At 35.4% G+C, this 288,358-nt stretch overlaps 1 protein-coding gene across 2 annotated transcripts; it reads left to right on the top strand.

The window, feature by feature from the left end:
• Positions 1–124,422: 124,422 nt before the first annotated feature.
• On the top strand, positions 124,423–277,027 carry DPH6 (diphthamine biosynthesis 6; the record flags this gene model as incomplete). 2 transcript variants are annotated; one of them, XM_081050522.1, is made up of 9 exons in its annotated part: positions 124,423–124,499; positions 127,797–127,891; positions 132,170–132,363; positions 214,171–214,244; positions 217,830–217,948; positions 251,941–252,002; positions 267,520–267,614; positions 274,368–274,455; positions 276,132–277,027. In XM_081050522.1, the coding sequence occupies 9 exons, from the start codon at positions 124,423–124,425 to the stop codon at positions 276,183–276,185; spliced, it is 858 nt and encodes a 285-aa protein (XP_080906648.1). In that variant the 3' UTR covers positions 276,186–277,027. The 2 variants fall into 2 exon arrangements, with proteins under 2 accessions (XP_080906648.1, XP_080906649.1); XM_081050523.1 differs by lacking the exon at positions 124,423–124,499 and adding an exon at positions 126,395–126,425 and having other exon boundaries at positions 132,239–132,363.
• Positions 277,028–288,358: the final 11,331 nt, after the last annotated feature.

Raw genomic sequence — 288,358 nt, 5'->3', positions numbered from 1 at the left:
TGTTTCACTTAAGGAATTGCCAATTCAAACACCATAGTAAATATTATCTGTTCATGCAGCACAGTTTAAGTCGAGATTATATGTCTAAAAAGTGAAAAATATTTCCTCACCATCTAAGACTTCCATACATTAGCTGTTTTTTTTTCATCACCAAAATAGTGGTAGTTTTTCTAATGTTAAATATATATACATACATACACATACAATTGTATGAAAATAGTTGGCTTACAATATGTGTGCCTGAATTGATAAAACTGTTCAATTTCAACCTCGAGACACTAAAAATAATTACAAGGTCAATGAAATCCTGAAGTTGATGTAAAAATTTGAATTTTAGTCTCTGAATTCTTTAAATGAATAACTTAACATTCACAAGGTCTGCTGAATTTGTCCTTTATAATTATTATCCTAGTATAACATGTATATTGAGAAATCAACATAATTATTCAAAATTAAAGGAACAACATCTGTGTCTTTGATAACTGTATTCTTGAAAATAATCTCATTATTTTAGCTATCAATACATAAGGTTTTAAGCAAAAGGTTATGTAAATGTTATTGGTCTATGTCTTATTTAGACCATTATCAGTTTGCAATTATATGCTTTTTCAAATGCATTGAGCCATTAGATCAATAAACATAAAAGGAACTAAAGAAGGAAAATTGTTATTGCTATAATTATGTCATGGGTCTGAAAAGATTTTTGGGTGAAAGAATTCAGTTATAAAATTATGGCTGTCTGTGGTTAAATCGCACATGTTCGGGTTTATATTATATAAGGCAACAAAATGTAAGCATCATCTTTCCTTTCTTCCTTCTGAGCAAGCAAGATCCCCAAAGTAGCTTTGAGGATACTTTATTTATGGGCCTGCTAGTTCAGGAGCCACACACCCATTCATCATGTTCCTGCTTTGTGCCATCTGTTATAAATAAATATCCCTGCCTGCAACTTTCTGTCGGGGCATGTGTTTACTGTTATGCAGATGAATGCAATATGGGAGGACATTAAAGTTAAAAAAGAGAAAAATTGCTTATGAAAATGTCTATCGAACGTGTATATTCCTACTAGTTGTATACAAAGATTCCGATCACATGAAGGCCTATCGCCCCAGCAAGCTCTAACTCAGAACTCCTTGTTTAGCTTGCAGCTAACTGGGAAATAGGTGAAAACAAGCGGGGCAATGTGGCCAGGTTAATAAATAAGTGCACAGCCAGAGCCTTCTTCCCACAAGTCCTTTTAGCCATTTCACACAACATATTGCTGTGACTTTGGGGAGAGAAGGACAGATAGGTAATGTGGGAAGCGTTAGAGTTTTGAAGGCAGCAGTCAGCATCCAGGCTAAAGAGTGAAGAGAAGCCTTTGGGGACCTTTGAGAAGCAGTGACATGATCACAGCTCTTGGAAAGCAAAATAAGTTTGTAGAAAATGCTTGAAGTGGAAAGACCCTGAAAGGCTGGAAATCAAGCCACACACACACAAACAAGATGACAGTGACTCTGAGGGTAAGAAACCCTAAACAATCTCTGGAACAGTTACTGAATGCTCTCACATACCTAACAGTGGAGGCCCTTTTCTCCTATAGTATCATTTGTCTCTTCTTTACCACCTTCCCAGAATTCCCGCAGACTTAGAAATACAAAGGAGCCCTCCACAGAGCAGGATATATCTACAACACACCACACGTCAGTCAGTAAATAGAGTTATCTGTAACCTTCTACATCAGTGATAGGACATAAAAAATCACAAGAAGTGATATAGTGATGAGAAAACATCACAATGACTTACAAAAAACTTAAACTGGGCTTTTTCCCCAAATAGGAAAATCAATAAAATTAGGATTAGCGATCTAAAGATATTTATTTGACTTTCGGTTGCTTAACTGATTAAGTTTAGAGTATATACAAATAACCATACATAACATTGTGATTATTTTTCATACCAACAGTACTTAGTGAAAACATATCACTGTTTTCAGTGGTAACATAGAAAAATTTGGTACTTAATGAGGGTAATTTACCTTAAAATCTATTTAAAATCATGATTTGCTCTTCATGCTATAAATTTTAAAAACTATATAACTTGGATGTGGATATATTCAAAGTACTTACAGCCCAGGTAGAATGTTGGTAAATCTATATGTGGGGGGGGGGGAAGGGTACCTCCTAATTAACATAAAGGAATAAATGATTTCCTGACTTTAAGGTAAACTACAACCCTCATACACGGGGTGTTATTAAAGACTTGGCATATATTCCAAAGAAAGCTTTTCAAGTCTCTTCTATCAGCATTTTAATATTCTACAGTGTTTTCTGTTAGTCATTTTATTATTTCTTTTAAAGATTTAATTCAACTCTCTTTGATGTGTTTCTCAGAAAATTAACTATCCCCATTATTTATTTTTAGTACAAGATTTCTCCTTGAAAATAGGCTCTGATCCTTTCCTTTTTTATTGGACTTAAATATTTCTGCTCAGAAATCAGAGAGTTTGCGATTGAATTTGAATTAAAAAGAAAAGAAATTTTTCATTAAACTCAAATATTATCACTTTAGCCAATTTGTTTTGCTCATGGTGTTTTCCAATTTTGAAGATTTTCAGAATGATAATTTTAAAACTGGCTTATTATAAAAAGTAGGTTGCTGATAAGAAAGTACCTACAATTACTCACTAATTGTCAAATTTCTTGATTTGGGGGTATAGTAATTGCTAAAAGTAGTAAACACTAATTAATTATAGGACAAATTAATAAATGCCCAACTACATTTCTCATTCATGACCTAAATAGACATTACCTGGGTGTATTTCCAACTGGAAGAGTTAGAAATGAAAAAACAAGTTTTACAACTAGAACCTTGAAAGTAGCAGAGTGAATTGTACTTTCAACCCTCACGTTTATTGAAGTGATTGTACCAGCGGTTACTGGAAATGGGTTTTGCACTGAACAAAATCAACACTTGAATAAAGTTGAGTACGCATGAGCATCTGTGGCTAAACATAGGGGAAGGTTGGTGTGGGTGTGGGTGCAAGTTTCAGGTCTTGACATTTTCGACTTTGACAACTAAGCGGAGTGTTTCTTATTTTCTTTCCACCTGAACTGTTTTGGGGATAAAAGATGGCAAATCCTAGAACTGATAGGAACTTTCCAGTGAGTAAGAACAGTCCTTTCTATCTGAGAGGAAGAATGTCAGTTCTGCAAAAGGCAAATGACCCAAAGCACCCAAAAGGAAAAACGCCCAAAGTGACTCCAGCACCTTGGATCTCCTCCCCAAACAAGCCCTGCTCTGCTATCAGTTTTGATAAGCAGGCTTTCCTCACCCATGAGGCTATAACATGATAATGTCATTCAATAACCCTCACACCCTTTCCTGCTATTTGTCCAGCACAGGAAACTGAGGATTTTCTTGTCGTGTGGACACAGCGGAAATATCTAGCCAGCAAATACTGACCCTCGCATGCAAACAGACCCATATCCTCTTTCCGCCTGACAACTTCCTTCCTGCATGCTAAGAACAATCTACCCTTCATTTTTTTCCTGACTTTACACTGACTACTCTGAAAGCCCTTAGGGAGAAGACCAATGTAAACTTCCACTCAACAGCTAGATTCTCAGACAATTAGGCTGACATTGAACATCACTGAAGGTACTAAAGATGCCTCAAAATACAGTGATATTGTATTGGAAACAGTATCCACGTACCACAAAGAGAGCTTGTGCTTTGACCATTACCTGAAAAATGTGGCCTGTGTGGACAGCCACACTAAATGTTTCAGACCCAAACCTAAAATATTTAAAATTATATCATAGGCCAGAAAGTTCTTGTCTCTAGCTATACTGCAGAGCTGGACCTGATATTATTTTATGATTTTCAATCCTGAACATTTAAGACATACATGTTCAGACCCTGAGAGGCATAGGATACTAGAGCTGAACATCCAAATTAGCAGCTAAATCCATTTTGCTCACCCAAGCAGCTGAAGCTTACCAGACACATTCAAAATTATTTCTCATCTTTGAGCTTAGTAGTGAGACCTGGTAAGGTAAGTTATTTTGTTGGTTAATCACACCTCACATCTCAGCAAAGACAACGAGGCCTTTCAAATTCATTTCTGAAATATCAAAAGCAAAGCCTGGCAGTCAAACACCTTGTGTAATGGTCATGTCAGTTATTTCCATGTTCTGGCTATTGTGGCTAGCACTGCAATAAACATAGGGATGCATATTTCTTTTTTTTTTTGAATTAGTGTTTTGGATTTCTCTGGATAGACACCTAAGAGTGGAATTGCTGGGTCATAAGGTAGTTCCATTTCCAGTTTTTTGAGATACCTCCATACTGATTTCCTTGTGAGGGATGTAAATATCTAACTATCACATTGTTTTGTATACCTGAAACTAATAAAAAACAAACACCTTGTGCATATATATGTATTTACTTATCATAATAACTGCTTGATATTCAAAAGACAAAGAGCCCAATCTAGCTCTGAAAATCTAACCCAAACCTTAAAAGAAAATAAAAAACAAAAATAATAGGTAGCCTTTTCATCCTTCTATGAAATTGCTTTCTTAAAATTTGGTGGTTTAAATGGGCAAAATTAAAAAGCTCATATAATACTGTTGTCAATAATTTCACTTGGTTTAAAATATTTTGCTTCTTGGGCAAATCTAGTGTCAGGATATACCTGTGCAACTAACGCCCAGCAGAGTGTCACAGGCAGGATGGGAAGGGTATAAGTTGAAAGCAATGCTACCCAGCATGAAGTCTGTTGTCACCAACTGCCTCTTGCCTTCTCTGTCCTCCAGTGCTCTCCAAAACTTCCACATATAAAACGACACCTAACAATGATAGAAAAGACTAGACACTGTTATTTCTTTAGGGCAGTGTTGAATTGGTAATAGCATTTTTGACCTTTTATCAATTTCTCTAACTGATGAGTTTTTATGTCTTTAATTTACACACAACAGTTTACTTAAAAATATACAATAGTGAAGGACATTAAAAAGTGTTTTGAGTGTTGTCATCAGCCTTCTAGTAAAGAAGGAACACAGTCTTCCAGTCCCCAACCAATAACTCCTTTGATTATCTATTTCATCACCATGATTAAATAGAAAAAAACATTATATATATATGTATGTGTATATATATATATATATATATATATATATGTATATATATATACACACACATATATATATATATATATATATATATATATATATATATATATATATATATATATATATATAAAGTATTCCAAACACTTAAGTGCTTCTTTTTTGCCAGGAAATCTTCTAAGAGTATTAAAGGGTTATGTCATTTAAACCTCACTACAAAACTAAAAGGCGGACAATATTATTTTACAGTATTCTATTAAGAGCTGATACATACTGAGCACTTACATGTGCTAGGCAGTTTTTAGAGTACTAAATTAATCCTACCAAGAACCCTGAGATAGAAGGGTTATCCTGACTTTTACAGATGAAGAAACTATGACACAAAAAGAGAAAGTATCTTCTTCCCCAGGGTCATAGAACTAGTAACTGGTAGGGGCGGGGGGGGGGGGGGAGGGGGGGAAGGGACCTGGGTCTAGGAATCACGGAACCTGAAAGTTTAGAGCCTAAGACCTTAACTGAGTCACTGAGTCGAAGCTTCCTCACATCTAACCTGGGTCTAAAAATAAATGCCCTTCTCCCTTCCAGGGCCATGACATGGACCAAATGAGAAAAGGCGTGCGAATAATTAACTTGGAATTTCCCTTATTCTTAAAGCACATGATTTCAAATTACTAGGGCTAAATGACAGGCTGTATGTCAATTAAACATGAAAGCCACATTTCTCCCTCTGTGGCTTTTTGTTTCCTCACTTCCTTTAACAATTTCTGACATTTTCATAAGCTTGTTCAAAGAAAGAAAGCCATGCCATTTTGAGAGCAAAGAGCAATTTACTTCATAATTGATTGGGTAAAATGTCAAAAAAAACGAAGAAACAGAAGGGTATTGGCATTGGCTGCAGCTATAAAAACAATCCAGCATAACTTGAATGAAAGTTCTTAAAAATACTACAGGAGAGAATCTTACACTCCAAGATGCTGCTCCATCAGCTGTAATACTTATCCTTGGACTCAAAGAGGCACTGATTGGCCCATTTTAGTTCAGTGCTTTCTGGGGGAGATTTGATCTCACAGAGGAGGCACAGAGCATAGGAATAGTCAGTGTCTTTCTCACTGGACCCTAGTCTCAAGGAGCCCCCTGATGCTCCACCCCCACCCCGCACACAAGGTCCCAGGCCCACAAAGGCAGATCATGGAAACACCCTCCCAGGAGGGAAGTTTGGCGTGTATGAATGAACGCATACACTTCGGAGTGGCCCCTCTACTTGGTTTGAAAGATGACATTCCCAGTGCTAAGGAGGATAGCATTTTTAATAATTTTACATATTATCTGCCTCTGTTCTCCTTTCCTTAAGGATGACTTGATGATGATAACAGCTAATGCTTATTGAGTGTCTCCATGTGCAAGGGACTGTGCCAAGAAGTCCAGATTATCTCTCTGAATCACATTCCTCAATGTAGATACTGTTATAATTTCCATCTTAAGTATGAGGAATTTGAGAGAGGTTAAGGGTGGACAACTTGTAAGTGACAGAGCTGCGATACAAATCTTTACAATTTGATTTTAGACCCCATGCATCAAATATTAAAAGATAACTTTAAGAGGAAAAAAGTGAGTTGATTGTGATCAATAAATCAACAGATAGTTATTCCATAAAGTGGTAAACAACACAGGATGTCATGTCTCTGTCAACATGGAGCTTACTATCTAATGGAGAAAATAGATAGTGTACGAGTATTTTGAAGTGCATTGAATCTTATTTAGAGTTAAGTACATGTGCTAACCAGAGCATTTCCCAAGGACCTAGTCTAGGGCCTACCCGAGGAAGCAGTGTTTAAATGGAAAGAGGAAAGATGAGTAAGTATTAAGTAAGTGGAAGGAGAATGAAGAGACTTCCAGAGAGAGGCAGTGGTATGTGTGTGAAGACAGGAAGGGATATTTCAATACAAACAAACTCCACACATCCCTACCCTCCTACTACGTATTTATATATAAAGAATGATGTGAGTGTTCTCAATTATACAAAGATGAGTAAGGTGAAGCCACCCCTTCAGAAACCCACAATCCAAAAAGAGAGACCATTCCATACATAAATACAAGGAAAAGGGTGGTAGGTGGCAAGGACACAAAAACAAGCTGCCAAAGGATGGCAAAGAAAGAAATTCATATCGACATGGAGGGGAGATTTTAAATGGTCCTTGAAGGATGGGTTTCATTTTCAAAAAGTGGTGAATTATCTACTGTTAAATGGGGAACAAATGGGAGAGTCATGGTTAGCTCAGCAGGTGAAGGCTCTGCAACCCCCACCCCCATAAAATATAAGTGAGACCCCAACCTGAGGGTATCAGAGGCAGCTAATGAAAGTTGAGGCATGGAGATGACAGCCGAGACAGCAACAGGAGACAAAGTAGGAGGGCTATGCCAAGTAAATCCCTGGCATTGCCGCCAAGTGGTTTTTACCTCCCTGGAAACATGTGGTGTTGGGAGGGCAGGCTGAGTTTAAAAGGCAGAAACAAGACGAGGTCAGACATCTGCACCCTATGCAGCAATGTGGAAAGAAAAAAGAGGTTAAAAAGAGTGCGAAAGACATTATCGTACTTCAGAGAACAAAAGCAAAAAAAAAAAAAAATGTAGTCTAGAGACCTTTCTGTAGTTAAGACAACAAAGCCCCTGAAACGCAGTAACTAGTCATTGAGTAAGTGTAAAGAGAATCTGAAAGCCCATGAAATATATACGTGAGCTGCACAGAAGCAGAAAAAAGTAAGATGGGAAACATGAACACCATAAAGAGAAGGAAGAAGCTGGAGAACTGACCTGTGACTAATAAAAAATTGTCAATTGCCTCGTACTATATACTGTAATAAATATTAACAGTCAGAAATACACCTGTACAATATGCCTGCAATAAATAATAACAAATATTTGCCAAATTATTTATAGTGCCTGAAAAAATTGTATTTTGACATATATTGTTTCAACTAATCTTGTAAACCACCTTGTGAGATAAGTGTAAATCATGTCAAAATGGAGTGCTTATTTATTGAGAGATAAATGGCCAAGAAATAAGATTCTAATTACCTAAATCCTGTCCTAGACCAGTGATCCTTCCACAAGTTCCCTTAATTAAAAAAAAAAAAAGAAAAATGCCCTAGGGGCCAAAGGGTAATTTACTAAAATCGGAGGCTTTGTCCCAAGAGTGACATGGACCCTAGTCTTCTGGCATGGGCTGTGCAGAAGACTTCCTTTGCCCTAGCAAAGCAGACTCAAGTAAAGTAAAGCCAATGCAATTCTCACAGCCTATAGTGCCCCCCGCCACCTCAATCCAAAGCCTGATTATCAGATCTTACCATTCCCGCGGAGGAAAAGGCCAATCTAGAATGCATGTGCCCATAGGAAGTAGTAGAAAAATCACAAAAGAAACAAGTGGTTGCCCTAGATCTCAGTCTAGATGCTGGGAATGTCTTCCAAGTCACTGTCATTTCACCAGCCATGTAGTAACTTGAGAGAAGGCCTGTTCCCCCAAAGGGAATGTATCCAGTCTTGTGGGGTGGGGGTGAGGGGATCTAAAAGGGCCACCATATTCATGAGCATGTCAGTCTTGAACCTGGCACAGCCCTCAGCACTGTGTCAACAAAATGAACCCGAACAATTAATAGCAGCATTTCTGCAAGGAAGAAGCCCTTTGCTTCTTTCTCCTGCAAAAAAGATTATACCCCCGCTTTTCAGTCATCAGTGGCTTGATTAAGGACATATAATAACGAAAAATGAAACTAGAAATGCAATCCAGATCTTCTACTTCAAATTCCCTGCTCTTAGGGAAAATGAGAACTTAAATGCTTTTCAATTAAATTGTCATAATACAATTTGCATATTCACAAATAATACCTCTGTGTCCTAAGTCCCATCTTAAAAACTCACTTTAGGGAGTAGAAATCCCTGTAGCGAGGCATATATTAAATACATCAGCGCTATTGTGACTATGCTGGTGTCCTCTTAGAGACATACCCATGACCAGGGAGGTATCATGGGTGTGACCACTGGTCATCAGAGACTGACCACTCTCTGATTGACACAGCTCTATTTGCCAAACGTGAGGAGCACACAGATCAGCTGTAGACCTGCTGAGTTCACGGATATGTGGTGATCATGAAGTAGGGCCCCTCGCTCTTTATGTTCCTCAACATCTTTGCAAAACAGGGGAAAGCCCTAGAAGTTGGAAATCTTGTTCCAAGAATCAAGGTTCTGTATCCAGGGACTAGTCTGTCCTGCCAATAAGTTGATGGCTACATTTTGGAAACCATTTTAATTTAATATTTTGCCTCAGAAGAGCTTGTTTGGTTTTAATAAAAATCTTCAATAAGGATGGATGACCCAGCACATTATTTCTCTTGCCTCTAATTTAAGAATCTGGTACATAAAAGCATAGAGAGTGTGAAGGAAATGGATCATGACCTTATGACAGTTGGCATGATTTCTGAGGCAGGTGTCAGATAGGTTCATAAGCAACTATCTTGCCAAATCTTATCAAAACCTAAAAGACAAAAAGAGAAGAAAAAATACACACTTTATAATTGACATCAAAAAGGAAGTCATTTTATTTTTAGTAAATTTGCTTTGGAGGGAGAGCCAACTAACTGGAAAGAGTCCATAATTTAACCAACATCAGATCTCCTTACTACATTCCCCATTGAAACTTAATAAATGTTAGTTTCCAGATTTTCTGACTTTACAGTTTTCTCCAGTTAATGATCAGCCAACACCTTTTATTACTTTAAATGAAAACAAAATGAAGACCTAAAATCTCGTGATCAAGAATTGATTTCTGGCAGACAAGCAAAATTGTTTGGTCTATTTTTATGGTTGGTATAATTGTATTCAAAACCCATAAACAATGTACATCCACTTCAATACTTTTTCAGCCTGTCTTTGGTCATAAACTTGAATTAAAACAAAACATCCCTTAGGTAAATCAAAGGAAGTGCCATTGAAATAATATAAACACTGAGGAAACCTTGGGCTGTTTCCATGCTCAATTTTGATTAGATGGAAAAGCACCAAGCACTGTGTCAGTAGACCAACCAATAGAGTTTGTGACTCTGAGCACTTCCGCTAGTACTAAAGATCTTTCACATAGTGTCTGGGAAAATCTGTGCCAAATTTCTCCACTCCAAGAGAGGATTTTCATGAGCAAGGTGTCCTCTATTTTGCTGTCAGAAATCCTGTCTATCTAAAGGACTCAGACTGTCTGTCCCATTTGGCTGATGTCAGAAATTCATAAGTGCTAGAGTTATGGCAGAGAAAACATGTTTTCCATTACGCCCACACCAAAGTGTTGATTAAGGTGGCACATGTCAGACCTGGGAGTAGCCAGCACTCAAAAACAGTATAGACCTTTTACAGATGCTGAAATTATTTCCAGAAAATTCAGCATCTCAGCTTATCTTACTTTTCTTTCTTTCTTTCTTTCCTTTTTTTTTAAAGATAGGAAAGAACCCAGGACAGTTTGTGCTTATTTTTAAGCTAGTACTTTAATCATGTCTGATTTTATTTTATTTTATTTATTTATTTTACCGTTAGTCAGACTTTCCTTTGTGTTTCTCGTCAAAGAATCTTTTGATAACTGACAAGTGGATTCTACAAGAGGCAAATATTTCATATTTTACTTGAGATCTGGTGCTGTCTATAAAAGGTGCTCCCGATAAGAAAATGAGTCTTAACCTTTTTACAATTATGATTCCTTTTTAAATCTATCAAAACTATGCATTCTTTCTTAGAAAACAGTGATGCGGGATCACAAACATTTGTAGTACACTTTATAGTTCCAGGGTCCCTGGGTTAAGGACCACTGTTCAGAGCAAAGCCAGATATAATCATATAGCTGGCAGATTGGATTTTTTCTAGTAAATAGAAATAGAATTTCTTCACAAAATATAACTACTGATGAGCCCATGTAATTTAAGCAGCTGTCAAGGGTGGTAGATTCTTCTCATTCTGGAAAGTAGTAAAAAGCAGAGGTTATCCCAAAGGCCAACGAGCCCTTAAATGTAAGTCTCCTATGAAAAGCCAACTCCTTAGAAAGTACATTGGTTTCTAATGACCATTGTAAAGCACAGCGTCTTTTAGGAAAACACAATGTCTAAAAGTGACAATGACTAGGGTTGCCAGATTTAGCAAATAAAATATAGGACATCCAGTTAAATTTGAATTTTAGATAAATTTTAAATATTTTTTTCTATAAGTATGTCCCAGATATTGCATGGCACAGGCTTACACTAAAAAGTATTCATTGCTTATCTGAAATCGAATTTAACTGGATGCGCTGTACTGTAATTGGCAAACCTATAATGATCCAATCATTCACAACCACATCACTGGCTACTTCTGACTGTAGGATCTGATTTCTAATATTTCTAAATAATAAGATATGAGTATTACCACTAGATTTCACAATGCCACTTCAGTGAACTCTTAGCCTATTGTCAGACAAAGAAAGCCAAAGTGATGAGATTGATATTTACCATTCTGTTTTTTTCCCCCCTAATTAAATTACTGTGGTTTATTAACTCATTTGTTTTTTTTTTTTTCTTTCACCTCTAACTTTGGGTACTTGACAATCTTCAGTCATCAGTCCTGTCTAGTCTTTATCCTTTCCAACTTTCTTTGCATTTTTATTTACCCCCCGCCAATGATTCCCCAATCCACGTTTCTGTTCAGTCCAACTCCAGACCTTTTCCATTTGCTAGCTGAGCCTTAGTCAGAATGGACCCATTAAAATGGATTAATAGCTCAACCTACCACCAAATAGAAAAGCATCATGTCTTCTTATTTCCTTTTTTCCTTATTTTACATTCCTAGAATTAGTTACCTATATCTTTTAAATATTTTCCCATCAACTATCGCCTTCCATTTCCCTTTCCCTTTACTCTAGTTCCTATCTTCATCATCTCTTTCCTGTATTATCATATTAGCCTCGAATTCACCTCCCCACTTCTAGTCTTTTGCCATGGTAGTACATCTACATCGTGCTCAGATTAATCTTCCTTTCCTATTTAATTATTTATTGAATGTCTACCATGGATATACAAAAACAGGAAGACTAATTTTGCCCTCAAGAAAAGTACATTCCAGTTGAAGAGGCAAAACATCTACAGAGAGTTACAGAAAAATGTAATCAGCCCTATGACAGAGAAAAGCACAAAATGCATTGGTTTCGGAAATATGTTAGGGCTTTGGAGGACGGTGGTAGAAAAGGTGTACTGATACTTGCATGAGACAACACCTGAACTGAGTTTTAAATTGGACCAGCATTAGCCATTAAGCAGGGAGACTGGAGTTCCAGGCAGTAAGATACCTTGTACAAACACATGGCAATATAAAAACTGTGACACTTTCAAGAAATTTCAGTAGTCCAGCATGGCTGGGGCATGTGATTCTCAGAAAGGATGAGGTTGTACAGGTAGGAAGGGTCACATCCAGGAAAGCAGTGGAAGTTCTTTGAAGCATTTTATATAGTGTGATGACATGATCATATTTGTATTTTGAAAAAGGTTGATCATATTTGTATTATGAAAAATGGTTTGCAATTGACAAGGTCTGGGCTAGGGAGATGGGGAGAAGCTATTTCAGGGTTCTCTGTGGGAACTATGGAGGCCTTTCCTTAGTCAGCAGCAATAGTGATACAAGGAAATGATTCAAAAGATATTTACAGAGAAGAGTTTAGACTACTTGGAGATGGATTATACGTGGAAGGTAAGGAAAAAGATGTCTCTGATTATATGAAAGTTTGATGAAACCTTCCTGGATTCCCATTATCTACAATAATGGTTTTCAACCAGGGGTGATTTTCCCATCCAGGGAGTATGGAAAAGTCTGGACAGATTTTTGGTTGTCAGAGAGGGGAAATAAGAAGGAGAAGAATTCCACTAGGCCAGGGCACAGCCCCTCACAACAAAGAATTATGTGATTCAAAATATCCATAGTACCAAGGTTGAGAAACCCTGTAACACAGCATTAAATGGATCTCTTTCTCTAAAATGTAAGGCTCTTCAAAACATTGTCCAATTTCCTTGCCAGACTCAATTCCTGTCACCCTGTAACTATTCTATAAACCAAGGAGAAATGATCTATTCCTGATATCCCAAACATCTTTCACTTCCACTTTATCAATACTGCTTTTACTATTATTCTCTCATCCAGAAAAATTTTCTCACCCTCTACCCCCGAATTATTTGTCAAAATGAAACTAAGGCCTCATCCATGAAGTCTTTTATAATTTGCCCTCCTGGATAATCTCTCTCTCTTCTCGTCATCAATTCTGTGGCATTCATTACATTGTACCTGATAAATACCATATTTTGCTGTGTATAATGCACACCTACATTTTGGGCCCAAGCTTTCAGGGTAAAAAATATTTTGTTTTAATTATTTAATTCCAATTTTTATTTATTTACATTTAGGTACTGGTTTTTTTGTATTATAAAGGATTTTAGCATTTATTTTTTAACATGTTATGGTGCAAGAAATTTTATGTAACAAGTAATTACAAAACACAAGAACATATACAAGGTACAAGAAATTTTATGCACTGGTAACAAATTTATGATATTTATGCATCGTAGAAGTCCAAGAACTCTTCATTGTTGCAAGTTCATTTTAAGTTCAACAAAACGAATAACGTATTCCAGGGTATTATTTTGTATACGGATATTGTTATTGATTTCTAGAGTTATACTTTTAACTCATAAGCATAAATAAAAGAATTAAAAACATTTATATAGCTACCCATGTATAATACGTATCCCTATTTTTCCCTCACAAATTTGGCCAAAAAGTGCACATTGTCAAGGCAAAATATGGTACAGTACTAATTGATTGACTTTGCCTTAGTCAGCTCCTTGAAGAAAGACCTTAATAGGCCGAGCACAGTGCCTTCAACAAAGTAAGCATTCAATAAATAGTTGTTAAAATTAACTATGATTTTCTAAATCAATGGTCGGGAATCACCAATACCCAGGCTTCCCTTTTATTCATGTGGACAGTTCAGAGCTGACAGGTTCTCATTTATAAATGCTAAATAAGGTATAATGCCAATAAACTGTAACCAATACTTATTTCTATAAATACTTTACTTTCTTAGAAAAATTGAGTATACTCATCATTACATCTTATGAAATAATCTTAGTTATGTCCTTAGGTACTTATTCCAGTCCAGGTTTTGGATTTGCTTTGTAGAATAGATGTTTAAGATTCCTTATACATCTTTGCACATTGATTTACCTGTCTACCAGGTGTTCTACATTGCCCTCCAACTGCTCATTTTAAGCTATTTAATTCTGCAATGCATGTTTCATTGCTGATATCCTTAGAAAATTTTTCTGCCTGGTAAAATAAAACCTGCTTCTTGTCAGCTTAATAGTTGTCACTAAACTACTTCATAGAAACACTGGGAAATATGAATGGCATGGGTGGCCAAGACTTTGCTTCTAGATTTTTACTTTATTGCCTTTTGACTTTTACAAGACTAACTTAAGGACAAGGATTAAATATTACTTAGTCCTCTGAGGGCCATGCATTCATGGCAGGCACTTCCTTTGCCCATGCACTAATTCATTCCTCACCACCACTGAGACAGTTTATTTTTTCCAAACTCTGTAAGGTCTATGAAATAGAAAAGAGTCTATGAACCCCCATGTTACTGTACATAGTGAGGGCAAGCTTAGCCGTTCTGTTTGCGGCTGCCATGATTGGCCTGGAGATATGGATAACAGCCTCAACAACAGAACACAGAAATTTTCAGCAAGCAAGGTAATTTAGAAACCAATCTACCTTCCAAGCTATAGAGAAATTGTCTTCATCATACATAGATGGTAAATAAATAAATAAATAAATAAATAAATAAATAAATAAATCTTGCCAGAGTATACTTTGTTCCAAAGCAGATATTTGTGGCTTATCTGTACCAGGATGGTTTTGTGCATCAAGATCAGAAAGTTATGGCTCGCGCCTTTCTCCTCAACAGTTCTACCTTCGTGGGCATGGGTTTTAAGTTTTAGGAATGTGCCCCAAAGAATGAAGAATGGGCTCTAATTTTATTTTTCTGTCTTAGTCTATAAATTAGTGCTAATTAATACTCTGAAAGATAGATAATAGATACATACAGACATACATACTTACATACATACATACATACATACATATAGATGGATGGATAGAAAACAAAGCCCTAAATAAATTATTCCTGAGAAAATTAAAATTTAGAATAAAAAGTCTAAATATTTTTGATGTTTTCTTTTTTTTAAAATTTAGATATAATTGGCAAAACATAGCTTCAGGTGTACAATATAATGATTTGATGTTTGTACATATTTCAAAAGATCACCAAGACAAGTCTAGTTAACACTCAAAATTTTAATGTTTTTTTGAAATAGCTATTCTAGTCAGAATTATAAGCCCTTTACTTCTATTGTCCTTCCACTGTACTGACATGGGGTAAATGCATTTTTCCACTTTATGCTTCACCAAATATTAACAAATTTCATTGTAAGACTGAAGACCATCGATCACATCTTATTCATCTTTGTTTGTCTTCATCACCTGGCCCAGAGCTTTAAGTGTCCAATAATTGTTATTGATTTGGAAGTTGGTCAGCCTTGAGGTATAGAAACAGATATGGTCTGAAATGAATCTACCGAATTCCTCAAACTACAAGTTATCTCTATATAAGTATTGAAACGTCAGTTTTCATGTAAAATTTTCAACTAACATTTATCATACTGATATAAAAATATACTTACCTTTCATAAAATTTGAAAAAATGTTATCAAAACACTTATTATTTACAAGTAAAAATGGAGGCAAATGAAGAAATTGATGAATGTTATAATAGTAAGAAACTGAGTACATTTTACTGTTAAAATGACAAAAAAAGTAATCCAGTTGAATTTAGTGAATTATATATTTGATCCATGTTTAGATTGTCAAAATATCTATTGTGATACATTGTTTTGACATGATAACAACATTGAAATAAAATCCAGTAAACTATAAATAAAGGACATTAAATTTCAACTTTCAACCCCACAGGGGTACCTCTAATAGCATCCTTCCCAAAATATTCAAGTAACATTGAAGGTCTACATCGTGCAAGTCCAGCCAACATCAAGTGAAACACTTATTTGTCAATTATACATCAAATGTTAACAACTTTTATAACCATGATCCTACATACAGTCATGAAACACTTTTTACATCTCCCAAGAACTTCCACACACTGCTTTGATGATCGTAATCTGAAGGTAAACAGGACAAACATTGTTCTTCCCAGTTTACAAACAAAAATAGGGAGGTACAAAATTTTAAATAACTTGCCCCAGTACATCTTTTCATTAGGGACAGAGAGGAATGACATTCCACAAATTTGAAGGCAGACTGTACCTGCCCCTGGTATTCATTCCACCAGAATATTCGTAGCAGAGGGTGGGCACAACTCATAGACACTCATTTGAATCATTCATTTATTCAAAAGTGATTTACTGAGTATTCATAATGAAGGAAGGAATAAAAGTCATTTGCCTGTAAGACTAGGGTTTTAGCTTAGATGTATAGAGAATAAACTCAGAATCGAGGTGAAGGAAGCTGTGAAGCGGCCACATTCTCCTTCCGGACTGAGGCATTCTTTCTCCCAATCAGAGAGCACCATTGCATCCGTCTACAGAAATTGCCTTTGGCCAAAGAAAATTATTTCGCCCACGTTTATGCTTCTTCCTAGGGACAGCCTTTATCCAATAACTGGTGCATGCAAGGTTACAAAGCCTGGGCTCTTTGCCTCAATTTGAGAAATTTCTGAAGGATCCCTCCAGCTTCAGCACCCCAGTACAATCATGTGAAGATGTTATTGTCACTACATTGCAGCTCAGCTTCTTCAGCTGACCAGTCCTGCTGCCCTTGATCCTTCATGGGTGTCATTCCTGAGAAGACTCCTTAATGAACCTCTGGTATTCAAATATCCAAATCTCAAGTCTGTTTCCCCCGGATCCTAAACTGCGGTGGTTGGTACCAGCATCCTATTGGGTAGAATCTAAAAGGGAATTTTCATTTCTGTATACATCCAGAGTCCCATTAAAATTTAAGCTTCAGGTGCCCTTGGTCACTTTGAGCTCCTCTAATCAAGAGATCGGGAGGTAAAGACAGCAGTCACTTCCTAACAGAAATGATGGATAATCAGGAAGACTATCGCTGATAATCAGGAAGAAGTTAGGTCTATTTTCACACAAAAAGGACACAGAAGAATTTGGCCAGGTGATCCACTGGATCATCTCTTCGCAATCCAGTGGCTGATTTTAATGGTAAATGGACAAGTACCTAACCTGTGGCCTGGGAAGAATATGGTGACCATTGTCTGATAGATGAGAATCTGGTTACCCTTCCAGATAAGCAACCTGGATTAACTGAGTTGTTAACCACTTGTGAGGGGAAACAGAATGCATAATTAAGAAGAGAGATGATACAGGTACGGTTGTATCAGGTACAGCTTTGAGACCAGCTGCCCTGACTGGGGCTAGAGTTTCTCCAAATTTTCTCTTGAAAGTTTCCCGAGGAAAATAAACTAACCAGAAGGGAGAAGCTCTTCCCAAATGGAGTGAATTCACTCTATAAAGCAAGCAGATTTGAGTGGCAGAGGGAGTGAACTGTACTGGATTCTGTGGCGTGTCCCTCAGAACTCCCTGAGGACCAAGACATTTATTTCTGCAACTTTTGCCCTCCCCCAAGAATTGTCCTTGGTCAAAAGGAGTTGCTTTTGGGATGGACCACATCCATTGATTGTTCATTGCAAGGGTACAAAGGTTCAATACCCTTGCCTCCATTTGGGACATCTCTGAAGGGATATCCCGGCTTCAGAGCTCCCTGTGAGTTGGCTGAAGCTACCGTTGTAGCTTCATCACAGTTTGAGGCTCTCCCCACCACACATTTCTGCTTCCCTTTCCTATTCAATGAACTGCCTACAATCAAAAAGCCAAATCAGTCTGTTTCGCAGGGTACCTCACTTTTGACAACTAAGACTCTAACCGAATATCATTTCATGCTTTATTTTATACATCCTTAAATGATCCATCTTTTTTTCTTCCTCTGGATTAAAATTTGTCATTCAGTTGACAAAAGCCAAAAAGCAAGATTACTACTTTTTTCTTTTTTCCTCTAATGATTCTGGCTCTTGGATTATGATCACCTTAATTGTCATAAAATGGACAATAACACTCTTGAGCTTTAATTTCATCTTATCCAGTGTCTTTTTTTTTTTTACAACAAATATTTTATAAGACTCGTCTGCCTGCTGACTCAGAACCCATGTGGTAGCAGGTCTGACAAAATAGATTGTCATGATCTATTAAATCAATAATCCATGCACTAAAGAAAATTTACACTATGAGTTCCACTCTACTCTCCAATATGCATCACTACAAAGCTTGGGGGAAAAAACCAGCTGCTACAACTGGTGCATAAAGAGGTAATTTCCAGGTTTTTTTCCTTATGTGATACTGAAATCATTGAGTGGAATTTAGTCCTACAGCATTCTAGTCAATCATATCAAAATTTAGCATCACAGAATCAGAGAGACATCAAATTGAATGGGACCTCAAGAGATCATTTCATGCAGCCTGACTCAAAGCAAGGTTTGCCTGAATTATTTCAAATATGTTACTCTGTAAGGTGTCCTTACAGTTTTCAAAGAATTTACCCATTCCAGGACTCCAAAATCCACACTGATAGTAAATTCATCTGCATGAAATAGAATTGTTTTTCATTTTCCTGTATTTCATAAGTAATGCATCTGGCCAACATCTTCCCAATCATCTTTCTCCTATGGTAGGAGAAAAGAATAGAGTATTTCAATTTTTCTTAAATAAGATTGTTTTAACCTGTCATTAGGTTTTGTTTTCCAAGCGTTCATCTAAGTTTTTAATTTTCCTGTTAAATATAGAGGGGGTAAAGTGAAAATGTGACTAACTGACTAAAAATTAGTAGCGTCTCACCAGTGACATTTAATCTTACGAATACTTAACAAAGTTGCTTACTTTGTAGCTGACACAGTTGATGGACTCACTAAAATCCCCATTCCCACTCATGGGGTAACAAGCAAGTGAACAAAAAAGCCAGTAAGGACAGTGGATCAAAATGTAGAAAAAGAGCTTGGTTCTCAATGGCACCTTTGAGCAACTGAATCAACAGCAGCAATCGCCTGTCTCCTCATTTCTGTTGTAGGAGAGTAATAAAACCTTGTGCAGTCACCATTCATCAGATGTTCTGTTACTTGTGTCCCAGCACAATCCTAACTGATACCATCATCATAATGATATTTATTGTGGCATTTCTGCAAATAATGTACATCCCAACAGCAGTCTTCCCTTTTTAGTGCAAATGTTAGTCAGTGGTCTACTACTATCTGATTATATCATTTTCGTTAATGCAAAATATTTCGCAAACTTTATAAGTTGTTTTCCCTTTCTAATGGCACCACTTTTCTCAGTCCAGGCAGGGGACAGAAAATGATGAGAGGAGTGATGACAAGACAGAAGGCATAGGGTACATTACAGAGTCATTGGTTTTAATATTACCACATGCTACACATGGGATTTTGAATGAAATTCTGTCATGGTGGCATTGGGTGAGTGGGTGAAGGGACGTAGTTAAGGAGGGAGTTGTTAGTCATCTCAGGATCCAGTTGCATCTGAATTGTTGTTGTGTTTGTTTGTTTGTTTGTTTTCTGTATGTATCGTTTTAATTTTTTGCCACATAAAAAGCAATGAGGCAAATATACTAAACCATCACTCAAAATCATATCTTTAAAGAAGAATTTCTGACAAAGACAGTTTCTTTCCCAACCAAGAAGGATTCGTTTTCAGTACAAAAATGTCTGTTTAGTAAGGGTAGTCATCCATTGGGTGGTCCTACAGCTTCAATTCTAGTGATAGCATCTTAATGAGATTCTAATTTTTACTTTTGTGGCCATAGAAGGCAGGCTTTGCAAAAATCTTACATACGGCAATGTTACCAGTGGGCTTAGAGTCGTTTTCTTCTTAACACCACTGCTATCATAACCACAACCACAACTGACTGTTATTGTACCTTCCTTTGGTGGATGTCATTTATTTCCTGGGTTTCTAGAAATAAACTAACTTTATAAGCGTGAAAAATGCCTAGCAAATTGAAAAATATGACTTTTCCATGCTAATGTTTTCAGATATTTGTACAATTTTTTAATGATATACCCAGAGAGAAAAGGGGATTGAGAAAGAGATTGAGAGAAGAACATAGAATAAGTATGCACAGTATAAAATGCTGGATTAGTTTAGATCTTATTGAAGCATTTTCATATTTCTAAAGTTGTGAAAGTATCAGCCATGTCCACTGAGCTTTAGATAATTTTTTAGGGGTGGACAGTTGAAGGAACTAGACCTCAGTAAGAATTCTTAACCTGGGATGTGGCTTGGCTAACTCAGATGAAGAAAAAATTCCACTCCTTTGGAAACATGAGATAGCCCTGACCTCCTGATAAAGGTGTACTAAACACAATTCAATTCTCTAAAATGTTCTGTTCCTCCGAACACTGTTTTTAATCAAGACATTACTGCAAAATCACACTAGAGGCCATCCTAGAAACGTAGATAACATGTTGAAGTTTATCCATTATGCTATCATAATTCACTAGGAACATGTAAGATCACTCATAAGTAGAGTTTTCTCACCTGCCTTCTTTGTCTCTTAAATGATCAGTACAATGCTCTACTTTAAAAAGGAATTCATTTTTCTTTATTGAAAACTATAGGAGAACCCAGCCTCCCTAAGAATCCTTTATAAAAATATCATAATTAGTGAACAAAAGATGCCAAACTCTATTAAGATTTGTTGGCGATTTGCTACAAACAGCCCAATTTAGGCACAAGTTTGTTCCTTGCCCAATTCTATCGAAAGACTACATAATGAAAAACCTTTTGACAAGTTGATTAATAATACTGAGCTGTTAAAGTTCAGCTGAGTGAGCAATTAAACATTCCAAACAGCAATGAACCTTCAGAAGGTAATTTATGATAATTTTATGCACAAGAGCTCAGTGGCTTTTTAATTTGATAGAATGTTAGTAGCACGAATTTCTAACAAGGGAGTGTCAAGGTTCCATACATCACCGAGATTACTTAAACATTTCAAATGTGGCTGATGAATGAAGTTTCTTGAGATGTGGGGAGATACAGAAGGTGTTGGAAGGTTGAGATTATTCATCATATCAATTATTGAGAGTGGATGCACTGACATCGTACTCCCTGATCATATTTTATGTCCACAGTAAAGATAAGTCAAGCTTGAAATAACAGACTTACCCAACTACAATATTTGCAAGTAATTCAACTCCCTTTACTTCCCTCCCCTTCTTCTTTATACCTTCCTTCAAACTCATTACCCCTCTTCTATTCCTACCCTGACTTTGAAATATCCAGATGCCTCACTTGAAAATCATGATGAAATAATTAACAATAAGGGCAAGAAGAGAAAAAGAAAGAAGTGAGAATGAGTACAAAGCTAGACTCACAGACTCAACAGAATTAGAAAAAAATCGATGGAATAATTTAATTTGCTTCCTACTCTTTTCAACAATGTACACACACACACACACACACACACACACACACACACACACACACACACACACCAAATATGGAAATGTCCTCTACCACACTCCCAGCAATGGCCATCTAGCCTCTCTTTAGCACCTCATTGTTTTATTAATACACCACATCTATGGTGGTCCTTTTCTTTTCAAATCTTAAGAAATAACATAGTCTGTTTGGAGCAAAACTGAGTTTCTTCTTGTTTCAATTTCTGCCCTAGAATCATTGAATTTTTAAATCCAGAAGACACCGTGGAGATCATTTAGCCTCGAGTTCTCACTTTTAACTTGGAGCATGATGTAGTCTGTTGACATGCTTATTTGACCCACATATTTTTTTTCTTTTTCTTTTTTTTTTTTTTAATTTAAATGACTTACCATTTTTCCGCAAAAATAAGACCTAGCCGGACAATCAGCTCTAATGCATCTTTTGGAACAAAAATTAACATAAGACCCAGTATTATATTATATTACATTACATTACATTACATTACATTACATTACATTACATTATATTATATTATATTATATTAAGACCCAGTCTTATTTTACTGTAAGACCGGGTCTTAATATTATAATATACATAATATGTTATATTATCTTACTTATAGTAAAATAAGATCGGTCATAATATAATATAATATAATATAATATAATATAATATAATATAATATAAACTTTTGCTCCAAAAGATGCATTAGAGCTGATTGTCCAGCTGGGTCTTATTTTGGGGAAAACACAGTAGCCACCTTGACAAACAGAGCTATTTTACACAAACTATGGATTTCTAGCTTGAAAAACTGAAAAATTAGAAGTGCTAGAAACACATGTCCCTTCATTCCTAAATAATAATATTTGGCTGGAGCTTAATAGAAGCTGCCCATTGAAAGGACACATGCTCCCTCCAGTTCATCACAAACCCCACAATCCCCTATAGTTTTACACTTGGACAGATTTACTCATGTATGATACCACCCTACACCTTGTAAAAATTTGAGTTTGTGATCCCTGACTTAGATTAACCTCTTTGTTTTATAGTCGAGGAAATGAAGTCAATAGTAATAACATGACCTTAACCAAGGTCACCAGCTAGTTAATGGCAGAACTAATATCTTTTAACTCCTGATCCAGCATTCATTGGATTACACTACAGTTTTAGCTCATCATCTTTCTCATCATTTCTATGTGTTTTCTTTTAGTGTAAAGAGAAAAAAATTACACTAACCTGATCATAATACAAGTTATACCTCTACATCAATTTCCATTTCCTGAAATAAGAATAAGATGAACCAGGCCCAATGTAACTCATAAGCAATTATATATTTTTTGACATGGTCGTGTTTTCTGTCTACTCAGTCCTCTCCTTTGACATAAATTCCTGCTTTAAAATTAAAGTAGAACATTAATTAGAAATTACATCACTAGAGTAATAATTATGGACTGGCTTTAGACTTATTTCTGTTTTCTTCTTTCTTATTTCTATATATGTTAGCTGCACAGCAGATGTCAAAGACTGACACAAAATCAGTTATATTTCTCTGCTACAAACAGAGATTGAGTGTAAGATCATGGTGACTATTTCCTAATGCTTTTATTTCGTCAAATGGGTTGGAAAACAAAACCAAACAAATAAACACAAGCTCATCTAGCTATCATCTCTGCAGATGTCATTTCTTGGTAATGTGCTATTATAATTCATGTCAGGTAAACACTCTTGCAGATGAAGTCAGAATTATTCAGGCGAGTTTTTTCTCATACCACCCTGCAAAGCTGCTTCCCTCACATGAGAAACTTCCACGAAAACTACTTGTTTACAGAGACCATGTGCTTTATGATCCTCTTTTGTGTTTCTCCCTCCCTGGTACCAAGCATATGTTTTTAATGTTAACACTCCCTCATCTATAGAGACCATCTGCTTATTAAAAAAAAGTGTTCTCCTCCCTTCTATGCCAGCTTTTTAGCATGGTGAATCCTCTCTGCCAATTCCACAGATACAGGGGAAAGAGAAAAGGTTCTAGTCTCCAGTTCCAATCCAGAGAGTTTGGGGACTCGGATGGCCTTTGTAGGAGTAGAAGGTACTTGTGTGAATTTGACGAGCGGTTTCATATACACTAGAGCCTGAGGCTGTGCTTTTGTGCCCGTATAGCCAGTGGTTAAAGCTTGAGGAGCCTGTCTCCCCTATATCACCACCACCTAACATTATGGATGCAGGCACTTTATTTTCCATCGTGGCTTCTGCGCCCAATCTCAGGAATACAGATATCATGATAATAAGATGGAGGTTTCCTTGAAAACAACATACGTAGCTTTGAAAGTCAAGTAAGAATTGGCTAGGCAGATGACAGTTACAGGCAGAAAATACTTCAACTTTAGAGGCACAGTCTAAGAGCCTGTGAGCTATATAGGACAAATGGCTCTGCATTTTTAAAGCTTAGGGAATATATAAAGGAGAAATGAGAAACAAATGAAAGAACTGGAGTGAGACAAAATATTAAGGATGGAAAAACTTACGGTGATTTAAGACTGATTTGGCTTGGAAGTCCTGAAACTGAATTTTGACACCTCTGGTTTGAAAGGGGTTGATCTCAATTCAAAGAATAAGAGAGGGCAAGAATAGGTGTTGCAGTTGCCTTGATTTGGAGACTCAAAGAAGAGAAAAGTCTTGGCACAAACTCCTTATTTTGGGTTATGTGTCCAAGAACACAGGAGTCCTGAAAAACCTCAGCTGTCATCAGTCTGTGTGGGCATCTCCATATAAACCACAGCTGCTGTCTACAACCAGACTCCATACCGCCTGGAAGATGATGGGCTGAGAAAGAGCTTCACAGTGTGGTGTACTGAACTTCCCCCAGTGAAGTATTGCCCACTGGTATTTGAAAGAAACATCGTAACTTAATTGGGAGTTTGTAATGGGGAGTGGGCAGTGGCAAACCGCCTGGGAGGACAGCACAGGGAAACACATCTCCTCTGGACTGAACTACCAACTCCCAACTCTGGAAGGAGACAAGTGATGAGAAAAATGGCAGGAAAAGAGCTGCTGGGATGTAAGAGCTCCCTGCTCCGCCCTGAGGATAGTATGAAGCCAGGAAAGGAACTGGAGAAGTATTGGTAGTTAACACGCCCAGATGTTTTACTGCCCAAACTGATATATTTTTTAATAAAAAGAGGCATAATTAATCATTGTGGGACAAGAGCCATAAATCAGACTGTCCTGAGCACAGCAGGACAGATGATCATGCTACTTAAAAGACACCTGGATTTAAGAGTCCTGGTCTCCTAACTGAGCTCTTTTCACTAGTCTCTCTGCTTCCCTCTCTTCTCTCTTAGCCCTCCCTGACTTACTAACCAACCACCCCTTGTGGATGGTTAGTATCACCATCCACAAGCTGACTAAAGCTAGGAACTTGATGTCTACATTTTTCTTCCCTTGATGTTACTCCCTTGCTTTAATAGCCTGCAAGGTTTCAATGTATGCCCACTGCACTTAAAAGAAAATCCACACTCCTTCTCACCGCCTACAAGGACTTGCATGAGCTGGACCCTTGCCTACCTCTTGAAATGCATTTGGTCTCATTTCTCTCTTTTCTCTATCCTGCTATCCTTCTTTTGCTTTCTAGAATAAGATAAGAACTTTTGTGCCTTGTGGCCTTTGCCTAGCTATTCCCTATGCCTATCATGTACTTCTAGTTATTCATATGCCTGGCTTCTCATCCTTCACCTTAACCCCCAAGCATCTTATTCTAGAACTAGACTTCCTTGTTCCCGATCTAAAGAGAGTCTCTTTCCATACACTCACGTGCACACACACACACACACACACACACACACAACACACCAGAATGGCATGTTTTATTTTCTTCACAGCACTTATCATAGTCTGGAATTTTCTTTTTTATCGAGTTAGCTCACTTGCATAAAAACAGACACATAGACCATTGTAGTAGAATCGAGATCCCAGAAATAAACTCATGTATATTTGGTCAACTAATATTTGACAAGGAGACCAAGAATATTCAATGGGGAAAAGATAGTCATTTCAATAAAGAGTGCTGAGAAAACTTGCCACATGCAAATTAATGAAATTAGACCCCTGTCTTATACCATTCACAAGAATGGATTGAAGACTTAAATGTAAGACCTGAAACCATAAAACTCATAGGAGACAGCATAGGGGAAAAGCTCCTTGACATTGGTCTTGGAGACAAAAACAAGATTCAATAAGCGAGACTACCTCAAACTTAAAAGCTTCTGCACAGCAAAAGAAACAATCAACAAAATCAAAAGGCAACCTACGGAGTGGGAGAAAATATTTGCAAATGATATATCTAATAAGGGGTTAATATCCAAAATATACAAGGAACTCATACAACTCAATAGCAAATAATAATAATAATAATAATAATAATAATAATCTGATTTTAAAAATGGGCAAAAGACCCGAATAAACATTTTTTCCAAAGACAACACACAAATGGCCAACAAATCTATGAAAAGGAGCTCAACTTCATTTATCATCAGTGAAATGTAAATCAAAACCACAATGAGATATCACCTTAAACCTGTTAGAATGGCTATCATCAAAAAGACAAACAATAACAAGTGCTCATGAGGACTTGGAGAAAAGGAAATATTTGTGCACTGTTGGTAAAAATGTAAATTGGAGCAACCACTGTGGAAAACAATGTGAAGTTTCCTCAAAAGAGTGTAAATAGAACTACTATATAGTACATTGATCTCACTTCGGGGTATACAAAAGGTCAGACAATTAAGTTCACAAACTTTCCACTGTGCACTTACACAATGGAAAGTGTGTCAACTTAATTGTCCAATCTGTATAACCAAAGGAAATAAAATCACGATCTCAAAGATATATCTCCACCTCATGTTCACTGCAGTATTATTTACAATAGCCAAGACATGGAAACAATCTAAGTGACCATTAACAGATGACTGAATAAAGAAGATATGTGGTGTGTGTGGTATATGCAATGGAATCTTATCTAGAAAAAGAAGCAAATCCTGACATTTGTGATAGCATGAATGGACCATAAAAGAATGATGCTTAGTTAAATAAGTCAGGCAAAGGCAAATAGTATATGATATCTCTTAGATGCAGAATCTAAAAAACCAAAAACAAACAGACAAAAAAAGAGTTCATAAAGACAGAGTAAATTGGTGGTTGCCAGAGGCTGAGGGGAGTGGGGAAAATGGGAAATGGTGGTCAACGGATATAAACTTCCAGTTATAAGATGAATAAGTTCTAGGGACCTAATTTACAGCGTGGTAACTATAATTAATAATACTGTATTGTATACTTGAAAGTTACTAAGTTAGTAGATCTTAAATGTTCTTACACACACATACACACATACACACACACACACACTGAAAGGTAACTATGTGAGGTAATGGATGTGTTAACAAACCTTAACATGGTACTTATTTCACAATATAAATGTACATCAAATCACATTGTACACTTGAAGCTCACACAATGTTACATGTCAATTACATCTCAATAAAGCTGGGGAGAAAACTGTCTTAAGAAGAAAAAGCTTTTCAAAGTTAGCTTACTTGCATATTGTCAGTCTCTCCCTCTAGTATGCAGAAAGCATCACTGTTTTGTCCATGTTAGATTGCCAATGATCTAGCCCGGATCCCAGCTCTCGGTAGACACACATTAACTCTTTATTTCAGTGAATGTTGAATCATTGAACAATGTCTATGGCACTTTTCCACCAATTGAACCTACCACCATTAATCCAGACAAAGAGGAGAAAAGGGAAAATAATGAGCCCTGACCCCCACACACCAAAAAATAAAACAAGACCAAACAAACTTCACATGACAAAGTTCTTAGCCTTTCCCTTAAGTATCCTTTAGGATTTCCAACCCACTGTTGAAGAAACCACCTCCTAAAGAACTGTGGGGGGATCAAATATATGGTGATGGAAGGAGAACTGACTCTGGGTGGTGAACACACAATGGGATTTATAGTTGATGTAATACAAAATTGTACACCTGAAATTATGTAATTTCATTAACAATTGTCACCCCAATAAATAAATTTAAATTAAAAAAAAAAAAAGAATTATGGGTACCTCTATGGGGTCTGTTTAAGGGTTCCATCTTTTAACTCCCAGAATTTCTTTCCTACTGTCTCTAGTGTTTCAGAAATATCAGCTTGATATACTTTGAACATGGCTAAGAACCAAAACTGGGCCTGCTGGTGAATTTCTCATAGCTGCGGGCTAAACATCTTTAGTTATCTGACAATCAGTATGCACGAATGTAATTATTTGTTTTCTCAGAGTTAGACGAACAAGATCATTTTAAATTCCTGTGTTATTAATATATGGTAATGAAAGTGAAATATTAATGATTTAGTCAAGTGTATTAAGAATTTGAAGTGCTGTACAAACTGAAAAGTTGCATCTTAGAGGGGAAAAAAAGCTCAAATGTACCAGATGGTTTGGTGACAGCCATTTTATTTGGTGCAATCTGAGCAGATATGTTTGATAACCCTCAGGAAAGGCCATCAATGTGCAAAGGGAGGGCGCTGTACCTGATTGTCTGCAAGGGCCATAACCACACACATCAAAAAGATGGAGCTGAATTGTGCTGCTTTGCGTCTTAAGTGTGTGCAGCCCTGAATGAAGTATTAGGGCATCTCAGGCCATCAGTGAATTGCAGTGGCAAAGTCTGCTGGTTTGATTCCTGCCCCCAGACCAAGCTGTCATTTCTATGACTGGCCTTACAGTAAAGATCTTCATCCATCTGAAAATGGGATGGAGTAGGATGAGCCCCAGATGAAAAGTCAGCAAAACTGAGCATGGGCCAGCCCAAGCCTGGAGGAGCTGAGCAGCCCTCGAAAGCAATATCATGTCTTTGGGTTGAAGCTGCCTCATCTCCAATCAGCAGATGATAAAACCTATCTCTCTACCTCTCTGGGACTGCTGAAAAGATTAAAATGAGATAACATTTTATAATAATAAACAGACTATGCAAAAAGCTGAGGATAAATTTGTTTTAAGGCTGGATTTATTTTCTCAACTCAGTTATATTTTTGTGTCTGACTTATTCATACTTATACAACAAGCACATCATCCAATAATAGTTTTTTTCTTGTAGTAAATATTTATTCAAGTATTGTCTTTCTTTTATTATTATTATTTTTGGATGATTTATACACTGGCCACATACGCATATATGCCAATTCCATGATTTTAGTATACTATCCTTAATGGACTCTGGCTGATAATTTCAAGATTAAGAGAACTGAGATAAAATGACAGGATTTATCTAACTTCAGATCTATCTCAGATATCTAGAGATCTTCTGTCATTTTACAGTCTTAAATGGAAACCAATTAATTAATGTATTCACATTTTCCCTAGTCTGATGCCATAACTAAATATCCACTAGCCACAAGCCCCACCCTCCATCAAGAATCTGGAATGTTGCTGTGCTCTAGAGCAAATGGAAAGAATTGGCCCATGTCACATGACAGAGAATAAAAGGCAATAATAACTAGAGAAATAATTTCTACTTTTTCATTAGGGAGAATGTTCTTCCTTGTACTTTGTTTATTATGATCCAACCAACTCTATAAACAGGTGCCCTTTGAATGAAGAAGTATCCGCTAGACAGGAGACTCCCAAAGAGCTGAGAAGCTGAAACTCCGTGCCTTTTTCCAATGGAAAGGGACTGGTAGCTCAGAGAGTAAAGACTGAAGTGTTTAAAGGACAGACAGAATTTTCTCATTAGCCCACACCTATTTCCTATTACAATAACTCACAGAAAACAGTTTACCACAGGGCATTATGAAGGGAATTCAAAATGTAGAAATTCTAAAAATTCAACAACAATTTTTATTTGCTAATCCTAATCTCCTTCTCTTCCTTACATTCTGCTTCTAACTCCCGAGGTATAACTTAGATACATACTTCTTGATTTTACCACCACTTATTTCCTCTGGCTCTGTCCTAATGATTTCACCTTATAACTGTTTTCAGTGTGTTTATTTATCTATCCAACAAATATTTACTGAGAGCCAACTATGTATGTAGCACTTTCTCATTCATGTTACAACCTGATGCAGGTTACATGGCTATTCTACACTGTTCTCCCCAAATAAAAAATCAGAGAACCAGGCTGCTTCCAGCTTAAAACTGTGGTCTTGAGCTCATTTTATTTCCAGCCATAGAGATTTAATGTACCTCTTACTTTCTCTTGCCTCCAATCCAGAATGACACACTACTTCTGCTCATGTTCTAGTAAGAATTAGTCACACACCCCACCCAAATGCACGGAAGCTATGAAACATTGCAGAGCACATGGATTTTGGGTCAATACGAACATTCACTGACAGTCTTCTAAGAGAAACATGAACAAACCCTAGATTGCCATATTACTTCATAGTTTGGAATATAGAGAGAATTGTAATGTCCACACATAAGCTAACTCCTAGCACAATGTCTGGTACCTAGCAGGCACTCAATACACTTTTGAGGACTATAGCAGAGAAGAAATGAAGTAGTGGCACTAATAATTTACAGAAATGTCAAAGCTATGCATAAGTGAGAAGTTACTTAAAAAAACAAGAAAAACAAGCACTATACTATTTTATATTGCCCTTAATTGGCCGGTAAATTGTACAGATAATAGGTAGTTAAGAGATGGGGGCAACCACTTTGAAGTGGCCTAGTCAAAAATGTTGTTTTGTTGTAAGATGGTGGGACTTGAAGAAGGAGTAAACATTTGGACAAGGAAAAGGGTCATACCTGATGAAGACTTTTGTATCAAAGATATACAAGTGGCACATGCAAAACATGTTTGAGAATTAGTAGGTCAAAAAACCTGGAAGGAGAAGAAAATCAATGCAGAGAAACTACTCTGAGAGAGCTTTGGAGATGAACGGTCAGAAATTAAAGCTTAAATGATTATCTGTTGCACATAAGATAAAAGTTTTGAACAGAACGGTAGCAACCTAGAGACCCCAGAAGGTAACTCTGGCTCCTGTTACTGTTTTCAAGCCCATTCTAGATATAGTTTTTAGGCCTACGTCCTGCCTAAAAATAAAACAGGAAGGTAAGTACAGAAAAGTCCTGCATAAGCCAATGTAAAATAACTGCCCAACATTATGGCAATGTCGAACTATATGGACCAAGAGGTACGGACCATGAAATTAGTATAGCAAACTTTGGCCAGTCTTAAGATCCCTTGGCATGTTTGAAGGACAAATAACTGACAGACATGAAATGAAGTCAGAGCTAGTTTGTGTGCATTATTCAAAGAGGATACATTGTCTAATTACAGGAAACCAATTTTCACATATTTATACTTATTTATAATAATATTGAAAACATTTATTTTGGAAAGGGAGTGGGTACAGATAAGTACATGTAGATAATAGTTGTTTTTGTGGTTCTCTTTAGAAAGCTTGTTTTAAAAAAATCAAATTTACCAAAAAAAAATTAAACCATGGGGATGGTTTTTCAATTCAAAAGCATATTCAGTAACTATTTTCTTTAAGTGTGTTTTTCCTGATACATTTAAATATGGGTCTATGTTTAAATATTTGACATCAAAACTAAAAGTAGTTTGCAAAGCACTTGTTTTCAAAGGTTTTCCTTGGTAACATTGCTCAACTTTGTCTGTAATTGACACCAAAGTAGGCCAATACCTTGTTGTAAGTCGAGGGTTAGCTCAGACATTTGCAATCAAGCCACATGATATTGAGTCTCATGAAGCTACTTATTTTACCCAAGGAAAAAGGAACAACTAACAAGTACTTTCAATAAAAGAAGCATATTGCAAAATGTATGTGAGTTAACAAAGGATCGAAAGACAGTACTGAATCCATTTAGCCAACATCCTGTCCATAATCTAGAGCAGTGGTTTTCAAACTGTGGGGTAACACACATTTGGTGAGCCACGACACTGTACTGTTGGGAAAAGGAATAACATAGCATAACATAGAACAGAATACAATCAAACATAACTCAAGTAGTAAAGACAGGTAGTTAAGAAAATGTGTTAGTTATATATGGATGTGTACATTGGGATGCAATATAAAATTTCCTACTGTAGATCATGGTCAAACAGTTCAAAAATCACTGAGCTACAGGCATTGTAAAGAACATGCATAATTTTAAATAATCATGTCAAAATAAGAAAAAGGTTATGTGTGAATACAACATGGAATCATCCACAAAAACACATTGTTAGGCAGATCTTAAGAGCCATCAAGTATTTTCTAATAAATGTCACAAATTTCTCTCTTAATTGTGCTAGGTCTAGTGTTTCTTGGCAAAGAAAAACCAAAATAGGGGTTAAGTAGTTCTGCTTTATCTATTATCCTTACTCCATTTCCTCTTAGCAGAAGACCAGTGCCTTTCTAATTTTTCCCTGTTCTGAGCACAACTGAAATCAAGCTTTTTTTTGGTCACCCACATTCTCACCTAACTCCACTCCCTCTGCCTTTAGTTTCCTGATCCCATTCTAATTGATTTGTGCCAGTCTCTATATTTATGCGGGGGTAAATATAGAGGGGGTAATGTAACCTTTCATTCATTTTTAGCTAATGACTATTGGAAAGATGAATTCATTTGAGATCTCATGCAACAACAGGAAATTATTTAGCTGTCTCTCCTTTAACTCCCTGTCATTTGCAATTTTGCACCAGTTGATGGTTTCACTTACTGATAACCATCTGTTTTGGGGTCCTTTGAATCTAGCTTCCCCAACATTTCACCTCCCTTTAGCTATATCCTACCCACATTGCTAGAACAAATCTCTTACCACATCACTACTGTTTTATGATCCATTGACATCTTATTCATTTATTAACTGTCTGCTCCCTCTTAGTTCTCAGAGATGCTCTTGGCTTTTTGGTATATCCTTCATTTTTCTCTTGCCTTACTTGACCTTTCTCCTTGGCATCCATGCATGATTCTTTATTTTTTAACTCAGTTTGAGCATTAAAGCTCTGTAGTTATTCACTGTATAATAGTTTCTTCAGATTTCAGTGTATACTATATAGTTTTGTTTTGTTCTTTTACATTATTCTCTACCAACCTCTTTGCTTCCAAACAATGGTGACCTAGTTGAAGTAGCCTTTTGTGAAGACAGTTTTCATCACTTCCTGAAATATTAGATAGTTTATCTGCAGTCATTCCACTTTTTACAAAGTAATGAGAAAGGGAGCCACTGTGTAAAACCCATAGGTTCTCTCCCTACAATAAACTGTAGGACAATGTACACTAATTTGATAAATTTTGAAGTTCTCATTTTCTCCTTTATATAAGACCAAAAATGCTAATGATTTTGAAGGTCTGTTCTGCCTTCTTTACCCTCACACAGTCAAGTATTGCCACCTTTTCCACCCCTCACTGGGACACGCCACACAGCACTACAGTGGTCCTGTCTGCAAAGGTGGGTTCAGTGACATTTCAGCACAGAATCACCACCAGCTCAGCAAAGGCAAGTGAAAGCAGATTTTACAGAACTGTTGACTCTGACTTCCACTTTGCTCCTTTTTCTGAATGAATCTTATTTTCCCATTGCTTGGGTGCCATTTCCTCAAACTCAATGCTCTCATGTACCTAAGATCACTCTTGACATGGTAACAGGTAAATCTGAGAGCCTGATTTGTACTAATGTGTTAATGATTTTCTGCGTTATTCTCACAAAAGAACCTGCTGGAAGAAAGTGATATTTAATTTTAATACATTACTTTCATTGTGAAATTCAGGCTCCCTCACATGTTTCAAGAGAGAAATTAGAAGCCTAGGTAACAGTAAATTGTACCATGCAGGTGACTGATTTTTGCATCTTCACATAGGTCTCACCTGTTTGGAAACGTCCTTGTTTCACTTTGTCCCTATAGAGACAATCATCTTCCAGGGAGTTCACACCCCTGTCAGGTAAAGACAGCCCATTTTCCATTACTCATTACCTCTCTGCAAAAATCAAAGCAGAGCCTAGTGACACTGACCATCCATCTTGGGCTTTTTGGAATACAGACAACAATCAACTACAGAGAATTGAATAACATGGTCCTCCATTATTAACTCTGCCACATTTTGATTATTCAGTAAATTTAGGAAGATATACTGAAGTACAAAGGATGTGAATTCCAGATAGACACAATAGAGATTTATAGGGTTTTGGGGAAATTCTTGTTCTTTGCAAATATTAACAGCGGAATTTACATGTCCTTCAGCCTAAGCAAAAAACAGCATCTGAAGGGTCTCAGGGATTAATAGTTTTAAATTCTGTTTGGACCCCAGGTGCTAGCTATACCATACTGCCATCGTTTTTTAATAGAAAGTTACAAGTTTCCAGAATTCACAGGAGTCTTTTTGGCTTCTATCCAGTGTAGAGGAAAGGTAATCAATATGCCCTAGCCTGTCCTGCAAGGTTTATTTTAAAGATTACTTTGAGTTATGGTAAGGTCTTCGTGAAATAGATCATCCTTACAGAGTAAAGCAGATCCATGGAGGTGTCTTGGATGAGTCTTCAGGGAACCAGAACAAAATGTCAAGAAGCCCTCGAAATCTCTGTTTTTATTTTATGAGGAGTAGAGGGTCGATAGTAGTGATTGGTAGAGCCCAGTTGATGAAAAGGTCCATAACATGGGAGGATGCTTCCAGCTGTGATTGGCAGAGGGACTAGGCAGCAGCTTAGAGGCAAGAATTAAAGTTGCATAAGCAACATGAGCTAAACCCAAATACTGGGTAATCTAGAAATAGCCTTGTCAGAAAATCCGTGCTAGAGAGAATTACAGAAATCAATTTTGGTTGCAAGCAAAGCCTTGTTTAAAATTTCAGCTTGCTAGATACTAACAACTATGAGAGCTTCTTCGATTCAAGAAAATTAAAGGCAAATGCTTTGGGATACTACTGTGTGATTGACACGGCTGAGTTCCAGGAGAGAATTGTGGGGTCTTTATAATGAGGTTTGGGAAATCTCCACATACTGCTACACTGTAGTAGTAATTTTTTTTTCCACTCTAAATATTAGTAATAGGTGAAATAAATATCTTTATGAAAGTTTTTATAAATTAAAGCACTTACATTTGTAAATAGTTGCTATTAGTGTACCTCAATATTAATTCACTTCTTCAGAATTAGTAGAGTACTCATTTTAAGTCAATTAGAATTTGTGGTAGATAAGAGTGAATTCTGTGACAATTGAAAAACTTAAGTAACAGATAATTATAATAGGACTGCTTTTGATGGTGATGAGAGATGCAGATGGAGGTTATTGGAAGTCCATTTGACCCATGAATCTGATCAGATAAAATACACATACAGGTAATTTGACCAAAGTAGCTCCTCATAAGCTCTGGATCCTCAGTGAAATTTCTTGGCTCTGTTGATTTTACTCACTACATCTCTGTCTTCAATGCTAATGATTATTACTCAATTTGTAAACCCTTTACTTGATCCCACCATTCCTTCTAAATATGGGGCCAATTCATAACCAAATCTGCCTTGATTTCTTCATCTTTACCTTCAGTGTAACCACTTAACCCCATTGCAGTCTGGTCTTTACCACCATGATTCCGCTGAAACCGAATTTCTCCAACCTCATCAATGGTTTCTTCTATACTATACTCTTTCAAATACCGTATGACATTTAATGTTTTGATTACCTGCCTTGCTTTTAAGAAGTAGTTTTCACCTAACCTCTACAATTGTTCTTTCACTGTTCCTTGCTTAAATCTCCCATAGGTCTCCCTCCCTCCATCCCCCAGCTGTCACTCATGTTTTAATGTTTGACCCTATGCTTAACTGCCTTCTGCTTTCTCTCCTTCACAAAACTCTTGAGACTTCAACCACCATCTTTATCTTCCAAATGTTACAGGCCAAGTATCACACTTCATACACCTCTGTCTAATTAATCTTCAAATACCATAGCTTTGTTCATGTTGCTTTCCATTTTAAGAGCCAACAAAGATGCCTGGATTTTCCCTTTCTAATCACACCAGTCTCATTTCCTGAGCAACACATTATTAGCATTCTCTGATCTCTGAAATGCTATCCTGTTTTGCCCATTAATAGAAATTTTGTACTTCTCTAAGACTCAACCTCCACACTTGAACTCTTCCACGAAACATGTCCAGACTGATCCTTGTCCAACAATAATATTGACTGAAGTTTTTCTACTACTTTCCTGCATCACACAATCTAGAAGTTAACTTCCACTGCCTTTTATTATCTAGTCTATCTAGATCATCAGTCTCAAAAGATAACATACTATATGATTCAATTCATATGAAATTTTCAAAAAGACAAAGCTATAGCTATAGAGAAGAGATTAGTGGCTGCCAAGGGAGGGGGAAGATGTGACTATAAAGGGATAACACTGGGGGCTGTTGGAGGTGATGGAATGCTTCTGTATCCTGATCATCATGGTTATTACATAAATCTTTCCACATGTTAAAATTTATAGAACTTTATACCACAAAAGTCAGTTTTACTGTATGATCATTCGACAAATAAAAATTTTAGAAAGACTTAGGGATATGACTAATGTTTCATCTCTGTTTCATTTTGAGAACTTTAGAATAGTCTATGAAAAGAGCTGGTCTGTGAACAAAGCTTTTAAAAATCAGATTTATCTTCTGGGTTATGCTGGCCTCCATGATGAGGGTCTGGGCATATATGTGCATTGGCCATAAATATTAAGAGAAAGCATAAAATAAGTTAGGGTTTTACAGTGAGTGTAAAGTGAGTGTACAGCCAAAGTAGCAAATAGGCAAAAGTAGGCCTCCCAAAATATCTTCTCACAGATTGTAGCTATGAGTGAATGTGACAGTAAAAAGCTAAGGGCTAAGATACAGGCACAAAATATTAACTCAGAGGGTGACAGAACTTAGGAGGCATCTAGGTCACAATTCTTTCTCTTAACCTTAGGGTCATTTATAACTAGTAAAGAGTATAATTCCATCTAGATTTCAAAGCATCTCTGTGTTTTTTTTATTTCCTATCTTGATGGAAACAGTTAGCATATTTTTACATAGCCAAAGAACAAGTACAAAAATGACTTGTTTCACAATGTATGCAGCTGACTTCATGTACTTTTGACAACATTATCATGTTTTTGAGTTATAAATTTTTCTCCTTCTGCAATTTGGGATCCAGTGGAGAGTAAAGGGGAATATATCATCTTTGACTCCCTTCCTATGCTACATTCATGGCCAAGTGCCTGAATCTGGGTGAGCCTCATCTTTGAAACTCTCATTCTTTGGAAGGCTTTCCTTAGTCTCTTATAATCACCATCAATCAAAAGTTACCATCTCAAGGATTCTTTGCAGGCAGCCAGAATTTCCACATTTTTTTTCTGAAGCTCAACTCTTTGGATTCAAAGCGTAATCAATATATTGTAAAGCTAGAGGCAGTCCTCTTGCTAAGGTTATCGACAACAATTTCTTTTATTGCCATTCACAGCAGGAGACTTTCTTATTGAAATGTAACCAGCACTATAGTAGCCTGGGTTTTCTCAATGTTCCTAATGATTTCTTCTGAAGCCTTGAAGCACTCCTCCTTTAGGAAGGTTAGATCAAGCATAATAAGAGTTTGCATACATCTACTGCAATGGCCGTAGGCTCTCTGCGGGACATCTCAGATATTATGTGATGGACACTTGGCCCTCCTAAAGCATCTCTTCAAGGTTCAAACGCTTCCTTCCCAGGAAGAAAAACAGGACTTGAAGAAAATCTCTTTTATAGACACTGCATTCAACAGGGGAAAGGTCTAACACTTGTAGAAGCCTTGTCTCAGGGTTTCAGGCTGGATTTCCATGAAGTTAAGGAGCCCGAGGAGGCTGAACAAGCTGCTACTACCTCTCCCTCTACTTAAAACACTATTGTCACATTCATCTGGGCACCATCCTGAAACTATTTTCGTGAAGAACTTTGTGTCAGTTGAAGAAAGTTTCCTTAACTGCCTTGAGGCACACCCTTTCGGGAATTCAACAGGCTCTGTTACCACTAGCAGGCTATATAATGCTTTTAAAGAACTGTTTTGGGAAACATAAAGGACCAAAGCTAAGCCAGCAAGCACAGGGCTCTTGTACAACTTTGGAATTCCCTTTAATGCCCCACAACTCATAGTAACCCCTAAATCGTCAGGTCGCACTGACCCAGCCCAGCTGTTGGAGAACGAGCACAACAGTCATAGAAGAGAAAGGATGGCAAACAGACAAAATTAGGGTGAACTTAATGTTGGACATCCTAGGAGCAATCTCTAGCCAAGGAAGGAGGGCTCCTCGCTCTTCTTTAACCTCCAAGAGAAGAGCCAGAATGGTATTTTAAAAAGTCTCTCAGAATTCCCCAAGACTAAGCCCCAGTTACCCATGGTGGAAACCCATTCATTAATGTACTCTTTATTAGCTTCCCTTTCCTCTCTCTCTCTCTCTCTCTCTCTCTCTCTCTCTCTCTCTCTCTCTCTCTCTCTCTCTCTCTCTCTCTCTCTAATGTTTCCTAAGGTAACCTTTCAATAAATAAACTCCTTATACCCAATCCTTATGACAGGATTTGCTTTTGAGGGAACCTAATTGAAGACATTATCTGCGACTCCGACATAAAATTTCTGTGATTTCAATCTTCCAGGCTTTCTGCCTGTTGGATTTGATTTCTTTTTATTCAAAGAATATTTATTGAATGCCTACAAAATAATAGGCAATTTTGTATTATGCAGGACACTACAACCATGGAATTCTTAGCTTAGAAGGAAAAATAGGAGCTATAATTTTTTAAAAATTGTATCAGAATATAAAACAGGATTAATAAAAAAAAATTTACAAATGTGAGAGGCAGAAAGAAGGAGCTCAGGAGTCCAGGAGAGAAAGACTAAAGGATGTGATGTAGGAACTGGATCTTGAAGTGCAACAGAATTTGGGTATCCAAAGTCCTGAAAAAGTGTATTGTAGGCAGAAGGAATGATAAATGTAGACACTGAGTCAGGAAAGCATAGAGTATATATGAGCGTAGTTCCATTTGTTCCAAGTACAATGCATAATAGGGACAAATCGTGAAAGATAAAGGTGGAAAAGTAGGATATTATCATATCATTGAGTCTCAGCCTAAGCAGTTTATTAAGAAAGCAATGACATGCCACTGAAAATATCTCTTAAAAATACCAATATTTAATCTTCCATATCTCAGTTTGTTATCATTTCAGGTACACTTACATTTAACCCCTTACACCACTGTCCATGTTCCTCACTCTGTAGGCTCTTTGATTTTTTTCTTTCATAGCATTATTATAATATGATGCTGTTTTTATTAATTTTTCTACTTATTTTTTCTCTCCCTCAGTGAAATGTAAGTTCCCAGTTGGCCTATTTAATAATATATGTCCAATGCTTTTCATGGCTCCTGTAAATTGTAGGTACTCAATTTAAGTTTTATTGAATAAATGATGAAGGAGTGATTATGTTTTCTGACGGCCTTGATACTTTACCTGATATTTCTCTGACAAAGAGCTGTTCACTTTCTCTTCTCCTCACACAATCAGTGCATTCAAATACATGTCAAACTTACAATACCTAAGGTATCCCATGGTCTATGATTTGAGGGGTATGACAAGAGATCCATCTGGCAGGCTGTAATGCTCTATTTAAGCAAACCTGAACAGAGAATTCGGTGGCTTACTATCCTGGTACACGTGAAGCCTCAGACTTTAATTTAGAGCACAGCTGGTTACATTTAGAGCTGGTCCTTCCACCTGCTAAGGTATTTCTGCCACATCACAGGTTAACCTGGATGAGTACAAGAAAGCAGAGTGGCATGATTTTGTTCTCGTTGGCACAAGCTTTTGGCTGTTACAGCCGGGGCTCTGTCTCCATAAGTCTACACACCCCTTGGTTAGAAAATAAATCCTTGTCTTTTGATGTTGAGTTTTGATGTGTGGCACTAGTAAATTAATTAAACAAACGGGCCATTAGACTGAAGTGACGGAAAAGCCACAGAAGCCTACATAAGACAAAATCTCTGTCCAAAATGTCTCAAGGTTATGGAATGAAAACCTAAGAATAACCAATCACAGATCACCAAGTGGGCTTTTTGTTATAACCAATCATAACTTCCCTTCTTTTGCTTCCCAGCCTTCTCTGTATAAGTCTTTTCTGCAGCTTCTGTCAGCCGTGGGCCCCCCTAAACACTCTGGTTTGGCACTGCCTGATGTGAACCGATTTTTGCTTCAATAAATTCTTAAAATTCTTGTATGCCTCAGTTTCTCTTTTAACAGCACTGGATGTGCTATGGAACCCAAGTCTCCCATCTCCATAGTTAAGAAATGAGTTGTGCCAACCCAGAGAAACAACTTCCCAGGATGTACCACAGAAGAAAGAAACTCTTGAGTAGGCAGGTGCTATCTGTAAAAACCTGATCTGAGCATAGGTTTCTCCTCCAGTCATCAGCAATATGACCTCAACACGCTATTGCAAAAAGTGTGGGGAAGAATGTATTGAAACTGACAGCCCCACCAACCTATAGACACATCAAAAAAATGATCAGAGCAGCCCAGAGTGACATGTGCTGGAACTCAAAGAAAATCAGCACAGTCAACAACGAGATGCGTTTAACAATAGCAGTGATTATAATAGAGAGGGAAATAAAAAAAAAAAGAGGATATCACAACCCAATTCAAGCAACAACAGGAATATTACTGGATAACAGAGAAGAAAGGTAAGAATAATCTTGATTTCAGCCTGAAATGCTGGACTTTGAAATCATTCTGGAAAATCCCATCCTTTCAAACTTCCATTGTTTGTGGCCTTTTTTTTTTTTTATATAACTAGTACCATTCATGTCCTTTTTTTCCCCTTTTTTTGTAGCCCGGATTCCCAAATGTTTGCCTGTTTACCCACACTCCCTGTCTTCTTTTCATTTCTTTTTTCCCTGCAGTCACCCCGTACTCGTTAAAAATTATTTGCATATAGCATTCATAATAACTTCATATCCTAGCAAAGTGACTTGCATGGGGGAGGCTTTCAATAAATATTCATTTAAGATGACTTTTCCCCCCTCTCTTTTTACCACAGCTTTTCCCACCCGCTACCCACCGAAGCCCTGGAGCCATCGGTCTTTTTGTTAGGTTGCAAAATGAATGAAGTGTAAGGATTTCACTTCGAGCAGAAACAGGAATCAGGACTTTTGTCACTGACTTTCATGAACTGGGCTTCCAAATTTTAAATGTGGTGCATAATTGACACTTTGATACTTTTAGGCTATGGTGTATTCTCACACTCTCATGGAGAAAAAATACTTGCTGACACAATCAGGAAACAGATGGTGACAAAGATCTTATACTTTGGTGCCAATCAATATGTTTTACTTGCCACTACTAAAATCTCATTTGTGGGACCCAGGAACTTAAAGAATTTTTCTGTTCTTTTTTTTTTCCCTTTCCTCCTATCCTTTAAAACCTATTTTTAAAAATCTTCAGGCCTTGAAAGTTTTACTTCATTTTTCTTCGTCAGTTTTATTAAAGCAATTCGAAGCGGATGTTGGCTTGTATCTGCCAGAAAAAATAGTAAATTAAAGTATTTCACTCTTTACTGTAAGTGACAGAATAAGTATCTTAACTCTTGCCCCCCACCACCCAAACACCACTTTGAGTATAGCCACTCTATCATTGAAAAAATAACCTTCTGGAGAATGATAAATTCTGCAATTGTGCACTGATATAACATACAAGGGAGAAATGTTTCTCCCCTTCCCTTCACACCTGCTCATTTACATACTAGTGACTACTTGCCAACTAAGCAAACAGAAGGAATATTTCTAGAAAGTGTAGATGATGATGATTTTATTCCGAATACAAAAAAAATTATTGAGTTGAAACTTTACATTTGAGAAGAAAGAATCAGATAATCATGCCCAACTGGAGCTCTGATCCTAGACCAGAAGCTTCTGAAGGGAGAGGACAAAGCCTGGTCTACCTCACTGCCCACATGGCCTTTTTTAACAAATACTTACTGAGTTGAATCTGCAGCAGTTTACAAACTGGCAGATAGATGTCTACCAAGTGAAGCCTGTTTTGCTTCTGCATCTATAGTATATTTGATTTGCATTGCAACTTTTAGGATTTGGGATGCCTAGAAATGAGTGCACCTTTATGCACCATCACCTGCCTGGGCAGTTGTGGGAGCCTGATTTAATCAGATATCTTTCATTCCATCGTGCTTTTCTCCCTCACTGCTTAAATCAATCACTAACGTCTCTCAAATAATTTGAAAATACTTGTTGAATATGAATTCCATGGAGGGTACAGAGGAAGAAAACTCCAATATGTTCAGATATACTTTATGCCAAGCACACATAGGATATATAACTGAGCACTCTAAACAACCGTGCAAGGGAATTGTATTATTCTCATTTTACAATGAGGAAACAAAGACATTATCTAGACTAACACCACACACAAATGGTTACATAGCTGAGGTATAAACCTAAATCAGACTAATTGTGTCTTGAGTCTACACAAATCCTGTGCACCTACTTTGAGGATAATAGATCATTACTTCCAATTCCTCAGTTACTTCTCCAGTAGCTTATCAAGCAAGATTTTGGCTCTGATATAGATTTGGTTTTCATCCTTATCAGTAATCCTTCGTAGAAGTCCACAAAAGATCTAAAGTGTCCTGATCTAACTCTTCATACATCGGGCTTCCTGAAATAACCGACAAACTCCAAACTGATTATAATCTGAGCAAACAAGCTTTTGTAGAAACACACGTATGGTACATACATTGTACAATTCCTCTGCTCAAAACCCTCCATTAAACCCTCATTTTGCTCAGAGTACAAAAATCATTAGCTTTCTAGTAATGGCCTGCAAGGCATTACAATGCCTGCCCACCTCTGGTACCTCTCTGGTGGTCCCTCCTTTTCTCTCCCTGGCTCGTGTTCTCTGGCCATACTTCATGTATTCTAGTCTCGCACTCACATGAGAGTCTTCACAATGGGCCATTCGCTCTGCTGGTGCCTTCTTTCTTAGATTTGCAGACAGCTCACTCCCTTACCTCCTTCAAGATTTTGTTCAAAAGTCACCTCTCAATGATGTCTACCCTGATTCTTCTTAAAAATTATAATCAAATACAGGAAAGAATTTTCAATTCTCTTTATACTACTCAGCTTTTATTTATTTTATTTTTTTCATAAAATTTATCACTTTCTGACAGACTTTATATTTCAATTATTGCTTGGGCTCATTATTTATTATCTGTATCCCCCTACCAGAATATAAGTGTTACAAAGACAAAGATTACTTTAAATTTTGTATGTGGATATACCCCAAGCACCTAAAAACAGTGTACCATGTTTCCCCAAAAATAAGACCTAGCCGGACCATCAGCTCTAATGCATCTTTTGGAGCAAAAATTAACATAAGACCTAGTCTTATTTTAATATAATATAAGAACAGGTATGATATGATATGATATGATATGATATGATATGATATGATATGATATGATACCAGGTATATATACTATAATATAATATAATACCAGGTCTTACATTTATTTTTGCTCCAAAAGATGCTTTCGAGCTAATGGTCTGGCTAGGTCTTATTTTCGGGGAAACATGGTATATATAATAGGTGCTCAATACATGAATAAGTATGGATGTAAATACACATTTGTGAACTCTCAAACACCTGAATTTCTCAGGAGTATCCAGCATTAAAAATGATAATTACCTGGTTTATGAATTTATTCAACCCAGCCTACTTCACGTTTATTTCAATCAATAAATCCAACAAGAGTACACAGCAGTGAAGTAAAAAATCCAGCCACACACATTTATTTAAAAAGCCATCAGACACATTGTACATTTTCTTTTTAAGAGTAAAATGACATATTTGAATCAGAGACCTCAAAGTCCATTTCCAGGGGGGAAATACTATCACATAAACTGAAAAGTGTATACAGGTCAACATAAAAAGACTGGCCAGACTCTAGTTTGTGATTTCATGTGTGTCTCTCCAGCCGTCTATCCATCATTCAGCTTCCTGCTCCTCTTTCAGTCTGTACTCTTCTCTAAGGTTAGCCGTCTATTTTTTCCCAACTCAGGAGGAAAAAAATCTTCCATCAGACATGGTTCTCTCACTCAGACTTCCTTAAGCACTGCATCAGATTTATTGCTGGCTTCATCACTTATCAATAAAACCAGTTTACACACCTTGCTCTATCTCGACAGCCGTCTCTCCAGACATTGAGAACCGAGGTTTACAGAGATCCTGACTTTATCTGGGGCCTGTGATATACACTATCGTGGCAGCAAGGCCTTTTCTCTTTGTTCTGAGGAAACTTGAGCCATAATGTGCCAGCCTGGTGTTCACACGGATTGTGATAAAGAGCAGCAGCACACGGAGAATTTTCTCTCACTCTTCTTTCTCTTCTCTCATTTTTTTTTCTCTCCCCTCTCTTTTAAAGAAACAGGTGTTGGCATGGATTAGAGAAAAATGACATCATCTCGAAGAGAAGAAGAGAAATGGAAAGGAAGGGAAAAAATATGGGAAAAAAAAAGTGGCAACCAGACCCAAATACATTTGCACATATAAAGCTGTTCTAATGAAAGCCAAATTGATTTGACATTCAGTGGCAGTTTGAAGCCAAGAAAAGCAAAGCAGCCTACAAAAGGCCTAGCTCATTGTTTATGGAGTGTCATACTCTATCATCTGTAAGGCCAATAACAGGGACGAGAGGGCCTTTCGAGGCAGGGTGTGTGCTGGGGAGGGTTGCGTGGATACGTCCAGTGTCAGATCTGATAGATGGATTGAACACGGCTTCCTGAGCTGAGATGCTATTTGTCAGATGAGGTGGATATTCTCTGCAGATTACATTAGCCAGCAAATTTGTAAAGTGCTAGCATTCTTTGTAGATGTGTGTAGTACACAGGGAGGCACATATTGCATTGGTCAGAGGGAAAAAATCCTCATGAAAATAGTAACCAATAAAAGAGAGTATTGAATTATGTGTCATTCCAAGGGAACCATATGCATAATACTATAGAAGTATCATTGTCATCACAAAAAGTATGGTTCCCTCGCAGCAAGCAATGTACATTGTAGGTGTGCACATGTACACAGTTAACAGACTAAAGAAAAATCATATTAGAACAAGAGTTCTTTCCATTAACCTTATTTTTCAAGACAAAGGCTCATTTGGTCATTTCAATATTGATAACTGGCCAGGGATTTACTATTCTATAGCTCACTGTTAAAAATAGCTGAAAAGGAATATGAGGTGTTTATTAAACGTCAGCAGATGACAAGGTGGATTAAATAAGCTTCCCTAGAAATGTATGAAATGCTAGAGTGTTACAGTCTGTGCATAAAGAAGAGTTTCCTCTCCTCCAGCCTGAAACCCAGTCTAAGCATTACTTTGATATTAGATTCAGTATAAGACTCAGATATTAGTGTTTACTTTTAGACTCACAAAGGAAAGCTGATTTCATTGCAGGGTATTGCTGAATGATATCAAATCCAAAATTTCAGCATCTTTCATCTCAATTTTCTAAACACATAGGGCTAAGAATAGAATTTGACCTTAAGTAATGTAGACTTTACTGCATCTCTCCAGCATAGATTTTATAGCACCATAAAATACTGTGTATAGCAGACAAGGAGCAAAATGGTGTCACAGGAAGCATATTAGTACATCATGAATAACCAGAACTCTTATCAATTTAAACATATACACCTTGAATAAAAATTCAAAAAGAGAAATGGAAAGTATTATTATTTATAGAAATAATAGCACAAATTGGAATTTTACTATTCATGTTTATCTTGTACAGCTATGAGATCCTTACTTGATATTCCTTGGGACTCGATGGACCTTAATGCTTCATTGCCCATTATTGCAGATGGTTGGGGTGGGGAGGTGGGGTCTAAGGAATTACATGTGGAGAAAAACTGGAATTGTTTTCCAAACTCACTGCCCCTGAGTGACTGCATTCAGAGAGTGGGTTACAGGCTTTTTATAGCATCTTTATGGAGCATAAATATCTTACTCTGACCCTAAACAGACTTCCTTACCTGTGCCCTGGGCAGAATACAAGAATGGAGGTGAGGGTAGTGCTAGGCTGGGGCACAGCGTTTGACACAGTTTCTTTTCCTCTTCACCACCACACCAATGGAGTTACCACAAGGAATTAAATTCTACTAACATTTACTGTGCCTACTATGACTTGAGCCTGGTAATACATAATTAAATAAGACCCAGTCCTTACTCTCAGGAAGCTTGCTGTAATCTACAGAGCAGCAGGCAAGGACAACTCTTACTCTTTGCAGATCTCAGGCTCTCACACCATCACCAGAGTTATGCTAGCTGGTGGCAGACTGTATGCCTCATGTAAACAGAGAAATAAACATTTTCTACTAGAGATTATTTGATGGACTTAGGGTCTCAGAGAGTCCAAGTGGGCAGGTATGAAAGACAACTTAAAACTCAGCCACTTGTGCCTAAGTATGTGGCCACAAATTTAGGGGTTCAAAATAATGTTATAACCCATTCCATTGAGGTTGTTTTCAAAATGCTTTCACATAGGTGATTTACTCTGAAAATGTCAAAGAAATTGGTTATTTGGTGGAACATTACAGTTCGGATATGATGGATGAATTATAGCTATTCTCAACTATCATGGACTAGATGTTATGTTCCCCTAAAATGTATTTGTCGAAACCTACCTACCCCTCAATGTGATGGTATTAGGAGGTGGTGCCTTTGGGAGGTAATTAGGATTAGATGAGGTCATGAGGGTGGAGCCCTCATGGTGGGATTAGTGTCCTCATAAGAGTCACCAGAGAGCTGGCTTCCTCTCCCTGGTCTCCACCACCTGAGATACAGTGAGAAGCTGCAATTTGTAACCAGAAAGAGAGCCCTCACCAGAACCCAACCACGCGGGCACCTGACCTCAGACTTCCAGCCGCGAGGACTGTGAGAAATAAATGGCTGTTGTTTATAAACCACTCAGTTTGTGTTAGTTTATTGCAGCAGCCTGAACAGACTAAGACATCAACCTAAGAGAAAGAACCCTCATGATTAGTGTAGATTCCACATAGAGCTCATCAAAAAAGATGAATATCTTCAGGAAGTAGCCTGCTGCTCTGAATAGGATTTGTGCCTATTTATATTTGGGATATGATCTCTATGAATAACAGTACAAAAATGATTTGAATTCTTCTATAAGTAGGTATCCAATGGCTTTTGACAACATTTTAAGGATAATCTGGGTCAGACTATCTGGGCCAATCTATGTGTTTATAAAGCAGAACAGTTAATACATTTTCACGTCTTGAGTCTATCATATAAACCGATGCCTGCTGATTCTTTAAGCTGAAATAGCTCAGAATCTTTCTGCTCTCACTTGATAATTAAGAGTCCCCTGTCTGGGTTCAAATATTTCCTCTGCTTCTTACTAGCTACCGTGTTTTCCCCAAAATAAGACATAACCAGAAAATAAGCCCTAACATGATTTTCCAGGATGACCTCTCCTGAACAGAAGCCCTAATGCATCTTTTGGAGCAAAAATTAATATAAGACCCGGTCTTATTTTCGGGGAAACATGATAGGTAACCTCACAAAACTTACTTAATTAGCCCTTCTCTGCCTCAATTTCTTCATATCAAAAGTGAGAATAACAAAGGAGATGCTGTAAGGATTAAACAAGAATAAACACTTTCAACAGGCACTGAACACATTAAACTAACAATGATAGCAGTATGTTTTAACTTAAGGAATAATTCCAACAACATATTTAAAACTATTTAATAACTGTTTTACTAAATTTATGGTGAAATACTTATTTCACCATAAGTATTTCAGAATGTCTGTTTCTTTAGTGTTGGTGGTAATAAGAGTTAGGAAAAGAAGAAGAATTGGAGTAGAAAGTTTACTGATCATCTCCACTACTTCAATAATATTCCTCTTAAAAGTGCTGGATGGCTTGTATTCACATCATATTCTTCTACCTATATGTGTCTTTGTTGGCACACGAACATGTAGCTCTCCATATTGGCCAAATCAATAGTCTGTTTTCCAGTGTGAGTTTTTATCAATTCTTTGTGGGATTGCTTATTGTGTAAGCTGTCACTGCTTTTCCTCCGAGGCCGTAGATGCCCTTCCGTAAAGTTGGCCACTTTATCCTAGGTTGAATTATTACAAAACCTCGTGTCAAATAAACACGTGTGATGTTCTGTCTCAGAATCAAAACCTATGGAGAAAAATTCATGTTTCTTTCTTCAACTTTGTTTAAAAACTGTCACTAGGCCTAAATACAATAATAACTAACTAGGTGCCAGGGAGTAGGTATTATCGCCATCTCTACGCCACAGATGAGTAGGGAGGAGTTGGGAACAGAAAGGAAGGATCATACAGCTGTCATGTGGCCAAGACAAGACTAGCTCCAGTCTGTCAGGCCATTAACCCCCGTGGCACTGCGTCCTGGGCTTGTACTGCACTTCACCTCACAGGAATCGCAGCGCTAAGTGGCTAAACTATAAATGGGCATCTTCTAGCAATAACAAGGTGGTTGTTCTTTGATGCCTCAATGATTAATGATGATAATTTGTAGTATGTGCACCTGCAACTTGAACTTAGAAGTTTCACAGACAGAAAGAAAAAACGTTTCATAGACAGAAAGGGCACGGAAACATTTTCTTTTACACATTTCAGTTCATCTACAGTGGTCAAATCCATATTTTTGGTTATCATGAAGTTTAGAAGAAACGCCTTTATGCTTCCTAAATATCCAAGTAATGATAAAAATCTGATAAAATAGATAAAAAATATTCACTGAAGACCACGGATCTACGCAGACAACTGACTTTCTATTTTTAAACTTCTCTATACATGTTTAATATGGGTATTTTATGCGGTTCACAATTATGTTTAACAGAGTGTTATCATCTAAATAAGTTTATAAGTAACATTACCAAGCATTTGGCAAAGCTATTTTGCCATTATTTCTTCCCCCATCCCTTTCTCAATGAGTTTTCACAGAATGCTATGTTAATAGCATGTGAAATAACAGAAGACAGCTGAGTTCTGTATTGATCCATGAGTTTAGTGGTGGATCTCAACACCTGAAAGCGTGATGCCCCTTCCCAATGGGAAGAGAGACATCCTGTTTGGGAAGCCTGATCAGGTCTCTTGTTTCTGACAGTAACCGTGAACCTTATGATATTTAAATCTCAAATATTTGAAACTTTAGTTTGTAGGCAAACAGGCTTATATCCCAGCTCATAACTTTGAAATAACCACAACAACAAATGCCTGTGATTAAACAAAATCCATCATCATAAGTTATGCCTGGGGGAAAACCCTCAGGTCTTCAATCAGAACATATCTACACTTGCTTCTCCTGTTGTTCAAAAGGGCCGGTAGGTGGGTGTGTTTTGTTTTGTTTTGTTTTCAATTTCCAGTCCCATAGCAGATTAGATGCAATAAATTAATGGATGAAGACTTCTATTTGCAGATACATTGAGAGTACAAGAATGTGATGACTGGTAGTCTGATAGCAAGAGGAAATGTGGACAAATATGAAAACTGATACAACTTGAACCATATTCCCACCAGGGGCCATTTAGTGTTGAAGCAAACAGCCACTCCCGAATCAACCCCCATAATATTGCGTGAATCATTAATGTATTACAGAAAACTAGTATTTTCTTATCCATGTTGATTACCTTGTGTAAGTACTATGTCACAAAAATTATAGTTAGTATATTCTGGATAAGAAGGCAAAGGTTTCTAATATGTTTTAAGAACTTTTCCATATGAAATGCTTGAAATTTTGTCTTAGCTTTGAAATTTAAAGGATAAACACTAAAATAACCAAAGTACTCAAACACACACACAAAAAAAATATACATTCCCTGAAGGGTCTATACTGCTGAGGTTTTATTAAATATAATTGCTTTTGAAGAAGAATACTGATATGTCTGAACTGGTAGGTGCCTTTAACAGCTCCCTCTCGACCCACAAACCACGCTGAGGGCTTCCCATAAGCACAGTTCCAATATGTGTTCCAAAAAATATTTCTAAGCTCCATTTCCTACCCACCCTTCCAAATCTACTACTTCTGCCTTGGTGTCCCTAGTCACTACTCTGTTACTTTGTACTTCCTTTGTGTTTCAAAGTTCCCAACTTTGGCTTTAGCCCTGGATGTAATGCAGATATCCCATAGCTCCCTGCCTACAGTAGCACTGTCTACCAGAAATATAACATGAGCCACATAGGTAGTTTTCTACTGGCTACATTTAAAAAGTAAACAGTAACAGAAACTATCCATTTCATATGTTCTGTTTAACTCAATATGCCGAAAACAATCATTATAAAATAATAATAAAATTATCTATACTCTTTTTTATACTAAGTGAAATCTTTGATACTAAGATTTCTTTTATACTAAGTGAAATCTTGTGTGTATTTTACAGTGAAAGTGTATCTCATTTTAAACTAGCTACATTTAAAGTGCTCAATGGTTACATGTGATAAGTGGCTACCACATTTGGACTGTGCAACCCTAGAGCACCTGGGCTATAATCACCCCAACTCATAGAACCCCCACACTGTCTGGACCTTCACATTCCTTTCTGGTCTCTGGAGCATAGCTTGTGCAATATGCTACATTATTCACCAGAGGCTTCGTGTATGCATTGCTACATACTTAATAACATCATTTTACACAACTTTGTCATTCATACCTTTTATACCAAAACATTTTTAAAGCGTTCTTTTTCTTCCAGTTGACATTCAAATCGACTACGTAGGTTAGATACAGCAGGCATCAATATCCCCATTTTATAGATAAGGAAATGGAGACTCAGAGCAATTTAGTGAGGTATTTAAGCATGCGCAACAAAGAGGATAATTCAACAGGAACTTTGATTTCTAGTTTACAGCTCTTTCTATGATTCCTTACTACTCCTTAAAATAATTATAGCATGAACCTACTTATTGATTTTTGGATGCAAATTCCCCAAATGATGCAGACTTCTGGTCAGTAGTAGCATAATTCACTCTCTTGAGTAATGATATCAAATACATATTGAAGCATGCACTGTCAACCCATAGACATCAAGGATAATAGAAGAATGTCTGTGTGAAATACGTGGAAAAGAGGTTTTCTCTTCATATATAAGCAGAACTAACACTTGGGCAATGATTAAATCACACTGAGAAACCTCAAAAACATATAAAGAGAGAAATTCTTTGGGGGGGTTGCTTTTTGTTTATTTTTTAGAAATGAAGTGATCTAAAAAAGAGAAGACAAGCTCATTCAGTTATAGCTTTCATATAATTACCATAAACTCTAATGCAAATTAGACTGTAGATCTGCTCAATGTACATTTCTGTGCTTGCCAAATTATATTTGGCAGTGTGGTCAAGCAAGAACAGATGCACATTGGGCCGAGTTTTCTTGAGCTGTTCAATAATTAGGAGGACCATGTATTATAATAAACCACATCCCCTTGGCTAAGATTTGGATGCAAATTGCACACTAATTCACTTCCAAGTTTTTTGGAAGCTAACCAAAAGAGATGAAAATCAGGGAAATATATTGTTTACTTCAGGAAATTTGTTTAAAAACTAAATATGGCTCATTTATAAGAGGCGTTGGGGAACTCCATAAGAAATGTAACAATAGTTTTTTTCAGATTCCATTCAGCAGGGATAAGGAATTGCTAACAGTCTCCTTTGAAGAGCTTTCCTGTGTTATATGCAAGTTCTAACCGTCTCCTTATGAATGCATTAGGAGAGTCCTAAGTGGAAGACAAACAGCAGCTTCTCATATCTGTAAACTATCACATTGCTCAAATGGAGGGTGAAATCAGTTCAGTGAGTGAGACTTTGTCAACATTTTCTGCAACTGAATGATAGGTAGCAGGCTGTCCCTTATATAAGTAGGTGGGTTGTAACTTTTTTTCTGCAAAGCCAAAACATCTATTCTAATAATAAAAGCCTTTGTATTATTTCAACTGGTATTTCTTAGTACTCCAGCAAATGGCAAACACTATCTAGAATGGGATATTTAAAAAAAAAAAAAAAAAAAAAAAAAGGTGAGACCTAAAAGACCAAAGCTTATGCCACATTCACTGCATGTCTTTATATGTTTATCAGCTTGCAGGGAGAAACAAGTGCCTCCCAGCACCATTCTTATTCTTAGATGAAGTTACATCCCATCGTGTTGTTAAGGAGACCTGCAAGTTTATTCCCCCTCTCTTCTTCCAAATTCCATTTTTTGACTATTTGCTTGAGTCTAGTCACTATTTGCTCAGTCACTGACCTGGGTCTATGTATGCCCACTATGGTAGACACAGAGATATACATACTGCTTGGACCCCTTCCAGATAAGACTTGCTGCCCATCTGTGGGGAGTGCCATCAGCAAGTACCCTCCATCTATCAGCATTTTAGGATCTGCCCCAGCTGTAGAGAGCCACTTCACCTGAGGTCATGCCCATTGGAGGGTGGTCCACATTTGATGACTAAGCAAGGCCATGGTTACTGCTCAGGATGACTCTGAAAAGCAGTTTTCATCATCTGTTTCCAGAAAACCCAGTCAAGCTTTTATCAGTGCCCTTCTGCCCAACCTGGATCTACAGCATGAATGCTAGCACTGGATCACATTCTCCAATTGAATCAGATGCTCCATCCAGCCTTGTTCCTTGACTTTCTCTTTCAGGATTCACAGTTAATCGCTCCTTTCAGAAACATCCCCAGTGCTTTCTGACCTGGTCCAATCAGTCATCTGATATGTGAGATAATTGTAGATTCACATGCAGTTTCAAAAATCGTACAGAGAGATACCAAATACCTTTCAGCCAGTTTCATGAAATGGTAACATTTTGCACAACTGTAATATAGTATCACAACCAGGAAATTAACATTGCTCTAATGCACTGATCTTATTCAGATTTCACGGGTTTTACATGTACTGATTTGCGTCTGTATGTTTGTAATTCTACACAATTTTATCACATGTGGAGATAGGTGTGACCATGGCAACAGTCAAGATACAGAACAGCTCCATCACAAGGATTCCTGGTGCTGGCCTTTATAACCACAACAACGTCCTTCCCATCTCCCCTCCCTAACCCCTGGAAACCACTAATCTGTTTTCCATTTCTATAACTCTGTCATTTCAAGACTGTTATATAAATGAAATCATACAGCATATAACCATTTAAGAGTGGCTTTTTTTTTTTCACTCAATACAATTCCCTTGAAATCTACCCAAGAGATGTATTAATAGTTCTCCCCTTTTTATTGCTGAGTAGTGGTACATAGGAAGTCCACACCACCACTTGTTTAACCATTCATTCATTGATGGACATTTGGGTTCTTTCCAGTTTTTAGTTATTAAGATAAAGCTGCTTTGAACATACACATACAGATTTTTGTGTGGATGTCCATTTTCATATTTCTGGGATAAATGCCCAAGAGTCCATTTGCCGGGTCATAAGGCAAGCACATATTTAGCTTTGTAAGAAATTATCACACTCTTCACCAGAGTAGCTGTACCATTTTAAATTTGCATCAGCAATGTATGAGTGAACCAGTTTCTCTACACCATCACCACTATTTAGTGTTATTATTTTTTATTTTAGCAATTCTGATAGGTGTGTGTGATATCACACTATGGTTTTAATTTGTCCTTCCCTTAATAGCTAATGATGTTAAACATCTTTTCATGTGCTGATTTGCCAATCTGTTTCTCCTCCTCAGTGATATGTCTGCATATGTCTTTTACCCATTTTCTAATGGATTTACTTGCTTCATTACAGTTGGGTTTTGAAAGTTCTTTATAAATTCTAGATACAATTTCTTTGTCAAGTATATGGTTCGCTAATATTTTCTCCTAGTCTATAGTTGTCTTTTTATCTCTAAACAGAGTCTTTGGCAGAGCAAAAGTTTTAAATTATGATGAGGTCCAATTTATCAATTTTTCCTTTCATGGGTTGTACTTTTGGTGTCAAGTCTCAGTAACCATTTTTATTACAAGTTCTTTATTTTGAATTTTTAATAAGAATTTTATTTCTTCAAAAGAAATATGTGCGCATGGTAAAAATAAAATTCAAGCAGTCTAGGAAGGTATAAAATCAACACTATGTATTTTCAAAGAGCAGCTACAAATTATTTTTAAAATCAAACAGCAGCAAGCTTTACAAACTGAGAAAAATTAGAAAAGATAAATGGGTTTATAATAGTGACTATAATCAAGTATTTTATTAGAGAATATTGCAGATGATCTATTTCTTTCCACTTCAATAAGATTCATGTTGAACTTATGAAAGAAGATAGCTCGCGTTGCATTCAATTTATTCATTTATTTGTTCAACCAATATTTTGAACAAATACTGTATGCTTGCCATAACCTGTCACTTACTTTCATTCAAAAATCCTACTGATGCCGTTTACACTGATTCTTAAACCCGTGGTATTTCTTCTACATTGTACAACAGGTCCCCAGAAAATGTAAAGTTATAAACTATCAGTTTTGTTCCAAATCAGTTTTTAATTTACTAAAAATAAATGAATGATATCTGTTTTATAGCAGAAAAAGTTCAGTAGTAGGTGTCAAATGATAGAATAATTTATGAGAAAAACAATTCATATACTAGGTATTTAATGAACTGTTAAAATGTAAAAGTTCTTAACAGCACCAAACAATTTAATTAAGGCGAAGTTGAGAAGATAACAATGGCTTCCAGAAACACCTAATGATACTAATAAGACAATGGAATGAAACATAAAACTGAGTACAGATGAACATAAAGTAATATACACTGGCAGGAATTTTAAGTTATTTGTAGACACATATGGGTTCTAGTCATATAACTCAAGAACAAATAGAGACATTGTTATGACGATATCGACAAAATAAGACTACTGAATTCAAATTAGTTTTCTTATCAACCAAGCACTACCTACATTCACCAAGATTTAGTGACATTAAACATGTTTTTGAAAATAAGTAAAATAATGTCATTAAATAGATTTAATAATATATTTTCTAGTAATCTCAAACTTTTTTCAAATAAATTTATTTTGTAAAGGAAAAGAAGAAAAGGCATATCTGCAATGACTGGAAAAATAATACATAAATCTGACAATTGTAGAGTGGACACATTTAACCATATAGCCTAGAAAAACAGAGAAACTCAATCTAGTCCACAGAAAGATGAGAGATATAGTAAGAAAGTATTGCCTGGGTTGCTAAAGCTTATAAATTCCTCATTCCTAAATTTTGTTTGTATTCTTGCCCTTGAGTTTTATCCTATGTCCTTGTATCTTTATAATAAATTTCTTCTTTTTCTCATTTTAAACATACAACCAGCCATGATGAAATAGTAGGTACTAGGTTTACCCTGCATACTTAAGTAACAATCGTGTTTCCCCAAAATAAGACTTAGCCGGACAATGAGCTCTAATGTGTCTTTTGGAACAAAAATTAATATAAGACCCAATATTATATTATATTATATCATATCATATCATATCATATCATATCATATCATATCATATCATATCATATTATATAAGACCACTCTTAAATTATAGTAAAATAAGACCAGGTCTTATATTAATTTTTGCTCCAAAAGACATTACAGCTGATTGTCTGTGCAGGTCTTATTTTTGGGGAAATGTGGTAGAAAGCTAGATGAAAAAGATGGAATGAAATGGACATCGAACAATAGGAAGCACTGGACAGTAATCCCTGAGAGAGTACAAACAAATGATTTGATTCCTATAAGTGTCTGAGCTCACTGCTTGAAGAGATTTTCTAATTCCACAGTACAAAACGAGACAAAATTTGGAGTATGGGGAGGCAAGAGTGGTTATAATTTCGAGAGCAAATTACCAAAGAGGACGGGATGTTGCTACTAAGAGAAAAAAAATAAATGCAGGATTACTGCAGAAAGATTCTCTTTGAGTCCTAGGCTTGGTACTGGTCTGCACATGAGTGGGAGGCCAAGAAAAGAATCATCAGAAAGGAAGAGGCAGGGCAATCCTTGAAGGCTAAAACGGTCCATAAATAGATTTTATTCTTAAAAGCCAGAGAAGGAAAATATTCAAAATATGAGACATGAGACAGAGTCCTTAAAAGTGTATTACCTCTGATAGCAAATTAGCCCAGACTAAAGGATGTCTAGACACTTTCTAACAAATCATGAAAGGAAACCCCAAAGGATAAAATTGAATCCAAGTAACTTAACTTTATCCCAGAACCATGTTCTCAAATATTCAAAGCATTACACCCCAAGTAATCCAGAAAACTACCACTTAAAATTCATACTGCTAGCATACAATAAAGATTACCAAGTATGCAAAGAAAATATGCTTCAAACCAAAAGAAATATCAGTTATGAAAAACATACTCAAAAATTACATGGAGAATAGAATTTGTAAAAAAATAAAATAAAAAAAAGGTAAAAAAGTAATGTTAAAATAAACATATTCTTGAACTTCTAGGTATATGAAATAAAAATTACACCAAATAATGTTAAGAACAGAATAAGCTTTATAGAAGAAACAGTCAGTGAATTTATAAACACAGCAATATGTTTATTGCTACACAAAATGAAATACACAGAGAAATTTAAAAAGCATTTTGGAAAATAACAAGCCAAAATAAAAGATAATTAAAATCGCAGAAAGCTGGGGGGACAAAAATATTTAAAGTAATAATGGCGGAAAATATTCCAAATTCGATAAAACAAAAATTCACAAATCCAAAAAGGTCAACAAAACTCAAGCAGAAGAAACAAAAACAAAACTACACAAAGGCATTTCATAATCAAATTAATGTAACCTCAGAGGTGGAAGGGGGAATCTTAAAAGCAGGCAGGAGGAAAAACAGGCACCAGTACATAGGGGAAAAAAATGTAGTATAGTTGTCATAATAAACCATACAAGGCAGAAAACAGTGGAACGATATCTTCAAAGTGCAATAAGAAAATAGCTGTCAAACTAAAATTCTATGTCAACCCAGAATTATATACCCAGAAAAAAGATGAGTATGAAATTTAAAATGAGGATGAAATAAAGACTTATTCAGGCTTATAAAAGATAAGAGAATTCATGCCCTGCAGACTAGAACTACATAAAAGACTAAAGGAAGGTCTTCAGGCAGAAGAAAAATAAACCTAGATGGAAATATAGATCTACACAAAGAAATGAAGAGTATAGCAAAGGTAAATATATGACAAAAATACAAAAGACACTTTTTCATTGTTTATTTAAAAAATAGCACAAAGGCTGGAAGGAGCAAAATGGAAATACATGGTTTTACGTTTTTTACATCATATGCAAAATATTATATTATAATATTTGAAGGCAAACTGATAAGTTAAACATATGTAATAAAAACTCTATACCAACCATATAGAAAATAAAGAATTATAGCTAACATGCTAATAATGGAGATAAAATAGAATTATTTTTTTAAAAAAGAACTAATCTGACAAAAAGTAACAGAGAAAAAAACAACAACAAAGAACAGATTGAACAAATAAAACCTAAAGAACAAGATGACATATTTAAATCTGACTATATTAATACTCATACAATACCGTGGTTCAGTGATGGAAATGTTCATATTTGACTGTGGTGACCGTTTCATGGGTGCATGTATAAGTCAAAAAATGATCAAGTTGTATAATTTAAGTTGATCAAGTTGTGTAATTTAAATATGCAAAGTTTTTTGTGCTCCACTTATACCTTAATAAATTTGTAAAATAGATAACTGAAGAAGAAGAAAAAAGAAAATAATGTAGTTTAAAATAGACTCAAATATATGAAGTACTTATAAATTTCCAAATATTCCAAGTCAAAGGCATACATTGTTAAACTACATGGAAAATAAATGATGCCAAACTTTACATTCTATGAAAGAAACTCCCTTGACACATTAAGACATAGATATGTTAAAAGTAAAAGGATATCAAGAAGAGATACTATGAAAACACTATTCAAAAGAAAACAGAATGATTATACTAATATCAAACAAAGTAGACCACAGGACAATAAATATTGCCAGAGATAGAGTGGGTAAATTTATAATGATAACAGGGTCAAGTTTTCAAGAGGCATTAATTACCCTAAAAGTGTTTGTACTTAATATCGGAGATTCAAAGTAAAGCAAAAGCTGATAAAATTAGAGACAGACAAATCTATAATTATAGTTAGAGATTTCAATATCCTACTCTCAATGATTGATAAACAAAAAATAAAATATCAGTATAGCTATATAATCTTGAACAAAAATATCAACCAACTGAATCAAGTGTATATTTACAGAATACTCTCAAGCAATAGTAAAATGCATATTCTTTTCAAGTGCATATGAATCATTTAGGAAGCTAGGCCATTTTGTGCCTTAACACAAGATTCAATAAAATGTAAAAAACTGCAAACATACACAGTATGTTTTCTGATCACCCCAATTTAAATCAGAAATAACATTTTAAAAATGATATCTGGAAAATCCTCAAATATTTTAAGCTAAATGACAAACAAGTAAATAACTCCTAGGTCATAGAAAAATTAGAGTTAATTAAAAAATATTTTTAACTGTATGAAAGATAGAAAGACAATATAAAAATATTTATGAAATGCACATAAAGTAGTTCAGGAAACTTAAAGGAAACTTTATAGCATTAAATACTTATGTTAGGAGGGAAAAAAGGAGGGGTTGGGGTGGAAGATATCCAATCATAATCTAAGCTTTCACCTTAAGAAATTAAAAAAAGAAGAAAAAAATTAAACTGAAATAAGTAGAAGAAAGGATATAATAAAGGTCAGAGCAGAGGGCAATAAAATATGAAACAGGAAAACATTAGAGAAAATCAAGGAAATCAAAAGAATCAAAATGCTTCTTTGAAAAGAACAATAAAATTGATAAACCTTTAGTCACACTGATCATAGGTAAAAAAAAAAAAGACACAAATTGCCAATATCATGAATGAGAAGCAGGAAATCACTACTGATTCTATAGACATTAAAAGACTAATAAAGTAATTATCCAAACAACTATATGCCAAATAATTAGATAACTAAGATAAAATGAGCAAGTTCCCTGAATGACTTGAACTAACAAAACCAAGTAGAAATAGGTAAGCTGAATGTTCCATATCTATTAGACAAATTGAATTTATAACTTTAAAATATTCTACAAAGAAAACTTCAAGTTCAGACAGCTTCAGTGGTGAGCTCTATGAGACATGTAATGAGGAAATAAAACCAATTCTATAGAAACTCTTCCCAAAAGTAGAAGAGAATTATTTCCAATTCAATGAGACCGTCATTACCTTGATACAAAAGCCAGAAAAATAAATTATAAGAATGTTTACTCTTACCACTTTTATTTCTTACCACTTTTATTGTAGTAGAGATCCTAACCAGGACAATCAGGCAAGAAAAATAAATAAAAGGCATACAAATTGAAAAAGAAGAAAAATTGTCTATATTTGCCGATATCATTATTATCTTTATTGAAAATGCTCAGGAATCTACAGAATAGCTATGGATCTAATAGGTGAGTGTTGCAATGCCGTAGGATACAAAGCAAAATCAATAAATGGTATTTTTGTATACCAGCAAATTGCAATGATCAATTGCATTTCTATATGCCAGCATTGAACAACCAGAATCTGAAATCAGAACAATACAGTTAAGAAGTTCCTTTAAAAATTGAACATTCTTATGCCATAGAACTAAGCCATTCTACTACTAAGTATTTACCCAAGAGAAACAAAGGCACATATCCACACAGATGTGCATACATAAATGTTCATCACAGCTTTATTTGTTATCACCATAAACTAAAAACAACTCAATGTCTATCAGTGGGTGAAGACAGAAACAAATCCTGGTGTATCCCATACAACAGAATACTACTCAGCAATAAAATGAAATAAATTCTTCATACATGTAACAACATGGAGGAATACTGAAATCATTATGTTTTGTGAAAGGAGCCAAAAGAGAATATTAGATTATTCAATTTCCATAAAATTCTAGAGCATACAAACTAATTTATAATGATAGAGTGATTTTCTGGGGCTAGGGACGGAGAAAGAGATCAACTGCAAAGGGCATGAGGAAATTTTGAAGGGTGATGAAAATGTTCTTTGTTTTGATGGCATTGATGATTTTACGGGTATATAAATAAGCCAAAGATGATCAAATTATACATATTACATATGTGCAGTTTGTTGTACTTCAATTATGCCTCAATAAATGTGTGAAAATAAATAACTGGAAAATAAAAAAATAAAATAATTCAATTTAAAATAGTATTTAAACCATAAAATATGAAAGGGATAAATTTAAAATATGAGACTTTTATACTGAAAACCACAAAACGTTATTAAAAATATAAAAGATGCCTCCAATAAATATGTATATACTATGGTTATGCACGCTTTGAAAGAATTCATTGTTAAAATGTCAATTCACCCCAATGAATATGGAAATGCAAAGGACTTAAAAGGTCCACAACAATTTTGAAAACAAAGAATAAAGTTGCAGGACTTACACTACCTAATTTTAAGACTTACAATAAAACTACAATAATCAAGATATTGGTATAAAAGTGGAATAAATGGATCAATGGAATTAAATAGAAGTCCAGAAATACACTCACACATATATTGTTTGTTGATATTTGATAAAGGTGCCAAAGCAATTCAATATGGAAAATTGTTTTCCAATGTGTTAGGACAATTGGAGGTTGAATATTCACATACAAAAAGAAAAAAAGAAACCTTAGAACTCTACACCCTTACCTCTATATCCAAAAATAAACATGAAATGGAGCATCAACCCAAATTTAAAAGCTAAAACTATAAGACTTCTAGAAGAAAACATACAGGAAAATTTTAGTCACGTTAGGTAGGTCAAGCAAGATTTCCTAAAAAGACTCAAAACGTACAGACTACAAAAAATTGATAAATGATACTTCATCGAAATTAAAATTTTCTTCTTCAAAAGACAATTTAAAAAAAATATAACAGCAAGCTTATATCTTACTCCAAACCTACAAAATCAGTATTTCCAGGGATGGGATTCCACATGTCGTTTTGAACCGTGACTAATGAGAATTACTGCCTTAAGCTCCCAAAAATAAAAACGTGAGAATTTCATTATACCACAGAGGCCACTTCCATATAGGACCAAAGAAGAGCCACATGGAGAAATAGAAAATATATATTTTCTAAAGAAAATTAGACCTAGAGAAGAGAAGGCTAAGGGATCAATTAATACTGGCCTGCAAGTGTGTGAATGATCTCTATGCAGGAATCTGGATACAGATGCAGGAAATTTTTAAAAAATGAAAAACTGAAATATGCGAAATTCAGGCTAAAAGTAAAAACTAGTTCTGAATAGTCATCTTCCAAACAAGGTCCTGGAATCTTCTCAATGTTCATTAAGACCAGTAATAATCACTCAGTAGGTAAAATAATCCTAACCACAAGAAACTCTAGAAAATTTAAATTTCTCTCCTAAGGGATTAGACTCAAGAGGGCCACTCTGTGAAGTTGACAATTATGACAGCAAAGTCCATTTGCCAAGAAGTCCCCATTCACAAGTTGTATGTCAAAAAAAATCCCTACACGAACACAATCTATATACTTCTGTCCTCTTGCTAAATTGTACTATGTTAATGTAATATTGAAAAACTACAATGCTATAATTTCCACCTTGTTGCAAAGAGTAGTGAGTTAAGAAGAGAGATGAAGAAAAGTTTTTAAACTGTTTGAATCGATGTGTATCAGAAACAAGATCCTTTCAGGTCTCAAGAGTACATTCCACATCTGTCTGCTCAACTGAATAATGGGTTTCAGACATAGGATGAAATCTAGATAATAACCAACTCCCAAAACCAGCATATAGCAAGAATGAAATAGCTAAAGGTTTTACATGTGTTGTAAATCCTGAGTTTCCCCAAATGAACGTTGGAAATCAGGATGTATGTTCCTGAAGGAATACCACCAAGCAGATTATTTAAAAACAACAGTTTTATTATTACAGAAGTAATGCATGTTCATTTCAAAAAACAGTTACACACACACAAAAAAATCATAGTTCTACCAGCTAGAGGTAATTATGAGTACAATTAATATTTGGGTATCACTTATGCACCGACATATTGATAACACCAAAACGGAAGCAATCAGTACATACTGTTTGGGATCTTGAGAATTTTATTCCCCTGTAATATATGAATGCCTCTGCTTTTCCAGCTATCATGCAGGATGAGCTTCAGCAAGCCTTAATTAAACATGTGGTCCCAAGGAAATATAAGAGTAGCTTCCCAGCCAAAAAAAGTGCACTTCTACCAAACCTTTATGTTGAGCATTTGGTAACCTGATTTATCTAATTACAACCACCACAATTCAGTTGTGTCTCCTCTTGCTTGTCACCTTGTAGTCAAAACATGGAAATACCATTTTTAAAGGAAATGTCTTACTTTTGTTTTATCCCTATCTTTCTTCATTGGAAATGACAATTTCCCACTTAGTTGCAAAATGGATATTAATTATCAGCAGAGATCAAAGTATCAAATCTTACAGTCCTTACAGAAATTATTCAGATTCCTTCTCTACTTTCTCATGAGATTTTGTCCCCAAACTGTACCAATAACACTCTTGTATCTAAAAAAAAAAAAAAATACTATACAAACAGGAACTATTATTGTTGCTCATTCTTGCTGTCCTTTTTCCATGACCACAGGGAGCCAAATTAGTAATTATTGGATTTGTCATTGGAAATGTTGCCAACATGGAATTGGAAAGAGAAAACAAGTGAGCTTCCTAAGTAGAAGACAGAGCACAAATCCTCGAATTAGCTCTAATAATTAAGGCAGCTTGTAAAGGGCTTCAATGACAGGATAAACTCATCTGTCCCTAACACAGAACCCATATCAATTACCATGGGCCCGGGGAGGCTGAGGCACACAACAAAGAGAATCAAAATAGAGAGGCTGACAGTCCAGACAAAGCCTGACTCTGGTCAAAGGCAGCCAGCCTCTCCAAGTGTCATCTTTAAGCCAAGTGGTTCCGTATACGTCTAAATTCCAATAGGGGGTTAATTTAAGACTGATTTGATTTTATTTCTGAATTAATGCTTTTAAAATCTGCTTTTATAATTTCTGCTTATCAAGGATTGCCCTTCTGGTATAAAAACTGAGCCAAGACTCAGTTATCAAATACTATGAAGGGTTCTGTTAATTAGATAGTTTATCTTTGATGAGTTGTTGACACTGAGATGATGTGTGTTAAATAATTTTAAAATATTCTGTGGGGCACTAACTTGGTGGCTCAAAACATTGTTCTTCCATTTTTCAGACTCTGCTTTGAGTTCAACTGAAACTCAGGAAAAATTAATCTGATGGTTATAACACATTTCTTAAATAAAGGATCATTCGTATCCCAAAATTACACATTTGAGAGAATAAATCTTCTGGCACTCTTTATTAGGCTGCTCTAGACCACTCTAATTCAGCCTCCTTCACATGCTGGTTGGTCTTTAACTGCTCAGTACAGACTGCCAGGAAATTAATCATTGCTGTTATTAAACACAATTCTCAGGATTTGCTCTTTTCATAATGTTTCTTTTAAAAGGTTTTTCTTTTATGTTTGTCTGTGTGTGTGTGTGTGTGAGAGAGAGAGAGAGAGAGAGAGAGAGAGAGAGAGAGAGAGAGAGAGAGAGAGAGAGAGAGAGAGATTTTTCCTCTGGCTTCTATTTCTACCTTCAAATTAGGCAACCAGGAGAAATCTCAGAAACCGATTTTTTTTTTCTTTTTTCCCCATGTAGGTAAATTAAAGCTCCAGCTGCTAAGAGTTTTTCTTTCTGTCTGTCAAGTTTTTCTAGTTATAGTCTGTGACAACAGAGGCCAAGAACAGTCCACAGGGAATGGTTGGAAGCCTTAGAACAAGCTGGTATCTTTGTATTTTCTAGAGGAAAAATATTGGACACCAGTCTTTAACATCAGGAAAGCTGCTAATTAATTAACCCATAATTGTTAAAACCACAAATCATTATTATCTCTGGAATTCCATTTTAATCTCCCTTTTAAATATCAATTTTATTTACAAGTTATTTCTTTACATTTTTATCATTTTCTTTCCTTGTTAATTCTCTTAAGACACATGGTTAATTAGAGTAACTGTTTCATGGAATCCAGAGTCCCAAATATTCCTATTTTTTAAATTTTAATTAATAGCCATAATGTGTTCAACCAGTATGTACATGACGTAGAAAAAGAGATGGCTCTTCCAAGGTAGTAAAGCTGCCGAAAAATCTCTAAACAAGAATCCTGAGTTCATATCCTAGTGTGGCCTCAACAAAGTTGACGCCCTAGGCCTTGGATTTTTATATTTGTAAAATAAGGAGACTAGAATATATAAATATCCTTTCCAGTTCTAGTATTCTGTGATTCTTCATCAGAGAAACTCACTGTAGTGAAAGAATAAAAATGAAGTCCATGTGGGAAAACACTTGGCACACAGCCATTTTAACTGATTTTGTTCAGTTTTTCCAAAAGAAGTTTTAGAAAAAAATGAAATTATCAACAAAGAAAGAAGACCATTAGGTATCAGGTAATGGAAAGAACAATGAAACAAGGAAGGAGTGGGGACCTGGTTCTACAGACGGTGGTGCAACTTAGCGACCATGAGTACGTTATGGAATTGAAACTTCTGAGGCCAAAGATTGGATTCAAAATTGAAGAAGTTTGAGTTCACAATCTCTTAGGTCCTCCCAGTACAAAAATCCTATGTCTCTATAAAATGGCTCAAAAGCCATGGAGGAGGACACCTGGAAATGTTCTAACGTGAGCTCTGCTCGTTTGCTCCTGGCTGGAAAATGTTGTTCAAAAAATATGCTGTCCCAGACCATCAACTCAGAAGGAAAACGTTCCCTTGGGGACCCTAAGTACATGCTGCAGCAAAGGTGAACTTTCTGAATCTGGAGCATCTTACTTATCACGATGTCAATCTCCCTTGTGCCCACCCCTCTAGTTAAGGATTATAAAGGAAGTTGTTCCATGTATTTTTTTTTTATCCTACTTCTTAACTTCTCCTGTCCACTTCTGTACCCAGAATATAGCGGAAATAGCTAACAAAAATTAAAACACTCATAAACATATAAATCTTAGTAGTACATCTCAGGTCTATTAGACGATGTGAAGTATTTGCTGTCTATCTGCAAACCCTTCTAGACATTCTATAATTCTGAATTTGGCAAAGCAGCTATATCACCTGCAAGCTTATACTCATGCATCCCAGCCCTTTAGAAGAAATATTATCATTAATATGTTTCAAGTTCAATTCCAGAAAAGAAATCTGAAAGAACCAAGTCTCAAAGGGGGGGGCGGGGGAATGCAAAAATAAAGGTAGTAGGAAGGATAGTATCCAGAATTTAATGACTTACCAAGTGAAAAATATAAAAGGTGCTGGGATATTTTTCTCCTGAAACATCAAGTACTGGACACTGCCCAAGGTTAAGACTGCAAAAGCAGATGATATAATCATCCACTTCAGACAGCCAATTCTTCTGCTTCTTTTCTGCTTGTCTCCTTGGAACCTAGCCAGAAGCTTTCACTTTTCTTAAGGTCACTGACCATTCTGCTAGTCTGAGACCTCCAATTTTTTTTTTTTTTTTGCAAGCCCTACTTAGAATAAACAGCATATTCCAAAGCCCATGCTCTGAACCGCAGTAGAGAAGACAGAGATACCATTCCCCATTGGTTCATGCTCCAGACCTGCTACCTGGGCCAAATCCCTTTAACCAACCTCTCCTACGTTTATTCTTTGATATTCCTTTGATTGATAAAAGAATAATTGGCAACATTTGAATGTACTTAAATACTCATTAATGATTATAATCCATTATACTCAGGACATGGAACTCAGAGCTAAAGCTTTCTTTAATGAATAAATAAGAAAGCTGTACATTAAATTTTTATCCAGAGACCTCTTGGGTAATAGCAAAAAATTAACTTCCCTTAGCTTTCCACACAACCATCCAATTTTTCAAATGGGAAATTGAAATAGGGATTAAGGGTATTTTATTAAACTACAGTCCAGGTTCAGGGAATAATTTCTTGGCTCAACATAAATAATTCACTTTAAATCTCCCCAAACCAAAAAATTTCCAATGTGAATCTGTAAGATATACTCAGCGCCCATCAAGTGTGAGAAAAATCTCAAAATATTCATGATTTGAAAATGTACCATAACCTATACTTGGATGTAATGCCTTGAAGACTACTCCCTCAAAATAGACTCTCATATTGTTTTCATGTTGAACTACTATTTGGTACATGCATAGACTTAAGTGTATGTGGAACAGATAACGGATGGTTGGCGGTAGTCTTAAATAAGATAGCAGCAAGAAGATAGAGAATTGAGCAAGAGGATGGTGTATAGCAATGTTATAAAGATAAGAATGAAAGGAGTTTGTAATTGTGAAAAATATGTTGAAGAAGGGGAAACATAGAGGGATTTGCTGGTTTCTGACTTAGGTAACCAGATGACGCCATTCAATAAGATAGGAAACATGGGGAAGGGGGAAGTAGGTGAATGTGTGGGCAATGAGTTCTAGATTAGATGTGCTAAATCAAAAGATCTGGTCAATCTCAAGGGACATTGATCAGTAAGAAATTGGAAATACAGATGTGAACTTAATAGAGACATTTTTGACTGGGAGGTCATCATTATGTAAGTGATAACTAAAGTTATATCCATAAACGAAATTACCATGGGAATAAGTATAGGACAGTATATCAATGTCCAGCAAATTTATATATAGGTAGAGGGAAGCCAGTATATGGTTGCTAAATTTTTACTTTTTTATTGACATTAAAAGTGTATATAAATAGCCATGTACTATCAGTATTATTTTATAGAAGACATTTCAAGTTTTAAAAGTATGGATGACATAATCTTAAAATCAAGGATAATCCTTCCAATTAACCAGTTAAAGTATATGAAAGTCCTTCATCGCAAAATGATTTTATCATGAAATGATGCCATTTGGAGACCAGAGTCTGGGAAACACCAGTATCAGGGAAAAGAGAAGATGAAGGATAGATGCCCAGAGAATGCTCATCTTTAAGTGTTCATAGGAAAAGAGGAACCCACAAAGGAGACTGCTTCTAATGAAGAAGGAAATAAAGCCAGAGAAGTGTGGTATCCTAGAAGCCAAGAAAGAAAAGACTTAAGGAAGGAGTATATGGTCAACAGTTCATATACCCCTGAAAGACCCAATGGATTTATTAACAAAGTGGTTACTGATGCCCTAAATAAGAATAGTTTCACACAAAATCACATTATATGAGGACTTTGTCTCAGGGCTGACTCAGGCCATACAACGTTTTGTTATGACACCTAAATTCAGGTCAGTAAGTGTTTGCTGAGCACTTAATGTGCCCAAATCAATCTAATAGATCCTCTGAGAAATTAAAAGTTCAATAAAACACTTCCTGTCCTCAAAAAAAAAAAACGTGTACTTTCAGGAGGGATATAAGAAGTGAGCATAAAAATCTATGGAGTATACAAATGGCCTACAAGCACATGAAATGATGCTCAACATCATTAGTCATTTGGGAAATGCAAATCAAAACCACAATGAGATACCACTTCACATTCACTAGGAAGACTAGAATTAAAACAGAAGGAAGGAAAGAGGGAGGGAGGGAGGGAGGGAGGGAGGGAGGGAGGGAGGGAGGGAGGGAGGGAGGGAGGGAGGGTGTAAATAAAAGTGTTGGTGAGAATGTGGAGACTCTGGAGCCCTCAAACACTGTTGGTGGGAATATAAAGTGGTACCGCAGCTGTGGAAAACAGTTTGACAGTTTCTCAAAATTTTAAACACAGACTTAACATAGGACCTAGCAATTATACTTCTAGGTATACTTGTATACCCAAGAGAACTGAAAACAGGTATTTAAGCAAAAACTTGTACATTTATGTTCATAGCAACATTATTCATAACAGTCAAAAAGTGGAAACAACCCAAATGTCCATCAATTGATAAAAAGATAAACAAAATGTGGTGTATCTATACAATGGAATATTATTCAGCCATTTAAAACTGTTGATGCATGCTACAATATGGATGAACCTTAAAAACACTATGCTAAGTGGAAGAATGCCACATATTAGGATGATTCTGTTTATATGAAATCTTCACAGTAGGAAAAATCCATAAAGACAGGAAGTGTATTAGCAGTTGCCAAGGGCTATGGGGGTGGGGGAATGGAGAGTGACAGCTTAGCAACTGTAGGGATTTCTTTGTAGGGAGGAAGTGATAAAAAATGTTCTAGAATTTGACAGTGGTAATGATTGTACAACATTGTAAATGTACTAAAAGTCACTGGATTGTACACTTCAAAATTGTTAAAATGGTCAATTTTATGTTATGTGAATTTTACCTTAAAAAAAAAGTCTATGGCCTACCATGTGACAAGCCACATGAGCCATAAGAGAGTGACCAACCACTGTGAGAATATAAAGGAGGATAGAGTAATAAGAACACTAATGAAAGTGATTGCGTTTGAGCTGGAGCTTAAGGACTGGCTAGGATTTGAAAGACAGAGATGTATACAAGAGGAAGAATAGCAGTGGAAGCAGAAAAAACACTTTCAGTAGGGCAAAAAAGGCAGTAAAGTGTAGGTCGTGTTCAGAGAGCAGTTAACAATCCTGTTTGCAGTCATAGGATATGTCAAAGTTAGCAGTGAGGAAAAAAATTGGGTCCCATGTAGTTTGGAAAATCAGGTATTCCTCTTTCTTCCTACAGGGCACGTTTCCTCTTGGCAATAAAGAGTGATAGCACTTTCTTTGAAGCAGGTCTTTTAAATGATTCCCACAGTAAAGAGTTAAACTGAGAGTTCTTTCTATGCTCTTCCTTCCATATTGCTTTTTTATCTTGAGTAGATTTAGGATAAACAAGATAGTTGTGAAAAGTTCTTGATGCAGTGAAGAAACAAGCGTTTGTCAACCCACACAGGTCCTCTGTTGGGTATAAAATTCTTAAACATTGACAAGCAGCATGAGCCTCCCTGCTTTGTTAGTTACAAAACCCCAAACAGCCACAAGTTACCGGAGTGGTTATTTTCCTTTCAGTTATTTCAGAATATAAATAGGCCATGATATTCCAACCATCTACTTCATACATCTATTTCCTCACAGCAGAGGACATAAACACCCAAAGTCCCACAAACATCGTGGAGAAAATATAAAATTTCAGACCTGCAAGCTTATGAGATGTAGAGGATAGAAATTTAGCTGCTAGTCGGAAATATTTCATCGGTACACACCAAGCTGAATGTTGCTGCCAGTCTTTAACCTTAAGCTGCTCTTTCTCTCTTAGAGCCTTTGTCAAATCTTTGATATCTCATCCCGCATCTCTAACGATCTGCATCTCATTACAGTCATTGTCACTACATAGCTATAAAAAATCTACATGAGTATAGACTGATTTGCACTTTGGATTTATATAAACAGCATTATACCTCTGTGGCAGACAAACTCTCAGGTGGCCCCAAATGATTGTTACCTTCTGGTATTTACATCTTCTCCCCTAGAGTCTGGACAGGCCCTGTGACTTCCTTCTAATCAATGGAATGTGGCAAAGGTAATGGGACATACTCATACGTGATTACATGTATGTGATTACATACTAGTATGGAACTCAACTTAGTGAAGTCTCTCTCTATTGCTGGTACAGCTCCTAGGAAGTTAATTCACCAGCAACCAAGAGAGCATGGAAATAGATCCTTCCCCTTTTGAGCCTCTGGTGAGATCCTACCCCTATCCAACACCTTGATTGCAGCCTCATGAGAACCTAAACAGAGGACCCAGCTAAACCATGTTCAGACTCTCACCTCATAGAAACTGTGGGAGATAGATGTTTGTTGCTTTAAACTGTTAAGTTTATAGTAATTTGTTATGTAGTGATAGATAAATAATGTGATCTCCAAGAAGTACACTGTTTAAAACAGATAAGGAAAATCAGTTATATAAATAACAAAAACATGAAATTAAGTAAGTATAGCTGTGTGCTCTTTTACTCTCTCGTCAGGGAATAAAGAAATAACATGAAACTTGTTACTTTACATATTACCAACTCGAGAGGTTAGGCTTATAAGTTCTCAGTATTAGGGACCCACATAAGAGGAGCGTCACATTATGACAAACAACCAGGTAATTTCAGTAGTATTAGGAAAGTTCCAACGGCCCCAATCCTCCTCAATCCAGTAACAGGGATATAGGCCCTTCACTACGTTAGCCTAAGACTTTGGGCTCTAGACATATCTATATCTTCCTCAGAAAGAAGACATTTTAAACTATTATCAATCATTTTCACAAACTGAGAATGAAATTTTATGAATGGGGAAGAGCATGAGAGCCCTGTTGGGTCAGGCTAGCTCTGTCCTCTTAAGTCTCTGCCCTTAACCCAGCAAAGTTTTCAAAGACCCATATAAACGTAACATACCCAAGAATGCTTCAGGTTTTCAGACCTGGATATTGAATCATTCACTTCAACAGCCAGTGCATTTCCTGTCCTCTCCCTTCCACATTGTATTTTCCTGGTAAACGTCTCTGCCTTATTCTTCTAGATATATTGATTGACTACTTTCCAATTTCCCCACCTCCAAGCATGGCTCCATTGTTGCTCTTATCTTTCCTACCATTGATTCTGATAGTCCAAGGATAAGTTTCTAGATAATACCCCCAGGACTTACCCTGGCAACAGCAAAGTACTCTTTTAGCCAACATCTCATCTGGGCAAAGTTAGTCCCTACAAACAAGATGCAGATATAGGCACCCAAAGAGAGAGGTAAATAGTTCTCAGGAATGAGAAGAAAAGACCATGAAAACAATTTTATCTAATATAGAATTTTGTGTAATTCTGAGGGGTTGTCATTAAGTTACCTATACAAGCAGACATTTGGACTCACTTGAACCTGGTCTGATTCCTCTCCATTGTCCAGGACTCAACAGTAATATCTGGGGAAAATAATGACAGTAGAAAATTTTCTCTTCCTCCTAATTTCTTTCAATATTTATTAAATAACTGTTATATGCAAGACACTTTGAAAAGTACTTTTAGTGACCCCAAAATGAATAAATCATGTCCCTTCTGCTGGGTTGCAGGAGGGGAGAACATAATTTAAATAAATATAATGCAAGGCAGAAAATCAGTGCTATGACAGAGACACAAAGTGATAGAATGGAAAGATTCTGTAAGATTGGTGTAATCAGGAAAGTGTTTGGGGAAGAATAAGTTTAAGTAATTGGCCTGTGATCCATTCCTTCCTCAGGTATCATGGGGATGCTTCCAGAAAAAGAAAAACTGCATTGACTCAGTGTACTATTATTACAAATATAATAACTAGAATTCCAGACAAATAGACTGATTGATTATGTAAGATGTCTCTGGTTTAGAATTGCTTAGAGTAAACAAGCCTACAACCTATGTATTTGCAAGGCATGCCATAGATATGTGATATAAGCTATACAACTGCCTGAAGCATGAAGTGGAGATGTTTCCTAACTTAAATGCCCCCCAATATGTGAGGCAAACCTCACTAGAGACCTCATCTATTATTCTGGGCTGGAGGGCACAATGATGGGAATCTTGTGGGATGTTTCAGCCTTCTCTGTGCCCTGCCTGTGTCATTTGAGTGTTTGTATTCTTGAAATGAGTTGGAAAGCTTGATACTGGCTAAGATCTCTGATTAGTGTGGGTCTGATTTGACACTCTGATCCTTGCTCTTAGCTCAGTCTTCACGATCGAGGTGGAATTTGAAATGAGCTTTGAGAGGTGTCTAGGGCGTTTAAAAGACAGAAATGAGGCAGCTGACATTCTAAGCAGAAAAAAAAAAAACACAACAGGTACACAAATAAGAAAGTAGAAAAATTAGAAAGTTAAAAAATAAAAACTAGAAAGTTAAAATTAAAACGTAGAACGTAGAACATTTGGGCCATAATACGCATCCTAGTTTGGCTAGAGTATACGACACATATATCAAAGGGAACAGTCATGGATGATAAAGCTTGAAAAGTAAGTTGAAGGCTTTGAATTCCAGGATGACTACCTTATACTTAATTCTGTAGGACATGAGGAGCCACTGAAGGTTCTTTGTGAAGAGAATAATAGAATCACAAGAGAGCTTCAGGTAGATATTCCCAGCAGCTATGTGCAGGTTGCTTTGGAGCAGAGGAAAATTACCAGATTGAAGCATGAAATGGCTTAGCTGAATGATTCTCAAATGAAGTCCATAAAATCAAGTGAATCTACTGGCATGATCTGAGTTCTCTTTGAGGATTTTGTTGTGGTTGCTGTTATATTCTTGTTTCATTTATCCTTTTGAAAATAGTGCAAGTTTATTGTGATGATAATTTATTTATTTATTTATTTTTGAGATCTGGTGGTGAAATACCACTCTTCTGTTCAGGTTTTCTATTTATTTATTTATTTATTTATTTATTTATTTATTTATTTATTTATTTATTTATTTATTTATTTATTTAAAGATTTTTATTGGGGAAGGGGAACAGGACCTTATTGGGGAACAGTGTGCACTTCCAGGACTGTTTTTTCCAAGTCAAGTTCTTATCCTTTCAATCTTAGTTGTGGTGGGTGCCGTTCAGCTTCAAGTTGTCCTTTCAGTCTTAGTTGTGGAGGGCGCAGCTCAGCTCCAGGTCCAGTTGCCGTTGTTAGTTGCAGGGGGCACAGGAGTCGAACCAGCAACCTTGTGGTTGAGAAGACTTGCCCCAACCAACTGAGCCATCCGGGAAGCAGCTCAGCTCAAGGTGTCAGAGTTCAATCTTAGTTGCAGGGGGTGGAGCCCACCATCCCTTGTGGGACTTGAACGGCAACCTTGTGGTTGAGAGCCCACTGGCCCATGTGGGAATCGAACCGGCAGCCTTTGAAGTTAGGAGCACAGAGCTCCAACCACCAGAGCGACCTGGCCAACCCGTGATGATAATTTTTAAATGCAATTCAGGAGCAGTTGAAGACCACACTATAACTGAATATTGCCACACATTTCAATGCTTGTGCTTTTCTTCTGTTTATCATTGTGTTGGCACTAATTACAATTTAAATTATCATGGACTAACAAGGAAAAACCAAAGGGGACTTCAAGTGTAAATTTGTATTTATGCCATGGGAAAGGCAAACTTCTTTTACTCATTGAATTAAAAAAAAAAGTTATGAGAGAACTGTGTTATCATAAAGTACCCAGAAGTACATATTGAACTCCAAAGAATTTGAATGATTGTGTTCTTTTGCCTTTCCAGACTACTCTTTCTAACCTCTCCATTCTGTTCCGTACCTATAATCTTCATCAGGGGGCTACCTTGCCCTCTGGCTTCTGATTGGGTTCAGGAAATGGAAGTTGGTAGCAGGAGGTTGAAGAGTAAGAGTTAAGGTCAGGATAGTTATTGTGATGACTTCATCCCTGCTGGGTTCCTACCAGTTGATTATATCCCTCTAACGAAGAGTACAACTTCTGTGAGTCATTACTGCACCCACACTCTCCAGGATCTGTTACTCTTTCATCTGCTCCTACAGTCTTATGGGTGATAATGGCTCTTCACTATTGCTATACTCAACCCTCCTTAGTTTCTTCTAAGGCTGTCTACACCTTTGTGTATGTTTCCTTTACTAAACCCTCTTTAAATACTCCTGAAATAAATGCCTTTCATTTTCTGCCAGGATCTGTCTGATACAATGAATCTCAATGGCCATTACTATGTTCATATTACAAGCATCAATTTGGTTTCAGGAAAGCAGCATCATCTGTCATATTAAAATAAACGTTACTCTGAATCTTACTGGTTTTATAGTTTCATTTGTATTTATTAATTTATTTTTGTTTATAATGTTATCTGAGCTCTAATCATAAGGAGCCTATATCTAGTTTTACATTTGCATGTATTTAAGTAAATTAATAAATAATAATGTCAATCAACATTAAGGAGGTTCTTGAACTTTTTCTGTTTCAAAAAAAAGCCATATAGCGTTCAAATTTGAGGATCACTAGCCTAGTTTATGGCTTCCAACCCAGCTTCCAAAACATCTCTAAAAAGCATCATAAAAGTTGTCAGAGTGTGAAATGGAAAATTGATAGTGAATGCATACCAAAAGCTAAGAACTTCATAAAGTTCATTATAACTCTAGAAACCATGGTTGAAAACAATTGCACATTCTCCCACCTCTTACAGAGTTCTGAGAAAGCTTACATGAACAATTATGGCTTTTCATGAATGCCAATCTTTAAACTCTAGATTGGAAAGTTGCACTCCAAAAGTCTTCTTAGTTAAGCTAGTGAAATAAATTCATGACTTGACATATCCCTCTACTCCACACATATAGCAAGTATGAAAAGAAAATAAGACACACAACCATATATAAAAAAAAGATAAGCATCACTGTGGACAAGAATTCACAGTGGTAAGTGGGGCTGAGATTCCTGGCTTGCTAGAAAACATTAGGAGGAGAAAAAATGCTCAGGGGTGAACACCCCTATCTCCAGTAGGTAGCTGTAGTTGGCTTTGATACAATTTTGGTGCATTGGTATGCTCCCTCTATCCCATTTATTTTAAGTGTTGGAATACAATGGGGTGTGACCTGGTTTTCAATTAGAGTATTTTTAAATGTTCTCTATTAGTCCAGGTGAGTGACTGTAGTTTAACTATTCAAAGAAGGTATGAATGTTTTTGAGATTGCAGAGAGGTGTTATATTTCTGATTTCTGGAGGAGAGAACATGGTATTTTTATCCCATCCTCTCCGTGGACCACAAAATCTCACACACACACACACACACACACACACATGCACGTGTGCATGCACACATGTACACACATAATTATAACAGGCTTTTACCTATGTTACTAGGTCGCTACAGCTCAAAAGCATTATAACAAACTGCATGAGACATTCCAATTGCTTCGTAATGGCACCTTACTTGAAATTCTATTTGCCATCTGTAGGTGTTAAAGATGAAAAGAATCTGATAGATTTCTGAATTCTGAATTAGCTTATGAGAGAAAAAAATGTTCTCTGGTCAGGAAAAGTAGGAGGTGCTATGCCATATCCACCATACTGAGCTTCAGTTATCACAATTGTTATCAAACTTTAGGTATTTGGGTCTTTTTCTCTGGCTAAACTGGTTTTGGTAATAAAGGAGTGAAAACTTCAGGAGAGTTGATTAGTAATTGGTGTTTGATAGTGGGATGAAGCTATTGTAATAAATTCATCTACAGCTCATTATTGTAAAGTAGCAAATAAATCTGTTGCTTAGTGACAGTGATTATAAGACAGACAGGCAGAAGAATTTTATTGCAGAGAAAGCATTCATCATATAAAACTTCTTATAATAAGATTATTTTTTCATAGGCTTATTGAATGGAATAAACTGTTATATAGAACAACTTTTATAATATACATGGATATGGTGACTATTTTTACTCTTTTTTCTATTATATTTTAAACCCAAATTTTATGAAATGAATGGTCAATTTCTTATAGCTCTCATCTGTGTCACAAGAAAAATGCAAAAAGTAATAAATTATTGAGTACATCAAAGGAACAGAGAACTCATGCAGTGACAATGTAAAACATATGGGAAATGTGGTTTCAAAGACCATGACTTACAAAAGTTTGGAATTTCTGGACTGATTTCTTGAAGTAGGAAAAAAAATCTAATTTCAGCAGATTTCTTTAGTAACATAGATTGTAACTGGATTTTTTAGAACCTGTAAAATGAATCATTGTTCTCAGAGCCATAGATGTAGCTTCCATTAGTTCATACTACTTAAATTCAATACTTTAAAATTTAAGTATTTTATTCCTAACCAAGTAGGAAGTGGGAAAATACCAGATTTCATTTACTATGAATCAACTCAAACCATTTTTACAAAATCAAGCTACTTGTAGCCTTCTGCCTAGTGACTCCCAGTAAAAGAAGCATGAGTGAGATAATCAGTATTTATCCCTAATCAATAAGCTACTAATTTGTTGCCCCAAGGTATGGGGTGAGCAAAAGACCACAAGTAAGACTGAAACTAGGAGAGAAGCCATGTATGAGTACCAGAAGTTCAGCAAAGTTGTAAGAAGCTATCACAAGTCTGCATAAAGGAAAAGTCAGGCATCTAAATGTTGTACCAAGTACAATACAAATTAGCAGAACCACACAAGGAGAGATTGATCCTGTAGTTTAGGGGTTTGTAGTCCATATTTTTTTATCTTCCTATTATGATACAAACTGATCACAGGGTAAAAATAGAAAAGAAATGTAAAAATTTACATCCATATAAAGTTAAATAGAAAACAAGACTGCAATTAAGTGCTAAGTAAATGATGATAACATATATAACCTGAGCCTATATAATTTTCAAGAAAGGTCAAATGTTTGTTCACTTGGACCATTTGAAACTTATGTTTAAATATGCTGTTTGGCTATTGTTTCTTGAAAGGTAGGCATCATGTAGTATAAACCAAAATTATAGTCAACAGATCATTTAGTTCTTGTCTTTCCAGAGTCAATGTACCATAGCAGCTACCATAGATTTGTCTAGCACGTAATTTTTTTACATTTTATTGAGTCTATTATATCCAATTATATGTTATTTTAAAGACAATCCAGTAAAACTAAACATATAGTTCTAAATAAAGAATCATCATTAGCAGCTTTCACTGCAAAATGTGAGAACAATGGAGAGACATGTTGATAACACACAGCAATTTCACCTGAGACAAGATTTTCTGTCTGTGTGTGATCAAAAGCAAAACAAGCTTACTGATATTAATATAGGTCATTTTTCTAACCTGCCTTAAGCTATTTCTACCTCAAGCTTCCCATTTTCAAAGTCATTGGGTCTTAAGGGACATGTTGTATTTTAGACTACTATGTCAAATTTATCAATTTAAAAATATATCCATGATACACATCTCAAGCAAAATCCATTAAAAAAATGAACAGTGTTTGTTGAAATCCAGATAAATAACCCCTCTAGAATAATGTTTGGATTAAATTAAAAAGCATCCCAAAGACATAGGTCTAGATGAAATTTTTCTAACTTTTAAAAGTTCATAAAAAGGAATAAAAGAAAATCTCAATTTCTTTCTTTCTTTCTCTCTCTCTTTCTCTTTCTCTCTCTCTCTCTCTCTCTCTCTCTCTCTCTCTCTCTCTCTCTCTCTCTCTCTCTCTCTCTCTCCTCACCTACCCCATGTTGACTCTAGTTAGTATTTCCATTTTTAGCTGTGAAAAATTAATTGACTTGAAGTTGTACCATTGTCTTCTAATTCAAGGAATGATTCGAAATAGTCGGTTCCACATTATTTAACATTAGCCAATATTTGGGCATTTTACTAACGAGACAGAGGTTTTGTGACCTCAGGCCCTTTAATTTCCTGTGAGTTAACAAGTACACATAAATAGATTTGAAAAGGAAATACAAAATTCCTACTGATTATCATGTGAGTGATGGTGCTAACTCTGGTAAAATGTAAAGTGAGTCAAGTTTGCTTTGGAAGCCCCGTCTCTCCATTGGCTGGATCACTCCAGTTCTCTTCACCTCAACCTCCCTTCTCCACACGTAATAGTGACAATTTTAACCCAGCTAGAAGAAGATATATACAACGCAAGTATTTTTCGAGACAGAAAGGATTTTCATCACTTAGGACTTGATGATAGTAGCTCTGACAAAAAAACATCTGTGTAACTGGGTTGGTTAAGATGCTTTGGTGATGCTTTCTAAAGCATTAAAATTATTGTCCTGATCTTTTTCAAAAAGCATTTCCCCCAGACAACAAATAGTGACAGCACCAGTTGTATTCACTATTAAAGGGTCATCTTGTTTATTCCTCTGATTGTGTAAATTAACTACACTCAAAATATCATTTAATGATAATTCTTTGCTTTTAAATGATGTTAGACACTGAGTGCACCTAGAGACTTCACATTCTAAGTTTAAAGAAATGCCAGTTCCATCATGCTATGCAAAAAGATGTTTCAGTCAGTGACGGGCTGCATATATGATGGTGGTCCCATAAGATTAGAATGGAGCTGAATTTCCTGTAAGAAATGCAAGGAGATGTAATTCAGGAGGAATACCTTTTTCTCTGACAGCAGCATTATCTGTGGGGCTTGGCGGTAGCTTCCCTGTCGCTCACAGCACCTCAGGTTTGAGTGTACGGATTCCATCCCGGCCAGTCAGGCACAGGCCTGTTTCAGCACAGAGGAGCCTGTCCCCTCAGTGCTGCATATTCAGAGGGCGCTACAGCCCTCCCAGAGCTGGCTTGATGGGCTTTGCAGTACATTGCTATAAATTCTTTGTTGAGGGCCTAAGATGCGGTACAAGGACACAGGTCCACAGGAGCTCCCTTACCAAGTATTAAGGGCCACCGTCACTTCAGTAAGAGCTTTCTGTGGTCATGTGGAGCCAGCCTGTCTCTGTACTTTGGAAAGATTTTCAGGCTGTGATGATGTAAAACATAGATAAGTTTTATTGCTTTCATCAATTCAATGGCAGACAGAGCCCTTTGTGCCAGAGAGGTCAATGTAACCAAACACCAATTTCCAAAATCATAATATTGAGTCCTCAGTACTACACCCTCTCCATGTTCAACACTCTCATTTTTCATGAATACCACCAAGTTCCTTAATCGGACCTCTGCTCCATCATGCAGTAGCCCAAACCACATTGCCACGACAATCCCCTATGTTCGTTTCGCTCTCCATCTTTATTACTTATTACTACTGATCCTCAGGCCACCTTTCACTTCCTCCTATAGTCACTGTTACGGTGATCTAGGCCTCAGCCAGACAGTTTCTCCTCGATATTTCCAATCAATCCAGCCCACATCCCTGATCATGGAGCAGAATTGAAAGCTTCGATGTTCTATTTCTGACCCTGTCAGAGGGAAGCAGGGGAGGGCTTGTGGGGCAGTGTTTATGAAGTGTACAGTAGTAGACAGTATGTCCTCGGCCTTCACATTCACTCACCACTCACTCACTGACTCACCCAGTGCAAGTTCCCATCCTGCAAGCTCATTCATGGTAAGTGCCCTATGCAGGTGGACCATTTTTTATTTTGTACCGTATTCTTACTGTGCATTTTCTATGTTTACATATGTTTAAATACACAAATATTGACAACTGTGTGACAACTGCCTACAGTATTCCATACAGTAACATGTTGTACATGTTTATAGTCTTGGAGCAACTATACCATATAGTCTAGCTGTGTGATGGGTTTGTATAAGTGCATTCTGTACTGTTCGCACCACGATGAAATTGCCTGAAGACACATTTCCCCAAATACATCCCCATTGTTAAGCAACACATGACTCTTATTGGCGACAGTGTCTTCCCTCTCGCGCTTACAGAGAGAGACTCTATCAGCTTTTTCCTCTATCTATCTACCACCACCATGTCACCACCACTACCCTGATCAATATAGGCTAAAAACTGAATATGGCAAATGGGACATTTTTTTGAGGGTGAAAAGGTTATAAAACTGAAAAGGCTATTGTTTTCCCAAAAAAGAAAAGAGATAGCACACTTCTTGCCAAAATAAAGACAGGAAGCCTCCAGAATTACTATCAATGACTGTATGAACAGTGCTGTCCCCCCTACGTTGGCAACTGCTGATCATTTATTTTAAAGTTTCTAGGCTACTAAGCCAGCAGAATGTCTGATGTTGAGTATAGATAAAGGGCAAAATGAAGATGTTATGCTAGAGAAGTCAATGAAACAACCTACATTCCACTGTTATGTGGGGACCATAGTCTATGATTTCCTACATAGACTCTGAGTAGTATGGCTGGGCTTGAGCTGTCTTGCTGGTATGAACCCATCCCCAAGGAGGTTGTCTACTAACTAAAAGTACTCCAGCCATAAGAAGTTGTAGGGTAGATGGCTTGTGAAAAGAGTTGAAGGAATAGATTAAAACCAACCTGGATCTCCCATTCCCAGGTGATGATGGAGGCGCATTCCTGGCCTCCTCCAAGAAACCAAAGGAGGATGATAGCCAGTCAACACTAGATGGATAATAGCCATGTTGAAGGGAAACATATAAGAAAAGAAGCCATATCCATCGGAGTAGAAGAACAGGATAGAGGGAAGGGAAATTAGTCATGTCTTAGTCAGTTTGGGCTACTATAACAGAATACAGACTGGGGGTATTAAGAACAAAAATTTATTTCTCATAGTTCTGGAGGCTGAGAAATCTGAGTTCAGGGTGTGAGCATGGTTGGCAACTGGTGAGTACTTTTCCTGGTTTACAGACTGCCACCTTCTCACTGTATCCTTGCATGGAGAAAGACAGACCTAGCTCTCTGATCTCTTCTTATAATAACACTAACCCCATCATGAAGATTCCATTCTCATGGCCTGCTATAAATCTAGTTACTTCTCAAAGGCTTAACTTCCAAAATCTATCACAGTGGAGGTTTGGGTTTCAACATATACATTTTAGCAGAGCACAAACATGAAGTGCATGAAGTGCATCACAAGTCTGAAATCTAACTGAAACTGGAGGGAAAATGGGAGAGTTTTGAACTGAATGGAAAGTTAAGTTTCAAAACACACAGCATGAAACTGAGTCTTAAAAAATGGGCAGAGAACCTGAATAGACATTTCTCCAAAGAGGACATACAGATGGCCAATAGACATATGAAAAGATGCTCAACATCACTAATCATCAGAGTAATGCAAATAAAAACCACAATGAGATATCACTTGACACCAGTTAGAATGGCTATCGTCAACAAGACACATAATAACAAGTGCTGCAGAGGCTGTGGAGAAGAAAAAGGAACCCTCATACACTGTTGGTAAGAATGCAGACTGGTGCAGCCGCTATGGAAGGCAGTGTGGAGGTTCCTCAAAAAAATTAAGAATAGAATTACCATATGACCCAGCAATCCCTCTCCTGGGTATCTACCCAAAAAATCGTAAAACATTTATTCATAAAGATATATGTGCTCTGATATTCACTGCAGCTTTATTTATGGTGATCAAGACATGGAAACCAAAGTGTCCTTCGATAGATGAATGGATAAAGAAGTTGTGGGATATATGCACAATGGAATGCTATTCAGCAGTAAGAAAAGATGTAATAGTGCCATTTGTGACAACATGGATGGATCTTGAGATTATTATGCTAAGTGAAATAAGTCAGACAGAAAAAGTCGAGAACCATATGATTTCACTGATATGTGGGCTATAAAACTGAAAACAACAAAAGAACAAGACAAACAAATGAAGAAACAAAAACTCATAGACACAGACAATAGTTTAGTGGTTACCAGAGGGTAAGGGAGGAGGACGGGTAGTAGATGAGGGTAAAAGGGATCAGATATATAGTGATGGAAGGAGAACTGACTCTGGGTGGTGAACACACAATGTGAGATATAGATGATGTATTACAGAATTGTATACCGGAAACCTATGTAACTTTACTAACCAGTGTCATCCCAATAAACTTTAATGAAAAAAAAAAAAAAAAGGAAAGGAAAAGAAAGGAAAGGAAAGGAAAGGAAAGGAAAGGAAAGGAAAGGAAAGGAAAGGAAAGGAAAGGAAAGGAAAGGAAAGGAAAGGAAAGGAAAGGAAAGGAAAGGAAAGGAAAGGAAAGGAAAGGAAAGGAAAGGAAAGATAAGAGAACTGTCTTGATAACTGAAATGATTAGAAAGTCATAGAACTGAAAGTCGTACTTCAGCAAAAATTGGAGAGATCAGCACAGAACAGCGTTATCAGACAAATAAATCTATAAATCTGATTCATGTTTATCCCTAACAAGTTGAGGTTCCTTGATAAACTCATTACAAGTTTAAACATGCTTTTATCATATTAAAATAAATTTTAGAATAAAAATAAATCCCTGAAAATCATACCACACTCACACGTTCATAGTATTTCATAAATTTCTTTTCAGTGTTTGCCCATATATACCAGGGGTGCAAAAAAAATGTATACAAGTGGACACTTTGGTCAGTGTTGCTCAAGCAGTAGTTCGCCTTAATCAGAAGTGTCTGGACGCTGATGGTAACCACTCTGAGCACCTCTTGTAATTGCAGAAGTCAAACGTGACTTGTATTCATCTTTCGTTAATGGTATATATTGAGTATTACAATTTTAATAGTTTTTTTTTCCTTAAAACGTGTATACATTTTTAGCACCCTCTGTAGATACATATTTTACATAGCTATATATATCCATAGTGTAATTTAAATATTTTATTTTTTCCTGTATAATATTCTAGCCTATTTCAGTCATCCATTATAAAAGATACATTGCATTCCATTGAATTATTATTTTATAATTTGTAACTATTGTGGTTTTTAAAATATCTGTTTCTAATTATAGCTATTATAGAAAATACAGCAATTACTCTCAGTTCATGTAGCTTTTATGAATTTTCTGAGTATTTCTTAGGATCACTACAAACATTTCTCAAGGCTTTTGATATAATAAAACGATCAAATTTGTTTTCAATAGTTTTACAATGCAGCCAGCAATAGATACAGATACTGACTTACCCACAATCTCACCAGAATTACATAATATCATATTTTAAAGTTTTACATAGCTTAATAGATATAAAATGGGCCTTTATTGCTGTTTTAATCTGCATGTCTTGCATTCCTCCTGAAGGTGAACATTTTCCTTGTTTACTGGTTTTATTTTCTCCTGGACAAGTTGCCTTTGTCCATTTTCCAATCTGGGATCTTGATGTCATTCTATGTATTTAAATTAGCTTTTTATAGGTTGAAAAGAACAACTCTGTTCCACTTTAAAGCTAGTTAAACCTTTAAAGCTAGTTCCACTTTAAAGCAGTTAAACCTCGCTAGTTCTAACACTACCTTACGGCACGCATACGCATAAGCACAGACACACACATCCCCTAACTCTAAGGAGAGTCCTCATATTTAATTGTCTTTGCCTTCTAAATTATTCAGAAGCTCATGCCATTTGGGAGGGAAGGTTCATCATGAAGTATATGATTCCCATTCAAGTAATTACATCCTGCTAATTGGGACTCTTCTTACGGCATCCCTGAGGGATAGGATTCTGAGACTGAGAGGCTTATTTTGGACAGTCAGGGACAATGTGCTCTATGTGTGGGCAAAGATATCCTTCTCTAACATTCCTTTTCCTTGACAGTTATTGAAAAAGATCCACTTACATTTATTCTACACATCCTCAGCCCCCACTCCTAGGACAGAAAGTTTGGAGATGTTACACAGTCCAGGTAAATGAAGACTCTACACACCCTTAGAAAAAGGCCTGCATGGGAGATACACAGATGAGGGTGAGTGGGTGTCCTAGAGCAAATAACAGGAGAGATGATGCCCCTTCAGACAGATGTCTCTTGTCTAGATATGCCGAGAGCCCAGATTCTGATTCTCTAAGGGCAAGGTCTTCCAGCAATGTCAGTAAAGGAAGGGTTGTATGCATTTCTGTGAAACCTTAGAATGCGAGTTTCTGCTTATATTATTGATGCATGAGGGACCCTTAGAGCCCTTCTTGTAAAATCAAGGAAGTTGTTCTGGGATCTATAGCTACACCCCTGAGCCTGGCTCCCATGCAGAAACAACACTGCTTCAATAAGAAGTCAACGAATAGTTCCCATAAGCCTTCTTCTTTGCCAAGAATGCTAAGCCTGCAGGCAGAGAAGGAAAATTATAGGAGCAAGTGAGGGGGTGAGCAGTAAATATATGTTAAAGCTGTGTGGTTTGTAGGTGAAGACAAATTCTTTTGAAGACTAGGAAGACTTTCTGGGTGCACATACAACATCCATGAACACCTGTAACAACAGTCTCCATTGTTTTATGCATAAACGATTTATTCCATCCTCTCTTTCTAGTTTTCTTAAATTTACAAAGGATCAGTTTACATTATACCTTTCTGCCAAATATCTCCCTACATTATGTTAATAAAAGATTTGTCCTAATGAAAAAATAACAAATCCAAGGAAAGTGTCGGAACCTTAAAATTGGAGCCTCTCTAATTCCTGACTGCTATTAAATCACTCATATTTCTATGAACAAAGAATCATGCAATTACATGATTCACATAGGTCATCTGCTAAAGGAATCATTCCATTGGCACACTGTCAAGTATTAAAAAGAGGAAGACTATTATTACTTTTATATTACTTGGTAAATAAAAACAAGTTCCTACACACAGATAAGAAAGACTACGGCCCACATGGGTAACTATTTAACTAAGGGTAAGTTTCCCCTATTCAAAAATCTCTCTCCTGGGCAGTCCTTCAGTAGTTTCTGAAATTAGAGATTGACTTTTGGGCAATTATCCCATTAAACTTCTAGCAGCCCCCCAATGGGACAATATAGGAAGACACTGTCAACCATTCACAATTTGATATGGATTTCTTTATAATACTCCTTCTCAGAGAGCTATTTAGAGAAAAATGGTTTTGAAAGGGGAAAAAAAGGAAGAAGTTGATCTGGAAAAAAAATAATACCCTAAGTTCAGGGCAGTACAAAGGCAATAACTTTTATTTTTTCTAAGCCACAAATGCAGGATGAAAATCCATCAGAAATTTTCACCTATTCGTTAAGCTATTTATGAAAACTGCAAGGCTGAATGAACTCAATCATGAAAAAAATATCCACTTAAATTGTTGCCCTATAGGACTATTCTAATCTGAACGTACTTCATACTAGACTAGTTCTATGGGTGAAATGAGAGGAGACCTGCTCAGATTGTATGTTCTGACACTCATTTCCTCACTTCAGCCCTGGGTCTGACACGGCTAGTTGTCTACCCAATATCTTTCCTTACTTCGTTTTGTCAATAAGACTGAATTTTGGATATGCAACAAACGGTCCAGGTAAAAACACTTGTTTTCCCAGTCTCCATGACATTGTAACCATGTGACACAGTCTACTCCATGAAAAATAAACAGAAATCTGCTGGGATTGATGGGAAAGCTGTCGTTTTCCTGATGTAGTCACCATCCGTTCCTGACTACCTCTTTACTCCTTTATTTTTCCATTTTTTCCTAATGAAATAGTAGCATAAGACGTGGCAGCAAGCATCTTTCTTGAAATCACAGGATGCAGGCTTGAAGCCCAAAGCTTACAAACTATGTCAGGCAATAAAGAAAAACAGAAAGAATTTAGGCTCCTAGTGGCATCTTTGAGCTACTACATCTACACCACACTGCCTATTCCCAAAATTCCTGTTGCAGGAGACAAGGCACTGCCAGTTATGGTAACTCTGGGTGTTTTCTGTTGTGTGCAGCCGAATACATCCCCCAAAAACCCCCTTTGTCCTGTACCTACCATATGCAAATACCAGATCAGAACAGATATCAGTATGTCCTTTATTAAAACTTGCTTTAAGTTTTCTCCTCTGGAGTTCTGAGCGTGCACACATAGAGACATAAACTCCACTATGATAAATATATCACCTATTCAGAGCTGTGTTCTCTCTCTGACATGTCACAAAGCATTGATTTCTTGCCCGCATTCAACAAATATGTATTGAATATCTACTACAGTCTAGTCACAAGTGATACAATAGTGAACAAAATATAAAATATTTGTCCATTATTAGAGCTGATGTCTAGTTTCCATAAAAAAAAAAATCTTGTTTTCTCAGAAGCATGCTCCTTAATTTGGAGTGGCATTGACTGAATATTTCGTTTTTTAACTGGTTAGCCTGCTATCAGATAGAACTCAAAACACTCTTACTATATGGGTTTAAGAACACAGTTTCTAAAGTAGACAATATCACTAAATTCATTCTGAAACTTAAAAGCAGTGAATCCATGAATGAGAGCTGCTATATCCAAATTTTAAAAAAAAATCATGTCTGAGCAAAAAACTTTTAGACTTTTCTCCCTTTCACTGGCCTTAATTCTTATATTTGTCTGAATAATGCAGTGGGGGGAAGTGGAAAACAGCCCTGCCTGATGTCCAATATAGTCTGTTTCTGTGATAGACATTGTAAGGACTATTGAGTGAAGCAGTAAGTTTGCAAAAGATTTAACCAGCCAGGCTCCCAATGTCATGACAGCTTAAATTGTCTATTCCGAACTGCCAGTCACATACTTCTTGAGACCAGCCATTAGACTTTTTATAGGTGGGGTTTCGGGAACATCTGATGGGTAGGAGTGTCTTGAGACCTGCATTTTTTGTGCATTTAGATAGAAACTGATATTTGCTTTGCCTTTTCCCCCATGGACACAGAACTTTCGGACTGGTCCTGAGTGCTCTCCTGGCTCCATAATGCTTGAGTCTTATGGAGACAGGTGATTTGGGAAGAGTCACATGTACAATAAATAACCCTGTGTAAATTATAAGGAACTAGAGTGGAACCCAAGCATACAGTAAGTCATTCATGAGTACAACTCAGAATGCTCAAGCCTGGATGCACTATATTTCCCACCAGCTCGACTTCCTGCTTCCTTCAGATCTAATAGGTATGCATGCTGTTTGTCTTTGTATTGGCAATATGCTTATAATGAATCATATGGCTTCCAGGAGCATACTAAGGATTGAGTGAATTAAATTTCCTGTTTGATGACACTAGCTTGTCCTATTCCAATGCAACATGTCAATGATGTCAGAATTGTGCTTCAGCATAAAATACGAGTATGTGCACTTACATTTGAATACAGGCCTATAGGTTTTTTTATACTAGATTATTAAATGTGTGCACGCATATACATACACCTATGTATAAATATATAGTTTGTTCTTAGAGTGGCCCACTCAAATGTGCAGGAGCACATTAATATATCTATATACGCCTCTACTTTCCCAGAGGAACACACATTGATTCCAAAGGAAATTAATTTAGATGTTAATTACGTGTTCATTCTCTAAAACTTCTTGCCTGAAAGTCTAGTAGCAAAATCCCTACCCTGTGTGACTTGGTCAGGTAGCCTCACATGAATAAGCATCCCAGTCATGTGTTCTTGAGGTAGCATGAGGTCATAAATATTCTTTAGAACGTAATTATGGTTTTGAAACAGTTATAAAAAAATTCCATTTCTGAATTTTTTTTGATTTGATGAAAACATATTATGTCCTCTAAAGGATTCTGTAGTAAGTTTAAAAGTGGGAGAGATATTAAGATTATGTGTGCCACCTTTCCACATCCTTCACACAACATATACCTGGAGATCCACTCTTACTGTCAAGAGTATCTTTAAAAATTACAGGCATATGCACAATGACATAAAATCGATGGGGCACAGCGAAAGCTGTGGGACACAAGAAAAAAAATCGCAGCAATGCAGGCCTAAAGAAACAAGAAAAATACCAAAGAAACAGTCTAGCTTTACACTTAAGGGAACTGGAAAAAGAATAGTAAGCAAAGCCCAAAGTGAGTACGAGGAAGAAAATAATAAAGATCATAGTGCAAATAAATGAAATAGTCTTAAAAAATTACAGGCATGTGAGGTTGGGGAAAAAATTAAGAATAATTTACAAAGTCAAAATATAAAAAAAAAAACAGTTAAAGAACATAAACATTTCTCAAGTCAATCCAGCTTGTAATTGATTAAATGTATGGTCTTTTGTTGTCTTGGAAGGAAAATACTAAATTTTTCTTTTTGTCAAGATATACCTGGCTGTACTTACTACCATCTCTTTCAACACTACCAAATACACATACTCCATCAGAATAAACCTGAAGAAGACAAGTGTGAGCATTCACGGTGCTCTGATGTAAATTAATCACTTTAATGTAGGTAACCCAATCACAAATGACGCCTAAAAATGGGAGCAAAGTGAAACTCCTTCCTATCTTCTCTAACAGATCAATAGAACTACAACATGAGCAATGGATAATTCTCAACCCAGGAAAAGAGGTCGAAGGATGAGATGCTCTCCTGAGTCATAAAGTATCGTATCCTAACTGAGGAACAGATAATGCCATCATGTTGAAGAGCATGTTCTTTCTCTAGGGAATGAATATACATTTCTATGATATGATCATTGGTGTTGTTGAGTCTGTTCATATTATTGCAGCCCTTCCTGTCACTTATTGTCATGAAGCTGTTTGGCAAGTTCCCTCATATATGAATTTACTCGTATGTTCCGACTGAGGAAGGATCTAGGACTATCAGTGGGGCCTGATATAGTTTAAGCAAACCAAATTTTTACATATCTGTTCTTGGTTCTGATAACTGATTAATATGATGAGCTCTCAGAGTCAGCTCCTAGGTTCCCTTTGCTTCTCTTAATGCCAACATGTCTGAACAACAGGTCTGATATAACTCACCATCACACTCAAGGTTGACATATACAAATAAACATTTTTCAAGCCAAATTCCCTAAAAAAATAAGAATAAAAAATACTAATAAGTTAAAAAATACTAGCAACAATACCAGTTTTTTTCACATTTGATACATGATTGATAGATTAACAAATTTATGATTGACTTGTCAGAAAATATCACCAATCATCATAAAAGTTTGAAGTTACACAGTGGTCAAAATCAAGCCTTTACTATGGATTTTAAGTCTACCACTAGGCAGGGACTTTAACCTTTTATAGAGTTACTTCCCTCAGTTTTTCTAATATACCTGTTAAAATTTCATCTCGTGAAAATCTTCCAAAACGTGGCTGCATCATTCTTCCAGGAGTGTGGCAAGTCAGGCAGCAGCTCTGACATTAAAACTGTTATTGGTGTTTCATCTTCTCTGTATCACTTACCCCACACTGGCCTGAAAGCTACTTGCCTGGAGCTAGGTCAGGGCAGAGAAACCTTTTGAGCCAGCTCACCAAGGATGCTGGAAGCTGGATTCTGACCTTCCTTATCCAGCAATACGTGGGCTCCCTCTGCGCCACTTCCACACTTGTAAATATTTCAGTCACTAGGATCCCACAGGGGCAGGAAAAAAATCTGACTTTTGCTCCTTCTTTCTTCTCACAGCTTTTTTTCCTCGTGGGGGGGGATTTTTTTTTTCTTCAGACTTTGATGCTGAGAAAGGCAAGTGAGGCTTTGAAAACGTGGTACTTTTCAACAAAACATAGGATATTACTTTCAGAAAGTTTACTCTCAACATTGCTAGTGATAATGTCAATGTTAAAGAGAAAAATAAAAATGATCGCTTGGTGCTATAGGTCAGTGATTTCTAGACTTTCAAATTATATGAACCTGAAGACTAATAAACGATAAAAAAAATTGGGAAATTGATGTAGAGTTGCTAACTTCATTTTCCTACACAAGGTAATTTGAAGAAACAATTACTATATTTCTCATCTTTGTATAGTGAAAAGACAATTTGCTACCAAAGTTGTAGGAAGAATCCCTAAAATATAGTTTCTTATTAAACTGAGTAAATTTGGCTTAATAAAATGTTCACTATGCTTTGTTTTTGCCAATGAAATACGAACATCACCAATTGGTACCAAATGATACACATCCAAGATATAAGAATATACCCAACGAGTGGAAAGATGCTATTTTTTCAGCCAGTGGTGAGTTTTCTATTCTTTTTAGAGTCAATATGGTATCAGTGTGTTGGGGCCTGCAAAGACTTTGATTAGAATCGTTCACCAACACTTGCTGCTCAGACACACAAATGATTAGACTTTCAGCGACATTCCAAATCCACTTGTTCAACAGCTTTCCATAGATATAAAAACCAAGGCCCAGTGCAGCCCAACTTCTAAATACCACATAACTTCCCTCAAACACAGGTGTCAGCTTCTATCTAACAGTAGCCATATGGTCACCTTTCAAATTTATAGTCAACATTTGAGTGTCTAACCGATATCAGAGATAGTTACATGTTATTTCAGGTATGCTTATTGTTCGGTTAACCTTTTGTTGTTAATAAGCTAGCAGTCCCATTACACAGATAAGGAAACTAAAATTATTATATCATTAACCCAACCTCATCCTACCGGGACATGGTGGAGTAGCCATTTAGTGAGATCTTCTCCAGTCAAGTGTTTTTTTATGCTTTACCATACAATTAGCAGGTATTTGTTGAGCAGATCTGTGGGCCCAGTACTCTGGTTAATGCTACAACATTTGCCAGCTTGATTGAGAATCTTAATGCTTGTTCTTAGAAGAAAAGGGTGTCCCTTGAGCCACAGTCATTCTCTTCTATTTATTATTAGGAGAGAGAGTGAAAAGGGCCCATTTTAGAGAAATGCAGTATGCTGCATGTCTAGGAATACAGGACAAGTCAGATTGGATATCCCCTCCAGACCTCAGCACCCTGGCTTGGAAACTTTTGATTCCAGGCCATAATGATTTGTTCCTCACCCATGTTTTGCATCATTTCCTGTCCCTGGTTGATTTCGTTGGGTACTACGCCATGACATCTACTGTACTGTTGGAGGAAATTATGATGGATTTGGTCACTACATTTTCATATGCTTAAAAGAAGTGCCTCACTCTCCTCACCCTAGTGCTAGCCCTGTGTTTAAGTCTCATGTACCCTTTAGAACAAAGATCAATAAACATATTTTGTACAGCACATTTCTTTAAAGTAGAGACTCATAAATTATTTAGTAATTGTTCTTGTCTTGGTTGGAAGGGCTGGGAGAAGGCAAATTGTGCAATAGACAGTATTTGTCTCTAGCTGTATTGTCTTCTCTCTTTTTTTCAATACTTTTTCTCTGTATGTAACCCTCTTCTATGCCTATACCCTGGCCTAAAAGAAACTAGCGCTTTAGTACTTCCTAATACATAACTTTTACAGCTCTTTCTAGAAAATGAGCAGATTAAAACTTGCATTCCTTCTTTGGCCTGAAATCAACTACAGGTCACCTGTCACAGAAGTTGAACGGATAAGCTATTTAGCACTCAAGTAAGATGACTACAAGATGTAATTCATTAACCTGTTAACAGAAGAATTAGGTTAAAATGGAATATTTGGAGAAACAAGATATGAACATATTCATTTAACTTTTAATAAACTCTTAAGTACACGTTATGGTTCTCAACTTTTCAACCCTTAAGTAAAGCTTTGATAAGCCATTATACTCCATGACCCCCATGTATGAAATATTTTCTTTAACAAATTCATTTTAAGCATATTTGTCTTCCCATTTTATTACACATACACACCTATTAATCGAAACTTCCAAAAAAAAAAAAAAAAAAACAGAAACTTCCAGTTATCATGAACTAACAAGTATGCGACCTTAACTGAACTAAAATTCTAGGCAACGGCCAAAATATGCATTTTTTTCTAGAAATCACTGACCTATAGCACCACGTAATAATCTGTGCAGCCTTATTATGGATGGATAATTTCCTTTGACATTTTGGAATACTGACTGTAAACTTGTGTGGATGCCTCATTCATATGACATCCCTGGAGCAAGCCCAGGTTTAGAATCACGGGTTGAACACTGGTTCAAAATATGAAAGTAAATAAATGGAGGCTCTTCCTAAATAAGCGCACAGTTGTCTTCTTTCTGAATATAGATCACCTTGGCTTTTGAGCACACAACACCTGCCTGGATTTCTCACATCGTCCGTGTCCCCTGGTCTGTCTACTGCTCTCCCACTCTTCCTTTAGTGGCAGTAGCCACATGCCCATCAGCCTCCATCCTTACGGAGTGGGAGATTGGAGCAGTTTTCCTCCTGCTGATTAGCAGACTCTGTAAGAACATCCCTGTACTTGGCCTGTTTGGAGTGGGCTTGGATCTGGGAACAGGGGAAGAACTGGGGGCTACTAGGGAAGGGAGAGGCAGCTCTTCCCTCAGCTGACTGTCTTTGGGCTCAAGATGGGAGAGAAACCGCAGCATTATTGTGACAGCCAGGAGTCCATTGTCCACTCCCACCCTCCACACCCTCCTTGGTCACCCTGACAACTGGCTCTAAGAGCTGTTCTGACCAAATCATGATAATGAGTATTTGGGGGTGGGTGGATAAGGGGGGGATGTGGGAGGGAATGGAACCAACCTTTCTGAATTTTGTATTGTATGTTTCCTTCAACATGTAAATAATCAGTATCTTGTCAATATAGTCAGCAGATCGATTAACCTCCAAAAATACCCCTAGGTCTTTCCTCAAGACAGAGCCTCAGGTGCTGTTATCTTTTCTTATCCTAAGCACTGTGCATAATTCAGTTACTTTCTGCCTAGCAGGAGGGTCTACCAGCTGCTCCTAGGGGAAACAAAACAAGAAGGCAGCAGAGGGATCAGACACTATCTCCAGGTAGTATCAGAATTGAATTGAATTGTATGACACCCAGTTGGTGTTGCAGAGAATTGTTTGGTGTGGGGAAAATCCTCTACAATCTGCTGACCAGAAGTGTAAGAACGAAATGTTCTGTGTAAATAGACTGACCCCCCCCCCCCACACACACACACACACTCCAATACACACACACTTCAGAAGTCAGTCACAAGCCTAGATTATCACCCGAGCTTCTGAATAACCAGCTATTGATCAAAGGTTTCAACAATGCCATCCTTGGGCTCAATTCATTTGCTGGAACAGATCACAGAACTCAGGAAAACACTTGTTTACATTTACCAGCTTATTGAAAGATATGCTAAAGGATACAGGTAAACAGCCAGATAAAGAGATACATAGGGTGAAGTCTGGGAGGGCCCTGAATGCAAGAGATTCTATCCCTGTGGAGTTGGGGTCCGTCACCCTTCTGGTGAATCGGTTTACCAACCTAGAAGGTCTCCAAATGCCATAAGTTTGGGATTTTATGGAGGCTTCCTCACAGCGGCATGATTAATTAACTGCATTTCCAGTCCCTCTCCCCTCTCTGGAGGATGAGGAATGAAAATTCCAAGCTGCTAATCATGGCTTGGTCTTTCTGGTGGCCAGTCCCCAGGAGCCACCCAGGGGCCCACCCAGGGTCACGTCAGTAGAGCTACAGATGCTTTTAGTGCTCTTATCACTTAGGAAATTACAAGGGTTTTAAGAGCTTTGTGCCAGGAACCAGAGCGGAGGCCAATATATGTATTTTTTGTATTATTTCACACAGAGTTTAAAATTGAGATATCAGCAGTATCTAAGGGAAAATCCATTTACTTACCTTTTCCAGCTCCTAGAGACTGTGCATTTCTTGGCTCAGGATCCCCTTCATCTTCAAAGCCAGTAATGGGCAGTGGTCTGTCTCACATTGCATCTCTCTACCACTGACTCTTCTACCTTCCTCTTCAGTATTTAAAGATCCGTATGATTTCATTGAGCACACCTGGACAGTCCATAGGAATGTCTCCCCAGATCAAAGTCAGCTGATTAGCAACCATAATTCCATTGGCCACCTTACTTCCCCAGCTTTTTATTTCATTAGTTTCAGGTGCACAAGACAAAGTAATACTTAGACGTTTATCATTTATATCCCTCACACTGTGTGAACCTCCCTCCCCCCATCCACTATCCCTCTGACATCACACAAAGCCTTACTTCCCCTTTGCCACCTAACCTAACATATTCTCCGGTTCCAGGGATTAGGATATGGTAATTTTTGGAGAGCCATTATTCTGCCCACCACAAGAGTGTATTGACTGCATTTTGCTTTAGCTATTTATGTTTATAGAACTCAAATAGCAAAGATCCAAATTTTACACTTTCATATATATGGGTAATTAATACCATTAGGATATTACTTCTGAAGTCCAGTTAGAAAGCATTTCTCACTTGTCAGCAGTTGCTGACAATTTTGAAAACTGATTAACCTTTCTAAGCAACAATCCCCTCATTTTAAATGAGAATCATAATATATACCTCATGTGGTGAGAATTAAATGAGCGAATTTATGTAAAGAATTTAGGATGACACAAAATGAGCAGGGCATAAATTTAGTTATTATTATGATTAGCCAGCTTTATGATCTATATCATCTCTTAAATTTATGTGTGGTTTTATGTAGTCATCAGTCATCGACTCATCCATTTATTCAGTCCATCCATTCATACACCAGCATCTACTGAGCACGCATTTGAAAATGAACAGCATATTGTACATAATAGTACTGTGTTTCCCCGAAAATAAGACCTAGCTGGACCATCAGTTCTAATGTGTCTTTTAAAGCAAAAATTAATATAAGACCCGGTCTTATTTTAGACCGGGTATGATGATATGATATGATATGATATGATCTAAGACTGGGTCTGTCATGCAGGGTGTCATGTGGGGTCTCTGGTTCCGCCCCCCACATAAGAATGCAGGACTTGGTGAGGCCAAAATGAAACACCCATGGAGCCATAGATGGGGGATTCACTATATTCACGCTGGCGGCTGGGTTGGAGACAGGAAGCAGGAGCGACACTGTCGGCCACACTATCCGAAACCCGCCGTCCTAACTGCAATCCACGCTTGTCAGCCACCATCTTCTTGCTAGCTCCCATTTTCTGCTAGCGTAGCCACGGCAGTTATATTAGTGGCCAATAGCTCACTGGTTACAGCTGACGGCCAATTAGCCACAGCTGATGACCATCCAATCACCAGAGTGAGCACCTTTTACTACCGGAGTGAGCACCTTTCCATGTGAGGCCAAGAGCCTGGAACCTGCTCTCTGGGACTCTTTCCCCACAGGGTCTTATATTAATTTTTGCTCCATAATATGCATTATAGCTGATGGTCCGTCTAGGTCAGGGGTGTCCAAACTTTTTTCAACGTTTTTTACCAAGGGCCATATGTGGTAAAATACACAAACAGCCTGGCCACTCACTTGACTACGTATTGTACATATTGTATGTATAAGTACATATTGCCTCATCTGGTTTATTTAAGTAAACTAAATATATTTTTGGAATTTGCTGCAGGCCAATTAACAATGGATTGCAGACTGTAGTTGGCCCGCGCGGGCTGCAAGTTTGACACCCCTGGTCTAGGTCTTATTTTCAGAGAAACACAATATTAATAACTAAAACGCCTTATAATCATATAGCACTTTGCTTTTTCACATGTTTACCTTATCTGACCCTACTTAGAAGAAATGGTTCCTGCCCTTTGGATCCTATAGTCTCCTTGAGAAAACAACAGCGTACATACAAATCTAGCCCAAGATGACAGACATGGTATTGAAGTTTTGCAGCAGTGAGAATGGACACTCCCTCAGGCCTGAGATTCATTGAGAGTGGGCCTATGGAGTGGGGAGCACCACCAGGGAATGATCTACCATCTCAGCCTAGGCTGGGTGCTTCTCTCACACAGCGCTATGAAGATGAGCCTTCGCAAGCTAACGAGGCCCCAACAGTTCAAGAGAAAAAGAACAACAAAAGTAGGCAAAGGGGAAAACTATGATGTGGCTGTAATACCTCCATAGTTCCTCCACCAAACAGTTAAATTCGCACTGCAAATTTCCTGGTTTGTGCGCTTCCAAATGAGGCGTGGTGGAGAACACAAAACAAAATGATTTGTGCAAAATTTCTCAGGTTGTAAAAGAAAATTTTACAGGCCAACCACTGTGCCTCTTTCCCTGGAGTCGGTATTTTCACATACCCACTTGCTGCTTCATATGTTAACCATTAATTTTATAGTCACTTCACACCTTAGAGGATAGGGTAAGGGGAGTTTGAGTAGTATTTCCTAAAATAAAGAAAAGATCAAAACAAATGAGGTGAAATGGGGAACCCCAAAAAGAAACAGTAAATGAGGTGCACAAAATAAGAATTTCAGCTTGAGTGTGCTATTTCTCCCACTAATCTCTTGAGTCTGGCTGCCCACTGGGAGCTTTGTTCCCAAGTGGATTTCTGGGAAGAGAAAGCCACCATTTGCTCACTTTTCCCTGGGGCCACCCAGCTGCCAAGTGTCCGCTGAACAGAGGTGCATCAAAGGCCTGCAGTCAAAAGGCAGAAGGATGGCCCATCGCCATGAATTTCTGCAATTCTAGCGTCTTGGCATCGGACAGCTCTCCCCCTCCCCCAGGTTCATTGCTGAGATCTCTGCCTTGAAAGCTGCTATTCCACCAACTTGAGCTGCTGCCCCCTTTTCCCATGCACTCGAACAACTTACCTCTCTACACCTGCAAGTGAAATGAAGTTTCTCATATACCTGACTCTACTTGACAGCACCCAAGCTCTAATGTAAATGTTTCTCTCCCCCTTTATACACACCCACGGGTAAAGGCAGAATTGCCATATCCCCCTTGGACTTGATTGCTAGGCAACACTCAGCCATGTGAATTTGTCACTTCTGTTTGGCGCAAATTTCAATTTCACCTCCAACTGTAACAACATTGCTTGATATATTTTAGATGCCACTGTGGTTGGATGGCATCCCAGGAAAGATGTGAAGTGCTACTGCCAGGAATGAATGATTGGCACTGGGTAAAGCAATTCTCTGAACTCAGCCTTGGCATACCATTAATTGTTAAGTCTGTTCTGCTACCACCAACCTCTTGTCAGAATCATGTCTATTGTAAGCCTTTGCGACAAGAGTCCAAATGGGAGAGAGCTTTCTCCCTCTGTAAGATCTGAATCATGTCGATAATGAAGTAGTGGATTTCTCAGCTCACAACATATTACTTCTTCCTACTTTTCTCTATTGGCTGCACTTTAATGTGCAAAGAAAAATAGTTCCACATTTGAATATTACTGAGCTAAGAGCTACTGTGTGCCAATTCAGGTTCTGGCCCCGAATAAGAGATTTACCTTCCCTCTGGTTTCCCCATCACAATCTGCTTTCATTCGTGGTAACAATTACATGCTGCCATAATAAAAGAAGTTATTAATAAAAGAAGATAAAAGTAATACTAAACATGCTCTGATGACAAGACATATAATATTCGACATGTAAAATTTACATACTGACAATAAATCAGAAAACACGCAATTATAATTTTTTTAAAAACACATACCATCACTGGCAAGGCATAATGCTATAATCCCCAAAGCCTCCATCGAATGTGGTCTGTCCAACGTTTATATATATATAATATGTATATTATATATGTATACATATAATATAAATAATATAAATATATTATGTATACACAAATAGATTATATATAAAATACATATTACATATATGTGTAATATATATTACATATATGTATATTATATATATATTACATATAATATATATATAAATTGTCTTTAAAGACATACTCAATCACCGGCCACCTACATTAAATGTCCTTAAATACTACACAATTTCTCGATCAATTCTAAAGACACTACCATGTAGAATGCTTTTATTTCTGTGCTCTGTGCTAAATAAGGGTGAAAATAGTAAATCTGTTTTGATTCCCCTTCAGCCGTTTCAGCCCCTCCATCCACCAACTTTTCAGTCAATTGATTATTTTTTTCCTCAAATCAAAACATGATCATAAAGCTTGGAAATATTTTCCTGGAATGAGTCTAATTAAAGAGAAATCAGTCATCTGTGAGTAAAAATAGTGTTTCAGACTTTACGTGCGTTCCCTGGTTCATTGGAAACAAAAGAAGTTTCGGTAACAGTGTGAATGAACCATGAAGTGCGCATGTTCTTTTAAGAAAGGCCAAGGGTGCAGTTCTATTTTCTTAGCTCTGCTTTCATATTTATGTGTCTCATTTCCAGCTCATTGCTGATGCCTCAGTTGCGCTATCCATCACCACTTTTATCCTCCTTGTTCCTCAAAAAGAACATAAAATCCTTTTTTATGTGGTGGTAATATTATTGCAAATAAAAGCAAATACCAAAATCTTTATTAGTCTGCCAAAATAATAAACTATTTAATAAAAGCATGCTGTAAAAATAAGGTCATTTGCATCACTCAAGTTACTTGCAGGAAATACAGAGAATTATTGATCAAAAAAGTACAAACTGACAGCAATTATTTCTGTTGTTCAACTGACGAACTGTGCAATAGGGTTAAAATTTTGTTGATATTTTGCGTATTTTCTGGGTTTAAATGCCTTTAATATTACTCAAAACTGTTGCACATTGAAAAATGGAAAAAAGGCCTAATTCTCACAAAATACTGATTTCCTCTTTGTAAAAAGATTTTTGGTGAGGCAAAAGGACTAACTACACTGGTCTCTTTTTGACACCTTTTCCCCAAATGTGGAAGTTGACCTGCTGATAACCTTGATATTCTAAGATTTATTGCCTAAATATTTACCATTTTAATATCCAATATTAATTTTATTTGCTTTGGATTTGTGTCCATGCTTCAGCTGTGTAATGTTTCCCCTCTTTGTATTCACCTTTTGTCATTTCTGCATGCACACCAATATAAAATGTTTTATTTGAGAAGGTTAGTTTAACAGTGAATGTTAACAATAAATGCACTATTTCTAAATAAACGTCTAATGTTTGATCTTTTAGCCTATTGCAATATAAACCCACTAATTCTTTTTCCCTTGCAATTTTTATCCCTAGATGGCAGATTTGCAAATACATAACTGGTATGTCTGTGACATAGCAAAATCAGTAGCATGGTAAGGATTCAAATATCTTTTATACAGTCCTTCCATTGCCAAGAACAATCTGTATAGCAGTTCTTCTACGTAAAACCCAATTAAGCAAATATTATAAATTTTTTCAAGGCTACATATTAAGTGTTTATATTACTTGTTTCATGATGACATTTAAAATCAAGAAAAGCTCTTCAAACTCCAGTTATTACAATTTTGACTTTAGAAAGCCTTTTGTCTGTAGTTGTTCACTTTGAGCCACAAATTAACCATTGTCAGTTTTATTGACATCAGGGTAACCTAAGAAAATGAGGTGCAATTTCTATACCATGTAATTAACCTGAGGGATAATTCAACTATGAAAATTTTTAAATATGAAACAATACCTTTGGAGACAAATAAAGGCAATTAAATTCAGACACTGTGTGTTCTGACCTGAATTATGTGCCCCCCAAATTCATATGTTGAAGTCCTAGCACCCTAGTACCTCAGAATGTGACTGTATTTGGAAATAAGGCCGGAAAAAATGTTTTTCAAATGAGGCCATATGAGTGGGTCCTAATGCACTCTGACTTGTATCCTTCCTTCTAAGAAGAGAAAATTTGGACACATGAAGAGAAACCAGGGTTGTGTATACTCAGAGGAACAAGTATACGAAAAAAGGACAGCCATCTGCAAACCAAATAAAGAGGCTGCAAGGAAACCAACCCTGCCAGCACTTTGCTCTTGAACTTCTGGCCTCCGGAACTGTAAGAAAATAAATGTATGTTTCTTAAGCCATCCAGTCTCTGTGATATTTTGTTATGGCAGCCCTAACAAACTAATACACTAATCATTATGAATAGGAGATATATATATGATACCAAATCAAACACAATATTTATTTTGCCAAATCTACCATCCAAATGCATCAAAAACACACAATCCAACTGACTGTTAGTAACTCAGTCTCATGGTAGGACAAAAATCCAACTCAACCTCCTAAATTCTGTGTTATCACACAGATATTGTCTGAAAATTTTGCTTCTTATTTGAAATTCTGTTTCTCAGGAGTTCTTAACCTGGGGTCCACAGACCACAAAAGCCTCTTGATATCTATTATATTACATCATTTTGTGGGCTTTGCATGTTTGTATTCATTGTAATGAGCAGTGTGTCCTCCCAAACATTAAGACCCACTTAAATCTTAGGATACTGTTTCTATTTGACCAATCAGTAAGCAAAAACAGATTGTTCCCTGATAGAAATAAAATCTATCGCTATATATATTTTAATTAATAGGTTTAGATAGATGATGAGATATCATCAGATGAATGAGCTGGTTAGTCTACTGTAAGATGTTAGACTCAAGTACAGAAAATCACGCGACTTGAAAATTTTGTCAGAAGAACAAAATAAACCATGCTTTTCTGGTAACCAAATGTTTTCTAAGACAGTTTACTGGCTTGTAGCTTCCAAACTCATAAGGATCAGATAAATCCTGAAGACAATGCAATATGGTAGGTTCTAAGAAAAACTGTACAAATTCGATGAATTCTATTCTATGCAGAGAAGAGCCTGAAATTAAATTACTAATCTAGGCCAAGTTCTATGTGTCAGTGACACTCTGGGATAATTCCTAGAAGGTCACAGTTCTTTCTTGCTATCATCTACAAGAGATTAAGAAGCTCTCCTAAACAGAGCTGATATCTCCCAACTAATACTTGCATTTGTTAACTGTGAGTTTATCTAAATTCTTCTTGCCCCTCTGGATTCATCAAATCCAGTACTGAGGATTATGCCCAGGGGAAACAATCATGTGTGGGAGAATCCAAAGAGCTGAAGTATGATATCCCCATGATACTGCTGTGTGGCGCAGCTATCTGTGATGGAACATACCCTGACTAAGTGTAACAGAAGAAAACTTCCCTCCTCTGCCTGGCCAATCAGCTCAGGAATCCATTCTTGTCTTTTTTTTTTTTTCTTTTCTTGTTTTTTTTTCTTTTTTTTTCTGGAGACTCGCTGTAGATCTGCTCAGAGGGCACCAAAGCCTCCCTCAGAAGTGGATTAGGCACCAAAGATTGCACCAGGGCCTCTGGAACCGGTAGGTACCAAGGTCTTTTAAGGGGACAGCAGTTTTGAATCCAGCTAGAGGCATCATCTGATTCGCTGCTCCATTCTCAGGCAGTGAGTGGCGACTTACATTTTCAGAAGCATTTGATAAAGGGGACCTCTGGGAAAAGGGTTGAAATTCCTGCTTCTAAAGGCAAATGTGGGCTTGGAGCATTGGAATCTGGTTATAAATATAAATGAGACAATTTTTACTACATATGCCACTTTTTTTAACTCCTTTTTTCTAACTGGTAACAATATAATTTGAAGGTATTTAATCTCTTCGTTGTAGACATTACTGATTCTATGATCAATCACCTTCCAGATACTCACATTAGGCCAGCTTAAATGACACTTTCTATAAATTCATACTTTACATGCGAGGAAACTACAGCCCAAAGATGACAAAGGTCTCAACACTCATAATATAGCCAGGATTAAAACCTGGATTCACCTGGCTCTGAAGCCAGAACTTTTCCACAATACCCAGTGTTTCCCAGCCTGACCCATCCACTTCTTGCTTTGTAACATTTGGCAGGTTTCTATGCTTACCTATATTTAAGACAAGTACCTAAAAAGTAGTATCATTTCTCAGATAAGTAAATTAAAGAGTGCATGCTTAAGATGGTAAACTAAGCACAGAAAGAACACTAAAAGACCCTCCCAACGAAAGGCCCGTAGCTCTGTTTAAGCACTTGAAATAAAATAGTTGTGGAGATAGGGAGGGAGTGTGGGGGTGGAGAAAGCCTATCTATTTGTAAAATTCAAGCAAATAGATCTATAGTTTGACTATGTAAACATCAGAATCATACTTTGCCATACCCATTTCACTCCATAGTGCATGTTTAACAAATACAATAACTAATCAGCAAAAAGGTAACACATTGTGTTAGCTTCCTATTGCTGCTATAAAAAAAAATTATCTCAAATTTAGTAGCTTAAAACAACAGAAATTTATTCTTTTATAACTTTACCAAAACCCATCTGTCAGCAGGGCCACGTGCTCTCCAGAGGCTCAGGAGATGGATGGGAGGTGGAGGGGGAAGTCTGTTTCCTTGCATCTTCTAGCTTCAAGAGCTGTATTCTTTGTATTCCTTGGTTTAGGGCTCTTTTCTCCATCTTCAGTGTCAGCAAAGTGTCGTCTTGCCTTAGTCATCATGTGGTCTTCTGTGACAAATCTCACCTTACCTCTCTTTTATAAGGACACTTGGGATTACCTTTAAACCCCACCCAGATAATTCAGAAAAATCTCAACAGTTCAAGATCCTTAACTTAATCACATTTGTAAAGATATTTTTGCCATATAAAATAAGAGTCACAGGTTTCAGAGATGAAGACTACCCAGATATTTTGGGAGATATTATTTAGCCTATTATAGGCATTTATACAAAACCTTTATTTACTAAAGCATACTGGAGAATTGAAACACTCAGATATCTTAAGTAAAGTCTACATGCTATTAAGGCAGTGGCAAAAATATTTATCGAGTGCTTACTTTCTGCCAGGCACAGCTCTAAATATTGTACAAGTTAATAGTAAAAAAAATAATAATAAAAAAATTATGAGATAAATGTATTATTATTCCTATTTTAAGGCTGGGGAAACAGAGGCACACAAAGTGAGATTATCAGTTTACCAAGGATCACAACTACTTTAAATTTTCCAGATTAAGTGTTTGTGTACATAAACAAACTCCTTGAAATGTCATTTCTTATTACCCATGTAGTAACTCTAGTACATTATGTAGTTTATAGACTTACAGCTACAATATGTTCTCTGTATCAAAATTAAGTTCTGACAAACGTTAATTTCCTTGCTTTGGTATTCTCACTTGGAATGGTTCCTGCACAGCAAGAACAACAAACCCACTGGTCCTTTATTCCACTACCAGTAATAATAATCCTAATCTTATTTCCTAAGCCCCTTTCTTTCCTCCAAAGGTCACAAAGTTTAGGATCGAGTTATATAGTAAAAAAAAAAAAAAAAAAAAAAGCAAGTTTTCTGACTTGTTTCTCTCAGTATAATAATCTGATGCTCCATATAGATGATGTATTACAGAATTGTATACCTGAAATCTATGTAACTTTACTAACAATCATCACCTCAATAAACTTTAATTTAAAAAAATAAAAGAAAGAAAGCAATTTTTCTCACCAAAGAGACACAAGAAAGATAGCAGGCCTTGCCAGGCCTTGGCATATGCTCAATTTCTGTTGTTACCCAACTCATTAATTGCTTGTTTTCTTTTGAAAGTCTTCTCTGAATGTGTTTCTAATGACTTTTGAAAGTTATTTTTATATCCTTGTGTTCCATGGCCCCTTACAGGTTTACAGATGGAAATCTGTTTCCCTTATTCTTATAGGTCACCAATGTTCTTGTTTTTCTGTGTAACAAGGGATGGGAGAGTGAACAAAAACAGTTCTGTCATTTAAGATCTTTTATACACATTATTTAATCTTTGGAGCTTTCCCTTAAACTTCAGCTATCTATGATAGTATTTGGGAGAAAAGAAGATTGCTTTTTTTTCTTTAATTTGTTTCTGGAGGTTTGAAGAACCTTAAATAATAGAAAAGTTGTAGAATTGGAAGACTTAATGAAAAGTTGTTTGGTCCCAAACCCATTGTCAAGAATTATGGATTATTTTACTTAGATAGGTTTTGAGTTATCCCAGCCATGCATGATTTGTTGTGTTATTGGATTATTTCCCTTGTAACATTATCAGATTATATAACTGTCCTGGCCCCTTAGCTTAACTAAGTGCAGTGACCCTGATGATGAGAGTCTCATATACTACACCATGTAGGACGAAGAATGGATTTCAGCATATTCTGGCCTCTTAGCAACTCTGTACTCAACTGCTGTTAGTGGTTTATTACATTTCTTTCTATCCCAAACAAAGAAGTAAATATACCATGGAAATAGTATGCATAATAAAGTATGTCTTGATGAAATGGGGACTAATTAGCTGCAGTGACTGGTCCAGTTATGTTCAAATGAAACCTATAGGAAATGGTTGATTTAATTATTTTTAACTAAGAACAATAGTGGAAGCAGATGATATTGAAGAAGGCATGGTACAGTCAACAGACTCATGAAGTTTAGAAGCTAACTAACACAATGGCAGAAATTCATGACCTAATTAAAGAACTGAGACAGACATTGTACTTGCAGTTTTATTTCAGCCTGCAGGACTGCACTTATTTTAATAGATCTGGAGAAATACAGACATACAGCCACACACAAGAGAGAAAAGCATCTGAAAGCATTGTTCGTATGACTCTAAGTTTAGGGTGATCTGTAAAGCTTTGTGATTAAAAAGTTATTGAAGAAGAAACATCTGAAATAGAACAGGGAGTAGGTTCCACAAGTGACTTAGCAGTTTTCAGAAGCATCAACTGTTGCAGTGAAAACAAAGAATTCTAATCTTAGAACTTGGCAGGTGAGTGAGTAACAGATTTCTCGATATAATGTTTTGATTTTTGAGAAATGCATGGATTTGTGATTTTTTCTTTTGCCTGCTCCACATTCAGTCACATATTTTATTACCCACTTGGGAGGTTGATTACAAATATTTTTTAATTAAAAGAATTCTTGGTTCTCTATTAACTGAACAATTTCCTAGACCTTTGCCTCTTTGGGGATCTGAAAGATAGTTCAACTCTGCAAGAGTGAGTATATCTTTGAATATGCTGATATTAAGATGTATGTAAGCCTGTGCAAGTATGTGTTTAAAATGGATGAGAGGACCTAATTAAGAAGTTTAGGTCTTTAGTGTTAGAGTTTCTTCTTGAATATTATTGGTTTCTGTCACTTTATTAATTTCTCTCTCAATTTTTGGATTTTACTGATTGCAAATGTTGGGAAGAAGCCGCAGAGTTATTTGAGATATTTTTACACCCTGCAGCATACCATTCTAGGTTTCTTTAAGTGTGATGAGTGTTGTATTAATGAGGGCTGTTGTCAACACTATGCCAATAAGCCTGCCATTTGAGACAAAAAAAAAAAAGGTAATCCTAGAGATTTTTTAAATGTAAATGAGCTAGGTAACTGAGCTACACAAAAATACATCAAAAAATAAATTCCCTGCTAATAAAATTATTTGAGTCAACTGGATTCAACCCATAAATTTTGCTCTTCCTCATAGTTTCTACACCAGCCTTGCAAATATTCCCTTATTCACATGCCTACTGCAAATAACTATGTGGGGCTCGGGAGTAATAAAGACTATAAATTTACTGTTCAAGTATATGTCTCCTGAGGTGAGGGCAGGTAAGGGAAATATAGAGGAAGTCAATTTTTGAAAATTATTTGTAAGGCTGATATAACACATTTTACAGAATGAAAACAGAAGGTCTTTAGGATTTGCATGATATTGATAGAAAAATTATAACTCACAAAACTAAGGTATTTTTTACTGCAGTGGCAAAGGGATATAAGCCAGCATCTCAGAGAATATGATACTTTGCTCTGACAAAGTAAATTGTGAAAATGCCAGATTTCCATGACATTATATCTTGCCGAATAAAGTCATTTAGCACAGTAAATCCTTTTAGTTGTTTTTCTTCAGTAGGTCAAAGTTTCTTATTTAATGTATATTAATATTTAGAATACAGTATGATTTGTTGTGAAGTATTTTATGTCTAGAACTCTTGAATACTTTCAAACATCAGTTTACTTGCCCTTGATTTTTAACATAAATTTAAAAATCATTGGTAAAAAATTTTTCATGACACAGATGTTTGGAATCATATTAATTATTTAGGGATGGTATAAAAATAACCACACATTTTGGTTATGGTTATTTAATATTAAGCCAATTCAGTATGCATTTTGCCTCCATAAACTTGGTAATACTCTGAAAAACTCCCCTTACACTACTATAGCCTTTGTGGTTTGATGTAAATAAGTTTCTTTTTTTCCTTCACTATCACAAGGAAAAAAAGAAATTACTGCTTTAAAATTGCCATTTTTCTTTAGGAATCATTTAATGCTTTTCTTTCTTATGGTCTCACACAAAACTTAAGAGGCCTAATGTCTCTGTGCCAATGAAAATTTTCATATAATTTTAAAATCTTTTTTTTTCCTTTCTTACATATTACTCAAACTAGGTTCACCCATCCACCCATCCACCTGATAGTCCAATACCAAATTAAGGGCCTATCGTGTTAGGCACTAGGACAAAAAAATAATAATATACAATCTCTTCTCTTAAGAAAAGTATATCATTCAGAGATAGCAGAGAAACAAAATAAAGTAATAAAAGGACCATTCATAGAGGTGCGTGTGGCATTGAGGAATCAGCAGGGGATGTTGAGATGTCCAGGGACTGGCAACTGTGGGAAGCCTAAACCATTCCTAGGTCTGAAGGAAGGAGGGAAGGAAATGGCATTACCAATATTCCATGTGGGCTGGAGCCAGGGAAGCAGGGCCATGGGACAGAAGTGTTCAGTCACTGCCAGAAACAGCATGGACGCAGAATGAAAGCAGAGAAAGAAATATTCTGAATGGTCTTGTCTCTTTTATTCTTCTGCTTAGGACTCCCATTGGCAAAACCCAACAGAAAGCCAGAGGGCAAGAGTCTGAGTGATTCAATCTAACCGAGATCCATATCAAGGCAGAATAGAGCAGAGAATAATTTGGGAGTATGAGAAGCAGCTTCTAAGGTGGTTCCTGATGATCCCTTCCTCCTGGTATTCATTCCCTTGTGTAATATCCACCCCTTAAAGGTGCAATGGACAGATTCACACATGTCTGATGATTAGACTATGATAGAAGCGTTAGAATGTCATTTCCATGATATGTTTCCATCCTGGCTTCCATCTTGGGTTTTCACGTTGGACACTCTCACTTGCTCACTCAATGGGAAACCAGCTGCCATATCATGAGCTGCCTTACAGAGAGCCTCATACGGAAAGAAAATGACAAATGTCTCCATCCTAGTAAGGAACCGAGGCCCTCAGTCCAATGACCCATGAGGAACTGAATCCTTCCAACATCCACATGAGTGAGCTTGGAAGTGGATCCTTTGCTAGCCAAGCCTTTAGCTGAGGCTTTAGCCCTGTGAAGGAACCTGAGCCAGAGGACCTAAGTAAGCCATGTCTGGATTTCTGACCTCCAGAAACTGTCAGATAATAAAGGATTATTGTTTGAAGTTGCTAGATGTGTGGAGCAATTTGTTACACAGCAATAGATTACTAATACATGGAAAGAAGGAGGACAGAGAATAACCAGCACAGTTCACCATTTTTGCCTCACAGCAGTCACTTTTGCCCTTCCATCACATGAAAAAACTCTTGCCCAACACACACAAACGTGACACTAAGTCCCATCACTTATCCTATAATCATGAATGATTTAAATTCATTCATGCCCTTTCCCAAAACTTAAATTGTTTAAGTAACCTCCCATGAGAACTTTTCATATTCAGTAACAGAGAAAAGGAGAAATGGAAAGCCTACATTAACATAAAATATAGCCACTGTAATACCTGCTTCTGTAACTGATCAAGCACGATTGCAGTTAACATGGCAGGTTGCAGATAGTGTGGATCCTGCTTCCTGTGTCTCTGGCCCAGCAAGAATATAGTAGTATGACTCCCCCATCTATGGCTCCGTGGGTGTTCCTTTTTGGCCTCACCATATCCTGCGTTCTTATATGGGGAGCAGGACCAGAGACCCTGCCTGCCAACCCGCATGACAGAGTTATTTTTGAGATTTAATTCTCATTATAGCCCTGGAAGCAGTAAGGGGTGGTAGTGAAAAATGGGGTGGTGTATCTTGAGGAGAGCAGATACCCCTTCAGAAGGAACTATCCCCAGTGAAGTAATTGATCCAGGAAAGATGGGTTTCATTAGACAGTGGAAGAGAGAAGTTTCCTCTCTCAAGGCAAGTTCAAGGATAAGCAAAGATTCTAAGTTCTCAGTCTCATTTTGCCTGCACAAATGTCCCCAACCCAAATCTTAGTGTTTTGTTTCTTCCAAAGTGCCCCTACTTTCACTTAAGAAATACAAATTCAAAATGTGGACCCTAGGTTAGGAAATCTTGCTTAAAACTTCCCTGGAAACTTTTGGATATTCCTTTCATACTTTGGTATAAGAGTTTAAGCACTTAGCTTATCTTTTTTCTTTTTTATAAGCTTTACAACACAGAGATAGTCAGCCCAGCCCATGATCTTTAAATCATCATTGTTGCCATAGTGATACAATGCCACAGCCAGTGTGATCTAATGCCTTGCCCCAGCTGACACTCCACTCGATAACAATACCAGTGATAATGTGAGTAATCGTGTTGTGACTGTATGCCATGAATTACGCTTTATGACTCACCTTCTTCCCTTGATTATCTTCTTAATAAACTTGTTCGAATTGAGTCACCTCATTTTTGCACACCAATATGATCTCTCTCACAACAGTTTCCCCATTACTTTACATCTTTGTGTTCTTCATAGGAGTTCAAAATGTATTTGAGAAGCATTTAATACAAATAGCTAAAAGGCTCACATGGCAACATTCAATGACAGGAAAACTTGTGGAAATAATTTCCTAAGAAAGTAAGAAATGCAGGCTGAATTTAGCCTCCAGATTAATTCCTTTGCTTTTAATGTCTATGTTTTTCTTTCTTTCACCTGTCAAATATCTTTAAGCACTTCCTATGCACCAGACATACAAACAAACCAGAACTGGAATTACAGCAATGAGGAGCTGTGTGGGTTCTTCTGTTTGCCCTCCTAAGACCCATCCTTCATTCTTTTCTGACTTTCTCTGTGCCCCAAGTAGCTGACCTCGTAGCTGATCTCTGTGAACTGTACCGGCAGGTTTACGAACTCTAACTGTCTATGAGATGCAGCCAGTGGGAAGCGCTGGCAGTAGATGGCAGGGCAGATGGAGAATGTCAGGATATTTCTTCCCCTGTACTTTCCCTTTCTTGGCATACTTCTGGGATAGTGGCTGTATCCCTCTATTACTACCACTCCCGTCTAGTGACCCCTCTCGCATCAATCCCGCCTCTATAAAGTTCCAACAACAACACTTTCTTCGCTTGGCTCTTCAGGCTTACAGGTACGTCTTATTATCTTCCTGGTGTTGCTAGATCCCAGGTGTCTCACATGCCTGGGTGATTGCTTCATCTTGCCCATAATTCTGAAAAAGTCCCTTCACTCAATGTCTTTCAAATCCCAGCTTCCTGCCATTAGCTTGACTGGTACAATAGAACAGGACATTCTTTGCCTTCATGAAAGTGACAATGTAAACATTTGATATATCATGACTGGAAAGCACACGGTGCTATGGGACCACATAGAGGAGTATCTTAACCTAGCCTGCGATAACCAGGAAGGCTTGTTTTGTGAGATCATATTGCCAAAAGTAAAGAAGCAAGTTGGTGTGTATTTATGTTTTGGCACATTGAGTCCTCTGTGTCTTTGTATCAAAGAAGTCTGTGAACTAAAAGTATTTGAGAATTTTGAAAAGTGACTTTAAAGAAAATATTTTGCTATATTTGTATCTGTTAGGATAAAGTAAATTTTGCCTAATTCAATTTCACAGTTAATTCTCTTTCTCCTAACACCCTTAGAAGCCATTCCTACACATGCTTGCCATGTCACTGTCCATGCAAATTGGTACGATTATGTCCCCCCTGAGATAACTCAGTGGCCTTCAAATTTCAGTGACCTCTAAAATCTCAGTGGTTTGCAACAAGAAAGGTTTACTTTTCAGCTAAGGGCTCTGCTTCAGGAGCAAGGCTGCTAGAGCAATGGTTGAATGATTGCCAGTCTCTTGGCAGAGGGAAAAGAGAACCAGTGAACAATGTGCTGGCTCTTAAAGGTCCTGCCTGAAAGTGACTTCTGTCACCTCTGTCCATGTCATTGGCCAAAACGAATAATGTAATCACCGTGCAGCGATGGATGGTCTCTCAGCAAGGGACTCCTCCCTAGGGAAAGAAAACAGAAAATTGGGTGAGTAGTAATAAAAGCAACTACATCTGCCAATGGATGGAAATCATTTAGTCTTCAAAAGTCTTGCTAAGTCTTAGGAAACAAAAGTCTCTTCCATGAGATACAAAATTAATGTTGATTTTTAAACTAAAACTAACTGATATGAGCAAATGTTCCTATCCATCCACAGATGAGTATTCCACACTAATAATATTAGAATATTTGAAATGATTGACAATAATTATTGTGCATTTCAAAAGAGAGAAGAAATAAGAACATATAAATTTCCTTTTGCCTAAGAAGGATAAGGAGACAGAAAGAGAGAAAAAAAGAAAGGAAGGAAGGAAGGAAGGAAGGAGAGAGAGAGAGAGAGAGAGAGAGAGAGAGAGAGAGAGAGAGAGAGAGAGAAAGAAAGAAAGAAAGAAAGAAAGAAAGAAAGAAAGAAAGAAAGAAAGAAAGAAAGAAAGAAAGAAAGAAAGAAAGAAAGAAAGGAAAGAGGAAAAAAGAAAGAAAAGAAAGACAGACCTATAAACAAATATGGCAGGTTAATTTATTTCTTATTTATCAATTTACATCTCCACCTTTTATTTTTTTTTAATATTTTGAAGGGATTTTAGAGAATCATTCTTCCTCATTATTTTTATTAGCAATATTTTGAAATATAAAATAAAATTAATATTCACCACAATTTTCTAAATAATTACTTATCTGTAAAAAGCGTTCATTTTTTCCAAGGCAGAATACATAACTACACCCATTAGAAATAACAATTATGTTAAAATTATGTGTGTATATCGGTACTAACAAAAATTAAATGTGGAAAAATTAAAATTAATATTTATAAGAAGGTAACAGAAGAATGTTCTAGTGTTTAATTTCTGAAATTATAACAATGGTGTGATGAATGATTTTAAATATTCATTGTCTATCACTTATCATCAAACATCCTCCATTATTTTGATTTCATAGATGCTTATATAGTAAATTTTGCTTGCTTAAAAATCCTACTTATTTAATTTCTGTCATTTTTTTATTGTAGATAAATTAAATCATACCAAATATATGTTCTCCTTCCTTATATCTGAATATTTCTCAAATATCACTAATACTCTGTTTATGTGCACATGCTCAGATACATAGATAAGAAATGAAAAACAATATTAGAATCATGTATGCACATAATCCAAACTACATTGCTAAACACAATTAAATTTTAGTCTACTGGGTTCTATAAAAGAGCAAAGCCAATATACAGAAATCTTGATAAAATGAGAGTTCAAAAAGAAAATGACCACAATTAAAATGTCATTCAATCAAATTCTAATGTATTACTATAATTGCAGTGAAATTTTTCCAAATTTACATTCTCTTTGCATAGGCTGTTTCTTTACTTCTTCTTTCAAATTGCTTTACTTTAGGATAATATATATTTTCCATTTAAATAAACTAATTTACTTGATTATTCCTGTTGCTGTTGAGTCACCATTTAGAATTTAGTTTGTTGGGCATTTGAATTTATTTAATTACTGAGAACTACACAGCTGGACAGAGAAGGTTATTCATATGCTTTTACCAGAGCCATGAGATACTTCTACGAATGATTGCAGGCTCTATATGCTCCATGATGAAAAGAAATGACAGATGGGCATGATGTTTATGATACAGATATTTTCAAAGCTGTAGACACCAGTTTCAAATGATTGATTTTGAATCTAGGGCATTTATATGTTTGGATAATATTGTAGAGGCACAAAACACAGGTGTAACACTGAGCTTGATGTCATCAGATTTTAACCTCATTTTACAGAGAAGTTATCAATGAAGAGAATCACTGGTTGAACCCAGGTTCCCTACAGTTTTTGAGAAATGTTCTTTTCCAACGAAATTCTTGAAAGACTTTTTTTTCTATTTAATGGATTATTATTACAGCTCTAGAAATTCAGAATGTGTGAAAGTGTGTGCCATTACTTTTCAAAATTGAAGAGTAGACAGTTTTATAATTCTGAAACTTATAATCTGGCTTCGAAGTCAGAAAACCTGGGGTCTCGTCCCAGTTCTGTCACTAACACTCTGTGTAGCCAAGCACTAATTACCTGATATATCTGTGTTTCTGTTCTTTCATTTGTAAATTGAAAAGAAAATATTTTCTTCAACTTATTTCACAGGGATATTATTAAGATACATGAAACAGAATTTGTTAAAGTAATTTGAGCTTGTAAAAAAAAAATCCAAAGGAATTATAACAACTATATATGATGTCAGAGGGGTAGTAGATTGCGGGAGGAGGGTTATCACTTTGTGAGGGGTGTAAATGTCTAACTATTATGTTGTTTTGTACACCTGAAACTAATAAAAAAATTATCCATAAATCCACTTTATAATTATAATTATGTAACACTACATATCCCACCCGACTAGAACCACCTTCCTGAATAAGAAAAACAATTAATAAAGTTATTAAGAAACAATCTGGAAATAAACTTTTTGAAGTGGAATATTAAAAATATAAATTTATCACTTTAAAAACTCTGAAGTTCTTCTATGATGCAATTTTATAGGCAAAACATCTGGCAATGGAGATTGGAATTGGGTGCAGATTTTAGTCTTACTTCCAATACATTAAATAGGTAACAGTGAACTTCAAAAAGAATTTCACAATCCATCTCCAACAAATTGAAACAGCTTGAGAGTAGAATCTAAAAGACTTGGTTACTGATTGGGGAAGGATGAGGGAGAAAGGAAAATTAAGAATTACACTGGTGACTAAATAGATGGAGGATAATGTCCTCAAAAAACAACAAATGGGTGTAAGCTGGGGTAATGGGAGTAGGAGTGTGGCACGTCAAGATATTAACTTTAATTTTTTACCTGCTGGAGATGCGGGTGTCCAGTAGTCTTTAAATAAATTACATTCCAATCATATTTTGGAGGGGCTTCACCTAGCCATGTTTGCTAGAACTCGGGGACCCTAGTGTTCTTGACGGAGACCTTAAAAAAACTTTATTCTTTACTATATAGTAGTTAAAAAGAATGAGATAAATCTATATGTAGTGAAACAGAATAATATCCTAGATATATTTGAAAAAACAAAGTACACAACAGTGAATATAGTATGTTCCCCTTGGTGAAAAATAAAAGTGATATATGCTTACATATTCATAAACTCATTCTGGAAAGATATAGAAAAGTCGGTAATGTGTTGCCTCACAGGAAGGGATCTGGGGGACTGGAATTCTGAGGAAGGAGAGAGAATAATTTTATTCCTTACTCTGAAATTTATGTTGTCTGATATATAAATAGCCACTCCAGCTTTCTTGTGAATAGTGTTCACATAGTATATGTTTTTTCCATCCTTTTAGTTTTAACTTGTCTGTGTCTTCATATTTAAAGTGAGTTTCTTATAAATAGGGTCTTTGTTTCTTGTCCAGTCTATCAACATGTATTTTAGGTATTTAGACATTGACATTTAATATGATTATTAATATTATTGGACTTAAACCTACCATTTTGATATTACTATTCTGTCTCATTTTTTTTCTTCTCTTCCTCTTTTTTTCTGCCGTCTTTTGGACTAATTGAGCATTTTTATATGAGTCCATCTTAACTTATTTTTGGCTTATTAGCTATAATTCTTTGTTCTGTAGTTTTTTTAGTGTTTACATGTGACAGATACTGTGACCAGTGCATTTATATATGTTTAATCTTCATCTCATAAGGTAAGTCTAGATTTCTCTATTTTACAGATGAGGGAAAAGTATCTTGCTGAAATTATAAATTAATGTCTCAGGATCAGAATTCAAACCCAGTTTTACATCACTCCAAAACATACTTTGTAATATTAGGAAAATATTGGAATAACTTTTCAACCTTTAATATAGTCAGAAGCCCATAAAAAGGTCACCTAGGATAAAACCTCAATTATATTTTTAACTATTGAATTATATGTGAATATTGTAAAGGAGTGAAGGGCTAACATAAGAGACTGACAGAATTTGGAAATATATGCAAGAATATGGTTCTGTCTCTTCTCTGTGTCTGAAATTAAATATGGTAAAACAGAATAAAGAAATTATCTATCCATAGAAGAAAAATCTTACCCTTAAAGCAAAGTTTTAAAACAGGTTGCGGATAATATTAGTGTGTAATGCAAATTTCTTTTAAATATTTATAACTCTCTAGAGCCTGATTGAAATCAGGACAATATTTGAAAATGTAAGTGCCACCAAAGATGGTTTTTGAGGCTTTAACTGCCCTATAATCTCTAACTCCCCTCAAATAAACTCACAGCTTAAATAAGACCATGCTTAATATAAAAATGCAGTTTTAAGACAAATCCTACTGCCTGCACTTTAACTCTATAGCCACTCCTAAAATACTTTTGATGAGAAAATTCTAAAACTCCCATTTGTTGGGAAAAAGAATGAAAGGAAACGAACGCCCCAACAATGGATGCAGATATTCTAGTCTTCTTCAAAGTTTAATTTCTGTAGTATATAAAATATATATATATGTATATAATTGCATACTATAAGAATATATATCATACATATTGCATATATATTACACATATGTAATATATATATTACACACACATACACTCATTTTGAGAAAAAATTAATAGAATGATACCATTTGTCATATAATAAAATCTGACTGCATCCTTACCAATAACTGTTTCATTAATTGAGATATTAATAGCATATAATAAATTTAACCAATTTTTAGTGTATAGTTTGCTGACTGTTGGTAATTGCATACAATTATGTAACTACTGCTTCTGTCAAGATGTAGAATAGTTCCTTCACCCTAAAAATTCTCCTCAAGGACCTTTGCCCTTGATGACCTCTCCTTACCTCTGGGCCCAGGCAAGACTGATACCTTTTCTATCACTGGTAGCTTTGCCTTTTCTAGAATTTCATGTAAATGGAATAACACAAAATGCAATATATCGCGTTTGACTTGTTTTACATATCATGCTTTTGACATTCATCCATATTGCTATGTGTATTGCTGAGAAGTATCCCATGATATAAATATACCATAATATGTTTATCCATTCACAAGCTGATGGAGATTTGTGTTGCTTTATGTTTTTAGCTATACTAAATAATACTGCTATGAACGCTCACATGCACAGTTTTGCATAGACATAAGTGTTTATTTATCTGGGGTAAATACCTAGGAGTGGAATTGCTAGGTCATAAGGTAAAGTATATTTAACTTTATAAGGTACTATCAAACTGTTTTACAAGGAGTCGGTACTATTTTTACATTCCTACTAACACTGTACAAGAGTTTTAATTGCTCCATATCCTTGTCAACACTTAGTAGTCTCAGTCTTTACAACATTAGCGATTCTAGTGGATGTGTATTGATATCTCATTGTGGTTTTATCAAGTAATCTTTCAATGAAAGTGTTGTATTTCCAATTTCTGCTCTCTGACTGGCAAAGAGATCATCTGATTTATGTACATTCTTGTTTATTAATGAGTCTTCCATGTAGTTATGCAGCTTCCGTCAATTCCTTGTAGTGAGATCTACACAGGGTGAATGATAAAGTTGATTTTTTTAAATCTATGGAGCTGAAGACTAGATCCTATACTTTTTTATAACTTCATCAGAGTATTGCCTATCTGTGAGACCTAGCCTGAAGAAGTCAAATATCCTGACTCGCTTCCGTCCTTCCATTCTACCAATGATCCATTTTTCCAACTATCAGATACTCTATTTACAAAGATACGTGTTAATTTTGGAAAATTAAAACAATATAGAAAGGTATATAAATAAAACCCAAAACAAAAATCCATTCAATGTTACCATCCAAAGACTACCACCATCAACATGTTGATGAGGTTTTTCCAGACTTCTCTTTATGTACAGTAATTATAGAATATGTTATTATAATGGATTGTTTAATTGTTACAACCCCTATGTGTGATAGATCATGTTTTAACCCGATTTTAGAGATTACAAAACTAAAGAAAAGAAAGTTCAATGAATTCTCTCATATAACAAAGCTTAGTAAGTGATAATGCTGGCATTCAAATTGAGGGAGTGCAAATACTTAACCATGATTAGGACTGTCTCCCATATATATGCCTATGTATTTTGCGTGTATGTAGTCTTTGTATCTTAATACCAGTATATTGCATCTCAACATTATATTTACATGCTAACAAATATAGGTAAACACGATCCTGTATAATGATTGTGTATCTTTTACTGTATGGATATACTGTGGTACATTTACTGTCTGGATATACCATAGTACATTTATTTAACCAATCCCCTAATTATTGATATTTAGCTCATTTTCTATCATTTAATACTATAAACAGCATCACAAGAAATGTTCTAGTATATATATGTGTGTATGTATATGTATTAGTGTCCAATTGTCTTCTTAAGATAAATTCCTAGGGTGGAAATGCTTAGTCAGAGTGTCTGCTCGTTAAAAACTTAATGAGTAGACCCAAATTACCCTCCAGAAAAGTTGTACTTACTTCTGCAGTAACTGAATGTGAGATTGCTTCTTTCCCCGTATTCTTGCCAACATTGGTCCCTGTCCTCACCAGTTTTTAATTTTTTAAAAATCTTCATTAATCTGAAAATTAAGAAATAATATCACATGGTTATTTTATTTTATTTATTAATGGGGCTAAATATTTAGTCTCTTTAAATATGTAAGCAATGTGCATACATTCATCTAAAATAGTCAAACAATACAGATGTATATTAATAAAAAATAGAAGTCCTGTCTCCTATTCCTCTCATCAGAAGTATCACTGTAACCATTTAGTATATAACTGTGTAGAGAAGTAAGATCTACTTACATATTTATGCATACATATTTTTAATTTTCCTTTGATTCAAATGGAAAATCTACAACTTGCTTTTTATACCTAAAAATATGTAGACAGTTTTTCATTTTTACTTAGCTGCTACACACTGTTTCATTGTATGGAGTCACTATAATGGATTTCACCAGTTTCTGTTGATAAAATTTATGTTAATTACATATGCATTTTCCCAAGAGATATGTATTAATTACCTACTGTATGCTAGGACTGTTCTAGAAATGAGTAACACAAAATCCCTACCCTGATGAGATTTCCATTTTGAAAACAATGTTGCAAAACATTAGACATCCGTGTACATTTTTGCATGTATGTGATTGGAAAATATTTCTCTAGGAAAATAACATTTTACAGTTTATTTAAAATTTTGATAAATAAATACATAACAGGTCATCAAGAAGCATTAGTTGAGTAAAGGAATAAAGACAGCTCTCTACAGTTAAATTATAAAATTAATAATAAGCAGGTATGTCATATTTGGTGTACTTAGTGATTACAATTTTAAAAATTAGTTTCTAACATCAAAAAAAGGAGTTAACTAGAATGAAGATTTCTGTCATCTCTTGAAAAATCAGAAGATTTGGTAACATTGTGTCCACATTTGCATAGGGCATCTGGAGCCAAGTGATGAGTGAGTAGTGGTTTGCCATTCCAAATTGTCTTATACCAAGCCACTTCACTCATTTACCTTACCTCTGTGACTCCTATAGCTTTTGAATTTGCTGGTCTCCATGACAGAGTAAAGAAAACGATACCTAAAAGAGACAGAATGAATCCCAAGCATGCAATGTTTAGCAATGACCTCATATATTTATTAATATAATACAATAATGTATCTTTCAGAAAAAGGGTTGGTGAGCTTGGAAGCACAGAAAGAGGAGATTCGTGAGGTGAATGATGGCAGTGTCCTTCTGAACATATCTTTGGAAGAGGACATTTTAGGCAAAGTAACCATCTGGCCATTTCAGTGGCAGATATAGTGTCATGGTGAAGAGTATCATAGACTTTAGAGGTAAACTGCCTGGATTCAAATTCTGATTCTGCCCCTTTTTAGCTCTAGCACCTTGGACAATGTTATGGACTGAATATTTGTGTCACCTCAAAATTCATATGTTGAAGCTCTAATCCCCAGTGTGCTGGCATTTGGAGGTGGGACTCTTGAGAGGTAATTAGGTCGTGAGTTTGTACCCTCATGAATGAAATTAGTGATCTTATAAGAAGATAATCTTTCTGCCATGTGAGGATTCAGCAAGAAAGTGCCCACTTGCAAACTAGGAAGAGAGCTCTCACCAGAACCTGACACGGTGGCATTCTGATCCTGGACTTCCCAGCCTAGAGAACTCCAAGAAGTAACTGCCTGTTGTTTAAGCCACTGAGACTTTTGCATTTTGTTAATGCGGCCCAAACTGACCAAGACAGTAAGGTTATTTAATTCCCATGCTCAGTGTCCTTATTTATAAATGGGAATAACAACGGACCTTACTTCATAGGTGTGCTGCAATGTTTAAATGAGTCACTGTACATAAAACACTTCAAGAAGTGCTTGGCTTATATAAGCTTCCAGTATTATTAATATGGATGTATTAAACACTCACATCATGATTGCCTTAAATTTATGCACCAAATAATTATTTAACTCCTTTTTCCCTACATCCTCACCAAGCAACCTTCTGAGTATGCCATGACTTCAGGGAGATGCACTGACTTGAGACGTAAATCCTTTCACAGTCTCTGAGGAGTAACTACCTGTCGCATTGGATTATCTGAGTCTTTATCAATCAGTACCTCATTGAGATATGCTGCCAAGGAAGCAGAATTCAGTGACAGCTTGCAACTTTGGATTACCAGCAACAGTGTTTGGCTACAGAGAGTTTCCCTTAAATAAATTGGCAAGAGATGGAGATATGTTTTTTTTTTTTGAGGTTAATTTTCTGTTCACCTATTTTGTTGCCTCTACAAACTAATCCACAGTCACTTATATGGAAAAGTTTGAGACTTCAGGAAGTGAGTTCACAAAGGCCTTTGAAAAGTGAATCTTGGGCAATCATTTCAATATAGTATAAAAGGAATTACTTTAGACTATATTGATACAAAATCTATTAACTGTTGACATTGACTGGGCTGTAGTCAATCACCTTTACAAGATCCATGCAGAACCCTTGAAATTTAGGCAAATTATTCATAGGCAAGTGGACACTACTAGTTAAAATTAAAATTTCCCTATTAACTTGTGAGTCTTCTTAAAAACACTTTGCCAGGATACAATATTTGTATGTTACTATGTTCAGGGCTAGTGTATTTGTTTGGAAGTAAATTAAACCATTGATTTTAAAATGCTGTTGTTTATAACTTAGACTTTCACAAATGCATTGACTCTCCTTTTGAATGAACTCTCCATTCTGTATTTCTTACTCTGGTAGTACACAATGTCAAACAAATAGTGTAAATGTTCCTTCTCATTATGCTATTCTGTGAGTCATTCTGTCTCAGTGTGGCAACCATGGGTCACCCACCATGGAGGTGACCCAGTAAGATCTCCTTTCAAACATATCTGCTGTAGGGAGTACAGATGGCTGATGGCTTTCAACTGTCACACTTTGGGACCCACTATGGAGTTCCTGCAAGTCATGACTTCCCTGGGCTTCTCCCAGTCTTTCGACACAGTGCTAGCCTGGCCTTTCCTGTCAGCACACTTTCAGCTGGCACCACTAACTGCAAAGGCACAGAATCCCATCCAGCAGAACATCCAGTAAGAAAACCCACTTTGCAGAGTAGGTATGGGAGTGGCCCATGTCCATGGGATCTGTCATATGATGTACAGTACTATTTACATGAAACTGGCCTCATAGAGTACTGGAAAGGCTTACTGCAGTTACAGCTAAATCAGCAGCTCAGAGACAATAATTTGCAAGGATGGCACTCTGTCCTTCAGGATATAGTACAGCCACAAAATCAGAGATCTCTATATGGCACTGTGTCTCCAATAGGAAGGATGCATGGATCTGAGAACCAACGGGGTGAAAACAAGAATGGTCTCATTTAAACAATCACTTCCAATGACCCACCAGGGAACTGTGTGCTTCCCTTCCCATAACTTTGGGCTAAGCAGAGTTAGAGATCCTAGTCTTTAAAGGTTTCCTCCTGCCAGGGGCCATGGCAGTGATCCATTAAACTATAAGCTATCCAGCAGTAGGGCACTTTTAACTCTTTGCACCCAGGGGCCACCCAGCAGGGATAATAGACTAATTCGCTGTTAGAGATGGGATGCATTTACGCTGAGGAAACAAGGAGGAATAAATATGGAACCCAGGTGATCTAGTTGGGTGTCTGTTGGTATTTCCATGCCCAATGGTATGGACACATGCAGAAACCCCAGACAAAGAAGGGTCTGATGAACAAAGTCTAAGGCCCCTTGGGAATGAATGTTTAGGTGGTGTGACCAGGCCAGTGCTGAGAGAGCAATATGGAGTGGATAGTGGAGGACAGAATAAGTACTAGAATAGCCCAAAACAAACTGCAGTGACAGGGACTGTAGTTGATCCCATTAACCCCCCCTTTCTAAGTTTATTCTTGGCAAGGGGGGTTCATAGGAATCATGGAGGAGCATTACTGTGAACTGATTGCTAGTTTCCAGCTGAAGCACTTGGGGTCCAACCTCGAGTTTGCACCGGGCCCACCTGTTCCTGTAGTGCTCTCAATGACTGAGCACAGTGGAAGCACTAGAACTGGGCTTTTCCTGACCAAGTCTAAGTTCCTCTAATGGACAACTTTAGCTCAGGGATCCCCATTGGTCTGGGTGAGAATTATACTCCAACCTGGGGTTGTCCTACTCATTCTTCCTTCACTGTCTGCTTCCCCTGGTTCTACTCTGCATTCCAATCTGACTCTCCCAGGCTTCTCCTCCTTCCTCTCATTTTATCCTTTAAGGCATTTTCCCTGATCAATCTCTTGCACATCTAACCCTGTCTTGGTGTTTGCTTCTCACAGGAGTGTAACTGACATAGAGTGTTTTTGAATTTCAGCAAAAGACAATGACACCAACACCTACATAAGGTGGAAAACGACATCAACACCCACATAAGGTGATCAGAATGACTTAAGAAAGATCCTTAATGGGAAACATTAGAATATAACATAACCTTTAGTTTTTAATAGAATCCTTTTGTGGGTCAAGAATTCTTCTGATGTTGTTCAGTCAGCTATTTTTAAAACTCCTCCAAAGATATGTATTCATTTGAGAATAACTCTGGTGGCTGGGTTAAGACCAATCTGATAGACACTGATTTCAGAACTGCAAATATGTATAGTGAGCTGAGATGGATTGAACCTAGCACGTTTCCTTGAAAATAAGACCTAGCGGGACAGTCAGCTCTAATGAGTCTTTTGGAGCAAAAATTAATATAAGACCCGGTCTTATATTATGTTAGATAAGACCCGGTCTTATATTAATTTTTGCTCCAAAAGACACATTTGAGCTGACTGTCCCGCTAGGTCTTATTTTCGGGGAAACACGGTACCACTGTATTTCAGCTCTGATGGTATATTCAAGCACAGAGCCTTTGTATAGTAACTCTGAGAGGAAGGCACTAATGTGAGGAAATATCAAAATTTTTAAGAAGACACAACACATGTAGTAGTGTTACATTAGGCAACCAGAAAAATTCATTAAGTGACAGAATTCAGGTAGAAAGCTTTTCAAATGAGGAAATAGATGACAAGAGAAACTTTCTTTCTTCGGGGGTGGGGATGGACAAAAGATGCTTAATCAAAAGGCACTTAATACAAAAGCACTAGAATGAATCCAGAGGAGAGCAACGCCACCAAGCCAAAGACTGGGTGCCCTTGGAAAACGGTCTCAATCTGTTTCCTAACATACAGTTTAACTCCTGGATATACACGTTGTAATATATTTATCTGTTGAGAATGTCTTAAAATAAATCTTATAGAACGCAGCTACCAAACAAAAACAAAAACACCATAATCCTGAGGATGGAATTTGAGGAAGAGAATCTTAGTATTTCCTCTCCCTATTCCCCTTTGGCAAGTGGCATAGAAAAGATGTCCCCTGGTGGAAAATGTAGAGGAGGCTTTGGGGGTGTTCTAAATCTATGTCATCAAACTCACTTATCATGTTAATTATCACTAATTGACACAATATCCTGAAAAATGATGGCAAACATAACCAGAGTAACCTTCCTGGTGTTTAAATGTCTCATTTTTGGCTTTCTATGACCCTGGATAACCTGGCATCATTCTATGTATCCAATTTATTTTCCTCTCTCTTCAATATACCCTCACTATTCATCAGACTGGTTTCTCCACTGCTGCTGAACATACCACACTCATTTCTGTGTGGGGGAAGAAAAATTCTCCTCTATCCTTTTAGAATATCCTGATGGGTGTGAGAATTAAACTGGCATAAGACAAATTAACCAGCAAAAAACATACAAGTTTTACTAAAATGTTTTACATGTACACGGGAGCCTTCACAAGAGAATGAAGACACCCCCCCCCCCCTAAAAGAATGGCAGGACCTAAATGCTTTTATAGTGGATTGAACAAAGAGAAGCAATTGTAGGAAAGTAACTAAACTATGTGGAGAGGCTAAACGAAGGTAAGAACTATTTTAACAACTTCTGTTTGTACAGATTTCTTTCCACCTCAATTCCGATTCCCTGTCTGTGGTGATAAGAATGTCTTCTTTTCTCCAGGGACAAGGAGGGTACCTTTTACATGGGCATTTTATCCCGTTTTCAGGAATAAAAAGGAGGGTTAGAGTGTCCTTACATCTGCTGTTTCTCAAGTGACTTTAAGTTAAAGTAATCATCAATATGCCAGCATATTTTGAGGTGATAGGCTCTGAACTCCTTCACCTGTTTGTTGCCTTTATTTTTAGGGTCCACCTGTTACTCCTATTCATTTCTGTTAATCTTTCAAGTTCTGTCCTTATTCTAGCATTTACTCTGTGGATTCACCACATGGGTCTCTAGCCATATGCACTGCGTAACTTGTTACTTTAAAAATATGCCCTCTTTAATGATAAATATTTATCTTATCTCCCCAACTTGACTGCAAACTCCTTAAATGCTTACTCATCTGGTAAATATCCATGATTTCAGAATTTTAACATTGCCTCATTTTAGCTGCTGAACCTGGTATGCAGACTGTCAGTCACTGCTCGAGTCACCCCATACCAAGTGTACTGGAATTAGTGAGATCATAATAAAAATTGAATGCTTACTATATATTAGGCTTAATTCTAAGTACCTTACGTATAGTAAAATACTTAATTCATGACATTGGCACCACGCTTCATGGCTTGCTTTTTGTCAAGGCCCCTATCGAATCCATCCAATTCTATTGGCTCTACCTTCAAAATAGAGCTGGAATCCTCCCACTGCTCACCAAATTTACTAGTACCATTCTGGTTCCACGCCCCATCATTTCTCTTCTGGATTACTGCAATAGCTTCCCATAGTTGTATTCTCAAGACAGCACAGAATAACCCTTTGAGTTTTAAGTCATATAACTCTGTTCAAAACCCTGCAATGTTCACCCACTTCACTCAAAGTAAAAGACAAAGTCCATTATGGCCTTTAAGACCCTATATGACCTTCTTCCTACCTCCATCACTTGAACCTCATTTCCCACTACTCTTGGCCTTGCTGATTCTGTGCTCTAGCTACACTGACTGGCCTTGTTCTTCCACAAAAGCATAATGCACTGTAGGGGTTCAGAACAAGTCACTCCCAGGTGTGCCTCTGTAGTATGCAGATTATTTTGAGCTAATGACAACTAGACTATGTGGGCTCAAGAGAAACTTCTGCCCACCGCACTCCCCTTAACTACACAGAAAAATTTGAGTTGGGGCCTTGCTCATAATGGGATTACCAGAGATAACCTTTCTAGACCTATCTGTGTGACAAGGCAAACTAATTACTGAACATCTGCTCTTATCCTACAATGACCCTCTGAAGCTCCAAGGTACTTTACCTCAACCTTAGCTCAGAATTCCACATTTATACCTCATTTTCATTTCCTTCTCTGAACCTCTCAGGTATGTGAGGTTCCCACAATAGGTGTGTAATTATTCTCTCTTGTTAATGCCTCACATAGATTTAATTATTAGACACCCCTGAAAAAAATGGAAGGGGGTCAAGTTTATTCCTCCCCCATAGCACCTAGGGCCTCGGCTCTAGTTTTACTCTTCTGTATAGCGCACATTCCCAGTTTTACATAGCTAATGCTCCGTTAAATTGGCTCAACTCTCACTTCCTTACTAAGTCCTACCTTGATGGTCTATTTAATGCTGCAACTTGCCCTTTCACCTCCTTCTCAATTTCCTCTCAATCTTTTTTGTTTTTTTTTAAAGATTTTATTGGGGAAGGGGAACAGGACTTTATTGGGGAACAGTGTACTTCCAGGCTTTTTTTCCAAGTCAAGTTGTTGTCCTTTCAATCTTAGTTGTGGAGGGCGCAGCTCAGCTCCAGGTCCAGTTGCCGTTTCTAGTTGCAGGGGGCGCTGCCCACCATCCCTTGCAGGAGTCGAGGAATTGAACTGGCAACCTTGTGGTTGAGAGCCCACTGGCCCAGGTGGGAATCGAACCAGCAGCCTTTGGAGTTAGGAGCACGGAGCGCTAACCGCCTGAGCCACCGGGCTGGCCCATTCTTTTTTTTTTTTTTTTCCATAGCACCAGTTTTTAACATACTATATAATTTTTTAGCTGTATATCGTCTGCTCTCCTCTTCCCCACGTAGACTCCACGAAAGGAGTGATTCTTGTTTTTTCATGAGTGTATCCCAAGAGCCTAAAACAGTGTCTGGTACATGAAAGGCACTGAATAGATACTTGCTGAATAAATTTAGAAGCTAGATTTTCTTTTCTTTCTGCAAGGCCACTGCTCTTTGGTGATGAGCCTTAATTGGCTTCTCAGTTTTCACATGACACAAAGAGCCAAAACACGACAGGGAGCCTAGGGGTCTTAGGGCTAGCTCCAGATTTAGCTTTGACGGACAGTAAGCGAAAAACTAAAGGGTGCAGTTAGTTTCTCGGGGGTGGCTGAGGAAGTAAGCGCCAACTTCCAATCTCTTTGCACCCACAAAAGATGTGTTTCAACTCTCAGCTTAGGCGACTTGGAACATCCTCGTACCCAAACAAACCCAGCGTCACCATGCCGGGCTCTACGACACGGCCCTCGTCCTGCCCCTGGCAGCTTCACTGCCCTCACCTAGGTGGTTAGGCTGTGCCTAAACACCATTCTTTTTCTGGAATGGGATGTTCCTGCCACAGGGACAACGGGCCAAAATGGCGAAACTTCTGCGGCCCGGGGTCGCGCAGGCAGCCGCAGGGGGTGCGGGGCCGGTCCGCGAACAGGCGGCGGAGCGAACACCCCCGCGAGGCCCGGCGGCGATGACGTCACGGACCCCGCCCACGCCGGCCGCACGCACGCGCACTGCGCCCAGCATGAGAGTCGCAGCTCTGATCAGGTAACGCAGCACTGGTGCCACCTTCGTCCTCCCCTGCCAGCCTTCGGTCCCTTTCTGCCGGTGGGCGGGAAGTGGCGGTGCTGCTGCCGTGGGCGGCGAAAGGAGGGTGTCCGTGCTGGACCCGCGTGTCCGGGCCTCGGCGGCTCATCCCGGCCAAAGGAAGAGGCGGAGCTGCGGGGCAATTGCACGGCCCGGCTGGTCCCCGCGGCCTGGGGCTCGCTGGTTCCTCCTCTCCGCGGCATCGCCGCCCCTCTCGTCTTCTGGCCTTCACACCTGGATTCCTGTGGATGCACCTGGGGAACTTATTAAACTACTGATGCCTAGATCTCACCGCTGGTTTAATTAGTCTGACGCGGCCGGGGCTCGGCTTCTTAAAAGCTGTAACGGGCAGTGAAGTTGGACAGCCCCTGCTTGACTCAGCCACGCCTGTCCTCTGCTCCGGGCTTTCTTCGTGCTCTTCCGTCGTTCCCTTCAGTCTTGCCGTCAGGTCCTCCGGGTCCTGCCTTCCCTCCTAGGCCGTTTGCGGCCCCGCCCCCTGCCAATTAAGTCCGCGCATCCTCACCTGCCTCCCGACTGAGTGTGTGTGTGTGGGTTGCTTGTGAAGTGGATGTGTCTTACCTTGGTGCTCAAGGACAGAAGTGGAATTGCACCAGTTTTATCCTAGATCCAGTTGCTGCTGCTTCGGACACTCAGTTACATTTCTGGGTGGGCCTTGTAGTAACAGTCCACATTGCAAAAGGAGTTTGAGATCTGTATAGTAACCCGTCATATGTAGGTGTCTCAAGTAAGTCCTATGACAACCAAGGACAGGCCCTTTAACTGTTTCCAAACTCTAAACGGAAGCAAAAAGGAACACCATAACAAGATTAAAAAGGGAATTTAGATACTTGAATTATTGTTGGATGAGATTAGGCTCTCTATAGAGTGTCTGAGCTGCATCCAACCATGCATTTTATTTGGAAGCTCGTTGAAGATTTCATGTTGTTCAGTGCCCTAGGTAATTGCACTAATTGACATAGTGACCGACTGAGGACTCTTGATATAGCACTCATTTCTAGAGTGACTGGATATTCCAGTTTCTTTTAGTTCGGTGCCACTTTTAGGTGACTATAATGTCAAAAAGTGTCATTATTCAGTGAATTTATTCTATAAAGTGAGGAAGTGTTCACCGTTGTGGTCTTTATTTGATCTAATAGGTAAGAAGAAAATGTGGTCCAGGAAATGAGTAATTCACATACATACGCAGTTTGTCAAAAGTTTAACTATTAAAGCAAGACACACCAGCTGAAGACTCAGAAATCTTGTAGGCAAGAAGAGAAGACTGCTGCAGTCCATTACACTAAATATTCTGTGATGTGCACATACTGCTTTTATAATAAAACAAATTACTAAAAAAGCAATGTTAGAAAATTCTTGGTAAACTGTTAAGAACTGTATAAATGTTAGGAGATACAAGTATGAATACATAACAATACATACATATGAATGAATACATACATAGTACTTATATATGCATTTATGTACATATATACTTGAATATGTATGGAATTAAATACAGTGAATCTACTGTATTTGCAGTATATCGTGTGTGCCGTGTGTGTGTGTGTGTGTGTGTGTGTGTGTGTAGACTAAAATGAGAGATAGAATATGTCTGTGTTGTTTTAGGGAATAAGTGAAACCAAGATTCTTACATATCTTTAGACCATAAAGAACACTTTTCTACTACACAAAAGATTGAATCATTGAATTTTGCAGTTGAATGACACCTTGATTAGCTAGGCCCTTCTCTAATTTTATAATGAAGCATGTAAACACAAGCACACTGAGTAATTTAGCTTAATATCCAGAGTTGGAAACTAAAATTTGATCTTCTATTGGACTTCTCACATGCCACATATTCTAATGTACTTTGTGACATTCCAGGAGGTAAGAAACACGGCATGTCCCAAACTTATTTGACCTTGAAAACCTTTGTTCTTAGAGTACTTCTTGCACAGTAGTGTTCTGCAGAACACAATTTGGGAAATATTTAAAAGCTTAGCATATTTTAAATCATTAAGTTCTGAAAGGATTATGCCCTTTAATCTTTAGTATTATAAAGAATTAGAATGGTGCAGGTATATCCTTTAATCTTTAACATTCTAAAGAATTAGATCTTTTGGTCTTACAGAAATAGAGCAGTGAGGTTCAATAGGGGAAGCTGCGGAAGACTTATTTATGGGAATATCAAAATCTGAGGAAAGGGAGTGTGATGTATAACTTCACTTTGCCCCTTACAATCTCTCCCCTTGAGAAGTGGAATGACGGTTGTTACTGATCAGAATGTGGTAGAGACAGACAAATGTTGGGAACTAAACAGCCAAAAAGGCTGCTTCTAGAATAAAAAAGTCTCTTATTTTCTTGGATTATGAATAGGTCTAGACATTGCCTGGGGGTACATTTGCGAATCTTAAGCAAAGATTGGAAAGAAGTGAAACTGGGAAAAAACCCCGAAGAGAGGCAATAATAAAAGAGAGGAAGAAACATGTATAGTAAGAAACAGTATGAGACCAAAATAAGAGGTTACCATTCATCCCAACCCGTTATAGTTGAAGTACTACTTGTCTTGACTAAATGAGTTATCTATACCTTCTCATAGATTTGGTATGAGAGTTTAGAAGTTCTTTTTCATCTGTTAGATTTGTGCTCAAGCCTTATCCTGCCACCATATAGCGATGACTGAAAGCTGAAGTACTGACAGTATTGATGTTTACCTTTATCAGTGCAATTCAGCATTTTGCTTTCTATCTGTACAGAATTTGAACCCACCAAGTGTGTCATACTTTGTTATTTGATTGGTTCTCAAAACTTATTTGATCTTTTAAGCAATGATGGAGGCCAATTAGATTTCTTATGGTGGAACACAATAGATGTTTTTCTACCTTTTCATAGAGAATTTCATTTTAGGACTGTATATAATCAGTGCTTCGCTAAAATATAAACTTAAATTGTGTTTTTTGTTTGTATATTAAGTAAAGCTACTATCGCAAACCATTTTGTTCAGAATGATCTTTGTTATAATGGCATATCATTTCATTTGCTCTCATGAGTAACAACCTTAGGCATTCAAATCCATTTGCTCAGTTTGCCTATACTATAGAAATTATATGTGGTCTTTTGCATTATAATTGTAAAATAATCCCTGAAATATTCTGAAAAGGTGAATAAATAATATGTTCTATTTTGTTATTTAATGATTCTACGGTGAGTAATGGTCAGCAACCTGATAATTTATCTCTTTATCTACTTATTTTTTAGTGGTGGCAAGGACAGCTGTTATAATATGATGCAGTGCATTGCTGCTGGGCATCAGATCGTTGCTTTAGCAAATCTAAGACCAGCTGAAAACCAAGGTAAGTGTATATCTTTATTGGAAGTACTCTAAATGGCTGAAACACCAACTTCATAATTGCATTCTATTGTGTACAATATGCAAAAACAAAAGAACTAATACATCTTTAGCACCTATCTGATGCTAAGTTCTGTGCTAAGTGTTTTCAATTACATATCCTTTAATCCTCTTAAGAACTCCTAGACAGTTTCATTAGATAGGGATACTGAGGCTCAGAGTTTTATAAATTTGTCCAAGGTTAAATAGCTAGAATAAACTTTCATAGTTGAGACTTGAATCCCCTTACTTCAGAGTGCACTGCCATTCCACCACAACACATTTCCAAGTGTTGCAGGCAATACACAGGTAAATAAGATGCAGCCTCTAGGAGCTTGGGAGGTAAGACGTATATTGAAAAATGATAATATACGAAAAAGATCCAGGTTAGCCATCTTAAGTGTAAGCTAAATTTGTGAAACTTGAGAGAGGCATGACATAATATGTTTCCACTTTTTATTTGTCTGTAGTAACAATGACATCCATAATAATCCACACTTCTCATTTTAGCCACTTTTTTCAGATTTTTCCCCAATGAAATTTCCCCAGTTAGAACTTTTTCCCCTCTGTGTCCATGCCTGTGTGTACATTTCCTCTTTTAATACGGATACCAGTCATATTGGACTAAGGGTCTACGCTAATGACCTCATCTTAACAAACTACTTCTGGAATGGCCCTGTAACCAAATAAGGTCACATTTTGTGGTACTGGATGTTAGGACAACAAATAAGAATTTGGGAGGGATATCAACCCTGAACAATATATATTTTTAATTGAGATATTACTGACATATACCATTGTATTAGTTTTACGTATACAATTAATGACTTGGTATATGTATGCAAGTATATTGTGAAGTGATCACCACTACAAATTTAGTTAACATACATCACCACACATAGTTACAAATTTTTCCCCAATTGGAACTTTAAAAAAAATAAAAATATACACTGATTTTCTTTTTTTATACCCATATAACTACAGATACTAACTGCTAAAATGTAATAGGGTGAGATTAACACTTGTCTAAGTTTATTTGTTACTACTTCTCCACATGGCTCTTCTAGTAAGATCTTTTTATCATCCCCTTTACTCAGCTTCTTTCAAGACTCCATGCTTTTGCTTTACTGTTATTTTAGGATGAATTAAAAGAACAGTATATGTGAAAACATTAATCAGACTTCCTGGCACAAAGTAGGCATTCAGTAAATGTAGTTGAATCTGAAGCTAGCTTTGATCTTCCTTCTTTTCTTCTTTCCTTCCTCCCTTCCTCAAGGCTGCCAGTATATTGAATTTTGTTTTTATGTCATTTTACAATTGTTTTGTTTCTTCTATTTTTCTTTTGTCTTTGGTTTTTAACCCCAAATAGATTGTTAAGAGGAGAGGTCGTATCTTCTATGTTCCTTTAATTGCTCCTCAGCACTTGGGACAGCTCTGTGCCTCAGATAGGCATTCACAGTTCATTGGAGGGCATATGAATAATGAACTAACTAGAATTAGCCAACAGTTATTTCAGTCGGATATTTAAATTTTTCTTTTCTTTCCTTCTGTGATTAAGACCCAAGTAATGTTGAAAGTGAAGTGGGAAGATAGAGATTAGAAATATTTTAGAGGAAGAACTAGAACAAGTTCTATAGAGGATTGGGGTAAACATACACTCTAGGATTTTGCTCTGGTGTTCTGATGATGAATAGCGATAGCTTTTCTGTAGTGAGTTGTTTTGAAAATAACCTATTTCTGGACTTTAAATAAATGAGGAGAAAACTCTGACTAAGCGTGAGTGGGAACTGTACTGTGTCAGACAAGTGATTTTTTTAAACTTTCTACCTTGACAGGAAATATAAGCAGATGTTTATATAATATGTAATACATACTTAATATAATCATAATTTCCCTCCCTGGAGTTTCTGTCTTCTCTTCAGCTTTTCTATGTGAATTACTAAGTTACCTTGTACCGAGTCTGTATTACTGTATAATTTTCCCTGTGGTAATGGTTCACTGGCAGGGTGGGTAAGATGACAAGTAAAGTATATCTTAATACCTCACCATGTAATGGAGACATTTATTTAGAATGTTGTTAGTGAGGAAACATTCAGTAGTAAATGGAATTGAAATATTATGAAGTAAAAGCTGGAAACAATCAGCTGAACCTATTGTAATTGTAGTGAAAGAAAATAGATGTCTATGGGTTGGGAGATGGAGAGGGTTTAGATAATTTTGATTTCAAGTCTACAGGAAATTGGTGATTATTGAATGATTCATCGATTGACTTCTTTTCCGCCCAAACATGTTGTAAAATAAATCTTACAGAGGAATGACTGGTAGAGATGACTCCAGTATAGCGTAAAGTTGGTTAGAATGAATTCATGGCACTTGGTGTTCAATAGGTCGTCTGGAAAGGAATGTATCCCCGTCAATGGGGATAATGTGAAATTGTCATAAAATTCATAAAACCATCTCTTTAAATTTGTAGTAGGAACTTTTGTGGCATGTTAATTGAGGTGCTTCAGGTAACAGCGGAGCCTTTTGGTTTTATTTGATCTCATACCGTTATTACTGTGTAGCTTCCATTAATAAAAGTTGCATTGTGGTTAGGACTAAATGGAGCCTTAAAGGAAAATTGTCCTCTAGATTTTTGAAGTCAGCAAAATGTTTTCATTATTAGGCGAACATCATTTCATGCTAAGAAGCTCAAAGTTTTTTAGATAATATTAAGTCAATTGTATCAATATTTTTAAAACTAATACATTTAAAGAAACAGTCTAAGTTTGAGATGAGGGTACACAGAAAAGTTTTTAGGTGACTGGCTATATCTCTACTGCCTACTGGACCAGGAATAGACAGATTTATAATGATGATGTGAGTACATGGAAGCCAATCCGATGTGTGGGTCCAGAAAACTGATGAGTCAAAATGTGATGGCATATGGTTGATGGTTTTGATTCCTGAAGGAGCCTTTTCTTACGATACCATTTTTCATGCCTTTTGATAGGATGCTTTCACATTCAGTGGAATGCCTGGACCTGCTTGGCGTATATGTATACATAACACATGTATACATATATGTCAAACAAATTGTTTTGTAACCTTTTTTTTAACCTTTATATACTGTGAACATCTTTCATGTCATTAAGTATTATTCTACCATTGCATTTCCTAGATATATTATTTGAAATACAAATACCACATGAAATGTGTTTTGTGGATAGATAAATTGGAGAGAGAGTTCATACTCTCTTCCCTTATTCAAGCACCTTAAACACATTAGCCTAGAAAGAAAGGCAGCAAAGACACCTATTTAACATGATTTATTCCCCTTTTTTATAAACTGATTTGACCATGAAATCGTTTTTCATCCATTGCCTGTTAATATCTCATGGGATTTCTATTCTGCAGAATATAATTCTTTAGAAAATGCTTTTCAAATTATATTAGTGCTCTTCAAATTATATAGTATTTCATGGATATACTATAATTTTAATCTATTATAAATATTTTGTAATGAATATCTTTACAAATAACCTTTGTATATATTCATTCTTTTTTCTAAAAATTAAAATTATGAGATCACAAACTCTATTCTAATATATTTTTAAGTTCATTTGATTCGCCAAAAAGTCTGATGTGACTCAACTGTTTTGAATATTTTACCTATGTTGATATTTGTGGAATCTTGTGACAACCAGTGATTGTGTTACTGACTAGCTTAAGTTATGTTTCTATACACATTTGTAACTGCTTTAGTACTATTCAATTTATATATGTGTATGTGTTCTGTTGAAGTACTGAATAAAAAATATAGCAAGAGCATCTAAATATTTTTTCTTACAAATATTTGTCATGTATTAAGATATTTAAGAAAGTTTTTCTGCTATAACTCCAGATAACTTTGTGAATAACCTTGAATTATTTGAAAAAACATTTATATAATAAAATATTTAATTGAATAATTAAAATTTGGTTACATTTCCCTTCAAACATTCATTCTACATAGTTTAAAAAATTTGTATATATAATTGTATTTGTAATCAGCAGTAGAGATGACTAGAGCTGATGTGAACTGGATACAACTGAGGACAAATGTGCCACTCATATTTCACTTTGTGAATGCAGAGAGATACAGTGTAGTAAGCCTTTAAGTTATGTGTTAACTGCTCTCCAACCAATAAAACCTGGATGGACTTTCAAATCCACTTTCCTTTTCACTGTATTTTACTGATTATTCCCACTTTAATTGTTACAGTGGGATCAGATGAACTGGATAGCTACATGTATCAGACAGTAGGTCACCGTGCCATTGATTTGTATGCAGAAGCGCTGGCTCTTCCCCTCTATCGCCGCACCATACGAGGAAGGAGTGTGGACACAGGACGAGTGTACACCAAATGTGAAGGTGATGAGGTTGAAGACCTCTACGAGCTTTTGAAGCTTGTTAAGGTATGCAGAGCGACCGATTACATTTACTGAATTTTATGTATAATTTAGAAAATTACATTTACTGAATTATTTGGTAGGAAATAATTTTCAACAGTTAGTAGCCCAACTATTCTTTACAAAGGTATTTTGTCTTTTGGGATAGAAAAGAAAATTGTTACTATGTCTTTATATTAAATAGTATTTAAAAATAATAAATTTTGACATAGTTTGGCATCCTCCAGGATTGTCAAATGATATTTACCTGAGTTGTTTTTCCCCTTAGGATTTTGGAGCTGATGACCTTTCAATCTTTTTTTTTTTTTTTTTTTTTTTTTAGAAATACATATTTATTTTTTTGAATACATACTGTGTGCCTGGTACATAGTTGTAGGAACTAGGACAATGAAAAGATCAGACAAAGTCCTGTTCTGCTGGAGCTTACTTTCCAGTGGAAGGAGACAGACAATTAACAAATAAATAGTATGCTGGTGATGAGTACTACGAAGAAGAATGAAGCAGAGCCAAGGTGATAAGAGTGATGGTAGGGAGTAGCCAAGCAAGACCTTTCTGATATAGTGAAATTTAAATAGACCTAAAGAAAGTGAGAGACTGAGCGTTGTTTAAATCTAGTAGAGAAGGTATGAATTAGATACTCAAGTCCCTGTATATAAGAGTTTGGCAGCCATTGTACATTCACTGCTAATTTCTCTAGACAGAAAATTTAGGAGACAAAGTGTGGGGCTCATTTTTCTAGTAGGTACTATACTCAGTACGTGTTAATTAATGGAGATTTTTTTATACTAAGCAATTACCTTTCCATTTTCATTAATAGCCAACTATTTGAATACACGTCAGTGTTCTTAAATATGAATTTTGTTCAGTCAGCTATAGTCAAGTCATATAAGGCATACTGAATGAAATAAGAGAATTTAAACTAGTATCTCCTGGATTTCTTAACATTTTTTTCACAAAGGAAAGTAAGGAAGATTTCTGTCCCTTTTTCTACCAAAGGACATTGTATTTTATTTTATCATTCTTCAGAGAAATTCAGCTTTTCAGAAGTTAGTCATGAACCTTTGTCATGAAAATGTGCTAGTCCCAAATAGCTACTTCAAAGCTATACTTTGATGCTAATCAAAGCTTAATATCAAGTAAGGATTTTGATTCAAAAAATATGTGAAGCATTTAAATTTCTTTGAAGTTTCCTTGATTAAAATATTTCTTATTTTGTATGCCAGAACATTTTCATTTTTATTTATCCTTTAAAACAGAAACTAATAGGGGAAACACTTATAATAGTTCCATAATTTACTGTTTAGTTCTGGATAGCATAATAAGTAGATATTTTTCAAAGGAAATCACAGGGACTTGGTCTCTTCCCTTTGGGAAGACAAATGCTAATAACAACTATTATGATTATCAAACAGAGAAGGCACAAAAGAGTTCCACTTTTAATAGTCTTCTCTCCATATGGGCAACTAAAATCTTGACAGTGTTCACTTTGAGGTATGAAATACTGAGTGCAAATTCTGCATTTTCAAAATTTCTTTTTCAGGATATAAAGAAATTGAAAATTAAGTTTTAGCATAAACCAGTATTACAAAATGGTGGAACTCACACCAGAAGTAATTGGATTGCTTAAAAATCACTGATAACTGAAAACTTTGGAGAAGCTATGTAATAATCACAGCCTTCCAAGAAAGGAATAGATAATAAATTACTAATCAATTTAATGAAAAATGGTCAAGAATTTCTTCTTAGTAGCTAAGAAGAAATCCATGCTGTCTTTGAAGAAATGGATGCTTTGTCATTATCTTTATATAACCATCAGTTATGACATAAATTAATGCCAATGTTAAATCTTGACAACTTCTGCGTTGGAATTTTGTACATGATAATTATAACTATAGTTGAAAGAGATGTTATCAAGTTGTCTGTGACTAAATAGTTCCTTCTTTTCCTGTATAGAAATACTAATTTTACTTTGGGATATTTTAAGGACATAAATACCAGAAATATATTGTTTTTATGGAAGAGATTGAATAACCAGGCTTTTATAGTTAAATCCATTTATGAAACACTAGTGCAAAGATTCCAATAAAGGTCTTACATATTCCAATGAGTAATTGAGCAATTATGGAAAAAACAAATCTAGAAGAGCTATAATTCTTCAAGTTAGTCTTCACTTGTCCTAAGAAAAATGTGGAACTGCTTTTTTTCAATCCTTTGAATACTAATGGATCTTTGAAAACATTTAGGTTTATTTTACTTTCAAACTTTTATTTATAACAGGTTGCAATTTTGTGACTTTCACATGTAAGTTTTTGTTTTTGTAGCTCTGTTTTCCTCCCAAATATTAGGGCTAATTTTTCAGTAGGAGATGTTCCTTTTTTTAGACAGTTTATTAATAATTGACTGCTGAAAAGAAGTAGGAAAGATTTGGAAGAATTCACAGTTAAAGGTTTCCTAACTTTTGTAAAAGTCATGAAAACTAATAGAGCTATAATAAGCCTTTATATCTCATAGATCAGGTGATTACGACTATATACGACATCCATATGTATATATATGTATATATAGTTGGAATGTATATATATAGTTGTAACATATGTATATATGTATATGTGTGGCTATGTATATATATGTATATATCTATATATATATATATATGTAAATCCCAAGCTGTTTGCAAGATACCTGATTTTCATATAGCTATGTTTTATATTTAGAATTTCTTTAATATTAAAATGTCACTTTTGTTCTTATCTGGAATAATTTGATATATAGATAACCTGTATTATTTCCTGAAAACATAGTAATTTTCAAATTCTGTGTGTGTTTTTAAGTCACATAAGCAATGTAGTAGTTACTAAAAGACACCTATAAATACCATATCTCTGTAGAGAATATATTTAAGGACCAATATATTCTTTCTTTCTCCACTGGTTTGAGGCTACTTCTTACTGGATCTGATATCTTTCTCTTTCTTGGTTTATTCCCTTATTTCAGTGGAATCCATTTTTAAGAAACTTCCTTAGAGAAGGTACTTTCAAATTCTTACATTTTGAAAACATTCCTATTCTGCCCTCAACATTTGATTGATACATTTGTTGAATTTAAAATTTTAGATTGAAAGTCATTCTTCCTCAAATCTTTGAAGGCATTGCTTCATGATCCGCTAGCAGTTTGCTGATGAGAAGTTTGATGCTGATGTGATTTTTGTTCCTTTTTGAACTGACTTGTTTTTCCTCTGTGTTAACTTTTATGATTGTGTCTTTACGCTGGGTGTACTGAAATGTCACAACAAAATGCACTGGACATTGAAAGTTGCTTCCCCTGAATCCCTTCCACATCTTCCTATTGAGTAGCAGCATATCCTTGTCCTCTTTCCCTTAATGTTGGTTCAGGGATGGCATTAATTCAAGTGAAAGCCAGTCACAGCGTGGCATTCTCTTGATCATAGTGATTGAATCAAGGATAGTTTTGTTAACCTACATTGTAGCAAATAGAATGACGCCTAGGATGATGGATGGTTGGCAGAAGATAAGGTCTGTCTGTTGTACAGAGGAATGTGTGGATGGGAGGCATAGAACTAATATGGCCTTTTTTTTTTTCTTGCGGGAAGAAAACCTGATGTCAAGTCTCACACACAAAAAATAGCAGCGCCACTAGAATTGCAGTATGAGGACAGCTCTGGGAAATGCTCTCCCATTATTTGTTTCATAATTTGCTCCCCTCAACTTCCTCCGTTTCTTTTTTCTGGTACTCTCACTGATCAGACGTTAGACCTCCTAGAATGAAACTTCATGTCTCTTATCTTTTCTCACATATTTTATTTTGGCAGTCGTATAGCCAAGAACTTTACTTGTTTATGGATTGTTTCCTTGTTGTAACAACCTATTTCTCCTTCTTGGTGTAATATCCCTACATCCTCCTTAAAACACAGATTAGAGATTTTAAACATTATCTTTCATTTCCTGAAATATTTGTTTTCTTGTCTTTTTCTTATGTTTATGTTCTCTTTCATGTTGTAGGTTTTTCTCAAAAGTCGTGATTGGTGACTGTGAACACTTTTGTCGTTAGAATTTTTCTAGCCTTGTATCTCATACTTGTTATACCTGGAGTTCTGTGACCTCGTTTGATTCCTTTCTTGGCTTTCTTCCTTTTTCATGTAAACAGTAGGTTATGGCTTCCTGTGTTAATTTATCAGTCATCATTTCTTCTTTTGCTTTCTGACTCAAGAAATTAACTGAAATCCTCTTTCTATTGTTGTCTCCCTCCTGTTCTCTTTTTTTTTGGGGGGGGGCATAACTTTGCTTTCATTGTAATGGAATCTCTTGATTGAGAAATCTGTGATAATTTCATTCTAATGTAATTAATTTAATATTTTTTCTTAAGTTAAATATTCAATTTCAGTCTTCCTCTTCTAATCTTTGTTACTTTTTTTTCTTGTACTCTTTTTCTCATCAGGTCCCTTGGTGTTGGTGACCTTGAATTCCTTAATGGGCACTTGTAATTTGAGTACAACAATAAATAACTGCCTTCTTTTTTTTAAATGAAATAGTTACTATTGATAGAAAAGCTTGTAAATGAATGATTTTTTAAAACAGGTTTTAATTTAATATTTTTAGTAAACATCATTCCCACTTTAGTCTTTGTATTGGTTAGAATTCTTTTGATTACCGGGAACAGAAATTCATGTTTAAGCTGGTTTAAATAAAGACGATTTCTTGAAAATAATCTAAGTTTGGCTTCAAGTAGACTAGATACAGGACACAAATTATATAATCAAAGTTCCCCCTTCACCTTTTCCCCATTTCTATCTCTTGCCTCTCTGCTCAGCCAGGAACCTCGTACCATGTTTCCCCGAAAATAAGACCTAACCGGACCATCAGCTCTAATGCGTCTTTGGGAGCAAAAATTAATATAAGACCCAATCTTATTTTACTATAAGACCTGGTATAATATAATAATATAATTAACATAATTAATATGATATAATATAAAATAACATAACATAACATAATATAAAATACCGGGTCTTATATTAATTTTTTCTTTAAAAGATGCATTTGAGTTGATGGTTCGGCTAGGTCTTACTTTCCGGAAAACACGGTAGTTAGAAGATGGCTCTCAGTTATATTCTTTGTGGTTCAAATCTAGTAGAAAAAGCTTCCATCTTCTTAATAGGTCAAAGGAAAATCCAGTTGTTTCATTGTCAGTGTCCTGACTTGTATTATCCATGAGTCAGTCATTGTTGTAAGAAGATGATTCCATTTAATTGGGCAGGCCTAGATCATATGTCATTCCTGGAGTAAGAGATGGAGTCCCTTGGTTCTGTGGAAACAACAGAACCCACTGTGGGAGGGAAGAATCTCCAAATATAAAGCAAACTGTTGTTAGTATAAAGGTGAACTGTGACGGGGGAGTGGGGCAAAGAGCAACATGTTTCCTGAAAATAAATAGGTTCCAACTGCTTACAAACCATCCTAGATGGTTCTTCACTCAGTATCTCCTTCCTGTCCTCCTTTTTCCTGTTTCTCCCTCCTTCCTCTCTTTCCTTCCCTTTATCCCCTCTTTCTTTTTCTTACCTACTTTCAAAACTGGTTGACCATTGGGATCACAATGGTAAGCTTGTACTCGTATATTCATTTGCTTCTGATTTTTCCACCTTAAAATTGAATAGGCATGGTAAACTCAACAAGTTTAAAATTTATTATTTTTTTGCACACACTTTGCACACACTTGCACACACTCTTTCCCTCTTAGTTAAAAACATCATCATTTGTCCCACCACCTAAGTCTAACCTGGACCTCACTACTAGATTTATTTTTGTCAGTGCCCTCCCATCCCAACCACCACCATCAGATCTCTAGGCCACGTTGATATTCTTTCTATGACTTCTGAAATATGATCCTTTGATTTAATTCCCACTGTTATTGGTTTTTCATCTGTACTGTGCAAGAGTTTCCTAACTATTCGACTTGCCCTCAATATTGTCCTGTGCTCCATCCAGCCCTTCTACCACATTGTTGTCAGCTGATCTGTATACATGATTAAATAATCCCTATTAAAGTCCAAACACATTAGCCTGATGCAAAAGAGTCTTTAAGAGGCCCTTGCAATCCTACCTTTCTGATCCTTCCATTCCTACACAAGCTTCTGTGTTCAATTTCTAACAAAATAATTAACATTTCTAGGGGATTGCTTTTTTCATATCTGAGTCTATGCCTAAGCTTTTGTATATCCTTATGTTTTTGTTTTCCTAAAGAACTCCTTCTTACTTCATACCCTTCTATGAAACCAGCTCTAATTTATCTTCTTCCTGTCTCTTCCATGGCAGCTTATCTTACCTCTACTGTGCTTCTCAGGATACTACTCAGATTGTCTATGTGGCTGCCTCTTGCTAGATTGTAAGATCCTCATAGACATGCTCAGTGCTCTTTATTTTTATATTTCTACTGTCCAGCAGTGTTCCTGGCAAATGGCTGGCTTTTTCAAATCAGTCCAAAATTTAACAAATTATTTTTATGTAGTAATTTATCTAATGCAGAGGAGCCATAGCACTGTTATAAAATATGATGTAAAACTATTGATAAATTTATTTAGTTTTGTTTTTCCATTTAGAAGCTTAAATAGCATGGGCATGATGGTAAAACTTTTCAAAATAAGGTATCTGATCAGATTTGGCAGGATAAGCACTAAGTGTACCAAGAATAATTTCTAGTGCTGAATAGTTTATGAAAGTGCCGAACAGATATGTTTTCAAATCATTTTTGATATCTACATGTTAGAAAACAAGCTTTTTATGGTAGAAAATTAGTTTGTGGATCTCATTTCACTTTGGATCTTGGGGGAAAGAAACTGTTGTTTGTTGGGCAGCTTGATATAAATCCAAAGAGTTTGGAGTGGGAGGAACATATAAGATGGATGGCCTTAAGATTTGCAGAGAGGACCCAGACAGAGTGCTAATTAAACAGGCACATAGCCCTGTACAGATTGCTCCTGGCTCTTCAGCATTGCACAGCTTGCCTCAAGCCCTGTCAGTTCCCAAGATTTTGGACATTGAACCTGGTCCCTTGGCACAAGAAATGCTTTGCTAGTATTGATTCTAGGCTTCAAACAGGAAGGGTTGGAATTAGCACAGACCGGTGTCATTTTGACTCCCAGGTGTGGCTTTATTGAGGCTGTGCCATCTCTGGCCCTTGCAGATAATAAAGTCAAGCATGTATGAGAATGCACACAATGGAAGATCTGTCTGGAAATAAATAGTTGGATCATCCTTGTCAATTATTACAGTTTGTAATGTATCACAGGTCTAGAGTCTTCATCTGTAGATTCCCCCTAAAGCCTAGAAAACCTGACTCCTCATTCTAGCAAAACTATCAATCTATTTTTGCAACCTTCAGCTTTCTCCACTTGGTATCGATGATTCTGTATGTATATTACACATGCACATATATATCCTTTCATTTTATGTTTTGCCCGATTCAGTGCCTCTATAAATTCACCAACTGACTTACTCTTATGTCCGTGTATTCCTTTCCTCTACGAACTATAAATTTCTATCTTACCGTCTACTTTGTATTTTAAAGTGTGTTGGGTATGTTTCACTTGTATTTCAAATTTTTTCTCTTTATGCTTTTCAGTCTCTGGCATCTGTGTCCTGTTGACTTTTATTCTTTTATACTGACTATGCGACCAGATATTTTTTTTAAGAAACCTTGGTAGATGTCTACTTCTAGTTGTGTTGTCCAAGACTCTAGATGTATGTTTCCTAACATACATCTAGTAGTCTTTTCCTTCATTACTAGATCTGTAGTTTACCTCGTCTTTGTTATATTCACTATTAAATGATATTGTCAAGAACACCAAGACTTATAAGTATGAATTGCTTTTTTCTTTATTGTTGCCTTTATATTTTCTTGTTGCACAAGACTTTATTGGTGGCCACATAACAATATGATAGATCTTGATCTTTTTATATTGACTTTCTCTTTTAAATGTGGAATGTCTTCATTCTGTAAATTTTTAGTGCCTAAATCATAAAATTGCCATAAAAAACAATGATACTATCAACAAATGTTTAGAGGTTTTTTTGTTTTTGTTATTTTGTAAGAGATGATTCAATACGGACTTATTCTGTGACATGCTGATAAGAGAAAAAATTGAGTGAATCAGAGGGATGTACTAGTTGACCTTGACTTTTACAATTAACTTTAACATGTACTGCTGCAATTTAGAGACTTTGTAATGTCTTTAGTTCTGTAACTATTAATTGGATGCTAATAATGTACCAGTACTATAGAGTCAAAAGATACACAAGTGAGTCTCTGCCTTCACAGACCCTGAGGAGATAAGATATATACACAAAGAAACTAACACAAGGTAGAGTTGCCATTAGAGTGTGCAATTAAGGGGCTAACGGGAATTGAGAGGAGAAGAAAATCTCTCCTGTTGGGGAATCAAGAGAGGCTTTATGGGGCAAGTTACATTTGATACCCTTGAAGGTTGTTTGGATTTTGACAAAGACAGGTATGGGAGAATGGCTAAGAGAATGTTGCAAATTAAGGGCACAGCTTAGCCGATGTCATGGAAATAGAAAATCATGAGATATATTAGGGAAATAGCAAGTGGTTCAATTTAAGGAGTAGAGGAGTAGTGGAAAATAAGTCTGCAATCGTTGTTTGAAGCCAAAAGAGAGTTTCTTAAATTTTAGGCCAAAGATTATTATAAAGTTGGTATTTTCCAAACTCAATTTAATGGATCACAACCATTTTTTTTAAATGAAAGAGACTTGAATAAAATATTTAGAAAATATCAAAATGCATTGTACATGGTAAGGTTAATTATTATTTAGTGAAAAGTGTGTGTGTGCGTTAGCGTGCGTGTGTGTATGTTATGTCTATGCTAGGCTGTTAAACATCATATATGTACATCCTAGGGTTAAACAAATTGTTATGGTGAAACAAATTTGAAAGCCACTACATTGAAGGATTTTGCAAAAGGGATTGTATGGTTGAAAGGGAACTTCAGAAATCATTAGGTTGAACCATTGTAATGCAAGAAATGGAATAGAGAAGTGGAACTCTGGAATTGAGGATTTCAAATTGCAAACTGAGATATGAGGCTAGAGGAAAGATTGAGGATCTGGGAGCATCACAGTGGGAAAGGTGAAGAGGGGATACTGAAGAGGTGGAGTGATAGGGCTAGAGGGTGGTATTTAAATAAAAAATGACAGAGTCTATGTAAGATACCTTGTAAGCTGACAGTTCCATGGCTAATTTAGTTAGCTTTCACTGGGCAATGTTGATAATCAAAATGAATTATGGTAGCTATATATTACAGATATCATGATCCTAAATTTTATAGCACCCTATCTTTGTTGTCTCTTTAATCTGGTATAGTATAGTATATAAGATGCTTCATATCATTCTAGGTTCGTTTCATTAAGATTAACTCTTTTTTTTAAGGATACATTTATTATTATTATTATTATTATTTAAGATTTGATTGGGGAAGGGGAACAGGACTTTATTGGGGAACAGTGTGTACTTCCAGGATTTTTTTCCAAGTCAAGTTGTCCTTTCAGTCTTAGTTGTGGAGGGCGCAGCTCAGCTCCAAGTCCAGTTGCCCTTGCTAGTTGCAGGTGGGAGCAGCCCACCATCCCTTGTGGGAGTTGAACCGGCAACCTTGTGGTTGAGAGGACACGCTCCAACCAACTGGTCCATCCGGGAGGCAGCTCAGCTCAAGATGCCATGTTCAACCTTAGTTGCAGGGGGCAGAGCCCACTATCCCTTAGGGAACTCGAGGAGTTGAACTGGCAATCTTGTGGTTGAGAGTCCACTGGCCCATGTGGGAATCGAACTGGCAGCCTTCGGAGTTAGGAGCATGGAGTTCTAACCACCTGAGCCACCGGGCCAGCCCCAAGATTAACTCTTAATAAATGTTAGTTTTCATGGTCCTTTTAATTGAACATTTATATTCTCTTCATAGAGTTATATGTAATATACATCAACTAAAATATTTTATCCTATTTCCTGACTAAATAAAACACCTACTATGGATTCACAGAAGGAAGCAAGTTGTATGATCTTAGTGCATTTAACAATCATAATGCATTGAGGTGGGATTCTAATTCTCATAGAATTATATTGAAAAGTTATTAACTGATAATCAAGCAAAATATAAACTCTTTTTTCAGCTTTATTGAGTATAATTGACATATAACATTGTGTAAGTTTAAGGTATGCAACATTCTGACTTGATATATATTACAAAATGATTACCACCGTAGCATTAGTTAACACCCTCATCCCCACCACTTAATTACTACTTCTTTTTTATGGTGAAAATATTTAAGATCTGCTTTCAGCAACTTTCAAGTATAGAGTAATACAATATTACCGTATTTCCCTGAAAATAAGACCTAACTGGAAAATAAGCTCTAGCATGATTTTTCAGGGTGCTCATAATATAAGCACTACCCCCAAAATAAGCCCAAGTAAGATCTTCAGCTAGACGGACTCATTTAGTACGTTGCAACACACGAAGGACATACTGAATTATAAAATAATCATATTAACATGTAATTAAAGTAAATAGTATTATTGACATTAATACTTAAAATAAGTGATAATACAAATTATAATTAAGTATTTGTAAATACACAAGCGGGCGCCTTTGGAGGAGAGGTAAACACCTATGTAAACAGATGAACTCAAGACTATTGCCAAATGACCAATTGGAGTACAGACACAATGCACAAATAACATGCGCACTTGATAACGAACGGAGTTGGTTGTGTCTAATATGAATCTTCATAATTCAATACGTCGTGTATTGTAACGGACATACTTAATGCACTCATGTGAAATAAAGAAACGTTTTCTGAATTTTGGTGCCTGCAGTTTTTCATCGCTTTTGTGTGGACCATCATTCTTAATTGTCATCATTTTTGTTGCCACTCCTGTCTCGTAAGTCTTCAGTTAACACTTGATTTAATGGTAGATTTAAAGGGAATAATATTTCGACCCCCAAACAAGATGAGTGCAAAAAGAAAGAGCTATTTTGTTGAGTACAAGAAAGGAATCGTGGAGGACTCCCGGGGCAAGAATCTTACAGCTTTCTGGAAAGAGAAGACATTGGATCTCAGAATGGTCCAAAAATGGCGAGCAGAGTATAATAACTGCAGTCAACAGGTGGATGAGGGAAATGCTAAGAAGTGCCAAGTGTGGATCAGGTCGGTGACCATTATTTCTTAAGCTAGAAGACATCATCTGTGAATGGATTGCTGACAGGAGAGCAAAGGCTTTGGTTGTGCACAGGGCTGCTATTCAAGCATTTGCCCTTGCAATGGCACCGCAGTTAGAAATATCCCTAGAAGAATTCAAAGCATCACAACACTGGCTGTATGGCTTCCTTCTGCGATATGAACTGTCTCTAAGAAGATCGACGACACTGTTCAAGCTGGAAGATACTAAAATTATTAAATGTGCACTTTCATTTAAGTCCTTTGTTGATGGCATCGACTTTTCTAAATACCAACCCTCCAACATGATTGCTATGGATGAAACTGCTGTGTTTATGGGCCAAGGATCTCAAACAACAATTGATCAGAAGAGTACCTCGTCAATCTACATTCCCTCCACTGGTTACCAAAGTGCACGTGTTACCTGTATTTTGGCAATTCATCTGGATGGAAAGAAAGCCCCACCTCTAATCATCACTAAGGGCAAGAAAGATAAGGTTGAACGCATTTCAGGCATTTATGTTCTTGAAACCAAAAAACCCTGGTGCACACAAGCAGTTATAAGGAAGTTGGTCGATTTAATGCTGCCACTTGTTTTGCAAGGTGGCTGAAGAGGCTGCTAGTCTGGTATTCAGCCAGCACTCACCGCGCTAAAGACATAAAGAACTTCCTTGCAGAGAGAACAGATCAAATAATGATTCCCGCAGGAATGGCTGACTATCTCCAGACTCTTGATATTGCAATAAACAAGCCATTCAAGGACCATTTGTGCATGGAAATCAATGACTACACTGAAAATAGAATGGAGAGAAATCAGCGTGGAAACTTTGTGAAGCCTTGCCTGCAAGAGGTCGTGCCTTGGGTGAAGAATTCATGGGATAAAATCACTGACAGCTGTGTTGCCAATGCACTACGAGCAGGCTACATGGACAAGAAGTGCTCATTTAAGGAGATCTCTATTGCTGGACATGAGAGATTGGGGCCAATGGTTCTACAAGAAATGGAGTCGCAAGAAATTGAAGCCAGAATTTCGGGGTTTGGAGAGTTATGATGATGTTCCAGAAGATTACATGATTATTTGAATAAATGTAGATTTTTGTACATGAATAAATAAATAAATGTAGATTGTTGTACATGAAAAAATAAGACATCCCCTGAAAATAAGCCCTAATGCATCTTTTGGAGCAAAAATTAATATAAGACCCAGTCTTATTTTCGGGGAAATATGGTATTGGCTATAATCACTGTGCTGTACATTGGATCCCCAGAACGTGTTAATCTTAAAACTGGAAGTTTGTACTTTTTGACCACACTTCCCATTCCCCCTACCCCACACTCCACCCCACCACTCCACTTTCTGTTTCACTCTGTATAGTTTCCACATTTAAGTGATATCATACAGTATTCATCTTTATCTCTCTGACTTACTTAGCATAATGCCCTCAAGTTTCATTCAAGTTGTCACAAACAGCAGGATTTCCTTCTTTCTCATGGCTTAATAATAGTATTCCATTATATATAACACATCGTCTTTATTCATCTGTCCATTTATGGATTAGGTTGTTTCCATTTTTTGGCCATTGTGAATAATGCTGTAGTGAACATGGGGTGCAGATATCTTCTCAGATCCTGTTTTCATTTTCTTTGGATGTGTACTCAGAAGTAGGATTGCTGGATCATATGCTGTTCTATTTTTAGTGTTTTGAAGAACCTCCATACTGTTTTCCATAGCAGCTGTACCAGTTTACATTCCCATCAGCAGTGCACAAGTATTCCCTTTTCTCCACACTTTCATCACTTGTTATCTGTTGTCTTGTTGATGATAGCCATTCTAACAGGTGTGAAGTGATATTTCATTGTGGTTTTGATTTGCATTTCCCTGATGATTAGTGATGTTGAGTGCCTTTTCATCTATCCATTGACTATTTGCATGTCTTTGGAAAAATGTATTCAGTTCCTCTGCCCATTTTTTAATTGTTTTTTTGTTTTTGTTTTTTTTGCTATTGAGTTGTATGCGTGCTTTACATATTTTGGATATTAACCCCTTATCAGATACATGATTTGCAAATATTTTTCTCCCATTTGGTTTGATGCTTTTTCATTTTGTTGATGGTTTCCTTTGCTGTACAGAAGCTTTTTAGTGTGATGTAGTCCCACTTATTTACAGAATATAACATCTTTATAGGTTGTATAGGCTTTTGGGCATTATGTCAGATTGAACCTGGCTTCAAAACTGAAAATTGATGCCTTACATTCTTCTCAGGGTCTTTCCCCAATCTCTCACCCTCTATAATTTATCTTTTGTCTTTTTTTACCCAGTGTTTCCCTTCATAGAACCTATGTTCCACCCTAAACTAGACTACTTTTCCCCACACAGTACATGTATTTCTTGTATAGTGCTGTATTTTAGTCAGAAATAACCTTTTAGTCAGAAATAACCTTCCAATTACTTCTTCTACATGGCATCTCCTTTTTGATATCTTCCTTCATATGACCACAATAAACATAGTATCTTTCTCTTTGGAACCTTTTAAAAATATTGAATCTCTTATAGTACTTAATTATTTGGATATACAGGTTTTTTGTTTTTGTTTTATGTTGTGGGTTTTTCTTTAAAAATTATAAGTATCTCAGGGAGCAAGGATTGTTTTCCATTCTTTTTTATTTCTTATGATATTCCATACAACTCTTGGAATAGACAGGCATTGTGTACAAATATACTCCTCTGGAATTCAGTTATTCCATCTGTAAAATATGAATATATCTTCCTTGTTGTCTTATTTATCTGTTATGAGAATAAATGAAAGAAAATACGAGAGCCTCTTTAGGTTTTTAGAAAGATGATGCTGTATAAATTAGATTTTTCCTTTTTTTCTAGTCTGCCTGTCTCATGTCACTCTCAGGTTTCTTTCTCTGTTAGTCCCTTGCTTCCAAAGTAATCCAGTAAAGCTGAATAAAGTCAATTTTTTTTCATTGCATACGAAGTTCCACTAGTATGTTATTATTAAATAGTAGCTGCAAGTTGGGATTGAGATGACTGTAATTCCTCTTGACTTTATTAGTATGTTAATACAGAGAAGAAAAAGAATGACAATGATTCAAATCGTGAAAGAGGTTTTAATGGGGACAAATATATATTATATATTGGATTGGATTTATCCTTTGACATTTGTTGCTTATAATTTTTGGCCTTCCTGAGTCTTTTTTAGACTTTCAGCCTTCCAAGAGATGTGGAATTAGTGTTTTCTATCTAGTTTCCAACATGGGTAAACTGTGGTTGTTTCAAATGAACTTAAAGAGGTGAACTCAACGATGGTAAAAGTTTTATATTAATAGATGCCTTCTTTCCATTAAAATATATTTTGGCATATTCTTTTAGGATTTAACTATGTGCTTACCTTTAAAGTCAGTGTATTTTGTATTAACTCCTTTGTAAAAAGCCTCAAGTAAGGACTTCCATTCAAAAGAACATCAACTGAGTTTAGAGAATCTAGATGTATAAAAGTATATATGAAAAATTAAGAGGTTTGAAAAGTGGCTCTTTGAATGTCCAGAGGCAGTAGAATGGGGCTGTTACATGTTTTCCTGTATGTAAGAGCAATTACGTCTCAATGCCTGCAGAATTATACCACACTTATTCATAGACTACAGTTTGGGCCTTGTGGGCACTTGTGTACTTGAACACAGTGGGTGTTTAATGAGCTGTTGTTAAATTAAACTTACTGAACAAAGTTAAACCTATCTAACTTTGACAAAATTCAGCTAAAATCGATCCTTGTAGATTTCTATAAAAATAAATTAACAAATCAGAAGAGGCAACAGCTATTTATTAGACATTTATTTCTCTTGTGCAGAATTCTTTGCCACCTGTATAGGATTGGTTCTAGAGCCACTGAAATGGTGCATGGTGTATTTTAAGACCAGTTCTCTTATGGATTCTTTTCTACATAGTAATTTTGCAGGGAGGGGAGGAGGGGAGAGAGAAACACCAGCATTTGATAAATAACCCATGGTCTTCCCTTTTGAACCTTTCACAATTTAGCTTTTTGGATAACATTAATATCATAGTCATTTTCGTGACTTCCTTAACCTTCACCAAAGTTCCACTGATTTTGAGTGGTCATCTAACCCGGACTTGATCACGGAAAGCTAATAAGAATCAGTCTAGTGGACTTCAGTGCAGGAAAATATGATACTTTCAGACAGCATTTCTTAATCTAGAGGAGAGAGGTGTTTTGGAATTCTCAAATTTTGTTCAAATTTTTTGTAAATTTTTCTGGGGAGAGGGCCAAATTGGTATCAGAATCTCACAGTGGTCTGTTCTCTTCTAAAATTTAAGAACTGCTGTTCTAACCATCCATTGCAGAAAGTCTAGTAGCCTGGAGGTATTCATGACTACTCCAGTCAGGAATCATTTCGTCCTCTGAGCCCAGAACTCTGAGTCCAGAACTCGTACTGTGCTGTGTGCTGTGAGGTCAGAGGGCCTCCTGGAGTTTCTAAAGAGTAAAGAGGAGAGCAGCATAGAAGTAGCAGCTGAGAACATATGAGGATGTGATGTTCCTCAAAAAGGATATGAAGATCTCAAAGATAATAGAGTTCAAAGTGGCAGCTCAAAATTTCAAGTAGGAAGTGACAGGGACCAGAGAAGGGGAAACAGGCTCGGATCCTGGATGTATTCTGGCTGGTTCTTAATAGGCTTTTCAATTTGATGTTGAAGGAGAGAAGGATAAGGACGCAAAAGGCATTGTTCCTGATTTTCTCAAGTGTAGCTTCTATTTTTGAAGTTCTCCCGTGCCTTGCATTCTTTGGGTAGTTATTACATTATGCCTTTTAGCATAATTATTTGCATATCTAATATGTCTCCCTTGTTAGTTTATAACCTCTTGCAAGCAGGGGCTATGTGTTTTTCAACTTTGGATACTCTACACTGCCGATCGTGGTGCCTTGTCCATATGAGGTGCTCAGAATTTTTTGTTGTATGTTGTTCTAGAAAAGCTGTTGAGAATTTTTATCATATCACACATTCAACTTTATGATGATCCAAGGGTGGGATTTCTCTCAGGACTTAGTCTTTATAACAGTTTGCCTTACTCTAAATATTGGACAGTTTTTATTGCATGGACACTGTAAATCATGCAACTCATTTCGTTTCCTCTTTATATTGATTATTAGAAAGCCCAGAGCCACGTTATTTTTTTTCCCAATTATTTTTGTCTTATTGTAATAATAATTGCTATTGTTTATGTAGCACTTCCGGTCGGGGCCTGTTCTAAACTCTGTATGTTACATTCTAATTAATCCTTACATCAACCCAGGTTTATTATCCCTATTTTGCAAATAAGTAAACTGAGATATAAAGAAGTTAAGTAACTTGTTCAAGGTTACACAGCTTGAAAGTAGTAGAACATGTATTTTTAATCACTGTGTTCTGCTGCCTCCCAGCATTACATTTATGTTAATTCAGGCAGGTATTACAATATTATAACAATACATATATAGTGCATATATAAACCAATAAGGCATGTGTGACTTAAAAGTGAGACAGAGGGGCAGGCATGTGGCTTGATAAGGGGAAGAGGGGTGATTAAGATCAAAGTGATCTATCTGTGTTTGATCTCATCGAATTGCAAAGCTCTCAGAATATTTTAGATTATTGCTTCTCAGAGTGTGGTCTGGGGGTTGGTGCTAGTCCATGTAGCATTTGTTACTGGTCCAACGCCAGCCATTTCTAGAATTTGAAAATTGGCATTGAGAAACTTTTATAGTCATTTGAGAGTAATTTTATTTGTTGAATTTTATAATAAAAGTTTGGTCCTGTATTATGTATCTTTTTAAATTTTATTTTTTGTAATTCATTTTAATTATAGTTTACAGAAGTTTCAGTCATTAAAGGTTTAGACATTTTTTAAAAAGTAGTTCTTAACATCGTTTGAGAAGTACTGTTCCAGGTAATGGCTTTTCAAGTTTTTAAGCTATTGTTTGTCTAAAAGAGAAAAGACGTGATCTGCAGCTTGAAATTACATTCTGATTTAAACCTGTTTCTGAAGATGAATTAGGAGTTAGCATATTTGGCTACTTAGTCAATTTCTTGGTTCTGTGAAAAGAGATCCTGAATTGAATGGATTTTGGGGGGAAAGGGGTCATTTTTCATTTTTTTCTTGTACTTGTCTCAAGAATGACACATTTTAATTAAGTCCTTGGTCCAGTGTAATAGCATGAGGAACTTGTACATCCTCCATACTTACGGTCTCTTTCCTTGACTTACCAAAAGCTAATAAGGCAATTTGATTTTTTTGTATAAGGAAAAAAGTAAAAAAGACAACACAAAATATTGCACGATGCCAGCTTAGTATAATAGATTTTTCCATTTACAGAAAGCAAAGGTAGCTTCAATGAGATAATGTTTGCAACACCATTTCAGTTTTTAATTTTTCTTTTCTTGGTGGGGGGGTGAGTTGAGAGTCCCCTTTTATAATATAATATGTTGTAAAGTAGTTTCATGCAAAGTCACCAGTCTTAATAGGATCTTTCAATGTTTGTATAATCATTATTTCCTCTTTAAAATTATCTATTTCTGGTGATTCTCTCAGGTAGCATTTGATAAGGAATCCCTAGGTTTTTTAAAAGGATGTTTAAAAGCTGGCTTCCAAATAAAGAAATAAGATAAGGATATGAACAGGCATTTCAGAGAAAGAAATTCAAACGGCCAAAAAATGTTCAACCTCACTAACTCAAAATTTCAGCTATCACTTTGGCAGGATTTAGAAATGATAGTGGTTTTAGAGAAATGGGTACCCTCATGTGCTGCCAGCAGCCATATAAATTGGTTCAGCCTTTCTATGGGTAATTTGGCAGAACTCATCAGACACAAAAATACACCGTCTCTTTACCAAGCCACTCCACTTTGGGGAATTTATTCTAAGGAAAAAAACTAAAGATGTACTTGATTTAGAAATGACTGGCAAACTAAATTATGGTGTATCCATACAATAGCATAGTGTGTGACATCAAAAATCAAGTTTCAGAAATACATCTGTATATATTATTAAGAGAAGGAAATAGATTACCAAAAATGCTATATGGTATAATTACATGTTTGTAAATAGATTTGTACAAATATATGCATAGAAAAGGTCTGAAGGTTAAAAAGTCTGTATGTGGAAAGTATTAAGTGTTTGTATAATTTTTGCACATTTGAATTTCTTTTTTTTTAATAACAAGCATGGATTGCTTCTGAAACTTCTTTGTGAATATTTCGTCTCCATTTTAAAATGCAGAGTGGTATAGGAGGAAAGGAAACCTGATAATCAACAGGATGTCGCCATTCCCCAGGTCCTTTCCTAAAGGTTCACCAGGAGACTGTTTTTCTTTCAGAGCTTGTTCTTGTAAGTTGTGTTTGAATTTTTCTTCTTCTTCCCGCTCCTTCCCCCCACCTTTTTTTTTTCCTGTGACAAATGCCTATCATTTTCTAAACAAGAAAGCCAATGTCCCAGTTAGGTGTGTGGAGTTCTTTTCATTCCCTCGCAGCCCTGTTGTGTTAATACTGAATAAGCAGAGACAGCCTGACTGGTGGTGAAAGATGGTAAGCCAGCCTCAGGGCTTTTTCTGGTCAGCCCTAAACCTCTGATTGCCACGTTTTCCTAATTTCCCATTTCCAGGGCATCACTAGAATGACCTTGCTTGCTGAATATGATGCTCTGCATCTCCAAGATTTTCACATGCATTTGGAAATGGGCAGTCAGGCAATTGTTTACAGGACTCCAAATGAACTGTGCACTCACAGCAAGTTTGATAAACACACATTTCCTCCTTTTATCAGTGAGATTGCAGAATGTGAAGTATGAGTTTCCAGTTTTACTCATTCCCCTCAGCCCTTTTCCTGTTTAAAAACTTCGATGTACTAATTGGATGCTGATCTGTCCCTGCTTTTTATTCTGCTTACTGGTAGTTGACGGCTTATTCCAATCCTTACCTAGGCAAGGTTTGGCAGTCCTTCAAAAATAAACTTTCCATGTATTCAGCTTAAAGGAGATTCATCCCAAGGAATGTAATGTGAGCCCTAATTAACAGTAATGACTGGTAATCACTTTGCTTTTTATACTCCTTTAGGAGAACTGCTATTATCCAATGTAGTTAAGTAAAACACTTGTGTATGAATCAACAATGCTGCATCCTTTTAGCAGCTATTGCTCACAATCAAGCTTTGCATAAATTAGAGTTAACGAAAATTGATTTTAATATGCTACGTTTCTTTCTATAATAGTAAACTACAATATCTAGTTAAATATCCTGAATATTAAAAAGACATTACCTGATTTTTGGTTTTTTGGCAGTCATTCTTATGGTAGATAAAAAGCAGTATTGCAAATACGTAAATTTTCTCACAGTTCACATTTTCTCATAGATTTTTTCAAAATAACATGTGAAATACTCTTCATAGTCACATCGGCACTTTGATTGTTGTAAGCATTTTATCATATCAGTGAAAAGCAATAGGCTTATGTTTAATTTTTCTGAATTTGTGCATTTACTTCCTAGAGGATCTGACAGTTTCTTTAAATTATATAGCACATTTATATAAACTTGGTTCATAGGATTGTGCATTCGATGTTCATTAAAAAGGGTTGTCTTATTATGTTTAGTGTATTATTAAACTATTATAAAAGCTTTCTGTTTATTTACATGCATTCAACATACCTACAAACCGCCTTGCCTCCGGAGGAGACTAAGCAAAACTCATAAATTAATAATTTAAGGAAGTGATACTCAAGTAGCGTTTTGGTTAAGTTCGTATTTAAACCCTTAGAGTCAGTGCTGGCCACTTTAAAATGCTTTCCTTTTGACTTTTATTGGCTGAAAATAACTTGTTAAACTGGAGCTTTTGTAATAAAATGAAATCTACATACCATCTGAAGCCCCTTCCCCTCTTTTTGATTTATAAGTAGGTTGACATATTATTGAACAATTTTTTTGACACTTTCACAGTTCTGCACTTTGATTTCAGAGAAGGTGCTAATCTCCCTGGAAGTTTGAGAGTGACAAAATGACTTGTATACTGTTTTCCTAGGGAATTTGAAATTCTTTATTAGAGGCCTTCGTTTTCTGATGGTACCTGTATTCAGGTTGACTTATACAACATTTGATGTGGTGTTGTGATTTGTTGATTATTAATGGAGTATCCTCCATTCTCACTTTCCATAGTGTCGCCAGTTGCCTAGCCAGGATGTAATTCTTAGAGCTAATGTTAGTGTTGCTACAGAGGTTCAGCAATTCAGGACATTATTTTTAAGTTGCCAAAATAAAATAATTGAATTTCCCTTTTACTTTTGTATTATTTGTAGCATCAGAAATTTTTAATTTTGGTGAATGAGTAAATTGAAAAATTAAGTGGTAATTTAATAGGAAGCTTTATATTTTATATACTAGTTCTTATAATACATTGCAAACCTGTATTAAAATCTTTGTCATTGTACTTAATTAAATTTAGTTTCAAAGAATTGTAACAGGAATGATGTGAGAGAACAGAAAATATATGGAAGCTTAATTGAATGCTATCCACATGCAACTGTAAGATTTGTGAGTATTGTTGTATGTAACTTACTTATTTTATATCACAATACTATTGAGCAATAGCACAAAATATATGCCTATGAGGGAAAACTTGCGTTTTTGATTTTGCTTTGAGTTTGAGATTTTCTGTGTAATAAAATTATGTTTAAAAAAGGTGAAGATTTCAGTTTTGATCCTTTCTTCTGTTTTGTTTTGTTTTGTTTGCAGTATGTTTACTTTCATGTGAGAGTGATTGATCTGTAGCTGTCATTTTACCCAAAGAGGGGACAAATGGAATTGGCCTTTTAGACAAAAGTATGCAAACAGACTGCATTCTTTTTGTTGATAGAATTATGGAGGGATTGCAAGAGATGCCACATTCATTTTGCTATTGATTGTGAAGAGGATTCTCCAATGGGGTGCTGTTTCCGTTGGATAAGGAGGTGCTATGATTAGTTACCTTTCTCATGAAAGCACTACAAAGGGAAATGCAAAATGTGTGCAGTGCAGTGTTCTCAATTTGACAGTTGTTTTTGTTAAGTTTTTTTTTTTTTTTTTTTGCCCCATTGAAGTCCAGCTTATTTTAGAAAAACATACATTTTGGTTTTTTCCCTTATATTAGGCTTAGTAGATTTCCATGCATTTGACCCTTTAAAGAAATTACATATTATAGACATTTTTTCTAAGCTTCTATTGTAAAGCTTCAAAGCTGATACAACAGTGCCCTCTATAGTCTTTTAGTGAGCAGTAGATATGTAAATGTAGATGTTTTTAAATAGATAAGAAGCAGCATATTTAAATTTAATTTTTACTCGCACAAGAGACTCCTTTTTCCTAAGTAGACATTCTTGTTTTTCACTAGCGGCTTTACTTTAAACAAAGGGAACAAAAGACCATTCTGAGTTTTCATTTAGAATTATTGGCTACCTCTTGTTGTTACCCGGTGGTAAATCTCAAGTTTTATCAGACATTCATCAGAGTAATTTGAGATAGAAGGAATCTTACAGGCTGTACTGTCTCTTCATGAAATATCTTTTTGAAGTTGAGTTCCAATAGGAGTATTTTTTTGAAAAAATAATTTAGTTCCTTTGTACTCGTTTCTTCTGTTTAATTAGAGGCTGAGTGGGCTGCCTAGAACTTAACTTTTACTTGTTCCTGAATTGTGTAACCCGGGCTTTATACATGATGACATTATTTAAATTCAAACCAAAGGAGTTACACAATGACTAGAGTATTTGTCATTCATTAGCATTGATTTAAAATTTAGATTTCCTTTTTTTTTTATTACCTATTTGATTGTATATGTTGGTGATTAAATTTTTCATTGTAAAACCCAACTTTATGTGACGTTATTAGTAATAATAAAAGCAGGCATCATATTCAGCTGTAATTAGAAGAGAGAAAGTCCATGATCTAAGTATATTTTGCTTTTAAAAGTGTTTTAGTAAAGAGCATGGGTCCAGATCCTTGCTTCTCCACGTATTCACCATGTAATATTGAACACAGTTCTTAACCTCTGAGCCTGCTTTCTCATCTGTAAAATGGGAGCTAAAATTAGCTTATCTTTTGAGGTTTTTGTGAGGGCTTAGAGATAATGTATATTAATTGGCTATGTCATTATAGCTGCTTAAATGGTAACTTTATCCCAAAAATCACAATGTGAAGGTAAGTGGTGTTTTCTGTGGGAAAGTTTTAATATAAATCTAGAACACGTTTAATGCATGTAAGATATTTTAAAATTTTCTGTCTTATAACTTCTGATGATTTATGTGAATCTGAAAGCTGGCATGGCATTCCTTGGTAATGTGGATTGACACAATGAGATGTGCATTAACTTTCAATTCCCTGCAGACCTCATCCCCAAACTTCTTAAATGGTCCATGTTTATAAACTATTTTAGTGGACATTTACCCACAAACCAGTATTTGGTAACATGTGAAACTGATAATAAATGAAACAGCAAAAAAGGAGTCTTTTATTTTTCTTTCCTTAGTGTATCTGGGAACACAGGATGCTTTTCATTTAGCTGTGTTCTTAATAGTAGTCTAGAGCCCTTATTCATATTTTCTAGCTAAGTGCTTTTGCTTTTTCCACCCAGCTACAAAAAGACTGATGTGTAAAAGTAGATCAAAGTGGAGCTTTTCTGGCAGAAGTCGAAATGGGGACCTAAAGTTCCTCCCCTTCAAAGGAACAAAATTTAAAAACCCCTTGATACTGTACCATATATATATGTGTGTGTCCTTTTGTTTTGTGCAAAGGCTTTGTTCTACTTTGGTTTGGATTCAGAGCACCTAATTCTGTACCTGGAATATAAAAGATGCTCAATTAATGTGTGCTGAAATAAAATTTTTTGGCACATCAGACCTTCCCTTATTGATATGCAATATTTGAGATACCGTATGTATAAAAATGTACAGTTTAATGTGACAGTGTAATATCACAGTAATTGTTTCTCTGTAAACCATTTAAAACAAGCACACCTCCCGTGTAATTCATCAATTTACTCTTTAAAAGTCAGATTGTTATAACTACAAATAATGGTAAATGAATAAAAAAAATTCAGAACTTGCCTTCAAGATGATTAAAAGCTGCCGTATTACACAATGATGGATTTAGCTAAGGATTCATACATCTCAAATGACCTGATGATGATAAAAATAATCTTGCACAAAGAAGTTCTGAATTGAATTTTCTCAACGTTCGGTAGAGCATTATTTTGCTTGCAAAGTTCTTATTTGTGCTTCATACTGATTTTGAATAACCTTGAATTTAATATTATAATAAACCACATTATTTTTAGCATATCACTTGGATTAAAATTGAGAACTGTGAAAGTATCTTTTTTTTATCACTGTATAGAAGGAACCAATGTTAGAAGCTGATAGAATGAAAATAAACAAGCTCTTAATAAACCAGATGTGTTATTTCTTTTTAAAATAATGACCAGTTGCAGTAAGAAATGTGTTTAATATTAAATTTTGGTTTACAAGACTGACAAGATGCTGTCTACCAAAGGGGAAAAAAAATGAATAAGGTATTTTTTTCCTTTGCAATGAAAGTACCAAATTAAGAATCTGCTTAATTAAAATAATGATAAATATAGATTACATTACGGAAGACAGTGAAATACAGCTGCTCTGTCTAGTGAGAGCCTGCATAATTTACCAAGACTGTACAAAGAAGCATTGGAGCAGCCACTGCAGACTGTTAGAGGAAATGTCCTGTTTATTCTACATACATTTCTTTTTTTAATTAAAATGTCAATGATAATTTTATAGCAGCCCCACAAAAAAAAAATCCTTTAAATTTCTACAAGGTAGTAGAATATGAGACGAAATCATTACTGCTGCTGAATGAAATAGATTAAACCTGAGAAAAATAGCATTTTATTATTTTTTATTAATTCAATTTTCTTTATTATGAGTTGATAATGAAGTATGTGATGATATATTTCTTTTCCATGAGTTTTGCGTGAAAGAAATGTGGCAAAATCTTTGAATCCACGTTTTGTTTAAAAACCTTTTGGCGTCACAAGCAAGGTTTGAGTGGAGCCCCAAGTAGTGTTGCTTACAAATAAAGTTGGAGGTGTATATACTAAGGCATTCTCAAGGTGGGGCAGACAGCTCCGGTTGTATCAGGGTTAGCTGGGCAGTATTTCCTTCTCAACTTCCTCACTGGGCTGTGACGAGGGATAATATTTTGTTGCCTGTGTCGGTGTCTAGAGACCAAAAAGAGGTGGAGAAACCCATTACACTGTATACTTTCATCTCTTCACGTTGGCTAATGATACATTCATGATTATGTATATTTAAGAAAACCAGTATTATGTGTAGCAAGAAATGTTAGTGGAGTTTTTTTTTTTTAATTTGTTTGTTTTTTTGTTTTGCCTTAAGTGGGGACCCTGGAGTCAGACCTGTCTGTGTTCTAGGCTCTACCATATGCTAGCTGTGTGATCTTGGTTTAGTTAATTTCTCTACACCTTGGTTTTCACATTTGTAATGTGGGGTTAGTGGTAGTACCTACGTGATAGCATTTAATGGGATTATCCATGTAAAATAGATTACAAAGGAAGCCTCAGTAAATGACAATTGTTACATCATTGACATTTTATTATTGTTATTGTTTATCACTAGGTATAGCATTTCTCTTGCATTGAAGCAGTAGAACATTGTTCAAACTCAGCTAACTTCATGCATTAACATCATTGTTAACTGTCAGGGTTTACAGGGTTTACCTGGTGATCTGGTGCTCGCAGAAGTTGACCACGCCCTTCTGTGTCTTCAGGTACAGTGTGGTGGAAATTCTGCTGCGGCTCATTTTATCTGTGTCTTTTCTCTTCGTGCTTCACACATTAGTTTCTTTGGCAGTGGTGAATATGATATCAAAGTTTGTACATTTCAATGTTTGGTTTAGACTTTTCTTTAGCTTGATACTGGAATTAATTGACTATTTTTCAGGGTTCAGTTTTTCTAAAGGGTCTTTCAGGTGCCCACTTACTAAAACCTTAACCGGGAAAGCTTTTTAGGCAGAAAATGGACACACAAGAAATTGAAAAGCTTATACGAGAAAGCAATATGAGAAACTTCTTCAGATGATTTTTATTCTATACACTTTTTTCTTAGAGCTTCAATAAAATGATGCATGTAAGAGGTGTAAAGAAGTTACACACTATTATAATCATTATTCATAAAGTTTACACATGTTATATGAGTAGAATGTTAACATAATGTTTATGTTTTTCTTGTGGTTTGGTTTCGGCTTTTTTCTAGTTTGCTAGAGTTGTAAATATGGCATAGCACTGTAAATATTCATCAAAATTATTATTTGTGATGAATTTTTCACTCTTGTAAACATATTTCACATTTATTTTAGTGTACTTCTTTGTTCTGTGACTTTGTCCTTCCTTGTGTGGCCATTATCACTGAGTTTGTCCTAAGAATCCTGTGGTCTTTAAGGCTCAGTAATTGTTCTCTTTCTGTGCTTGTTAGGGAATTATATTTATGATTCTTAGCTTATAATTTTGATTAATACCTTTAGATAATTTATCAATTTATTCTTAACCAATTTAGTCTTAGAGTTTCTAAGACTGGCCCTCCCCAATAGAGAGCAGATAATTTCATAATAATTCAGTTTTCAGTGTTTCCACCACAGTGCTATACTATGAGGTGTTTATTTAAGTGAAGTTTGATTGCTTTTTCATGCTATTGTGTATATAGTTTCTTCTTAGATTGGCACTTGTGTATCTTTTAGACAAAACAGTGCTGTATGTTAGGTAAAACTAAACTGGTTTGTGAAGATTTTACATAGCTTATAAGACACCAAACTTAAGGTGATGCTTTCTGCTTTATGGTTAATTGATGCCTACCAATTCCCTACGGTGTGTAAAATCAGTGCATTCACGGAGTTCCCTATTGTATAGAACAGATTTAGTATTACTACTCTTTGCCCCATTTTTGTTATTGACTTGGAATCAATTGATCAGTCAAGCAATCTGAAATGGAAATGATTATGAAGCATTTACAACTAAGCAAAGTTAAAGGAAAATATAGTAAGTTACAAATTACTGTTACTAATTAACATAGTAGCTAAAATATTGTTTTATAAAAGACATAGCTTGTGAATTATACAAGTATTTGAGTATGTAATTTTTATTATCTGGACAGCTTAAAGATGTGATTTAACTGGGTTTGGCAAAAGCAAAGAAAAATGCAGTCTTTGTAACTATCAACTTGGTAGAAAACAAAATGAGGATCTATAAATTTTACTTTGTTATGATTTGATAGTAACTAGTTTCTTTCCTTATATTCAATCCACGACTTGGAGTAAGCCTCCGACTTGGAGTAAGCCTCCTAAAACGACATGTTGCTATAATTTATTTTCTTAAATTATTTACTATAGTTATTTGTTATGTTTGCAAAGTAAAAATAGCATGGGTAATGATGATATTTCCTTGCTTTCTTTGTCTAGTTATTAGATTCTAATCAATCTTATTTCTTTGTGTTCTTTTATTTTATTATGTTTTTTGTTTTTATGCTTAACTATTTGTTTCTTCCCCGCCCCCCCGTCTGTCTTCTAGCTCTCATGCAGTCCTAAGAAAGAGCTTCTTTCTCCTGAAACTAGGTTCTCCATACTCCTCTTACAAACATACACAACTTCTTTATTTAGTAGAATAGCTTTATTGTAAACTTGCAGGGTTTTGGCATTGTTCTTCATGTCTTGTTTTATCTAAATTATTACCTAATTTTCTTTGATACTTATAACAATTTTTTTAATTAAAGAAAATACATAAAAGTATAAAAAATATGAAGATCTTACTCAAAATTCAATCATTCAGAATTAACAATTTGACATATTTCCATACACACATATTTAATACATGCATAGGCATACACACATATGTGTGTATGTGTGTGTGTATAATCATTTTGCGTATATAACTTTGTAGACTGCTTTTTATAAATTGAAATATCAGGAGCATGAGCATTTTTCCATGCCATTAAAACCTCTTTTTAATTTAATGGCTACTTAATATTCCATCATTTGGCTGTGTAATAATTTCCTTAATGATTCCTTAATTTTGTAAATTAGGTTGAATCTATTTTTTTCCTGTAAATAATAGCACTTTGACATGGGTACATCAATTATTGTCTACATTTAAAAAATTAATTTCTTAAGATAGATTTCCAGATGTAGAATTAGTGGATCAAAGTATGTGTTTATTTCTGAGGTCATTGATACATATCGCCTAATTGATTTGCATAAATAATATACCTGTTTATGTGTGTATTATTTATATTTTGAAATTCTAAATATTTGGTATATATAGTACAAAACCTCAACTTACAACAGTTCTTACCATTTGGTGAATGTAAGCTGGGAGTAGCATTCTGCCCATCTTTGACTGCATTTTCTTGGGAAAAAACCAAAGAGGTATGTGTTAGGGGCAGCTCGGTCATGTAATTAAGGGACAGAGTGATTCTTTGCCCCCCATTATTGTAAGAAGTCAGTTTTCAGTGATTTAATGGGGCTACATGCAACCAATGACCAGCTGCAAAAAGGGCTGAATTTTAATATAGTGTGTACTAATAAAGAGTCATGAGCATGAACACAGATACAGTTATAGACACATATGTTATTTTTAAGCAGTTGCGTATGCAATGTTAATTATAACTCATTTTTTGCTATAGGTTCTGTATTCTGATTAGCCACACAGTGTTCTCCTGGATATCAACTAGTTTATTTTCTGTTGGCACCATTAAGTTTGGCAGTATTTAGAAATGATTTTTAATTTTCTCTCATCAAATGAATGATGATGGAGATCATAGCAGATTAATCACTTGAGATATATTTTTAATATCAAATGTAATATTTTGGGTATATTTTACACTCTACAAATTATTACTACAGGTTTAAGCCATTACTTTATGTCCATTAAATATCATATCAAAAGTATTTGATGCTTCCCTTTTGTTTATGAACTTGTATTATTTATGTTGGCTATTTTTATTATGTCATTAAAAACAAAACTATAGTGCTGCTATTTTGAATATAGTTAGTGGACTTAGTATAATAATAACAATAATAACAATAGTAATATAACAGTAAGTTCATTTGTAAGACTAAAACAATGTTTATGATAATTTTTACTAAATGATTATTCAGACTTTGGAAAAAGAATAATAGATCACTGTTTTAGTATAACTACCTTTTGCTGTTGGTTTCCTTATTTTTCTCAAAACTAATTCAGTGGCATGTTTTGTTTTTTAATCCTTAGTTTTTGGTATATCTCATAGATCATTTGTGATATGTAAAACATTTCCACCATACTGGCTTGGACACGTGTGTGTAAGAGGGAGTAAGGAGAGTGCTTTTGAGAGGGGGTGTAGCTGCTCTTCTCTAAGCTGTTGAGTTCTCACTTTGTTTCTTCTGCTTTTCAGGTCTAAACACATCTACATATAAGCACTAGGTACATTTTGATGTTTTCATTCTCTGCCTATTCTTTTTCCTCATTCTCATTCTGTCTTTTCTTTCCTTCTTCCTCTCAACTCTCACATGCATCTGTGCGTGCACATACACACCTATATGTGAATTTTCAAGTGTTAAAAACAAAGATTGCAGGATCTGGATCTAATTTAATTGCTGAAGTTGTACTTTTATTATTTAAATTGTCATCTGTCATATTTTTGCTTTTATTATTTAAATTGTCATCTATAATATTTGTGTTTTTATCTATACAAGCAGTTTTATGTCTCTCAATGAATAAATGGTGGAACTAGAAAAACTCTTAGACCACAGCTTCTCAAACTTCCGTATGGATGAATCATCTGGGCATTTTATTAGAAATTCAAGTTCTAATTCAGTTGATCTGGGTGGAGCCTGAGATTTTTCTAACATGTGCCCAGGGTAATGCCAGTGCTGCCAGTCTGAGGCCACCCTCTGAGTAGTGAGGTTTCAGACTCTGGCTGCAGGCTGAGAGTACCATTTACTTTGGAACAGGACTATGTGAGTTTAAAAGTCAGTTTCTTCACACATTAGCTACAGGAGTCTAATATCTACAAGGATGGGGGGGTTACATTTTCTTTTCAAATATAATTTCTTTTAAACAATTGTTCCCTATTTTGGGCAGTAGTAAAAACACAGTAATTTAAAGATCCGTGAGTCTTGGATCTTCTGTGATGGTCCCGTATACAACTTCCCTAATCCAGTTTGCTACTTAGTGTAGCGTAATAATGACACGCATCAAGGTTTACTTTTGGTGATTAGATTTAATTATATATCCTCTCCAATTGATAATTGAAAAACTTTTCTGCTGGGAGTTTCGGGAGTGAAGGTGAAGGATGGGGATTGGGAGCAGAGATGGAGGCTCCAGTGTAAATGAGGATTAGGTTACTGCAGAGAAATGCTTTTCCTCTGTCTCACCTCTATGGTTATCACTAGCAGAATCATGAACAACTGGATTGAAATGAATTACTTGTTGAAAGTGAGAAAATCACCCAATACATATGCAGGAGTTGTTACCGTTACACTTTTAAATATGATTATGTATTTTATTTTAGGTACTTTAAATAAAGAGATACACATGGTTTCCTGTATACAAATGGAGAGCTTCTAGAAATAAGTATGTATGAGAACCTACAACAGTGTGATTAGAAGATGAGCTGATTTTAGACAGGAGATGATCTGGCCAAGTTCCGCAGGTTGGGCCATTATGTTCAGTCCAATAATCAGATGTGAGGCCTGTCAGAACACCTGCATCTTTAAAGCTGGCAATTGTAAAGTATCTTGGTTTACAACATTATCCAGGAAAATGTTCAAATCACCTCATATGGTTGGTTCCTGAGATGGCAGAAGCCACTTATGTAAAGCCACTTTATAAAAAACTCAAGGAAAGAAAGGTGGGAAGCCTGTCTCTTGCCAGTAAGCACTGTGCTTGACCATTAATTGTATTTTAATTGATGGCAAAGAAAATTTCATCCAGCATGGATTTTGCTTTTTCAAGCCTTTTCAAACATTATTTGAGAACTAGGTAGCACATTTAAGTTATATTTCCTATCTTATTTGTCTATGTACTTTCAATGAATATAGATTGCCCTTTCTTTATAGTAAGCCCACATTTAAAAAGCTTCTGTTTTGCCATAATACAGTAGAATTATTTGTGGTAATGTTACAAGTCTCTAAACTGCAGGAACATTATCCTGCTGTTTTATTGTTTTATAATGTAAAAGTAAATGCAAGCATTAAGAAATGTGCAATGCTGTCAGACTCCTTCAGGATTTAAGAAAATTGCCCCAACTATTGAAGAACTGAAAATAATCTTTCAGGTCGCAAAGAGCAGTTGTTATAATATTGCCTAGCATTTTGCTTTCTTTTTACTCTAACCATGGTGATTTGAGTCAATGCTTGAAGAAACTCGGATTTTATTTGATTTCCACAAACTGCTATTGCCTTGTAAGAATTACATATAAAACAGCCTGGTTAAAAAATAGGATGAAAATAGGACTCATTTTAACTCTGCATAAGCTTAAATCATAAATCTGTTTCTTGTAATAGTAAAAATTTTGCAGCCCAACTTCTTGATCCAATTTGTGAATTTGATATAATAGGCACAAACAGTATGTGTTAATAACAAAACTAAAATTACGTTTTGCTGGAAGCTCTTCATAAAAATGAAACAAACATACAAACAGAATTTTGAATCCATACCTTCCAGAAAAGTTCTCATGAAGCATTTTTGGATTTTTAAAATGTAAGGAAGGTGGTATTCCTTACGGTTTTAGCCTTTTGTCCTATGTGTTTTAAAATATTTCCATTTAAATGCAGATTTTGATTTTCCATCTGGCACTAGGTAGAAGCCATTCTATTACACTACTAAAAGAATAATCCACTTTAACACAACATTTCTCCCTAAAGGGATGGTCTTTTCTAGTCATAAGGTATTATTTTTCTCAGAGTGATATTAACATTCATGATGTAGCGATTTTATCTTGATTTGAAAGATGTTTTGTTCTGGCAGTAAAAGGGATTAGGGGAATGTCCTTTGTATCCCGTTGCTAAAAGAATAGCCTTACCTTGCTCAAAATTAGGTATCAGTAATTTTCAAAGTGTTTTGGGGTAGGTATATGATTTATGTTTTTATAATATAAAATCTTTTAAGTCTAGTGAAATGGAAATCGCCAGTTTAATTTCATCAAATTCTTAAACATTAGGTTGTACAGTTTAGTTTTGTTTTGTTTTTAACAGATAAAGTAGCGTATTTGAAAATTTCCGAACGTGTTGTAACAGTTTTTTGCCTTCATTTTCTTTATGCCATGTAAAGAAGCCTTTGGGGTACATAAGAATTGTTAGAGCAACTAGTCACTGCATTCAGTGACACAGATGTGTTGATTTTGCCTCACCTTCTAAATTTATTAAAACTTTTAAGATAAAGAGGGATTACATTAATTAAATGGAATGTCTGAGACAGAAGAAGAAAGGCTCTGAAGGCCTCTCTCTTATTTGTTGGGCGAAGTCTCAGCGTGCAGAATGTAGCTACCCACGGCTTAACGCACGTCGGGCCCGTGCAGGATGCCAGCGCCGTGCCCCTAGGCACGCTGTCCTGCCGCCGGCAGATTAATTAACCAGAGGCTGCAGAGCCTTGGTGCTTTCGGTCAGTCCATTCTTGAGGCTGAAAATACAAGGTTTTGAAAACCGGGAACATTCAAAACACTTTTTTTGTTTTTTCCCCTTAACAAAATCAGAGAGTGTAGTAGTGACACTTTTTCTGTGAATAGTTTTGTGTACACACGTAGAAATATATAAATATATATTTTTTTCCTCTTTTCATGAGTCAGTGATTTTAATGGATGAAAAACTGTAAAATCTAACCAGAGTCTGACATGTACAGCCCACAAAGGGAGGAGTTTTCTAAGGTCAGTGTACATCCTTAAAACTTCCTAATTAATGATTTATTAGATCACATGGGTGGTGAGCTCTTGATTAGGATTAAGACTTCTGTAGTTTCAACAGAATCAACCTTAAAAACACATTTATGTATCTGACTGATAAAGCATATTCATTCAAATTTTCATTAAGATCACTTTTTATTTTCAGCAAAGACATATCTGTCTGTACATACACAGAAAGTATTTTGAGATGAATATTTTTACACTATAGTATTTTGTTTAAACAACAGTTTTAAAAATAACTATTAACATCTTTTTATAAATGAGTACATTAAGTTTGTTTTACCTTTTCAATTTAACTTATTTTATCATTACGTTAAGCATTATTAATAGCTTATGGATAAAATATTAATAACTGATAATTTCCAAATATAGAGCAAGGTCTCTGTTGATAAGATAATGTGTTATTTGTGTTTTTAAATTAGGAAAGAACAAGGAGATAGTTAAATGCAAAAAGAGGCATGTTTTCATTTTAATTTTTTTAGCAGTATAGAATACAACTTCCTCTCCCACCCCTCAACCTTTTTTCCCTGACACTGTCAATTTTTTAGCGTTCTCACTGGAATTTATTTTGTTGTAGTAAATAAAAGACAAGTCATTATTAAACAGATTTTGCTGTTAATTCAATGTATGATTACTCTTTGCCGTAGGTACTTTTAAGGGCTTTTATCCAAAATAAAATTCATTAAAAATGCAATTAAAAAATCTATTGTTAATGACTGCTTGAGTGACTGGCTCATAATTGGCTCATTACAATAAAAAAGCAACTGTTTAAAAATCTTGACAGTGAGATACAGTACAAAGTGAACACTTCATTGTAAGGCCCTATGTGATTACAGGATCCTGAAGGTGAAGCAGAGAAGCGTGCAAATCTGAGACTCCAGACAACTTTCTCTTTTACATCAGTACAGTGAGTTCAGGTCATGACCTAGCATGGGCTGTCGAAGTAGGAGCCCCTCTTATTTACAGTGTCCCGTACTGAAGAGTAAACTTAGGTAATATATGCCACTTAAATGCTAACGCTCAGGCTCCTCTTTGTTTCCCTTCCCCAGAAATCTTTTCAGTTGACTTAGATTACAAAGTTGTAATCAGGAAATCTTTAGTTCTGTTGGGGCTAAACTAACAAAGACAATATTGTCATACAAGCCATCATTATTACCTGCCCTTTTGTTAATGCAGGAAAGCATGTAAATAGCTCTTTTTCAAGCTCCTGGGTTTTTGTTTAAGCATTCCTAAAGATTTGTTTTTATTCTAGTGTTTTGCTGATTTAATATTTGTGTCAAATTATTTTTAATTAATTTTGCTTTTAAGCCATAGGTCCTGAATAAGATAAAAATATAAACTTGGCGATGCAGGAGGAAAAGTCAATTATACATGATAAGGTTTTCCTTAACAAATGAAAGTTTTCTTTTTCTTTTTGTGTCTTGGACTTGACATACTGTTGCTTTAACAATGAACTTTTTGATGTCAAATGTCAGCTGTTCTCTGTAGAGTATAAAATTTTAAAATACTGACAAATGTAAATAGGAATGGTCATTAAATCTCTGCATAGAGTTCCATCTTTAAGGCAAAAACCCTAAGTTCCAACAGTAGTTTAAAGGGCTTCTTTAATGAGCCCTATATTTCCAAAATGCTTTTCCTGTTTGAGGCTAGAAAAACAGTAAAAAGTTTTAAAGACTGACGACTCCTGCTTTTGTTTAGTCTACAACAGCAATATTAATGTTGCTTTTGTGTTCTGCTGAGTGACTTAGGTGTAATTTTTCATTGCATGTATTAAAAGTTGAATTATTTTGAACTCTGAACTTTAGACCTGCCCCTGTGTGAACCTCAGTTTATAAGCAAGACAGTAACTTCAGGATCAGAATTACTCAAGACCACTCACATTATTAAATGCAATCAAAGAATGTTGATGTTAGGAATTTATATAAATTAGATGAAAAACTCTCAGTTTTTAAAGAAATAAGACATTTAATTGATTTCCTGGTAGCTTAAGGAACCAAACTGCTTGGGTATTTTGTCATTGCTCTGTGCTACTTGCATTCCTCTCATCACCTTATTTTATAACCTTTACATTTTGTATTCTCAGTCGAATTAAGAGGAAATGACTGCAGAGGAAATATCTATTTAAAACATACTGGAAATCACATTGCTTTCTGGATGAATTTTTCTTTAAAGATCTACTTAATACAGTTTACCTTTTCTATTATGTGCAAAACTGAGCAGTGCGTCTCCCACACTTGTGGCTTGCTCAGGGAGACAGCTTCAGCTCACCTCACATTTATATTCAGTTGTACGTTTAAGCCAGTGCCTTTGTGATTTATAATTGTAATTTAATAAATCATTTGGTAAATGCCATGACTGTGTGATACCAGTGCCAAATATTTTAGATATCTAGGAATTAGTGTAGTGGGGAAAACTATTGAGACTAACACTTAAGTATTTGTTTCATGGGGATATTTTGTAGTATTTATAATTGGATGGCTATTCATGATCAAACCTTGTGGCTTAGATATAGGGCTAACATTTATGACTTCTTTTGTCTTCATGTAATTTATTATTTACTCAAAGATTGATTGTGTAGATGGTGGAGTTCTTTCTTCCCTGGCACTTAAAGTGTAGAATTGTATTAAAACAAAAATACCCTTTGTATGTTGCTAAGATTTTAGCATTTCATAGGCATATAATGATTAATTAAGATTATGAAGTCTGCTATGATTATTAATTTATCTTCCCATGTCCAGGGCACATTGATTTTGAATATTAGAGAAGAGCTACATCTATTCATTCATCAAATGCGTTCTGAGTGACTGCTCTGTTCTGGGTCCTGGATACAAATATCAATAAGAGTACGTCCCAGCTCTCTAGGCACTCATAGTCTAGATTACTAATGACAGTACAATCTTATATTGTGATGATAGAGCTACTTTGTTTTCTTAAGCAAATGTTGTGGGAATATAGCAGTGGGACAGAGAGATTAGCTTTTTCATCAGGAGGAAAAGATAAAGAATGACTTCCCAAACTGAGAGAACGTTCTATGTGAAATATGGCATGTGACAAAGTGTAGTGTGTACTTCTCAAAGTTTGGTGGTTAGAGGATATATGTAAGTAATAATGGCAGGAGTAGGAGTGAGAAATTTGGGAGCAGGTTGGGAAGAGCTTTGTGCGCCTTGCTGAAGAGTTTGGAGACCCCATTCTATAAGTAATGGAAAGTCCTTGGAGGTTTGTAAGTTAAGAAGCAAAATGGGTAGATTTCTATTTTGTAAAGTCATAGAGGAAGCATAGGGAGAAGAGAGATGGAGGCGAAGTCTTTTGAATATATTGAGACTAAGGTATCTCAAAATAAGAAATATGGAAACTAAACAGAGAGAAATCATGGCTGGATAAATTGACGATAGTGATTCTCAGCATATAATTAATAACGAAAGGCATGTGAATTTAAATGAATGCAGCTGCTCAAGGGCTATATTTTCTGGGCAACAGACAACAGATAATGCAGTCACTTTATGATGGCCACTTAACAATACCAGTGATGAAAGAATCGCATGCCAGAAAACAATTTATAGAATCAAATAGTTCTCCCACTCTCGTAGTAGTAATGGCACCAGTACAACTAGGTGCCTACACAGCCTATTTACATGAATTAAAAACAGAATGAAATATCCACAAATAAGTTAAACAAATGTCTGCACAACAAAACGGTATTGCACTTTTTCTTTATTATATAAGTTACTTCAAGTTATTCCAATTAGCTTTTTTATTATTCAGATATTCCTTTTTAAATATTTATCTTATAATTAACATAAAACAGTTTTTTTTTCATTTTTAGAATTGAGAATAATCTTTAAAGTACTATCAGTTACTTTACATTAATTTATATTACAAAGGACTAATAAATAACCCGATGTTAAACACTTACTGTTCTTTAACTGTTGAGAAATGGAGTGCTTATAAGTCTGGATTCATCAGTAGAAAAAGAAAATCTCTGGGAGATTATTTGTCAATAGGGGAACAGTGGTCGGAAATAGTAGTGTAGAGATTTTGCTATTTTATTTTGTTTCCTCTCACTCTGATAACTACCCAGAGTTTCATTCAATGCTTAATTTTTTTTCTTTAACTTTTGATTTAGAGAAATTTCAAACATGTATTAAAGTAAAGAGAATAGCATTATGAACCTCCTGTAGCTGTTTCCCAACTTCAATCATTTTCAACTAATGGAATGCTTCATTTAAAGTTTATAGATTCTTATGATGTCTTGGTGTCAAAATAATAATTAGCTATATCTTAATTATAAATATAGAAAAGTCCAGAGTGGCATTTAAAATTAAGCATCAATTTGCATAAACAGACTTTGGAGAAATAACTTTTCCCCCATACCGTAAGTGAGCATTTTAAAGCCATTGTTTTTATATTTTTCCAGTTAGGAAAACTAAAGCATCATAATTCTAGGTTATTTATCAAATAAGAGATTAAAGTCAAGTTAAGAATCTCTACCAGCTAGGTGGTAAGGGCATTACTTATCTTGGGAATACTAAACTTAAATTGGGTGAGTTAAGGTCCGGCCTGAGAGCATCTTTAATCCATTGAATAGTCCTTCTTATCCTGGTGAGGAAAACTCTGAGAACTATTTTAAAATACAGCCCCCTTAAAAGTATGTGATTTTTATTTGCATTTCTCTGATGATTAGTGATGTTGAACGTTTTTTCATATGTCTATTTGCCATTTGTATGTCCTCTTTGGAGAACAGTCTCTTCAGGTGGTCTGCCCATTTTTCAATTAGGTTGTTTGTTTTTTTGCTGTTGAGTTTCATGAGTTCCTTGTATATTTTGGATATTAGCCCCTTATCGGAGGCACTGTTTGCAGAAATCTTCTCCCATTCAGTGGGTTGCCTCTATATTTTGTCAATGTTTTTTTTTTTTTTTTTTGCTGTGCAGAAGCTTTTAAGTTTGATATAGTCCCATTCATTTATTTTAGCTTTTACTTCCCTTGCCTTTGGAGTCAAATTCAAGGTCCATAAGGTTAGTACCTATGTTTTCTTCAATGCAGTTTATTGTTTCAGGTCTTATGCTTAAGTATTTGATCCATTTTGAATTAATTTTGGTACATGGTGACAGATAGCAGTCCAGTTTCATTCTTCTGCATGTGGCTATCCAATTCTCCCAGCAACATTTATTGAAGAGGCTGTCTCTTCTCCATTGTATGTTTTTTGCTTCTTTATCAAAAATTATCTGTCCATATTTATGTGGTTCTCAATTCTATTCCATTGGTCTAGGTGTCTGTTTTTCTGCCAATACCATGCTGTTTTGATTATTGTAGCCCTGTAGTACAAGCTAAAGTCAGAGAGTGTGATACCCGCAGTATTGTTCTTTTTTCTTAAGATTGCTTTGGCTACTCGTGGTCTTTTGTGGTTCCAAACAAATCTGATGATTTTTTGTTCTATTTCTTTAAAAAATACCATTGGGATTTTGATGGGGATTGCATTAAATCTGTATATTGCTTGGGGTAATATGGCCATTTTAACTATGTTGATTCTTCCAATCCATGAGCACGGAATGTCTTTCCATTTCTTTGTGTCTTCTTCAATTTCTTCTAATGGCTGTCATCAACAAGACAAATAGTAACAAGTGTTGGAGAGGCTGTGGAGAAAAAGGAACCCTCATATAGTGTTGGTGGGAATGCAGACTGGTTCAGTCGCTGTGGACGGCGGTGTGGAGGTTCCTCAAAAAATTACGAATAGAATTACCATATGACCCAGCAATCCCTCTCCTGGGTATCTACCCAACAAATCTGAAAACATTTATCCATAAAGACATGTGTGCTCCAATGTTCATTACAGCTTTGTTTACGGTGGCCAAGACATGGAAACAACCAAAATGTCCTTCAATAGATGAATGGATAAAGAAGTTGTGGTATATATACACAATGGAATACTATTCGGCGGTAAGAAAAGACGATATAGGAGCATTTGTGACAACATGGATGGATCTTGAGAGTATGATGCTAAGCGAAATAAGTCAGATAGAAAAAGCAGAGAACCATATGATTCCACTGATATGTGATATATGACCCCAAAACAGCAAAAGAACAAGACAAACAAATGAGAAACAAAAACTCATAGACACAGACAATAGTTTAGTGGTTACCAGGGGTAATGGGGGAGGGTGGTGGTAGATGACGGTAAAGGGGATCAAATATATGGTGATCAAAGGAGAGCTGACTCTGGGTGGTGAACACACAATGGGATTTATAGATGATGTAATACAGAATTATACACCTGAAATCTATGTAACTTTACTAACAGTTGTCACCCCAATAAACTTTTATTTTTTAAAGAAAAGGAAATCCTGCCATTTGAGGCAACAACAACAACAAAAAATAAAAGCTTGCTATGTGCCAGCCAAAAAAAAAACAAAAGGAAGTATATGAACAAATTAAAATCAGAATGGCTTCCTATTTTTCTACTGTATTTCTCAGAAGATAAATACAGAAACTGAAGTTTCTGAAATTTCTTAATGAAGAAACAAAAATACGATTAGAATTTTATTTCATGGTTAACTTTTCAGGGACATATTTATTTATTTAAAAAAAATAAAGAAACAAACAACTGGGTTGACTTTCCAGTACTCAGATCAACTCAGTGGTTCCTAAGTTTTTTTTGTCTGTATATAACAGAGACTATGCTTTTGTTTTTCACCAGGAAGTTGAAGAAAAGTTGTAATATGCAACTAACTTTTCTATGGTTTTCATCTTTTATATGAAACATGATAAAAATTCCTAGAACGAGTTATGCATGTTGGAAATTGACCCAGGTCAGCAGTTGAGAATACTAATTGAGTTTTTGACAAAGCAACAGGAAGGCTTCTCTGGCATTCATGAGCATCACTTTGCTCAAAAATAAAGAAATAAGATATTAATCAGAAGCGTGGTTTTCAGAAAGTGACATAAATGTGAAAGGAAGCTTCTATGTTTTGCAATGTCTTAGGTTATTATTATTATTGATTGTCATTATGGAATTAGAAGAAATATCTTTTGAAAAGAAATGGGCAATGAGACAAAGATGATAAAAGGAAGAAATAAGTGGCCAATGTTCTGAATGGAGGAACTCATATAAGACATAATAAAAATTAAGCCCCATTTTATTTAAAGTTAAAAATTAGCACGAAAAGAGAGTACATATTAAAAACTGCTGAATTACAGTTTAGTCCTAATAGAAATAAAATACTAAAAGATGTCAGGTTACAGTGGTCATGATGCCTTGATTATAACAGGGTACCCCAGTTATTTGTTAAATAAATAAATAAATAAATAGATAAAATGCCAGTGAACAAAGCAGTGGGATTTCAGCCTTCATGTGAACAAATATGTAGTAAAATACCCAACACTGCTTGTAGAATAATAGGTTGAGTTATTATTTAAATCATGACAGGGATCCCCAAGTCAATATATATTAATACTTATTTGTAAAATTAGCCATAGCAGTCTTACTCTCCTTGATCACTAGATTTCACTGCCAGCAGGTGCAGTTCTGAGTAAACGTCATGAGTATCAAATTTAATTAACTTAGATCATATTGAGCTCCTGGTTAGTATGCTGGAAACGTTTGCAAGGTGGAGAGCATAGCCACCAATGACCCTGTTCGTTCATTGACCATGACGATATACTTTGTCTTACGGAAAGTAGAAGGTTTGGCTGAGAATGGAAAGCTTCTGATAAAGGAGAGCCCATCATTGTCTTCCCAGGGTCAGATCAATCAGCACCATATAGAATGGTGGTGATACTGATCATGCTGTGGTGTACCCTGATATATTTATTATCTTGGAGAAATAGAGGGTTTACTTAAAGGAATAGAACCAAAATGTTCCTTATACTCATGATAGAGGTGAACCTAAAAAATAGGACAACGTCCTTAAAATTATTAGCTTCACTTATTATCTCATCAACTCCTTGACCTCTTTGCTCTGTGGAAAGCAAGCCACACCATTACAGTCTGTGACCTTGTTGACACCCAGGAGACTAAATGGTCCCTTTAGAAAGCTGGTTGTTATGGTCATGCTATTGCGAGGAACCTCATTCCTGCTTCTATTGACGTTGCCACAGCTATTGGCAAGGAACTTCCTGAGTTAAATGAGAAGCTCGCCAGCATGGCATCTTAGCACCTATGCCCACGAGGCAACCTTGCCAAACATAGTGGCCAGAAGCGATACGGCAAGCATCTGCTAGACCCGTGAACCTGTGATTTCTGCTGATGTGACTAGCGTCCCCCTAAATACTTAAATAAGTTCTCTTATTGCTACGCTGCTGATTTGGGCCATGACCACCAGGCTGTTGGCATGAGGGGCCTGGATACAGCATCTAACCCTATAGCAGTTGCCAGAGGACCAGGTCTCTTGACTCTCCCCTCTTCCCCCAAAACACACAATGGGAAAGTTCCCCTTTCACACCTAAACATTTTACCAGCTTTCTTTCCACAGCGGTGGGGTAAGGGACAGAGATATTTCTATATTCTGTGCCATTAATAAAATTTTCTCTTGGCCCAAATGTGATGGGTTGGAACAGAGGAGGTACAAACATCAGCCTAATATGCATTTGCAACCAGAAAGGTAAATTAAGTCTCATAACCATCAGGAAAAGAACTTGAGGGGAGAAAAGGGGGGAGGATCCTCCCTTTGTATAAGCTCTGGAAGTTCTGCTTTACACTATTTTCTTTGGTTATGGCCATAGTATCTCAAGTGAAACTTTTTCAAAAGTAAAGGGAATTGGGAAAGAGTATGAGAAGGATGAGCAAGTTCATTCTATATTTGATATTCTAGAACTGGCTAGAGACAAATTTAGGAAAATAGAATTATATAAACTGACTTTCTCAAGAAATAACAAACTACTAGAACTCACTACTCTAAGAGGTATGGGGTATTTTGTGTGGCCTTTGAGTGCTAAAGCCTGTATATTAACACATAAAAGCATACAACAGGATACAGAATTACACATACACTTTGACAACATCTATGCAAAAACAGCTGTATGAATAGAGACTAAAAAGGAATGTAACAAATGAAATTATTTGGGCTGCGTTAACTTGGAATGTTAAATTTAATACTAGACTTGGTATTGTGGAAAAAATGTACAGAATATTAGGAAGTGTCTGTTGTTTGGAATTACATAGGGATCTTTAAGGATCAAATTGTGACTAATCCCACAGTAGAATGGCCCATTCCTATCAACAATGAAGCATTTATTTCCCACTGGTGTCCATTTCTTAAGTGGACCTCCTGGGAAGTGGTGGAGCTGTGGGATGGGGTGAGGGGAATGAGGAGAAGATTCCTGGATAACATCAACCTTATGCTCTGATCACCACATGACAACGTGTGCAAAAATCTGTTTCTTGTGGTAGTCAAGGAATAAGAGAATTCTCTAATTCTCCCCCAAGATGTGATTTCATTTTTAAAACAGAAGGAGGAAAGGGTGAATGAGGGAAAAGGGAAGAAGTTAGTACCCATATATGTAAACTCATGACTGCTGTTAAAAATGAAAGACCTGAGATTGAGAGGATTTTTTTTTTTTTTTAACATGTTATCATTCTAGATTTGGGGCAAGTCTCTGAGCATTTACAAATATCCACGAGCATGGTTAGCAAGACATTTGAGATAGTATTAGGCCATGGGTTTTTTAACTTCTGAACTAAGGGATGTTTGTAAACTCACCAGAGAGAAGGCACTAACTGTTAAAATGTGATATTGCTTGACACTGGCCTTAATAGTCTAGGTGTGCTCAACCTATGGAAAGTGAAGAGGATGATTTGCAGTGATATAATGATATAATGCTGCATAGACTTCCTTCTAGCATGGAAAAAAGGCACAGCTCTCTCACAGTCAACCATAATACACCATTTTAACAGATGGCATTCTTTTGGTCTGTTATCTTCAATCCATGTAATATTTGGTGTTTCTAAAATGTTGTGCTCATTATTTTTACACTATTGGGCAACATTAGTAGATTAGCCTTTGTTTTTTAAATACCTTGTATTTTCATTACATAGTTTTGGAATGACATTGGATAACGTTTACTAAGTTTTGTGCTTTGGTTTTATTACTTTTAACTATGATTTTGAATCCTCTTTTTCTCATCATTTCATTGAGGGTTGGTTGAAATTTTGATATATTGACAGGGTAGTAGTCTTTCTTTTCCTTTCCCTCCCTAAAATATAGAAACTGATCAAAAGAGGTTTTTTTTGCTTTTAGTTTTTCCTTTTTTTAACTAGTTAACCTTGTTATGGAGCTCTTCTTTCTCAACTTCTGACTATGGATATAGTTATAAACAACTTAGGAGTACCCTCCGGAGGGCAAGGAAGCTTGCTGTATGAAAAAGGAACACATTTTAGAGACTAGTCGATTCCAACTCTGCCAGATAGCTTTGTATCTTGATGTCAATGATAGTTTCTAAAATGTGTAAATAGTTGGAAATTCACCAATGAACAACAACAAAAATTAAAATTTCAGTATAAGGAAAACTCACTAATATCCATTTCTTGTTTGTATATTATTTTATAGTTTTATTTCATTACATTTATTTAATTTCATTTCTTAAAAACATTAATTAAGAACTTATTGCATGACAAGCCCTACTCTCTCTGCTAGGAGTATAATGGTGAGCATCTGCTTAGAGTCTAGTAATTAATGTTTACGTTATTAGTTAATTACATAATTAGTTATTAGTGTCTACAGACATTAATCAAAGAAACTATCTAAAACATAAAATTGCAGCTATGACAGATGCTACAAAGAAAAGTACAGGAGGCCATGAGAAGGAATTTAAACTGGTCAAAGATGAGGAAAGGATTCCTGAAGTGAGGCTTGAGTGTAAAGGTTTCTCCAGCTGGACAGTATCTGAATCAGTGCTGGAAAGGAAGCGTGTTTTCATCCCATTGATGGGCATGGGAAAAGGCCCCTCGCAGGCCAGAGAGCAACCTGGAGAGTACTATTAGGCTGAGTGTGGTTGCACGGCCCAGATGAAAGCTGAGAGTGATATGTGAAGAGGCTGTAGAAGTAGGTAGATGTGGGTCATGGTTACATAGGTTGTTTTATTTGTAGGTGTTCATCTAACTATCCCCTTTGATACACTTTTCTGTATGTATATTATACTTCAATAAAAATGTTTACTTAAAAAATTTTGACTGCATTTCAACGAATAGTTTAAGGCTGCAAAGCTTTATACAAAAGAGCACCTTAGTAATTCTCTCATATCCACGCCCAGTCACAACTCTCCCTTTATCAAAGGCAACCACTACCCTGGCGTCAGTCACCACAGGTTATTTTTATCTGTTCTTAAATATCATATAATTGGAATCATAATATTTATGCGTTTATGTCTGGCTTCTTTTGATCCACTTTATGCAATGAGATACTCCTGTGTTTGCATGTAGCAGTAATTTGTGTACTTTTATTGAAACATAATATTCCAGTGTATGAATATACCATGTTTTATTTATCTTGCCTACTATTTGGGTTATTTCTACTTTGGGGCTATTATAGAAGGTGCTGTGATGGATACTTTTCTATATATCTTCTGGAGTACATATGTACGCATTCTGTTAAGAATGTGTATAAGAGTCAGATGACTAGGTTACAGGGCATACCTACGTTCAGCTTTAGTAGGTACCACCATATGTTTTCCAAAATGGTTGTACCAGCTTATACTCCCACCAGCAATGAATGCGAGTTCCAGTAGCCTCACATCCTTGCCAGCACTTGGTATTGACAGTTTTTTTAAAAAATAAATGTTAATCATTTTGGTGGTGTATGATGTTCTGCATCATGGTTTTGTTTTGGGTTTGTTTTGTTTTGTTTTGTTTTGTTTTTTGCAGTCTCAAGGTGGCTTCTTCTGTATGTCCTTAAAGGTGGGACTTCGGTTCAGCTGACTTCAGGTGATTCTCAATGATGGTTGTTCTGTAGTTTAGTTGTAACTTTGATGTGGTCATGAGAGGAGTGAAGCACAGCATTTACCTATCCACCACCTTGACCAGAAATCTGTATTATGGTTTTAATTTGCATTTCTCTGCTGAGATTGAAAATTTTCCATATTTTTTTTTGGCCATTTTTATATTTGGGGGAGGGCCTAGTCGATTCTGTGGTCCATTTTTCTATTTGTCTCTCATATTGATTTAGGAGTTCTTTATATTTTTGATACAAGTTTTTTGTCAGATAGATGTATTGCAAATACCTTTTATTCTATGGTAGAAAAATATCTTCCCTTTTGATTAAAAAATAATTCCAATGATCAGTTTTTTCTTTATGTTTAGATAAGGCATTTTTATGCCTTGTTTAAGGAATCTTTCACTATCCACAGTCATCTTCCTGTGGTATCCTTTCGAAGCTGTTGTTTATTTACACATTTAGATACACACTTGAAATTGATTTGTGTATGATGTGAACTAGGGGTAAAGATGCATTTTTTTTACCAAGTGGATATCCATTTGTCCCTGTATTATATATTGAAATGGCCTCACTATACTGCATTGTCGTCTTTGTCATAAATTAAGTTTGTTGTGGATATTAATTGTTTAGTGTACATCTGTATCTGAATTCTCTAGTTTCTTCTATTGGTTCATTAGAACTTTTTTTTTTTTTTTAATTATTGTACCTTTAAAAGGAGTCTTGATATCTGGTAGTGTAATTTCTTCAACTTTATTCTTTAAGAGCAACATGGCTATTTTTAAGAATTAAGTTGCCAGTTTCTACAAAAATAATCTGCTGGGATTTTGATTGGGATTACACTGAAACTATAAATTAATTCAAGGAGAATCGGGATCATCGCAATATTGAGTCTTTAATCCATGAATGTAGTACATCACTCCATTTGTTTGTGTCTTCTTTGATTCCTCTCAATAATGTTTTAAAGTTTTCTGTGTAGAATTCGTCCACATATTTACTTAGATTTATGTCTTGGTATTTTTTGATGCTAGTGCCAATATGTATTAGCTTGTTAGAGCTGCCATAACAAAGTACCACGGAGTGGATGGCTTAAACAACAGAAATATATTTTCTCACAGTTGTGGCAGCTACCGTGTTTCCCCAAAAATAAGACCTAGCCGGAAAATTAGCTCTAATGTGTCTTTTGGAGCAAAAATTAATATAAGACCCGGTCTCATTTTACTATAAAACCTGGTCTAATATATCACATCACATCACATCACAACACAACACAACATAACACATAACAACACAATATAATACAATATAATAAATATATAATATAATATAATATAATATAATATAATATAATATAATATAATATATACCAGGTCTTGTATTAATTTTTGTTCCAAAAGATGCATGAGAGCTAATTGTCCGGCTAGGTCCTATTTTCAGGGAAACAGGGTAGAAGTTCAAGATCAAGGTGTTGGTTTCATTCTAAAGCAAAGCCTCTCTCCTTGGAGTATAGATGACCCTCTTCAACCTGTGTCTTAACATGGTCTTCCTTCTGTGTCTGCGAGTATGTGTTCTAATCTCTTCTTATAAGGACACCAGTCATATTGGATTAGACCTCATTTTACTTTAATTATCTCTTCATAGACCCTGTCTCCAAATATAGTCACATCCTGAGGTACTGGGAGTTAAGACTTCACTATAAAAAGTTTGGAGAGATACAATTCAGCACATAGCGCAATGGTATCAAACTATTTATTGCTGACATATAGGAATATAATTTTAATTTCAAATATTGACCTTATATACAAGTATAGTGACCTTGCTAAATTCACTTCTTAATTCTAATAGTGCTTCTGTTAATTGTCTTTGGTTTTCTACATATACAATCATATCACCTATGAATAATGACTGATTTCAGAATAAAAGTGTTTAGTATTATATTTCACTGCTAAGTGAAATACTTGCAGTAGCCTTTTTGTAGATACTTTTTTATCAGATTAAAGTCTCTCTCAATTACTCATTTGTTAAAAGTTGTTTTTGGTTTAATCCTGAACTACTTTGAAGCTCAGAAACTATTTAATTGTTGCTATAATGGACAATAGTGGAAGAATGTAATGTTTTTGTTCATTGGAAACTGAAGCTTTGTGGTGGCTCCTGGTTTCTGTGAAATTTGAAAGGAATAATTTGGAAGAAAATGGGAAAATTAGTTTGAAGTATGAGTTTCATTGAAAAATGTAAAAGCTACTTGGGATTCCTGAAACTCCAGATATTTGTAATCATCAGCACTTGAGTATTTTAACACAATTTTTTATTTCTTTAGTTTTTGCCAAATAGATATCCAATGTTGTTATCCAATTTATTTTCAGGTAATAATAGAAATAAGTACTCTGGTTTCTTGCTTTGGTATTCTGGAGTTTAGTGCTCTAAAGTAATAAGTATGTGCAAAAGTTAAAATGAGCATTGCACGAATTGTTATAATTTGGAGCTAATCAGAAATCATTAAAAAGTATATCACAAAACAAAACCAAAAAAAGATAAACAGAAAAAAAAGTGTATCACAGATTTTACTTTGGGTCATTCGAATGACAAAGAATAGTCATAATGGTAGTACTAATAATAGCAGTAAGAGTAATAATAACTGAAGGTAATATTTTTTGAGCAATTAAAAATTGCCTGCTTTTGAGCAGCCATTGTTCTGAGCGATTTCTATGTTTTAACACAGTTGTTACAATAATTCTCATAATACTGTGTAAAATTTCACCAATGAAGCCATCTGAGGTTGGGAAGATTCTTAATTCCAGATTCAACTGATTAGCTCTTTAAGGATGTTCAGATTTCTATATTGCTCTTGTCAGTTTTATTAAGGTGTTTGTGTGCCTATTTTTAAATAAGTTCTGGTCTCTCTCAATAAACTAACAAATTGCCCCATCTTTTCATAAAGTCATTTTCTTTGCTTATCTCCACAGACAAATTCTTCAAATAATTATCTAGACTCGGTGTCTCCATTTATTCAGTTTCCATGCAACCCAATGAAGCATTGCTTAGAACAACCTTCATAAATGTCATCAATGTGGCACATAGTGCTAAATCCACAGGCATTTTAGTTAGTACTTATGTTATCCAACTTCTTAGAAACTTTCCAATTCTCTTAACCACACATTTTTTTTCTTCTCAAATACCTTCTTCTTTTTAATTCCATGATGCAACACTCCTTATTTTCAGCTTCAACAATAAGGATTGGTTGGTCAAGTATATCTCATTACTTAAATGTTTCTATTTTAGAAGTTTTATGAGCACTTTTGAGGCATATTGTCTTAGAGAAATAATATACAGTTTTTAAAAACTATCCATGTCCTGTCTTTTTATTAGTTCACATATGTTTAATTCACTACATTTAATTATGTATTATTGACAAGGCAAAATGTGTTTGTGCAAAATATTTTTAAAAATTTTAAAAAAGGATGGAAATTATCTCAGTGCTCTGCCCAAAGATATTCACTGTTAAGTGATTGTTATATATATTTCAGGTCATTTACTATGACTTTATCTGTGTATCTGTGTATCTACCGTATGTATGTATGCATGCATGCATCTCTCTCTCTCTCTCTCTCTCTCTCTCTCTCTCTCTCTCTCTCCATAATCTATCAACCTATCTCAAACCAGGCTCTTTTAAAATAATGATGTTTCTTAAGATCACTTAAAAAATTTTTTTATATACATAGATCTAGTTCATCACTTAAAGTTTCCACATGGAGATCAAGATGTAGATATATTATAACTTATGTATTGTAACTTATTTATACATTTCCTTAAATATGAACATTTTGATGCTTCTTATTTTTCACTATTGTAGGTGTGGTTAAAATGACATATATCTGTTTGTCATGATTATTTGTGCGAAAAATATTTTTGCACTGCGTTTTTCAAAATTTCAAATGTTTTCAATGTTAACACTGACTCAAATTTGAGTTTAGGGGTCTGATATTTTTCTTCTAATAGAAGACCTAAAGCTAATCTAGTTGTATTTTGCTGTTGTTGTTGTTGTTGAATTATTAAAATAAGATTTAAATTAATTGAAAAAAAAATAATAATAATTCTCATAATACTATTTATTCTTCCTTTTTACAGATAAGGAGACTGAGGCACAGAAACATAAGTAAATTGCTCCAGGTCTCACACAGCTAATAATGGTGGAATCATGATTTGAACCCAGGCAGTTGGTTCCAGAGCTATCTCTAGAAGTCTATTTTATGTTATACTCGGATATAAATCTTTAATTTTAATAGAATCTAAAAATTGATGAATAATAGTATATTTTAATGTCAGACTCAAAAAAATACAACAGGAGAAAAAAATGCTATTAAAATACTCCCACATGGAATACAAGAGTTCTCCACATTATGACTTCATTATTTGCCCCATGCATGTGCTAGATAGATAGTTCCTCTCCTCCCTTCATTCCTAAACCATTTATCTAACCCTAGCCCCAATATTCTTTTTCCTACTCCAAACCACTTTACATGCTCCTGATAGCAACAGAGCTGTCCCCAACTGAAGTTAAATAGAATGAAGCGTCAAGATCCTCAATTTCCACGTGAATAAAACAGAATTGAGTTATTTAATCTGTAAAATTCTAGAATGGCTAACCCTAACCTTTAAGACTCTTAAAAATGCCTGTAATGACCCTTCAGGTATCCCAGAATGTCTCATTCTACTTTCTGTTCTTTATCCAGTTAAACCTGTTTTTCATCAAGCATTATGTAATGAGATTAAAGGTGTGTTTTTTTTTGTTTTAAACCTAATTCTTTTTGTTACTGTTGTTTCATTACTAATATTTTAACGACTGCTTTCTAGTCTTTGTCATTACAGGTATAACTATGAGTACATTATTAGTGCAGTAAGTTAGCCTGGAAATCTAACCATCATTTCAAATTATTTTGTGTGGCATCATTCCTTTGTGGATCAAAATGTGCATATACACTTTATATGACATACACACTTGATATTTGTGGCTGTTTAATTCATGTATTTTGTTACAGTGCGTGAGCCAATGAGCTTTGTTTTATCTGAATATAGATTCAACTTCTAACCAAGGAGAACAATCTTAAATATGTTTTATTTTAATTACAGATGAACAAATGTTGATGCTTCTGCATGAATCCACTACTCTTAGACAAAGAACTTAAAGTTAGTGACCTTCCTATGGTAGGAAATAGAACTGTATATTTTTTAAATGGTAAATGTAACACTGAAAATCAGATCAAACTAATTTATACATTTGGATCTATATTTGTAAATTTCTGTCTTGTGTCTGGTAAACCACAATAGTGGAATTCATTATTCATTTCTTTCTGTACCTTTACTCTGCTGTTTTCGTGTAGTGGTTATAAGCCCAGACTCGACCCAGCCTGTCAACGTTCAGATTCTGGTGCCCTATTGCATGAGTAGTTGTATGTTCTTGAGCAAGTTACTTAATTCCTCTGTACTCCAGTTTTCTTACTTATAACATCAAAAATAAAAGAAACATACCTTATGGAGTTACAGGGAAGATTAAATAAGATAATAAAACTCTTAGCAAGGAGTACACTCTTAAATTTAGCAGCTCAATTAATGTTATTGGTGCTCTGAAACTGGAAAATCTCAGTCAGTGGTGACCATTGGAAATAATCCTTTGTGAGACAAAGTGTGTTTTTCAATCTTAGGAAATTTTATTTGTATAGATTACTATTACTGATGAAAAGGGAGGGAAAGAATTTTCATTTGTTACCTGGCAAATATCCTCCTATCTGAATGAAAAACGTGAATAACATAATAGGTGAATTAATTGTCTTTCTTCATGGGCTTCATGTTTGATGGTGACCATTGCAGATCAGATGATTAATTAACAGAGCCACTGAGGAAGTGGTTATGGAAGAACTTAAAAGAATTTGGTTGAGGGCACTAATTTCAGTAACAGTCTGCTCTGTAGAAACTTTCTTTTTTGTTGTTGTTGTTTTTTTGTTTTACGTTTTATTCTGTTTTTTATTTTATTTATTTTTTTTAGTTTTATTTTATTTTATTTTATTTTTACATCCCTCCTGTTTGGGAGACCACCTCAGGGATGCTGTGGTTGCCTGGTCATGGCATTGTACACCAGAGGCTGTAGAAACTTTCTTTATCCACAAATCCAGTCATTTCCCTTTTGGCCAGGCCAGTTACTCAGCTAACTTTAAGATGTTCTTGTTTCCTCTGTGTCAGACACTGTATGTAGATACCCATTAATATTCTCATCCCTAGTGTTTGTACGTCCTTTTATCTATCTTCATTCTTCCATTCTTTAAATATATATGTATCTTTAAATTTTCAAAGCAAACTGAGATGGCACTGTGTGTTTAAGCAATGTGGATTTCGTCAGACATCACATTCTTCCAAATGAAAAGATGGCTCAACATTTTCTATTATTATTTTAGATGAAATGTTCTGCAATATGTTGTTGACATTGTACTGAAGTAAATACTGTATGCTCAAGTCTCTCAAGGACCCTCATGAAAATGAGATGCATGTCCCAGGAGGCTATCTCAGAAAAGAGCTAAATAAAATAGCATGAATGAAGAGGCACACAAGAATTTATTATGAGAAAATATTCTTATGTGTCATACTGGACCTAAAGAAATGAAATGTTGGCACAACAGATTGCTATCATTATGTGGCTCTATGTGGTGTCACACATAATAATTCATATCTTTTCCCTTTTTTGGTCAAATAGACTGAAGATTTTTTTTTCATTTATTAGGTATATTTCACATTCATTTGGTCTACTACAAATCTCTCTTTATGACTGACAATTCAGCTGTCTTCATTTTTGTTTTCCTTTAAGGGGACTAAAGTGGAGCCACACAAATCTCAGCCTTTACTGTTAAGTGAAATGCAAATTAACCCAAGAATTGAGGTGGAGTTGAAAAAGGCCTAGTGAGCCTATATAATAGATTTAGTCCAAGTTAGGAGTTAATTGCTCGGTCTTCTTTTAGTTTTGCATGTTTTCTTTAAGTTTGGGAGCCCCTTCTGCTTAAGGGTATTCCTTCTGGGCGTATGCATTTTCAGTAGCTTTGTCTAATTATTTGTTTAAGGAGATCTTTCTAAATATTTGCTCTAGAGTAGATATTTTTGATGACTATTCAGAGAAATTTAAACATGAGAAGGATATAGGTCCTTTCTGTAAGCATTTAGAGAATAAGTTTTGGTATTCTAGTTAATATTTATTAATATGCATAATATTATTTTTATGTAATGTATTAGCTGGGTCGCTGGTTACATGTGACAGAAATCAAGTTAAGCTGGTCTCGGATAGAAACAAAACTGTTTTAAGGACAGAATGGAATCTTATGAAACTAGGACTAGGAAGTGGAGCACTTTCAAAACTATTATTTCTCATTTCTGCTTCTCTTTGCTTATCCACTTGGTTTTCTCTGAATAGATTGGTTTTTCTCAGATTCCCAGATTATGTGGTAGAAAACATGGCTGGCTGCTCATAGTTTCCAAGGTTATAACTTTCTTTTCAAGAGTTCATCTTAGCCTCAGATTGAAATCTTTTAGTTTCATTTTCAAATTTCTGAGAAGCAAACTGTTGCCCAGCTCAGAGTGTCCATTATTGAACCAATTAGTTATTGTCACGGGGACCAAATAATCTTGTAAAAATAGTTGTGGTAGCCACATAGATGTTGGGTGGGCATTTTACAAAAAAGAGACGCTGGACAGACTACTAAGTATTTGCCACATTCACTGACTGAAACTACAAGCTTGTAGGTGATTATATGGCTTGTTATGGAGAGTCGCGGTATCAATCTTGTATTTTTAGGGAATCTAGTAAAAATCAAGTCTCATTATGTCTGAATTACAGTGTCTATGGCCCTCAACCAGATTTCTTAATTCCATTTTCCTGATTATAATTTTCTTTCCCATCATTTTTGTCTCTTTTATGGCCCCCATAGAACTTTATTTTACATAATGTGCAATTTATTCCTCTTTTTAAACTGATATTTAATCACTTAAACTAGCTACTGATTTGTGGTCTCCTAAACTGCAGAACCATTTGGAGAAGGACAGTAGGTACTGGGAAAGGCCCTGTCGTCTGCATGTAAGTTTTGAATTCACTACCTAGTCATCATATAACTAGAATCTGCATATAGCAATTCTATAGTAAACTGTCAAGTTCATCACAGGCTCATTGTAAGAAGGGTCAAGTAAGATAATGTATATGAAATTGCCTCATAAATTCCTAAGTATTTCATTCAAACAAGTTATTATTAGATGTTTGACTTTGACACGGAGAATGAAGTATGGGAAAAGGAAGTCTTGCCTTCTCAACTGATCAGAGAATGATGAAGCTATGTGATTTGGGGGAAGAACCAAAGATGGTTAAAAAAGAAAAGGTGACCACATTTATGATATGTATAAATGAAAAATTAAATTAGCTGTTAAAGATAGCTTATAGTTGAAGGTAATCTCTGCTGATGTTTTGAGCAGAGGGTGAACCAGAAAGTAAATTTGTCTTTATAATGACCCAATCTTGTAAGGGGATTAACAAAGGAAATTAAGACCATTTAGTTATTTTGACATAATAACATATCTTAACACCAGAATCGTGTAGTAATGATTTAAGTATTAATAAGACAACACAGGACAACACACAAAAAAAAATCTCAGTCCCCTTCACCAAGAATTTTTAATTCTGAAATTTAATGTGTTCACGTGTCACCCCATCCTCATCCCCTCCTTGCCACCCGGGAACTTTCTGACTCTACTACTTAATTAGCTATGTGACGTTGGGCAGTTATTTAACCTCTCTGTTCTCATCTTTAAAATTGGGATAAGATTAATATGTACTTAACTCAGAGGATTGTTGTGAAAATTAAATTACATTAATACGTACATGTTAAGTGTTTAGAAGTTTCTGGTGTATGGTAAGTGGTCAGTAAATGTTCATCATTTCCTTATTTTTTCATTTAATGACATCTTCATTATTTTGCTACTTCATAGAAACTTCCGAAATTCTGTTAAACATAAGAAATGTTTATGTGCAGTTACTTTCTGCAAATAGCACTTGCTCTCTCTTTTTGAACTTTTTATTATGAAAAGTTTTAAACATACGTACATAAAAGTAGAAGGAATAATGTCACTTACCCGAGTACCCATCACCTATTGCACTTGGCAGCCTCTAAAGTGGCCCCCAAAGCTCTCTGCTTCCTAGAGCCCATGGCCTCTTGGAATCTCCTCTTGCATGTGGGCTGAAACTAATGACTGACTTCTAACCAACAGAATACAACACAAGTGATGGGATGTCACTCCAAGATGAGGTTACAAAAAGACTGCTTTCTGTCTTGTACGCTTCCTTTGCTGCTCTCTTCCTCAGTCACTATGAAGGAAGTTAGCTGCCATGTTGTGAGCTGCCCCATGAGGCCCACATGACAAGGAACTGAGAAAGACCTCTAGCTGACAGTGAGAAACTAACACTCTCAGGCCAACCGTCCACAAGGAACTCAATCCAACAACCATGTAAGTGGATCTTACCCCAACTGAGTTTTCAGTTGAGATCACGGTTCTGGCCGACAGCATGACTGCAACGTCATGAGACACCTTACATCAGAGGTATCCAGCTCAGCTGCAGTTTGATTCCCGAAGCATAAAATCTGTGAAATATTTTTTTGTTGTTGTTTTAAGCGAGTAAGTTTTTCTTCTACAGCAGTAGATGACTAATATAATTAGTTTTAAAAGTCATCATGATGTTACCAAACTTGTTTCATCTATAGCTTCTTACCCCTTATTCCTTGTTGATTATTGGGTTTTTATAACTTTATTGAGGCATAATTTGTAGCATGCTGTAAAATTCACCCATTGTGAGTGTACAATGCAATGATTTTAGTAAATTTATGGAGTGGTGCAATCATCGCCACAATCCAGCTTTGGAACATTTCAATCACAGCCGGTTTCCCTATGCCATTTAGTCTTTCCTTGCCCCATACATCATCCCCAGGCCACCATTAATCTGCTCTCTGTCTCTGGATTTCCTCTTCTGAACTGTTCATATAAATGAAACTATCTAACATCTAGTCTTCTGTATCTGGTTTCTTTCACTTAGCACAATTTTTTTAGGTTTATCTATTTTGTACATGTATCAGTAATTCATCCATTTTCATTGCTGAATAGTAATCATTCCATTATATAGATATGTCACATTTTGCTTACCCGTTCACCAATTGATAGAAAATTGATTTGTTTTTACTTTTGGGCTAGTATATATAATGTTGCTGTTAACATTCACATATAAGTTGTATGTACACCTGTTTTTATTTCTTATGCATAGACTCCAGGAAAGGAATTACTGGGTCATATGGTTAGTTTATGCTTAACTTTTTAAGAAACTGCCAAACTGTTTTCAAACATGATGACACCATTTCAAATTCCCACCTGCAGTAAGTGAGGGTCTGAGTTTCTCCTCATTGTCACCACCACTTCCTATTATCTGTCTTTTTGATTGTTGGCATGCTAGTGAGACTGTATTAGAATCCCATTGTGATTTTAATTTGCACTTTCCTAATGACTAAAGATGCTGCGCATCTCTATATTTGTTTATTTACTATTTATATGTCTTCTTTGGTAGAATACTTATTGACATATTTTGCTTACATTTTAGTTGTTTGTATTCTTATTCAGTTGTAAGAATTCTTTGTATATTCTGTATATAAGTCTTTATTAGATACATGACTTGCAAATATTTTCCCTCAGTCCATGGCTTATCTTTTCATCTTCTTTGTAGTGTGAAATTTTTAAATATGAAGAAGTCTAATTTGTAAGCTTTTTCTCTTTTATCAGTTGTGCATTTAGTGTTGTTTTTAAGCCAAAGGAATTCAGATTTTCTCCTGTATTTTCTTCTAAGTGTTTTGTAGTTTTGCTGTTACCTTTATGTTTGTGCTATAATGTATGTTTAGTTTCTTTTTTCTGTATTTGGTGTGAGGTAAGGGTCCAAATTAATAATTTTGCATATGGATATACAGTTGTCTTAGTACCATTTGTTGGAAAACTATCCTTTCCCTCATTGAATTGCCCCCATGGAAGTTTGTCAAAAATCTACTGACTATTATGTAAAGGTTTATTTCTAGACTCTTGGTTCTGGTTCATTGACCTGTACGCCTATTACTACTCCAGTACTATTATCTTAATTGTTTTGGTTTTAGAGTAAATGTAGAGTGTTTTATAATCAGGTAGTCTTCCCTTTTGTGTTCTGTCTGCACAGCCTTACCTCCGTGTTTCCCCAAAAATAAGACCTAGCTGTACCATCGGCTCTAATGCATCCTTTGGAGCAAAAATTAATGTAAGACCCAGTCTTATTTTACTGTAACATAAGACCGGGTCTTATATTAATTTTATATAATATATATTATATAATATAATATATATTAAATACATAATATAATATAATATATATTAAATACATAATTATATATAATTATATGTAAATATATATAATTACATATTTTAATAATATTTAATATTTAACAATATTTAATAATTATATATAATATATAATTATGTATAAATATATTATGTATGTATTATATATTACATAATATATATAATTGTATGTATTTATATATATAATTCTATATTATAATATTACATAAGACCCGGTTTTAGGTCTTATATAATATTATATTATTTATGTATATATATATAAAATTATATTTATTATATCATATTATATTAGACCCGGTCTTATATAATATGATATAATGTAATATAATACCGGGTCTTATATTAATTTTTGCTCCAAAAGATGCATGAGAGCTGATGGTCTGGCTAGGTCATTTTTTTGGGGAAACACGGCCTCAGCCAGTAATGTATAGTATTATAGCTTGAGCTCTCTCTGGTGTCTACTGCATATATGTGTGCATAGTTATCAGTTAGTTTCGTGCACTCTCATTTTCTGGATCTCCCCGTTAAATATCTGCCTACTCTGAAAGTCCATTGCTTAACCCCGCCGGGACTGCAGCCTCAGGCTATCTGAGTCACTGGTCTTCTCACTTCATTTGCCAGGGAGATCACAGTTGTTACCGACAGTGCTGCTGGGTGTGGGGATTTTCCAGGTCCCGCTCCAAATCTAGTCAGCTTCCTTTGTCAATAAAACCTCTGGTTTTCACAGCTTGCCCTGCCTTGGTATGGGAGCAGCCCCAGGCAAGAATGGCACAGACTCCCAAAGTTCAGTACTTTTTAATATATAACCACTTCTTAATTTGGTATAGATCTTGGATCAATTTTCAGATCTGTAAGATAGCTGTTTTTGACAGTTTGTCCAGGTTTGTCATTGCTTTTGGGGGGAGAAGATTTGCTAACAGTAACTCCACCATACTGGAAGTCCTGCCTTACTTTCTCTTTTTTAAACTTTTGTTATTTAATTTTTCCTCTGAAATTTTTTTAAACATTTAAAAAGAATGTAAAGTAGTATAATGATCCCCATGTACCTATTAAACAGCTTCATGAACAACTAAACCATAACTCCTCTTGTTTCATTGTATATTATGTGTAAGTATTTTAGCACCTATCTCTAAGAAATAAAGTTTTCTTTTTTAAATGGCAATATCATAAACACACATTGAAACAATTAATAGCAATGTCTTAATTTCTTACATATCCAGTACCCAAATTGCCAGTTGTTTTGTAAATGTCTTACAATTTTTGTTAGTTTTGTTTTTACAGTTATTTTGCTTAAATCAGGATCAAAGTAAATTTTATGGGTTGTAATTGGTTGATACGTCTTTTAAGTCTCTGGTAGTCTATATTTCCTCTCTCTCTCTTTTAACTTTGTTGAATAAACTAGGTCCCTTGTCCAGTAGAGTTTCCCACCTACTAACAAAATCCCCACAGTGTAGGGGATATGATTTTTTGCTCTCTATGATTTCCTGTAAATTGATAGTTGGGTCTAAAGTTGTGCTGTCCAATATACACATTATATATACATTAGCTACTAGTGACACATCGTTATACAAATTTAAGTTTTCATTAATTAAAAATATGTAAAATGTAAAGATTATTAGCCACGTTTCAAATTCTCAATAGCCACATGTGGCTAGTAGTTACGTATTGGACAGTGCAGCTAGAACATCGCTATCATTGTTGAAAGTTCTATTGGGAAATACTGATCCAGAATTTGATAAAATTCAGGTTTGATTTTTTTTTTTTAAGAATAACTAACACGGTTTTATGTTTTTGAATCAAGAGACATATGTCTGATTATGTCTTTTTTTGTGATGTCAGCAGCTATTGATAATTGTTGCTTAAATTTATTATTTAGGAGATTACAAAATGGTGATATTAATGATTCTGTCATTCCTGTTTCATTTATGAGTTGCAGTATTCTGTAGAGTCTTCCCTCATACCTATTATCTTGTTAACCCGTAATACATTTTATATAGGAAAAACAGGACAAATTCTTCATTCTTAACTTACTTGGAAATATTTTCTTAAAGATAATGCCCAATTTTAAATATAGGATAGTTTAAATGATCTTGTTAGATCATTTTAATGAAATTTTTAAGTTAGATATTAGCATGCGTTTTGTAAAATATGACAGTGCTTCATTCAAACATTATACATTTGATTGAAGGATAAAAATAGCAAACTATACATTTTTATAGGCATCCTTTGAAAAATCCCACAAATTTATTTGCTATTTTTGTAGTTTGGTATTGCAGAGAAACATATATAGTCTTTAGATTTATCTCTGGTTGTTCATTGGTTCCTCATCATTGCAGAATAATTTTAGCTAATTACATCTTGGGAAGCTACTGTATGCCAAATTCATTTTTATTATTATTTTTTTCTCCCTGCAGGGTCCTCACTGGCTAAGACTGATGTGTTTTTCTGAGGGGGTCAGAGAACTATAAACATAAGTGCCCAGGATAACCTTACCAGGTCCAGGGTACAACCTTGGGCATTTCCTTGAAACACATTTTACCGATTTCTGGAAAACACTATAAAATCAGAAAGAAAGACAGCCTATGCACAAACCTGGGGCACCCAGAAATGACCACAATCATAGCAATAATACCAACCACAACAATAATATGGAAAATTATGACAAGAGTCGTACCAAACACTTACTGAGTTTTTACATCTCATTCTGGTCCCTATAACAACCGTCAGGTTACATACAATTATATTCCTCACTATTTAGAGGAAGAAATTGAGGCTCAGAGAGGTTTTGGAATTCTCCCAAGGATAAGTCACTGGTACATGGAAAAGTTGGGTTTTGAATTCAGGCATTTGATTCCAAGGTCTGTGTGCCAAATTCATTTTTAAATATAAGTCATCATCAGGTCTCTGATGGAGGGCATCCTTACATAGGATTTTCTGAAAGAATTGCCTGTAGGCAAATGCTGTATAAATATTGAACTTTTAAAGTGAGAAACCACAAAATGCATATGTATTTGGCTCTAAATAATTATCTACCTGATACTTTTTTAGCTAATGTTGTTATAAATTTATAAAGTCTTCTTGTTGACTGAACCCACCCCAGGAGCAAAATTTGATTATTACTGTAAAATCAGAAAATTATTCAAGATTAACTTTTATTTTGTTTTCTTCAAAGTTTAATATGATTTGCATCAGTTATTGCATACCAAAATAAATTTTATTATGAGAGTAATTTTTTTTAAATAGTAACATTTTTACTATTCAGGAAAATACATGTGAAAGTACAGTAAGATGCATTTACAATCCAATAATAAATACATTATTTCAATATAACATTATTCTTATTTGCCTTTTAGTTACTTTTAAAGGAAGGATCTAGTATTGTAATTAATGAGTCTAGGCTAAAGCAATAATTTTTTTTCCAATTAGAATTTTAATACTTATGACCATTATCCTTTTTATTTAAACAAGCTGTTAACACTCTTGCCTAGATTGGAAATTGTGGAGCATTCAGACGGGCAGTGTTGTGACCATTAATGTGAGACACGCAGAGGTCACAGGGAGCGTGCATTCAATACCCCTGTGGGATGAGAGCACGGAAAGCCCTGGGGATTCCTATAAGCAGCTAAATTAAGGCACCTCTTGGTGATCACTCTGAACTTCATCTTGTTACCCTACGATGATAAGTTTTCAGCTGCTCTTTGGCGAACTCTGAAATGTGTAAAAGTCTTGGAGAAGCATTAACCTAAGACTTAACACTGCATTTTAAGCAGTGTGAGTCCTGGATTGACTCCCACTGCCAAAGCATTTCCTGAAAGGTATACGTTGCTGCTTGTAGGAAAGCAAAACTACTTCCTCTGCACTTCAGATAATTCTTAACTGAAGCACTGACTTCAGAGGGTCTGTATTAAGCTTTTCAATGCATTGAGAATCAAAACTTTAAAATACAATGGACCTATATCCTTATGTGGGTGGTAGATTTGAAATTCTGTTGGAAAAAATTTTGAAATTTTTTGTGGGTCTCTGATATTTAGCAGCTTATGTTTGTATAGAATTAGACAAGTTCTTCTCCTGTCACAGGTATACTTACTGAAAAGTTGCAGTTGATAAAGAGGAATGAGAATCTTGTCGCAATTTAATACATTATCTGATCACAGTAGAAGAGAAGAATAAAGATGATGGGGTATTAATTTGAAACTTTCTTTGTCCGAGGATTTGGGACTCCTGCTTTATAAATGGATTTGTTATAGTACTGCCCATTATGTCTTTCAAAGATAATTTTCTATTCTTTTCAGATTTAGTTTCTTACAGTTGCTACGGATACATCAGTTTATAAGATAGCCTTCTTCTATAGTTCAAGCAATCTTAATTAGGAATCTGAGAATGCTTTGAAAATCATAATATGCTCTGAAAGTTTAAGAGTTTGCCAGCCTCCTTATCTAATAATGGTAGGCACTTTTAAATCCTCTTATTAAAATAATCAGGCCCCTGACAATATGTATTATTTTAATTGGTAATATTACAAATGACTGTTGGTGCTCATTGTTACAGGTTAAAAATGATCTGTTTTCTTAATTAATTTAGGATCTTGCTATAATTGTAGACTACCCCAGATTAAAAAAAAAAAAAAAGCTGAAGTTGAATCATTTTTGACACAAGATAGAACTATGGACAAATAATAATCTTGAATTCATATTCACCTTCCCTTAACAAACCATTAGATATTTGGCTTATTTGGTATAATTTGTAAACTATTTTAGAAGTAGTATTGTGATAAGAAATAAGCTATTTCAATTTAATCTCTCTGAGTATCTCATTTATGAATACTACTTCCCCATTTCACTGCGTATTTTTACTATCTTTATGTAGGTTTGTTTATATATGTACACATGCATGTGTGTGTTTGCCTGTGTGTGCTTGTATGAGTGTATGGATAAAATATCCTTAGACTTTTCCCTAAATAACATTTTTTTCTTTAAAATTTTAGAGCAATTTGAATGTTGACTATACCATTTCTTTCCAGACAGACATTGTTACAGTGGTAGGCAGTTCTGTTTAGTTATAGGCTTATCAGTAACCTTTACACATAATGTGATATTGTCTGAATGTCTTATTTTGTTCAGCTTTCCCTGGCACTGATGAAGCCTAAGGCTGCTGTTTCTTTGAGTTACTGATAATTTTTTATCTGATTAACTGACACATTTAGTTGAAATCAGACACAGCCCTTAGGCTGGGCATGGATTTAATTTAAAAAGTATCAAAGGTTTGCTCTGTGTGCTATTTAATCATCATGTTTATCAGGCAAAGAAAAATTACCGGAAGGACCATAGGGAGAGGGTTATCTTAAGGAGCAGTAGCTTGGGAAATTGATAATAGCTACAAGGTAATTTACTGCTAACTTTTACATTCATTAATATAACATTTCCCGCTAATAATTACAGTGCATGTAATATACTAATTAAATTGAAAGCATTATCACTAATTTTCTTTTTGCTGAACCCTGAGATGGCTAGAAAAAAAGTGAGAATGTGAAATTGAAGAAAACCCATGGAGTTGCACCAATTTAAACAATTGGTTGGTTGGCCAGTTAAAACATTTTGGAGATAGAAAGTGAAACTACTGTGTATGTTCAGAAAAACTCGTTTTAGTCTGTGACAAGGAAATGAAATTTCTAAATGAATGAAATCACCATGTACTGTAAGTTTATAAAATATTATACTTCTCTGATCTGTAAAAGTAATACGTCTACCAGGACCAATGTATCACTACCATCCATGTGTATGATGGCACCACTCTAATGAATGAATATGCTGGGTTGATGGAGAACACTGATGCTATGAGGCCTTTGCAGTACCTTTCTTTGTTATATATCTCTTAACACTTCATAATATGATTCATTTTTTCTTTGGAAAAATATTTCATGCTGTGTAACAAAGCACAGTAACTCCACGTTAATATTTAAGAGAAAACCTACCCCCCAAGCTCGCTTAACAAAACGACAAGAAAATCTTTAAAAAGATTTATTTAAATTTTTATGTAATTCAGACAATAAATGTTATACTTTGATATATAGTTATTGTATAATTGTATATTTTAATCTAGCAGTAAGCCTCTAGGGTTTTTTCCTGCTTTCATTAATGATATGCACAGGGTATAATAAAAACTAAAATAATATAATCATTTCAGTTTATATGAAAAATAAAACCTATAATTAAGAAGTCTTATCTTTGTAGTCATAATAAAATACTATGCGAACTCTAAATGTCTTTGGTCACAATTCACAATGTATTTGTTTTTATTTTGATTTGGTTTGGTTTTTGAAAGTCTCATGTTGTGTTAATTTCTACAACAGTTTAATGGTTTCCATGGAAAGAAAATATTATAAAAATCCAAAAGCTTTAGTAACTGGAAATCTGGATAGTTTTTTGCAACCTGTATTTCATAGATTATTTTTCTTAACACTCAGTGTTTATAACTGTTCTATAATTCATGTTCTGAAGACTAAATAAATGCATTGAGATTTCTCTATAATTCCTATTATTACTGGCAAGTGTAATTCAATCTAAGGTCAGTCTCTCTTGTACCTGATTAATCATAGGACCTTTTTTGAAAGAAGTTTCACCTCTAAGTAATCCCATAGGATAGATCTTGAAGACTTTGTAATTGCAAAGTTTTAGTACACGTTTTTTCTTCTGTATTTTAATATAGTGTAGTAGCAATAAACTGAAACTGTCAAGCAGAAAAAAGCAGAAGCTTTGTGCTTCTGTGTGGAATTTTACAAAAATTAAGATTTTTAGATTGTGTTTAATGGTAGTGCTCTAATTTTCTGTTGTTTTAGAATTAAAGATCATTCCTAGCGTCTGCTATACTAATTTCTTTGATAACCTGCTTTAGAAAAAATGAGGCTGTGTTTCATTTATTTGATTTAAACCAGCAGGACTGAATCAGTGTATCTTCTCAGATCATTTGTTATTCCATCATCCTAACTTTAGACATGACCGTATTTATTAGTCTCAACAGCACAGTATTAGAAGAATGCACACACGAAGAAGTCAAAACCTCTTATTTACCACTGAGGGAACTGAGATCCAGAGAAATTAGAAATCTTGGCTAAAGACCCATAGTTAGTGACTATCAGAAATATATACACTGTAAGATACTATCTCTGTCATGGGAACTCAATCAGTTAGGAATATTTTACTTTTATAAATCATCTAATTTTTTAAATTCAAAATGGCTCTATCTTTTTAAAGCTTTTATAGTTGATCTTAGCCAAAAGGCTGAGAAGCAATGAAAGCTTTTTATAAAAAAATTAGTAAGCCTTCTCTTGTCCCAAATCTGCCCTTTTAATTTCTTCTGTACTCTTTGTAGCCACTTAAAGCAATGTTTTAATGGTTTGTTTTATAAAAATTGAGTATACTTTTTATTTACTGTTTTGTATTATTAATTCCCTATTCATATATCTTTTTTTCCATCTACATGTAATCTTCTTGAGGGCAGAGATTGTGGATGATGTCGCTTTTTAATACTTTCCATTATTTTTCCTTTGGGCTTATTATTGCTATTATTATTATTTTTGCTCAGCCATGTTTATCCTCTTCTTGACTTATGTTTTTTGTTTGTTTGTTTGTTTGTTTGTTTTAATCCAGTCTTTTATACATTGATTTCAGGTTCCGCTGTTGCTTTATGTCTGGAAATTAATGTTATTAAAATGTTATAATACTACTGGCAAAACACAAAATGCTTCAAAGCAATATTAAAATGCCCTACTTAAGCAACTGTATCAGAGAAGTTGGCTTTTCTGTAATTGACCACTGAATATCAAAGACAACCTAAGAAATATATAATTCAGTTTTATCGGTGTGTCCTCCAATAGCAGTGATGTGTCTTTAATTAAACCGAATGTTGCCTTAGTCAATGCTTGGTCTGGAAAGACCTCCACGAGTTTGGAATGCTGGCTCCGATTAGATTCTCCAGTTTTTTGATTTCTAAAGGTCTTCAATTGCAGAGAGAGTTCAGAGAAACTAAGTAAACATAGCTTCTGAAATCATTACTGATCTATAGCTTCTGAAATCATTACTGATCTTTGGGTTTATTTCTAGATCTGCCCAAGAGCTGATGTGTGACCCTGAAACTAGAAAATCACACCATCAATCTATTGGATGTGTGCACAGTTTAATATGTGGAAAGGAGACCTGTAAAGGACCACTGCCATGTTTTGTTTAACTCACTGTTCATCCTATCTCTATTCTATTTAGTGATGGCAGTTGGAACCAGGACAACTGTGCATTTAGATTAAATATACTAAGTCTGCTGGAGCAGTGCTTCATTGTCCAGATGCAGGGGTGAGGCCTGAAGGAGAGATAAAATCAAGAATGGCGGTAGCCCTTTAAGGTTTTTTTCAATTCTCCCAAGTGTGATAGTTTGCAGATAGCGTTAGGGGCAATATTCTAACCTCTCCCTTCATAGTACTGGGTCTTTTGATACCAAAGATATTCTAAATAAAGACATTTCATGCATTTACTACTTTTCAATGCAATTATGCAGCCGATATTCATTAATTTGATAATGCTGGCTTATTGATGACTAATAAGCATTAACAAATTATTTATTTTATTTCTATACTTGTATTTCAATATGCTTTGTTAGAAACACTGTTTGGCTGGTGGTAAACATTCTTTTTTTCTCAGGAATGCTAAAATGAATAACTAAAAGATGATCTACCAAGAAAAATTGGCAAATAGGTCTGTTTTGACTTAATTAGCCTGACCATGTGCAGGCCATCAACAGATTAACGTTAAAAGAATTCTGAAAAGTACAATCTCTGCCTTGAAACTTTGATATTATAGCTGTGAGTGTTTTTGTTGTTGTTGTTTTTTTTGTTTTGTTTTGTTTTGTTTTTTGTATATTAAGAGCAAAGAAGAGTTAAGAATGTAACTGGTCCTCAGTATTTAATTCTCTTTTGTGCATTTCCATATGTTTATGTGGCAACATTTTGTTAGAGTTTTAAACCTAGTGACTATAGTTGTAACAACACTTCAGGCAATAAGATGTAAATCAGGGCTAATTGGAATTTTCCCCTTGAATTTTTCTCTCTTAGAAGGGAAAAAAACTAACTTGGTTTATAAATCAATTTCCTGCCAAATTTGCTAAGGGCAAAGATTTTGAGGATTTTGCCCCTGATGCTGCTGTTAATTGTATTTATTTATTGGATAGGCAGTGCATTCCCCTGGTTCAAAATGTAAAATGTTCAACATGCTCCTGGGGACCTCCAGTGGGTACCCAAGTTGGACAGAAGTTGGGTAACCTGCGGACTTCCTACGTGTCACCAGCAGTCTTGTGTGACTGAGCCATTAATCTATTGAATCTGGAATCGACCCTTTCTCCAAGTAAATAGTGTCACAACTGAGTTAAATTGTAGGACACCCCGCTGGTGTTGCAGTCTTCTTGGTTTGGGAAACCCCACACATCTGGTGTCAGAAGTGTTGTGAGTGGGTAGTGTGAGAGTAAAGAGACACACAGGAGGAACTGGGTTTTTCCTCACACAGTGATTATGTTTTTTTTCTGATCTATGCTTTTATTTTCATTTCCTTAATGAATGGAACACATAACTGGATGTTGGGAGACCTGAGTCCTTTTCCTGATAATGATGCATGCCTCTGATTTATTTGGTGAACTTATGAAAATCACAACACTTGCTTCATCTTTAAATCTGGCACCAAGATTTTTTTCTTTCCCACGTCTGTTACCAAACTTCATGTAAAATGAGACAACTATTTGGTAATCTATGTGGCATTTATTAATTAGTATATATACGCATGGATTCTCTTGCTACCTCTGAGGTCTAGCAAAGTATTCTATAGTTTGAAGCCAAGCATCTTAAAGACTGCACCCTCTTAAGTTTCCATTTTCATTGTAGTCAGTGAAGTTGCTTCTCAGTTTCCAGATTAATACCTAAGAGAATCGGAAGAAAAGAAAATTTCAAATAGAGCTGGTCACCCTCAAATTTTAACCCTCCGTGTGTTAATGCTGGAAACCACCAAATTTTATATGTTACTGCACCTTCTTTATTAAGGTCAGTGTATCCTAGAAAGTCTTTGCTAGACAGTAAACTCCATGAAGGTAGGGATGATACCTGCTTGTGTATTGCTCTATCTGGAATGCATATATGAACTCAAATATTTATTGAATAATTTACTGAGTGAAAAAAATTGTTGAGAATTGTCTCGCTGATTTTTAGACATTTTATATTGCTAAGGTTTTTTTTCTTCATTTTTTCTTGTTTTTCTTTTTCTTTCTTTTTTAATGGTTACATATTGTTAAGGTCATTGTACTGGTCCAGGTCCTGCTCTTTCAGGCACTGCTTAGTATGCCAAGGGGACTGAGTGTGCTTGGATTCCTTGGCTCCCTGCCATAAGCTGCTTTCCCGTGCATTTGGCCAGTGGGAGCCCTTATGGAGACTGAAGGTCAGAAAGAGACGGGAAACCCTGGTTCTTTCCTTTTTCCCTGAGTGGAGTCTCCGCTGTGGCTGGCTTGCCTCTTTCTTCCACTCCTATTGGACAGATCCACTGAGGTTTCAGCTTCTGCCAGGGTACTTAGCTCCTGGGCTCTGGAAACCTCTTTTGTCCCTTCACCTAGGAGTAGTAACTGCCTTCTACTATTGCTGGTCCCCAGGTTATCTCACTGTGCTATATTTGACTTCTTAGTTCTGTCACCCATGTAATTAATTCCCTATACTTTTCTTTACATTCTTAGAATGCTTTCTGTTTTTCTAGTTGGGCTTTGATTGATATTGTCACTGGAGTCCTATTCTTATAAAAGATAAGTTTAATATTGCTAAATAATAAATGAAATTGCCATCTCTTTACATTTATTCTTATAGAATCCATAGAAATGACTGCATTTTTCTCACGCGGTTCTTTAATGATTGAATACAAGACTCTATACTGGGTGCTATGTGGATGCTTACACTCTAATAGAATTTTACATATAAAATAACATGTAAAGTACTTCAAGAAGTATACAGAATAAGAGGTATAATGGGTTTAAAGGGAGACAAAGATTGCTTCTGATCAGAGGGATCAGGTGTGCCTTCATGGATTGTGAAGAATGAGTAGGATTGCACAGATGAAGACAAAGGCCAGAGGATGGGTAAAAATTGAGAATGGACAGAACAGTAAGAACAAGATATAGAGATGGAAATTAGTGTATTCATCCTAAATAGTGGATAGTTATGGAAAGAATTTATAAAAATAAATCCATATTAGAAAGATAAATGCATTTGGCAGAGGGGGAAGTGTGAATGGCAGAAGGGGAAGTGTAAAGGGATTAGCTTTAGGGAGATAAATTTGTTAGTTGGATCAATTGGAGGGAGAAGAAATTCGAGCTGGAGAGAATAGTGGTGGCTCCATTGATATTATTCTCGGGAGAGTTGAGAGAATCTGAACTAGGCGTACTGTAGTGAAATGCCTAATTTGCCATACCTAGTGACTTGATATGGGGAGTTTTTGTATCTCAACGACTATTTGGCTCCAGGTAAGCATACACAGAGAGTGGAAAGTCTAATGTTACTTGTAAGTTTTGAGACTGGGTGATGTTAGTGATAAAAATAGAGAAATTAGAAAATAAAGGAGGTTAATGAGGAATAAGTAGTATTAGTATTGCCCCTCTATTTGAGCATTTTCCCATATGTTATATTAATTGCCTTATTGAACCCTATGATCTAAATATTGTTTGTATTTTATGTAGAAACTGTTCTTATGAGAGTTAAGAGACTTGTACAAGATTTTGTTATTGGGTATGTTGTTAAGGTGAGCATTGTAACTCAGGTCTTCCCTTTCCTTGTTTCTGTTTTAATAATTCACTGTACTAGCTTCCTTGATTACATTTAAAATCATTATTCTTTTGGCCATACATCACAGTTTCTTTAGTAATTATAATAAGTTTAATTTTGGACATGTTTTTAAAGGAAAGTTATAAACTTTTTTAAATGCTTTTCTTCTGAGGTACAATTACTGTTTATAATTGAGGTAAGGGGAAGAGTCTTTTGTTTTGTTTTGTTTTGCTCTTTGGAGGATACCCATGCTTTAAGAGATTATGAAGTTAAATGTCTTATCTCATGGCTGTATCATTCCTGAACTAAATAATGTTTCTGTATGTTAGTAGAAGTAAAACTGAATCGGGAGATGGCATATCAGATTCTTTCCATAGTGGTGCCACCAACATGTTTTGTGAACTTGTAGTACTAAACATGGTATGGTCCCCCTTGATCCTACATTCCCTTCTAGCGATTGTACCATCTCTCTTTACAACAAAACTGTTTTGGAGTATTTACTTATATTTGTTTCCTTTCTCCTTGCCCATTCTCTTATCCTGCTTCAGTTTGGTTCCCATCAATACCAATTTATTAAAACTTCTTGTTCAGGTCAATACCAGTCAAGTCCATTGGCGCATTTCATTATTTTTTTACCCTCAATCTTTTCTTTCCTGGACCTCTTTGTGATACATGGCACTGTAGACTTTTCTTCTTTTTAAAACCTCTTTGAAAAACTAAAATAAAACCTCTTTGACCGTGGCTTCTGTGTTGTCCCTCCCTCCTAGTTTTTTTCTATTTGTTTCTCTGTCCTTAGTTTTCTGTCAAGAACCTTCTTTCTCTGCCTGTTTTATAAATGTTGCAGTTGCTTATGACTTTGTTCTTCACCTTCTTCTTTCAGCTGCACGTCCTTGCTGGTCAACCTCATCTCTTCTGATGGCTTCACCTACCACTGATGTACACATTTGCATCACCTACTTAGACCTATTTTCTGAGCTCCATACCCCACTATCTACTAGACAGCTATCACGGAATGCCGAGACACATGAGGTACAATGTCAAAAATAGTACCAATCATATTTCCACCCAAAGTTGTGTATTTGTTATAAAATCACTGTCCATCAAGTGACCAAGCCCAAAACTTGAGAGCATTCTCGGTTGTTTTTTCTCAGCCACCTGCTACCAAAATCTGGTGATTGTTTCCTATACCACAAGTCTGCCTTCTTGTCTTCATGACTCCGGCCTTAAGGGTAGGCCTTCATCATTTCTTACTTAGATTTCTTTAGGATTCCCGAAGCAGTTCTACTTCTAACATTATACTTTTCCAATCAATACTCCTACATAATCTTTTAAAAATGTCAGTCCAATTGCTCAACAAGGTTAATGTATTTCAACTCCATGCTTATGTCTTTGAAGAATTAATGTCAAAATGTCCATACTACTCAAGGTGATTTACAGATTTAGTGCAATCCTATCAAAATTCAAATGCCAATTTTCATAGAAATAGAACTAAAAATCCTAAAATATGTATGGAACCACAAAAAAAAGCAAAACAAAAAAGACAGTCTTAAGAAAGACCAAAGCTGGAGGCATCACACCTCCTGATTTCAAACTATGTGACAAAACTATAGTAATCAAAATAGTATAGTAATCAAAACAGCTTGGTAAAAACAGACACAGAGGTTAATGGAACAGAATAGAGAGCCCAGCAATAAAATCATGCATATATAGTAAATTAAATTACAACAAAGGATCCAAGAACATACAATGGGGAAAAGGTAATGTCTTCAACGTATGGTGTTGGGAAAAGTAGTTATCCACATGCAAAAAAATGCAACTGGACCGCTAGATTACACCATACATAAAAATTAACTCAAAATGGTTTAAAGACTTTAAGTAAGATCTGAGATCGTAAAACTCGTAGAAGAAAACATAGGGGGTAAACTCCTTGATATTTGTGTTGGCAGGGATTTTTTTTTTTTTGGATTCAACAAAAGCAAAAATGAACAAATGGGACTATACCAAACTATAAAGCTTCAGTACAGCCTTGGAAACCATCAACAAATGAAAATGGACCTAATGAAATAGGAGAACATATTTGCAAACCACATTGATAAAGGATTAATATCCAAAATATATAAGGAACGCAACAGTAAAACAAAACAAAACAAGGCAAAAATGACTAAACTCAATTAAAAAATGGCTGAAAGATCTGATTAGACATTTTTCCAAAGAAGACATACAAATGGCCAACAGGTACGTGAAAAGGTGCTCAACATCACTAATTATCTGGAAAATGCAAGTCAAAACCTCAACGAGATATCCCTTCACATCTGTTTGGATCTCTATTACGAAAAAGACGAGATAACAAATGTTGGCGAGGATATGGAGAAAAGGGAAACCTTGCACACTGTTGGTGGGAATGTGAACTGGTAAAGCCACTGTGGAAAACAGTATGGCAGGTCCTCAAAAAAATTAAAATTAGAAGTACCATGTGATCCAGCATTCCCACTTCTTGGTATGTATCCAAAGGAGATGAAATCATTATCTTAGAAGAGAGATCTGTACTCTCATGTACATTGCAGCATCATTCACAATAGCCAAGGTATAGAAATAACCTAAGTGTCCATTGACAGATGAATAGATAAAGAAAATGTGGTATATATATGTATGGTGGAATATTATTCTGCCTTTAAAAAGGAGGAGATCCTGTCATTTGCAACAACATTGATGAACTTGGAAGGCATTATGCTAAGTGAAATAAGCCAGACAGAAAAAGACAAATACTACATGCTATCATTTACATGTGGAATCTTTAAAAGGAAAAAAAAAATAGCTGAACTCACAGAAACAGTGGAAAGATGGTTGCCAGGGCTGCATAATGTGGGGGAAAAGGAGAGGTTGGTAAAGTGGTACAAACTTTGTTATAAGATGAATAAGGTCTGAGGGTCTATGGTATAGTATGGTGACTATAATTGATAATACTGTATTGTATAATTGAAATTTGCTTTGAGAGTAGAATTTAAATGTGCTCATAAGGATCCAAGGTGATGGATGTGTTAGTTAACTTGATAATAAGAATCCTTTTACAATGTGTATCAAATCATCACATTGCACATTTTAAATATCTTACAGTTTTATTTATCAATTATATCAATAAAGCTGGAGTAAGTTTTAAAAATAATAAAAATAATCCCTTTTATATAAATTGCATTTTAAAAGTTATCTCAAACTAATCAAAGGAAGTTTCTATAGACGTTTAGAAAATGAGTTTAGAAAATAGATTCTAAACAGATTAAACGCTTGCTACCAAACTGGTTTTCTTATAAATAAATACTTCTTGATTGTTGCTTTATTCTCCTAATAAGGATTAACAGTTTAATCCTTTTTAAAATTATTATTTATTGCATTCTTTTTATTGAATTGTTATAGAAGTCCTGAAAATGTCACCTTTTTAGCAAGAAGAACATTCTTCGGAAACTCAAGACAAAAAACCAACTGTCATTCTAGACTTCATGTATAGGTTGAATTTGATTTAGGATGACCAGTAATCTCTAAGTTTCTCCATTGAGTTTAGGACACACTATGTAGCAAACATCTGAGTTATTCAAAACTGCGAGTGTCATATTATGGCAACTAAGATGAAGACACAAAAGTAAAATAATACATTCTTTTAAATGGTAATAACAAATGATTATGATTTTCGGCAATTTTTTTTTGTCATTTAATGTTCAGCTTTAACAACTTTTTCCCTATTTAATTGAGAGAGCTCACAAAGGGAGACCATAATGCTACAAATTCGTGACCTAATACTCCGTCATGAGCTCACTGTTAAATGGAAGAACTCCAGATGGTGATCATTTTCTATTTTAAAATGTTTTATATTGATGATGTTCAAAACAAAAGCCTTTTTAACAAGTCAAAAAAAGTTTAAGTCAGATGCCTGAATCTATCACTTAGAAAGTCTAAGTGTCACTTTCAGTATTATTGCCTACAAAATAGTATTCATTTCTGTTGTTTTTATTAACCTGGACCTATGTAACTCTTTAAAGTGAACAATGTATTCCAATTTAATCAATGTTGTTGCAAATGGAAGGATTTCCTTCTTTTATTTTAAAGGAAGAAGCATCTCGTGCCTTCCATATAAATTTCTTGTTTAGTTTTATCCAGGCCCTAGAACATCGTTGGCATTCACAAATGTTTCTTATTTAGTAATGTCATGTTGCCAGACGTCCAAATATTGCCACTCAGAGCTATACTGCAAGTGTGCTTCTTTAATGAATGGTTCATATTAAAATGTTTGAATGCCTTTCAGATGAAAAACACTTTAAATTCAGCAGGACTTTTTTTTTCTCAATAGGCAAGAACTCATTAACGGAATAATACTGATAACTGAGTCATTTTTCAAAGAAAATAATACCCCGATAAATGCAAGCTGCATATCTTCTCATCTTTAGAATAAGTAGGCCTAGATTTCCTTTGTAAATAAAGGACAGCGTGTTTTCAGTTTATCTTACTGGCTTTGTGAACCAACTTCTCAGTATGGAGACAAACAAATATTGAGTGAACAAATCTAATTTGGGTCTAGATTTCTACCTTTAAGCCCACCTTCTAAACTTGTAATTATCACTATTACCATATGGCTGACTGCCTTCATCATCCCAGTCTCTGTATTGGGAGCCTTTTAGCTGTGATACGGAAGAGCTTTGCATATGAATGAGAACACCACCTTGGGTACATTTCATAGATGTCCTTTTCTATCATTGTGTGTCTGTGTTCCCGATACTTTAGGATACTGATTTTTAGTTATTAATAAGACTTTAGGACTAGGTTATGATCAGAAGGACAAATGGCATGTTATTGATCAGTTGCTTCATATGGAAGATTCAACAACACAATCAGACCCCAAATGGAGATAGATAGTTAGGTTTGTATAGACTTGTTAGCTGATAAATTACATATGTTTCTTTCTTAGAGCCTGAGATGGAAACCAGCTTAAATGTTTGAGGAACAATAAGAAGTTCAATGTGGAACACGGGTGTGCACTGGGAGGGTTGTTGTAGATGGTGGTGTCAGAGAAGTTGACAGGGTCCAAGTCAGAGAACCTTAAGAAGCTTGCATATTACGCTGAAGTAGTATGGGAAACCACTGGAAGGTTTTCAATCAGGGAGCTTCATGTTCTGGTTTATATCCTGAAAGATCACTGGCTACTCTGTGGAGATAAACTATAATGAGGAAGAGTGGACTTAGGCCAGTTAGGAAACTATTGCAGTAGTCGGACTGAAAGGTGATGATGGTTAGGGACCAGAGTGGAAATGGTGAAGGAGATGAGAAGTGATTGGATTCTGGATATTTTTGGAAGATGAAGCTAATATAACTACTGCTTGATTAGATGTATGTCATAAGGGAAAGAGAAATCATAGATGACTCTAAGGTTGTTGGCCTGAACAACCTTATATATGCAGTGTTATTTCCTAAGGTGAGGAGTCATGGAAGGATGGCTGGGTGGGATGGGTATATGCACCTGAATCAAGAGGGTTTTTTCTGTTTTGAATCCGTTCAACTTTAATATACTTAGTAAACAGACATTAGAGCAGACATTTGGATTCTGGATCTCAATAAGAAGCAGGAGTTATTAACTTGTAGATGATATTTAGAACCATGTAACCAGATAAAATCGCTGGGGAATGAATGTAGGTAGAGAAGAGAAGAGAGCCAAGGACTGAGCTCTGGGCATTTTAACTTTGGATCAAAACAGAGGTCAGAAAGTGGACAAGGAGCCAGTAAGGGAGAAGGAGGACTAACCATTGAGGTAGAAGGAAGAAATCAAGGTAAGGACAGAGGATTGACCATTTGAATTTGGCAAATTTAGTTGTCACTGGTTGATATAAAAGAGATTTTAGTAGACTGACAAGAACCCAAGGTTGCCTGGAGTGGGTTTAAAAGAGAATGGGTGATGAGGACATAAAGAAAAATATGTAAACTCTTGAAGAGTTTTACTTCACGAGGGAGAAGAAATAGTGGTATCTGGGAGAGGACATGAGTTTTCAGCAGCTATTGCAGCATATTGTATAATGATAAACATGAACCAGGAGTGCAAATTGATGGTGCAGAAAAAAAAAGAAAGAAAATGTTTAGTCCTTAAGTTGTCCAGATGGATTGGGATCCTGAGCAAAAGGACACTTACGCAGGGTCCGTTTACCCATTTTCAAAGGAGGAGGCAAAGTCTATGGGTACAGGTGTTCATTGATTGATAGAGAAGATGATCCTTAGTGAAATTTTTCAGGTTTTGTTTTCTTTCTTTTTAAATGTTTAGAATGGTTTTCCCAAGAGCAGGAAAATTCACATGTATTCTGAATGATTATGCTTTTATTTATTTTTGCATTTAAATCCAAGGACTAAAGATATAAATTTTTATCATTCTAACTAGTTAACAAATTGTTCAATGTCATTTTTTATAGAGAGAATTCTTTCCCACCAATTTTCACTGCCAACTTGATCGTATACCATATACACACACTTAGGTCTTTTGTATGCATTCTGTTCTGTTTCATTGATTTTATTTGACTGTTTCTGGGTCAGCACCATGCTGTTTGAATTATCACATCTTCAAACTATGTCTAAATACCAGTTAGTGCATGTCTAATCCTTGTCTTTTCAAGTTGGGAGATGTTAGTGCGATTCTTAGAATTTTCTGCATTTATATGTTACATACCGCACTGGGCCCTATGGCAGAAGATCGTGGTTTGACACTCAGCCTATCTTTTCTTTTGAAGCAAACTTTGTGTTTTGGCAACTGTTCTCTGTAATTTGTAGTGTAGGCTCCTCCCTAAGTCATTTTAAGTGAACTTTATTTTCTCTTTAGGTTTTTTATTTCTCCCCCTCATTCACTTGATTTGAGAGAGGAAGGATTTGTGAACATAGATATTTATTTTTCCTAGAGTTAATTTTCACATGTCTGCAATGCAGCCTCTGGTAGCTATGTCTAGGAATTGCTCCTTCCTGGTTAATTTTACTTGTTCTCCATGAAGACTCAGGTAAGTCTTCTGTCAACATATTCTCCTAATATAGTTTAATTATTTATCATTCATTTGTTCTTTTTAGCACCGTTAATTACAGTTACTGGATCTCTGCTCTCTCTACCTATCCTTTACCTCTTTGTACAAAGTTTCATCTTTTTTCTTGTTTCTTCTGTGATCTGAGCGTCTTCATTGTATCTTCTACCTCACTGTTCTTGTTTTTCTGTGTTACAGATTCTGGATCTTTACTACTACTTTTCATGCCAAAATTATTTTTGTGATTGTGTTTTTCTTTACAGTGTTTCTTTTTTAAAAAAAATCTACTTCTCTTGTTATTTTTACCAGCCTTTTCAGACTATTTTATTTCCATCTCCTTTTATTTCGTTTGTTTCTTTAAATTACATTTTATACACATGAACGTTTCCAAAACTTCACTCTTTTTCTTGTGATAATTTTTCCCCAAAATTATTTTCTCTGTATATTGAGCCCTCTATTCGCTCCCCCTCCGCATCATTGCAGCAGCTTTTGGTGGACCCAATGTTAAGGGTTTCTTGTTCTGTTCTGTTTTGTTTCCTTCTTATCAAAATTGCTCTAAGGGAGCTAGCTGTATGTAGGTTTTGGATTTGACAGGCACTAGCATCTGTCCAGGGAAAGATATTGGTACTTTTGATGGCTATTCCCAAGCTTCTAAGCCTGAAATCGCCTTCTATTTCCTGGTCTCTTCTCCAGAAATGTATTAACTATTCTCTGTTTTATTTTTGTTTTTCTGCTATAACCTAACTCAGAATTCAAGTGTTTTTTTACCCAGGATATTCAAATTCTGGAATCTTTTGGGAGAAATACAACTTTCCTTCTCTATAGAACTGAATAATTTGTTCAAAAGTATTATCCTTTCCCCCCTTTTTAGTAAAAAATGGAAGTGCCTTATCTCTCATTCTTCACTCAGCCCTGCTTTTTAGGGTGTCATCATATTAGCAATGTGATGTTCTTCCAGACAGAAGATTTGGTCATCCTCTCCTTAGTGGGGAGAAAAAGCATATTACAACTAAATTCCTTGTATTTCCTTTAAAAGACAAAAGGCTGGGCTTTATTTATACTTGTACATGTACGAGTATAGCATGTACGTGCACTTGCATGCATATTGACACTACTAATTTTGAATAAATCAGCTGTTTTCTAGACAGTATGTCCCAACCTCAACTGAGAAAGTTATAGATTGAGATTCTTCCACATTAACAATTAAAAATGTATTCTGAGAAGCATGGTTGACTATCTGTATTCAGCCCTTGGATCCTTAAACTGTGTTGATATGTTGGCTCTTTCTGAATAAATCCTTGATATAACTCATTTTACATATAGGTAGTAGTAGAAATAATGCTAATAATAAAGTTGTGTTTGTAGCAGTTTGTGAGTATGTGTTTGCTTTTGCAAGTGCCTTCTCTAGTGTGAGGATTGGCCATGTAGGTCAGATAGCTGCCTGGACTAGCTTCTCAGCAGTCTTGCAAGTGTGTTTCACGTGGACAAAAATTGGGGGGAAAGGTGCTCTAAGCAACAAATGGGCTTGTGATGTCTGCTTGGCAATCTGGTCATAGCTGACTGTATAAAAGTCGCTTAGTATTCCTTATTTACAAAACAAAAAGAAGATAATGAAAATCTACCTTGGAGCACTGTTGAGAGCAGTAACTGATATAAAGGTTTAATGACATTATGCACTGCTGTTTCTAGTACCCAGTGACGCCATTGCTGACTTTATTATTTCTTGAGTTGAATTTATACATCCATCATTGATAGTGATAATGGCCTAAGTTGAATAGTTTCCACTGGTGTCTGAGAGCACCTGTGGCTTAGCAATGTGCCAGACTATTTAGGGTACAGGCTTTTTCTCTAACTTCCCTATTACTGACATTATTTATTTTTTAAAAATTTTTTCCACCTTTGGTCTTCACTCCTTGATTACCTTTTGGCCATATTGATCACAGGAATGTAATTTAACATGTGTTCAACTCTCCAAATTCTCTGAATTGTGTTGAATTTAGCAATAGATATTCATTGACTGATTAATCATATTCATTTTACTGAGGATCTGAAATTCATTCTTTGAGGAATTTGGCGATGATATGTGTGTCAAATGTTTTGTTCTTGCTTTCATTAACTATGACTGCAACTTTTCCTTCAGTGGTCGTAACTAACAGTATTATATACTGTATTCTTGCAATAAAGTAAGCTAGACAAAAGAAAATGTTATTAAAATAATAGGGAAGAAAACTAAAATAAGGAACAAAAAATACATTTACAGTACTGTATGTACTTACTGAAAAACAATCCATGTATACGTTGGACCCACACAGTTCAAACCATGTGTTCAAGGGTCAACTGTATTTTCTTTTATGACATAGATTTTCTCTCTTAGTTAATAGTCACTTAAACTAGAATCATTGGTCCCCACCCTTTATATATGTTTCTTGTCTCTGTTTAGATGATTCCCGAGTCCTATTAAATTGGTCTCTAAATTGTTTTTGGATTTTGGTCTCTTGTCTTCGTTCTTCAGTTCTTTCAGACTAGACCTTTCTCCACTCTAGTCACTGTGTACACTGTCCCCAGACTTAATCTTTTTTCTTGTCTATATGATCATATATTACTTCTCAAAATTGTTAGTGACCCAAGAGAAATGAAAACATATTTATACAGAGACATATAGGAAAATTCGTAGCCAGTTTATTCACAAGAACCCCAAACTGGAAGCAACTCAAATATCCATCAACCAATGAATGGATAAACAAATGTATTATATTCATGTAATGGATTAAAATGGAATAAAAAGGAATGAACTATGGATGCACTCAACATGGATCAGTCTCAAAATCATTATATTGAGTGAAAGAAACTAGAAAAAAGTGATATGTGTTATGATACTATTTGCATAACAATTGAGAAAGTGCATACTAATGTATAAAAGCAGATTAGTAGTTATCTGAGCGAGGAGTGAGAACTGTAGGGTTGGGCTGCAAAGAAGAACAAGGTACAGTATCTTCTCGGTGTAATTGAAATGGTTTATATCTTTATTGTGCTGGTGGTTTCACTGGTGTATACATTTGTTAGAACTCATTGAATTGTGTGCTTTAAATAGAAGCAGTTTATTGTATATAAATTATATACAATATAGGGTTGTATATAGAGTTGATTTAAAAAAAAAATTAAAACATCTTAAGAGAAGGGTTCTTGATGGCTTTCAGGACGCAGGCCACGTTTCTGAAGTCTGATCCCAACTTACTTTCCCTGCCTTTTTCTCTCCCACTTCTTGATACGTGCTTTCAACTGCAGCTATCTTTATTGCTTTGGCTCATATTCTTCACTCTGTCTGAATTGTATTAGTCAGAGTTCTCCAAAGAAACAGAACTGGTAGGATATATAAAGATAATACAGAAGTCTTATTAAGAAGTCTTATTATGGCTGTCTGATTATGGAGGCTGTGTCCCATGATCTGTCATTTGCAAGTTGAACTGAAGGGTCCAGAAAGCTGATATAGTTTCAGTCCAAACCCAAAGTTCTGAGAAACAGGGAAGCCAATAAAGTAAATCCCAGTCCAAGTGTGAAGGCCCAATAACCAGGAGTGCCAGAGTCTAAGGGCAGGAGAAGGTGGATGTTCCAGCTCAAGCAGAGAGCAAATTCGCCCTTCTGCCTTTTTACTTAATTCAGGCCGTCATCTGATTGGATGATGTTCATCATATTGATTAGCGCTGTCTTCTTGACTCAGTTTACCAATTCAAATTTTAATCTTTTCCAGAAACATCCTCACAGAAATAATAGTTTACCAGATATGTGGACATTCCTTAGCCCAGTCAAGTTGACACATAAAATTGACCATCATAAGTTAGTAGGCTAGTGTTGAGAAGAGCTAAAGAGCAGGAGGTTAGCACGCAGGAATGAAGGTTTTTGTCTGTCAAGTTAGACCTTAATCATAGTAGTAATGGTGGTGGTAGTGATGGTGGTGGTGGTGGTGGTGGTGGTCAGTAGTAGTAATTAATAGTAGAAATAATAACAGAAGTAGTTATAAAATAGTAGGGGTGCATATATATATATATATATATATATATATATATATATATATATATTAATTAGTGTTTTGGATTTCTTTGGATAGATACTCAGGAGTGGAATTGCTGGATCATAAGGTAGTTTTATTTTCAATTTTTTGAGGTACCTTCATCCTGTTCCATAGTGATTGCTGTAGTCTGCAATCCCACCAGCAGTGCATGAGGGTTCCTTTTTCTCCACATCCTTGCCAGCATTTGTCATTTGTTGCTTTATTGATGATAGCCATTCTTCTTACCACAGTGAGGTAGTATCTCGTTGTAGTTTTTATTTGAATATCTGTAATGGTTAGTGACATAAGTATTTTTCACATGTCTGTTGGTCATCTGTGTGTCCTCTTTAGAGAAATGTCTCTTCATGTCCTCTGCCCATTTTTTAATTGGTTCTATAGCCAAGACATGAAAACAACCGAAATGCCCAATAGACAATTGGATAAAGAAACTGTGGTACATTTATACAATGGAGTATTACTTGACCATAAAGAAGAATGAAATCTTACCATTTGCAACATGAATATACCTAGAGAATATTATGCTAAGTGAAATAAGTCAGATGGAGAAAGACAAATACCATATGATCTCATTTATACGTGGAATCTAAAGAACAGAATAAATGAACAAACAAAACAGAAATATACTCAGAGATATAGGAAAAAAAACTGATGGTTGCTAGATGGGAGGGCGGATGGGGGTGAAACTAAAGGGATTAGAAAGAACACATTAGTAATCACAATATAGCCACGGGGATATGAAATACAGTTTGAGGGATATAATCAGTAATGTTGTAAAGATTATGTAGAGTGCTAGGTGGCCACTGGACTTATTAGGGAGACCACTTCATGGACTGGGTAGATCCCTGACCACTGCATAATATTGAATGTCAACTATAATAAAATATATAGGGAGAGTCACAGGATGTGGAGTACAGCATAGGGAATATTGTCAATGGTATTTTAACAGCTATATATGATACCAGATGGGTAGTAGATTGGGGGGGGGGGTTATCACTTTGTGAGGGGTGTAAATGTCTGATTATTACATCATTTTGTACACCTGAAACTAAATTTTAAAAAGAATGCAAGACAACAACAATAACAAAAGAAATAGTAATAAGGAAGAAGATTATGAAAATGACAGATGAAAATATTTACTGAGTGTTTACTAGGTGCTCTTATTTATCTGAATTATTTTACTCACTCTTTACAATAATCCTAGAAAACATAAAATAATATTATCCTCACTTAATGGGTAAGGAAACAAAAACGGAGAACTAAATAACTTGCTCAAAATCACAGAGCTGGTCAGTGGTAGGGATGAAATTCTGGTGGGTAATCAGGATTGTTGAACAAATCACTAGTTAGATCTATATTTAGATTATATAGATTCCCACGTAGATAACTCATGGCTGTCTTACCATTAGCTCTGCCTTTCACTGTGGTTATCAAGTGTCCTCAGATCAAGAATAGGCAGGTACAGTAGTAGGCTCACAACATTTGACCTCAACTAGTTTTTCTAAGTTATTTGTACATTTTTCAGCAGGGAAACCAAACTAGGTTTCGCATTATTCCCATTTCTTGCAAGAAAAGAGCCTTCTAAAATTGGACACATTTTGGTTCTAACTTAGAAGGTTAACACATTTTAAATGGATAATCAATGCCAATTATTATTTTAACAGTGGCTTGACTTAGCTAACAAAGAGAAACACCAGTAGCTCTTATATTTGTTTCTATGATCTATAGAGAAATACATTCTCACACACACACACACACACACATTTAATACTTTATGTTTTCTTACAGCAGAACTGAAATTTTGAATTTTCAACACTATTCACCACTCTGTGATCTATGCTATATTTGCATTTATTGAGGAACACTATGGCTTGACTTTTTCTAATGAATACAATGACATTTATGAAAAGAAAATGGCTTCGGAAGGTTAGAGAAAGGTTATAAGCAAATGTTCTCACAAAGTTGCTGAAATAGGAAAGTAAAGGAAATCACTCTTTTCCTGGAAACTTTATCTAATAGAAGAGTCATTTCACTTTGGGGAGGTTTGGGCAGATATTTCTCTGTCATTTTGGAGGGGAAATTTTAAATTGGCTTTATCTCCAAAGGCATGAAAGATTCCTGTTCTACATTTTTGTTTATTTATTTATTATGGCATCCTTTTAGGACATACTGGGTTATTTTAGTATATCTCAAATATTACAGTTGTTTTTTATGTGAAACACTGTTGTTATTTTTTGTACGTTTCCAAGTTTGGAAAGACCAGAGTGTGAATAATGAAGTCATCTCTCAGAAGTAGTTTCTTCTGTACTTTGTATGCTACAATGGATTTTCTTTTACATCTATTCAAAGAATTTCTGTTCGGTTTGTTATTAGTAATTACCCTTCAGTCACTTTCTTCATATCTATTTTCTCGATAGCACTTCCCTAGTTTATACCTGTATTGTGTATCATTCTTCCCTGAGTGTATTATCTTATACTTCTTTATATTAAATCTCATCTTAGACCTATCCTTCCAAATCCTCAAGTTGTCCATATCTATCCATGTACTTGATTGATCTTCCTTCCTTTTTTTTTTCAGGTCCATCCCAGATTTGTGTCATCTACAAACTCGATCATATTGGAATTTACATTCTCCTCCAGGTCATTAATGACCATGCTGGAGAGACTAGTTCTCTTCCCTGTGGGACTCTGCTGGATATATTATTGGATGTTCTCAGTTGTAATTCTGTTGATAATGATCCATTGCTTCCTTCCCATCGTAGAATTTTTTTATCCATTGTGCTATACTGTTACCTAGGCAATGGCTCTACCATCTCTGCTTCCTGGGTGCTCCTAGGTCAATCATGCTTTTGTAAGATACAAGTAAAAATCATTATGTTCCCTTATCTACTTATGTCATTGCTTAATTTAAATAAAAAAAGTTAATTTGGGAAAATACTGTCCTTAAATAGAAATTTTTCAAAAATTTCCTTCGAATGTCAGTGAGTCTTTAAAAATATATTAAGTGAGAAAACATTTTAGAAGAGCTGCTTGAGTCTTTGCCTTTTCCATGGAAAGTGGTCTCTAGTTATTTGGATTTTAAGAAAAAGAATAATTATTTTCCCCACAGCTGAGAGGATGACTTAAATATATGTATTCTTTTTCCTGAATGTGGATTGTATTTTCAGTAAATTATCTGCTTCAAGGTGGTTTTCTAGATGAGAAACAGTTCATTTACAATTTTCAGAGCATAGTGCAGAGTCTTATGTGTATTCATTTTTAAAGTTATAATTTTTTTCCTTTATTTTCAGGAAAAGGAAGAAGTAGAAGGAATATCAGTAGGTGCTATACTTTCTGACTATCAGCGCGTTCGAGTAGAAAATGTGTAAGAGAACATTATTTGTCTTATATTTTTAAATTATATGTATTTTAAGAATGTGAATAAATAAAAAATATAATTATATCCAAATAATAAATAGATATGATATTCTGCATGCCCTATGAAATTAACTGTAAATATTTACCTAAGTAACAGAAGTTGCACTTTTAATTTTTTCTATCCTTATATCACACATGGAGAAAACTCTTAACTTACCATAAGGAGAAATAAATTACTTATAAGTTGAGGCAAAGATTTTCAAAGTCAAAAGTATTATTTTCAATTTTTCCTTATTTGAATTGGTACACTCTTCTAATCTCTTTTAACATATCATCATTTGTAACAAAAATCAGAATCTAATAGAAAGAATGCAGTAACATTTCAAAGTTAAAAAAAGCTCATTAAGGAATTTACCCTTTGGTCCTTAGAATTCAGTTATTAGCCAAAAATATTCATGAATGAAATACTTAAGTGTAAAGCCATTCAACTTTCAAGGACTTTTTAGGTTGTTGCTCCCCATTCTTTCTCACCCCCTAAAGGATGTAGCACTAGTGAAACATTGTATGTATCTACAAATACCAAAACAGTCCTTTCCATTAGTCTATTAAAACACCATAAGGTCAGATGATAATATTTATTATTTAATGTTGGTTTGGCAAAACATCACATGAATGTATTTAGTATTCATTTTTAATTTATTTGGATTAGTAAAATATTATATAGAGACTTTATACATAGTTATATTAGCAGAAAAGAAACTGTGGACTCCAGTATTAATCTTGAGCATAACTTAACCTGGAAATAACTTTGCTATTCAAAATGATAAATGGAAATCAGAGCTATATTTATGTAATAGTTTCATGTTCTTGACAAAGAAACATTCATATTGACTGTCTCATTAAATACTTGCATATTAATGGAACTGAAATCAAATTAAAATTTTTATTTTATTTATCTCCCCTAATTCTACAGTGAATTTAAGACAGTTAAAAATACAGAAGTTTAAAAGTAAATGAAAGTAAGGCAAAGCATAATTGTGTAAAGGGGAATGTGATGATCTCATAATTGGGAGTATATTGGAATATCTCTGGAGTATCTCTAGAGAGTGGAGGTAGAAACAGGGGAGGTGAGACGTTTATCTTGAAAATGTTTTCCTTACATTCTGACTACCTACTTTTGAAAACAACTGATCTACAGATGGAGATGGATTGCATATTCTTTAAGCCATATGCTAGAAATGATGTTATTCTCATCAGTTTTTAGTCATCTTCCCTAAGAATTACTTAGTTTACAGATCTGTTATTTTAATAGTTTCAAACCCAGTGGTTTCATGGGTAGCCAAAATGTACATAGGACTGACATCTATTTATAAAAGTTAAAAAGCCAATGACAATGTGCCCTTGATTAGGAGGCTAAATGGAAGAAGGACCCACAGTACATTTGGATAGAGGCAAGATTTTTCTTAAAATGCAGTCTCAGATGCATTTCAACATATGGTTATAAAATGCCCAGATTTTATACCATTAATCATATCTGCAAAAATTTTATCTTTGAAAATTTTAAAGCAGTGTTACTGAGAGTCCATTAGTCTACACACTCAGTTTTGAATTAGCCTGTCTTCAATTTGTAGTTTCTGTTGCATCATTAAATTTTCAAGATATCAAGCATTTAATAAATGTCACAAGCTCAAATGCAACAATGATTTACAAAGGAAATGTATTTGAGGCATGATATTTTGAACTGTTAAAAATTCTAAACAGGTGAAGAAGTTTGACTTAAGTCTACAAATAGTCAAAAGATCGTAGGTATTAAAGCAACAACCAAGAATTTTGCAATGCCAGGAAGAGTTTTTTTCAGTAAAAAATAAAAAATCTTAGCTAAAAATGGTAGGCATTAAACATTGGTGAGAGGACAGCAAGAACTGTAATGCTTGTGTTACATGGGTAGTTTCAATTTTATCATTTTTATCTTTATTAACTGTGTAAACACTACTCTAGATGCTCTGGGACATTTTACAAATGAAAACTATATAATGGTCTTTCTAGTAAGAAAGTTTTTGATTTCTTTGAAAGTCAGTCTCTATGTACATGAAAAACTACTAATATTTTTAAGACCATGGATGCATTAATGTCCAAACATGTGGTACATTTATGAAGTAGTGGCATTTTCTGAGGGATAGTGTGGGCTAGAGTAGCCAATCAGGTAACCTGACAGACATTAGGGATAATGGGCTTTAGAGCTATATTTCTTATTTGAAATCTTATCTGAGCCACTTACAGTGTGACATGGGCAAGTCACTTGGCTTGGCCATTTATTGAATACCTGTTTTATCCAGGCATTGTACTACGTTCTTTATATTACTTTTTAAATCATAGTTTTCCTTGTAATTAATTACTTTTAATTATAGTTCTCCTTGAAAAAGTGACAGAAGCAAAGGCATGAAGCAAGTAAAGAAGATAGGGAGCACTGCTAGTATTAGGCAAGTGTGAGCAGTCCAGGGGTGGCGGCTGGAGTGAGGTCAGAGTAGTATGAAATGAAATATAAGAGCTAACCAGAGCGAGATCCATGCAGGTCTATTGTAAGAACTTTTACTGGGAGTGATGGGGAGAATTTTGAGCAGAGGAATCCCATGATTTGTTTTATGTTTTAAAAGGATCACGCTGGCTGCTGTATTAAAGACAGATTTTGAAAGGGCAAGGATGGAAATAGGGAAAGAAGTTAGGAAGATATTGACACGGGAGAGACTGATTGCTCAGACCAGGGTGTTAGCAGTGGTGTTGGGAAGGAGTGATCCTATTCTGCGTGTAGCAGACTGGATGAGAAACGTGAAGAGGAGTTAAGGATGACTTCACTTTCTAATCACTTAATCTTCTCAAGATCTTTGAAAGGAAATATCTTTGTCCCTATTTATGAATGAGGAAATGAAAGACCCAGAGCTTGGTTTTGACTTGCCAGCGTCACCTCGCTAATGAGTGCAGATGTAGGTTTCAAACCCAGATTTATCTTGACTCCAAAACCCAGACTCTTTCCCCTGCACCTCAATGTAAAATACGTAGTACAACGCCTGCAGCGTATTACGGTAGGCGCTCAGTATGCTGTGCATTTTGTTCTTCTGACTTTTTTTTCAGAGTCAAATTCCTTTAAAAATTTTCAAAGTTAGTAGATAAGAATAGTTCATGTAACCATAGGTATTGTAAAGTTAATCGGCATATGATTATTTTATCAGGCTAAATTGCCTATTTTGCATATGCTTCACAATTTTGATACCCAAGGAAGTTCTCAAAACAAGAATAATCATCCATTGGCATTTGGAATCTCTTTTGCATAGATTTCTAAACTTGTAGAGTCTTACTAAAATTAATACTTCTAAACTGCCTGGAGATTTCATTTTTATCTGTTTATGTATAGCCTATGGAAATTAAATATGTTTATGTTGTATATATAAACTTCATTATGCAAAACGTGTTTTTAAAACCATTTTAAGTGCTAAAATCCTTGAGAGAAGCATTATGTTTAAAATCAAAGTAATTGCTATGGATCCAAGTATAGAACATTAAGATGTCATCTGATTTTTTTCTTTTTATTTTATAGGTGTAAAAGGCTTAATCTTCAGCCTTTAGCTTACCTTTGGCAGAGAAACCAAGAAGATTTGCTCCAAGAGATGATATCATCTAACATTCAAGCAATCATCATAAAAGTGGCAGCTTTGGGTATGTAGCCAGACTTAAGGGAGCTTTCTGTACCACACAGATAATCTGAGTTCACTAATAAGCAAAAAAGGAAGTATGATTTAGAATATAAAAATGTGGAGTCATCAGCTGAAGAAATTGAGTAAGGCGAAATTTTAAAATGGGCTTTTGACCATTTACCAAGGTAATTAATAATGAGCTTCATAATTTTTTTTTATAAATATGTAACTGCCTCTAAAACTGGTATTGTATTGTGATCCTTTGATTTAAGTTCTTTTTATAGGATTTGGAATCCAGGTTTATAGGTAACAAGAAATGTAGGTTGTTGGTTTTTTTTTTTAAGCTTTTTAAAAGCTGTATTTGGCACAACACATGATATTTTCCTTGTGTTTTTTTAACATATTTTGAATAATGCTAAAGTAGAATGATTGGCTTTGTTTGTGGTATCAGAAATAGAGTAGTGGGGTTTTGTTGAGAATGGTGAGAAAATGATGTTTGAGAGAATGTCATTTGATCCGTTAGCATAGACAAAACAGGCAGGTGGTAATCTAATTCAAATATGGGTATTACATACGAACATATTAATTTGTTGTTTTGCATTTTTATAATTATATTCATTTTTGAGAAACCATAGGGTTTGAGCCCAGTACATTTATTTCATGAACCCATTACAGAAATGCCCTGGAGCCTCACAATTCTGAGCCTAAATTATGTACCTCATTTGAGAGTGTTTACCTTTCTGATCTCTGAAATAATGAGGTCTCAAATTGTGGAAGATTTTACAAACAAATTCACATTTTTAAACAGCATTAAAAGAAAGATCCCATAATATTTCTCCTTGATAAAAACACCAAGCTTCTCTCTTCTTGTTGAAGTCTAAGTATTGTATTTAGTGGAAAGCCTCAGAGAACTTGCAATTGATCACCTTAGCTGTTAAAAAGAGCAAGACTGAGGTGGTGTTGTGTTCTTATTTTTGAGAAAATGTCGCTCAGCCACTCTTATAATTGAAGTTCTCACTATAGATCTTTTTGTCATATAAGTTTCTATATAAATCTATACAGAGTGTATTCTCTTGCTCTCTCTTGGATTTTCTAAGATTGTCTAGCTCTGTAATGAAGTTCATGTGACATCTCACTAGACAGTACAACCTCAGTCCCTTTTACTAATACAGGATAGAATGGATTAGAACCCAGAGAGAACCATGAGAAAGAGCCATAGAACATGACCTTACTACCACTTTTCTTATAGTATGTAACTGATATTGTGTATCTTTTCATTTGTTTGTGTACTTCTATGTAGGGGTCAGAGATGGTGATTAAATGTATGAAACTTTTGGGTGAAGTATAAAATTGGGCTAATCTGTCCTTGGCCTCTCAATGACAGAAGTATATATCTGATTTTAATATGTATAGTGAATACGATGAGTAGTTTCTGTGGATTATCTATGTAAAACTGAAAGTTGTTCTCAAGAATAGTATTAAAGAAAGGTTTATGGAGGGGCACATTTCTTCTAAAGACACAGAAACATAAATGATGCAATATAGGCTTCCAGTCTTCACCCCTGGCTTTTAATGATTTCAAAAAAGGTTTTAAGCAAAAAAAAAAAAAAAGGGACAATAGGATCTTTCCATGGGGAGAAGCGGTCAGCAAAGTGTTTTGGCCCTTGAGATTATGGAATGGTCTTAGAAAAGGGTTGGGCCTCCCTTAATGTATAAAGGTATATTTCCAATAATTGTGTAACATACCCTTGATGTCTGCGGGTTCAGGGAACTTACGAAATTTTCACATTAACAGCTTAGTATCTAAAGAAATTTCTGGGTTTTAGACTTATTTAAATAACCATCTTCACATTGGATTTAAGAACAGTCCTGCCTTTTGGAAATACTTATTTTTAATTATGAGTGTTACATGAAAACACTCTTTCCATATAATGTTAAATTTTCATAAATAAGAAAAGATTTCATAAGTGATCTAGCTTCTCCTCTCCCACCAGCTACTCTGTTCCCAGAGATACACACCGAAGTGTTGGCTGATCATCTTGCTAGATCACTTTTTTTGTTTTTGGTATGTGTATATGTATATATAGAAATACTATGATTGTTTTATGGCTTTTTTAATATGACACGAATGGTATTGATGTCTGTGTATTGATCAGCAACTTGCCTTTTTTCCTCCACAATATATCTTGGAGATTTTTTCCATGTCAATGAATATAGAACTACATTATGTTTTGTTTTGCTTTGTTTTTAAATAACCTTTTATTGAAGTGTGACATAAATGCAAAAAAATGCACAAATGCTTAGTGGACGACAAAGAATCAACCAGCTTGATGAAATTCAATGCATTTTTCCCAAAGTAAACATACCTGTGTAATCAACACCCAACTCTAGATGTGGAACATTGGTAATATCCTCTTTTTCAATGCTTGCCAAAGGTAACAACTCCCGTGACTCTGAAAACTGTAAATTAGTTTTTCCTGGTTTTGAAGTTAATATGATTGAGTCAAACCGTATATTCTCTATTGTGTCTGGCTTCTTTGGCTCAAACTATGTTTATGAGATTCATCCACATTATTGAATGAAGCAATAATTTGTTGATTACTCATTATGGTATAGTTTCATTGTAGGACTATACCACAGTTTAATTGTCCATTTTATCATTGATGACATGTCAGTAGTTTCCAGTTTGGCACTATTACAGTCATGTACTGCCTAATGACATTTTAGTCAATCGTGGACAGCATATACAATGGTGGTCCCATAAGATTATGATGGAGCTGAAACATTCCTATCACCTAGTGATGTCCATCAATAGTGTGGCCATCACACTATTGTAGCACAACACATTACTCACGTGTTTGATGGTGCTGTGAACAAAATCACTGCCTTGCCAGTCAGAGAAAAGTACAGCACATAAAATTATGTACAGTACATAACACTATATAATGATAAACAATTGTGTTACTGGTTTATATATTTACTGTACTATACTTTTTATTGTTACTTTAAAGTGTACTCTTTCTATTTTTATAGAAAACTTTATTTAATGTTTACTACGTCTCTTGATTGCATCATTCCCTCTTTTGCTTGATGTAACCGCATGTTGTTTTGTATAGTAACATCCTGTATGGCCTTGTAACTAGGCCTAGGAAAAATATAGCTTACATGTGTAGTAGGCTATACCATCTAGGTTTGTTTAAGTGCACTCTATGATGTTCACTTAATGGCAAAATCACCAAATGATGCATTTCTCAGAACATATCCATGTCTTTAAGTGCCTCATGACTATATAAATAATGCTGCTATGAACATATGGGTCATGTTGTATATTTTCTGCCCCAGTCCTAACCTAGATTCCATTTCTTCAAGATGCCCAGATATCTTTTAATGGGATATTTTTTTGTCCTTGTCTGGGTGTGTGTAATGAAAAAATTGATTCTCAAGGACACGTAATATGTTATTTATTAGAAAATTCCATAATTACTAGGAACAAAAAGACCAAGTAGCAGGTCTGTAACACATTATTTCCAGTAACTAGAATAAACCACCTGAAAAGAAAGAAAGAAGAACCCATATAATCTTACAAACATTAACTACAGGCCTCATGGCATACACAAACAAAGCAAAGTCACTAATGATATTTACTGTCTGAGGAGAGTCCTTATCTTTGGACAGTCTTTAGCATGATGTGTCTGGTTGCTGTGATTGATTTTGGTAAACAAACCTGGAATCTTTGTGTTTGGGGCATGACTCCACAGAACATGTCATGTAAAATATGTAACTATCTGAATATGAAGTAGAGATATTTTACAATTGAGGTCGCTATCTTCTGTGTAAGTGATGTAAACGACATGCATTGCTTAGAGACCTTACATGTTAACCTGTGTCAAACCAGGTCTAGTATATCCAGAATACACCTGGAGGGTGATACTGATGGTTCTGACCCCTTCCCTGCTTCTCCTGGCCCTTTACTGTATTCTTGAAATTATTAGTAAAGTGTGATAACCAGGTAAGGAGCCTCTGGTTTGTATGAATCTGATTTGACAATCCAGTCTTTTGTTATTGTAAACTGGACAAGTCAGTAGGATTTTTTTTCCTGTCCCACAGATATAAGACACCTTTGGGCAAGAAAAGAGAGAGGATAGAAAATCATGATGAGGACTCAACTATTGTTCACCACTCTGGTAAAAACAGGACCCTTTAAAATAACAAAAATAGAGATGGTAGTTGGAGAAAACACAGGAAACCATATTTACCCATTTCTGGCAAACCTTCTATTCTTGAAAGTTGTATTTGCTTACAAAATATCTAAATTAGTCACTAAAAAAACCATACAGGCAGTTGAAGACCACAGTCAGGTGACTACTGAATGCTAAAAAGTGAGCATTATTCTGTATAAGAGTTAGGGCTCTTTATAGAAAATACCAGCAAAAGCCTGGGGAATAATTAATGTCATGGATTATCAGAATTAACAATCAGGGGCCACATCACTATTTTAGACATTGTTGAATATAAAAGATTATTTAGGTTGAGCAGATGAATGATATGAGAATTAACCTGCTATAGTAGGTTAACACTGGGATTTGGCAGTCTTACCCTTTGAGGATTAAATGCCTTACTCCTTCCCTGAACAATAACTGGAATATTCTTTTTCAAATAGTAATAAGAATGGTCCAAGTGCAAGTAAGCCTGTACAGGCTTTATAATGAATGACCAGAGGAAGACTACAATTTGATGTTGTTGGCACACATGATAACATGACGGATGTAGCTCATGAAAACCTAGCTCTTGGGAAGCTAAGAGAATATTCAGAGGGCAGTAACAGATCTGCTGGCTTAGTTACCAAGGATAGAGCTGCATGGTAGAAAAAATTCTAATCCATTCAAAAAAAAAAAAAAAGAAGAAGAAGCACAAGGGAGGTAAATGAAAAGACAGAAGGAGATAGATAACTGACTCAACAGGTAAATTTATTTAGATGGCTTCTTAAAAATGGGATGACAAAATTGGAAATTGATGGAATTTCCGAAGGATTTAATAAAGCACTGTTAATGTTTTAAGAGATGGGAGTGGCATTCTGACACTGCCTTTTAAAATGCTGCAGTGAATTTATGCTGTCCTAATTTGGAGTTCAGGCCAATTATGAGGGTCATGATTTAGAATGGAAAATAATTAAACGGGGCTGAATTTATTCTCTCAGTTAAGCCATCGAATCTGAAAAAAACTGACAGGCCAGATCTGTCTTCCCAATCCCCAGAAAGGGATCTTAGACTATACGCCCCCATGGGGTGGAATACAGAACTTCTTAGGATTGTTAGATACTGAGCTAAATGAATAGCAGTCTCTCTTAAAGATAGGGATTGCACACTGAAAGGCTCAAAGGTGAGACTTGAGCCTAATGTATGGAGATGCTCTAGTGGAAAAAACCAAAGTACGACTAAGGTTAAGACTTAAGGAGAGGGTGAGATCAGCATGATGCAGAGTGTCATGATCCCTTTGTCTCTCCCCTTCGATGTACAACTAGTGGGACATCTGTAACCCAATAAAGGTTCCTCTACTCAACACACTAGGAAGCCTGAGAGATCCACATACTCGTATTCATAAATCTAGAGGTGGGTGAATTGGAATGCATGGAGGAAGCAGAATGGGGGGAATGACAGGGATGGTGCCCATGACCCTGGTTCCTCAGCCACCACAGCTGAGATCGCAGCCCCAGGGAGCACAGTAGCAGTGAAGGAGATGGTGTCCATGACTCCAGACCCCCACCACGGCCCCAGCAAAGTAAAATAAGGCCAACAGTGGTGTCAGTGCCGACTACTCTGGCTCCTGCATCAGACTGCAGCGGTGCCCACAGCAGAGAGCCTGATAACAGCAGCAGAGATAGCTCAAGTGACTACAGCTCCTGGCCACATGGGTGCCAGAAGCCATAGGAAACCAGGCAGCACTGGCAGCAGGGCTTAGGAACCTGGCTCTTCCCCCACCTGATTCACCCCTCACCATGGGGGTGGGCCCCCAGGACCTAGGTGACCCAGACACAGCAGGGGCACCCACCATCTCAGTGACCCTGGCTGTGACACTCATGACCACAGCAACACCCACCACCACAGTAACAACACCAGCAACCCCAGAGGCACAAGCAGCACACTGAAGAGAAACCAAAACTTGCACTCTAGAGTCACTTACTGGAAAGTAAAAGAAAGTCCTTTATTCCCAACCTGATGAATTGTTAAAATCAAAATGATACCTAAATAAGAAAGATATTTGCTACTTCAGTTGCGTTGGCAGAGCAACCATCCATCAAGCACCATGAACAACCGTGGTAACATGGTATCACAAAAAGAAAATGATAATTTTTTTTCAGAAACCAAGCTAAAAGTCATAGAACATTGAGATCTAAATGATAAGGAATTCAAAATAGCTGTCACCAAGAAACTCAGTGAGATAGAAGAAAACTCAGAAAAGCAGTTCAGTGAGCTCAGGAATAAAATTAATGAACAGAAAGAGTACTTTCCAAAGAAGATTAAAACTATAAAAGCCAGCAAAAATTCTGGAGCTGAAGAACTGAATAAATGAGATGAAGAATGCATTAGAAATCACTGGAAATAGAGCAGGCTATATGAAAGAGAATTCTCGAGCTCACAGATGGAGATCTAAAAATGACTCAGATGGAAGAGGAGAGAGAATTAAGATTTAAAAAATGAAAGAACTTTACGAGAACTATCTGTCTCTATTAGAAAGGGCAGTATGAGGATAATGGGTATCCCAGAAGAAGAGAGAGAGAAGGTAACAGAGAGCCTATTCGAAGAAATAAAGAGATCTTTCCAAACATAGGAAAGAAACTGGACATAGAAGTGCAAGAGACTAACAAAACACCTGATTACCTCAGTGTAAAAAGACCTTCTCTAAGACACATTGTATTAAAACTGTCAAAAGTTAATGATAAAGAATTCCCAAGGTAGCCATGGAAAAAGAGACAATAGCCTACAAAGGAAACCCTATCAGGTTATTACCATATTTCTCAGCAGAAATTCTGCAAGCCTGGGGGAGACTGGAATGATATATTCAAAACATTTGAAGATAGTAACCACCAGCCAAGAATATTGTATCCAGCAAAGTTGTCCCTTAGATATGAAGGAGAAATAAAAGCTTTCCTAAACAAAAGCTGAGGGAATTTACCACCACAAAAGTAATGTTGAAAGGTTCTTCTTCCTGAAACAAAAAGACAAAAGTATATGAAACTTTGAGTAAGTGACAAATAAACAGATGCAGAAAATTGCAACTCTGTTTCAGAATAGGGTGCTAAACATTTAATTATAAATGTTAAAAGGTAAAAAGCATTAAAAATAATTATAGCTACTTTGATTTGTTCATGAACACACAACAATATGTGACAACAAAAACATGACAGGGGAGGATAAAAAGTACTGAACTTGTATAGGCAAATGACAACATGATGCTATTAGAAGAACAAAGACTCTTTTATCTACGAGAGATTTTATACAACCTCATGGTAACCAAGAAACAAAAATCCAGAGCTGAGAAGGAACACAAAGAGGAAACAAACAACAACAAAAAAAACATATTAAACCACCAAACTAAAGTAGCAGACAGAAGCCAGTGGAGATACAGAGCAATGAGAAAATGAAAGTCAAATGGCAGTAGTAAGTTCTCATACATCAACAATCACCCTGATTGTAAATGGACTAAAGTTACCAATCAAAAGGCACAGAGTAGCAAGATGGGTTGAAAAAACAAGACTCAACTATATGCTGCTTTCAGGAGACTCATTTTAGCTCCAGTGACAAACAGATTCAAAGTAAAGGGGTAGAAGGTGAAACACGAAGCATATGGTAACCAGAGAAAAAGGTGTAACCATACACACACACACACACACACACACACACACACACACACACAAACACCAGGGGTGCCAAAACAAAATGTCTACAATTGGACACTTTGGTAATCATTGCTCAAGCAGTAGTTCACTGTAATCAGAAGTGTCTGGACACTGATGGTAACCACTTTGAGCACCTCATGTAATTGCAGAAGTCAAATCATGACTTGTGTTCATTTTTTGTTATCAGTATATATTGAGTGTTACAATTTTAATACAGTTATTTCCTTTCTTAAAATGTGTATACATTTTTTGGCAGTCTGTGTGTGTGTGTGTGTGTGTGTGTGTGTGTGTGTTCAGACAAAATGGACTTCAAGACAAAAAAGATAACAAGAGGAAAAGAAGGACATATTATAACGATAAAGGGGACAAACCATCAAGAAGACATTTATTAACATAAATGCACCCAACTTATGAGCACCAAAATATATTAAGCAATAATTAACAGACCTAAAGGGAGAAAGAGACAGCAATACAATAATACACAACTTCAACATCCGACTCACAATAATGGATAGATCATCCAGATAGAAAGTTAACAAGGAAACATTGGCCTGAAATGACACATTAGACTACATGGGCTTAACAGATATTCTCAGAACTTCCCGTTCCAACATGACAGTATACACATTCTGCTTAAGTACACATGGAACATTCTCCAGGATAGACCATATGTTGAGGTCTCACTATGTTTCAGAAGATTGAAATCATATCAAGTATCTTTTCTGATCACAGCACTATGAAACTAGAAAGCTGGAAAAATTACAAATATGTGGACATCAGACAACATACTACTGAACAACTATGGGTCAGTGAAGACATAAGTGAAGAAATCAAAAGATACAGAGACAAATTAAAATAAAAATTTTACATACCAAAATCTTTTGGGATGCAGCAAAAGTGGTACTAAGAGGGAAGTTTATAGCATCACAGCCCTACCTCAAGTAGCAAGAAAAATCTCAAATAAACAATTTGAAACTACACCTTAAGGAATTAGAAAAAGAAGAACAAACAAATCCCAATGTCAGAAGAAGGAAGGAAATAATAAAAATCAGAGTGGAAATGAGTGAAATAGAGACAAAAAAGAGAGTAGAGAACATAAGTGAAACAAAGAGCTGATTCTTGAAACACATAAGTTGACAAACTCCTAACTAGACTCACAAAGGAAAGAAAAAAGAAGACTCAAATAAAATCAGAAAGCAAAGAGAAGTTACAACTAATACCGTAAAATGTGAAGGGTCATAAAAGAATACTAGGTAAAGCTATATGCCACCAAATGGAAACCTAGAAGACATGCACAAATTCTTAGAATAATACCTTCCTACAGTGAATCATAAAGAAATAGAAAACCCAAAAAGACCCATTACTAATAAGGAAATAGAAACAATAATCAAAACTTCCCAAAAAACAGAAGTCCAAGACCAGATGGCTTCACTAATGGATTCTATGAATCATTCAAAGAAAATGTGATACCTCTCCTTTTCAAACTTTCAAAAAAAATTGAAGAGGAGGCAATGCTCCCTAACTCATTTTATGAGACCAACATTCCCATGATTCCAAAACCAGGCCAGGACCACATTCAAAAAAAGAAAGTTACAAGCCAATACCTCTGATGAACATCAATGCAGAAATCGTCAACAAAATACCACCAACTCGAATATAACAATACATTAAAAGGATCGTATACCACTATCAAGTAGAGTTTATTCCAGGATTGCAAAGATGGGTCAACCCTTGCAAATCAATCACCATAATTTATACCACATTAAGAATATAAAGGATAAAAATTGTGTGATCATCTCCATAGATGCAGAAAAAGCATTTGACAAGATACAGCGTTCATTTATGATAAAAACTCTCAATAAAATGGATATAGAAGGAAAGTGCCTCAACATAATAACGACCATATATGGCAAACCCACAGCTAACATCATATTCAGTGATTAAAAACTAAAAATGTTTGTCTTCTAATATGAGGAATAAGACAAGTTTGCCCACTCCCACCATTTTTACATAGTACTACAAGTACTAGTGAGAGCAATTAGGCAATACGAACGCATTCAAATTGAAAAGGAAGAAGTAAAACTCATTGTTTACAGATAACATGATTTTATATTTAGAAAACCCTAACGACTCCACCAAAATGTATTAGAAATAATAAATGATTACAGTAAATTTGCAGGATACAAAATCAATATACAAAAATGTTTTTCTATATACTAACAATGAGCTATTAGAAAGAGAAATGAGGAAAACAACCCCATTTATAATCACAAGAAAAAGAATAAAATACCTAGGAATAAACTTAACAAAGGAGGTGAAAGACCTCTATACTGAAAACTACTGGACACTGTTGAAAGAAATTGAAGAGAGACTCAAAGAAATGCAGACAGCTTCCATGTTCATGGAATAGAAGAATTAACATTGTTAACATGTCCATATTACCTAAAGCAATCTACAGATTCAATGAAATCCTGAATCACAATCCCAATGACATTTTTCACAAAAATAGAACCAAAAATTCTCGAATTTGTATGGAAGCACAAAATACCCTAAATAGCCAAAGCAATCCTGAGAAAAAAGAACAAAGCTGGAGGTATCACACTCCCCAATTTCAAACTATATAACAAAGCCATAGTAATCAAAACAATATGGTACTGGCAGAAAAACAGATATGCAGACCAATGGGACAGAATTGACACTCCAGAAATAAACCCACACATATATGGACAACTAATTTATGCTATCCAAGTTAAGAAAGGACAGTCTATTCAATGAACAATGTTGGGAAAACTGTGCAGCCATATGCAAAAGAATGAAACTAGACCACTATTTTATACCATACATAATAAATTAATTCAAAATAGATTAAACTTAAATGTAAGACCAGCAACAACAAAATATATAGAAGGAAACAAAGGCACTCAGTTTCTAGACATTGATTCAATGGAGTTTCTGTGAATTTGACTTCAAAAGACAAGAAGTGAAGTTCAGCATTAGGAATAGAGACAGTGGAAATGTAACGACTGTATGCGATGTCAGAGGGGTAGTAGATGGGGGGAGGAGGGTTATCACTGTGTGAGGGATATAAATGATAAATGTGTATTACATTGTTTCGTACACTGAAACTAATATAAATAAATAAATAAATAAATAAATAAATAAATAAATGGGGGGGAAAGCAAGGGAAACAAAAATAAACAAATGGGACTACATCAAACTGAAAACCTTCTGCATAGCAAAGGAAACCAACAAAACAAAAAGACGACCAACTGAATGGATGAAGATATTTGTAAATTATATTTCTGATAAGGGTTAATGTCTAAAATATATAAAGAACTCATTCAACTCAGCAACAAACAACCCAATTAAGTAAAGGACAGAGGATCTGAATAGACATTTTTCTACAAAAGACTTACAGATGGCCAAGCAGACATATGAAAATATGTTCAACATCACCAATTATTATGGAAATGCAAATCAAAACTACAATGAGATTTCACCAAAATGGCTGTTATTGAAAATAACAAGTGTTGGAGAGACTGTGGAGAAAAGGGAACCCTCATATACTGTTGGTGGGAATGTAAATTTGTGCAGCCACTGTGGCAAGCAGTATGGAAGTTCTTCAATAAGTTAAGATTAGAAGTATTTTTGATCCAGCAATTCCTCTTCTGGGTATTTATCCATAGAATACAAAAACACTAATTCAAAAAGATATATGTACCCGCAGCAGCATTATTGCCTACACACACACACACACACACACACACACACACACAGGAATATTAGTCTGCCTTAAAAAAGATGAAACACTGTCTTTTGTTACAACATGGATGGACCTAGAGGATATTATGCTAAGTGAAATAAGCCAGATGAAGGACAAAAACTGTATTTCATTCATGTGGAGTATAAAACAAAAAAGTAACAAATGAACGAACAAAACAAAACACAAACAAACTCAAAGATACATACAACAGAATGGTGGTCACCTGAGGGGAAAGTGAGTGGGAGGAGGGTGAAATGAGTAAAGAGAGTCACTTACACGGTAATGGATGGAAACTAGACTTTTGGTGGTAAGTACACAATAGAGTATACAGATATCCAATTATAATGTTGTACACCTGAAATTTGTATAATGTTATTAAACAATGTTACATCAATAAAAATAAACAAGTAAATATTAAAAACAAACAATATGTTGCTAAGATTCCACATAGTTATAATGGAAAACAGATATCTACTGCCTGACATAGCTTTATTTAGTTCTTCATATATAGAATATGTTAATGTAAGTAGAATTCATTTAAGGAAATTGGAACACCACCTTTGAGGGAGATGGATTTGGGAGAGAGATAACGAATTGATATTACTGATAATTCCTCTCTGAAATTATTCAAAGTACATTTTTGAAAAACTTACACCACCAGGCAGAGCTGTATTTGGTATAATATGCCAATTGACATTCTCATGGGACTTACGTCATTTTAGTGTGCAAACCATTTTCCTAAATTGCACTAATATCACTAATGTACCATGGTAATAACCCATATTCTAGCTTGATTACTATTGCCTCTGCTGTCATTTTTTAGGGATTTTTGGTGCTGTGTTGGGGTGCTATTATATCCGGTCAGAATCATGTTCCTGAAAGCTTATGATGAAAAGGACACGCTAGTCCAAATAGAGACACTAGAGGGAACTATCTTCCAGTAGCCTGACTGCATCTCAAAATGGCCCTGGAGGGACAATGGAACTTGAAAGGGCTGGACTAATAGAGTATTTACTTTTATGGAACATCATATCAGTCAACAGTGCAGGAAGAGGGCATGTCTCCTTACCCAGGAAAGATTATGGAATATTGTAATCATATGAAAGTTATTGTTTGTAAAGATCAATGACCGGGAGTGTCAGAAGCCAAGCTAAGAAAGCCAATTTATGGTTTTCCTAATTATTGCTATCCTAATCACAGGTAGCCTAAATTAGGGTAGGCATTACCGGACAGTGAGGCCTATATTTGTTTTCCTAGTAATCACAAGTAATAAGGTTACTCTGGCCTCATAAAGATTTGGAGTATTTCCTCTTTTTCTATTGTCTGAAATATTTTCTTTAAGATGGTATTATTCTTTCTTCAGTGTGTGAAGTACTTATTGCTTATGCCATCTGAACACGGAGACTTCTTTTGGGGAAAGTTTCAATTAAAAATTAAATCGCTTTGTTAGATTAAGGCTATTCAGGTTTTCATTTCTTATTTCAATTAAATAAGTTGTTTTACTCTGAATTTGTCCATTTTTTCTAAGTTTTGAATATTATAGATATAAAGTAGTTCCTACTGTCTTCTTACTGTCTCTTTAGAACTGGTAGTGATGTAATCTTTTTCCTTCCAGTTGGTAATGTTTTCTCTCCTTGCTTTTATGAGTCTTGTATGGACTTACTGGTTATAATCTTTGGATTTTTGTTGATTTTCTATATCACATGTTGATTTTCTATTTCATTAATTTCTGTTGCTATCTTTATTATTCCTTCCATTATACTTTTCTCTTTTAGAAAATTCAGTTCAATCCTAATTAGGGAAAAACCTAATTCTTTCTTACTCTGTTTCTTTCCTGTGTGTCTTCTTTACTCCTCATGCAAAACATTTGACGTCTGCTCACCAGATGTGTGGAGGTTTTTCCCAACACCAAACAATTCATGACACCAGCTGCATGTCCTATAATTCAACTCGGTCTGACAGTGTCTACCTGGAGATAGCATTAGGTTCAGGTAAAGGGCTCAGTACCAGAAAACCACCCTCTGATTCAGAATCCACTCACAAGCCCAGGTTAACACTTGTGCTTCTAACCAACCATCTATAGACTTGAGGTTCCAAGAATCCCCACTCCCCCTTCGGACTTCAGATGCCAGTCCCAAGTCCAGGTTGTTACCTGTACTTCTGACTGACTGGCTATAAATCAGATGTTTCCATGACCCCTTCCCCCTTTGGATTCAATTAATTAGATAGAGTGAGTCATAGAATTCAGGGGAATGTTTACTTATGTTTACCAGTTTATTATAAAAGGATAATGATAAAGGATACTGATGAACATCACAAAATTGGTTCTACTGGCAACCAGGCCCCATCCTTAGGCTGGGACCAAAAGGCACCTCATTAACATAACAAAAAACACCTTTTATAGTTCTCATCACTTAGGAAATTCCAGGGATTTTTAGGATCTCTGTTCCAGAAATGGACAAAGACCAAATATTTCTTACTATAAATCACAATATCACAATGCCTAACATCAGAATGCTCATCCTCATTATATTCCATTGTTTTGGGTATTTGTTTCTCTAATTCTTTTAACAAAATCATTGTTTCCGAAGGTGTGCCATGTTAACCGGGGTTTTTTTAGCTTGTGGCACTTTGCTGTTTATGCACCTCCGTTTAAGGAGCACTTTAATTTAGTGTGGTTTAACTTGACTCAAAATCGAAATAGTACTCAAGAAATAGTACTGGACTCAAAATCAAAACATGTGATTTTAGTGCCTTAGTTTATCATTTCTTAGCCTTGCAACCTAGAGGATTCACTTCGCCCCAGAACTTCCATTTTCAGCCTCCATTTTCTTAAACAATGTTTTATCATTTGTTCTACTAAATATTTACTACCAAAATGGAACAGAATGTGTGAGTTTTTTGATCAGTTTAATATTTTACAACATTATTATTACTGCTAGATAGGCATAGGAATAATTATGAGCAACTTTTGATATGCTGTAATTTATGTGAACAAGTAAACTTAGTGGGTAAGCTTCTCTCATAGATGTCATTTGCTGTTTCATTTTCCTGTTTGGCAAAAAAGAAACTTGTGTAATTGTGCTGCAGCATCAATCCAACACACCTCTCTTTCTTGTCTTCACCTCTGAAAATCATTGGAAGTTTCCCATTCAACAGATGAGATATAGGCAAGACAGTTAAGCCTCTGGTTTTCACTAGAACTGGAGCGAGGAGATACATTTTTCTTTTTCTTGTTTGACAGGTTTAGAAAAGTCCGTGTCTAAACTATAGTTTAATTTGGGGATTTTGGCTCCCTATACTTATTAATCTCACTTTTTTATTTCCTTTGTTAAAGATGTTTCAGATCAGATGTAGTTATATTTTGGGAAATTGGAGCAGTATCGCAATTTCTAAATAACAGTGTTTTTAAATGACCTCAAAATGTTTAATTTGAAAGATATAGGAAGTGAATTCATAGTTGACATTGATGATGCCTTACACTAATTTTTCTAGGAGGAAATGTTTGTATTAAGCAGTTAAAAACATAATTATAATGATTATTGCACAAAGCCCAGGTTTAGAGGGGCTTAGAGAGCAAATACTACAAATAGTTTTAGATAGTAATTAGATTGAAAATCACTGATTTTATTTCATTTTATTTAGCTACTGGATAAAGAAAGATAAGAATAAATTTCTTACCTGCCTCAGTCAGGACTAATTAGATGTAAGCAAATGCAATGGAGCTTGGGTGCTCTGGGGCCATTTACCTGTGCTTCAATAATTGCATTGCTATTTTTTTAAGTATGAAGGTTGTTTAACCTTTCAAGTGGCAAAAAAAGTTAAAGTACAGGTTATCTGTTTATCTTTTAGTTAAATAACTATATGTACTTTATACACCAAGCAGTTTTGAATGCATGAACAAATAATAGACTCCAGTCAAAAGTGAATGCAGCTGATGGTATGCGATTATTACATCTGTGTCTCTAATTCATTAGTGTTAGCATGACTTCAAACTACTGCCATCCTTTGTTCCCTTTTATTCTATTGCCTTTCACTGGAAAAGTTCAAGTTTCACCTAAACAATACATAATTGAACAAGTATTATATTGTGATAACTTTTCTTTCCATTTAAGCTTTACAAATTAATAAGGTTGACTTTGTCCCAAGACCCAGATCCCCATGAACAAATTAATCTTTTCCTCTAAATGCCAGGGGTGCCAAAAAATATATATACACATAACTTGTATTCATCTTTTGCTATCGGTATATATTGAGTATTACAATTTTAATACAGTTTTTTCCTTGCCTAAAATGTGTATACATTTTTTTGGCACCCTCTGTGTATCTTTTTTCTCACAGACTAGGTTTAGGTCTTCTGTTCACAATCTCCTTGGATCTAGCTTCCATTCAATCACTATTTTGATTTTGCCACTCCTAACTCAAAAACTACACACCATACAGTTGGAAGATAAAATAATATTATCAAAGTAATATCCACATAAGGGATAGATATTTTTTCCATGACAGATACCCTTTTAATATTGAATTCTATTGATATTTAAAATGTGATTTAGTTTACTTACAGTTTTTCAAAGACATACCTCCTGTGTGAAAACAATAGATTTTGTGTGTATGTAACATAAGATTAAAGTCTACGAAAAAGGAATTCATAGAAAAAAACCTGAAAATGTCAATGGCTTAGCAGCAGGTATCTCCAGAAAGTGTTAATATGAAAAAATTATTTTTATGGGTTTTTTTTAATGTTTTCTGTATTTCTTACAATGAATAGAAATTGCTTTTTTTAAATGGGGAAAGATTGCATGAAAATGGGACACAGAAACAACTATAATTCAGTAGAGTTGAGAGCGTCCAGGACAATGGAAGGACAACCACCGGTGCTATAGAAGGATTATTTAAAGGTACTACTATATATTTAGCCTGAAGTGAAAGCAGCAGGTTACTGGGCCAAGGAGAACAGAGATTTTTACAGCAATTCACAGTATTTGAAAGCCCGCTGGTACTTTCTGTGGTCTCAGAGGATAATTGTAAGAACCAGTGGAAGTTACATAGTGAAACAGGTCTTGGTTTGGTATCAGAACTTTCTCATGTTTGGAGCTCTCAAATAGTGACATAGGAGGTTGTCACAGGCCCTTGTGTGGGTTTCTTCAGGCATCGATTACATGGCCCTTGCGCTTTCCCAGATAATACTGCCCCTTCATGCTGAGGCAGGAGAAATAATGAGAAGTTACAAAACTGAGCTAGCTAAGATTGTTTTTGAGGGGAAATTCCATCCTCCTCTAATGGCTTCTGGCTCCTTGAAGGACAGAGGTTTGCCACCATTTCATAATTTCAGAACAATATGCCACTGGCTCTGAAGGCAGTTCTATAGAGAGAATTTGTAGATGGCCTGAGTAAAAGGCAAATGCATACTATTGGAATGCTCATATAGTGTCCAAAGGTGACCACTTTGAAGGCAACAGCCCTCACTTGAACACATTAAAACATCAGTCTCATTATTTCATTACTTGTTAGTTTTCATTAAAACTTGATGCTTGCACAGAGCACAATGATGAGAAACTTAAACTCAATTATGGCTTTCAGATTCCATTTAATTAGTAAAAATTTTCTTCCATGCTTTTGTTTGTTGCCATTGCCTGTTGGTCTCTTGTTTTTGTTTTTTGTTTGTTTACTTGATTAGGGAGCACTCCTTCCCTCCCTACTGGTACCCTGCATCCTGTCTTTAGTGAAATTTGTTTGTTTGTTTTAATTTGAAAGTGATCAATACTTCTGGAAGAGGTACCCAATGTTAGGGAAGAAAAGAAAAATTGTTCCTGAAATTTTGTTTTCATTCTTAGCAAGTTTTGCAGTTAATGACAGAAGTTTCTCTTAATGGCCTCTCCTCCCAGAGACTGTGCTTATTTATTTTCCCCAATAGTCTCATGTGACCTTGCTAAAAGCTTCATTTGCTGGTTTTATTCTATCTAGTATTTTATTGACATCTCCAGATAAGTTTAATAGGATGAAGAGAAACAGTGTTCTCTTTATAGACTCAGTGGATGATTTGACCTTAGCAAGTTAACCTTATCCTGATGTTGAAGGAAACTATTCTTAATTAAACTCTATCAGTTTCTCCATTATCACCAGGAGAGTTATTGGTGTGTAATTCTATAAATCTTAATTTGATTGTTTTTCTTTCCTTCAGAAAAGATAACCATATTAGCAAAATTGTAATATTTGGAAACAGTTGCTGGTTTTCCGGAGACATTGCCTATCCTCGTCTGTAGCACAGCCATTTCACACTTTATTTCCTTCAGAAACTCTCAGTTGAATACCATCTGGTCGTGGTGATTTATTGCTCTGGAATTTCTCAAGTTGCTCTATTATTGCCTCCTAGGAGATTGCTCTCTGCTACTGCCCCACTGATTTTCTCAGAAAGTGCCCTTGGAATAGTCGTTTCCCCAGTATCCTGTACAGTAGAGGTCAATGCCAAATAAAACTGAACTAAATTTCTCTACTGCTTCTCATCCTCTAACTTGCTGTCCTCGTTGCAAGTCCTCACTGATGGTGAGAAACTCAGCAGTTAGTCCAACCACTTGTGTTGTCTGTTTAGGCCTCATGTTACCTTTGGTCGTTTTTTACTTTTTAGATATATCCTTTCCTTGACGATGTATTTGTAGGATTTAATTAAGAAAGAAAATGTTAAGTGTTAAAAAAATATTCTAAATTCTTTCAACATGTTCATAAATGTCCAAATGGAATTCTTTCCAGTTTGAAAAAAAAAAAAAAAAAAAAACTACAGATTTCTCTTGACCTTTCAAATAATGGCACGGTACATACATCTCTTATAACCAGTGTCCTGTCTGTCCTCCAAGCAGCCTGGATAGTTTTTAAACTCTCTCCTTGCCTCTTGGAGGACTACTAACCATTTTTGTTTTTCTTCAGATTTTTAACATAAATTTTCTAAAGTCTCACCCTTTGGGTTAGTATTAAAAGATGCCCATACTAATGAGAACACAAGCTTTAATTGTGCAGCCTCCCTAATTGCTGAATTCCACTCCTACTCATGCTCACCCGTGGTAATTCCTGTATGTTACATTAATCTGTTTCCTCCTTTATAACTGCCCAAATAATGCAAGATAAGGCTTATTAATTTTTATTTCTACACATTGTAGTCTTCTGTCATTCTTTTGGATAATAATGGACATAATTAATATTATTCATTGCAATAGCCTTCCTAGGAAAGAATGCTGAACAGTAAAGGTTAAAAGCAATTTGCATTATTCTCATATTCTAAACATTCTTTTACACTTAAACTTTGTTCAAATAATTGTTTCGTTTAAAACAAAAGGTTACTTAACATGCATTCAATAGTTCATTGCTATGAGAAACATATTTCTACCTTTATAAAAAGTATTTTAGAAGTTTTAAACTTATAACTCAAGTATTGAAACATGAAAAGTTGGGACTTTTAACATTTCCCAAATGTACTGTAAATTACTTACCTTAAATGAGGGGAAATCGAGGTTTAAATATCAAATTCTGAGTATATGTAATATAATATTTCCTTAAGATTTAAATACAAATATTACTAGTACTATAGCCACCCGTCTCTGAGTAGAGTACCTTTGCTCAGTTTGTAAAACGGAGTCACAGATTATAACAACAGAGGAAGTAAGTGCTGATTTTGTTCATTTTATTGCTAACAACACTTCTTTTAGTAGGTAGGACAAGCTGTTTTAAAAATAAGTTACACCTATAATTATTTGGTGCTGGTATGGCTATGTTCTGTGAATTTTTTAATAGATTAAGATTCTGTGTATCCCAAAGCTATGTGTATATAAAATATTATATATTACCTTCCAAGAAATATATACTGTAATTCTGAAATCTGTCTTTCTACCTTCATATCAATTAAAAAGCTCCAGTTTCCTCTACTATTTCAAAATAAAAAATATGCAAAATGTAATATTTACAAATAAGATATCTTATTTTAACACATACTATTATAAAAGTGAGCCATCTGTAGTAACATTTATGACTACATCAGACAGCTTACACTAAAACAACTTTCCTAATAACATGTAATAATTAACCTAGAAAGGTAAGTCAACAAATCTTTTTTCTATTTGTCTGTTTAGTAGTAAGACTATTTAATAACTATGTTGTCCAAACAAATATTTATGTTTAGTGCCTTACTACCATTATAATTTCATATTTGCCATGGTTGGAAAGTGAAACTATCCTATCTTAGCTGAAGGCTAACATTTACATATTAAAACTGCTTGGAGCAAGGATATGTTATAGTTTGTAGGGCTTGTCTAATGAATTATCTTTCAGATGGGGTACTATTGTATTAGTTAATGTCTCAAACTTGAGTAAGTGTATATAGGTCACAGTCAGTGTAAACTTACATAAGTACCAGGTTACGTATATTGCATCTCACAGTGCAAGGTCTGTGATATGGATTGTAATCAGGATTCTCCAGTCTCCTTTAGTTCCTTTTCTAAAAAGTTATTCTTTCACTGGAAAAGTCTTAAGACAGACTTTCTTCTGAATTTGATTTTTTGATTTCATCTTCACTCAAGTAGAATTTAGTTCTGGGTAGTTTCAGTTCTGATATTTTCTCCTTTATTCAGTGATCATTTCAGTGGAGTTTAGAATGGAGAGGGGAAATGTATTAGTCAAAGTTCCTCAAAGAAACAGAACCAATAGGATATCAGTTATGAGGAACTGGCTTGCATGTTTCTCATGCATGTTCCTGCATGTATTATGAGGAACTGGCTTGCATGATTATGGAGGCTAAGGAGTTCCACAATCTGCTATTTGCAATTTGGAGACTCAGGAGAGCCGGTGGTATAATTTAGTCCAAGTTTGAAGGCCTGAGAACCAGGACAGCAAATGATGTAAATCCCATTCTGAAGGCAGGAGAAGATGAGATGAGGTATCCTAGTTCAAGCACTGAGGCAAGAGAAAGGGGGTGGTTTACGTGTGTATTCAGGCCCTGAATGGATTGGATTGATGATGATGTAGAGGGCAGTCTACTTCACTGAGACCACCAATTCAAATGCCAGTTTCATCCAGAAACACCCTCATAGACACTATGAAACAGTGTTTTATCTGGGCACTGCATGGCCCACTCAAGTTGACATAAAATTAACCGTCACAAAAAGAATTAGATGTCAGCGCTCATATAACTATCTTGCCCAACAGTGTGATAAAAAGATTTAAAAATAAAAATGACCAGATCAGATTTTCATTTTGAACAGCTCTCTGACTACAGTGTCCATTGAAGTTGGATATTCATCAAAGCTGTTTCCTGTATATTCTCTTCTCACTTTACATATTCTCCTTGAGTAATTTTATCTCATAGTTTCTAGTTCTTATTATCTCCAGGCCATACCATAACTCTATGCCATACCTCACATACCTACTTGCCAATTAGATATCTCTTCTTGAGTGATTCACTGGAACCTCAAACATGTGTCCAAAAATTGAATTTATCCTTTATTTTTCTTCCTAAGCATTCTTCTGTTCTGTGTTTTTTTGTTGTTGTTGTTGGGTTTTTTTTGTTTTGTTTTTGTTTTGTATTTTTCCTATGTCTGGAGTAAATAGTGTTTGTTGCCACCATCTTTTAATTTGGTCAAAGTCAGAAACCTGAGAATCATCCTCACCTTCTCTCTTTCCTGTATTTCCCACACTCAGATCATCAGCAAGCACTGTATGTCCTACCTACTATATGCTGCTCTCAAGCCTGTTCTCCCTTCCATACCTATCGCCTTATCTGTTACATCCTGTCTCACTAACTTCTGCAGCACTCTTTTATTTGCCTTCTTACCTTCAGTCCTGTTTCCTGCCAAAGAATTAGACTGAAGCTAGAGTGATCTTTCCAAAAGTCAAAGTGGATTGTGTCTTCCTCTGTTTAGAACTTCTCTGTCTTCGCTGTGACCTTATGTTCAAGTATAATCTCTTTAATATGAAGCACAAAGTTCTATAGGATCTGGTTTTTGTCTACTTTTTTTAACCTCAACTTTCACCCCTTCTAATACTGCATACTCATATTGAGATTCTTTCAGTTTTCAGTACTCATCATGTTGAAAACTAATATGAAAGATTAGGAAGATACTTCTAAAATAAATATTTCAGATTTCTCTTAAAAATTGTCTTTGTTGGAAATATATCTTTTACTTTTTATTTATTTTTTACATATTAAAACTGTATAGTATTTTTAAAGGTAAAAAAGACCATTTGCACTACCACCAGGAAGTATTGATTATCATTATTAGCTGCATAATTATACTTAATAGTATGATTTATTGGCCATTCATTTCATAGATGCCATGGATCTTAAAATTGAATCCATAAAGTACCTGAGTGTCCTTTATTCCTTACACTGAAGTAAAATTCCAGTTCATAGATTTCAGAAATATCATCTTATAAAACATGATAAGATAGGTAAGCATTTAGTTGTCTAATTGTAGAAATTGAAAATCTTGAAATTGAAATAAAATCCTTCCCCAAATGGTCAACTTTCAAAATATCTGAGCTTATTTTTACTTTAGAGATCACATAATGAATCTTATCTGTTCTTTTTAACACAAATTTAGTCGTTTTATATCTTAAGTGATCAATTAGCGAGTAATTGTGTGCTCAACTGGAGCCTGGGAACAAAACAAGACAAAAAAGTAATATTTACCAACAAAACCATCAGAGCTTTCTAAATGGAATCTACTTGTTCTGGTGGCCATTGAGCCTGGTAGAAATAGGAGGAGATTATTAAATTGTGTGTGCGTGTGTGTGCGTGTGTGTGTGTGTGTGTGTGTTAGTTAACTTTCAAAGACACATGGATGTTCTATTCCTGTCTGTATTGAATTTATCAGGAATTATAGGCAGACTGGAAATTGCTTCTCAGAGTGATTATACCTTTTCTAATATCACCTACTGATTTTACAGTAAAAGTCTAGGCTACAAAAGTTGAAATGAGAACACATTTCATTTTACTTGACTGTTAAAAATAGCATTATCAAACATTTTGTGATGTTTCTCTCATATCATATATTGGGCTGTCCCGAAGAAATAAACCTCCACTTGCTTTCATGACAGTAGATAATAAATTGACTGATATAATTCAGTTGAGTTGAAAAATGCATTGAAAATAATGGGGCATAACATTGTAGGGTTAACATTTATTCATAGATGATGCAATTAAATAATACAGGCATTAACTTCAAGGTCAGTCAGTAAAGTAATAAAATTGAATATTTTAATTGAATTGTAATTGCTTCCCATTGATACTTGCAAGTAAAGTAGAATAGATGTCAACTCTGCAAATTATGGTTCTTCCTCCTAATTAATTTCTTAATTCTGCATGGATTTATCCAGTGCCTAGGTCTTGTTGTGGGTTTATTCATCCACTTAGCTTCCATCAAGGAATGTCTATAAGACATGATTAAATCGTTAGGTGTCAGGATTTACAGTAAATTTTTTCTATACTTTGGAGAAAATTTTGTTAGTAACTTATTTATATATTTGAGTTAAAATGTATTTGAAATATAACATCATCCTGGGTCCTATGGATTGTAATCATCTTTAATAATGCTGGTATTTCGTGATATTGGTATTTATATAACATTAATAAGTAGACCATGTCAATGATTATAAACGTTTTCATAAGGGAGATAGATACACTGAGGCATTCGCTGATTGATTCAGGAGGAAAATTGAACAGCTTGTTAGGGTTCTGGGGAAGCACAGTTTATGTCCATTCATGACCCAGACTTCACGAGAAAAGAGACACCTATGTTGAATGAATCTAAAACTGAAACATCTTTTTCAAGGACAAGGATAAATTGAAGCTTTTAGATAAAGTTGAATTGCACTGAAAAATCCCATGAACCACTGTGGCTTTTTCATAGGCTTTTCACAGTCCCTCAAAGGGTTTTAACGTAAATAACCATTTTATATCAAATAAAATGGGAATGGTGACATTACAAAGATTAGAAGATAGATTTTCAAATTATACTGAAATTGCAGTGGGTCTAGATACTAGGGTTTATTTAAAGAAAGAGATTGTCCCTTTTGGACTACCTGCACTTCCCCATTAAATGGCTACTGCTTAAAAATTGAAAATTGAATAAGGATATAACATCAATTTAAAATTACTGAGGTATTATTATATGTTCTTATACTTTAAACTGATTCTATGTAATTAAATCATTTGAGAGAAAATATATTGGCATATTAACATCATTCTTTAGTTGTGCTTAGAAATATAGTGGATCCTTGTTGGTAAAACAAGTAAATTAAACTGAGAAGTTATGTTGTCTAAGGTTTGTGTTAAATTTTAACTCAAACATTGACTTCATTATTTAAAATGTTTGTCTAAAACATTTAAAGCATAAAATTTTAAAAATAATTCCAATGATAAATATATTTTATTGATGCTAATCGGACCCTGACCTTTCATTCTCAATTATGAAGAATCTTGAATGTCAGAATTCTCTATGTATATCAAATAGTTAAGAAACACCAAAACCAAATTACATTAGATAAAAGACATCTTTGAGCTTCATAATTAGATATAAGCTGTGTTTTTTCATGTTAAAGTGATCTGTTTCTCCAGATCCTAGTTTTAAAATTATTTTAAAAATTGTGTTGTTCCATTTAGAAAAAGTAAATATTATGAAGACTGTGAATACAATATAAGATGTTTCTAAAGGAGAAACTTGTGAAAAATACTTCGAAGTATAAGAAAATTAAATATTCAATCATTCATTATACTTATAAAAGTAAGTCACAAAAAATGTTTTCATTTGTATTTAGTATTTATGGAATAATCAGTGTTCTAAGCAGTAAAGAATTTCTTAAGAAAAGTTCCATATCTGAATATGTTCTGGATTAGGTTTAATAATCTTCCTATCAAATCCCTGACTAATATCATCCCACGTATAATAGTCTCAACTGATTTAGAAGAGATCTCAGAGATCACGGTAGCTTTTGGCCCTTGGTTTCTCAAGGACAGTAGCTCGAATTAATAAGGATCTCTGGATCTTATCCAAGAAAATATTTTATAAAAACAATCTGAAATGTGTCATACAGGCGGTGGTCATAAAGTCCCCAGTGACTTGTCACTTTCTAATGAGCAGAAAAATAAAAGTAAAGACAGACCGCACTTGGACAGAGTAACCAGTGTTGGATTTGGAGAAAATGACTCAAATAGTCATTATAATTAAGTACAGTGGAAGATGTTAGCATGACACAAGTAGGTATTATATACAGTGTTGATTTAAAGTAGAAAGACCCATTCAGAAGAATATGTAGACTATTTTATTGAATCTAGACAAGAAGTTTTATTATTATAACTTGAAGACTTTTTTTTTTTGGAAAAATGTAGTCTATTTCAATAGTATTATATTTTAAGATAAGAACTCCCAGATCGTTGTTCATGGCAAAGAAGCCTACCAAAATCACCAGATATGACCTCTGATAAATTTACAATGTCAAAATTGTTTATTTCTCAGTTCCTGCCATTCCCTTGCTTTTATATATCCATTGCAATCATCTATTGTTTTATGTGTGTGAAATGGTGTTACTGATTCATCTGCCCTGTGTGAAATGTCTAAAGCGTCAGACTATAAATCATAGCATAATCTACCAAGCTCACTAAACATGACAGACCCTATTTCCAAACTATAAAGACTCACATGTACAGATTATTTCATTATTAACTCTGAGAGAAAGGAAATGTAGCTTTTTTCTTTTAGCTATTTTATAATTGTACAATACTCTTCTACTGTAGTGAAATGATCTATAATGTGGTTCAGGAAAACATTTTTAAATCTTCCCTAAAGTTTTAAATTTTATTTTAGTTCTTTCAGCTCCATAGCATTTTCAGTGCATAGCTCAGGAATAAATAAATTCAAAATATTTCTTTGAATACAGAAAAATCTTGAAATAATTTTGTAATTTTTACCAAGGTGTACTTGTATAATGATCGCAGATTCATGTGGAAAAACTGTGCCCAGTGTGGCTTATGTTTACATATTTTACTGACTCTCTTATTTAAAGGCAAGCCAAATTGTTTTATCAGTCATGGAATGCAGCCATCTCTGAAATGAGATGTAACAGCTATTTCTATACATTAACAGTTCAGACCCGGGGTCTGATTGTACAGTGAATTAAAAGACTGCAAGAAAAATGGGAAGCTCGTCAGTTTGATCTTCCATTGCCTACCTGTAGTATATGCTCTTAAATTCCCTTTCATGCTTTTTAGACAGGTATTTATTTACTCCCTGACCTTTATAGAGAATGCAAAACGTAAATTTTTAGATTCAATCATGAGAGACTTTTAAAATGATTTTAATGATGTGTAATCTAGTCCCTGAATGCTGAATGTTATGTGTGTTGTGACATATATATATATATATATATATATATATATATATATATATATATATATATATATGGGAATCAAGGATTTAGAAAGGAGGCTAAAAAGTGACATCTACCCACGCTGGCCTTGTCCATTCATGTTTTAAGGTTTCCAGATTTTCACCCCAAACCCATGACCATAATAGATGAATACATGAAGGAAAAATGAAAAACGTAGGCATGCTGGAAAACATTATAAACATTTCTGTGAAATAGAAGTGAAAAGACTTACAAAATAGTAAGGATGACTGAAACTGTGGGCTGTAATACAAAAAGTCAGGAAGCCAAGAAAAGCATTTGGGAGATCATAGTCCTGTGGGGAAACAGGGACTGAAAGTGTACCATATATGGGAGAACCTCAAAGAGATAAAGAAAAACATAGCACCTATTGAAGAAAAAGCAATCAATTGAAAAAACAACTCACCCAGAATGAAATGGCAACAGTTAGATGTGAAAAGTAAACAATTAGAAATTTGGGGAACAAAACATAGTCATTTAAAAATCTCAATGGGCAAAATAAACTGTAGATGAGCCAAGTCAGAGAGAACTGGTGAAGCAGGAAGGAGAAATTCACCCAGAAGGCTACATAGAGAAACTGGGGGGAACAATTGAAAGAGCAATTTAAAAATATGGAGGATATTGGAAAATTGCAATATTTGTGTTATTAGATTTTTCAGGAAAAAAATAGAAGGAATGGCAGGAAAATACTTTATTTACAGGTAGAAAAGTTGAAAATTTACTAGACTTAGAGATAGGAGTTTTGTAATTGAAAGTGCATACTGGTTGCTGTGCAGTATACAAAAAAGTAAACGTGCTTAGATACCTTGTAGTGAAATTATAGAATGTCACAGGTAAGTTGAAAATTGTACAGTATAGCACAGAGAAAATAGAGGTTCCTTATAAAGGAACCACTACTAGACTGAAAGCATAAATCTCATTAGGAACAACTAATGTCTGAAGAAGTAATATTTTACAACTAAACAATTATATATTGGTGAGAGTGAAATGGGACATTGTCAGACATGCAAAACTAGGAGAGTACCATTCACAGATCTTCAATGAAAAAATAAAGAGTGGAGTTCAGATAGAAATAGATTGAATTCCAGGAGAAATGAATGAGAAACAATGGTGAGCATAGGCATTGTAATATACATTGGTAAGCTTAATTTTTCTTGCGCAAAGCGATGCAACTAAAATTTAACACAATAATAACTGAAATTGTGGAGCTTATTTAGTGCCTAGTTTCTAATTAAAACATGCTAATTTCTCTTCAAAATACTCTTCAAAGGCATGCTAAACATAAATTCTTAGATTTATATTCTAAGGTTCATAAATTGTTAGGTAACACATTTACACTAAAATACTACAGTTTTGAATGTATGTTAAAAATTACAAGTGATTTTGATTTGCATTTCCCTCACAGCTAATGAAGTTGAACATTTTTTCATATGTCTGCTGGTCATTTGTCTTCTTGGGAGAAGTATCTGTTCAGGCCCTCTGCCCATTTTTTAATTGGATTGTTTGTTTTCTTGTTGAGTTGTATGAGTTCTTTTTATGTTTTGGATATTACCCCCTTATTGGAGACACTGTTTGCAAAAATCTGTTTTCATTCGGTTGGTTACCTCTTTGTTTTGTTGATGGTTTCTTTTGCTGTGCAGAAGCTTTTTAATTTGATATAGTTCAATTCATTTATTTTCCTTTTACTTCCCTTGCCTTTGTGGTCAAATTCATAAAATCCTCTCTGAACCCAACATCCATAAATCTAGTAGCACCTCACACGAGTTGGAGTGGCTGTCATCAACGAGACTAGTAATAACAAGTGTTGGAGAGGTTGTGGAGAAAAAGGAACCCTCATACACTGTTAGTAGGAATGTAAATTGGTACAGCCACTATGGAAAACAGTATGGGGGTTCCTCAAAAAAGTAAGAATAGAATTACCATACGACCCAGCAATCTCTCTTCTGGGTGTCTACCAAAAAAATCTGAAAACATTTATCCCTAAAGACATACCTACCAGTATATTCATTGCAGCATTATTCACGGTGGCCAAGACATGGAAACAACTGAAGTGACCTTCGATACATGATTAGATGAAGATGTGGTATATACTCATACATGTATATACAGTGGAATATTGCTGGGCCATAAGAAAAGATGAAATACTGCCATTTGCGACAAGGTGAATAAATCTTGAGACTATGCTAAGCAAAATGAGTCACAAAAAGTTGAGAACCATATGACTTCACTCATATGTGTAATATATAACTGAAAGCAACAAATGAACAAGACAAACAAACAAAAACTCATAGAAACAGACAACAGTTTAGTGGTTCCCAGAGGGTAAGGGGTTGAGGGGGTGGGAGAAGAGGATAAAAAGTGTCAAATATATGGTGATTGAAGGAGAACTGACTCAGGGTACTGAATATAAAATGAAATGTATAGATGATGTATTATAGAATTGTACACTTGAAACCTATATTTTTTAATAACCAGTGTCACTCCAATAAATTTAATAATTTTTAAAAAAAATTATTACAAGTGATTACTGAAAGAGTAGAAATTATTCAATCTATAGCTTCCTAATCAGCAGAGAAAACAAAAGACAAAAATTATTTTCAATCCAATATGGGGCAAAAAAAAAAAAAGCAAAGGAAAATATATACATAAAACTTAATATAACCGAAAATCCATAATAAGATTATAGAAAAAAACCCAGACATATGATGTAAAATGTAAAAAATGTAAAATGGTTAACCTCGGTTTTTTAGAGTTGTATTTATAAGATAGGATCATTTTTTTAAAAAAAATACAATTATATGCAGTTTATAAGGAAGCCTCAAACAAATGCATAAAAAAAAACTTGATTGGATGATGGGAAAATACTAACAAAAGAAAGCTGGTGTTGTAATGTTGACAAATAGGATATAAGATAAAAATCATATATGGAAATGAAAGGTCACTATTTCTTGATAAAAGGAATATCCCACCAAGAAGTATTAAAAGTTATGAATTTGTATAACATAGCTGTCAAATATATAAAGCAAACACTGAAAGAATTATAAGAAATTATTAAAACCAAAATCACAATGAAAGATTTTATCACCCTTTATTAGAAACTGATAGTTTATAGAAGCCAAATACTAATAAAGCCATAAAAGATTTGAACAGCAAAATTAACCATTATGATCATGATTTTGTGCATGTGGTTACAGAATCTTGCATTCAGCAGACAAAGAACATGCTTTCCAAGCACAAATGGAACATTCATAAAATTTGACCATGTTCTAAGTCACAAAGGAACTTTACCAAAGATGGAGAATTATCACAACAAAGACTACAGTCTTGACCACAATGCAATTAAATTAGAAAACAACAAAAAATAGTGAAAATAAACAAACATATTTCGACACAAGAGTAATCCTAAATAACTCAGTAAAAATGACAAAATGCTGAAAACTGAATAACAATAAAAGTGCCACCTTCCAAATAATTGGTCTACAGCTAAATTAGTACTTAATTTTTTCTATTTAAAAAAATAAGAAATGTGTATATATAAATGAATCAAGTATTCAAATCAAGGTGCTAGAAATAAATCAGCTATTGAATAAACAAAAAAAGCAGAGGGAAGGAAATGGTAAAAGTAAGAATAAAATTTATGAAATTGAAAAGGCAGAAACATTGAAAACAAAAACAAAAAGATGGCACTTGGATGAGATTCCCCAAATTGCCAAATATCCGACAAGATCTACCAAGACTGAAAATCCAATCACCAGGAAGGTATTCTGCGATAAGTAAATTTATAAACCAATGGCAAACCCTAAAAAAACCACTTTGGGTAAGCACAGGATTAATGGCCTTGGTTTAGAAGAGTAAAAAAGATTACAAATCTGGCCATAAATTTCTGAAAAACATGTTAAACCTCAATCGTACAAAAGTAAAAACATGCAAATTAAATGAGCTAAATATCAATTTTTCTATCAGACTGGCAAAAGTTTTATATTGAATATCTAGTATTGGTGAAGACGTTGGGGAAACATCTCAGAGATATTGACAAAGTATAAAACTCGGTGTTTGCAAAGAAAAAACCGAGAGTTGTTAGATGGGTGTGGGTGGGGGGGTGGGGATAAGGGGAAAGGTGAAGGGATTTGGAAGCAGCTGGTAACCACAAGATGGCCTCAGGGTTTTTTTGAAAATTAATTTGGGGAAGGTATTCAATAATGTTGTAAAGATTTTGTTGGGTATCCGATGGACATGCGTCCTATTTGGGAGACCACCTCAGGGATACTGTGGATACCTGATCATGGCATTGTACACCAGAAGCTAAACATTAATGAATGCCAACTATAATTTTATATATATAATGTGATGGTTCAGTGTGAGGTCGGAGGGATAGTGGATGGGGGGAGGGGGATTCACAGTGTGAGGGATATAAATGATGAACATCTAAGTATTACCTTGTCTTGTACACCTGAAACTAATAAATAAATTAATTAATTAAAAAAAAAAACAACTCGGTGTTTGTTCTTGCTGTAATAGCCAGATTTAAAAAGTATGGTCATAAAAACAAGCAAATCTTAACAAATGAGGGACAGATGGAAACATTCTTAACCCAGTATAAACAGCATACGTAGTATGGTAGTTAAAAGCATGGACTCCACAGCCAGACTGCCTGGGTTTGAATCCTGGTTTTAGCTCTTGGTTATGGTTGACTTTGGAGAGTCACTGAACTTCTCTGTGCCTCAGTTTTCTCATATGTTAAATGGGGATGACAATAGTACCTTCTCCTTGGATTGTTAGGAGAATTTAGTTAATATTTGTAGAGCACTTTTAACAGGCCTTGAACATAGTAAGTACTGTGTAATTTATTTTTTAAATAAGTTTCACAAGGAAAATAATTTCCAACAGCCATTATGTTAAGTAGCAAACTGTATCTTGCTGATGTAAAATAAACATAACTAGAAGTTGTAGCCTCTGGAATTACAGGTTCTGATTAAAGTCTGTTAGTTGCCCACTAACCATCTCTAGTATAGATTAAAACAGACACTTGTGTATTGCACTGTTGATGCTGAAGTATTTTGAAATAAATTCTAGGTGACATGAAAGACTTACATATGTATAGAAACTTTGTGTTTGGCAGAGGTGGCTTGTACATCAGTAGGGAAGAGATTCCATAAACAGCACTTATTATGTTATCCAAAAATGAGACATACAATTATAATACTCCACATACGATAGCTGAAAGTAAATTCTGTATGGATTAAAGATCTAAAGATGAATAGCAAAAATTTAAAACTGAGAAGACAGTAGAAGAGACTAACATTATGACCTTGGGCAAGAAAGGGTTTATTACAATACAAAAGAAACAAATTTAAGATAGCAATACTTCTGACTAAAATAAAAAGCTTATGTTTCTCAAAAGACCCTCCCCCAATAAAAAATATGTGATGAGAAGCCTGTGATTAGGAAGATACTTATAATGCCCTTATGTTGAAGGATTAGCATTCAGAATATATCAAAAACTACGAATCAGCAAATAAAAAATGAAACTCAACATTAAAAATGGGCAAGTGCTTTTAATAAGCAATTCACAGAAGTGAAAACCTGAATGAATGGGCAGTAAAATATGAGAAGTGCTTGCTTTCAACAGTAACCAGAAAATAAAAATTAAAACCAGTATCTAAAACAATTATATCTACACACACGCATATATAATGTATAATATATGTATATTATACTTTAAATATATCTGTACACATATATAATGTATATGATATACATATTATATATACATATATGATGCATGATATATATGTATGTACAGGTATGTGTGTGTAAACACACTATATACAGGTGTATCTCAGATTACAAAGTCTGTCGACACTAAATTATTTTTACATACGTGAAATGAGAATTCTATTTCCGTGATAGTGGAGTACAAATTGGTAGTACTGCTTTGGAGAGCATTTTGGCAGTATCTATTAGACTTTTAAGATTGTGTGTGTACACACACACACACACACACACACACATACATATATATGTACATATACATGTACATATATATATGTAATATATATATATATATATATATATACATATATATATTCTCTCCTATCATAGTACTAGTGGCAAAATAGAAATTAGAGACAAGCCAGTGCCCACTGGAGAGTGGATAAGTAAATTCTGATATGTTCATATAACGGAATGTACTACAACAGTTAAAATGGATGGACCAGAACCACAGCAATCAATATAAGTAAATCTCATTAACATTGTGAATTGAAAAAACCAAGTTGAGAATTATATAATTCATGTGAAAATGTAATGTGCATGAACAATACCAAATATTATTTTGGATACATACATTTGTAATAAAATTATAAAAGCATAGTTGGGAAGTAATTCACCATCTTCATGAGAGTAGTTATCCATGTAGAAAGAAATAGGGGAAATAGATTGATTAAGGATAGATATACTGTGAAATTCTATTGTGTTGGTTGGTGGTTTCCTGTTCATTTCTTAAAGAAAAGGTTGTGGAGGAAATATAGCAAGATGTTAATACTTGTTAAACCTGGGTGGTAGTTGCATGGGTGTTTGTTTCAGAGTATTTCATTTACTCATTCATTTTAAACATTGAATTGCAAAGTGGTTGGTGGGAACAGAGTAACTCGACAAAGTTAACAATTAGTTCATCTATGTGTTCACTGGACAATTGGAATTTGAGTTTTAATGAATACACCATGAGAATAAGATTGCTGTGAAGGGAGTTGACTTAAATAATCTGCTTAGTGCTGCTAGTCTCAGTTGTTTGCTTTTTGGCTTTGATGTAATTTAACACTCAGTGGCAGAAGAGTCCTTAATCTTTACCTGACTTCCCTTTTGTTGCTCTGATATGTAATAATCAGAAATATCATGTTACCAAAAAGGGCATCTAAATAGAAGCAGGTAATTACTAGTTTGCATTAAAGCTAAAAGGCTTAAACCAAAAATAAATAAAACTACTTTATTTAAACCAATACATGTATTATGGATGTAAATATCTGAAATGAATTCTTTCATTTCACAGCCAACTTGTGGCACGTGATTTATTTTTTCCTGACTGTTTAGTTTTGGATCATGGGAAGAGTTCATACTGCCCATGTTTGTCCACCTATACCCCCTCACCTACATAAACTCTAAAATTATATTATCATATGGTTCAGCATCTTTATCAGAGATTATGCACATGCTATTGGTACATAATGGTTTTTCAAAGTTGTCTCTATCTTTACTTGGAAAAAGCGTTGTCACACAAGTGGTCATCAAAATGAAATATTTAATTTGGTAATACAATTATTTGCATCTGTATGCTACTATTATTAAGTGAATTAACTATAATACCATGTTTCCCCGAAAATAAGACCTAGCTACACTATCAGCTCTAATGTGTCTTTTGGAGCAAAATAATATAAGACACGGTCTTATTTTCGGGGAAACATGATATATAGGCATAACAATTATCTGTCTTCTATTTTCTACTCTTATTTTATAGTAATATGTTTGAAGTTTAGATAAAACAGGTATAAATCAGAAAATTCTCACTATTGTCCATGAGTTTAAAAAATTAAAACATCAAGGATTTAAATTTCATATCTTTGAAATAATATTTGTTTTATTCCTATCCTAATTACAATTCCTCAAGAAGGAAAAAAATTGAAACGATGTATCTGATAGTTGACACAGTGCAATTGAAATTAATTAGAAGGAAATATTTTTCAGGAGCAAAAAAAAAAGACAGTTCCTCAAGGGGAATAGGAAAGTAAATATTGGGCAAGTACATTTTATTTTAGGATCAAAGCAATTTAAAATACTGGTTTCCTGGGTGAGGAGGGTCGAAGGGAAGGGGAATGTGCCTTTAAACTTTTAATCTGATATTTATTTTTAAAAATTTAACCTTTTTTGGCAGGTTTAGATCCTGATAAACATCTTGGAAAAACCCTGGATCAAATGCAGCCTTATCTCTTAGAGGTAAAAATTTATAGTACATGTTTCTCAGAATATAGGCATCTAAAGAGTAGAAAAATAGTGTCATGTTATGATAATTATAAAATCAATTTTATTCTAGAAAAACTCAGATACATTCGTGATATATTTTTATGAAAAATGTAAACTTCTAATAAGTATGAAAATGTCTGAAATTAGTTATGAAAATTACTACAAGCTTGTTGACATGAATAAAAGAATGAGTAAGCTATACCTAAAAGGAAATTGCTCTGACAGAAAGTTTACTTTTATTCTAAGGACATTCTATGCTATCCAAAAAGTCCTACACTCCTAAAGTATTTGATAGTCTTCATTATTAGATATTTTTTCATCAAAAATGTGAGTGGAAACTTCCTTTAGAGATTGTCTAATCTAACATCTTCTCTTTTACCAGTTAGGAAATTAATTTGTAGAGTAGTAAAGAAATTATCCAAAGATTTCACGTTACAATTGTTTAGCCCTATCATGATCAAGTTCTAAATGTGTTCTAAATATTAAAGATTCCGTTATTTTCTCTTTTCTATTAACTGTGTTGTGTTTTACTAGAGTTTTGGGACAAATGTTATGAATAGTATGGCAGTATTTCATGAACTAGAATAATGTAATTATTCGCGTTGTTTATTCCACATTCATGATGGAAGAAAGAAAATCACCCTACTTCTAAAAAAGAACTGATCTCCTTTAATAATCATTTTCTCCTCCCAAGCTCTTAATTCATCAGCACTGTCTCTAGATATTGTTAATACGCATACCACGTACCGTTGCTGTGATATGAACTGTCAGCAGTTACACTCTTCACTAACTTTATGGGTTTCACATTTTCTTACAGAGTTATTTGTATTTGATTATTTTATGGTTTATCAATATGTACCAAATGCTTAGAAATCCCTAAAATGTTCATTCCTTCTTGCATTAAGCGTTTTTAAGCACCTCATACGTGCCAAGCAAATAGTAAAGACCAAAATTAAAATGAAATGATAATATAATCGTGACAAATTATGTCTGATTTCTAGATAATTTGGTGTCACTTATTTAAGCCTGTCTAATGGACATGGTTGCTTTCCATGCCCCTCTGATAGGACTCTGCTTACGGCAGTTTGTTCTGTGGCCTGCATTATATCTATATTCACATCTATTCACTGTGGTCAGAATAAATTTCACTTCTGCCAAAACAATGTAGGTAAATAATGAAATTTCATTTATGAGGATAAAAGAAAGAGAACTTGAAAGAGACGGTACCTTTGGCAAAGAACTTTTTGTAGACCGCTTCCTAAGTTTGAAGTTATGAGTTCAGATTTCAAGCATGTAGAGTTTCTTTGTAGAAACGACAAATACAGTTTTGAAACTGCCAAAATATTGATTATGAATTAAGCTGAATATTATCATAGGAGGTTTAAACATAAAAATGCAGAAATTATTTTACTCAACTTAAGTTCCTCAACATGGCCTGGTAATTTTATATTTCTCTAGAAAACACTCTCTACCCGTTCTTCATGACTGTTTCATTCCTTCTCTACGCTCCTCAGATTTTAAATCCCTTCACCTTTCCCCTCACTTTGAGTGGATGAGGTATTTCTTCACAGATAAAATCGAAGCCATCATATGGGAAATCCTCTGTCCCAAGCACCACCGCTACTAATTCACCTTTGACCACGCCTATCCTTGCTTCCTGTAACAGGGGTGGGAATGTTGTCCCTTCTCTTGTATATGGTTGATCCCCTGCCTGTGGTCTGGGTCCCATCTACACCTGTCTTCTTAGAGACTTTGCAGTCAGCCCTTCAGTATCTTCATCTTTTCTTTATTGTCTCCTTCACATCAGTATTGAAACATGCCACCACCTCTCCCATCGTAAAGCTTCTTTTTCTCCACTCTAGTTGTTTGTCTAGCCACTTCTTCTTGCTTCAAAACAAAAAATTTCAGAAGTGTTTTCTGTATTCATAGTTAGCACTTCTTCATATTGCAAATGCCTCCTATTCCTGGCATCTGGCTTCTCCGTCCACCTCTAAATGGATTTCCCAGTAGATACTTTTTAGTCCTTATTTGACAGTTCTACACACCCTTCTTGAAAAGCTTTTTTTTTTCTTTTTGGCCTTCATGATGCCATACTTTCCCAGTTTTTCTCTTTTTGTTCTAGTCATTCTTAGTCTCTTTTACCAGTTCCTAGTCTCGGCTGCATTTTCACTCGACAACCTTTTCTGGGTAATCTCAATCACTCACAAGGCTTCAATTACTATCACTATTCTGATGACTCCCAAATCTTTCTAGTGCTAAGCTCCAGTGCCCAAAGGCAGCACAAATTAATTCTCTACAAACTTGAGTGGGGCTTCAGTATTCATCATTTTTTGCTGTTTCCTTTGTCATCACCTTAATTCAGGTGCCTGTCACCTCAGGTCTAACGTACTACTGACACCTTCAAATTTGCCTCTACTTTCCATTTTATTTCCCAAAGAATTAATTTTGCTTGCTGCCTCAAGTTAATGGTTTTAATGTAGTCACTGTAATTGTGTCACTCACTCCAAATCTATAAATGAGTCCCCATTGCCTACTGCCTAAAATCCAAATTCTTTAGACTGCTCTTTTTGTCACCTGCTATGTTCAACCCATTAACATGATCTTATGTGCTCCATCTCCAGAAGTGATTCTAAATCCATGCACTTCTCACTGTCTCTGCTGCTACCATACCACCAGACCATAATCGTCTCTGTCTGCAATACTTCATCAAACCCTAACTGGTCTGCGTACTTACTTCCACCATTGCCCTGCTATGATCCATTATTTATACAGATGTCAGAGTGATTTTTTTTTTAAGTGTAAATCAAATCATATCGCTACTTTGTTTAAAATTTAAATGGTTTCTCATTTCAATTTAGAATAATATCTAAACTCCTATGAGATCACAGCGGATGAGAGTCTATATAATCAGCATCCTATTAATCTCTTCAGGCTCGTTTTCTACCAATCTCTGTGTCACTCAGTCATAACCTCATCGGATTCTTCATGACTCAAACACATTTCGGTCATACTTTTTTTCCTTAGGACCTTCCTCTGCCTGAAATGTTTTTTTTCCTCAGACCGTCTCATGGTTAATGCTTTTTTATCATTTAAGTGACAGCACAAATGCTATTTCTTTGGAAATGCTGTCCTTAACTCTCCTAGTTAATGCAGACCTCTCTGAAGAATCGTATCTGTTTACATGTATATTGTGTGTCATCCCCTTTCCCACCCCACTAGCATGCAAGCCCAATAATCTTGCTGAGATTTTGGCAAAGTTTAGCTCTTTAGTTCTTTTATCCAGTTGTGTGTTCATCTGTCTATATCCATTCATCGCTTCATCTCTAAATTATTTCACATTTCTTAAGGACTTGTTCTGTGACTTGTTCTGTATGGTGGTGAGTGCTAAGTGTATATGATGAATTAAACAAACTAGGTTAGTGTTCTTTAAGAGTTTACCATCTGCCATAGTTGTTTTCAGACCTGAGGGTGCAGTTTACTAAGAACCTCGTTAAAAATGCATGTACTCTTTTCCAACCCCAAGACATTTCAGTTCAGAAGACCCAGGAATTTGATCTTTAAACAAGCACTACGCAATTCTAACACAGGGATCCAGGATATCATCTTCTAGTTCCTTAGCACCAACAACACACTTGAGGCCTTGTCTTTCTAGTTTTCTCTGAAAGAGTGTATGACTTCTTGAAATTTTCATCCATTGCCTTCTATGCTACCACTCACTGCTGAAACCTTTCTGAGTACTTTCTTAGCTTCTTTTGGGGGTTTACCATTTATATTGCACCCCTTATATGTTGTGGTTCCATACATAACCGTCCTCCTGTGGTGACATTGAATACTCCCAGGATTTCAGCTACCATTTGTATTTTTATGACACTGAAGTCTGTTCTTCCATCTTGTCTGTATGCTCCAGATATGTGTATTGTCAACTGGACACCTTCCTCTCTTAGGTGTCCTCCAGCACATCAACCTTAGTTGTGCAGAACTGAACATTTCTTTCCTTACAGTGAAGGGTCCCATTGTCTACTCAGTTGCCTAAGCCAAAAAAGTGAATTGTAAATAATGATACGTATTCCATTATTCATAAATAAGACCCCCAAGTTCTTTTCATTTTATTTTCTTAATATCTTATTATCTGTCCCTTTTAATTCTCATTGTCACTGTACTAGGGTCTACCCTAAGTTATTGCAGCAGTCTCACAACTTAGTCTGTCTCCTCCCTGATTTACCGTTGTCAATCCACTGTGTGATTTACCGTTGTCAATCCACTGTCCACGGTACCACCATCATAATATATCTGAAATGCAATTATGATCACATTATACTTAACTTGTATGAACTTTTGAGTTTCTCCTCAATGCCTCAAAATAAAATTTAAACTTCTTAACGTGGCACAGTCTGCCCTTATGGAGAATGAGGCTTGTAAGACAGATGGTCTTCTACATCTACCGTATCCTTTATCAATTTAGTACTATTGGTGGTTTCCGTAGAGTGAATATCTGTCATACCTTCATGTTTCATTTCCCTTCTCTGCATGCTTTATCTCCTTCACTGACTAAATCCAATCTGTCCTTAAAGTCTAAACTCAGGGTTTAATACTGTGAGGTTTTCTTGTTTAAGTAAGCCTCCATTGAGCTTCCATTTTCTTCTTTGCCTCCTAGTATGTAGCATTTCTCATGGTATATTTTATTTCTCTCTTAAATGATGATTTTTTGATAAAATTAAGGCATGTGATATGTAAAAATGAATTCGAACACTATAAAGTCATGAAAAATCTCCCACTAACTCTAAGCCCCCGGTTTTTCTGTCCTTTTCCAAATTAACCACTTTTCTAATGTATTGCTTCAAAAACATTTTTGCATCTGTAATTATGTATATATACATGTGTTTATCCATTTTTACCTAAATTGGAGCCTCATTATATTCTATAACATGGATAATACGTTGAACCTTTTTTTTTATTGATGGACTTTGTTCCTTACTAAATTCTTTCATGTCTTTTGCTATTACAAATAATGCTAGAATAAACGTTACTGTACATAATTTGGGGGCATTTGTGAGTTTATCTGGAGGTTAAAATCCTAGAATGGAAATGCTAGGTCAAAGGGTTATATGTGTTTTTAATTTTAATAGATGTTGAAGACATCCATTTTCAGCTATGATGGAATAACTTGCATCAGACCTACTCTCCCAATTCAAATAACTAGAAAGTTGTCTCAAATTAACACAAAAATAATATTGGAAGGCATTAAAGAATTACAAAATCTGAGATAATTTGCGAGGCCAGAATTCCATTTAGAATGGAAGCCCTGAGCATTGCCCCCTTTCCCCTCAAGGGGGCTATACCTTAAGAATAAAGGCAACCCAGAAACAGTCCAGTCCTTGCAAATACTTCTATCCAAGTTTCAATCATGGAAATTATGCAAAGCAGTATGAGTGTCTTTTTCTCTGGCTTCTGCATAGTCTAATCTGTGTGTCCATGAGCACTCCATAAGTGCTTAATGAAATTTTACACTCTTAGCAATTTGTTTCTCACCTCTTTCACAACAGTTATCTGACACAACCCAGAGTTTAATTCAGACTGCCCAGGTTTTTTGCCCTCCTCCTTTTTCCTTTCATTTTTGCGTGTACTCATAAAGGAGACTCCATCAATTGCCTGATATACCCAAAGAACAATGATTCTAATACAAAAGCAAATGAGTCATCAGACAAACTCATCTTCTTTATGCAATTAGAAGGTACATTTTTTTTTAATGCTTATTATCTAGGACTCTATCTTATGTATCATTGCCTAAGGCAAATCAGATTTTAAGGAATACCTCTATCTCCTTATCTTTATGAATAATGGGATTAACCTCATTAAGTGAGATGAAAGATCAGCCACACACTCATTTTTCAAGTTGTTGACACAATTCTCCTAAATAGTCAAGGAATTCTAAAGAAAAAGGGGAGAAAACAGACAAACTGTGAACTTGTAGGGGAGGGAGAGAAAGGGGTTAGGTAGACAACCTGTTTTGGTCACCTGCCTCAAATCCCTTTGTGTAATGTGGGTCAACATGACTTGTTATACAAGTCAATTTAGCTAATGTATTAACCCTTTAATATATTACTGTATCCAAGGGTCAATATTTTGAGTTAAGGAAGTTTTTGCATGTTATAATGATTTCCCTTGAAGAAATTCATATTTAATTGTGAGAATTATAGAGGGGTTGGTGGCAGGGGTGGTGAAGAGAGGATGATATCTTTGGCAAGAGATAGTCCAGTCCTTACAAATACTTCATAGTTCATTCAGATCCCACGGGGTAAGAGGCAACATGGGACAGTGATCTTCAAGTTACCTTTGTACCCAGGAATCCAGGTGTAAGTCCTGACTTTACTGCTTACCAGAAACATTGATCTAGTCAGTTCCCCATGTATAACATGAAATTAATAACAGTGAAATGCTATACAAGTTGCTTAGCTCAGTATCTGGCACATTCTAAGTGTTAGCAATAAACTAAATGTTAGCAATGTTTACTATTATGAATAAAATTTGCCATTACTGAAGAATAATTCTGACAGTTTTCTGCTTTACAAAATACACAAAAAATGGGTAGACATTGTAATTGGAGTAATATTTAAAATTCTAAAAGAACTGGCATATATCAACATCAACATGTAAGACAGCAATCCTAACAGAAAAATGGCAAAGGTTATGGAGAACCACTATACAGAAAAGAATGTCTCATAACTTAATATGGATATGAAGAGATGTTCAAACTGATTTAATAATCAGTGAAATACAAAGTAAAGCAACAGTGAGATGTTACTTTATACCAGTTTGGCACAAATGAGAAAGCTGGATAATGCCAATTGTTGACAGGTAGGGATTTATAGAACCCGTCTAAGAATGTAGATTGGGACTACCATTCTGGAGGGCAAAATTGCAATATTTCGATTAAATATCCCTAAAGTAGCATTTCTCCTATTAGTCCATAAGGGGACATTAGTGAGAATAGTCTTTGCAGGGTTAGTTTTGATGGTGTTGAGGTTTTTGGACGCAAGGTGGTTGTCCATTCCTGGGAGAGCCAATTGTTCAATGTGGTGGATGTACATTACGAAAGACAAGTCTGCAGTTAGAAAAATATATTTAATGTGCACATATCAGCAAAGCGCTGAATGAATAAAGCCAACATTGAAATAAATTTAAAATATAAGCATTTAATAATACAATTTGCAAGGGCACAGATGAAAAAATACACATTAAATGCTTTTAAATGTTTGCCTGTGACAAGGAAAAAAATGGGAATAAGGAATAGAGATAAATCACAGTTTTAAGAAAATAACAAAGATACCTGCCTATTGCTGAAAAATTTGAGATATAATAAAGTATAGAGAAGCAAATAAAAGCATAGTACTTCTGCCCCATGTTTGATGTGAGGCCATTTTACTAAGCTCAGAAAATGTTAATAGTTGATTGACAACACTGTTTAGGTTTGTTTCTTTAATTACCATCAGGAAGTCTTGGACAATGTGTGTGAAATAAGGAAGGACATTTAGGAATTACTTTTTCCTTTGCTCTTGATTAGCCATCTGGTTTAGGCCTGATGGATTCTGAAGAACACAGTTGGACCTCGTAGAAGACAGTTTATCCATCCATTCCTTTGTTTATTTAACATTCATGCTATTTTTTAGAAAGATCTACTGTCACATTTCTCATATATACTTTTTAATATGCCTAGTCTCTGGTTTATTTCCTGAGACTTTCTTGTTCTTCAAATTCACATAGTTAGAAACAAACTCATGGATACCGAGAACAAACTGATGGTTGTCAGACCGGAGAGGGTTTTGGGGTCTGGGTGAAAAAGGTGAAGGGACTAAGTACAAATGGGCGGTTAATGAAATAGTCACAGGGATATAAAGTACAGCTTAGGGAACATAGTCAACAATATTGTAATAACTATATACGGAGTCAGGTGGGTGCAAGACTTATAGGGGGGAATCACTTTGTAAGTTAGATAAATGTCTAACCACTATACTGTACACCTGAAACTAATATAATATTGAATGTCACCTGTAATTGAAAAATGAAAAAAAATTTTAAAGTTCACATAATTAGGTAAATACTTGTAGATATTTTATTTACATAATTGGGTTCAACTATACATACAACTTGTCTCCTTTTTTTCCACACATTATGGCATGTTTATTTTCCCACATAACCAAATCTACTTTGAAAATACAAATACTGATGGTTGTGTAGATTCCATCATATTCATATTCTATATATGAATGTATTATGACAAATTTAACAAATGATCTCTTGTTGGAAATATGTTACTTCTAAATTATAAATAATTTTATTTATTGTAAAATTATAAATAATGTTATGATTATATGATTATCATTTTTTCTAATAAACCTTAATGTACATTTCTGATTATTATTTTCTTTAGATAAATTCCTAGGGATATACTTTCTGGGTCAAAAAAATGCAACTTTAAAGTGTGTACATTTATTATCCTAAATTAATTATGGAATAATTTTAGACATTGCTTTTTTAACCTTATGCAGACTCCTAAAATTATTATCTGATAAGTGAACAATGGATTTTACAATTATTTTATCTTTTGTGTTTCCCCCCAGGACTATTTTCTCATTGTTCAAAATAGGAGATGAATTTTAATATAAAATTGCATCACATTTTAAAGGTTTAGAACTGTTCTTTAAATGTTTATTAAGAGTATTCCTACTTTTGTGATATTTTACATTTTCCATGGTTCACTTAGCTATCTTTAATCCCTTTGCCTCCATCACATATGTGTAATATTTCCCTCCTTACATCTTTTCATATACCGTATTTGCCGGCGTGTAAGACGATTTTTTGGCCCCGAAAAATATGCCTCCAAGTGGGGGGTCGTCTTATACGCCAGGTACACTTCAGATAGACTGCCCATAGTGCTTGCCCCATGCCATAGTGGCCTCCCGATGCCCGCCCACTTCATTCCACATACCGTTCAGGCATCAGCAGCGCTGCTGGGTGTATGGTCAGCTGTGTGCGATTTTGCGAGTGTGGTAAATTCGGGTTACCGTATATTTCTTTACATATGCATTGAAGATTCGCGATTTTGCGCTATCATGGTGCCTGTTAGAATGTTGAAGAGCTCGCACTTGCGCACTAGTGAGGTCCCAGGGAGATGCTGATGCAAGGGTGGACCAGACTGCTATAGTGACAGGGCGGGCAAACAGGGAGCAGGGACCAATCAAATCAGGCTTTGTATACAGCCAACAGCCAACCACAATACTGCACCATTGTACAGTACAGCATAGAAAATGTCGACCAGTCAAACCCCTATCATCCCTATCATGGCACCAGCCAAAAGAAAGAAGTATGATGCAAATTTTAAACTGAAAGTTATTTGGTGTGTGGAAGGTGTGCGGAAGAGGGGGTAGTCTTATACGGCGAGTATATAACAAACTCTGTATTTTGAGTGGAAATGTTAGGGGGTCGTCTTATACGCCCAGTCGTCTTATACGCCGGCAAATTCTAGTTGAATCAGTAGTTAGTGTTTACATTATGATACCTATGAAAACCCACAGATGAGTTAGGTAATAAACCTTTCTTATACAACTTTTTGTTTTCCCTTGAACTAATAATTGTCTTATTTTCTTCATTTATTTAGTATTTGGTGTACTCATCACTAATTCTATACTATATTCATTGCCAATTATCCAGATGTTCAAACATATTAGGTATTTTTGTTTTGTTTTCTTCTCCTCTGTATAGTCTGTTTCCTACATTGCTTGTTCTCTTACTTGCATTTTGAGTTGCTTTTGCTAACCTTTGCTATTCTGCTCATATTTAAAAGGAGGAGCCTAAATTTTTTATATTAAGCACTAAGTGTATGGATGGGACTTTGTGACCTTGAGTTTCACTAGAGGGAAGTAAAGCTAAGTCACTTGATTTGCACTGATTATATTCCAAAGAAAAGGATTCTCCAGCCTCCAGTCTTGAAATGAAGGCATGCTGCATTTCTCCCCCCCCACCCCACCCGCCTCCTCGCCCGGGAGTTCAGCAGGGAAAATGGCTAGAGGTCTCACAATCTTGTGTGCATACATTAACTGAATCCCTCTCTTTTATTAGCGTACCTCTGCCCTCAGCTGTGTCTCATTTTTCTCAGGCCAGTTCCTTTGCAGAGAATAAACCTCCAGCATTCTGCCAGGTGGAGGGGAGTCAGTTGCTTGTCAAGAGGGAAAGGATCTAGGGAACTGACTTAAACAGACTGCCAATCAATTCTTATTTCTTATTCTTTTCATTTCCCTTTCACCTCTCGAGGTACCTGGTGCCCGCAATTCCTTGTGGTTTTGGAGGAAGGAGTTATTCCATTGTGTTGATGGGTTGGTCCTCCACCTTCTCTGCTGTTAGTCTAGGACTCACTGTTCTTGGTTCTGCTAAATTGGTTGATTCTACCTGTTCTCCATCTTTGTGAGTTTATGACTTCTTATGAAATACTTTTCAGTAAGGCTTTAGAAAGGAGAGAGAGTAGATGCATGGATTCGATCCACTGTCTTTACTATCAGCAGTTACTCTTTAATCAAGACTTGATTTCTTAAGATTGTCTAAGTAAAAGTTGTCTACTAGATAAAAGAAAGAAACCATACAATATATTTAAGGAAAAAAAAAGATGAGTATATAGATTTGATTGCTTCTTTCTAGACTGTTGACGTAGAATTGGGAAATCGGACTTCTAGCCTGAGCCAAAGGTAAGAAGATGTGTACTACTTAAGGAGTATACTACTCTGCTGGGTACGCTATAACAGCTAAACCAGCTTAAGTGTAATGCAGATTTCAACGTTAAAGCTCTGTTTCAAGCCGTGTTCTATATGAATTAATTTGTCTTCCTTAGGAGTTTGACAAAAGCACAATTTGCAATCCCAGCTACCTATCACTTAAACAAAAAGAAAAAGGGAATTTCACCAATTTGATGCTGTGAGTGAGAGACATAATGTAAAGCCTGTTCCCTGCAGTGCCAACTTCACCCAAAACGACACCTTTAACTGACCTTGAAAGTCAAGAGGAGGCAGAACATCTTTGACAGGAGAGTTTGAATTTGAACGAAACAGAGTTGGAAGGATATATGGAACTTTATGATTGAGATGTCCAATGACTATTAAAAATATAAATTACAAAGTATATTAAAACGTACTCTAAGAAAGTAAAAAATACATGCCATAGAATTTCAAAGAAAAATATTACATGTTGTTGAGAGAATTCTGAATAATGTCAGAAATAAATTGACAGTGTCGTGCGGGGAGGCCTACGAGGTCTCTGCTCCCGCTCCCCACATAAGAATGCAGGATGTGGTGAGGCCAAAAAGGAACACCCACGGAGCCATAGGTAGGGGAGTCATATCACTATATTCTCGCTGGCGGCATCCGCCTCTCTGCAATCCGCTCTTGCTAGCCCCCATTTCTTTTGCTAGCGTAGCCACAGCAGTTATATTAGTGGCCAATGGCTTACGGGTTACAGCTGACGGCCAACTAGCCACAGCTGATGGTCATCTGATTACAGTTGATGGCCATTTACTTCCCGAGCCAGCACCTTTCTATGTGAGGCCGAGAGCCTGGAAACTGCTTTTTGGGGCTTTGTCCCCACAGACAGCCATACTGCACTTAAAAGATAGATAAGATTTTTAACTAGCTGGATTGTTTGTAGTATATTTTGAGTACTGGCAGAAGAAGCGGAAAAAGGAGGTTAAAGCTGAATAGGGAATGATTTTGAATACTGAAGTGAGTGTTTCATTTTCTAAACAATAAAGAGAACCTGAAGGTTTTAGAGGAAGAAAGTAAAATTCTTAAAGGTATATTTAAAGGAATTTGACCTCGCAGTAGTGTCCATTGATTGTTGTATTTAAACAGACAAGGTGAAGGTCCTCCTTAGTTAGTGGCTATTTCAATGCATGACCTTAAACATGTCTGTGGGGACAGAGCCACAAGTATGATTTTATTCCTGAAGTCAGCTCTCCTATGACGTAGGTACTGTGTCATCTCCATTTTACACAGCTAGAAAGTGACAGAGCCAGCGTTTGAACCAAAGACTGTCCCCAGTGACTGATTTTAACCAGTTAAGTATGCGACGCTGCTTTCACTGTGTCTCACTACACATGTCCCTTACCTACACTTCCAGTTAAGCTGTGTATTTATGAAGTGCTTACTAAGGGCCATATTATGTGCTAAGTGCTTTTATGCATTATTTTATTTAATCCTCGAACAATCCTATGAGGTTGCTATAATTAATGTTTACATTTTATGGATGAAGAATCACTTAGAAGATGAGTTACTTTTCCAAAGTCACATAGCAGGGTAGTAGCAGAACTAGAATTTATGCTTGAAATCTATCTGAAGCCTATATGCTTTTTTATTCTTAAAAGTCATTTCTTGGATTGAATAATTGTATCATTTTCTTACCTGTAAGGCATAAAACAAATAGTCTTTAATGAGTAGTGATAGTGTAAGTATTAGCAGCAGCAGAATAGCATAAAGGCAATTCTTGAAGCCATGGAGGGCATGAACTATCCAAGGGAATATATTGATAGGGAAGAGCATCTTAGCGAGAGACTATGAGGAGTATTTATAACTTAGGAGCAGCAGGAGGGAAAAGAGCCAGAGAAACATAACAATAGCTTAGAAAATTCAGTAACATGGAAGCCTGAGGAAAGGAGTCGCAAAGATGCGAGACAGTGCTGTCACATGCCCCAGAAGGTTTGCAAAGGATGATGTCATTGGACTCTCCCAGTAAACTACTACTCATGCTGAGATACAAGCAGACAGAACCACCGTCCTTCCAGTTTCCCAATGCAGAAAGCTGGGAATTCTCTCTCTCTTTTTTTTTCTTTTTTGTCTTACTCCTCTGTTCAATTAGTCATTATCTCAACCTCCTAAGAACCTCTCTCAAAATATCTGCCCTCTCCTCTCCTCTACTTCCCCAGTTCAGAAAAGCTTCACCTCCCTCCTAGATTTCTCCAGCAACTTCACAGTTCCTTATTATTCTTGACTTACTCCCCATCAGCCCATTCTGCACTGTGCAGACAGAATGTTTCTAAAAGACAAATGCAATCAGATCAGTTTTCTTTTTAAAACCCATCCATGGGTTCTTAATTGACCTTAGGATAAGGACTTAGCGTGGTTTATGAAGCCCCATAAAATCTGTCCTACCACTATCATTCATCTAGTTATGCTCCAGCTATGGCAAACTTATTTCAATTTCTAGTACCCATCATGTGCTCTGGGACTTCACATATGCTCTTCTTTCTGGAAGAGTCTTTCCTTCTCTCTTGTTTTCTCTCTTTCCCTCTCCCCATCCCTCTCTGCCTCCAGCCTTTTCTGGTTACTCATCCTTCATATCTGAGCTTAAGTTTTACCTTGAGAAGCCTTTTGTGTTCCTTCTAGTTCAGTCTCCTGCTTTCCACTCCACAGCATCTCGTGCATGCATCAAAGCTGTCACTGTCCTTTACTGTAATTGCTTGTTTAACTTTCTGTTTATACCATCTGATAGTAAGCTGTTTTATACAAAATTTAGGTCTGCTCCCATTGTTATCCCCAGCGCTCAAAACAATGCCAAACCTGCGGTAGATATTCAATAAATGATTTTTAAGTAAGTGCTGTGAATGAATACATGCAGCATGAAATTATTTTGTATGGTAAGCATACCTTTTATAAAAGTAAATTGTGGCGGGTTTTAGAAAACCCATGGTTTTCTCTTGGTGGTGGAGGGCAGGGTAAAGGTGCAGTACAATTACATTTGGCTTTGTTTTCCCTAATTTTAAGATGACTAACAGGTTAATGGGGCTGGTTTAAAAGAAGAAAAATGAGATTCTCACAGTCATGGTTATTACAATCTTTTAAAAAGATAAAAAAATTCAGCAAAGAAATCACGATGCCCTTAACCTTTTCAGTTCAATAATCAGTAGCATTCAGATGGAGTTATTATGAATATGAATATTTATCTCTATAAACAAGTATATCAGAAAAAATAGAATTATGTAAATAATTTTCCTTTCATTTAGTAGGAATTCACTTTTTAAATGCTCAGACTCCAAGACAGTCTTATAAGCCATGAAATGACCCAAGTCATTCACATCTGTTCAAAATGTTTTTTTTAAAAAGCTTATCTTCACAGTAGTTACATGGAAAACTAATGTTCCTGTCATCTGATCCCAGAAGGACCAACTGCCATAATTCTGCATTGTGGATTCTTTGCTTCATGACCCAAGGTGGTGAAAATTCATCTACTATGCTCTTGTGAGCTTTTACAAAATGCCACCCAGTTTCCTTCCCCTCACTTCCCTTGCTATTTGGCAAGTGTCATTCACATTATTACTGATCCTTGGAGGAAACAGTAAAATTCTCATAGACCTATGCTTTAAATCCCTAAAAGCATATAGTCAATAGTTGAAATGTAATAGATTCAGAATGGTAGCACAACCACAAAAATAACCAAATAAATAAATGCATAAGTAGCAGTTAACCCTGAAGGCTTAGGCCGGAGTCCCAGCTCTGTCAGTAACAGAAAGCATCAGCGGAGTCACTCTTCCTTTGGGCTATGAGATTTTAGGGCTAGGAGCGCCTAGACGCACAGAAAACTATGAAATTCCGAAGGAAGTTGATGGAATCACAGTGTTAAAGCTTTGACACAGGAGCAGAAAGATTCTGTGACACAGCTGGTGGGAGGCTCCCCAGCACTGATTCCAGCCAAGTAGCCGCCAAATAGGAGATTATGTTACTCTCAGTATCAGAATCATTTAAATAATGTAGCTTACATGTAATACCAGTCACAGGGGTTTTGGTGTTTTTGCTTGCTTTTTAGTCTTTCACGTTTAATTACATGACATTATAAGCTATCTCAACCTTTCTTGAAGCTAGACCTTCCTAAGGCTTTGGAACTTCACTAGTTCTCAGCACCCTTGGAACTTTACTACTAATAACAACCTTAAGTCTAATAACCATGTTTGTGACTTCTTTTGTTCAGAAACCTAAGGAAAGTCCTTAGATTTCTTTCTCTGTGTCCCTGAGAAATGCTCTAAATATAACATATTTTTTCCCCTTCCACATGCAGGTCAAAGGGCAGGGGGGAAGCCCATTTTGGCTACATGTATTCCCGTTTACTACATGATGACTTAGTACTTTCCTTCTTAGTCTCACCCTTTCAAGCTAAAGCTAGTATCATTCCTAAAATTTATAGTAATCTTTCTTTTCTCATTATACACAAAAATGTTGATTGCTTACATCTTTTTGTAAGGCTTTTGGGACGATTAAAAATCCTACACTCTATGATAACATTTTCAAACAGCTTTAAATACATGTTTTCAGCAGAAATATAAAGTTAATTTCCTGTAGCTTGCGATCTATTTTGGAATTAAAATTTCTTACATGGATATTTTTTAGGACAAAATAATATGTTAATTGAGCATTGTTGCTGTCTGATTTTAAGTTTGCTGTTTCTTTATTTTTATTTTCAGCTTTCTGAGAAATATGGAGTCCATGTTTGTGGAGAAGGTGGAGAGTATGAGACATTCACTTTGGATTGCCCTCTATTTAAGAAGAAAATAATTGTGTAAGATATCATTTCAGCATTTTCTTCCCTTTCCTGAAATTTAAGTGGTGGAAGCAACTTTACATTAAGCCGGAGGCAACTTTTGTTTGGAGAAATAGAACATGTCCTCTAAGTTCACAAACACTCAATTTGTTTAATACCAGTGAAGTCGTCTGAATACCTAAATCAATACGTGACAAGACGAGGCCTTCATAGAAGGCTATAAACTTTTTAGACATTGCACTTTCGTTTACTTGCTGATTATGGCCTGCAGTAAAACTGGTACCTACACACTGACACTTTTATCTTTTCATGAAGTGTGAATTGCCTGTATTATTTATCTTTCATTACAGCTACCTTTGATAAACTGCCACATCAGTAGCCTGTGGGTTCCATTAACTTCATCCTCTTTTTCCTTTTTCTTGGCTCTAACAACTTAGAATGCTAACACTAAACATTTCTCTTCAATTATTTGGGGTTATTTTTAAAAATAAACTTTGGTTTTAAGTGAATTCAGTTTATGGTGAGTTGTGATTTCTTTGCCGTAAATTGTTAACATTGGTGTGACAAAAAACAGGAACTTTCTCCAGTTTGTTACATTATTATCCATACTCGAATTTATGTTACTCTCCTCATCTGCAAAAAGAGCACTTTATCTGCTTTTCCTAAGCTTTTACGCTTCCTGTAAAACACTGTCAGAATTATGCTTGATTCCAGAAACCTAATCTGATGATGAAAGATTAGAATTCTGTATTAAATGGACAGCTTCAATATTTTCAGCACTGAGAGGTGACTTGGTACATCTGAGGCAACTTTAGGTAAATTTTCTAAAAAAATACATTTATCTTGTGACACATGGCCAAGACATTTTCATTACCATATGTAATATTCACCCACTTTTGCTTCTTTCATGTTCTCCTAGCTTTTTTTCCATTAATAATCATCAACATAATAATGTATTTAGCAAATGTTTATCAAATACCTGTTATAACCAAAGGTTTGTTTTCTGGGCACCATTGTTGTTCAAACATAGTAAAAATGCCTCCAAATGGTGGGAGGAGGACACATCTGTATATATTATGATACAGGATGGTGAAGGATAAGAGTCTTAAGATTAGGTTTATAAATGGGAGGTATTTCTCTGGCTGTGATCAAAAAGCAATTCATGAATGAACTCTACATTAGGCATTATTACTATGAAATAATACTGTTTGTTTATTCAAGAAAAGCATTTACATCCTGGGGTCACATTATAGTATAATGAGAAACTTACAATATATTTACGTATTAATATAGACTAACCAAGTGTTTTAAAAAGCATGATGAGAAAAATGCCAAAGAATAATGCTTTTCCCATTTCCTTAACTAGTTGAGGTCCTAGAGAAATCTTTATGGACAACCTAGAATTATAAGCAATGCATTTTTTTTATACTACATAACCAGTAGGTCAATTTATCATAGTACTTTAGACCTGAAAAATTAATCTTTTTCAGCTCATCGTTTTGTAGACAAGGAAATCTAAGCCTTACTGAGACAATGGCATGAGGGGAGTTAGTCATGCTGTTAGGTGGGTGCAAAAGTAATTGCGGTTTTTGCAATTATTTTTAACCTTTTAAACCACAATTACTTTTGCACCAACCTAATGTTAGGGAGGTGTCAGGGGAGGTGTGCTAGAACCCTCTAGTGCTAGCATGTTACTGAGGTGAATTACGTGGGTAGGACTGTGCAAGCTGCCAACCTGCTCTAGGAGTTCTCCCTATAAGAATGATCAGGCAAGTCAACAGTACATAGTAAATGCTAATATACAGCTGTGTGCCTTACGAACACAAGAAGCACAATCTTTTCATTCTTACTCGTTTGTCAGTAAATCACGAATCTAATTCTAATGCTTGAGCATCTTCTTTGCTTCTTTCTTCATAGTCTCTGCCTCACCTCAGCTTTATAACTTTCTTACTTTATTCCTTTTTCCTAGATTGCCTTTCCACTTTTCCCCGCTTTGCTAAATCCTTTCATTTTTAAAGGCTTTGGCTGCCATTACTTCCATGCTTGTTCTTGTATCTGAACTCTTCACAACACACAGTTGGCGCTAACAAATGTTTTGTTAAATATTGTTGAGTTCATTTGCATTCCATTGTTGTTTAATTTTATATATCCTATTTCACTTTTGTGTAGTCCTTTTTTAGGTTATAACTAGAGATTTAGGTTGGGACATATCCCAATTTAATGAAAAAAGTAGGTTACTACTATGTGCAAAACCTTTCCTCCTCTTTAAAATAGAAGCTGTCCTTATCATACCTACCAGTAAGCACTAAATGTGATGATGTGAGTGAATATGCATTGCATATTCTAAAACTGTTTTTAAAAAGTTATTTAGAGATAATTTTCCATGTGATACAATTAAAAGATTTAAGTTTAGTCCCTTTAACTATTTGTTAACAATTAGCAATTAATAATACTGGATCCTATAACTTAAAATTCACTTTTGGGACAGATTTAACAATCTTTCCTGTTATAGTTGATAATATTGACATACAACTAAGTGATTATTAGGAATCCCATTTCAAATGTCTGATTCAATTTTCTTTTTTATAAAAAGGGGAAGACCACCTCTAAGAGGAGAAAAAATAAACTTTTACATGCAAAAATGATTTTATTATAATTAGGGACTTTTTTAAAAACACAGATTGACTCTTTCTTGTATAATGAAGAAATTTAGAGAAATGTCCTCACAGTTTATTATGAGATACATTTTGCCCCAAATTCCTGTTAACATTTTAAAAATCTTGTAGGAAAGACTGGTATAACAGTCTTCGGAGGTAATTTTTAAAAGTTGTAACTAGGTAATTTACAATTCAATTTTCATGTCAATTAGTACGTGATTACTCACCTCTAGATACAAATTTTTAGATCAGAAAATTAGGTGATTTTTTTTTTTTTTTTTTGCCTTAGGAGCCTTGATGCAAAGAATTACAGCCCAGCCTTTGAGAGAAGTGGACAATTATAGGTCCTCAAATAACCTACTTTCTTATTATTTCTTACTTTAAATATACAGAGTGTGCCAAAAAAACATATATACATTTTAAGAGAGGAAAATTGTATTAAAATTGTAATAATATATTCCAATAACAAAAGATGAACACAAGTCTCATTTGACTTCTGCAATTACAAGAGGTGCTCACAGTATATCCCATCAGCACCCAGACACTTCTGATTACGACCAGCTACTGCTTGAGCAACGTTGACCAAAGTGTCCACCTGTATACTTTTTTTTGTCACCCCTGGTATATATGTAGTATTTCAGAAGTAAGAATTAAAATCCTAATGTTGTTTTAATAAAAATGACAATTTCTTCTTTTTGTTAATGAACCTATTGTCTTAATGTCAGGATTTGATACAACCACATATTTCCACTTGAATTATCACTATTAGTATACTACTGCTGCAGAGTTGTTCTTTATGGCATCTATGGATAGATAAATGAATGGAACAGTGGGGAAAAAGGAAGGAAAGGAGGTAGGTCAGGAGGGCTAAATTCTATGGTTAAAACATGGATATTCATTTTTCCCACCTACTCCTGTTTTCTACTCATTCAAGACATACCTCAGCACAGAGCATAGTAAGAAATGTGGCATATAGTAGAGAGGATGAATCAAGTACTTTCCTTATCTTCTTTCTCACATCCATTCTTTATCACCTGGGAATTTATTTAAATTTATGAACTATTTTTCTTGTATTTAAATTTTTAGACCTATTAAGCTTTATTTTTATTATGCTAGAGATGGTATTCTGGTATATATGTAGATATATACTTGTACATGTATACATGCAGTACACATGTATGAAAAGGTATGTAGCATGTGAAGATAGGTAATTGAAAAACCATTGTAGGTGTGTGACAGTTTCAATAGTTAGTATGTAAATGCGAAGACACTGTACTTTAAAAAGTTGAACCAGGGTGGCCAGTTAGCTCAGTTGGTTAGAGCGCATTGCTCTTAACAAAGTTGCCGGTTCAATCCCCACATAGGCCGCTGTGAGCTGCGCCCTCCACAGCTAGATTGAAACAATTACTTGACCTGGAGCTAATGGTTCCTGGAAAAACACACTTAAAATAAATAAAAGTTAAAAAAAAGTTAACCATACATTTATTTGCTTATTCAACAACTGTCTAATGAATACCAGGCAATGTACTCTGTACTGAGGTGGTGATCAAGTTGGGGGGGTGGGGTGGGGCAGTCCAACAAAGAGGACAGAGCTTGGTTCCTCTCTAACAAGGAAGACAAGTACACAAAATCATTATAATATAGTAGATGCTTTCTGAAGGCACGACACATGCATTACCAAAGCCCATATGGGAGAAAACTAGCAACGACTGGGGAGGCCAGAGAAGGCTTCACAGAAACGATATTGGAGATGTCTGAGGATGAGTGTGAGTCTACAGGGAGTATCTGTGTGCAGTTTTCTTGTTAGAGGAGAGGGAGGAACCAACCATGGCGGAGTCTCAAGAGAGAATACCAGTTTTTTTGGTTTGTTTTGTGTTGAAGTGAGGAGGTATAGCCTGACCTCACACCTGGGGAGCCTGGCTTCAGAGAAGAGAGGCTCAGACGTGATGCAGCCGCCCTTTTGAAGTTTTAGCGAGGGATAAGCCTGACACAGCAGTAAAAGGGAACATAGGCCAGCTCATGATTACAGAGGTCTCGATTGGAGAAGAGGTAGTGAGCACACTTGTTATTTGGATTAATAGAGAAAGGGAAGGAGGGTAGCCAACTGGAAAGCATTTTTGTTGTGGTGTAATTGGTATTAATTTTGGGGGTTACTCTGAGGATATTCCAAAGCAGATCCTGCTCTAAGTTTCAGAAAAATCTATGAAGCAGACAGAAACCAGAGCTCCTTGAAAGTTGAGTTTCAGGTGCTAGTTTATGAAAGAGAAAAGAGCCATAGTGGCATTATCCTATTTGAAACTAAAAACTGTTCATTTGAAATCTAGTCATTCTCAGTTGACTCTGACTTTGTGTAAGTGAATGAAATGATGTTGGTCAATTAGATGTTACAGATTTAATAGAATCCATAAAGTCATATTTCTCTTCATTTTGTGCTCAGAATATTATATATTTTCTGTGGATAATAATCTTGATTCAAAATGCAGTAGTTATACCAATTCAATGAACTATTTGCTACCAACCTTCCGTTTCTAGTGGGGATAACTTAATTTCCATGAGAAGGGAGGGCCTGAAACCCTTTCTACTGACACAGCGTTGGTTTGGGATAAGTACAGTTTTAGTGCACTCCATTGTCAAGGGTATCAAAACCAAGCTGCCTACATTAGGCATAATTAAGGCTCTGGGTCTGTTTCCAAGGCTGGGATCATCAGGAATAGAGAGATTGAAATTTAACGTCGAAGTGAGATCATACACAGGAATTGGAATTTGAATCTGATTAATGAGCCAAGATAGGACCAGAACTGGCAACTCTGGAGCAAATGGAGAAACGGCAAAAGGGGTCAAGTGAGAGGGGCCTCCTCTTCATTTTCCCTTTCTCGTCCTGCTCTGTATATTTGGAGGGAACTTTTGGTTGGTGTAGCCTTTGAAGGGAGGTTGTATCTTTCTATCAAGATCCTGACACTTTAATAATTCTGTTTCTATTATAAGTTGCTTTCCTTTCGGTGTCGTAGAAGCCCTTTTAAATGTTATTTTCCTAAGCACTGACAGATGCATATTTGATACTAAAGATTCATGAATGGTAGTTGACTTTATTTTCCCCATAAAACCTTTATTTCTTTATGTCTGATCTTTCAACGGTGAAAGTAAACACATTTTGCCCATGAAAATTTTAGTATTTTGGAGTCAAATATTTTGAGGTTTCTTCTATTGCCACTAAATAAATTTTCATTACAAAAGTTGATTCAGAAAAACACTTACATTAGTGATTAGTGGCAAATATTCAAATAAAGTAACAGTTCATTTTGTTGTGTACTACAATAGTTAAAATGCTAATAATGTGTTAATATAAACAACGGAACTAGTTCCTGAGGCATTTAAGAAATATACGGAATTTCCATTTTTAAATTTCAGTTGAAATGCAAAACACTATTGCTTTCTTAATAAACAACAATAAAAAATAATTAGTTATTAGAACTTCACACATAATCTTACTTATTCAGATGTGCTTTACAGGGTATCTTTGATAAAAGTTGAGTTAATTTACATGTATCCATATGGTGCCAGCAAGCAATTCATACCATTTTACCTGAATGTGGTAATTACTATGTCAGGCAATCCATTTTAATAGCAATGATATTGCAGTGTGAAGAGTTCATCTAGAGCTTAAAACCATCACCAGTACTGCTTTTGTGAAGGATAATTGAGGTTTTGTGTGAAACATTGAATGAATTACCTCTTGAAAATGAAAAGAATAATGAAGATAAAGCACTATTGTTTAATGGTTAGCCCATGCCAAGCAAATTTTTGAAAATGAAATTGAATAGGAGTTTTAAATTCTCAAAATTGTTCAGAGAGCTTTGCGTGAACCTGAAAGTCGAAGTGTGTGTCCTCATAAAGATGAAAAGCTTTTTCACTTTTTCTTGAAAGTTTAGTATCCTCGATCCTTTTCTCAATTAAATATTGGATTATTAAAAATCGATGTTAATCACTAAATATTGTATACTAGTTGAAATAAATACAAAATGAGGGGTTTTTTGGTCACTTTTAGTCACCAGCAGGAGTGATTTGCCACAATGTATGTAGTAGGTAAATGCATTATAAAATTTTTGTCTTTCAGAGATTCATCAGAAGTAGTGGTACATTCAGCTGATGCTTTTGCACCTGTGGCATACCTACGCTTTTTAGAATTGCACTTGGAGGACAAGGCAAGTAAACCTAAGATTCACAATGATTTCAAGAGACAATTGAGATATGTATATTGGCTCTGTATATATAATACTATAACAGACAGAAGGGTAAAAAAGTGATTTTATCATTAGTGATATTTTTTTGTAATTGCAGCAGATCCTCCGTCAATAACTTAAGAATTTGCAAATGTTTATAGTTTTAAGAGCTCTGTATGATACAAAAGATATTACATTTCTTAAGAGTTTGTAGTTCAGGTGAAAAGGAAATCATGTATGCATTAATCAAGGAGAATACAAGACCATATGTAACCAAACACTAAGTTATCTAGTAAAATAAGAATTAGGTAATTGGGAATAATTAGGGGAAAGGTTTGAGGATGAATTAGATTTTTATTATGCAAAAATTAAGAAGAGAAGAAAAGGAAAAATAAAAGCTTTTCCAAAAATATCCAAGGGAACAGAAGGCAAATAAGAGATAGAAAGTAAGGCAAAAGTGTGATGAAGAGTTTTATTTTAAATACATTGATTGTGAAGATACAATATAATGTCAATTTAAAGATACACAGAGAGTGCCAAAACCTGTGTTAAAATTACGCTGATGGTAACCACTTTGAGAACCTCTTGTAATTGCAGAAGTCAAACGTGACTTGTATTCATCTTTTGTTACCGATATATATTGAGTATTACAATTTTAATAGTTTTTTTTTCCTTTCTTAAAATGTGTATACATGTTTTTGGCACCCTCTGTATTATTGAATAGGGAAAGATTTGGATTAGACCTTTGATTAAAAGTTTTGCTCTTTGAGTTGTAAAGGATTGGAAAAAGTCTTCTGCATCTTTATCATTCTATCACCAACAGTTCATATATGAACTGTTGAGGTACACCCACAGTTCATATATGATAGGGAATCTGAAGTCAGTGAGGATTGGCAAGGGGTAGAAAGAAGTGGTAACCCCAGAAATCTCAGCATGAGAGAGTTTCCTAAAGTAAAGTTATCGGTGTCATTTCTCCAGAAAAATTAGGATAGATAAGATTGAAATAGATCACTGAATCTGGCTAGAAGATGACTATTAGTGATCTTTTACCAAAAAGCTGATAACCTTCAAGAGAATGAAGCTATACTATTCAAACATCCTTCAGACACACTGAAAGGAACCCCTTATTTCTAGGTCTCTGCTACTTGTACAGCCAGGTACTCACACAGAAATTCAAAACCACTGAATTCTTGTTTAGACATTGTTGGCCATTATACCGTGTTTCCCTGACAATAAGACCTAACAGGACAATCAGCTCTAATGCGTCGTTTGGAACAAAAATTAATATAAGACCCAGTCTTATTTTACTATAAGTCCGGGTATAATATAATGTAATGTTATGTAACGCAATATAATATAATATAATTAATATAATTAATATAGTATAATACCGGGTCTTATATAATACAATGTAAGACCGAGTCTTATATTAATTTTTGCTCCAAAAGATGCATTAGAGCTGATTGTCTGGCTAGGTCTTATATTCAGGGAAACATATTACCTTTATAGCTCATTATTCACCTTGTTTTGATATTTCATTGGTCTTCGCAGTCCCATTTTTCCTCTTGCAGAAAAGAATGTTAATTCTTTAAGGTGGGATATTCACTGACACTGAATGAATATGATGCATTTCCTTCTGTTTTTTTTTTTTTTTTTAGGTGTCCCCAGCACCTGATCACTACAGAACATCTAATTATATACATAATTCTTAGGAAGCATTTTTGAACATTGTTTACTAAGCTGAGCATTGTTTATTAAGAAAATTACGTATCATTTTCTCAATTATTATGTACAGCTTTTTCTCATTTTTTTTGATTCTTAGAAATATATGTCTTTATCAGAAAAATTAATAGAACCATTGATTAATTGGGGAAATGTGAATGTCTTGTTCATTAACATTGTCAGTTTATTCAGGATTCACTCTTTCTCTGACTTTTGTTAACACATACTATCCATGACACCTGTGATATGTGCCTTTTCTTTTCCTTTGGCCCCATCTACAACCCTCATTTCTGTAACATTTCTTTCCTTTCATTACAGTCCTTTTCCCTTTCCTGCTCCTATTTCTGCTAATAGCGTCACGGTGCAGAGGCATTTGAAAATGAGGATGAAAAAGCACTGAATTAGCCAATCAGGTTTATTCAATTGGGTGTCACCAAAGTGCTGTATCATTTCTGTTTTCAATATAGTCAACCTACAGGGTATTTTCACTGCCCCCAAATCTTCCGTGCTCTACCTAGTCGTTGCTTACCCCGCCCCTCCCCCAACTCCTTGCAACCACTGATCTTTTTACTGTCTCCATAGTTTTGCCTTTTCCATAATATCATATAGTTGGGATCATACAGTGTATTGCCATTTTAGATTGGCTTCTTTCACTGAGTAGTATGCATGTTCGTTTTTCTCCATGTCTTTTCATGGGTTTTTAGGTGCTGATATATAGTATTCCATTGTCTGCATATACCAGTTTATTCATCCATTCACCTCCTGAAGGATGTCTTGGTTGCTTCCAAGTTTTTGCAATTATGAATAAAGCTGGTGTAAAACATCCATGTACACGTTTTTGTGTGGATATAAGTTTTTAATTCTTTGGGGTAAATACCAAGGAACACAGTTGCTGGATGGTAAGAATATGTTTAATTTTACAAGAAATCACCTCTTCCGAAGTGGCAGTACCATTTTGCGTTCCCACCAGAAATTAATGAGAACTCCTGTTGCTCCACATCCTCCCCAGCATTTGGTGTTGTCAGTATTTTGATTTGCCATTCTAATAGGTGTGTAACGGTATCTCATTGTTGTTTTAATTTCCATTTCCCTGATGTTGTATGATGTAGAGCATCTTTTCATATGCTTATTGCCCATTTCTGTATCTTTCTTGGTGAGGTATCTGTTCAAATCACTTGCCAATTTTTAAATGAAACTTTATTTTCTTATTGAGTTTTAAGAATTCTTTGTATATTTCAGAAAATAGTGGATTTTTTTAATTAGTTTTATCTTTTGCAAATATTTTCTCCCAGTCTATTGCTTATCTTCTCATTCTTTTGGTAGTGTCTTTCACAGAAAAGTTTTTAATTTTAATGAAGTCCAGCTTATCAGTTATTGCTTTCATGAATCATGGCTTTTGTGTTGTATATAAAATGTCACTACCCGACCCGAAGTCATCTAGATTTTCTCCTATGTTATCTTCTAGATATTTTATAGTTTTACATTTTACATTTTGATCTATGATCCATTTTGAATTTATTTTTGTAAAGGGGTATAAGGCTTGTGTCTAATTTCTTTTTTAAAAAAATACGTGGATTTCTAGCAGTTGTATCACTATTTATTGAAAAAACTATCTTTTTTCCATTATATTGCCTTACTCCTTTGTCAAAGATCGGTTAACTATATTTGTGTGGACCTATTTCAAGTTTCTCTACTTTTTTTTCCATTGATCTTTTTGTCTATTTTTTCACCAATACCACAATGTCTTGATTACCATAGCTTTGTAGTATGTCTTGAAATTAGGTAACGTCAGTCTTCTGATTCTGTTGTTTAATATTGTGTTGACTATTTTAGATCTTTTATCTTTCCATATAAACATTAAAATCAGTTTGTTAATGTCCACAAAGTAACTTGCTGAGATTTTGAATATAATCACATTGAATTTTTAGATCAAGTTTGAAAGAACTGGCATCTTCTGTTTTTCTACCCATGATCATGGAATATCTCTCCATTTATTTGGTTCTTGTTTGATTATTTTATCAGAGTTTTGCTTAGACATCATTTGTATTTTCATTGTTATAACTTAACTTATATGTTAACTTATATGTTAATTGTTGCTCCCTTTAGGATTTATATTTTATTTTCAAATACAGGTTTTGAGGTGACGTTCTTAGTGTGGATCGAGAGAGAAATAGTGAGAGTTCCTGTTTCAGAAATCCCATTGCATCGCAGTGGCTTGGGTAAAGCTTTCCCCAAGTCACCAGCTTTACTCCTGAACCAACTCAGATAGTAGACAAGGTGATTTTCTAGAGGGAAGACAAAGTACAATTAATAAAAGAAAGATAAGTAAATGCTAGAGGGCAAAAATGATAGGTACTCTTCCACATGTTTTATCAAAATCACATTGTCATTCCAAACTCATATCAACAAATTAATTAACACTCTACCCCAAATAATAGTGAGACCTTGAATGTAGTTACCTTGAGTACCACTCTGAAAATCTGTTCCTTAAATTTCTTCAGTTTCCATTCCCATTATGATATATTTGCAATCTAGGTTGGCCTCATTTACTTTGATGAACTGCTATTGGTCTTTTCTCAATCTTTATAATCCTTAATTTTTTTTCCTTGATACTATTGGCCACTATGTCTTTGAAAAATTGCCTTATAATGGTTATATATATCGCACTATATATATCGCACCATTCTGACTTGACTTCTCCCTCAGTATTTCTTTTATCTCCTTTAATCACTTCTCTGCTTATCATCTTCAACATGCCTCAAGTTGTTTTTATGGCACTATTCTTTCTTCAGTATTTTCCCTTCAGTATTTTCTGGGATTTTGTCTTTTCCCACAAGTTTAGTTTTCATCTATGTGCAGATGATTCTCAAGTCACTCTCTTTCTGGTCTTTCTATTAATATCTACCCTGCCTCCTTCACTCTAGATCCTTATTTCTGACTAGCTACTGGACATGACTGCCAATTATATGTATTGATCTCATTATGTGCAAACCTTGAATGCGTTTTCCCCTCTGAGTATACTTTTCCCTTGTTCTTCTTATGTAACAAAACTGTTTTTCCCCTTAGTAACTCAGACACAGAATATCGGCATCATCTCTTACAGCTTTCTCTTCTTTACTCTGAACATCAGTTGGATATCTAATCCTTTACATGTTAGTTCTAATACATGTCTCTTACACCATTCCATCTCCATGCCCATCTCTCTAGTTAAAACTGTATCTCACCAAACTCTTGGGCAAGATGGAATTTCAAGGGTACTCCTTGCTTTTGTTCTCCCCATATTCTATTCCTGTGCCATATTGATTTTCCTGTCTGGTTTTTGTTTCTCTGCACAAAAATCCATAATAGTGTTACATTGTTTTCTAAATAAACAAGATGTTTAGCCATGAATTGAGGAAAGTCTGACATGTTGCAATGACATCCTTTTTCAATCCTGCTCCCAGGACTCCCCTACATGTATCCTTTGCTCCAGTAATATGGTACCACAGGACGTTCTCTTACTATGCCTCTGCTTCTCTCCTCCCTGCCTTTGCTTATTATTCTGTCTTATTTGTCTCCCTTTCTTCTTCCAGTGTTTTGACTTTTTACATCTTACCCATGATTCAAGACTGAATTCAAATATTCGTATACAGTTAACCACATCAGGTGAACTGCCCTAACACTTTGTTTCTTCCTTCTTGTGACAAATAAATCACCTTTACATTATAGTTGTTTAAGGACTCATTATGTCTCCTAGCTTATAAATTTCTTGAGGACTGTTCTTTTTTCATCTCCATATCCTCTGTAACAGCTATTCGTTCTGCAATAAGAATTGTTTAATTTAACTGGTTGTTTCTTATTTTCCTGCTTCATTTTTTCTTCTTACAGAATTTTATAGACATGAGCATCCATTTTCTGTTGCACACTATTTAATGAAAGTCACTCTATTTTTATATTTATTTTATCTTCTTGTTAGAGAAAAATGCCCCAAGCCCACTGAAATGTAAAATACAACCTTTAGAGAGGTTGTTAGTGTAAAATTTAAGTTATCACTAAGATTTTCACTTTATATATGATGACCCTTAAACTTCCCTATTGAATAAGTAATCTATTTAAAATTTACCTCACATTAAAATCTTAAATTATTTATATGAGTGTAAAAAGTATATCAGCTAAACATGGGATCCCAAACAAAATAACTGAATAATGGAAAGCTCCTGGTTAAAAATGGGGAAATATATTAAAATTTCTTTTGGGGCCCTGACTTTATTGCTTATGGCAAACTTGGTGCTAAAATGTCCCATACATCACTACAGTGACAGGCTTGAGAAAATGAAAAATACAAAGCTTTACATAAATCAGCCAAAAGATCATATTAAAATGCATAACCTTTACAGAAGAATCAAGACTTTTACTTTTAACTATTCAGAAGCTCTTTCTTCCTTATGTAGTAGTTTTAGATTTTTCAGTTTTATGGGAAATAATATTTCACATTAATTGTTGGCAAAGCCATTGCATTTATAAAGAGATATGGTTCACAGAAATCTGGCCCCAGTTTTCCTAATGCACTCTATTATCACTTAATTTTGTTTTTTGTTGAAATAATCCCATGGGACAATTATGTATTTTACATAATAATAAAACCTCGCAATTCCTAAAAGTTGCCACTTTTAAAGACACCATACTCTCATAGCATTCCTGGCTCTTTCATTTTATTGCCTTTCTTTCAGAAATATTGAATAATCTTGGAAAAATGATAACATTAAGCAATCTCTGTGCTTTTATTTTTCCCTTTAATCCGCAAATACCTATGAACACCTAGTCTATTTAAAAAAACTGTTAGGCCTACATGGAATTCACCATAAGTATGGATAAATGGCAGTGTAATTCTAGTTATAACTTCACATCAAAGTTACTACAGGTAGTCATTGTTCCCAGCATTATGATTACAATGACACATACCACTAATATGGCTTATCTGAACTTATGGCCATAATGTTGATTCAAGGTGAGGATGTGTAAGATATGATCCTGTTTTTCTAAAACATAATGGTGGAGGCAAGGGGTTTATATATTCATTTATATTTGAATGAGGCTAGTAAGAGATGGGCATATATCATACTGATAATGTTGGTTTCTTTGGGAGAAGGGGGCATGAAGGGGAAAACAGAAGCTTTTAATTCTTTAGATAGCTGTAATTTGTGACTTCTTAACAATGGGCATATATTTTTAAATTTAAAAATATTTGATTAAGAAAATGACCTGACGTTAGGGGACTGGTGCAGTGAGTTCTAGTGGTAAATAAATATGTAAATGTTATTCTACACCATTTTAGTAGTGTAGGGAGAAAGAGGCATACTCGGGCCCTTTAAAACTTGACACAGAACTCAAGTGAAAAAAGTGTCTGCAATGTGGGTTGCAATCTAGTTGTTCCTATAGTGAAGTCAAAGCAGAGACTCCTGGGGCAAAAAAAAAAATAGAGAAAAAAAAATATATATGTATATATAATGACTAAAAGAATTAGGATGACAGGTCTCTTCAGCATGTTGTGCACAGGAATAAGCTCTCACCAATCATCACAACGTGTAAATGTGAAGATCTACATGGAGATATGCTGCTACTGTCTTCATGCCACCTCAAAAATATTTTCCTGTGGAAGGTACAAAGGAAGGAGGAAGATAAAGGATGACTTCTCTTTACCACCATTTGGTTCCACACAACTTTCCTACCCGATCCCACCATCTCCCCATCTTTGCCCTCAGACTAATGAGAGAGAACTGGTTTGGTGTGAGAGAGCAGGTCATTTAGCAGGTTTAAAAACCTAATTCCCTAAAACTCACTGATAGGGAATCAGTGATACTCAGTGATATAACTTGGGATTCAGCTGGATTTCCACGTTAGGTACCACTGGGTTACTGCTGCTGCAATCAGTTATTGGAGCAGATTAACAAATCAAGCTTCAGATTCAACAAAATTTAAAGAGCTACTTGATTAATTTCTGTCTCGAATGCATGGATTTCAGTAGTAGCAGCAACGTACCACTGTGTCAGGAATTCAGGAATTAAAATGGACAATGGAAGAGTGGTTTTGAACCCAAAATCTGTGGGAGACTTCTCAGTTTGGGGGACGATAATAAAAATAACCAATTAATTGATTTCCTTCTCTACTTTTGAACTCTTAATTGACTGTCTTTTTTTCTTTAATATGTACTTTGTTGTTATGCTCCCCCATACAGCTTGTTTTTGTTGTCGTTGTTGTTTTAAAAAATAAAGTTTCTGATGTGTGTTTTCATAAAGTTTCACTTTGGTGATTTCTTCTAAAAGAGAAGTGGCATACTGCTTATTCACTTAACATATTTATTGAGTGCTTATATCATGTGCCTGGCACTGCTCATACAATGGGGACACAATAGTGAATTGAACATTCAAAAATTATTTCCTTCATGGAGCTTTTATAGAGTAAGACAAATTAATCAACTACATAAAATAGAGGGGATGGTGGGAAAGTTGCCTCACTGTCCATAGAAATGGGGTTTGGATTTTATGGGGTAAGCATGGTATGAGAATCCTGGGCTTCTGTGGTGACAGATTGAGGCTAGTCCTTTTGGTCATATGGCAGATAGTGGTGGTGAGCTGTGGTGTTTGGAGTAGGGTATGGAAGGAGCAAGGCTCTTACCGATGCCTATAAATACAGTGATTCAGTAAATTGGAAGAGAAATCAGAAGAAAATATTCAAAATGAAGCATGGACAGAAACAAAGAAAGTATACATTAGAGGTTAAGAGAAATAGAAACAGAAAGGTCTAAAACACATATAATTAGATTGTCAAAAAGAGAGGAGAGGGATAATGGCAAAGGTGTAATATTTACAAGGATAATGGCTGACAACTTTCCAAAATTGAAGAAACACCCCAAGGTACAGATTCAAGAAGTCTTATGAACCACAAATTAAATAAAAACATACCTACATTTAGGCATATGATGATAAAACTGCTGGAAACAAGAGGCAAAAAAAAAAAAAAAAAAAACACCCAAAACTGCAAACAGCCAACATGTGTTAAAGACAGGATTACTTTCAAACAAGCAACTATTTGAATGAAACCTAACTTTTTAATAGAAGAAAAAAAGCTAAAACAATGGAATCACATTTTTGGTAGTGATAAATGAAAATGTCATCTTAGAATTCTGTATGCAGCAAAAATATTCTTTAAAAATAAGAATAATATTTATCCTCACTAAATAAATATTTAACTCCAGGTAATAGCATTCATGTTAAGACCTCAACATTCTTTAGTGTCCTTTGGTGTGGGTCTGCTGGTAATAATTTTATTTAGTTTTGATTTGAAAATTTCTTAAATTTATTTTTGTTTTATCCAAACATTTTATTAAGGAAAATGTTAAACATACAAAAAAGGTGAAAGGAAGAAGAAATAAATACATTCCCAGATTCAAAAGCTGAGGAAATTCATCACTGCTAGACTTGGCTTCCTTACAAGTATTGCTAAAGGAAGTTCTTCAAGTTGAAAAAAAGGGACACCAGACAGCAATGCTAAAGCACACAAAAATGTAAAATTCTTTGATAAAGGTAAATATATAGACATATACAGAATCTTGTAATACTGTAATGGTGGTGTGTAAATTTTAATTTTTGTATAGACGTTTACAAATAAAATAAAAAAACTATAAAATTATGTTGAATGGATACAAAATATACAAAGATGTAATTGTGACATCAATAACAAAGTGGGAGGGGAGAGTATAAAGGAATAGAGTTTGATGTATGATTGACATTATTAGTTTAAAAGGGATTGTTATAACTAAGCTGTGTATGTAGTCCCCATGGTAATCACAAAAAAAATATAGCTATAAAAGATGAACAGAAGAAAATAAGAAAGGAATCAGAGCATGTCACTGCAAAAAAAAAATTAGATAAGCACAAAGGACAGCTACAAGAGAGGAAAGAGTAACAAAATAAATAGAATACACATACAATTAACAAAATGACAATGGTAAATCTTTCTCTACCAGTAATAACTTTAAATATAAAGAGATTAAACTCCCCAATCAAAAGACATAAAGTGGCTGAATGGATTTAAAAAAATAAGATGCAACTCTATGCTATCTACGAGAGACTTACATTAGATCTAAGGACAAACATAGGCTGAATGTGAAAGGATGGAAAAAGATATTCCATGAAAATGGTAGCCAAAAGAGCAGGGTGGTCAGACTTATATCAGATACATAGACTCTAAGTCAAAAAGTATCACAAGAGACAGAGAAGGACGTTATATAATAAAAAGAGTCAATTCACCAGGGAGATATAACTATATAACTATAAATATATGTGCACCTAGCAACAGGGCAATCAAATACATGGAACAAACATTGACAGAATTGAAGTGAGAAATAGTAACACAATAATGGTAGAGATTTCAATAACCCACTTTCAATAATGTATAGATCAACCAGAGCAAAGTTCAATAAGAAAATAGAACTTGAACAATACTGTACACTAATTGTATCTAATAGACACAAAAGAACACCCACCTAATGGCAGCAAAATATACATTCCTCTCAAGCACACAACATTTTCCAGGATAGAGCACATGTTAGAACACAAAATAAGTCTTAACAAATTTAAGAAAACTGAACTCAGACCAAATATTTTTTCCCACCACAATGAAATGAAACTGGAAATGCATAGCAAAAGGAAAATGGGAAATTTCACAAATATGTTCAATCGAACAACACACTTTTGAACAATCAATGAGTCAAATAAAAAAAAGTCACAAGAGAAATTAGAAAATATCTTGAGACAAATGAAAACAGAACATACTAAAACATGGGATGCAACAAGTGGGAAATTTATAGTGGTCAACACATACATTAAAAACAAGAAAAATATCAAATTCACCTAACTACATCTCAAGGAACTAGAAAAAGCAGAACAAAGAACAAAAATCACATGATTTCTTCAATTGATGTAGAAAAAGCATTTGGCAAAATTCAGCATGCTTTCATGATGAAAACAATCTACAAACATAATAAAAACTACAGATGAAAGCACCTAGCTATGATACCCAATGGTGAAAAACTGAAAGATTTCTCCCTAAAATGTAAAGAATGCCCTATTTCACCACTTCTATTCAGCATAGTACTAAAAGTCCTAACAAAAGCAATTGGACAAGAAGTAAAAAGCATCCAAATCAGAAATGAAGAAGTGAAAAAAAAAAAAAAAAAAAAACTAATTGACTGATGACATGATCTTATATGCAGAAAAGTTTAAGGATTACACACACACATTGTTAAGACTAATGAACAAATTCAGCAAAGTTGCAATATACAAAATCAACACAAAAAAAACAGTTGCATGTCTATATATTTACAATAAACAATCTGAAAAGGAAATTATGAGAACAGTATCATTTACAGTAGCCTCAAAAAGAATAAAATATGTGGGAATTAATTTAACCAAGGAGTTAAAAGATTTATACAGTGAGAACTACAAAAATATCACTGAAAACTTGACTACACAAATGAAAAGACAGCCCATGTTCATAGGTCGGAAAAGTTAAATAATTTATGCTACCCAGAGCAATTCAGATTCAGTGCCATCCCTATCGAAACCCAATGACTTTGTTTTGAAGAATAGAAAAGACTATCCTTAAATGTATATGGAATCTCAAAAGACCTCAAGTAGCCAAAGCAATCTTCAAAGAGAAAAACAATGGTGGAGGCTTCACATTTTCTGATTTCAAAACATATTACAAAGTTACAGTAATTGAATAGTGTGATAGTAGCATAAAGACAGACATATAGACCAATGGAACAGAATAGAGAGAACAGAAACAAATCCTCATGTCGATGGTCAAATGATCCACAAAGGTGCCCAGACTACACAATGGGGAAAGCATGGTATTTTCAACAAACAGTTCTGGGAAAACTGGATAGCCACATACAGAAAAACAAAAATAAAAAGAATTTGGACCTTTTCACCATATACAAAAATTAACTCAAAATGGATTAAATGCCTAAACATATGACCTGAAACTATAAAACTAGAATAAGACATAGGGAAAGGCTTCATGACATCAGATTTGGTGATGATTTCTTGGATAAGACACCGAAAGCACAGGAAACAAAAGACAGAATAAACAAATGGGACTGGATCAAACATAATCTCTGCACAACAATGGAATCAATAGAATGAAAAGGCAACCTACAGAATGGGAGAAAATATTTGCAAACCATATTAGTATTGATAACTAATTAGTATTGATAACATATAAAGAATTTCCACAACTCAATAACAACAATAAAAATAAAATTCAGCTTAAAAACGGGCTAAGGACTTGAGTAGACATTTCTCCAAAGAAAAATCTGCAAATGCCCTACATGTATATGAAAAGATATTCAGCATCACTAATCATCAAGATAGGCAAATAAAAACCACAATGAGATGTCACTTTATATCCATTAGGAAGATCACTATCAAAAAAAAAAAAAAAAATACCAGTGTTGATGAGGATGCAGAGAAATTGGAACCGTTGTGCACTGTTGGTGGGAATGTAAAATGGTGTAGCTGCTATGCAAAACAGTATGGATGATCCTCCAAAAATTAAAAATAGAACTAGCATGTGACCCAGCAATCATACTTCTGGGTATTTATCCAAAATAATTAAAATTAGGAACTTATTATAGCACATTGATTGTAGCATTATTCACAACAGTTGAGTAGTGGGAACAACTTAAATGTTCATCAGTGGATGAACAGATACCGAAAAATAGACTCTACATACAGTGGAATATTGTTCAGCCTTACAAAAGAAGGAAATATTGTTATAAGTAACAGCATGGATGAACCTTGAGGACATTATACTACATGAAATAAGCTGGTCACAAAGACATATACTGCATTATTCCACTAATATGAGGTATCTAAAGTACCCAAACTCTTAGAAACAGAAAGTAGAATGTTGGTTTCTAGGGACTGGGGGGGAGGGAGAAAAGAGGAATTCATTGGGCTTAGAGTTTCAGTTTTGCAAGATGAAAAAGCTTTAGAGATCACTTGCACAGCAAGGTTCATATAGTTAACACTATTGTAGTATACATTTAGAAATGGTTAAGATGGTAAATTTTACGTTACTTTTTTTTTACCACAATACAAAGAATATGGCTAAAAAAAAAATCTTCAAATATGTGGAAATTAAACAAAAATCTAAATAACCCCTGGCACAAAGAATAAATCCCCAGGGAAATTAATAATTGTTTGAACAAGTTGCTAATGAAAACTTTTATATATCAAAATTGTGAAATAATTTAAAAGCAGAATTTGCAATGAAATTTATAGCCTCAAACATATATAAGGAGAATGGCTGAAAATCAATGAGTTCAACAATCATCATAAGAAGTTAGATTTTTTAAAAATTGCAATATAGCCCAAAGAAACGAAATAATAAAGTTAAAAAATAAATTAATTAAATAGAATAGGTCACCAAAGCCAACCGTTGGTTCCTGGAAATGGATAAATTTGATCAATCTCTGGCAACACTGACTGAAATAAAAAGATAACGCATAAGTAATCAATACCAGAAATCTTAAAAGGAAGACATTATTATGGTTCCTTCATATGTTAAAAAGGTAAAAGAGAATATTACCAACCACTCTATGCTAGTAAAATTGAAAAACTAGATGAAATAGCAAAATTCTTTAAAAACTTTGATACCAGAAAAATATGACAAATCTGAAGAGTCCTACATATTTTAAATAAGTTTATTGCTAAAAACCTTCACACACTTCTAGGCCTAAATGACTTTACATGTAAATTTTACCAAGCATTTAAGGGGGAAATTGCCAATTTTACAGAAACTCGTGAAAACAGAAGAGGGAACTCATTTTCTGAGGTTAGTATAATCTAGAATCTGTTAAGTATAACCAACATTTTGGTAGGAGATGTATTGGAAAGGTTGGCTGACTGCATGTTCTTTCAATGTTATTCTGGAGTATTGTTGAACAGGCCCACTCAAGGTATATTTAATTTTCCAGGAGATGGACTTTATTTCACTTACTGTTTACTGATTTAAGGCCTAGGCTCTTTGAATTTATTAATTAACGTATAGATTTTGCCCAGTCATTAGGGATGTGAATTATTTCTGCCAAGTAGAAAAGATAATGTCAAAAGTTAAA

This window comes from Rhinolophus hipposideros (genome assembly GCF_964194185.1).
Source record: "Rhinolophus hipposideros genome assembly, chromosome: 5".
Classification (NCBI taxonomy): domain Eukaryota; kingdom Metazoa; phylum Chordata; class Mammalia; order Chiroptera; family Rhinolophidae; genus Rhinolophus; species Rhinolophus hipposideros.
The sequence above is the reverse complement of the archived record's forward strand: the minus strand, read 5'-3'. Positions and strand labels throughout refer to the sequence as shown.